Below are 256440 nucleotides of genomic sequence, written 5' to 3'. Positions count from 1 at the left end.
AGAAGCATAACATAGGGAGGGGGTGAGAGGAGGAGAGTATTGACAGAGAAAGAGCAAAAGGCAAAGAGGGAGTAGGAGAGAGACAGAGATGCCAAATGATGCAAAGAGAATGAAATAAAAGACAGAAGGGGAAAGCAGGCAGAAAGAAAAAAGAGAACAAAATGAGGGAGCAAAACAAGATGAAGAAAATAAGAATGACAGAGAAAAACCAATGAGGAAAAAATTAAAAAAGATCAGGGGTAAAAAAGAGAAAAAATAAAAAGAGAATGAAGAGATAAATGGGGAGGAAGAGGAAATAGGGTTAAACAGAATAAAGAGACAAGGAGAGAAGAAAGAAGAAAGAAAAGAACAGAAATAAGAGGAGCAAAAGATGACAGAATAAAAGAGAAAGAAAATGGAGCAGAGGGAAAGTAGAAAAGGGGAGCTAGAGAAGTGGAAGCCAAACTATGAGTAGAGGATAGGGGAATGGAAAGAAAAGGAGGAGACTCAAAGAAGAAAAAGAGAGGGGATACAGAGAAAGAAAATAGGGAGAGTTAGAGAAGGAGAAGTGAAAATAGGCTACACAGGAAGCAAAGAGTGATAAAGGAGAGGAGGAGAATGGCTGAAGTACATGAATGGAAGAAAGGCAGGAAAGGACATATTGTAAGGGAAGGGGTGGAAGAGGGCAGGGAAACAAGGCAGACATACAAGGGTGAAAGAACAGAGAAGGATTTCGTAAACTAAAAGGAATGACAGCAAGAGAGAAGATAGGGGAGAGATGAGACCCAGGAGAGCTCGAGAAAAGAAGTAGGGGAGAATAGAGGAAAGGAATAAATACCAAAGTACAGTATTCTCTAGTAATAGATAGTTCTCTGAAACTGAGCGATAAGTCCCCTTGCACTAACGCTAGGTAATGACTCTCCTTCTTTCTCTTTCTCTAAGGCAGTGGTCATACATTGCTTGGTGCACAGCCAGGTGTTCAAAATACCCACAATGAGCGTATAGGAGGTACATTTGCATATATTCACTGGGTTTATCTTTCACATGCCGTGACATTATATCAGCCCCGTCGATCCTTACAATCAGAGAACACAATGCGCTCATCTGTTGATGAGTTACAGCGAGTGACGTCTGCGAGTAGTGGATCTACGGCTATTTTGGTGGCAGGGGTGAAGCTTTGGAATAATCTGGTTGGACGATTGAGAATGAATAATAACATTCAGAGTTTAAAAAAATTAAAACATCTCTTTTTATAGAAGCCTTTTAAGTGGTTACGAAGCAGTGACTGAAGGAATAGAGGAGTCCTTTGATTAAAGTGCGCTAACCGATTTAGCACGGGCTAAATGCTAAGGTGCCCATAGCGCACCTTAATAAAAGGACCCCAAAGTGAATAATAGATATATTATTTGTATATTGTCTTGTTTTATTAGGTTTTATCTTATAATTATGTTTGGCTTTTTTTTGTAATCGGCTTAGGTATAAGCAGGATATAAACTCTTTAAATAAAGAAATATCGCCTCAGTAGTGTGTAGACTTACTGGGTTTTATAAATAGTATTTGTGGCTATCTTGAAAACCAGTTTGGGTGGATGTATCCCAAGGAAGAACTGAGAACCCCTGCTGCAGGATAGCATCAGGCTTGGCATGACAGCTTCTCTTAGTGGATCTGGCTCTCTCCAGGATCAGACTGAGCACGACTGCTCCTCTTGCTGTCTCTCTCTCTGGGACCAGGCTGGGTTAAGACCACTTTTCTCTCTGGATCTCTCTTTGTGATAGCTTTAGAATGTAACTGCTTTTCTCCCTGGGTCTTCTTTCCTGTCTCTCCTGCTCGAACTCTTACCAAGAAAAATCGGGTTGATTCTTTGGTTCGAAAGGGCTTTTATACTTTATGGAAATGAAGAACTATTACAGCATATTTCGATTACTAGTTCAATCACTGGGTCCTCAGTCAGCTTGATTAATAACATCGTTCATCTTGCTGGAGCTCAAAAAAATCTCCAAAGACTATGCATAATACAGAATGCAGCAGTTAGATTAATTTTTGATTTGAAGAAGTACGATTACGATCATGCCACCTATTTCTATCATCAACTGCATTGGCTTCCGGTTGAAGCACGGATTAAATTTAAGTTTGGCTATATTTGCTTTAAGGCACTAACAGGTTTCATCCCAGAGTATCTTATGGAATCGTTCATTATTACAAACTCCAAATATTCTAGGAAATCTCATTCATTATTCTTGTTTCCTTCTGCAAAGGGATGCAAATATTAGAAATTCCAGGAGCGCCTATTGTCCTTTCAGGCAGCTTCATGGATTAGGGATCCGACTCACATATTCACTTTTTCTAATTCGTATCAACAGTTTTGACGTGCTCTAAAGACGCATCTTTTTACAGAATATTTTGGAAGTTACACCCTGATTGCTGATTCATTTGTATTGTTAATCGCTGGGAACCGCATAGAACTTGACGGTATTTGCAGTAGACAAGTGAGTTTTTATGTTAATAGAAACATAGAAACATAGAAGATGACGGCAGAAAAGGGCTACAGCCCATCAAGTCTGCCCACTCTGCTTACCCACCCCCTGACTATGCCCTAATGACCCAATTTCCTTATCTTGACCCTCGTAGGGATCCCACATGGGTATCCCATTTATTCTTAAAGTCTGGCACGCTGTCTGCCTCGATCACCTGCACTGGAAGCTTGTTCCAATGATCAACCACTCTCTCTGTGAAGAAATACTTTCTGGTGTCGCCATGAAATTTTCCGCCCCCGAGTTTGAGCGGGTGCCCTCTTGTGGCAGAGGGTCCCTTGAGAAAGAAAATATCATCTTCCACTTCGACACGTCCCGTGAGGCACTTAAATGTTTCGATCATGTCTCCCCTCTCCCTACGTTCCTCGAGAGTGTAGAGCTGCAATTTGTTCAGTCTCTCTTCGTACGAGAGACCCTTGAGCCCCGAGATCATCCTGGTGGCCGTCCGCTGAACCGATTCAATTCTGCGCACATCTTTACCGTTATGTTATGTTACGATCGAGTTTCTGTCCCTCTCTCTATTTCTCTTTCTTTAGGATCAAACTGGATTTGACTGCTTCTCTTCCAGCTAACTGAGGTGGCTATTTCCAAGTTGATTCTTAGCTGGCTTAAATGTTGCTGGCCATATTTTAGTTAGCCAAATGTAGGTTTGTTTTAAGCTTAGCTAGCTGCTCTGCAGTTGGCAGCCTTAGCTTAGTATTGATTTGCAGGCTGAATACTGGCCCCCTAGGGAATCGATAGCTATACAAAAATACTCATTTTGACACATTTGTCAAAATATCTGATCTAGCAGTCTGACTCCTTAGTCGGCTAAATTACTCTGAAAATTTGCTCCATGTAACTTAAGGTTTCGACAGATTTTAAAGCCAAGCTTAGGTTGCTTATATAAATAAAGATATATTTTTTTATTTATTTTTATGTTAAAAAGTGCCTTGGCTCTTGCCTCCTCCTGAACTTTCCACTACCAAGTGTCAAATAGGCCACAGATTTTGTGTTCCAGTACTTGTTCCCTCTCCTTTTCATTCCCTTTCCCTTCTTCCTACACCTTACCTAATCGAAGCAGGCACCCCAATAACCATAGCAAAAATAACCCAATGGCTCAACTATCACTTAAAAACTGGCCTTTTCCCCACAGCAAAAGGAGGAATTATCCTAACACCCGTTCCCAAGACCCCCAAACTCAGCCCTTCTGATGTGACCAATTATCAGCCAGTAGCTTCCATCCCCCCTATTCATCAAAATGATGGAGGGATATGTCACAGAACAACTCGAATGCGACTTACAACCCTTCAGTATTCTTCACCCTTCACAATCGTGATTCAAGAAAAAACACAACACTGAAACGGTGGTTGCAGCACTATAACATATGGAAAAGAACTACTAAGCAAGGGTCACAGCGCAAACATAATCCAAGTCAACCTAAGTAGCCCTTTTGACCTAATAGACTTCAGTTAAATTCCAAGATCTTCAGAGATTTTGGATTTAGCGGCCCAGTCCTCTCCTGGTTCCAAGGCTTCCTAACCATTGGTACTGTGCTGTACATAAGGATGGCAAACTTTCTGATAGTTGGCACTAGAGAATGACACGAGGCCAAATTTTTCCCCATCCCCGTGGGAACTCATTTTCCCGTTCTGTCCCCGCGAGTTCTTGTCCTGTCCCTGCCTCATTCCTGCAAGCTCCATCTTCATCTGCATAAGCCTCAAACACTTTAAAATCATAAGTATTTGAAGCCTGTGTGGTTAAGGCAGAGCTTACAGAAATGAGGCAGGGACAGGGACAATGACAAAACTCACGGGGACCAAGACGGGTAAATTGAATTCCTGTGGGAACAAGGACAAATTTGTCCCCGTGTCATTCTCTAGTTGACACCCTCCCAGCGGGGAGCCAACCTAGATCTCGCAAGAATAAAACATTTCACCTATTCAGATGACATCATGATCATACTACCTATAACAGCTACATTAGTCAATACCCTCACTACTGTAAAAAAAAAAAAAAAGTGTCCACATCATAGAAAATTGGACCTCAACCCACTGTCTCAAACTAAATATGAACAAAACCAAATTCCTTTGGCTAGGACCCTCAACTGACCCACGCTACACTCCAAGGATCACAGTAGATGACACACTTTCTATTAGAATTACAATCCCAAATCTTAGGGTAGAAATTGATAACCACCTAGCCATGAAAAGTCATGTACAATCAATATTAAAAGAATCTTTCCATATGAAGAGAAAGCTAAGATCCATCTGAAAATACTTTGAAGCTGAGGCTTTCTAAATTTTAGTGCAATCCCTAATCCTATCTCGACTAGACTAAAGTAATGTAATACTAGTTCTTTGCTCTAAAATGTTGCTATCACATCTACAACTAGTTCAAAATATAGCAGTAAGACTCATATATGGACTATGAAAATTGGAACAACTACAGCCCTACTATATGATACTACATTGGCTGCCTATAACCACAAGGATCAAGTTTAAATTAGGCATCGCTGCCTTTAAGATCCTAAGAGGGATTGTCATGACTATCTAACAGAGTTGACCACCCTACTCCAGGGTGCCTCCAAAAGATATTCCACCAGAAATCTTTTCCACTTAAAATTCTCAGCATGCTACAATATAAAGGAGTCCTTTTACAAAGGCGAGCTAACTGATTTAGCAAGCGCTAAACGCTAGCGCGTCCATAGACTATAATGGGCGCATTAGTGTTTAGCGTGCACTAAATCAGTTAGCGCGCCTTTGTAAAAGAGGGGGGAAGTCTACCAGGCAAATTACCTTCTCCGTCCAATATCAATTAGCAAAATGCTGGGACCAACTACCAGTTACACTACGATCTTGTGATCACTATCTCAGGTTCAGAAAACTTCTAAAAGCACTTCTGTACCAAGACAGGGAGCCAACCTGGAAGTAACTGGAACGGTAATTGTAAAAGCCCATTTAATACAACTCCTGGGACAAAACGAAGAGCTGACGATGACCTACTTGTACTTGCAAATATGTATTTGTAACTATGACCTAACTGTATTAACAGTTGTACTGATCTACCCCATTCTTGTGGGTCCTGTCCCTCCTGTAGAGCTTGTACCCCGGCAGCGCCACATCCCATTGATTTTCCTCTGTCCACCAGGTTTCTGCAATTCCAATTATATCTAGGTCCTCCCCCTTGGCCACGACTTCTAGTTCACCCATCTACTAGGAACCCCATTGAATGTCCATGTTAAACTGTCCATTGTAACTTCCTGGGTAACTGACCCAACCTTTTGTAAAGTAATCTGACCTTGAAGTGAATAGTTAAAGGTGGAATAGAAAACCTGATTAACATAACATCCCCATATGGGCTCTTGCTTCTCCTTTACTTCCCATCATCCCTAAACCCCTCAGGATAGGCATTTTATCTTGTCCTGAAGTTAGCAGCAGAACATCATGCCACCAGGTCTGGATTTAGGTAACCACTTAGGTGCCACGTTCTTTAGGGCCACATACTGGTGTCCATTCAAAAAGACATCACCATGTTATTCTGGCCCAGCGTCCACACCCCTGCTTTCCAATTTCCATGCCCAATTCCCCCCCCCACTCAGCTCTTCAAGCTTTAAGGGAGCATTCCAGCCCTAACCCTCCAGTACTGGCTATGAGCACCAAAATTGAACATCTCCAAGACCTATGGATTAGGAAAGAAAAATGCTCCTACACCAACCCTTCCCTAACCTGGGAATCAACTACCTTGATGGCAAAAGACGAAGTACGGAGCCAAGGAATTACTCTCAACTCAAACCTATCACATAAGAACATAAGAATTGCCGCTGTTGGGGCAGACCAGTGGTCCATCGTGCCCAGCACTCCGCTCACGCGGCGGCCCCTGGTCAAAGACCAGAGCCCTAACTGAGACCAGCCCTACCTGCGTACGTTCTGGTTCAGCAGGAACTTGTCTAACTTTGTCCTGAATCCCTGGAGGGTGTTTTCCCCTACGACAGACTCCGGAAGAACGTTCCGGTTTTCTATCACTCTCCAAACACATCTCACACGTAGTTTCTTCATCCTTCTACTACCTCTGCCAGCTCCGAAAATAAGAAACTACTTCATGGAACAAGACGTCACCCAGCTACTCTATGCTTTTGTCTTTATTTGTCTGGATTACTGCAACGATTTATTCAATGGTCTTATAGCAAAAAACACCGAACAACTACAGCGAGTTCAAAATGCAGCAATAAGACTACTGAAAAACCTACAAGCCCATGACCCAGTCTCTCCAGCACTGATATCGGCCTACTGGCTGCCCTTAACCAAACGCTGCATTTTCAAAGGCCTAGTGTTGGCATATAAATCTCTCTAAAACATACTTCTCAGACAAGCTTCCTCTCTACACCCCAAAGAGAATTAGAGACTGACACGGTGACAAATTTTTCCCTGTCCCCGCAGGAACTCATTTCTCTGTCCCTGCCATTTCTGCAAGCTCCATCCTCAACTGCACAAGCCTCAAACACTTTAAAATCATAAGCGTTCGAGGCTTGTGCAGTTAAGGCAGAGCTTACAGGAATGGGGCGGGGACAGAGAGAAAGCTCAGGTGGATGGGACGGGAAAACTGATTTCCTGCGGGGACAGGGACAAATTTGTCCTCATGTCATTCTCTGAAGTGAATGCTATACCTACATCTACCATCAGGACATTCCCTCCAACTCCAAACAGCCTAGAAACGATTCTATTCCCATTTCTTATCAAACTTCTGGAACAGCCTACTTCCTCATATCAGAGCCGTAGAGGACTTCTTAACTTTATAGAAAAGCTGTAAAAATCTACTTTTTTTGCCTAGTCACTCCCTCAACCCTTTACTGGCATCAGTAAATAATCTTGTATGAAGATATATTGCAACACACTGTATGTAAACCCTCTATTATAACACTGTAAATGTAAGCTGTAACCCAGGGGTCTCAAAGTCCCTCCTTGAGGGCCGCAGTCCAGTCGGGTTTTCAAGATTTCCCCAATGAATATGCATGAGATCTATGTGCATGCACTGCTTTCAATGCATATTCATTGGGGAAATCCTGAAAACCCGACTGGATTGCGGCCCTCAAGAAGGGACTTTGAGATCCCAACCCGTTCTGAGCTCTTTGGGGAGGAAGGAATACAAATCTAAATAAATGAATAAAATCTTAATTCCCAGTCTGCATGCCACTGTTTTAAGAACATAAGAACATAACAATAGCTGTACTGGGTGTATACTGTTTCCAACAGTGGCTAATCCAGGTCACAATTTCCTGGCAGAATCCCCAAAAGTAGCAAAATTTCATGCTACCAATCCTAGGGATAAGTAGTGATTTTCTCCTTGTCGGCGTCAAGGTGAGAATGTGGCGTAGTGGTTAAAGCTATAGCCTCAGCACCCTAAAGTTGTGGATTCAAACCCACGCTGCTCCTTGCGACCCTGGGCAAGTCACTTAATCCCCCCCATTGTCTCAGGGACATTAGATAGATTGTGAGCCTGCTGGGACAGAGAGAGAAAAATGCTTGTGTACCTGAATAAATTCATTTAACCATTTTGAGCTCTCCTGGGAGAACGGTATAGAAAATTGAATAAATAAATAGTGTGAAGAGTTTCAGCCTCTGATAACCAGAGCTGGTATTATGATGTCATAATGCCTCATTCCTCCAATGCCCAAGAGCCACCTCATCGGTGATGTCACAATGGCTTGATTGTCCTATTCCTGGTCAACCTTTCCTCCATTTTGATTTCTAGAGTGGCGCAGTGGTTAAAGCTACAGCCTCAGCACCCTGAGGTTGTGGGTTCAAACCTACGCTGCTCCTTGTGACCCTGGGTAAGTCACTTAAACCCCCCAGATACATTAGATAGATTGTGAGCCCACCAGGACAGACAGGGAAAAATGCTCGAGTACCTAAATAGATTCCTGTAAAACCACTCTGAGTTCTCCTGGGAGAACAGTATAGAAAACTAATTAAATAAATAATAAATAGTAGTTTATGGACTTATAGGAGCTTGGCCAACCCCTTTTTTATTGTAAACCACTTTGGGTGAGTCTCTTCATAAGTAGTCGCCTCCGCCGGGGCAGACCAGAGGTCCATCCCGCCCAGCGGTCCGCTCACGCGGCGGCCCATCAGGCATATTGCCTGAGCAGCGGTTCCTGACTAATTTTATACCTACCTCTACACTTATCTCTAAACCTTCCACTGCTCTTATCTGTACCCCTCAATCCCTTTTTCCTCCAGGAACCTATCCAGGTCTTCCTTGATAAGAACATAAGTAGTCGCCTCCGCCGGGGCAGACCAGAGGTCCATCCCGCCCAGCGGTCCGCTCACGGTCCATCCCGCCCAGCGGTCCGCTCACGAAAAGCTAATTAATAAAACCCAATCAATAAATAAACCCAGCTATGCAAACTGCGGTTACTGAATCCTCCAGCAACCAAGTTCCAGAACATAACTACTGCATTTGCCAAGCGAAAAATATTTTCTTCTGTTTACTTTAAAAGTATTACTATCTAATTTCATGGAGTGTTCCCTAGTCCTTATATTTTTTGGAAAGCGTAAACAATTGATGTACATTTACCCACTCTATTCCACTCAGTATTCAGCCGTCTTCTCGACAAGCGGAAGAGCCCTAACCTCTTAAATCTCTCCTCTATGCGAAGCGTTCCATTCCCTTAACTCCACCATGGGCCTGCACAGCAAGCGAGCTTAGACCTGCGGGAAAGCATTTCCCTAGACTGATCTCATTCATTGAGAAAGCTGTGAATTTTTATGCTGACAAGTGCAGACAGAGAAGGGGGACTGAGCTGCATTGCCAGTGGCATGGACTCCTACATGTCTCCTGCTGCAGATTCGGGAATGAATCAGTGTGTGGTTGTGCATGCGGTATCTTAGAGCAGTGTTCTTCAACCACCGGTCCGTGGACTGGTGCCGGTCCACAGAAATTTCCTGCCGGTCCACAGGGCCAGCACGTACATCAGGCCCAAAACGGTGTTCTTCAACCGCTGGTCCACGGTGCGATCGATGCGGCGTTATCTTCGAGCCGGCTCCCTCTTCCTAACTGATGCTCCTACGGGCATCCTGCACCTGAACTGGAAGCCTTCTCTCTGACATTGCAACGTCAGAGAGAAGGCTTCCAGATGAGGCACGGGACGTGCAAGGTGCAATTAGTACTATTATGGGAGCGGGGTCTGGGTAGAGATTGGGTTGAGATGGGCGGGGTCTGGCCCACGACTTAGCCCAGTGTTCTTCAACCGCCGGTCCAAGGACCGATGCCGGTCCACAGAAATTTCCTGCCGGTCCACAGGGCCAGCACGTACATCAGGCCCAAAACGGTGTTCTTCAACCGCTGGTCCACGGTGCGATCGATGCGGCGTTATCTTCGAGCCGGCTCCCTCTTCCTAACTGATGCTCCTACGGGCATCCTGCACCTGAACTGGAAGCCTTCTCTCTGACATTGCAACGTCAGAGAGAAGGCTTCCAGATGAGGCACGGGACGTGCAAGGTGCAATTAGTACTATTATGGGGGCGGGGTCTGGGTAGAGATTGGGTTGAGATGGGCGGGGTCTGGCCCACGACTTAGCCCAGTGTTCTTCAACCGCCGGTCCAAGGACCGATGCCGGTCCACAGAAATTTCCTGCCGGTCCACAGGGCCAGCACGTACATCAGGCCCAAAACGGTGTTCTTCAACCGCCCACTCACGGTGCGATCGATGCGGCGTTATCTTCGAGCCGGCTCCCTCTTCCTAACTGATTCAGTGCACAAAGCCACGGGCTGTGGCTCCTACGGGCATCCTGCACCTGAACCAGAAGCCTTCTCTCTGACGTTGCAACTTCAGAGGGAAGGCTTCCAGGTGAGGCAAGGGATGTGCAAGGTTAATCTAATACTATTATGGGGGCGGGGTCTGGGTGGAGATTGTGTAGAGATGGGCGGGGTCTGGCCCACGACTTAGCCCAGTGTTCTTCAACCGCCGGTCCACGGACCGATGCCAGTCCACAGAATAATTCTTTTATTTCTGCCGGTCCATAGGTGTAAAAAGGTTGAAAAACACTGGTCTAAATAATGGTAGGAAGGACGGGTTCGAGCCTGTGATGTCATCAGGAGTTAAAAAATTTCCTTTTCTCCTGGAAGAAATTCCAGTATGAGATAAATTACTCTGTTTTCTGAGGCTTGTTCCTGTCAGTATTATCTGATTTAAAAAAAAATTAAGAAGAAACGTTCTCTACAATTTAGGTTGTTCAATCAATGGTTTTGTTGTTTTATATTCAACCCTAAGCACTGGACATATGGATTTACATCAGATAAAAGTCGACTGCCGTTTCAAGGGATCTAATATTTAAACATCAACTATTTAAGTGGAGTAGAGGAGTACCAAGTGCTTAAAGAATTGTTGGCTGTGAACCAGGGAAACCACAGTGCAAATCTTTTTTTCTTTCACTTATGCTCCTTATGTTACCTTGGATAAATCACCTAACCTTCTATTGTCTTAGATACAGACTTAGATTATAAACCCCCCTCCCCCCTTGGGCAGTGACCTACTGTATCTGAATATAGAATAGCAGATAAAGGCCAAATGGCCCATCCAGTCTGCCCATCCACAGCATCCACTATCTCCTCCTCTCCCTAAGAAATCCCAGGCCTCGAGTTCAGATTTGGAAAGGCAAGTACGTAATTAAATCTAAAATCCAAATCTGTGACCAGCTCATTGGCAATTATTTAATATTCAGACCAGGTTTTAGGCAAATAATATTATTTCATACTTTCCTAGTGAAAAGCATCATGTAATCCAGCTACTTTTTGAGATTCTGCCAGGTACTAGTGACCTCAATTAGTCACTGTTAGAAACAGGATACCAGGCCTAATGGACAATTGGTTTAACCCAGTATGTCAATTCTTATTTGAGATTCTTACAATCCCTACCTGCCATGAAAAAAAAAAAACTAAGTGGATAACCCTTTTTTTTAACTTGGAGTCACAGAAACATGGTGGTCCGAGGTCAACAATTGGGATGTGGTCATAGGAGAGACAGGACATACAAGAAGGGTGGATATAAAGGCTAGATATAAAGGACTCCATTCCTTCAACCAGGATGGAAACAACAGTAAGGGCGGACGGCTTGGAATCACTATGGGTTAAGCTACCAGGAGGAAATGGAGCAGACATAAAATTGGGACTGTACTATCACCTGCCAGGACAATCAGAAGCTAGGCATAATCAAGAAGGGTATTACAACCAGAACAAAAGAAGTTATCCTGCCGTTGTATCGGGCGATGGTGCGTCCTCATCTGGAGTACTGCGTCCAATATTGGTCGCCGTACCTTAAGAAAGATATGGCATTACTCGAGAGGGTTCAGAGAAGAGCGACACGTCTAATAAAAGGGATAGAAAACCTTTCATACGCTGAGAGATTAGAAAAACTGGGACTCTTTTCCCTGGAGAAGAGGAGACTTAGAGGGGATATGATAGAGACTTACAAGATCATGAAGGGCATAGAGAGAGTGGAGAGGGACAGATTCTTCAAACTTTCGAATAATAAAAGAACAAGAGGGCACTCGGAAAAGTTGAAAGGGGACAGATTCAGAACGAATGCTAGGAAGTTCTTCTTTACCCAACGTGTGGTGGACACCTGGAATGCGCTTCCAGAGGACGTAATAGGGCAGAGTACGGTACTGGGGTTCAAGAAAGGATTGGACAATTTCCTGTTGGAAAAGGGGATAGAGGGGTATAGATAGAGGATTACAGTTCAGGTCCTGGACCTGATGGGCCACCGCGTGTGCGGACTGCTGGGCACGATGGACCTCTGGTCTGACCCAGCGGAGGCACTGCTTATGTTCTTATGTTCTTATGTTAAATGACCTGGAGGCTGAATTGAGGCAGGTATGCAAAAGCGGAAGTGTGGTGGTGATGGGGGATTTCAACTACCCTGGAATAGACTGGAGTATTGGACACTCAAACTGTACGAGGGAAACAAAATTCCTGGAGGCTATGAGGGACTGTTTCATGGAACAACTGGTCACGGAACCAACACGAGGAGATGCCACTCTCGACCTAATCCTCAACGGGCTAGGGGGATCCACAAAGGAGGTGGTAGTACTAACGCCACTAGGAAACAGCGATCACAACATGATCCAGTGCAAGCTAGTAATAGGAACATCAAAGGTGAAAAGAACCACAACGACAGCACTCAATTTCAGAAAAGGGAATTACGAGGCCATGAGGAAAATGGTGGGAAAGAAACTCAGCAGCAGCTCAGGGAAGATGGAGACTGTAGAGAAAGCCTGGTCCCTACTCAAGGACATGGTGCACAAAGCACAAAATCTGTACGTTTAGGAAAGGGTGCAAAAAGAATCGAACAAAAAATCCGGTGTGGATAACAAATGCAGTGAAAAAGGCGATAAGGGACAAGAAAACATTGTTCAGAAAATGGAAAAATGATCAAACCAAGGACAACCAGAAGGAGCACAAAAGACACCAAAAGGAATGTCACCGAGTGGTTAGGAAAGCAAAAAGAGAATATGAAGAGAGACTGGCGGGGGAAGCAAGAAACTTCAAACCATTCTTCAGGTACGTGAAGGGGAAGCAACCGGCCAGGGAAGAAGTGGGACCATTGGATGATGGAGACAAGAAGGGAGTGGTAAAGGAGGAAAAAGAGATAGCTGACAGGTTAAACAAGTTCTTCTCGTCAGTCTTCACAAGAGAGGACACATCCAATATTCCAGAACCCGAGGAGATCATAAGTGGGGATCAGGATGAAAAGCTGGTCCAACTAGAGGTAAGCCAAGAGGATCTCCTCCGACAGATAGACAGACTGAAGAGCGACAGATCACCAGGTCTGGACGGCATCCACCCAAGAACTAAAAGAACTGAGAAACGAAATAGCGGAAACACTTCGCCAAATATGTAACCTATCCTTAAAAACTGGAGAGATCCCGGAGGACTGGAAAATAGCAAATGTCACGCCCATCTTTAAGAAGGGATCAAGGGGTGACCCGGGAAACTACAGGCCAGTGAGCTTGACCTCGGTTCCGGGAAAGATGATGGAAGCACTGGTTAAGGACAGCATCTGCGAACACATAGAAAACAATGGACAGCTGAAGGCGAGCCAGCACGGCTTCTGCAAGGGAAGGTCGTGCCTCACAAACTTACTGTACTTCTTTGAGGGAATAAACAGCCAGATGGATAAAGGGGAATCCATAGACATCATTTACCTTGACTTCCAAAAAGCCTTCGATAAGGTACCCCACGAACGGCTGCTTAAGAAGCTGTGGAACCACGGGGTGCAAGGAGATGTCCACCGATGGATCAAACACTGGCTGGCAGGCAGGAAACAGAGGGTTGGAGTAAAGGGCCATTACTCAGACTGGCAATGGGTCACGAGCGGAGTTCCACAGGGGTCGGTGCTGGGACTGCTCCTGTTCAATATATTTATTAACGACCTGGAGGCGGGAACAAAATGTGAGGTTATAAAATTTGCGGATGACACCAAACTCTGCAGCAGGGTTAGAACCGCGGAAGACTGCGAGGACCTGCAAAGGGACCTAACAAAGCTGGAAGAGTGGGCAAAAAAGTGGCAGATGAGTTTTAACACAGAGAAATGCAAGGTCATGCATGTAGGGAGAAAGAACCCGATGTTCAGCTACAAAATGGGGGGATCATTGCTAGGGGTAAGCAACCTTGAAAGAGACCTGGGGGTGATGGTGGACACAACATTGAAAGCATCAGCAAAGTGTGCGACAGCCGCAAAGAAAGCGAACAGAATGTTGGGTATCATTAAAAAGGGTATCACGACCAGGACGAAGGAAGCCATCTTGCCGCTGTATCGTGCAATGGTGCGCCCACATCTGGAGTACTGGTCGCCGTACCTCAAGAAGGACATGGCAGTACTTGAGGGAGTCCAGAGAAGAGCGACTAAACTGATAAAAGATATGGAAAACTTTTCATACGCTGACAGGTTGGAAATACTGGGGCTATTCTCCCTGGAAAAGCGGAGACTTAGAGGAGACATGATAGAAACCTTCAAAATCCTGAAGGGCATAGAGAAGGTAGACAGGGACAAATTCTTCAGACTGTGGGGAAGTACAAGTACAAGGGGGTACTCAGAGAAATTGAAAGGGGACAGGTTTAGAACAAACGCTAGGAAGTTCTTTTTTACCCAGAGGGTGGTGGACACATGGAACGCACTTCCAGAGGTCGTGATAAGCCAGAGCATAGTACAGGGGTTCAAGGAAGGTTTAGATAGATTCCTAAAGGATAAGGGGATTGAGGGGTTCAGATAGAAGTAGAGGTAGGTTATAAGAATAGTCAGGGATCACTTCACAGATCATAGGCCTGATGGGCCGCCGCGGGAGCAGACCGCTGGGTGCGATGGCCCTCTGGTCTGACCCAGTGGAGGCAACTTCTTATGTTCTTAACTTAAGATTCACTTTCTTTATGGGTTTTAATTAATTATGGATGTTAATGCAGGTCTCCCTCCAAATTCGCAGATTCAGCATTCACGACTTTGGTTATTCGTGAGTGTTCCATCAATTATACGGAAAAAGATTTGTTTATTTGAACCTCCTTGAAAACTGCTCCCACACTCACTCCACTGCCTTTAATGGCATCTAACTTTTATTGTGAAAGTGAATGGAGAGCATCAGTCATGTCTCCTTCCTCAAGTTCTCGATGTTCCCCTCGAGACCAACAGGATGTCAGCCGTTTATAGGGGGAAATGGAAGCGAAGGGCTTCGGTACTAGGAATTTCCTCTTCTGTACCATGTGTTCACACAAGCTTACGTCCAAGTGTGTGCATTGGTATGCATGGCCTTGCCGGGTGTGGGGCTGAGCTTTCTTTGCAAGGTTTTCCTTGACCTGCTGTTTCAGAAAGATCTTCAGTGCTGTGCCAAGGAGGTAAGATTTGTGTACCGTGGTTGGCATTCTCTCTTCCCTGGTGCAACTCATATTTTTAGAAAGTTATTCACAAATTTATGGTATTCGCAAGGGGGCTGCACCCCTAACCTCCGCGAATTTGGAAGGTTACTTTCATTGATGATTTTGTATATGTTTGTTTATAATAATTTTGCTATTTATATTTGTGTGTTTTTAGGTAGTTAACAGTCGTCCAGGAAAACCTGGACATGTCCTCTTGTTAGAGGACTGTCCAGGCTCCCAGATGGACTTTCCAAAACCCGGCAGTTCTGACCGCATCTGGAGGGCCTCTGAGCAAGCGTGAATGATATCACACACATCTGCGCATGCTCCAGGCCCTCCAGAGCTGGTTGTAGAAGAGAGGAGGCTTGCAGGGGGCGTGGCTGGGGGAGCGGAGCTTGAGGAAGAATGGGGTTGGGCTGGAGGAGGAATGGAGTAGAGTTATGTATCCGGGGTTTTCTTTTTCAAAATATGGTAACTATTTGTAGGACCCCTGATGCAGGCATAATGCCCAATCATTGCTATGTTGGATCACTAATAATAAAACCCTAAGCGCGCATGCACACTCCTACCTCCGTGATCCGTAACTCCGTGGCCCTGCATGCGCATTAGAAGGAGCCTGTGGCGTTTTGTGTGCGGCGGTTTTCTAGCTCCTTCTACTGCGCTGCGCATGCGGAGGCACGGAGTTTGAAGTGGCAAACACCACGGCGCCGACTCTGTAGAGGAAGCTGCTGAGCAGGGAGGAACTGCCGACCAGGGAAGCCGCCGAGCAGGGAGGAACTGTTGACCAGGGAAGCCGCCAAGCAGGGAGGAACCGCCGACTAGGGAAGCGTCAGTGCAGTGGCAGCAGTCCTGACCTGCCAACCCCACATTCCTTACCCAAAGCAGCAGTGTCAGCGCTGTAAACAGGCTGTTCGCGGCAAGCCCTTCAGGGCCTTTCCTCTGCCGCATCACTTCGGACGCGGTAGAAGAAAGGCCCTGTCGGGGCTGGCCGTGAACAGCCTGTTTACAGCTCTTCCACTGCTGCTTTGGATAAGGAATGGGGGGTTGGCAGGTCAGGACTGCTGCCGCTGCTACTGATGTTTGGGTGGGGGAGGAAAGAGATGCCTGATTGGGAGTTGGGGCCTGGGTTGGTGAGGTGAAGAGAGACATAGGATACAATGGAAAGTGGAAGCCATAGCTGGTTTGAGGAAAGGGCAAGGGATCCCTTAGCTGGCACAGCTGGAAGGCAGCTTCAGTGAGGGTCGGCAGGGAGAGAGAGAGAAAGAAAGAAAGAAAAATAGACGGGGTAAAGAGAGAGAAAGAAAGAAAGAAAAAAAAAAAAGATAGACGAGGCAGGGAGAGAGACAGAAAGAAAGAAAGACAGATAGACATCTACTCTAGCACCCGTTAATGAAACGGGCTTAAACACTAGTCAATAAATAAAGTTTTTATCATTCAGACCTGCAGCCTCTTCCCCTTTTGTTGCCACCTCTGCTGTAAGCGTTGCCTTGGAGTTTTCTGTAGAGGATTGCTTCTTTAGTGTGCTATTATTTTCATTGGGCCTGATTTTCCAATGATTTATGCTTCTAACTTTCAAAGTAATGCTCCTAAATTAGACTTGTTGATAATTTACTAGGACTGAGTGCTTAAATGTACACTAAGCTCAATTCCCCTGCACTCCTAAACCTATGTCTGTTATCACCCAGGTTTTATGCTCTACATATAAAAGTGCAGTGAGATTTTCTGTATAAATTCAGGCAGTAAATTTTCAAAGAGGCCTATGTAACCTTGGTCTCACTCACACATAATCTTTGGGCAGTGGTCAGCTCCTCAGGTTAGGTACCTACGACTAGTTTTATCTGTCTCTTAAACTGGGTGTAGGTTGGGGACAGATTTGATTGGGTAGGCTGAAGGACCACTTTCCCAGGTTCAATTGCGCTATCCTTCTGACACACCTTAAACAGACTGGTATCACAGATGTTGCACCTGATTGGTTTAACCTCTTATCTGTACAATCGTCAATACACAGTCCTATTCTAGGATTGCTCCTCCAGTTCCTTTACCCTACTGTGTGGTAATAATAATAATAATAACTTTATTTTTGTATACCGCCATACCCCGAAGAGTTCTAGGCGGTTCACATTGGTTAGACAGAGATTACAAGTGGTTACATATCAAGATGATCATAGAGTTGCAAACAACATGGAGATAGTGGTTACAAGTGGTTGCATATCAAATTGATCGTACAGTTGCGAATAGCAAGGAGAGAAGAAGGGGGGAGGGAGGGAGACAGGGGAGGGGAGTGGGTCAGAAGGGGGGGAGGAGGAGGATAGAAAAGGGGATTAAGGGTCTTGATCTCGAAATAGGTGAGCTTTGAGTAGTTTTCTAAACTCGAGGTAGTTGTAGGCCTTGAAGACCATTTGGGCTAGCCAAGGGTTTAGTTTGGCGGCTTGGAAGGCGTAGGTTTTGTCGAGGAATTTTTTTGAGTGGCATAGTTTTAGGGAGGGGAAGGAGAAGAGTTGAATTTTACGGGAGTTCTTATAGTTGTGGTTAAGGGCGAAGTGGGGGGTTCCATAGCTTGGGGATAGACCAAATATTGTTTTGTAGCAAAAACAGGCGAATTTGAACAAGATTCTGGATTCTAGAGGGAGCCAGTGGAGTTTGTGGTAGAAAGGGGTGATATGGTCCCATTTTTTCAGGTTAAATATGAGGCGGACAGCGGTGTTCTGGATCATTCTTAGTCTCCTGATGGTTTTCTTTGTGGAGCTCAAGTAGATGATGTTGCAGTAGTCTAGTATGCTGAGGATGGAGGACTGTACTAAGAGGCGGAATGAAGTGTTGTCGAAGTATTTTTTTATGGTGCGGAGTTTCCATAGCGTCGAGATACATTTCCTAACTGTGATATCAGTGTGTTTCTCGAGGGATAGATGTTTGTCCAGTGTTACACCCAGTACTCCATATTAGCTCCCACACTCTTCAATATCTTTATGGCCCCCTCTTCTCATTCTCACACAATCCATAGGTTTTATTCCATACATCTACATCAATGATATACAGCTTTTACATCCAATCAGCCCCACAGATCTACAACACAAATTATAACCTTGAAAAAAATCACTACTTAGTTGGCTCCATGACAAACACTTAAATGCTTAACCCACAAAAATTCAATTCTCTTCTTTTTTCTCACACTGAATCTCAGGATACCTCTAACTCAGTAGTCCATTTAGTTTAATCGTTGAAACTTCTAAGAATAACCTTAGACTCTAGACTAACATTCCAATCCCAAATTTCTTGCACCATACAACATTGTTGCTACTTACAAATTACTCTCTCTCCTTCTAAAACTCAACATCTTAATCCATTTCCTCGTAAATTATTCACATTGATTATTGTAACTCCCTATACCAAGGTATTCACTGCAAAGATCTCTCACGACTGCAGCTAGTACAAAATACTGCCATTAAACTCATTACAGGCAAGACCAAATTTGATCATGTTAACTCCTCTCCTGAAATCTGTCCACTGGTTACCTGTATGTCATTGTGTCATCTTCAAAATCTTGCTTCTTGTATTCAAAACTTGTCAGTCATGGTCACCACCCTATCTAGATATTCTACGCATCCCCTGCATCCCCTCACGCTCGCTTCAGCAGAACCGTCTTGTGATCCCCTCAACCAGACACATCACCAATGACACAACATGCGATAGTATTTTCTTGGTAGTAATCTGACATTTTGGAATGCTCTCCCCAATGAAATACGGGAGAGGAAATTCCTCTTTCTCCATTATGGCTCCCATCCTTTGGAATGCCTTACCCTACTACCTCCGCATTGAAAAATCTTTTGCGACTTTTAAGGCGCAATTGAAGTCGTACTATTTTTCTTTGGCTTTCTTCTCTTTACCTTTTTCCTTACTTTACTCATGCATTGGATCACCCTTTCTTCTTGACTTCTTAGCTTATATAGTTAATTGCTTGGGCAGAATTTCACTGTGACTTCCCTTCCCTTTTGTTCCACTCCTTTCCTTCCCCAATCTTTTTATTTTTTTTGTAACCTTCCCTTTCTTTATCCCCCTTGTACCCATTTTTGTTTGTATGTTGGTTGTATTTTTGTTTTTGTTTATTGCCTCTAATTTTTTTTGTTTTTAATATATTATTATTGTACACCGTTTAGACCAGTGGTTCCCAAACCTGTCCTGGGGGACCCCCAGCCAGTCAGGTTTTCAAGATATCCCTAATGAATAGAAACATAGAAACATAGAAAGATGACGGCAGAAAAGGGCTACAGCCCATCAAGTCTGCCCACTCTTCTGACCCACCCCATCAAGTCTGAGTGCTAATGACCCAGTTCCTTAGCTCGACCCCCGTAAGGATCCCACTGGATGTCCCATTTGTTTTTAAAGTCGAGTACACTGGTGGCCTTGACCACTTGCACCGGAAGTTTGTTCCACTGATCCACCACCCTTTCTGTAAAGAAATACTTCCTGGTGTCATCATTAAATTTCCCTCCTCTGAGTTTGAACAGGTGCCCCCTTGTGACCGAGGGTCCCTTAGGGAAGAATATATTGCTTTCCGCCTCGACACGACCTGTGATGTACTTAAACGTCTCAATCATGTCTCCCCTTTCTCTACGCTCCTCAAGAGTGTAGAGCTGCAGTTTATCCAGTCTTTCCTCGTATGGGAGACTCTTGAGTCCGGAGACCATTCTAGTGGCCATTCGCTGGACCGATTCAGCTCGAAGCACATCTTTTCGGTAGTGTGGTCTCCAAAATTGCACACAGTATTCCAGGTGAGGTCTCACCATGGTTCTGTAGAGCGGCATTATTACTTCAGGTTTGCGGCTGATGAAGCCTTTATTGATACATCCCAACATTTGCCTTGCCTTGGATGAGGCCTGCTCCACTTGTTTGGCAGCCTTCATGTCTGCGCTGACGATTACTCCCAAGTCCCGTTCTTCTGAAGTCCTAGCTAGTGTTTCTCCGTTCAAGGTGTAAGTTTTGCATGGGTTTCCGCAGCCGAGATGCATGACCTTACATTTCTTTGCGTTGAAGCCCAGCTGCCATGTCGAGGACCAGTTTTCCAACGTGATCAGATCTTGCGTCATACTATCCTTAAGATTGTTTTCACTTACTATATTACACAGTTTGGCGTCATCGGCGAACAGTGTTACTTTACCCTGAAGCCCTTGGGTCAAGTCTCTTATGAATATGTTGAAAAGGGATGGTCCCAGGACCGAGCCCTGCGGCACTCCGCTAGTCACCTCCGATGTCTCAGAGAGGGTTCCGTTGACCACCACCCTCTGAAGTCTTCCACTCAGCCAATCATTTACCCATGCAGTTAGCTTCCCGCCTAGACCCATCGACTTCATCTTGTTTAATAGTCTGCGGTGCGGGACACTGTCAAACGCTTTGCTGAAATCCAAGTACACTATGTCCAGAGACTCTCCCAGGTCTAGCTTTCCCGTCACCCAATCGAAGAAGCTAATAAGATTGGATTGGCATGACCTACCCCTAGTGAATCCATGTTGACGGGGATCCCTTAGGTCTCCCTCATCCAAAATCGTGTCTAATTTACCTTTGAGTAGAGTTTCCATGAGTTTACACACAATTGATGTGAGACTCATCGGTCGGTAATTTGCAGTCTCTGCTCTGCATCCCTTTTTGTGCAGAGGAACGACGTTAGCTGTTTTCTAGTCCAGGGGGACTCTCCCCGTACTTAGGGAGAGATTGAAGAGCATGGCTAACGGTTTCGCTAGAACATCGCATAGCTCTCTGAGTACTCGTGGGTGTAAATTGTCCGGCCCCATGGCTTTGTTCACCTTGAGTCTTGACAGTTCTCTGTAAACATCAGCAGTTGTGAACTCAAAATTCTGAAATGGATCTTCCATGCTTTGCTTTGTTTCCAACCGTGGCCCGTGCCCTGGTGCCTCACAGGTAAAGACAGAGCAGAAGTAATCATTCAGCAGTTTAGCTTTATCTGAATCTGTTTCTATATAACTCCCGTCTGGCGTTCTAAGGCGTACTATACCATTTGTGTTCTTCTTCCTCTCGCTAATGTACCTGAAGAAGGATTTGTCCTCTTTCGTAATATTCTTCGCTAGAGTTTCTTCCATTCGAAGTTTGGCCTCCCTGACTGCTGTTTTGACCGCTGCGGACTTTGTCTTGTATTCAATGTTCGCTTCTTTCTATATGCATGAGAGAGATTTGCATATAATGGAAGTGACAGGTATGCAAATCTCTCTCATGCATATTCATTAGGGATATCTTGAAAACCTGACTGGCTGGGGGTCCCCCAGGACAGGTTTGGGAACCACTGGCTTAGACTAACTGTGGTTATATTTGCAGTATATCAAATAAATTGAAACATGAAACTTACACACTGAAATTTCACTTGATAGTTTTAAGACTCTACTTAAAACTTTTATTGTGACACCTTCAAATAATGACCTTATTCCATGGGGAGGGGTGGGGGTGGGGGGTGGGGAGCGCACCTCAGCACAGACTTATCACTACTTTACTAACTTGCCTTATTTCTTTCCTATCTGTGAATATCGCTCCACTTTTTTTCTTCTACCCCTGCCCTTTTGCTTATTCTGCCCCCTCCTCTCTGATAAATTTTTTGCTTTTATAATGTAAACTGCACTAATGCCATTGTGGTTTGCCGTATTATCAAGGCATAAATAAACTTTAAACTTGATCACCACACTCAGCCACTACCTTATCTCCTATCAAGGCATCAGCAGAGACCAAGAACCAACTGGAACTTTTCTTGAACTTGATTGCAGGTTTAATTCACAGACTATGTACAGTTCACTTTGTCTGAATACCGACACTGTTATTGTCAAAGATGTTTATGATAAAGTCAATTCAGGAACGCTTCCATTATGTTCCCCAATCTGCTCCAAGTTTCACCTCTTCCCTCAGCCACGCTATCTTTCCTGCCAAGCTGAAACACTCCACGCAGGCTTTGTTACAAGCAGGGCTTTTCACTCACATGATTACCCTTTTGAGATGGGTCTCCATGCAATCCTTGTCCTGTTCTCTCCTGATGACACCCTTGGATGTGCAAAGTCCCAATTATTCTATGTGGTAAACCTCCCCGGGTCCCACTCTCGCTTCTCAACCCAAAACCACACTATCTTCCTGCCAAGCTGGAACACTCTGCTATCTGCTCTTATGGCAAACCCACACGGACTTTCCCTCCGAGTCGAGCCTTGATTTTCAGGGATGACTCGGTATATAAATCCAAGATTTAGATTAGATTAGAGTCTCCCTCGGTACTAGAGCTCTGGTGGGAGAGTTTAATTATCAAAATCTTAGGGCAGAGCTGCAGGCTAGGGGCCTAAAATTTAATTGGGTGGGGGGAGGAGGAGACCACTGATGATTGGTAGACTCAGGGCCTCTATGACAGTTGGGACCAGATGGATCAGGGGATGGGCATCAGAAAGGTAACACTATAGGTGAAAAAGATGAGGTGCCAAACAGTGGATGCAGGAAGATGGAGGCAAGCAAATCACACACTTCCTGGTTTCTTTCTATATACTTCTCCACTAGCCCCTAAAGGCACATGCTTGCCAGGCTGACTAATAGTTTCCAGGCCTATCTCATTGTGGAAGCAGCCTTGGGAGTCATGCAGCCAACTGCAAACAGTATCATGGAGGTTTATGCACTGGAAGGTACTCTTGCTTGAAACGCTGTACTCCATAGCAACAAGAATACAGAGTCTGTTAGCTACAGAGCGAAGGATTGGAAGTAAAATGTGGGTATATGGAAGGATGATACCGAGGGGAGTGAAACAGAAGAATGTAACTGGAGACTCAGCTATGTTGGGAGGCTTAGCTATGTTTTAGGGCCCAAAATCTCCCCTAAGATTTTGATAATTAAACTCAACCACCACGATCCTCATACAGAAATCTCGTAAAAAATGTAGGATAAAGTCAGTGACATAGCCAGAACCACTATTTTGGATGGGCCGTAGTTAACATGGATGGCCCCAAAATTGGCTGTTTGGCTGAGGCTGCAGTCTCAAGAGACTGTGAAACTGAAAACAGATTAAAAAAAACATGGGTCCATATATTCTAAAGGATTATAGTGCATGGACTTTTTCTAAAGTAAGAGGCCTGATATTCAAAGGATTTTTGCTTCTAACTTTGAGTTATGCTTCTAAACAGGTGTGACATCCCTCCCCCTCCATTTGAAGAATGCCTCTGCTACAGAGCAGAAAGCGCTGAATTCTTCGTGGAGTCACTGAGTGGTGTGTGTGTGTGTGGGGGGGGGGGGATAGATGAATATGGTGGGAGGAGTTGAAGGCCCCTAACCAGAGTTTGAGAGGGGAGCAGTAGAAAAAGGAGAAGAGGAGAGAGCGCGGGTGTTTTGGTCATGCTGATTCTTCCGCCAGAGCCCTAGACTCTAATCTAATCTAATGATATGAAGGACGTGTTGTTATTTGTATAATATGTGCTATATGTTTTTTATTTTATATGATTGTCTTTTGTAAAACCGCCTAGTTATAGGCGGTAAAGAAATCTTTTAAATAAATAAATGTCAACAATGAGTATGAAAAGGACAGGTGAGAGTTTTAAGAGCGGTCATATTTTATGAGGAATTTTCTTTGATGTAAACTGTTTAATGTATTTTTATGAGAAGTAAAATATCGGATATAATACATGAAGTGAATGGACACAGGAACACATACTCTCTCACTTCTAGGTCACTAGAGAGTTCTGGGAGTGGACACAGACAAGCAGAGACTGTAATTTCTGACCACAGAGAATGGAAGGCTTAAGGCAGTGTCTCAAACTGTGCACTACAGCACAGTGGTGTGCTCTGAAGAGAATCCGGGTGTACACAAGAGTCTGTCAATGTTATGAGCGTCTGCGTGCGTAAGGATAACAACGGCCCAGACAAGCATCATTCTTTGATATGACTGGTCCTTGAAAACTAACGCCAAGTAATTTTAGCTTTATTTTTTTATGCAGTAGTTATCCTAACCTGAGCCAATAAAGCAATGAAGGCTTTGTTAACGGTTGGGATCTTTTTATCTTTTCAAAGTTGGATTTTCAGCTCTGACAGAAATTATTTTTTAATTTAGTTATCATTTTACAATTTATCCAAAGTAAACATTTTGTACAGAAAGATTTAAAGGGAAAAAAAAATATAAAACTTTATAAAGAAAATATTCAAATATCAAACAACCTCGTCCACATATTTTAGATCCAAGGATAAACTGAGTGATAATAAAGGTATAAACTAACCAAAGAAAAACATAGGTGTCTGGTATCTTTCTGAGGAGAAAAATCATAGCAGAAATAAAAAAAGAAAAAAGAGCGACTAATAATAATAATAATAATTTTATTTTTTATATACCGCCAAAGCCAAAGTAGTTCGAGGCGGTTTACAATAAGAAGAGCGAAGACATAACAATGAAGTCCTTGAATACAATGAATATTTAGAATAACAATGATGTCTTTGAATACATGCATATTTGTGGGGAGGAAGAGAAACAGAGTGAAAGTCACATTGTAGGGATGTCAAGTACAAGTAAGTAGGAATACAGGGGGGGGGGGAAGTCATTAAGAGTTCTTGGTTACAATTCGGTTAAACAGGTTGGTTTTGACTAGTTTTCTGAAGTTAAGGTAGGATGAAGAGTGCTTGATAAGATTACCTAGCCAGCCGTTCTGTTGATTTGCTTGGAACGCAAGAGTTCTGTCAAGGAATCTTTTGTATCGGCAATTTTTTATTGTTGGGTGGCTGAATATTTGTAATCTGCGTTTTGGTCTGGTGGAATAGTCCAATTTAAAATGGGCGACTAGGTATAGGGGGGCCAAACCCAGAATGGATTTGAAACAAAGGCAGGCAAATTTGAACAGCACTCTTGCTTCTAGGGGTAGCCAGTGGAGTTTATGATAGTAGGGGGTTATGTGATCCCATTTTTTTATGTTAAAGATCAGTCGCACTGCTGAATTTTGTATGATTCGGAGTCTTCGAATGGTTTTCTTGAGAGACCTACACGGAAAAAGATATACCCTCTGCAACACTAAACGGCCTTAATCACACCCATTCATCATCTACACAACATCACATGGGACAGCAGGAAAAAACAAAAAAAGAAAAGAAGTGGAGAAAAAGCCTCAGTAGTGATCTGTGAAGTGGAATGAGAGCCTGAGAAGCATGGTGGGTCTGGAAAGTATGCATGTGAAGCAGTGGAACCGATACCCCTGACGCAGTGAGACGAAGCGAAACGGAGGCTTCCCCGTTGGGTTTGTTGGCTGCCTGGCTCAGGAGGAGAAGTTTTGGACTGAGAAGTGCCTAGATGCCAGTAGCAGCTAAGTGGTTTTTCCTTTTTGTATCTGCCTCATGTGCTATATCCTGGACCTTAGCGCTACAGTCCTCATTTGTCTACCATATCAAGTATGCGTGTGAAGCAGTGGAACCGATACCCCTGACACAGTGAGACGAAGTGAAACAGAGGCTTCCCCGTTGGGTTTGTTGGCTGCCTGGCTCAGGAGGAGAAGTTTTGGACTGAGAAGTGCCTAGATGCCAGTAGCAGCTAAGTGGTTTTTCCTTTTTGTATCTGCCTCATGTGCTATATCCTGGACCTTAGCGCTACAGTCCTCATTTGTCTACCATATCACCATTTGGGGTGGTGTGCCCCGGCGTGCTGTTTGATATCACTCTGCAGGCTATTACAGTGCTTTTTTCCTATTTTTTATTCAAACGCAGGAGTGTTGTTTCTGAAGAAGTGGAATTTTTTGCCAGATGAAGCAGAACTGAGGCTTTTTCTCCACTTCTTTTCTTTTTTCCTGCTGTCCCATGTGATGTTGTGGGATGATGAATGGGTGTGATTAAGGCCGTTTAGTGTTGCAGATGGTATATCTTTTTCCGTGTAGAGTTCTGATTTGAGTTGAATATTTTAAGTTAAACTGACCCTGGTCCCTAGGTGTAGTTTTCTTGAGAGACCCCAGATAAATGATATTACAATAGTCGAGCAGGCTTAAGATTGAGGCTTGCACCAGTAGTCGGAATGAAGCTGTGTCGAAGAACAATCTGATGGTTCTTAATTTCCATAGTGTTGAGAAGCCTTTTTTGATCAGTAGCTCTGTGTGAGAATCAAGAGTGAGGTGACGGTCTAGCGTCACTCCTAGGATTGTTATGGTGTCGACAAAAGGGAAATTCTGTCCTTTCAGGGAAATTGAAGTGTCTTTGATTTTGTCGTTCGGGCTTGCCAGGAAGAATTTGGTTTTTTCGGAGTTGAGTTTCAGTTTGAACTCAGTCATCCATGATTCGATTTGCTTTAAAGTTAGTTCTAGATGTTTCTTCGTCTCAGGAGTCAGGCTTGTTAGGGGAAGGATTATGGTGATGTCATCAGCGTAGATGTAGAACTTGATTTTTAGTTTTTGTAGTAGATTCACCAGTGGGGAAAGGTAAATGTTGAATAGAGTGGGAGATAGGGGGGAACCCTGTGGAACTCCGCATGGGTTTGCCCAGTTGGAGGATTGATTATCATCGCTATATACCCGGTACGATCGTTTAGTCAAGAGTCCTTGGAACCATTTTAATACATTGCCTGAGAGACCAATTGTCTCTAAGCAGTCAAGTAGGATGGCATGATCGACTAAATCAAAAGCACTACTCAGGTCCAACTGGAGGATTAGTGCACTGGAACCTTGGCTGAATAGATTCAGGAGGGAATCCAGTAAAGAAGCAATAACTGTTTCCGTGCTGGACCCGGAGCGAAAACCTGCTTGGTTGTCATGAAGTATGCTGAATTTATCTAGGTGCGTTACTAAGTTCTGGTTTACCAAGCCTTCCATCAGCTTAACAAAAAAGGGGATGTTTGCAATGGGATAGATTCCTTGGGGGTTTTTTAAATCGGTGTGATTAGAATCTGGGGAATGTACCAGACGATAGTAGAGAGGAGAGCCAATCATGTAGCTTGGCTTTGAAGGTGACTGGGGCAGCTTTCATGACGTTTGGTGGGCAACTGTCCAATCTGCAGAACGAACCGGTGTATTTCGAGTAGAGTTTGCAGAATTGATTCCAGGTGGGGGTGGAAAAATTGTTCCAGTACATGTCAACCCTGGGTTCGTCAATGTGTTGGGCGACTGGGTAGTTCAAATGGTTGGATGTGGAGATCGATAGGTTGGATCTTAGGTTGTTGATTTTGTGGTTAAAAAATTCAGCTAGCGGGGTGGGGGGTCTGTGGTGGGGCGGGAAAAGGCCTGTATATTGTAAAGATTGTTGACAAGTTTGAATAGGATCTTGGTGTTGGTGTTGGGGAGGCCTATTTTTTGCACGTAAAAATTTGTGCGTTTTGTAGTTATGAGTTTTTTGTATTCTTTTAGCTTTAGTCTCCAATTTGTTCTACTTGTATTATCTCCTGATTTCAGCCATTGTCTGCAGATGGTGGATGATGAAATGCATGTTTGCTTGTTGACTATTGAGCCGCATTTTGAGCTAATTCACACTCAAAAACAAGCACATCCATCGCATTGATCAGCAATTCTATTCTATCTACTTTCACCGTTGTTACAATTATCCATACATAGCTTAAAGAACTTCAAATAACTCCCATTTAATTTTTTGTTGGTTTTGCTATTTTATAATTTCAATTACAGTATAATGTGCTGGTTTGGAGTCATTTATTTGCAGATTCTGAGGCAGAAAGTCCTGTCCATCCCCTCCAGCTGAATGGAAAGCTGACAGGCAGGCACTTTCACAGAACTGTAAGTATAGCCCCATTATTTTCTATGGGAAAATTGGGGGAGGAGGTCCAAAAACTTTGTTTTTGAGGGTTTCTGAGTCAGAACTCAGGTTCCCCACCTCCAAACCCCCAATTTCCACAGTTTTTATTTTTCAAAAAAGTCTCCATGGGCTGTTTGTGGTGTGATTTTTCTGGCAGTGGCTATCTTGAATTTTAAACAATTTTTTTTTGTGTAAGCCTCTATCTGCCTTAAAACCCCTTGGATTTACAAAAATCAACAGAGATGGACTCCTCAGGGTGTGTTGGCACCATTTCATGTGAAGTTTGTGCTGGATGGCCAGCGGAGGAGTGTCCATGTACCGCATGCTGCAGCGAGCATAAGGGAGGGACAGGAACCTCGAGCTTAGCCCAATCCGTGTCTTCCAGGCCTGGGGAACCACTCTGGGTCTGGGAAATGGGTAGAAAGTCCCATCCAGAGCCTGAATTTAGCAAAAGCACATGGAATCCATGGAACCCATGAAAGACAAACTGGAGGTCCTGAAGTGTTTGTTTATCTCCCCTGCACAAGGCTTCTCTCCAGAATTTGTAAATTATTTTTAACGGGGCCAGGATGTGCGGTGCAGCCTGAAAACCCACCACTATTAGTCCAGGGAGTGTCTCTGCTTCCTAGGATTTCTCCATAGATAAACAAGTTGTTCCCAGTTCCTGTGACCACTCGGAGATAGCCTGGCAGGATTGGGGATCAGAGCTTAGAGACAATCCTGGAAGAATCCGGATCCCTGTTTGGGTCTAGCAGAAAAGATGTCTCTCTGGCACTCGACCAGGGGGGACGATCCTTTGGTCAAGTCAGTTTCTGTCCACCATTTTATAGCGGATGGCTATTAAGGAATTGAAGCTGGAGGTGCAGCCCTCCACTTCCCAGTGCATGGTCAGGAGCATCTCCAATGCTCAGACCTCCTTTTTTCCAGCGCATCCAGATATTACTGCACTAGTTACTGAGCAGTGAGAGACCCCAGAAGGCAAAACCTATGTCCAGGCTCTACCCAATGGTACCAGAGTTCCAGCAGCTGTTTAATTAGTCGAAGGTAGACTCGGTAGCCCAGGTCATCAAATGCTTGGCTCTCCCGAGTGAGAGAGGAACTATGGTTTTATTTTATTTATTTATGCTGAAAGATGCATAAGATCGCAAGGTGGACATGGTTTTAAAGAGACAATTTGAAGCTTTAGCTTTGGGAATCAAAGCGGTGGTGGCAAAGCATGGGCCTGCCACACCAGATAGAGATGGAACCCCTCTGCGGAGGAGGATGTATGCTCCCAGTTGGTGCTAGAAGGGTTGGATTACATGGCAGATGATCTCATGGCAATGTGACGGATCACCGCCCTAAGTCCCTGCCAGAAAACAGGCCACGCTGACCCCCAGGAAGAAGTAGAGGTACTTTTCATTGCTCCTGCCATTCTCAACCCGAGTTCCTCCACCTAGAGATCTTTATAAGGTTATAGGCAATGATTTAGCAAACTCAGAGGCCAGCCAACAGCCCTCAGGGTCTCGTGTCAAGCCACCCTCCCAAAAGTCCCAATGATGCCAAGTTGGTGGCTGCACCTCCACATACTGGGAGGAGTCTGCTGACATTTCGGAGGGAGTGGAGAAAATCTCCTCTGACTAATAGGTGTTGGACATCATCTGAGTGGGTCACGAGATCAAGTTTTATCATCTTCCTGCAGATTTGTTCCTTGATTCTCGAGCCGGGTGGCCAGAAAGAGAGAACAAAATCCAAACTACACTTCAAAGGTTCTTAGATATTTGGCCCATAGAACCTGTCCCAGATAACAATTTGGGCTCAAATAGATATTCCATATACTTCATTGTGCCCAAGAAAGACACAGAAGACTGGAGGCCCATCTTGAATCTCAAGGCCATCAATGCATTTCTAAGAATCCTGCGTTTCCACTTGGAAACTGCACATTCAATCATTGCAGCGGTGGCTAAGCGTAAAGAAATCCTGTATAAGTAAGTGAATTGCTCAGCCTCTAGCTCCTTTGATGTTAGTGCTTGTTGCACACATCAGGTTTGTTCACTATTGCTGCTATGTTATAAATTCCTATTGATAATTGTTCTTTTTCTAAGTTGCAGAGCAGAACGGAATTATATGATGTCTGTGGGAAAGTTCCCCATACCACACCTTCTTTGTATTTTATTCCAGTGGAGATCAATTGCTTTGGAATGAATTGAAGGGGGCACTAACTCCACTGACAATATGGGAAGTGCTGAAAGTTGTGAATGACACACTACTGCAAAACCTGGTTCGTGGGAATGGATTGAAAACTTAATGAGAAGATTAACAGGTAAGTATCCTCAATCCACCACCTTTCCCCAAAAGAGTAAATTCCCAAGAAATAAAATGGCAAGAGTTTAGGAATCCCTTTCCTGAAATTTTCTTGTTATTGCAGGTTTTGGATCATCTGTAGCCCTTAAATATTCAATTTATTACTTCTTGGCTCCTTCAGCACATTTGGCAGTTTCTCCTCTCCCTGGTCTTTCAATACATCTAGCACGGACCACTGCATCTGTCTCTCCTCTCCCTGCTCTCTCAGCACAACCAGCATGATTCCTATGCAAGTCTTTCCTCCTCCTGTTTTCATGTTATATATCTGGTATCACTTATTCCTTTCCCTATTCCTTCATCAAGCCCAGGACTATATCATTCTTTCCCTTGTCTCTCAATACATCTGCTACTAACCACTGGATGTCTCTCTTAAGAACATAAGAATTGCCATTCTGGGACAGAGCGAAGGTCCATCAAGCCCAGTAACCTGTTTCCAACAGTGGCCAACCAAGGTCCCAAGTACCTAGGTAGATTCCAAGGAGTAAAACAGATTCTATGCTGCTTATCCTATGAATAAGCAGTGGATTTCCCCAAGACATTATAGACTTCTGCTTTAGGAAATTATCCAAACCTTTTTTAAATCCTGCTAAGCTAACTGATTTACTTCTTCAGCACATCTAGCACTGATCATTATATCCTTTCCGCCTCTCTCCATTTCAATGGTCATCGTACATGAAGAAGGACACGGTACTACTCGAAAGGGTCCAGAGAAGAGCGACTAAAATGGTTAAGGGGCTGGAGGAGTTGCCGTACAGTGAGAGATTAGAGAAACCGGGCCTCTTCTACCTTGAAAAGAGGAGACTGAGAGGGGATATGATCGAAACATTCAAGATAATGAAGGGATAGACTTAGTAGATAAAGACAGGTTGTTCACCCTCTCCAAGGTGGGGAGAATGGGAGGGCACTCTCTAAAGTTAAAAAGGGGATAGATTCCGTACAGACATAAGGAAATTCTTCTTCACCCAGAGAGTGGTAGAAAACTGGAACGCTCTTCCGGAGTCTGTCATAGGGGAAAGCACCCTCCAGGGATTCAAGACAAAGTTAGACAAGTTCCTGCTGAACCAGAATGTATGCAAGTAGGGCCGGTCTCAGTTAGAGCACTGGTCTTTGACCTAGGGGCCACCGCAAGAGCGGACTGCTGGGCACGATGGACCACTGGTGTGACCCAGCAGTGACAATTCTTATATTCTTAAATTTTGGCATTGGCCTTTTGTACCAATTTTGTTTTCATTTCTCTTACGGCATGGGCTGCCACTGAACTCTCTGCTCCATCAGCAGCTTCCCTTTTCCCTACTTTATTAGCATACCTGAGTATATCCTTTCCCCACACACAAGTCGCTCAGTGTCATACTTATCATTGCTACAAGTGCAAGCCAAGAATGGAAATGTAAGTAAGACACTTACGGGAGGGATCCAAGCGCCTCACTGCCGAAAGAGAGAGAGAGAGAGAGAGAAAGAAGAATGTTAATTTGTCCCACGAAAACATTAAAAAAAGGAGACAAAAATTAGCAGACATTGAGAGAGAGAGGGAAGGGAGAGACATAGTGATAAAAAAAGACATACACATGCTGTGACTGTTGGTGGAAGAGACAAAGATCATTTGTAGAAAAAGCCAAAACATTTCCAACACTAATTCATATTTTACTAAAGTAATCAAGAAGTTGGGCACATCAAATACATCTGGGGGGATTGTAAACGCACTCCAAGAGAAAGCTCCTTCTATGCAATAAACAAATCATTATGTCATTTCAATTCCCTGGTATAACTACTATTACAATTCAGCATTATTGCTGAAATCACAGCAGTGCAAACAATATACCAGTACGCTTTCCATTAAGAGGAGCAGATTGGAAAATGCATCAAGACATCCTGCTACAGATCGGTGCAAAAACTAGAAAAGAAACAACAACAAAAAAGCAAATTTCCCAAAGCAGAATGAGAATATCAGTTCTAACTAGTTAAATGAAAACCACACAAATCCAGTCTCTTGCTTCTCCCCAAATAATCTCATTAAATTGTAATTGGCCAGTGAGTTGCTTGAATACAATTTAACAAGTAGATGGGGCTAGAAATTTAAAGTGCAGACTTGTCCAGCTAAGTTAAAGTCTATTTGTATGAAGGGTTTTAAAATCAACACAGAACCTGCTGACAACTACAAGTGACTTTAAATCATTCCGAAAAGAAATCAAAACTCTGCTTTTCAAAAAAACTATACAACCTTCTTATTTCCCCCCCTCGCTTCCTCCGCCCTCCACACAAACTACCAGCTAACCTCCCCCTTCTACTTGTATCCCCCCTCTGACCCTATCAAGAAACCAACCCTAAACCTCTTCTTCCCCTCTAGTGATCCTAAACGTCCCACTTTCCTTCTATTCAACACCCTTAATCTGTAATTCCCTTGCATCCACCATATAAGCGTCCCCTGCATCTACTGTGGAATCATCCCCTAAATGACAACTTCTTGGCAATGTCCAGCTATCTTATACTGTAAATTGTAACTTCCTGGAAATGTCCAGCTATCTTACACTGTAATTCGCTTAGAACTGCAAGGCACAGGCGGAATAGAAATCACTAATGTAATGTATAGCGCTATAGAAATGAGTAGTAGTACATGCCTCCCTCAATATTTGCGGGGGTTAGGGGCAGAGCCGGCCAGCGTATATTGAAAATTCGCAAATAACTTTCGGGCCAACTCTGACCCACCCTCGCCTCCCTCCCGCCTTCCCGGACCTTACTTAGCAGTCCTGGTGGCCTAGCAGTCTTTCGGGGGCAGGAGCGATCTTCCCACGCTCATGCCCCTTGCAGATCACTCATCCAAAATGGCTGCCGTGAGTTTCTGTAGTCACTTGAGACTATGACGGGAACTTACGGCAGCCATTTTGGATGAGTGATCTGCATGGGGCAGGAGCGTGGGAAGATCACTCCTCCCTGAAAGACCGCTAGACCACCAGGTGAGGTCAGGGGAGGTCCAGGAGACGGGAGGGAGGTGGGGTGATTCCAGTTTTAGGAAATCGCAAATAATCGAAATCGCGAGTCCTAAAACCGCGAATCGGGAGGGGGAAGTGTAGTACTTCTTATTTTTACCCTCCCTTGCAGAAATAAGGCAGAAATGAGCTTCACTTTGTTTACAGCACCTTGTTTGTGGAATTCTGTCCGAAACAGATCCATTTATCCCCGCATTCTATATATGGCGCCCAAAATCAAGCAAATAATCATAAAAGACCTGCTCTCTTATTCTTGAGACTCCATAAGGGATAAGGGCTTTATAGACTGATTTAAATCAACGAAATTTAGTTACTAAATGCAGGGTGTTTGATCAGTTCATGGGAACTTGTATATAAAATTATCTCAAGTTCACCAGGATTTGATACCACAAATAGCACCCATAAGTGACAGGCAGAAATCACCCACAAACATCATATTAAACATCCTGTGGCCAATCAAATCTATGATAATAAAAATGTCACCTACTTATTTAGTTTAATGTTTTAAAACGTGCTAAATAACCCAAAATACCCTGGTACCTGAATAATTTAATTCAAGAAATCAAAGTCACTGATAACAGTATTACATCATTTGAAAAACGTTCCTACAGTGCCAAAACAATATACAGTGGAACCTTGGTTTACGAGCATAATTCGTTCCAGAAGCATGCTCGTAAACCAAATTGCTCGTATATCAAAGCGAGTTTCCCACATAGGAAGTAAGGGAAACTCGCTTGATACGTTTCACCTCCTCCTCCCCCCCCCCCCGAGGCTAGCGGCGCTGCTCCATCACCCCCCCCCCACACTCAAACCGGCATAGCACCCTCCGCCCACAAACATTTCCCCCCTGAGAGCCGCATTGCACCCCCATTCTGGAAGCGGCATCTGCCCGCCCTCTCAAACAAGCTCCTTACCCCATCTGCTGCTTGCCGGTGCCAGTTAAGAAAGATCCCGCCTCTTGCCTGGGCTGTGCATTGAGCATCTGCGTATGCTCAAGGCCTTCTGGCTCTCGTTCTCTCGGAGATCTCAGAGATCTCGGAGAGAATGAGAGCCAGAAGACCTTGGCCATGCACGGATGCTCTAGGCCCAGCCCAGGCAAGAGGCGGGATCTTTCCTTAACTGGCATGGCATGCAGGAGATGGGGTAAGGAGCTTGTTTAGGTGGGCGAGCGAGCGAATGCCACTTCCAGCACGGAGGTACGATGCCGGTTCTCGGGGGGGGGGGGGGGGGGGGGGTGCTCGTTTATCGGGACATGCTCGTTTTGCGAGTTAAGGTTTGCGGGAGTGTTTTGCTCGTCTTGCAAAACACTCTCAAACCACGTTACTCGCAAACCGAGGTTCCACTGTATCAGTTTTTCAACAATCAATGAGGATACTGAAAAAAGGAACTATCTTAATCAACAGACCGCTGTCGTTCATCAGTCCAAGATGCGTGCCCAACTAAATTGGCCAATGACCTAGTGCTACTTGGCAGTATTCAGCACCAATCTGGATTTGGACATACTTCTTGCTATACGCTAGTTTATAACAATGTGTGCCCAAATCCCATAGCACATAGTCCAAACGGACGCATGACCACGGGAGGTCCATGGACGTGTCAGAGGCATTCCTAACATTTGTGCACAGTGTTATAAAACATTGGGAGTATGCACCCAAATTGGGCGCCAGGAATGACACCTGATTTCAGCAGGCATAAGTAGTCCCGGCACTGAAATTTGGGAGATAAAATTGGCACTCGCTGCTAATCTATACCGGCCGTCCATCTTTGAGTGCACGTTACAAAGGGGTGCTGTAATGTTCTCAGCTAAAGACAACGAAAAATACTGCCGACAAATGCACAAGATGCAGGCAAAGTTTATTTGAAACAAACAGATTGTTACGTACAAATGAACCACTTTATGTACAAAAAGAGACTCAACACGGTCCGTGTTTCGAACACACCCTCTTCCTCAGGGGTCCCAAAAAGTAGCATCAGCTGTTCAGTAGTACATCACCGCCCAAGTACACGTCATACAGATCAGGCATTTGTTGTGTGTCTTTTATAACCACTACGTTTTGGGACCCCTGAGGAAAAGGGTTTGTTCGAAACACGGACCGTGTTGGGTCTCTTTTTTTACATAAAGTGGTTCATTTGTACTCAACAATCTGTTGGTTTCAAATAAACTTTGCCTGCATCTTGTGCATCTGTCGGCAGTATTTTTTCGTTGTCTTTGGTTTATTGCATTTTTTACTGCAGAGTGGTCGGATGTTCTTTTTTGTCCTTGAAAAGTTCTCGTCCAAACCATTAAGATTACAGGGAGTCCAACATCGTAGAAATATTTCCACGATGTTCAAACTGTCGGACGGGGAAGTGGCAATGCCGGCAACACTTCTTCTTTAGTTACCTAAGCACCGGATAAGAATTGGCTATTAAGACTTTTCTTTAAAAATAAACAGACAGAATTTCTTAGGTATAAAATACAAATGTTTCCAGATCTGTCACGAGATACACAAAAACGTCGACGCAAATTCAAGTTTCAAGTTTATTAGCATTTTATGAATCGCCTATCGTCATATCTAGGCGATGTACATTCTAAAAGCCACAGATGGTGGTTTCACATATAAATTTGACAAATTAGACTTATTACAGACAATACAAAACATAATCAAAATTTTAAGAAACAATCAATACAATACATTTAAGGCCAAAAAAAAATAACATGACTGGGTAGGAAAGGAGGGAAAAGTTACATCATTTTTATCTATTGAAATTTACATGAATAGGAAAACACAATAAGGGGTGAGGGGAAAAAAATCCAATGTTTGTAATAAAACGTGTAAAAGTTTATGAGTGTTATATCGTGTGTTCAAATGCATCTTGAAATAAAAAAGTTTTTAAAAATCTTTTAAATGTTTGTAAGTCTTTTTCTATTCTTATGTAATTTGGTAATGAGTTCCACAACGTGGGTGCCATAACTGAAAAAATGTCGTTTCTTCTTATACCAATAATTTTCAAGGAGGGGATAGATAATAAGTTCGAAGCCGATGATCGTAAGGAGCGTACAGAATTGTATGGAATGATCATTTTAGAAATAAATTGCGGTTCATTGAAAGTCAGAGTTTTATGTACTAACAGTATAATTTTAAATGTAATACGGTGGGAAATGGGTAGCCAATGTGATTTAATCAATAATGGGGTGATGTGCCGTGTTGTTAAAGCCAGGTGTTATCGCTCTTGGGGTGACCTTTTTCCTTCACACCCATGTAAATGTGTGATGTTGTATCAAATGCAAAAATATGTTTTCTTTGATCCTAGCCAACTGACAACCTTCTTGTCAGCGGCTTGCCTGAAAAAAGAGGGGAAATATGAGTACTCTTTGATTGTTTGATCTCCTTTCTCACTTTTTTGTTTTTATTTCCTTATTATAATTCTCGCTGATTCTCCATCTTGAACTGTTTTGAGGACTTGAGCTAAAGTTAAGCTATATATATATACAGTGGTACCTCGGTTTACGAGTGCACCGGTTTGCGAGTGTTTTGCAAGACGAGCAAAACATTCGCAAACTTGGTGCCTCGTATACCGAGCTTGCCTCGCTGTACAAGCGCCGCCCCCCCCCCTGCGAACCGGCACCTTCCCCACCGCGATCCGGCACCCCCCCGCCGCCATCGGGCACCCCCCCCGCCGCAACCTGAGATCCCCCAACCCACCCGAACCCTCTTCTTACTTCCAGTGTAGCCTCCACATCGGCACCAGCATGTCCTGTGCCCGAAAATCTGCTTCCTGTGCTGGGCTTTGAGCAGACCTGGTGGTCTAGCAGCGATCTTCCTACACTCCTGCCCCGTGCAGAGCCGTGCTGTGAATTCCCATGGGCTCACGAGACTACAACAGGGAGTGCACGGGGCAGGAGTGTAGGAAGATCGCTCCTGTCCCATATCACCGCTAGACCACCAGGTAAGGTCCGGGGATGGGTTAGAACCGGCCAAAAGTTATTCGCGATTTTCCCCTATTCACGGGCCGGCTCTGCCCCTAACCCCCGCGAATAGGGAGGGAGAAGTGTATATGCATCATTTAACACACTTAAACCTGACCACTTATATCTGCCGTTAACATGTATAAACGGTGACGGGTCAAAAGCGCGCGAGGACAAAGGCGCGCCGACAACCGAGAGCAGACAACTGAGTGCAGGGCTTAATCGCGCCGAAGAAAACCGGATTTTAAAGGGCTCCGATGGGGGGAACCCCCCTACTCTACTTAATAGGGATCGCGCTGCCTCACGCTGCCATGTTGGGGGGGTGTGGGGGGTGTAATCCCCCCATTATACTGAAAACTTAACTTTTTCCCTAAAAAAACAAGGAAAAAGTTAAGTTTCCAGTATAATGAGGGGGGTTACAACCCCCCAACCCCCCCAACGCCAGCGCGATCTCTATTAAGTAAAGTGAGGGGGGCTCCCCACCAACACCCCCCCCCCGTCGGAGCCCTTTAAAATACGGGTTTTCTTCGACGCGATGAAGTCCTGCGCTCAATTGTCCACACTTGGTTGTTGGCGCGCCTTTGTGCTTGCGTGCTTTAGAACAGTGATTTTCAACCTTTTTACACCTATGGACCGGCAGAAATAAAATAATTATTCTGTGGACCGGCATCGGTCTGTGGACCAGCGGTTGAAAAACAATGGGCTAAGTTGTGGGCCAGACCCCGCCCATCTCTACCCAATCTCCACCCCAGACCCCGCCCCCATAATAGTACTAATTGCACCTTGCATGTCCCGTGCCTCATCTGGAAGCCTTCCCTCTGACGTTGCAACGTCAGAGAGAAGGCTTCCGGTTCAGGCGCAGGATGCCCGTAGGAGCCACTGCCCGTGGCTTTGTGCACCGAATCAGTTAGGAAGAGGGAGCTGGCTCGAAGATAACGCCGCATCGATCGCACCGTGGACCAGCGGTTGAAGAACACTGTTTTGGGCCTGATGCACGTGCTGGCCCTGTGGACCGGCAGGAAATTTCTGTGGACCGGCATTGGTCCGTGGACCGGAGGTTGAAGAACACTGCTTTAGACTATGAACCATATAAACTGGTTGCACCTAAGCTTTGGCACATCAGGGTGGGCTTGCGGTAATATTGTGTAATGATTTAGACACACAAGTACCTTTACAGAATTGGTTCTAGGCATGCCCCATTGTAGCCCGTAAATCGAGGCACCATGTTATATAGACCGGCCTCCTATTGGATCTTTAACCCATCAAGTCGCTAGAACTCGAACCCACGTCAGTGGCACCTAACACAAGCACACAGTTAGGAATATTTGGAAATACTGGGGAATGTTGGTCTTTCTGACTATTAATGATTGCTTTAATATTGTCTACATCCAAAAGTGAGCTAACAGCTTCAATAATGCAAACGAAACGTGGGCAAATGAGATCAAGGATTTCATCTTCCTGTTCTGGTTTTACTGGGTAGAAATGAAATGCTCACTGTGAATTATTTATGTCCTGGCATATTTCATTGCTCATCTAATCTAAACCTTAAGTTTATATACCGCATCATCTCCACGAGTATGGAGCTCGACACGGTTTACAAGAACTTAAATAATAGGTAGAGAAGAAGAAAAAGGTTTACATGAACTTGTGCGTAGAAGGGAGGAGAAAAAGGGGGGGGGGGGAGGATAGAGTTACAATTTGGTGAAAAACCAAGTTTTCAGTTGTTTGCGGAATAATTGAAGGGAGCCCAGGTTCCGCAACGGGATGGTGAGGTTGTTCCAAAGACCTGTGATTTTGAAGAGAAGGGATTTTCCCAGTTTGCCTGCATAATTGTACATTCATTTTGATTTCATGCTTTGCTCTTGTTTGTTAACACAATCCTTGATCTCATTTGCATGCATTTCATTTGCATTATTGAAGCTGTTAGCTCACTTTTTGTAGCAGTGGACAGAATCTTAACTATCTAATAATTAATAATCAAATGAAACACATCAAGACCAATAATTAATTTAATGTGAACATAAGAACATAAGAGTTGCAGCTGCTAGGTCAGACCAGTGGTCCATCGTGTCCGGCAGTCCGCTCACGCGGCGGCCCTCCGGTCAAAAACCAGCGCCCTGAGACTAGCCCTACCTGCGTACGTTCCGGTTCAGCAGGAACTTGTCTAACTTTGTCTTGAATCCCTGGAGAGTGTTTTCCCCTATAGCAGCCTCCGGAAGAGCGTTACAGCTTTCCACCACTCTCTGGGTGAAGAAGAACTTCCTTACATTTGTACGGAATCTATCCCCTTTCAACTTTAGAGAGTGCCCTCTCGTTCTCCCCACCTTGGAGAGGGTGAACAACCTGTCCTTATCCACTAAGTCTATTCCCTTCAGTATTTTGAATGTTTCGATCATGTCCCCTCTCAATCTCCTCTATTCGAGGGAGAAGAGGCCAAGCTTCTCTAATCTTTCGCTGTACGGCAGCTCCTCCAGTCCCTTAACATCTTAGTCGCTCTTCTCTGTACCCTTTCAAGTAGTACCATGTCCTTCTTCATGTACGGCGACCAGTGCTGGACACAGTATTACAGGTGTGGGCGCACCGTGGCCCAGTACAGCGGCATGATAACCTTCTCTGATCTTTTTGTGATCCCCTTCTTTATCATTCCTAGCATTCTGTTTGCCCTTTTCGCCGCCGCCGCACATTGTGTGGACGGCTTCATCGACTTGTCAGTCAGAACTCCCAAGGTCCTCAGTTTTTCACAGCTTGCCACGGGAAACCTCCCTCGAAGCACTGCCGCCGCAAAAGTACACCCAAAAGGGTATCACTTGTGCAACATCCCAGGACCTCACCCCTGCGTGAAAATTCAGTGTGAAGTCTTAATTAGTGCCCTAAAATAAGAGCGCTTGAAAGAATTTAATCCGCGGCTCCCGTCAAGGTATTACAGCGTCCAAAATTCTTGCCTCTGCCGCAAATAGCAACAAAATCAAAAGTCACAACTTTGCTGGATTTAAAGCATAATAGAGCACAGTACTTATCTGCTGGAATGCAATCAAAAGAGTGCCGTAGATAATATCACGAGCTTTGAAAGTCAAAATGAGCCGCGTGCTGTGTATAGGTCCAATCTCTTCACAGATTGCTGGGCGGCTTTCAATGCATAGCAAGCGGAGAGAAGCAGTGCTCACAGTTCCTGATGAAGGGGGTTTAGCCGCTGAAACGGAGCCCCGTTGGACCTATACAGCACGTGGATCATTTGGACCTTCACAGCTCGTGATATTATCTACGGCACTCTTTTGATTGTATTCCAGCAGATAAGTGCTGTGCTCAAGTTTCAAGTTTATTTCATTTCTTTGATTACTTCGCATAGTCCAAATCCAATGCGATTTACATAAGTTCAAAAATTGAATAAAATTTTAAAAACCAACAAACATAACATTCACTACTAATACATTACTACATGTAAGGAGGGAAGCGGTTGACAGCAATTGACATAAATACAATTCTAAAAAAAAATAAAACCAGGGGAGGGTCAAGACACAGAAGGTCGGGGAACAGGTACCCGCTTAATTCTATTAAATCGTCTTCCTGAAGTTATTATAGGTTATAACATATTTATTGGAAAGCGTCCTTGAATAGCCAGCTCTTTAGGAGACTTTTAAACTTACTCAGTGCTTTTTCTTCTCTTATATTAAATGGCAATGAATTCCAGATTTGTGGGGCTCTATTATGCTTTAAATCCAGCAAAGTTGTGGCTTTTGATTTTGTTGCTATTTGCGGCAGAGGCAAGAATTTTGGACGCTGTAATACCCTGACGGGAGCAGCGGATTGAACTCTTTCAAGCACTCTTATTTTTGGGCACTAATTAAGACTTCACACTGATTTTTCACGCAGGGGTGAGGTCCTGGGATGTTTAACAAGTGATACCCTTTTGGGTGTACTATTGCAGCGGCAGTGCTTCGAGGGAGGTTTCCCGTGGCAAGCTGTGAAAACTGAGGACCTGCCCTTCACTTTAAATATTGAGTATTGGTCTAGATTTGTGCCGGGTTTTGAAGGACATGTCTGGTAACCCTAGTGGCGGCACCTGACATTGCCGTGCCATGTGCCCCTATCACACACAAACCCTCCCCCACGTACCTCTTAAATTCTTTGCCGGAAATGAGCAGTATCTTCTACCTGTTGCTTGCACTGGCCTTAGCACTCCCTCTGATGTCACTTCCTGGTTCCCCTGCCTCCCCTTGCTACATCACTGCCTCTAGTCTCTTCTCACATGTATGTCTCACATATGAAGAACCCTTACCATTTTGGTTGCTTTCCTCTGTACCAATTCCAGCCACTTTTGAGGAAATTCTACAACTGGTCACCTCCGTTGAGACGCCCAGAGGACATGCAGTAAAAGCCTACTTTAAAACTCGTAGAGTCTAGGATTTTCACATTATTTTCTCCGTGTGCTAGAGAAGCCCCACAGCCTCAACCAATAGAAATGGGAATTGTATATGCAGTGATATCACTAGGCCCAGAGTAAAGCAGAGCTTTGATGATCTCTTCAGCCCAATTCTGAGAAATGGGGCTGCGACATGGCAAATGAGGTTTAACGTGGATAAGTGTAAGGTGATGCATGTCGGTAACAAAAGTCTTATACACGAATACAGGATGTCTGGTGTGGTACTCGGAGAGACCCCCCAGGAAAGAGACCTGGTAGTACTGGTCGACAAGTCGATGAAGCCATCCGCGCAATGTGCGGCGGCTGCAAAAAGGGCGAACAGAATGATTAAGAAGGGGATCACAAGCAGATCAGAGAAGGTTATCATGCCGCTGTACCGGGCCATGGCACGCCCCCACCTGGAATAGTCTGTTTAGTTTGTTCATATTTTAACTAATCACAAATTTTTGTTTGGTTTGTAACACTAACTTTTATCTGTTTTATTTTTATTAATTAATGTTATTATTATTGTACATCGCCTAGTAATCTAAATAGGCGATTTATCAAGAACGATTAAACTTGAAACTTGAACTTGTCCAGCACAGGTTGACATACATGAAAAAGGACAGGGTACTACTCGAAAGGGTCCAGAAAAGAGCGACTAAAATGGTTACGGGGCTGGAGGAGTTGCCGTACAGTGAGAGTTAGAGAAACTGGGCCTCTTCTCCCTTGAAAAGAGGAGGCTGAGAGGGGACATGATCGAAACATTCAAGATAATGAAGGGAATAGACTTAGTAGATAAGGACAGGTTGTTCTCCCTCTCCAAGGTAGAGAGAACGAGAGGGCACTCTCTAAAGTTAAAAGGGGATGGATTCCGTACAAACGTAAGGAAGTTCTTCTTCACCCAGAGAGTGGTGGAAAACTGGAACGCTCTTCCGGAGGCTGTTATAGGGGAAAACAACCTCCAGGGATTCAAGACAAAGTTAGACGAGTTCCTGCTGAACCAGAACGTATGCAGGTAAAGCTATTATTATTATTATTAAGTTCTTATATATCGCCATACCCAAAGAGTTCTAGGCAGTTCACATCAATTAAATTAGGATCCGGTCTGAACACGGATTTACAAAATTTTGTCGGAATTACAAGCAACGAGGAAGGAAGTATTGGGGTTTTAGCAGATGTTTATCATACTTGGATTGGAAGAGAAAAGGGAGGGAGAGGGAACCAAGAGAAGGGAGGGGGAGAGAAAGGAAGGGGTGGGGGGGGGTAGGATTGTAGCGGGGAAAAAGGGTTAAGGGTCCTGTTCGCGGAAGAGGTGTGTTTTGAGAAGTTTTCTGAAGTCGAGGTAGGTCGGGGCAATGTCAGTTAGGGCAATGGTCTTTGACCTAAGGGCTGCCGCATGAGCGGACTGCTGGACATGATGGACCTAGCAGCAGTAATTCTTATGTTCTTATGTCCAGTGTCTGGGAACGTCAAGTATGACCAGTTTGTAGGTTAAGGGAGGAGTTATTTCGTGAAGAGAATTTTGCAAAACTATAAATTTAAAAGCAAAATTCAAACTTTTGTTTTACGGTATTCTCTCCCACCAAGACCCTTGATGTGAGAGAGAATCCTCATGTCTTATAGAGGCAGCAGAGTGTGGAGAGAGTGTGGCACAGTGGTTAAAGCTACCTCAGCATCCTCAGGTTGGGGGTTCAAACACACTCTGCTCCCTGTGACCCTGGGCAAGTCACTTAACCCTCCCACCATTGCCCCAGGTACATTAGATAAATTGTGAGCCCACCAGGACAGACAGGGGAAAATGCCTGAGTACCTGAATAAATTCATGTAAATCACTCTGAGCTCCCCTGGGAGAACAGTATAGAAAATTGAATAAATAAAGAAATTTAGCTGTGCTCCTCTGCTAGCTTAGTAAACATACTAAAGCAGATCAGTTGCGGAAGATAGGTGTCTGAGGCCACAGAGATCTCTTCCCTGCTTTTGGGCGATTTAGGGAATTGGGGAGCCGTCTCCACCCTGCTGCAAGAGTAAGAAGTGGAGAGGAAACTCCCCCCCCCCCTCCTGTTGACAGTTCCAGCTGGGCAAAATGAACCCAAGGGTCTCATCCACTGTATCACTAGAATCCCAGAAATCATCCTGAGGCTGAGGAGAGGAACACTTCCACTACTGCAGTGCCTTGGCATTTTTTTCCATCTCAGAAGAGATCCTTGTCTAACGTGACCATACATCCCGGGACCATCCCGTTTTTAGGTAGCCTGTCCTGTTGTCCCCAAGCAGAGCTTCGGGACGCTGAAATGTCCCATTCTCAGGGGCCCGCTGAAGAAACCCTCCTCCCGGTACCTTTTTTTAATCCCGGCGGCTGCCTCCTGTCCTGATGTCTACCAGCAGTGGCAGAGTGGCACGCCTGCCTGGTCCTGCGCCGCTCACTGAATGGCTGCCATCAGTTCTCATGAGTCCCAGCAGCCATTCAGTGAGCAGCGCGGGACCAGGCAGGCGCGCGAAAAGCTCGCGCCTGCCTTGTTCGCCGCTCTGCCGCTGCCGGAAGACACCAGGACAGGAGACAGCCACCGGGATTAAAAAAAGGAACCGGGAAAGGGGGGGGGGGGCGTCCTGTCCCATTTTGAGGAAAAAAATATATGGTCACCTCCTTGACACCTCCTTGGAGAGGGAGACTCAATTGCTCTGAGTCCCTGCACCACAGAGAGAAATTATCAAAGACCATGTGTTCCATTATGTCATCTAATGCACCACTGATGCTGAAAGCTGTATTGAGTGAAGAGGAGAGTTAGAGGACACTCTGATCTCGCCAAGGAGTAAAGAGGAGTTTTGGACTTTGTAAATGATGTAAATACTTAGGCCCCTTTCACAAAGCTACATTAGCGAGTACCGGAGTGGTAGACGTGACACAGCCCATAGGAACTGAATGGGCTCCATCGCATTTCCCGTGTGGGAATCGCTACTGCAGCTTTGTAAAAAGGGTTCTACTAGGACAAGCAGGATGAGTCAGCCACATATGGGTGTTGTCCCAACAGCTCCCAATTTGCGGATAAGCTCTCCAATAGCTCAGAGAGATTTTTTTTTTTCTCTCTCTCTGAGCATGTGCAGTGCCTGGGCCCCACTGGGCATGCCCGAGCCCTACCTATTTCCCTCTGCTTCCCCCTAATCCCCAGTCTTTAGTTTCCGCCCGTTCCCATGCTTAGGGTTACCAAACATCTGGATTTCCCCGGACATGTCCTCCTTTTGCGAACATGTCCGGGGGTCCGGACGGCTTTTCAAAGCCCAGCACTTTGTCCGGATTTTGAAAAGCTTTCCTCCACATCGCGTTGGGCAGGAGGGCATCCGCGCACGCGCGGATGTCCTGCCTGACGAGAGCAGGCGGCGGGGCTTGGGCAAGATTGGAGGCAGAGATGGGTAGAACTGGGAGGGCCTAGGGGGTCAGAAAATCTGGTAACCGTATTAATGCTGACTCTGGTAAAGTTTGTTTCATCCACCTTGACTTTTCCATGCCTCCCCCTCTGCTTACTTTACTTTATCCATTTCTTACATTCTGCCTACATCAATTGCAGGTTCGAGGCCGATTACAAGATAAAATCAGGAACAATTCATCCTGGAATATGACAGGTACAATATAATTCAATCTAAAAAATACAACTTAACAATTCCATTTAAATTTGATTCATTTTGTAATAGGATAGTTTTGAAACAAGATAGTCTTAATTGCGTTACGGAATCGGGCATAATTATGTATTTATATCATTGATGTGGGAAGAAGATTCCATAATTTAGTTGCACAGTAAGAAAATGACATGGTAAAGACTTTCTCGGATCTAATACCCTTAAGAGTGTTGGTTTTAATTGGTTGCGCATCCCAAATGTAGGGCTCCTTTTATTAAGCCGCGGTCAAGGTTTCTACCGTGGCCCATAGCGCTAAATGCTCCGATGCTGCTTCGACACTCATAGGAATTCGATCGAATGGAAACAAATCAACAAACCGATACAGGTAGGGTGGAGCCAGACCATGGATGATTTAAAATTCAGTACTCCCCAGAAATTCGCAGGGGTTCCATTCCAGGAACACCTGCAAATTTCAAAAAACTGCGAATGAGGTTTAGTAGCGGATCGAAGGCAGGAGAGGGCAGCTGGGGCGCTGGCGGGTGCTGAAAATCGGGTGCAGGATCATGCTTAGTATTTTCCCGACGCCTCTTCCTGGTACTAAAGTCAGGCTACACCAATCAGGAGCTGACTTGGGAAACACTGCCATCGAGAAGGAGGGATAGGGGGATATGATACAGATGTTTAAATGCTTAAAAAGATATTAACAGGCAAACTAATTGTTTTCAGAGACAGGAAGGTGGTAGAACTAGAGGTCATGGGTTGAGCTTGCAGGGTTGGAGACTTAGGAGGAGGCTGTCAAGACAAAAACGGGGCTAGGATTCCAATAGTGGTGTGGATTAAATACACAGAGGATCACTATAAAGAGAACAAGGAAGGAATCCAATTGAAGCAAAATGAAATGATCTCAGAATTAACGTCGGGGGAAGGCTTGTGGGCTGGCCGCGTGCAGTCGCTGCACGTGCCTGGCCCGGGACGGCAGGGAAGGTGGGAGGATGGGAATGGAGCCTGTCGGGTGGCAGGGTCGGCTTCGGCGGTGAGGCAGGGAGGAAACGGCGGCTGGGGGGGGAACAGGCAGGGAGAGATCTTAGGCGGCGGCCAGCATACCACAGGTTGAGAAGCACTGTTCTACAGTCTGGGTCCTGTAAATGATAAAAAAAAACAGATCAGGATCAAGGCTGGCATTGGCTTCAACAGCAACTCCAGTAACTGGGAAGTAGGAACAGTGCTGGGCAGACTTTGACAATCTGCATCAGAAAATTAGCAGGGAGAGACAGAGATTAAGTATATCACTCTACTTTAATCACGAAGAAGTAGAACCTGTGCAGAATGCCAGATTTAACTCTGGGTCACCTTGTTGGGCAGACTGGATAGATTGGGCAGGTTTTTTTTTTTTTCATCTCTTTGACATTTACGGTGTTATGTTACTGTTTACAAGAACAAGGGCCTAGATTAAAAAATTACCCTTCCCATGTCCTAGTGAGACATGACTAAGGTGACCATACGTCCCATTTTCAACGGGACAGTCCCGTTATTGGACCGACCGTCCCGTTGTCCCGAGCCACTGCTTCGGGACGTCGATATGTCCCGTTTTCAGGGACAGCGTCCCGAAGCTGTGCCTGGGGACAAGGGGACGGTCGGTCCAGCGCCAAACCCCCGCAGTGTTCTCCGCGCCCTAATCCTGCTGCTGCTGTCGATGTTCCTTCCCTGGCTGACTCCAGAATTCAAACTGAACCCACGCTCTGGGGCTCTAATGTGTGCGTACCGGCTTCCCTTCTTTTCCCTCCGAAACCAGAAGTTACATCCTGGGGGTAGAAGAGAAAAGAAGGGAAGCCGCACGCACACATTCGAGCCTCGGAGCAGGAGTTCACTACAGGCAGCGACGGAGGGAAGCTAAGGGAGATACGAAGGAAAGCTTACAACTTTCTTCGGGCCTTCCTCGTTGCCGGGTCGACTCCTGCCTACTTTCTGTTTCAGCGACGGCAGGACCCGGCAACGAGGAAGGCCCGAAGCAAGGAAGAGCAGCAAGTTATAAACTTCCCTCCGTCGCTGACCTATGAAAGATAGGCCAGTGATGGAGGGAAGCTTGCGACTCTGCCGTTGGGAGGGACGGGAAGAGAAATGATGCTGCTGCACCCAAGGGGGAGAGGAGGGAATAGAAAAGCTGCTGCTGCTGCACCCAAGGGAAAGAGGAGAGAAGAGAAAAGCTGCTGCATCCAAGGGGGGAAGAGACAAGCTGCTGCACCTAAGGGGGGGGGGGAGAGGGGAAGAGAAAAGCTGCTACTGCACCCAATTGGGGAGGGGATAGGGGAAGAGAAGTGCTGCTGCTGTACCCAATTGGGGAGGGGATAGGAGAATGGAAGTGCTGTTGCCGCACCCAGAGAGGGGAGAAGGAAGACCAGGGAAGGGAAAGGAGATGAAAGAGATGCCAAGACCATGGGTGGAAGGGAAAGGAAAGGAGCTACCAGACCATGGGGGGGGGGAAGATGTCAGGGTATATGGAAGGAGGGGGAGGAGACAGATGCTAGACCAGGAGGAAGGAAGGAGAGAAAGGAAGAAGAGATGCCAGATAATGGAGTGGGAGGGGGAGATGGAAAGAGAGGAGAGAGATATGAAGGAGATAGAGATGCCAGACCATGGGGTGGAGTGGGAAGGAAGGAAAGGAGAAGAGAGAGATGCCAGAGCATAGGGGAGGGGTGGATACAAAGCCTGGAAGGCAATGAGGGGGACATAGGAAGGAAGCACCGAGGACACTAAGGATATAGGAAGGGGCACTAAGGACATAGGAAGGAGGCACTGGGGGCACTAAGGACACAGGAAGGGGCACTAAGGACATAGGAATGAAGCACTGAGGGCACTGAGGACATAGGAAGGAAAGAGGGAGGGAACAGAAAGGGACAACTGTTGGGCCTGAGTGCAGAAAGAAAGAAATGAAAAAAAGGATGCACAGTCAGAAGGAAACGCAACAAGAGACTCATGAAATCACCAGACAGCAAAGGTAGGAAAAATGATTTTATTTTCAATTTAGTTATCAAAATGTATCTGTTTTGAGAATTTATATCTGTACTATATTTGTCTATTTTTCTATAGTTACTGAGGTGACATTGCATATTTTAAAGTCATCTGCCTTGACATCTTTGAAAAACCCCCAAATATAAATGATAATTAACATTTTCTCTGCGTATAGTATGCTTTGTGGTTTTTTAAAAAAATTTTATGGTTACCATTATGAATTAATAAGATATTATGTGTACATGAAAAATGAATGGAAGAAATTGGGGGCGGGACTGAATATTAATAGATGTCCCGTTTTGATGAAAAAAATAAATGGTCACGGTAGACATGACTCCAAGTAAGGCCTCACCAGTATCCTGTATAATGCTACCGATCCAGGGCAAGCAGAGGCTTCCCCCATGTCTTAATAACAGGCTATGGACTTTTTCTCCAGGAACTCGTGCACACCTTTCTTAAAACCAGCTACGCTATCCGCTTTTACCACAACCTCTGGCAACGCGTTCCACAGCTAAACTATTCTCTGAGTGAAAAAATATTTCCTCCTATTGGTTTTTAAAGAGTGAAAAATTGATTCACTTATACCCATTCTACTCCACTCAGGATTTTGTAGATTTCAATCGTTTTGCGAAGTTAATCAGAAAACGTTCAGAAAATGTTGGAAATGAATTCATATAAACCTGGAGAATCAAAATAAAATATGCTGCAGGCTAGAAACATAGGAGATGATATTTAAAGACTTTCATGTTGTTTACAGGTGCAAGTTAATATGTAAGTATAAGTAGAGGGCCCAGAAATTCAATGCCAGGACATGTACGCAGTGGCATAGTAAAGGAAGTTTGGGGGAGAGGGGGCAGTCCACCCCGGGTGCGGTATTCCTACAGGCGCATCATCCCTCCAGTCCTCCTCTCTGCGCCCCCCCCTCCGTTCTTTTCCTTGCTGCCCTAGTTCGGGACTGGGGGGCGGGATTAGAGCATTACAGGGCGGGGATATATGGAACTGGGCGGGCCTGGGGGTGGGTCTAGGGGTCAATCCTCCTCATATTATGTAACACCATTTTTATAGATTTTTTTTACCCCTCCCTTCCTCCCTGTCACAATCTAGAGCTACCTCTCTATTAATTACATAACATCTGGCGAAACCCCCCCTTTCAAATATGTGATGGAATAAAACATAGTACAAAATTCAACTTTTGAACAACTCTCCTTAAAGCTTTCCTTTAGCAGAAGTCATATAATAATTTCTAACTACACACATTTACGGCAGAGGATATGTACGTTTCACTTTCACTTTCAGTTCAGCCTAGGCAGCAAAGAATGCGTAAATTACTGATGCTTATAAATGTTTAAGAAATAATTTAAGTAAGCTCAAATTAACCACCCTTTTTTTTTTTTTTTTTTACATAAGCGCGGAAAGGTTTTCAGTGCCAGCTGGTGCACTAAAGGCTCCTTTTACAAAGCCGCATTAGCGGCTTTAGCGCGTGCGACTTTAAATCACGCGCTAACTCCCGCACTGACTGAAAAACTACCGCCTGCTCAAGAGGAGGTGGTAGTGCGGCCGGCGGTTTAGCGCGCGCTGTTACATGCGTTAAATCGCTAACGCAGCTTTGTAAAAGGAGCCCTAAGTGCTCCGAAGGTCATAGAGTTCTTATGAGCATCAGAGCAGCGCAGAGCATTCAGCGCGCCGGCTGGCGCTAAAATCTTCTGCACTTTTGTAAAAGGTGGAGTAAGTTAGGAAGTAGCGCATTATGTTTGCAAAGTATTAAATATACTGTCATGCATCTTGTGAATTTACAAACTGGTAAGAATTCCTGCTTATACATTACATAATGCATATTTCTACTCCCTCCTCCAAGTGTTACACAATTAGCAAATGATCCCTTAATAGTAATACACTGAAATTATATTACATTACATTAGTGTCTTCTATCCCGCCAATACCTTTCAGTTCTAGGCGGTTTACAACAATAGTTGCCCTGGGCATTCCCAGGAAGAATACATGGTTAATAGATGTAGTAGGCGTCGGGGGTCTGTGGAGGGTTGATCAGGTTTAGGTAGATCATTTGACAAATTTCGTGAAACACAAAACGAGGCCAAGGGGGGGAGCCTGAGCATTACTACATTCTGTAAAGGCACCAGCCGGGTCTCTCATCACTCAATGCTTCCTGCACAACAGACCTTGACACTGGCTTCCTGCTTGGGGGAGGGGAGGGGGGGCAAAGCCCCAACTCCACACGCTTCCCCGGGCGCCCCGAGGGTCCCCTGGGAGAGGAAACGCCGCTGCCACCCCCCACCTCCGCGCACCGAAGATATCTAGGAAAAATCTCGATGGGCGTTTACAACATGCACACGTCGTGCCTAACTGTATTTAAACTTCTTGTTTGAACTCGAGCTTTGGAGAGAGCTTGAGAGGGGAATATGCTTGCCTCTCAAATGCTCAAAACCAGATTGGCCTGCCAATCTCTTACCACATTTCGAGCTACACATCTCCACTAGGACAACCAGAAATTGCAATCTTTTTGCCTATCCAAGGATCACTGATTGCAAATACAGGCCCTTTCTGGACAGAACTTTTAAGTTTCAAGCTAGTAAACAGTAGACCTGGCTAGGCAATTACATCAACAGAGCCAGGGTGACCTAAGGCACATAAGCACATAAGCAGTGCCTCCGCTGGGTCAGACCAGAGATCCATCATGCCCAGCAGTCCGCACACGCGGAGGCCCATCAGGTCCAGGACCTGTGTAGTAGTCCTCTACCCGTACTCTTTTATCCGCTTTTCTTCAGAAAGTTGCCCAATCCCTTCTTGAACCCCAATACTGTACTAGAAACGCCTTCACCGGATCAGACTTTAGGTCCATCTATTCTGGCGACCCCCATACGCGGAGGCCAAGCCAGGTGCTCCCAGATGGAGACCCTGATTACCCATATCCCTCAATGTGATTTGCAAGGAGGTGTGCATCCAACTTACGCTTGAAACCTAGAATGGTAGTCTCCGTCACCACCTCCTCTGGGAGAGCATTCCAAGCGTCCACCACTCGCTGTGTGAAATAGAACTTCCTGACATTTGTCCTGAGCCTGCCTCCCCTCAGCCTCAGTCTATGACCTCTTGTCTGTGGCGCATTTAGGAAAGAAATTAAGACAGCACTGTTCGACGGATTTATCTCCTAATCAGATACCATTTAAAAACTAATAACACCATACTGATAATGAAAGGTCACTTTGGCCAGCCACAAAACTTAGAGACTTGAAGAAAGCGACAGGTATATTTTATTCAGCATCTGCGGACCCCTGAGCTCCAAGCTGGCTTCAGAAGTCCCCAAACCAGGAAGTTACAGAGATATTTATACACTTTTCTGGCTATACAACTGAATTCTAGAAAGAACGTCTCGCGTGTTACTTTTCTTAGCAATCATTGGTCCTAAGCTCACACTAGCAGGTCACTTATCTAAGCTCTGCAGTCTTTCTGTTACATGTCCAGGAGCGTGGAATACAATATTATGTATATTGAGATAACCATAAGAAGCTAAAACGCCCTGCTACAACACCTAGTTCAGGCAGGCTAGAACATGAGATAAGTTAGATCTGCAACTAAACATAATTCAGCATTTTATTAAAGAGAAAACTTAATTTTAAACTCAGGAAAACCAGTCCCAGACTCCTTCAGTAACTTTGAGAAATATGTGTATTTTTACTATTTGTATTCTGTAATTCGCTGACTCTCCAGCTCGCTTCAGTGTAAACCGCTTAGAAGTCGTAAGATTGTGGCAGTGTAGAAAAAATAAAGTTATTATTATTAAAAGATTGAGTTTTGAATCTCGGTTCCTCAATCATTTTCTCCATAGATGTGAATTTTTACAATTTGACCGTCCTTGTAACCCAGCATTTCCTTCCTCTCTTTCCCTCCCAGAAGTCCAACATCTGTCCTTTATGCCCTTCTACCCCCCTCCCCCAGTCTGACATCTCTCCCTCCCACCCCCTTCTGTCTCTGAATCCATATCCCTTCCACCTTTCCCAGTCTAATTCTCTTCCCATCCTCTGCTACTCTGAGTTGTTCATCTCTCCCTCTCCTCAGTTTGCCCTCTTCCACCAAGTACATCTTTTCCTCTTCCCATTTGGGCCTCCTCCACCAAGTCCATCTCTCTCTCTCTCACCATTTCACACCCTCTACCATCTCACCTTGACCCCCTTTCACCACTTTTGTCATCTCTCCTTCTCCTGCCCATCCATCCTTCCCCAAGGCCATCTCTCCCTCTCCTGTCCCTCCATCCTCCCCAAGTCCATCTCTCCCTATCTCCGCCTATTCCCCTCTGACATGTCTCCCTGTCCCTCTTCTAGCCCCTCTGTCCTCCCCAGCCATCTCCCCACTGACACATATAAATAACTATATCACTGCTTCTATGTATACCTAGTGCTATTTGCACAAGCTTAGTAAAAAGTCCCCAATATCTATTTTTTTTATTATTAGAATTGGACTTACTGACTTACAAGTGCATTCACTCTGTAGCCTCTCAATATCTCTCCTCACTTATCTCCCCCCTATGCTCCTCCTCACGAACTCTGCTCATCGGGGAAGTCCCTCTTATATGTACACTTCTCCACCGCCAACTCCAGACTTCGTCCCTTCTTTCTTGCCCGCCGTATGCCTGGAACAGGCTGCCTGAGTCAGTTCATCACGCTCTGTCTCTGGTGCAGTGGTTAGAGCTACAACCTTGGCCCCCTGAGGTTGTGGGTTCGAATCCCGCACTGCTCCTTGTGACCCTGGGCAAGTCACTCCATTACCCCAGGTACATTAGATAGAGTGTGAGTCTGCTGGGACAGTTAGGGAATAATGCTTGAGTACCTGAATCATTTGCAATCCGCACAGAACTGTACGATCTGCAGAATATAAAAGAAATCCACGCTAAAAGCCCACTTTTTTGAAGCCGCTTTCAACTCTTAACTCCCATTCACTGTAAGATACCTCTATCCATTGTATCGTTCCTTCCACTGCAAGCTCCCCAACTCCGAGGTGTCCTGTGTCTGTCTGTCCAAATTAGATTGCAAGCTCTCCTGAGCAGGGACCATCTATTGAATGTTACATGTACAGCGCTGAGTATGCTTTTCAGCGCTTCAGATCTAAAAATTCACGAGAGGATCCACACAGGGCACAATCCATTTACATGTACTAAGTGTAATAAAAGTTTCACTTATCTTTCACATCTAAAAAATCACAAAATGATCCACACAGGGCACAAACCATACACATGTACAGAGTGTAATAAAAGCTTCGCTCAGCTTTCAGATCTAAAAATTCACGAGAGGATCCACACAGGGCACAAACCATTTACATGTACTATTAACTCTCCTCTTCCCCCCTCTTAAATTCAATCAATTTGTACCTCGCTTAATCTATTGTAAACCGCATAGAACTTAACGGTATTGCGGTATATAAACTTTTATTATTATTATTAAATAGCAGTAGTGGTAGAATTGCCTAAGGAAAAAAAAAAATGACCCTTTTTTTAGGGTATTTTTCTGCTCAAAGTAGTTTTCAAAATGCAAAACTACCGAGTCGTTGCAATTTCTACCATGACTTTGCCATTTTATTAAAGCAGGCAATTTAAAAATAGGTGGTTAGGACCACGGCAGAACGTGATCTAGGAGTGATCATTAGTGAGGACATGAAGGCTGCCAATCAAGTGGAGAAGGCTTCCTCCAGGGCAAGACAAATGATGGGTTGTATCCGTAGAGGTTTTGTCAGCAGGAGACCTGAAGTCATGACGCCGTTATACAGATCCATGGTGAGGCCTCACTTGGAGTACTGTGTTCAGTTCTGGAGGCCACACTACCGTAAGGACATGCTGAGGATCGAGTCGGTTCAGCGAATGGCCACCAGGATGGTCTTGGGGCTCAAAGATCTCACGTATGAGGAAAGACTAAAAAAATTGCGGCTCTACTCACTTGAGGAAAGAAGAGAGAGGGGAGACATGATTGAAACGTATAAGTACATCACGGGACGTATCGAGTCGGAAGATGATATCTTCTGTCTTAAGGGACCCTCGACCACCAGAGGGCATCCGCTGAAGATCAGGGGAGGGAAGTTTCATGGAGACTCCAGAAAGTACTTCTTCACCGAAAGAGTGGTGGATCAGTGGAACAGACTCCCACTGCAGGTGGTTGAGGCCAGCAGCGTGACGGATTTTAAGAGTAAATGGGATGCTCACGTGGGATCTTTAAGGGAGTAAATTCGGTAGCAAATACTTGGAATGGGCAGACTTGGTGGGCTATAGCCCTTTTCTGCCACTATGTTTCTATGTTTCTATTTTCATTTGTTTGGCATTACTTTACACGTGCAAATGCTTTTAGAAAATTGCCATCATGCTATTACTTTGGAATCCTGTTCAAATAAGCAGAAAGAGATTCACTACGGGCATGGATTGGATCCGATCCGTGAGGGATCTGATCCGTGTCCGGAGGGCTGATTCGCGATTGGAATCACCCCCCCAATCGCCTGCCCAGATTGCTCTATAGCGATCCCAACGCATACGCAGACCATCTGTAGATGGTTTGCGCATGCGCTGGCCCTCCGAGCCCAGCAGAGCTAATTTTTCTCTTTTTTTTTAACTGGTGTTAACTTTTTTTGCGAACCCGCGGTTTAACCCGCTTTAATCCCGTGGGTTAAAACCAGGGGCCTGCACTGCAGGGAAGGGCAGGAGAGTCGGGGCAGCAGGAGAGATTCAGGGTGAGAGCAGGGCGGCGAGTTGGAGTGGCAGGAGAGATTCGGGGCGAGAGCAGGGTGGTGAGTCGGGGCGGCAGGAGAGATTCGGGGCAAGAACACGAGATCGGGGCAAGCAGGAGATAGCAGGAGATTGGGGCAGGCAGAAGATCGGGGCTGAGAGCACAGAAGCAGAGCAGAGAGCAGGGTGGCAGAAGGCAGGGCAGTCAGAAAGGACCTCAGCGACTGGTCCTCAGCAGTCACTTATTTTGGATCGGCCAGCCCAGTGAATCGCTTCCTGCCTACATTTGAATGCCGTTCCCCCCCTCATTTGCATGCGCGGATCGAAGGATGATCGGGACCGAGGTTAGTGAATCGGGTCAGAGGGAAATCGGGTCGTAAAGGGGTCACTAAGTGGTCGGAAGTTGATCGGTGGGCTTAGAGAATCTAGCCCTTAGGGGCTTATTTAACATTGCACCTTAAAGCCCTAATTACAGGTGCAAATAAAAAAAATGGGTTAATCATGGAGACTCTATTGTTCACATTAAAGTGGTCCCCCAACATTTTAGTTAAGTGCAAGCTAAAATTAGTTGCTACCTTACTTTAAATCAGGAAGCGTCAAGTGTAAATGAGATTTTACTGGGCTCATGGTAAATAGTGTGTTATACTGACCTCTATCTGCTATTTACAACTCGCCCAAGACGTTAACACTCGTCTCAGATCAGATATAAACTGTCAAGCAGGCTTACTGTTCTGAAATCTTTCAGTGATAACTGGTTCAAGGCGATTTCCCCCCCCCCCCCCCCCAGAATTCCCCAATAAATAATCGTGAAAGCGTGGAGATAACCTTGTGTAAACGAATCCCCTGAAGTAGCCTGCTTTCAGGCGAAATAGAAGATCTTTTCTATCGGGACGAAGATTCTCCTTCAGATGAGTGTTTAACTCTCTTATATATGCTATTATGCAGGTTTTACAGCCACGCTATTAAACCCTGTTTTGAATTTATCTACAGCTGGAGCTGATTGCCATAAATATAGTTAGTTTGGGACTGTTTCACCTAATTATAGAAAATTTATGGACGTTGAAATTCAAATCCTTTGAGAATTTTTTGAAAACTATTCTTCTAAAGAGATGTTGAAGTATGAAAGTAACATAATTGTACGGAGTTTTTTTATAAACCCGTGATGAGGTGGTGAGCTTTGGGTACTTGTGTAGTCCCGGCGACCCACAATTGAGGTTTATTTTTCTCCGTTTATTTATGATTTTGTCAACTGTCCTGTACTTGTTATTTTTGGTGTGAATGACTCCCTACTTTAACTATTTACAACGTTTATATTTACAATTTTTTCTTAGCCAATAAATAATCAACCATTGGACATCCAGTGTAATGCTTTCGCTGGATTGTTCTGGGATCTTTGGGCTTGAAAATTATGGTTCACTAGTGATGCTTCCAGCCCTTCAGATTTTCAGGATACGTGCCCTGATGTTTTTGCCTCTTTTCTGCATGGTTGCTCATTTGATATTGCCTCTGATACTTCTTTGCCTTGCGGGGATCCTGAATTTTAATACAAGGATGATGTTCTGGTCACATATACAGATTCTCATGCCCTAGAATTTTTCTTTTTTGAACCAATGTCTTCATTTTATTTATTTATTTATTTATTCAATTTTCTATACCGTTCTCCCAGGGGGGGCTCAGAACAGTTTACATGAATTTATTCAGATACTCAAGCATTCTGAGAGATTGGAGAAGCTGGGTCTCTTTTCCCTGGAGAAGAGGAGACTTAGAGGAGATATGATAGAGACTTATAAGACCATGAAGGGCATAGAGAGAGTAAAGAGGGACAGATTCTTCAAACTTTCTAATAACAAAAGAACAAGAGGGCATTCGGAAAAGCTGATAGGAGACAGATTCAAAACAAATGCTAGGAAGTTCTTCTTTACCCAACGTGTGGTGGACACCTGGAATGCGCTTCCAGAGGACGTAATAGGGCAGAGTACGGTACTGGGGTTCAAGAAAGGATTGGATAAATTCCTACTGGAAATGGGGATAGAGGGGTATAGATAGAAGATTACTACTGTCCGGGACCTGTTGGGCCACCGCGTGAGCGGACTGCTGGGCATGATGGACCTCGGGTCTGACCCAGCAGAGGCATTTCTTATGTTCTTATGTTCATTTTTTGTCACCACATGTTTAGAAAATAATTGCTTAAAATGGAACCCTGACAAGACCATTTGGTAATTCCTCCCTCGTTCCTATATCATGTATGCAAATCCAACTACTTGACTCTATTATTGTTTGGAAACCATCAGGTCTCCCATTGGTTTATCACGTTCATTTCAAGGTTCTCCTTTTGACTCATGGGGCCTTAAATACAGGGATACCACTTTATCTTTTTTCCTTGTTTTTTCCTCGCACTCCCTCATGCAAGACAAATCCATCGGGTGTGGACCCTCTCTCTATGGAACACAATGCTTTCTGTAGAGAGGCTTGCTTCACTCAAGCCTCTCTACAGAAAGTTCATGATGGCTCCCAATTCCCCATAGAATAACTTATAAAATAGACATCCTCACATTCAAAACCCTACAATCCAATGAACCTGCTTTCATGGATAGAATCCTTAGCCCCTATGATCCTTACAGAGCTCCGAGATCCACCTCTCAATATATCGGCACTCGTCGAACCACCTCTTTCTCGGTTACAGCCCCCTCAATCTGGAACTCTCTACCAAATACCCTGAGGGCAGTACAAAACTTAGACCAATTCAAAGGAGGACTAAAGTGTTTCCTTTTCAAAGACGCCTTTGGGTAATATCCTCTTCCTTTTACCTCATACTTTTCTTGCACTCTCTCCACTTCCAGCCTCCTTATAAAAGAGGACCTTCTCCCTCCCCCTCCTCGTGTTTCTTCCCTCTATATGTTTGCTTTTCCTGTAAATATTTCACTAAAACTTACCTTTTGTTTTTATTTTAAGTCCTTAATTTGTCCTGTCTATATGTCCTTGTAAGTCTCCCCCTTTGTTTTTAATATTGTAAAACGCTTAGAATTCATGATAGGCGTTTCAACACATTTTAATAAAACTTGGAAACAAGACTCATTTTTATGCCGGATCATGGACAGGAGGAAATTAGCATTCTGATTTCCTCTATCCCCCTTGCTTCTTCTTTTTTTTTTTTACTGTCCTGTCATAAAATGGAGCTCTCTGTCTTTCTCCTGCTTATGTTATTACACCTTTATAAACTGTTTTTTTGTCCTTCACAGACCATAAAAAACATAAACATGGGCTTATGGGGCCCAGAATGTGTTTCTTTATCCAGTACTTGTTATATTGCCATATAGGCTAGGAGAAGGCTAGGAGTGTGCTCGCACTGGCCTGCAAAGGTAGCTAGAAGGATATGATCTCCCATCAACTGATGTAGAGGAAAAAGGTTGCAGCACAGGTATGGGGAAAGGGGCAGGCGCATAGCTATGGGTGGGCCTGACCTGCCCAATCTCGGCCCACCTCCGCCCAGTCTCTCCCACCACTAATCTTGCCTGCGCAACCGCAGTGAGTTGGCCTCAGTCACACGCACAGTGATCAGGGCGGGGCCCATTAACCTCTGGCGAGAAACAAGCACACTCGGCACAGTTAAAATAGTGTAATACTGGTGGGGATTCGCTCTGGACTGCCAAGCTTAAAAAAAAAAAAAGTTATATATTTAACGTTGGTGGGTTTCTGGGTGGGGGCGGGCTCTACCACACCCAGGATGCTTTTATTAATAATAACAATAAAGTTTTTACACTTCTCCCTCCGTATTCGCTGTGATAGGGGATTAACAGAACCGCAAATACAGAAAACCCGCGAATAACATTTTCTATTGAAAACCATCGTGAACATGGTGAAACCGCAAATAACATGGTGGGAGATCTGGCCTGTTCCTGAAGGAGAGGCAGAACACGGTGAAGAAAGTGCTGGGCATCAGCGATTTTCTCTGTAAACGCTTGGAATCAGCAATTTCTCTATGCAAGCTGATGTAATTTGGGGGAGGAGCCAGCAAGCTAAAAACCGTGAATAATCGAAACCGCGATTGCTGAAACTGCGAATACGGAGGGAGACGTGTATATTTAATGCTGGTGTGTTTCTGTTTGTGGGGGCCGATGCTAGGCGGATGAAGAGGGCATGGCTGACACTAGACTACAGGAGAGGGGGGTAAAGAAGGACAGAGCTAAGCTGATACCGTGCTACAGGGAGAGGTGGAGGAGTAGAGAAGGCTTAGGCTGATTCTGTGCAAACTGGTGAGGTGGCAAGGGAAGGGAATGTTATGTAGTTTATGTTGCTGCAGGGCAGCTGTTTGACAAACTACTTAGAAATCCCTCAAGTGCACTCTAAAGCATCCACTATAATAAAACCCTTAGCGCGCATGCGCACTTCAAACTCCGTGGTGCCGTGTGTCCGTGGTGCCGTGCTCCCGCAGGCGCAGTAGGACCCTGCGGCGGTTTCTCTATCGGCACCGCTGCCAGGCACACAGACAGGGACTAGCGGCGTTTCCCCAGCCCGAGGCCGGACCAGCAGCACAAGCAGCCGCGGCTTCATCAAGCAGTCACGGGGCATTTGCTAGGCCGGCCCACTTCGATAATGCATAGCGGGCCGCCCTAGCAAAAGCCCCGAGGCTGCCCGGGCTAGCAAATGCTGGACAGGGGGAGCAGGTAAGGGAAAAGGGGTACTACTGGACAGGGGGAGCAGGGAAGGGGTGCTGCTGGACAGGGGGGAGGTAAAAGGAAGGGAGAAGGGCTGCTAGTACCCGTTAATGTAACGAGTTAAAAAACTATTTACTTAACAGTATATCAATAAACGCTACCCATACCTATACACATAGTACCCGCCCATACACATAGGGCCCGGGGAAATCCAGACGTCTGATAACCCTAACAACACCTCATCACATTCTTTAGGTGACCATTAGTAATTCCTTATGATCTTCAGTGACTCTGGTGAACTCGTGGGACTTATTTTCTCTGTAAACGCTTGGAATCATCGATTTCTCTATGCAAGCTGATGTTATTTGGGGGGAGGAGCCAGCAAGCTAAAAATCGTGAATAATCAAAACCGCGATTGCTGAAACTGCGAATACGGAGGGAGAAGTGTATATTTTTTTTTTTCTTTCAATTTATTGAATTTTCATTAAGTTTTCTCTCTTTAATAAATTAAGGAACACACATAAATATTACTGGGGAAGGAGGGAGGGTTGGTCAAAAAAAAAAAAAGTCAACAGCAAGAAAAACAGGCCATCATAAATTACAGAAAATTAACAGGTCAACCGCATATCCTGCAAGCCCCAAAAATACGGGAAAAGAAAACACAAAGCCAATAAGCCAGAAAAGATTAATGGGTTGATATTCAGCCAGCGGCGATCAGTGTGTTGCTAACCTCCACCGGCATTATGCCAGGAAAATTCAGTGCCAGAATATGTCCAGGGCTTGGCATTGAATTTCCAGGTTTGTGGAGACGGCTAAAACATAGTCAGTTAAGTGCAATATTCATCATTTATCTGGCAATGGGGCAACACAAAGCTAGAACTGATTTTTATGCAGTCCTGTTTATATGGTAACATTGCTGATCAAGTGCTCACTCCATCCTTGGTATGCCCCCCAATATAACCAGTTTTGATATGCTCTAGCTCAGTGGTCTGAAACTCGCAGCCCGGGGGCCACATGCGGCCCACCAGGTACTATCTTGAGGCCCTCGGTATGTTTATCATAATCACAAAAGTAAACTAAAACAGTTTCTTGATCATATGTCTCTTTAGCTATAAATTACAATATTATTATTAAGACTTAGCTAAAAGGAAAGATTTATAAACTATAAAGAGTTTCACCTCATGCAAAATTGTCATTTCTATAATAAGACATTAACTGGTTTTTTCTGAGGCCCTCCAAGTTCCTACAAATCTAAAATGTGGCCCTGCAAAGGGTTTGAGTTTGAGACCACTGCATTAGCTGGACATTTTCAAGGGCACTAACCAGTCAAGCGCCATTGAAAATGGCCGGTTAGCCCCAACAAATGATTTAACCAGCTAGGAGCCTGGGGCGCCTCAAGCCCCTCCCAAGGGACGGGGCCTGAGGAGTCTGAGCAAATCAGGGCCTTTCCAGATATCCACTTATGTAAAGGGTTCCCATAATCATGATGTAAACCTTACCGTAACACTAGATAACAAGTGAATGTTTTAAGTGTAGTGGGGAGGCATCCCTCTCAAAAATAGTATCCACCGTTGGGGCGCATTTGACAGGTTACCTCCCATTCAGTGCACATATCTGTCGTGCGCGCAACTGTCGGGGCGCTTTTGTCATGATGCAATTGTTGTGCGTGCATTTGACGGGTCACCGTCTTTCCCTGTCCGTGCATCTGTCCTTCCCTGCCTTCCTAACCTCTTCCCAGTCAGTGCAGCACATGTTCTTCCCTCTCTTCGCAACCCCAGCCCCCCGAGCAGGACCCTGTGGTACGACCTATCCAGCTCCTGACTCCCCCACCTCCATCCTTCCCAACTGCTGTAATTTTAAATCTTCAGGCAGCTGGCAGCGGTAACAAGGTGAGTCTGCTGCCATCGGCTTGCCCCGGAAGTCTTCATTCTGCAGCAACTTCCTGTTCCCGTTTAGGCAGGATGCTGCAGAACAAAGACTTCCGGGTCATACTTATGGCAGCAGGCTCACCTTGAAGCCTCTGCCAGCTGCCTGAAGATTTAAAATTACAGCAGCTTGGGAAGAGATAGGTGGCAGAGTTGGGAGATCCATAACTCTTCTGACCACTGACCGTCAATTACATAAGAACATAAGAAGTTGCCTCCGCTGGGTCAGACCAGAGGTCCATCACGCCCAGCAGTCCGCACCCGCGGCGGCCCATCAGGTCCATGACCTGTCAGTGGTCCCTGAACTCATCCTATAACCTATCACTACTTCTATCTGTACCCTTCAATCCCCTTATCCTTCAGGAATTTATCCAAACCCACTTTGAATCCCTGTATTGTGTTCTGTTCAATCACAGCCTCCGGGAGTGCATTCCATGTGTCCACCACTCTCTGGGTGAAGAAGAACTTCCTGGCATTGTTTTTATTTTTATTTTGGGGGTGGACGGGGGTGGACCATTGCCCCTGTGGCCACCTCTGTTCCAATGCCTATATATGATAACCCACATTAATAACTTCCTTCCTTAGTAGGTTACTTCAAAACATACATGGTACACTTCCAAAAAAACATAAAACATAGCTAAAAAGATTTCCTTTTTGACTTCGATTATATGAGAACATTAGGAAAAATTCTAACATGGCATCCCATAAAGACTTCAGTGATGCTCTTGAGGGAAAAAAAAAAGATATGTATGACCAATTTCTTCTCCGGTTACAAAACAAAGGATAATCTCTGCTGACAATTACAATTCCTGTGTCACAGACACCGTTTGCTGGGAAGAAGCATTTTGTATTGAAAAGTAGAATGCTTTGGATAAGGGAGATAATTTCTCCCTAGTAAACTAAGAACAGTCCTCTAGATATTTTTTATAATCGCCAGGGTCCACTATAAATGCGTCTGTTTAACTTTCAAAATCCTATATGGTATCCTCCCTCCCTTTATCCCTCTTTCTTGGAATTCCTCAAACCCTAATACCACCAGATCCTCCCACAAATTAAAACTATCCTTCCCCTCGCTAAAAGGCATTTCCCACACAGGAAAGCTAGGGACCTCCCTCCACTTCAAAATCACTGAGCTCTGGAACAACCTTACCTCCCCTCTTCGGAACTTGAGCTCTCTCCAAGTTTTCCGCAAACATCTGAAAACCTGACTTTTCTCAAAAAATGTAAGTCTCCTTCCAACTTAGGAATCAAGGAAACTCATATCTTGGCATCCCAAGTCCTCTAAATTTTCTTCACACTTCTACCTCTAACCCTCTGTTGTAGTTCCTTCCTATTTCTCCTACTGTAAACCGCGTCGAGCTCTACGAACGTGGAGATGATGCGGTATACAAACCTAAGGATTAGATTAGATTAATGTCCCGTTCCCTTCCTTGATGACATTAAAATGTGGAAAATTTAACCACCAAAGTGTTCTTTCCCAAATATAATTATAAAGGATTTATGGGGAAAAAAATTTGGTATTCATATTCTCACATCTTATTCAGCCTTTAGAAAAATGTTGAAAACATAACTTTTTGGTAGATATCATGACTAATTCACTGTGATCTATCGCATTTTTTAGTATCTTCTGATCTGTTCAGCTTTCAGAAAATTGTCGAAGATATATTTTTGGGTAAATTTCATGATTAATTGTGATCTACAACATTGTTAGAAATTTTTGATTTGTGAACCGCACAAAACTGCAGAGTCACTGCGATATATAATAATTTATGTTATGTTAAGTCAGGCTATCGTTTACAATTTGAATATTAATACATCAATAGGCCTCATTTTTTTCTTCCAAAATCTACATGGCTTATGTACCCCTCTATGAGCCCCTCCCCACCCCGCAACGCTCCCTCACCTTCACAGGTAGGTTTGGAGAAGTCCCACTTGCCAACCTTAGTGCAGAAACTACGGCTGCTTCCCACAAGCCGGAATCCAGGGTCGCAGCGGAAATCGATCCAGGTGCCTTCCACTGGGCTGCGGCCCATCTCGTGAGCCTGCGCATGCCCATTCTCCAGCTTCAGGTACATGCGAGAGCAGGTGCGCACTGCGAGACACACAACAGATGACACCCAAGCGTTAAGGATCTCCCATCTCACCGGGCTGACCAAGATGCGAATGCTCACAAAATGGAGAACTTTTGACCACTTTGCACTTTAGACCAGTGGCTTCCAACCCTGTCCCGGAGGACCACCAGGCCAGTCGGGTTTTCAGGATAACCCTAATGCATATGCACGGAGCAGATCTGCATGCCTGTCACCTCCATTAGATGCAGATCTCTCTCATGCATATTCATTAGGGCTAACCTGAAAACCCGACTGGCCTGGTGGTCCTCTGGAACAAGGTTGGGAACCACTGCTTTAGACCACATGCACAGGTCTGTCACTGATGTGTGACCTTAGGACAGGGGTGACGGGACTAAATCGCGCGAGACAACGGCGCGAGACAACTGAGCGCAGACAACTGAGCGCAAGGTTGATGGCGCGCCGAAGAAAAGCACTATTTTAAAGGGCTCCGATGGGGGGTGTGGGGGTGAACCCCCCACTTTACTTAACAGACATCGCGCTGGCGTTGTGGGGGGTTTGGGGGGGTTGTAACCCCCCATATTATACTTAAAACTGAACTTTTTCCCTAAAAAACAGGCAAAAAGTTTGGTTTCAAGTATAATGAGGGGGTTACAACCCCCCAAACCCCCCACAACGCCAGCGCGATGTCTGTTAAGTAAAATAGGGGGGTTCCCCACCAACCCCCCCCGTCGGAACCCTTTAAAATAGTGCTTTTCTTCGGCGCGCCGTCAACCTTGCGCTCAGTTGTCAGCACGCCGTTGTCTCACGCGATTTTGTCTATGAACCTAGGACAGGGGTAGGCAATTCCGGTCCTCGAGAGCCGGAGCCAGGTCGGGTTATCAGGATAGCCACAATGAATATGTATGAGATGGATTTGCATGCACTGCCTCCTCGAGATGCAAATCTATCTCATGCATATTTATTGTGGATAGCCTGAAAACCTGACCTGGCTCCGGCTTTCGAGGACCGGAATTGCCTATCCCTGCCTTAGGACAAATCACTTTTTATTTCCAGATTCCTAAAGGTAGAGTTCAGCCTCTGTCGCTCATTCCCTGTATATTTATTTATTTTTAAAATTTTTATACCATTTAAAACTAAACGGTTTGCATACTTTACCTACATAGAGTTATAAAAAAAACATAATTAGACAAACAAATAATCCTCAGAGAACATAGCTTCAAAATAACACCAAAGGCTTATACAAAGGGCTCCTTTCGCTCGCACATTTTTAGCGCATGCTAACCCCCGCGCTAGCCGAAAAACTAACGCGGCTTTGTAAAAGGAAACCAAAGGGTCATGAGTGATTCATCGGTTCATAGCAACGGCGCGAAAGACAAAGAGCGCCCAGACAATTGAGCGCAGCGCGGAGGCGCGCACCGCTCAAAATGACTGTTTTTAGGGCTCCGACGGGGGGTTTTGTTGGGGAACCCCCTCCACTTTACTTAATAGACATCGCGCCGGCATTATGGGGGGTTGTAACCCTCCACATTTTACTGTAAACTTAACTTTTTCCCTAAAAACAGGGAAAAAGTTACGTTTTCAGTAAAATGTGGGGGGTTACAACCCCCCACAACACCCACAACGCTCCCACAACGCGGCGCAATGTCTATTAAGTAAAGTGGGGGGGGTTCCCCCCCACGCCCCCCATCGGAGCCCTAAAAACAGTCATTTTGAGCGGCGCGCGCCTCCGCACTGCGCGGAATTGTCTGGGCGCGCCTTTGTCCCGGCGCGCTTTTGACCTGACACCGATTCATTAACAACACTAAAAAAAATTATTGACTAAAAAAAGGCATCTACAAATACAGTGGTGCCTCGCATAACGAACGCCTCGCACAGCGAACGCTGCGCACAACGAACTTCATGTCTTGCTTCCTACAACGAACTTCGTTTCACACAACGAAGTCGCCCGAGCTGCATCCTTCCGCGCAGGCACTGCGCTTAACTGCCCTCTCTCCGCCTGGCTCCCTGTGCAGTGGCGGACCGTCGGCTCGCAGGGGCCCGGCGCCTACTGCTGATGCGTTGGGGGGGCGGAGCTACTCTCGCCGCTTCCCCGATGCTAGAAAAATACAGTAACAGCTTTGTTCTCTCTCACCATTGGCAATCTGTTTACATATTGAAAGAAACAGGAAAACAAAAGCTTATCCATTTAGACCATTTTGTAATAAGTATAAACTAGTATTATAGACAGAATGATCTGCCCAAGGAAATGGACAACATTTTCAACCATGCAGGCATTTAAAAAATGAACAGTCAAGTCCCAGTTTTTGCCGCTGAGACTCTGCCCTCTCTCACTGTAAAATTAGACTCTACTTAGTCTGTCTTTAAATTTAAAAAATGTGTGTTGTTTTAAAAAACAATTATGTTTTTAGATGTATCTAAATAAACATAATAACAAAAAATGTATCTTTTTTTATGTCATCTTAGCATATTTTATGCTGCAGAACGAATTATTTTTTTTAACATGTATTGTTATGGGAAAACGCGTTTCACATAACGAACTTTTCGCATAACAAACTTGCTCCTGGAACGAATTAAGTTCGTTGTGTGAGGCACCACTGTAATTGCATCTTGAGTAATTTTCTAAAACTACCCTTTTCACGGCATTTTCGTATTTGGCCCACAAGGGAGTTCCATATTTTAACCCCCGCACAGCAGAATGTCATTTTACCAGTCTGTACTGTATATCCTTTAGGACAGAGGTAGGCAACTCCGGTCCTCGAGAGCCGTATTCCAGTCGGGTTTTCAGGATTTCCCCAATGAATATGCATTGAAAGCAGTGCATGCAAATAGATCTCATGCAGATTCATTGGGGAAATCCTGAAAACCCGACTGGAATACGGCTCTCGAGGACCGGAGTTCCCTACCCCTGCTTTAGGATGAATCACTTTATATCCTTATACTTTGGCTCTAATCTCCAGCTCCTTTTACTACGGTGCGCTAGCGTTTTTAGCGCACATAGGAAATTACCGCGCGCTACATTTCTAGAGCCAACGCCAGCTCAATGCTGGCGTTAAGGTTTAGCGCGCGGGGCAATATAGCGCACCTTAGTAAAAAGCCCTTTGTGTGACTTCAGGATGTGTCACTTTACTGCAGGGATCTCAAAGTCCCTCCTTGAGGGCCGCAATCCAGTCGGGTTTTCAGGATTTCCCCAATGAATATGCATTGAAAGCAGGGCATGCACATAGATCTCATGAATATTCATTAGGGAAATCCTGAAAACCCGACTGGAATACGGCTCTCGAGGAGGGACTTTGAAACCCCTGCTTTACTGGTAACTCTGTAAAAAGCTACCGACTTTTTGGTGGCAAGAACATATGTAAATGACAATATTCTAGTGATTTACATGCCTAAGTGGCCACAGAAATGACTTCTTATAGGGGATGCTATTTGTTACATTTGGGTGGCATACACATTGCGAGCAGAGGCGTAGCCATAGCTTAATTTTCAGGTGAGCCTGGAAGTGGACTGGATGGGTACGGACTGTACATTTCCTCTCCGCCTGCTATCCCTCTCCCCCCACCAAATGGTTAAAATAAATAAATAAATAAAATCTTGGCTGGTGGGATCCTGAAGCCCTGCCAGCTGATTGGTCCTCTTTGGTGTCCACCCTCCCTCCCAAATCTGTTTCAAACCCAGGACAGTGCTTCCAGGTGCCAATACCAACAGTCCCCAGGGGCCATCGGTGTTAGCAGCTGGAAGTGTGTCATCAACTGTCTTAGGCTTAAATAAGTTGTTTTTTTTTTGGGGGGGGGTGGAGAGAATTCCTCACCTGGAAGGGCTTTGTCATCCCCAACTGCAATGCTGACCACGTGGGCTGCCGCTGGGTATGCCTCTGCCCGCCCAGGTCCACCTGTTGCCGCACATGTTCCGGCACACTGGTTTTCAGTCGGCCTTGTACATGTGGTGAATATGGACAGAGTATGACACATATATGACAATTTTATAATTCACATGCATTCTGGCTGACATCTAGGCATGAGAATTTATACCGGCCTAAAATATAGACGTGTTTTTTTTGTCACTGGTGTTAGTATTAAAAACTAGGCTGTTTGAACAAGTGTTCCTTCTATAAACTGTGGTCTTAATTTTATGTTTACATGAACCGTGCAACAAGGTATTAATTGCATATACACAAGGCCAAAAACACAATATGTCAAGGATGGAAAAAGCTTCAGATACAAGCCCTTCCCATCATCCACAAATGATAATATCAAGGCTAAAACCTTGATATTATATATTTAACTTAGGCACGGGTCCATGCGAATGTGTGATTTATTTCTGTTAATTGGATTTTCACTATATCTTTTACGTTTGACATGCTCTCTGCCCGTGTTTATTTTTTAACTTTTTAGTTGCTTTGGTTGCAGTAAGTCTTTGACGTTAACTGTATAATTTTCATTGTCACGTAATCGTATGTTATTTTGTCTTATGTATGTATGATTTTAGAAAACTGTTAAAGACTCAACTCTTTGATAGGCTGGTATCTTAATACATTCTGCTTCATTTTTTTCAATCAAGTTCCTTATGTTCAACTTGATGTATTTGATCTGTTCTATGTATTACTTCTTTCCCTGCCATGCCGGTATTTTCTGCATTATATTGTAAATGCTTTCTGTCTTTATCTGTTTTTAAGTCCATTATTCTAATTTGTATTTTATCTGGATCCCATGTATTAGCTCACCTTGTTGTGAATCGCCTAGAACTTTTTCGGCATGGCGGTATATAAGAATAAAATTATTATTATTTTTTGAGATTCTGTATGGAATGTTGCTACTCTTTGGGGTTCTAGAATCTTGTTACTCTCCCGGATTCCGGAATCTTGCTATTCTTTGTGATTCTGAATGGAATGTTGCTACTCTTTGGGATTCTAGAATCTTGTTACTCTCCGGGATTCCGGAATCTTGCTATTCTTTGTGATTCTGAATGGAATGTTGCTACTCTTTGGGGTTCTAGAATCTTGTTACTCTCCGGGATTCCGGAATCTTGCTATTCTTTGTGATTCTGAATGGAATGTTGCTACTCTTTGGGATTCTAGAATCTTGTTACTCTCTGGGATTCTGGAATCTTGATAGGCTGCTATCTTAATGCATTCTGCTTCATTTTTTCAATCAAGTTCCTTATGTTCAACTTGATGTATTTGATCTGTTCTATGTATTACTTCTTTCCCTGCCATTATATTGTAAATGCTTTCTGTCTTTATCTGTTTTTAAGTCCATTATTCTAATTTGTATTTTATCTGGATCCCATGTATTAGCTCACCTTGTTGTGAATCGCCTAGAACTTTTTCGGCATGGCGGTATATAAGAATAAAATTATTATTATTTTTTGAGATTCTGTATGGAATGTTGCTACTCTTTGGGGTTCTAGAATCTTGTTACTCTCCAGGATTCCGGAATCTTGCTATTCTTTGTGATTCTGAATGGAATGTTGCTACTCTTTGGGATTCTAGAGTCTTGTTACTCTCTGGGATTCTGGAATCTTGATAGGCTGCTATCTTAATGCATTCTGCTTCATTTTTTCAATCAAGTTCCTTATATTCAACTTGATGTATTTGATCTGTTCTATGTATTACTTCTTTCCCTGCCATTATATTGTAAATGCTTTCTGTCTTTATCTGTTTTTAAGTCCATTATTCTAATTTGTATTTTATCTGTATCCAATATATTAGCTCACCTTGTTGTGAACCGCCTAGAACTTTTTCGGCATGGCGGTATATAAGAATAAAATTGTTATTATTATTATTATTTTATTCTTACCCGCCTAGAATTGCAAGACAGGCGGGCTATACATTTTTAAATAAAACAAAACTAAATAAATATTCCATGAAAAAAAGCAGGTGCGTACTTTTCTTTACAAAACAGACTTGAAACAAGTGCGTGCTTAGCCTCATATCCTAGGCGCCCTTTTATTGAATTGGCCTCTCGAAACCAGTGTTTCTCAAACTGTTTTTAGTTCAGGCACACTAAACGGAGCAAATGTTTTTCGTGGCACCCTATCCCCCTCTTTTACTAAGGTGCGCTAACCGATTAGTGTGCAATAATTGAATTAGTGCACGCTAAACGCTAACTTGTTCATAGACTAACATGCATGCATTAGCGTTTAGTGCGCGCTAATCGCTAACTTGTTCATAGATTAACATGCATGCATTAGCGTTTAGCACGCGCTAATCATTAACTTGTTCATAGACTAACATGCATGCTTTAGTGTTTAGCGCACGCTAATCGCAAAACTTGTTCATAGACTAACGTGCTTGCTTTAGCGTTTATCGCGCGCTAATCGCTAACTTTTTCATAGACTAACGTGCATGCGTTAGCATTTAGCGCACGCTAATCGCTAAACTTGTTCATAGACTAACGTGCTTGCATTAGCGTTTAGCGCGCACTAATCGCTAACTTGTTCATAGACTAACGTGCATGTGTTAGTGTTTAGCGCTCGCTAATCGCTAACTTGTTCATAGATTAACATGCATGCATTAGCGTTTAGCGCTCGCTAATCGGTTAGCACACCTTTTGTGTGTCTTCTGCAAAACATCCACACTCAGATTTGGACATCATATCGAAAATGCCCCTCAAGCACCCCCTTACATAATGGAGTTTATGCATCCTGCTAGCACTTACACATGTAAGCAGTGGCATAGCGAGGATGGGAGGGACCCGGGGCAGTGGTGCACCCCCTTGCCCTCTTCTATACCCCCCGCTCCTTCCCCACCCCCTCCTGCCGTGCATGTTCTCTTTCCCTTTACCTGTTTAGCTTCCCCAGCATGCTTGATAAAATATCCACATTTATGCGTGTAACTGGCACATTTTTGGGGCAGCCATTTACACCAGCCATAGATACAGTACAAATGGTCACCCTTAAAATTGGGCGCATAACTTGAGTATGTACACTACACTTCTCCCTCCATATTCGCGGTTTCAGCAATCGTGGTTTCTATTATTCACAGTTTTTAGCTTGCTGGCTCCTCCCCCCAAATTACATTAGCTTGCATAGAGAAATCGCTGATTCCAAGCGTTTACAGAGAAAATCGCTGATTCCCAGCACTTTCTTCACCGTGTTTTCCCTCTCCTTCAGGAACAGGCCAGGTCTCCCACCATGTTATTCGCGGTTTCACCATATTCACGATGATTTTTAACAGAAAACAGCGAATAACATATGAAAAAGTTATTTGCGGATTTTCTGTATTTGTGGTTCTGTTAATCCCCTATCACAGCAAATACGGAGGGAGAAGTGTATTATTCTATAACAGATTTGATGTGCAAACGTGTTGCCATGGAATACGAGCTGAGCACCCAAATTGCAGGCACCTAAATCTTTAGTGCAGGAGCCACCGACTATCCCCACAGACTGACCAACCAATAGGTGGTGCTGTGGGTGGAGCTCAGAGCTTTCGAGCTGTCCTAAATTAGACCCCATAGCTGTGCGTATTAGGGTTCACCCAGACATGTCCCCTTTTTAGAGGACTGTCCGGACGGCTTTTCAAATCCCGGCACTTTGCCCAGGTTTTGAAAAGCATTGAGATCGGGACCGCGTCTGGAGGGCATCTGTGCACGTGCGGATGAGACATGGTGCCATCACAAAAAACAACGAACAGACTGCAGATAATGTACAAGATGTAGGCGTTGTTTATTAGTAAATGCAGTAACATATACAACCTTATAGCCAACCAAGGGACCCGACACGGTCCGTGTTTCGGATAACACGCCTTCCTCAGGGGTCCATGGTGGTTAAGGTATAAAGCAAACTGCATAAAAGATAATAAACACACGCAAATCACGATCAAATGGAGTCAAGCATTTGCGCATGAGCAGATGCCTTTCAGACGTGAACCCGAAGAGATGAGGTTTGTGTGGGGTCGGGGCTGGGGGAGCGGAACAAGGCAGAATGGGGAGGGGCCAAGTGCAGAACAGGGCAGAGCCACGTATCTTCTTGTTTTTAAGGCAAAATCTAGTAACCCTAGTTTGTGTTCTGGCGCTAAATATTGGGCCGCTATTTCTATAACTATTTTTTTTCTTAATCTGGTCTCCCAAGTGGCCTCCTCCCCCACCGAAAAGACCCCTCCTTCCCTGCCCCCTTCCCTCACCCCATGTGCTTCATTTCAAGACCAGATGATTGTGTGCAACATCCTTCTCTGGCTGGAAGTTTCAGGTTTCAGGTTTATTTAAAAATTTGATATACCGCCTTATCAAAATTCAAAGCGGTTTTACATAATATATAAAAACAAAGAGTAGAAAAGCATACATTAAAAACAAATTATAATTATTAAAACAGACAGACAAACACATAGACGAACATTAACTTACCGAAACAAAATGAAAAAGGGTAGAAATACATTTGTGTAATGAAAAAGAGAGGATCAAAACAAAAGGGAGGGAACAAAAAATAAATAATCTAGCACTTTGTAGAAAAAAGTTCCATTACAGTCCTTAGAAGGACTATTATACTCCAAATGCGTCTTTAAAAAGAAAGGCCTTCAAGCTACTTTTAAATTTATCAAGTGATGAACTTTCTCTTATATAATTTGGTGCTGAGTTCCAGACAGTAGGGGCCGTCACAGAAAAGATATTAGTACGCATGGTGCCAATGTGTCTTAAAGAGGGAATGGATAACAGGTTTTGATTAGAAGAACGTAATGTGCGATGGAGGTTGTGGGGGATTAATAACCTGTTGATGAAATCAGGTAGACCGGAAGCTATGGTTTTATGTATCAGTAACATTCTTTTATAAGTAATTTGATGATCTATGGGAAGCCAATGGGCGTTAATCAAAAGTGATGTGACGATCGAATTTTCGAGCTTTTGAAATGATTTTAATGGCAGTATTTTGAATAATTTGGAGGCGTTTTATTTCTTTCTTAGTGATGCCTTCATATAATGCATTGCTATAGTCTAGACGTGAAATGACTAGCGAATGAATAAGAGTATTTCAAGAAGTTTGGTCTAATAACGTAGAAAGAGATCTAATCATTCGGAGGCGGTAAAAACATTTCTTGACTACTGAACTTATATGATCATGGAACGAGAATTTCCCGTCAAGAATAACTCCAAGAAGTTTAATAGAAGTAACTATTTGAACAGGAACAGAATTTATTGTCATACTCCTCAGGTTTGAGCACTCACAGCAGCGGCTGGGAAGGTGAGGTTCTGTCCAGGTGCCATTAGCAAGACATTTCCTTACTTTGGGTCCCACGATCTCCCGGTCACCACGACATACGTACTCAATCTCATAATCGAGAGGCAGGAATTCTACATCACGAACCTGCTCTGGGGTGAGACCCCGGTATCTAATACCACCTTCCCGAGGAGGGTGGATAATCCTGCAACCTGGAAAGAAAAAGACAAGAATATTAGTTGGATAAACTGAGACCCCAGTTAACATTACTCCCCCCAAGTGTCATTTAAGGATCTTAGCACAGTGGTTCTTAAACCTGTCCTGGGGAGACCCCCCAGCCAGTCAAGTTTTCAAGAGATCCCTAATGAATAGGCATGAGGCAGATTTGCATGTGCAAATCGTTGATGCGACTAAACCGTGCGAGACATTGCCACGCCGACAATCGCGCACAGGACTTCTGCGCGCCACATTAAAAGTGTTCTTGTTAGCGCTCAGAGGGGGGAGGGGCGTTTAAACTGACAAGTGTTTGTTCTCACTTTGGGGGGGGGGGGTGGCACTACACCAAAAACCGAAGGAAAATGGCAGTTTACGGTGTAATGGGGGCATACCTCCCCCACACCCCTCCAAGGAAGCGCAAACACTTGTCAATTTACTGACCCCCCGGACCCCCCCTCACAGCGGTAACAGGAACACTTTGAACACGGCACGCTGAAGTCCTGTGTGGGATTGTCGGCGCCCAATATCCCGCGCGCTTTCATTACAGAACCATGCAAATCTGCCTCATGCTTATTCATTAGGGATATCTTGAAAACCTGACTGGCTAAGACACTTAAAAGACCCTTGGGGGAGCAATGTTAACTTATTCTGTATTATATGTGACACCGAGATATGTACAGTTCCTAAACGACAGTTGTTCACTATACACCGTTGGGTTAGAAATATTTTGCATTATCTATGACAAAGAAAAATGGGGAGACCCAATGATCCACAGTGAAAGCAATCCACCGATGAAAACAAAAACAAAAACTGTGGATACAGATGTTCTGGAGATAATTTATTAAACACTGACATATAAAACCATGAAAATTCAATTAAAACAGTACAATGATAAAAAATACTGTGATCAAAATCCAACCGGACCGAACACGCCTTCCTCAGGGGTCCAATGGTTTGCAACCTCACATATAAAGAATTGGACTGAAAACAGTCTATTGTCTTTAAACGTGTGAGCAAAGAACACCGCAGACAAGCTGAAGTAGCAAAAAAAAAAAAAAAAAAAAAAGAATTTTCATGGTTTTATATGTCAGTGTTTAATAAATTATCTCCAGAACATCTGTATCCATAGTTTTTGCATTATCTATGACACCATAATATGTCCTGTTTTCTTTTTGTTATTGATTCATTGTACACTACTTTGAATTGACTTTCTAGTCATTTATTTATTTAAAACATTTCTATGCCGTTTAGAACTAAACAGTTTACATAATTTACATACATAAAATTATTTTTTTAAAAACCATAATAAAAGCAGCCACACAAACAATCCTCTGAGACCACATCTACAAACTAACACCAAGGCGTATATAAAAAGATCATGAATAATTCATCAGCTATGCCAGAGAAGACAATCATTGGCTCGAAAAAGGCGTCTGCAAAATAATTGCGTCTTGAGTAGTTTCCTAAACGAACCCTTTTCACGGCAGTTTCGTATTTGGCCCACAAGGGAGTTCCATATTTTAACTCCTGCACAGCAGAAAGTCATTTGACCAGACTCCACAAGCCTCAGGTGAGCATTCGTTTTCAGTGAAGCTAAACTCTCAGAACGGAACCATCTGTTTGGCGAATAATTTTCTGTTTATTTTTATATAAAATATATTTTTATATAAAATTTAAGAGCCAACTTAAGAGCTTTCTTTTTAAAGATGCGTTCAATATCTAATTGAAATGTTCATTTGCTCTTTCGTTATTTGCTCTTTTATTTATTTTTATCTTTAACTACCGTACTTATTTGTCCTCCTATTCTTATTTTGTTTTACCTTTAATTGTTGATTCTTTCCTATCTAAAATTGTATCTCTACCCCTCCTGTCCTATTGTATGCTTGTTCTGTTTTTAATTAGTTTGTTTTAATTAGTTTGTTTTTGTGATTTATACCCTTGTTAATGCTATTGTCTATTTTATGTCTATTTTAGAAATTTATTTTACCATGTGTACATCGCTTAGTATTTGGAATAGGCGATTAATCAAATAATAAATAAACTTGAAACTTGATATACATCCAGGACGGGGTGGGGGGATTTTTTTTATTTTTGGTTTATTTCTTGATTAAATTGGTGGAAGGGAGGGGAGGGATATTTTTCTTCTGTATTGTTATTGATGGAATTTAAGCGCTTACGTTGATTATTAATGTTTATATCATTCATGGCACTCTGTATTAAGTTTTGAAAATTAATAAAGATTATTAAAAAATAAACAATCCTGGTACGATTCCGTACAAGAATTGATGGCAAATCACTACTGCTTTATTTTGTATTCTGAAAACATCTGGTAGCCGGTGCAGTTGTTGGAAATAAGACGAAAAGCGGCCGCATTTCGACAATCCCAGGATCAATCTTGCTGCTGCGTTTTGTGCAACCTGCAATGCCCTGCATGGTATACAAATTTACGATAAAGACAAAAACGCATGCGGTTGCTTTGTCCAGTTAAGTGCTAAATATTGGCACTTTACCAGCCAAGCGCTGACTCCATCCCTGGAACGCCCAAATAAGAGCCCGCTTCATGATGGATGCAAACCAGACATTTTCAGTGGCTCTACCCAGTTAAGTGCCGGTTGAATATGACTGATGAACTCTAAACAAGCGATTTATCCAGCCAGGAACCATTTGAATATCGATCCCATAGATTTTTTTTTTTTTTTTAAGTGCTCATTTCAGCCAGGGCTTTACATGAGAAAGTAAGGGAGTAAGAACCCTTAATCCCTTGCTTATTCCACCTCAAAAATGAAAGAAATAATTTGAAGCCTCACCATTTAATTGGCAGAACTTTTATGCCGAGGTTTGTACACTTTATACAACAGCACACTGAAAAACCTGTGGTAACCCAATTCTTAAATTTATCACAAAACAACCACTGGTAAAAATAGAAATGCACCTAAAGGTGTTCCTTTTGCTAGGGTAACAAGCCTCAGATGTGGAGCTGTTTATTCACTTCGGATTCTCTTGTAGAGGTGATTTTTTTTCACCTGCTCTTTTGTTTTTCGACGTCACTGGCTTGAACCCACCCTACCCCTCACTAAATTTCTATATTTATTTTGTTATTTTTATTGACTTAGGGCTCCTTTTCTCAAGCCGTGCTGGCGGTTTAATGCGCGTAATACCGCGTGCTAAACTGCCGGCCGCGCTAGCTGCTAACGCCTCTCTTGAGCAGGTGGTAGTTTTTAGGCCAGCGCGGAGGTTAACACGTGATGAAAAGTCGCACGTGTTAATCTTGCTAGTTCAGCTTGATAAAAGGAGCCCTTATCTAAGATAATAAAACCCTAAGCGTGCATGCGCACTCCCACCTGCGTGTTCCGTTTTCCAAGGGCAAGAGTGCGCATGCGCGCTTCTACTCCCTTCCTCCCTCACTGTAACTTCGCCACCGTCGTGGCCCCCTCCCCTGCGCACACGAGAATCTCTCTCTCTCTCTCTCTCTCTCCTCCGAGGCGGACGTCGGCCTTGGTGGCTGTCGGCGGCTGAGCCCGGTGCCAGTGTAGATGGCTGAAGCCTGGCTGGAGGAGGACGAGGAGGAGCTGCGAGAGCTCCGCAGAGGCAGGAGGTGATGGATTCGGGGGAGGGAGTGGGAGAAGGGAGAGATGTTGGACTCAAGTGAGGAAAGGAGAGAGAGACAGAGACAGATGGATGAGAGGGACAGAGGGGCTACTAGGGGGACCAGGAGAGATGGTAGGGGATAGGGAGAGATAGACTTCATGGAGTGTGGAGGGGGCAGAAGAGAGGGATGGTCTTGGGGAAGGACAGAGGGGGACAGGAAAGGGAAAGATGGCAAAAGGGGTGAAACAGGGTCAGAGAGAGATGGTAGAGGGTGTGAAAGGGGGAAGGGAGAGATGGAAATGGTAGGACCACTGCTGTTTTGGGGCACTGAGGGAGGAAAGGTTGGTACGTCAGGACTGCTGCTGCCGCGTTGGGTAAGTAAAGACCCTGTCAGGTGATAAATGCAATGGAGGATCTATGAGGGCCAAAAGGGTACAATGGAAATGGTGAAAGGTGAGGTAGTGGGACTGAGATCAGTGGGAGGCAGGGTCTGGGCATGATAGAGGCGGGGCATCGGTGGGGTCAGAGTCAGGGTCAGGGTATAGGTGGGGCTATTCTAGTACCCGTTGTTGTAACGAATGTAATGAGCTAAAACACTAGAACAGAACCAGCAGATGAATGTAAAGTTTAAATGAATAAAATCACTGGCACTTATCTTAAGAAAGTGCTCTTGCGCTTAAAAGTGCTTTTGATTCGTGCTCCAGATCTACGGAGCTTAAGCTGTTGCTTGTTTTCCTATTCTTAGTTCAACCGCCAACGCAGCCAGCGTTTCGCGGGGGCCAAACAACACTCGCGCTGGGTCAGGGAAATATTTAAGTCTCTCCTGTTGCTCAGAATCGGCAGGAATAAATATTTCCCCGACGCCCCTCCCATGCCACCCTTGCCCTTCCCCTAGCCCATGACGGCAAGACCCCCACCCCGAATGTCCAGGTAAGCTACCTTTGTACCTGCTTGTCCAACAGTGGTTGGCGAGGGCAGGAGCACAGCCTCTCATTCCTGCCCCTTACAGCAGCTCTTCAAAATGGTTGCCACAACCTGCCCCCGCTACTGGACCACTAGGGTCAAAGGTAGGCCTGGGGGCCCAACTGGACATTGGGGAGGGGGTTGTTGTAAGGTTACCAGACGTCCGGATTTCCCCATGTCCGGGCGGCTTTTCAAAATCCGGCACTTTTCCGGTTTCTGAAAAGCAGTGTTGGGCAGGGAGGAAATCTGTGCCTCTCTCCCTGCCCGACAAGAGTAGTCAGCGGGGGGCGAGATTAGGGCAGGGATGGGCAGAACTAGGTGGGCCTGGGGGTACGGATTTTCCAAAAGGAAAATCTGGTAACCCTAGGTTGTTGTCATGGGCTGGGGGCTGGGTAAAGGGGGACCAGACCTGCATAACCTTGTGATCCCCTGACCATCCCCCCCTCCAGATCATGCACCCTTACCTTCCCCCCAGCCCACGACAACAACCATCCCTGGAAAGCTGTCCCCTGAGCCTACCTTTGTCCCTGGTGGTCCAGCGGGAGACAGTGGGGGCAGTACCTCAAGCTACCACACAAGGTCTAAGCAGCCATTTTGAAGCGCAACCACAAGGAGCGAGGAGTCTGCGCTCCTGTCCCCGCCAACCCCTGCTGAACCACAAGGGCCAAAGGTAAACCTGGAGGGGCCTACCTGCACATTAGGGGGTGGGGGGGGAGCATAGCCAGAGAGAGTTGAGAGGGAAGCATTCCGTATTTCTTAGTGAATAAATCAACAGTATTGGCTTGTTCATCTCTTCTGTATTTCTTAAAATTTGAATTTTAAAAATACTACCTGAGAATCTGGGAAATCCAAAAATCTAGACTGACCAACTCCCTAGGGCTACCAGGTTTCCTTTTTACAAAAAAGAGGACACCCGTTCCATCCCAGCTCCCCCTGCTTTGTCCTCAACTCCGCCTCCACACGAACCGCATGTCTCCTTCCCCGAGCTCAGGGCCGTGTCTGGATGCCCTCTGTGCATACGCGGACATCAGTGCGATGACATCACGCGCATGTACATGATGTCATCGCATTGACGTCCACGCTTGCGCAGAGGACATCCAAACTAGAGAATGACACGGTGACAAAATTCATCACCTTTCACGTCCCCGCGGATAACCGCGGTAAACCATCTTCATGTCATTCTTTAAAGAGAAAGGGAAGAATCAGAGTATGAATGGCCACAACCACTGACCCGCAAGCTTTGCTTTGAAGAATGCTGGTGTAGAAAGACTAAGGATGAAATAGACACTAGAAAATGACATGGGATTATTTCCCGCAGTTATCCACGGGGACGGGATTGGTGATGAATTTTGTCACCGTGTCATTCTCTAATCCAAACACAGCCTCGAGCTCAGGGGCCTTCCAAAACCTGAACAAACTGCCGGGTTTTGGAAATCCCTCCGGGTACCCAGAGAGTCCTCAGAAAAGAGGACATGTCCAGGTTTTCCTGGACCTCTGGTAACCTTACAAATCCTCAAGCAGCCTGAATTTTTGGACTTGTAATGTATTTGTCACAAGTTAAGTACCTGCAGTGCTGTTTTGTATGATGGTACTACATCGAGTCTGAGCAAGAAGATAAAGGAGGGTTACAGTTTTTATCCACCAAGACATGGTCCTCTAGGGAAGAAAGAGATGACAATAAATCACAAGTTTTCAGTCCTCTGCAAATACAGGTCTATAACACCAAGAGAGATATGACAGTAACAGGTTTTAATTATAAATTGCTTTGAGTTGTGTAAGAGAGACAAGTAATAAGTTGAAACAAATGAAAGAGTACTGAATTCTGCACATAATAATCTACAAAACAGATCAACAAGTAACGAAGGGAAGTCCGATTTCTTAAAACAATCACCAGATATGGCCACAGGCTGCGTCAGGGGTAAAAACTGCAGTGGGAGCTGGTCAGACCTTCTTTTACACCGACAGCATTTCAACCTCGCAGGCCACGGGCGATGGATACGGCTTCTCTTCGCTACTTGTTGATCTGTATCACCAGAAATGATGTGAGAGAGTTGTGAAAAATCAGTTGAGCAAATACGAGAAAAAGCCAAGAAACGCAATTCACAGAAAGGCCCCATGATGGCAGCACAGTGTCACAAGCCATAAAACTCAGGCTTTAACTGGGTAAAGCACTCATGGGCAGCCTTCGCCCTGTAAGTCAGTGAGCTTCATGGGAAAGACACAGAGTTAATTCTTTTCCTCTATCCCGGCAGGAAGATTTGGAGTAGAGATGGAAAGGAAATATTATGAGTACCCCTTTGGAAAAGGAAAGGATCTGCTACCGATATAACTCTGTAAACCTGTAGCACTGACCTACTAATGCCTACGAATTCATCTTGCCTGAAAGCCTCATTGGGGATAATCATAGAACTCCATGTCAATTGAGAGAGACTGAGGGGGTCACTTATTTCTGTCTAAAACATTTGTCCCGTTTGTTTCTATCATAATAGTCTTAATACAATTTTAAACAAGATGATAAAGGGGATGGAATTCCTCTCGTATGAGGAAAGACTAAAAAGGTAAGGGCTCTTCAGCTTGGAAAAAGAGAAGGCTGAGGGGAGATATGATTGAAGTCTACAAAATCCTGAGTGGAGTAGAACAGGTACAAGTGGATCGATTTATCACTCCATCAAAAATGACAAAGACTAGGGGGCACTCAATGAAGTTACAGGGAAATCATTTTAAGACCAATAGGAGGAAATATTTTTTCACTCAGAGAATAGCTCCGGAACGCATTGCCAGAGAATGTGGTAAGAGCGGATAGCGTAGCTGGTTTTAAGAAAGGTTTGGACAAGTTCCTGGAGGAAAAGTTCATAGTCTGTTATTGAGAAAGACACGGGGGAAGCCACTACTTGCCGTGGATCAATAGCATGGAATATTGCTACACCTTGGGTTTTGGCCAGGTACTAGTGACCTGGATTGGCCACTGTGAGAACGGGCTAATGGGCTTGATGGACCATTGGTCTAACCCAGTAAGGCTATTCTTACGTTTTTAGGCTTGGTGGATATTACCTATCATAAACCAGAGAACTCTGTTGAATGTGTGGTTGAGAATCAGGATTCCAGATTGAAGCTTGATCACATTTTGTCCATTGTGACTCACTTTCTTTCCCAACACATACGCAAGGGTTTGGGGAGATGAAGGATTATTTTGCTGGAGTAAACTCTTTGGAGAGATGAAGGAAAGGACCATTATTGAACCCTGGAATAAACTGGAAAGAAGTTAAAATATGATAAATAGTAGTAGCCGTTATCCACTGATGTATCATTTCTGTAGCACTGAAAGGCGTATGCAGCGCTGTATATTTAACATTCAGTAGATGGTTCCTGCTCGGAAGAGCTTACAATCTAATTTGGACAGACAGACAGGACATCTCAGGGTTGGGGAGTTTCTGGTAGAAGGAATGATACAGTGGGTAAAGGGATTTGACAGTGAGAGGGAGCTGAGTTGAAAGCAGCTTAAAAAAAGCAGGCTTTTAGCTTGTATTTTAATACTGCTAGAGAAGGGGCATGACATATTGACTTTGGCAGCTTGTTCCAGACATATGGCATGGCAAGAAAGAAGGGACAGTCTGGAGTTGGTGTTGGAGGAGAAAGGTACATATAGGAGAGACTTACCTGATGAGCGGAGTTCATGGTGGGAGCATAGTGAGTCGTGGCTAGGGGGAGATGTGAGAGATATTGAGGGGCTACAGAACGCACTTGTAAATCAGAGGAGTTTGAACTGTATGCATCACTGAAGGAAGTTCCCTCTAAATGGAGGCAGCTCATAGACAACTCATAAAGCCACTTCTTCCCCTTCTTTGGAACCAATTGCCTGCCCAGATAAGATCACAAGACTCGCTGATGACCTTCTGGAAAACGCCAAAGACCCATCTCTTCAACTGAACAGTTCCAATGGACAGCCTCCTCCTTGCTCCCCTTCCTTAAACTCCTGCTCCCACTCTCTCCACCCTCCTCCTCCCTTCCCATGCTCCCCCTCCCCTGCTTCCCCTACATCTTCTCACCTGTCTCTCTACGAATGCCTGTAATTTTATTGTGAATGTCAATTGTAGTCCGTTCTGAGCTCCCGGGAGAACGGGATATAAATTTAAATAAATAAATGAAGTGATTTGAGGATAGGGGTAATGTGAGCATGACAGCTCTCACAGAATGTGAATCATACAGCAGCATTTTGAACGGATTGAAAGGGTGAGAGATGGATGAATGGGAGACATGAGTGAAGTATGTTGCAGTAGTCTAAGCGTGAGGTGATGAGAGCAAGGATAAAGGGTTTTGGTAGTGTGCTCAGAGTGGATAGGTTAGATTTTGGTAATATTAAAGAGGAGAATGTGACAGGTTTTATAGGTTTGTTGGATCTCAGCGGGGATGAAGAGAGAGGAGTAAAAGATCACCCCAAGGTTGCGAGCTGATGAGACAGGGAGCAGGAGAGTGTTATCCACAGAAACATAGAATGGGGGGAGGGGGAGGTGAGTTTAGGCAGAAAAATAAGGAGTTCGGTTTTAGTCATATTCAGTTTGAGATGGCAGTGAGACATCCAAGTGGCAATATCGGACAGGCAGGCTGAGATTTGGGCCTGAATTCCTGTAGAGATATCTAGTATGGAGAGGTAGATCTTGGAGTCATCAGCATAAAGGTGATATTGAAAACCATGGGTGGAGATCAGTGTACCAAGAGAGTGGGTACATATGGAGAAGAGGAGAGGGCCCAAGACAGAGCCTTGATACAGTGGGATGGCAGCATAACATACACTGAAAGTAGGATTGGAATTGATAAGAAGAAAACCAGAAGAGAACAGATCCCTGGAATCTCGGAAAGGTCCGTGTCAAGGAGTAGGTAGTGATCAACAGTATCAAAGGCAGATCGAGAAGGATGAAGATAGAGTAGAGGCCATTAGATTTGGTCAGGAACAGGTCATTAGAGACTTTAGCAAGGACAGTTTCCATAGAATGGAGAGGGCAAAAGCCTGATTGAAGTGGGTCAAGAATATTATGAGAAGAAAAGAAGCCCATGCAACAGTGATTTTAAGCACATTCAATCAGTTTGGATAGGATGAGGTGATAGTTGGAGAGGGATATGGGGTCTAGTGAGGGTTTTATGAGGAGAGGTGTTAACTAAGGCATGTTTAAAGAACTGTTGCAATGGAGAGTGATAGGTTAAGGATGTGACAGAAGGGATGTCAGTGGGAATGATAGCTCCGAGTAGGTGGGTGGGAATTGGATCAGAGGAACAAGTGGTGGGTTTGGAGGAGGAGAGAAGATGAACGGTTTCTTCTTCTGTGACTTCAGAAAAGAAGGAAAAGGTGGCAGGGGTTGAAGGGAGGTTGGCAGAGTGGACAGCTGGAAGGGGTGGTGGGAGGAGGTGACTTGATTGTGAATCTTCTCTTGGAAACTCTGCCTTCGTCTGAAGGGAAAGTGAGGAGGGGATAGGAAGTGGAGGTACTTTGAGTAGAGAGTTGAGTGTGGCAAAGAGATGGTGAGGGTTGGCACTAAAGAGAGTGAAATGATTGCAGTATTCTTGTTTGGCAAGCGATGTCAGCATGAATACGAAATGTATGAAGTCGGCATGTGTGCGGGATTTAAGCCAAAGATGTTCAGCAGCTCGGGCACAGGAGCTCAGGTAATGGATGTTGGGGGTCAACCAGGGCTGGGGTTTGGTACGTCTTATAGGATGTGAAATTGAATGGGCAAGGGAATCAATAGAAGAGAGAATGGAGTAATTGGAGAGGACAGCTTCATTGACAGACTTGCACCGGTGAGGGGAAGACCCACCATTTTGAAGAGGTGGGCCTGCTGGCCAGAGGGAGTAGGCATTCCTCTGGCTAGCCATCATAAACAAGGTGAGGGGGAGTGGCTGGGATCATTGGAGGCATGGGGGGTGTTGTGTGCATTTCTTCCACCGCCAGGGGAGGAGGGCGTTGCTTGACGGAGGGAGTGGGCATCTCTCCCACTACGGGGTAGGATAGCAGTGTCAGGTGATTGTGCAACATGGCAGGAGAAAGTGGGAGTCGCTCCCGCTGCGGGGGGTGGGGTGGGGGGTGACGGAGGGGCGTTGCTTGGAGGCGGGAGGGAGTGAGTATCCGTGCTGCGGATCTTCAGGTTTGCACATGTGCCGATCGCTATCACCAGCGATGGGCGCATGCAAATTTAGCGAACCTTCGCCGCTCTCCACCAACCTCATTTGCATACGTGTTTTGGGGAGAATGACTCACTTTTTTAAAAAAAATCACTACAATAATGGCTGCGTCAGCGATCCATTGGTTATTAACATGTAGTTTTGAGAATCTAGCCCTCACTACCTTCTTTAGATTCTCCTCTGATTTGGGTTCTCCCAGCTTCATACAATACAATCTTTATTTATATACTGCCAATTCCTAAAGAAGTTTATAGCGGTTTACATAAAACAAATGAGTTAATACAAAAATTGTGAATTGGTTATCCTACAATTATAACTTCTTAAGTACAAATTCCTCAAAAAGATAGGCCTTCAGATTTTTTTTTTTTTTAATTCTTAAAGTTAATTTGTTGAATAACTGAACAGGCAGAATTTTCCATAGTTTAGCCGCTCGATTATCCCAGGTTGAATTACAAATTCTGGTACATTTTATATTTTTAACTTCAGGAAAATGAAAATGACGGTTTTTGCCTTAAATTAAAAGCTCTCTCTGTGGAGAACTTAAAAAGTTGTGGAATATAATCTGGAGTGTCCCCATATCGAGTTTTAAACAATATACAATAACAATTTATATTAGATTCCAGCTTCAACTGATAAGCTCCTGTAGATAAGGAGCAATCCTATCTTCTTTAATCTGAAAATTAGTCTTAATGAGTTCTGGGGACCCCTGACAGCTCCCTCCTTAGGATAATTTTCTTCCACACAGGCATTATCCCCCGCCCCACACTGCCAGTCAGAAAGTTGTAAGATCTTGTTCACCTTTTCAGCTCTGCCTGACACAACTGAGGGCAAGATTCTCAAAACTTTAACGCGGTCGCTGAACTGTTTTCCAGCGATTTAGCCTGCACGCAGTTTAGCGGCGGATTTTCAAAACGGATTCTCTCGGGTCTGCAGCGACTCGAGTCGATCCAAGATGGCCGCTGGCTTACTCAGCTGATTGATATGCTGCGGGAACTTGCTCCAACTAAACAGTTTCTACGTGGCTAAGAGTACCTAGAATGCCTAAACGGAGAAGAAGACGCACCGCTGGGGCCTCACGACGTTCTGGAACAGCTGTTTATCGCAATATAGAGAAGTTAATGCGACGGATGCGGGATATCGGCTTACCGTCGGTGACTTCCTCGCTAGAGCCACACCGAAGAGGCGAGACGGAAGCGGTCTCTTTGGGGCTTGAAACCACGCTCAGTCCCGACACCAGGGCACCGTCCCCGCGTCCTCAGGCTGCTAGCTCCCTGAGCCCTGGAGGCCAAGGAAAATGCTGCAGGGAGCCAGGAACTAGGCTCTCTATGAACACAAGAGAGCCTGATGGAAGCCGAGGGACTCTACAACTTTTGGGGTTGGAATATTCCAAGAAACTGATCGACAGGAGAAGTGTGTCGGCCGGTGAGCAAATTGATATTAAGCTGAAATTATCTCAGTTACAGAAACCCCCAGAAGTAGCACTAGATTCGATCTGGGACCTAGTGGCGTGTCTGCCAAGCATTATTAATCCATACGTCCAACAAATGGAGGAAAAAATAAAAACTCAATCGACTGATATAAAAGATTTAAGAAACGATGTAATTGAATCCAAAACTTCTATTGGAACCATAAATCGGGAATTGAAAGCCTCCAAACTAATTCAAGAACCGTTAGTCAAAGATAATATTAATCTTAGAAGAAAGTTAGAGGCATTGGAAAATCTCTCAAGGGGGAATCATTTAAGATTGGTTAATTTTCCAAGGATTAACACCGTAACTCCTAGAGATATGTTCAAAAAATATTTACAGGAAGTTTGGGAAGTTCCAGAGGAGGCGACACCTCCACTAACACAAATCTATTATCTTCCTCAAAAACAACAACAAGCAACCGACCAAGATCCATTAACCCCCTCTTTTACTAAGCTGCGCTAACGATTAGCGCGTGCTAAATGCTAACGCGTCCATAGACTAACATGCGTGCGTTAGCAGTCAGCATGCGCTAATCGGTTAGCGCACCTTAGTAAAAAAGGGCCTAAATGTCCGAATGCTTTTGGAACTGTTTGACGTGCGTAATAGCGCGCGCTAAACCGCGGGACCCGCTAGCCGCTACCGCCTCCTCTTGAGCAGGCGGTAGTTTTTGGCCAGCGCGGGGGGTTAAGGCGTGACGAAAAGTTGCGCACGCCAACCCCGCTAGCCGCGGCTTGATAAAAGGAGCCCTTTGCGCCCGACGGTTGCTTTAGCGCCCGACCAAAACTGGCTCTTCTTTAAAAACAAACAAGAAGACTTCTTAGGGTTCAAAATTCAAATGTATCCCGATTTGGCGAGAGATACCCAGAGGCGTCGCAGGGAAGTTTTACTACTGAAACCAGGAGCGTTAGCTATAGGGGGCGACTTTCTTTTTTGCGTCACCCATGTAAATGTAGTGCGCATTATTCGTCACAGAAATGTGTACTCTTTGAGCCCTTCCAGCTCTCAACCTTCCTGTCAGTGTCACGATTGGAAAAAGAAAAGAGCTAATTGCCATGTAATGTAATCAATAAGGAAAAGATATCCTAGTCCTCAACTAGTTAGGCCTTATTTTCAGCGATGGGCACATGCATATGTAGGAAATCGTCACTGCTGTCCGCCGATCTTATTTGCAATGCGTGATTTTTTAAGAATATCTCCTTTTACGAAGCTGCGGTAGCATTTTTAGCGCACGCTGCAGATTAGCACGCGCTAACCCCCGCGTTACGCGGAGAAACTAACGCCAGCTCAACGGAGGCGTTAGCGTCTAGCGCGCGTGGCAATTTTAGCGTGCGCTAAGCGCCCGCTAAAACCGTCAGCGCAGCTTAATAAAAGGAGCCCTGGGTGTCAAAACGGCTGCGCTAGCAGACTGTTGCTTTTTAACGTGGGCTTTTGAGAAGCCTGGTCCGAGTTAAAATCAGGAGAGCACTTTAAAAAAAGTCTTTCTTTTGTCAGGTGCTATATCACCTTTACGCTAAAGAGAATAAACACAATAGTAATCAGACGTCTGCCAAAATTATTGTTTTTGTTATTAACAAAAACAAGAATTATTAAAGAAAAACAATTTAACTGAAATTTGAAAAATTCTCAGCTCTCCCACAGGAATTCAAGATAAAGTTCCACAAACTATAATCAGCTGTTTAATCTGTCAAAACTGTACACATACACTGAGAGCCAAAATAACACGGAGGCTCTTTTTTTTTTTTTTTAAACTAAAACAGGCGCTCGACACAAATTTTACCAAAAACACAGTTCTAACAGAGAGAGCCACCAACATACAGCTGCTTAACCCAAGTGTTCCCTCCCAACTGCTCAAACCGTCAGTTTTAGAACTTAAAAAGCAACTGCCGATCTATGCCACGTGAAGCCTCGTGCCGGGGACAGAAATCAGCTGTAACCGCCTCTTAAATAATAGTAAAAAAAAAGGCCCACTTTTTGAAACTGCTTTCAACTCTTAACTCCCACTCACTGCTGTCAGATACCTAGACCCACTGTATCATATCCTCTACCTTAATCTCCCCAACCCTGAAATGTCCCGTCTAAATTAGATTGTAAGCTCTTCTGAGCAGGGACCGTCTATTGTATGTTAAAATGTCAGATACCTAGACCAACTGTATCATATCCTCTACCTTAATCTCCCCAACCCTGAAATGTCCCGTCTAAATTAGATTGTAAGCTCTTCTGAGCAGGGACCATCTATTGTATGTTAAAATGTCATATAACTAGACCCACTGTATCATTTCCTCTACCTTAATCTCCCCAACCCTGAAATGTCCCGTCTAAATTAGATTGTAAGCTCTTCTGAGCAGGGACCTTCTATTGTATGTTAAAATGTCAGATACCTAGACCAACTGTATCATATCCTCTACCTTAATCTCCCCAACCCTGAAATGTCCCGTCTAAATTGGATTGTAAGCTCTTCTGAGCAGGGACCGTCTATTGTTAGTTAAAATGTCAGCTACCTAGACCCACTGTATCATATCCTCTACCTTAATCTCCCCAACCCTGAAATGTCCCATCTAAATTAGATTGTAAGCTCTTCTGAGCAGGGACCTTCTTTTGTATGTTAAAATGTCAGATACCTAGACCAACTGTATCATATCCTCTACCTTAATCTCCCCAACCCTGAAATGTCCCGTCTAAATTGGATTGTAAGCTCTTCTGAGCAGGGACCGTCTATTGTTAGTTAAAATGTCAGCTACCTAGACCCACTGTATCATATCCTCTACCTTAATCTCCCCAACCCTGAAATGTCCCGTCTAAATTTGATTGTAAGCTCTTCTGAGCAGGGACTGTCTATTATATGTTAAACTGTACAATGCTGCATACGCCTTTCAGTGCTATAGAAATAATAAATAGTAGTAGTAGTAATCACACTCCTAAAATTAGCTCTCGCCTCAAAATAAACTCAAAAAACAAGGTTCTCATACTATTAGGGAACTTCTTTTCTTGCTATTTTGTCTTTTCCTGCGAGCCTGATGCGAGGCCCAGGTCCCTGTATGTGACCACTGAACGGCTCTGCTCTCGAGCCATCTCCTAGCAATGCCTGACGCTTCCCTTCTCAGCCCTCCAACTCGCATGTGCAAAAGACATAGCCTATGACATCAGCACATTGCCATGTCACTGTATATGTGTCCAATCAGGCCTCCTCCTCCTCCCGGCATCTCCTACACACACCTCTGGACATGCTCACCTGCTCCCTGCCATTGTGGCTCTCTCAGGGCCTTCTTCTGCTCTGCCCAGCCTTCCTTTTAGTCTGTGGCACGCTCGCACAACTTTAGGCCTCTATCCTGTCAAGCCTTATACAACCTGGGCCAATCAGAGCCTCAGGCCCCTCCCCGGATCCTGTGTGTCAGTGCTCTCCCATAGCAAAAGTAAGCTTTTGGCTTACTGAGCATATGCAAGGATTCCCGCCTTCAGAGGCTCCTCCCCTTCATACTCAGTTTTGTCCCTGGCTGAAGAAGACATATACGTACCATATTTTTCACTCCATAAGATTCACCTGACCATAAAACACACCCTAGATTTAGAGGAGGAAAACAAGAAAAAAAACCAACAACAAACATTCTGAACCAAATTCTCCCTGCCAGGCTCTGCACCCAACCCCACACTCCTTGCCAGGCTCTGCACCCTGTCCCCCCTCCCTGCCAGGCTCTGTACCCTGTCCCCCTCTTGTGGTCTAGTGGTAGGCCAGGACAGGACACAGGGCTGGCGGGAAAGTCTTTCTGTTTCCTGCTCAGCTTTGGAAAATGCACATCTCTAATACCTTTACATTTTTATTTCCTCTTTTTTAATTTTTTTGTTAAGCAATTCACATGTCCAGCACAAGGCCTCTTGCCTCAGCTGTACATTTGTTGTAAATTTAAATTAGTGATTAATTTACTCTTATTCCAGCAGGACGGCCCCCTTCCCTGGTATCTTTCTGCAGTAGTGCTGCCTGATTCAGAGGAAAATATTTTGATTCGATTCGATTCACTGTTAATGATACAGTTTTTTAAGTTTAAACATTTTATTTAACCAAGGCAATATCATATCAAAAATTCCCAGCTTCCATCCCCAGCTCCCAAGACTCACCAGCCTCCATTCCGATTAATTTACTTACTGGACTGGATATTAAATCGCGGGGAAGAGAGAAGAAACGCGGGGAAAGAGCCAGCCAAAAATAGTATTTGCTGCTGCTGAGGTCTGCTGCACGAGGTCCGCTCGCTCGCCAATTGACTCTCCCACTCCTTTCATTTCTTCCGATGTAACTTACGGTTTCGCAAAACTGGAAGTTACATTAGATGGGTAGAGTCCGGTGGCCGGCAACGTGAAATATCCCGAACTCGTCTTGCAGCTGAATCGGTAAGTCCGGTTTTTAACAAAAACGAACTGATTCTAATCGATTCACCTGAATTGAATCGGTGAACCGATTCAAATCGTGAATCGGGCAGCACTATTCTGCAGGACACCCCCCCCTGTACTTTTCTGCTACCCTCCCCGCCCCTCCCCACGGTACCTTTATGCAATTCTGGCGGTCCAATGCTGCATCAACAGCCTCCCCTGCTAGACAGCCGCCTGAGTCCCCATCTGTCGCGGCAGTGAGAGGCAGGCGCTAGCATGGTTAGTACTGATCACTATGACATATCACGGAATCCCTTTTATAATAATAATAATAATAATAATTTTATTCTTATATACCGCCATACCCGGAGAGTTCTAGGCGGTTTACATCAGTTACAGTAGTATCTGCGTTAACACGCAGATTTACAAACAGTTTGAACAATTTTAAACAATTTATCAGCAGTACACAATTTATCAGGTAGAAACAAATGTAAGAGCGGGGTTTACAGCATTTTATCATGTAAAGACAATTTATCCGATGTAAATAGTTTATCGGATATAAGCAGTGTTAATCGAACTTAACAGAGGATGACTGGCGGAGGGGAGATGGGGGAGAGGGGAGCAATTAAGGGGGGGAAGAGCGGGGGTGGGTGGGGGGTGTAGTAATGTAAGCGGGAGGGGGGGGTTGTTAGGGGTCTTGTTTGCCGAATAGGTAGGTTTTGAGTGATTTTCTGAAGCCGAGGTAAGTGGGGGCCTCGAGTATCATTTGTGCAAGCCATGGGTTGAGCTTGGCTGCTTGGAAGGCGAAGGTTTTGTCTAGGAATCTTTTAAGGTGGCAGAGTTTTAGAGACGGGAAGGCGAACAGCTGAATTCTACGGGATTTCTTGTTTGTGTTGTAGAGGTTAAAGTGAGAATTGATGTAACTTGGTGCTGAACCATTTATCGATTTGTAGCAGAAGCATGCGAATTTAAAGAGGACTCTAGATTCAAATGGCAGCCAGTGAAGTTGGTGGTAGAAGGGGGTGATGTGTTCCCATTTCTTAAGGCCGAAGATTCTTGTCACTTTCACACGTCACTTTGTTCTTTCTCTCGTTTATATAGCGGTTTATCCATGGCCTTTCCATGGCTTACTCATGACTTATAATCACATAATCTCTTATATGCACATCCTTCACGCAAGGTTCCTATATGCACATATGCATATTAGTCTATCAGTCTTCCATCTATTCACATGCACAATCACTGTGCTTCATTTATCAGCAATTTTATGCACCACTAGTCACCCGAGTCCCCATCTGTCGTGGCACTGAGAGGCAGGCACGAGCCCCGAGCGTGCCTGCCTGGTCCCACGCCGCTGCCCGAATGTCCAGCACTGCTTTGACAGGCTCCCCCATTTGCCGTGTAAGTGAAAGGCAGGCATGAGCTCCGAACATGCCTGCCTGGTCTCGCACCGCCGCTCGAATGGTGCTATCAGCTCCCGCAAGTCTTGCGAGAACCAGCAGGGGAGCCTGCCAATGCAGCGCTGGACCGCCAGGATTACATAAAGGTACCGGGGAAGGGGGGCACACAATATTTGCTGCATAAGATGCACCCTTATTTCCACCCACTTTTATGGGGAAAAAAAGTGGGTCTTTTGGAGCAAAAAATACGGTATATACAGTATATCTTAGAGGGGAAGGAGGGAGGGGAAGTGTGTCTATATTCCCGTGCTGTCAACGGAGAACCACTGTTACAGGTAAGCAACTTCACTTTCTCCAGAGACAAGCGGGGAAAATTTAGTCATACTTGTTGGCTCTAGTAGTCTAAGTACTTCATCAACAAGTGTGACTACATTCCCCTGCTGTCTCCAGAGAACCACCGTTACAGGTAAGCAACTTTATGATCACATTTAGCCTCCACAAACAAATGGCCTCGTAATCCCAAAAAAATCTATACACTTTTTTTTTCATCTATAGCCCATCTAGCATATGAAATTCCATATGCTGTTCTCAGCCATAAAGTCATGCTGTTTTTATATAATGGCCCATTTAGACACATTCCCAAATATGCAAAAAGCACACACACACAAAAAAACCTTCAGCAGATAATGCAATAGATATAAGCCATGTACGGAGCATACACTCTACATGAATATTCATATAAGCAAGTTTTTCACAGATTCATACTATTCACTCAACCCACACAAACCCAAATGCATAACAGAAACACATATATACACTGCAACCCTCCCTCCAGCATAAGCTCTGGTCCTTCGTTTACCATTGTGAGAAAGCTTCTGACAAGTTCAGCCGAGAACAAAATCCACTTCTTGGCCCCTCAGTATCTTCCTTGTCACATCACCCGCCAAGACTAATCAGGAGAGAGATAAGCAGTCACATGACCCTGCAAGAGAAAAGAGCCCCACCACCATTTTGTAAAGCCTATAGTGCTGAAATATTGATATACCATAGATTTCATGCAAAACGCAAACAACAGTGTTACTAAGTGCAATTTGTAGGTACCAGTCAACGGTGTGGCAAAGGTACTTTTGAAATCAGCTGTCTGCTCAAAAGAGGGCTCCTGAGGAGTCTGTTCCCTCAGATCTGTAAAGAAAATATATAGACCTTTAAAGAATGGCTAGTGGATGCCCCACCAAACCAATGGTAGTCCTAATGCTCGTGAGAGGGCTGGATTTTTTTTTTTTTAAACCTGTAATAACTTCCACAATCATTCCGAGAATCCAGTTTAGTTCAGAATGACATGCCTAGTAGAACGATAATAATAATAATAACTTTATTTTGTATACCGCCTTTCCCAGTGAGTTCTAGGCGGTTCACAGCGATTAATTAAGATTACAAACGATGAGGTCATTGGAATTAACATTTTAGGAATGTAGAGGCCATTGAAGTTGATAGGAATATACAAGAATGGGAAGGGGTAAAACGCGGACCTCATGGACCTGACGGACCTCGCGGATCTAAACCCGTACGGCCTTAAAAATCTGAGGTCCGTGTCGGTCCTTGACCCTGCCGCTTGTAGTTTCTGTCGCTGACAGACCTTGATGAGATTTTAGCGCTGACGGATCTGTCTCAGCATAGGGAGGGAAAAGTGTTAGGATCCGTCAGTGCTAAAATCTCTTTGAGGTCTGTCAGTGGAATAGGTGAGTTTTGAGTTTTTTTTCTGAAGTCGAGGTAAGTGGGGGCGTCGAGTTTGGGCTAGCCATGAGTTTAGTTTAGCTGCCTGGAAGGAGAAGGTTTTGTCAAGGAACCTTTTGAGACAGCGAAATTTTAGGGAAGGGAAGGCGAACAGATGAATTCTGCGAGAGTTCTTATTATTGTGATTTAGCTTGAAGTGAGGGTAGAGGTAGCTTGGGGATAGGCTAATCCTGAACAAGTGCCGGTATTTCCAGAGGCCACAAGTACAAGCTTTTTGCCTTAAACAGCGTCAAGTGACTTTTTAAACATGGAAATTGTCGGGCCCTTTTACTAAACTGCCCTAGAAAGCAGCCTGCATCTTAAGTCTAATCGACTACTGCAACATCATCTACCTGGGATCTTTCAAAAAAACTACACAAAGATTGCGAATCATTCAAAACACGGCAATCCGACTGATCTTCGGACTAAAAAAATGGGAACACATAACTCCCTATTACCACAAACTTCACTGGCTACCCCTGGAAGCAAGAGTGCTATTCAAGTTCGCCTGTTTCTGCTACAAATCCATCCTTGGCTCGGCCCCCCTTTACTTAGTACCCCATTTTATCCTAGACCGCCCATCCACACTCACACGTAGAACCCACCTGTTTTGCTACCCTACCCTAAGGACCTGCCGTTACAAAAGATATCTAAATAGAACTCTTGCCTTTCAAGCAGGTCAGCACAATAACTGGCTGGCCCACATCATCTCACACACTTCATCCTACTTAAACTTCAGGAAACTACTAAAAACTAATCTTTTCACCCGATTCATACCCTAAAACCCCTATGCCCACCCTGGCCCCTTCTATCTCAACATGTCCTTTACGCAGATTGTCTTGACCTTTTTCCCTGCACCATTTTTTCATTGCCATAATTGTACCCATCTTTGCTGACTGTACCATCCTTCACCGATGGCACCACTGCTCGCTGATTATTCTATTTTTCTCTCTGTTTGAACCCTTTTTTTATTTTTATTTTTTCTCTGCAACATTGTACCATTTTCGCTGATTGTCCAGCCCTTCTTCGTTGTAAACCGCCTCGAACTGCTATGGCTTTGGTGGTATATAAGAAATAAAATTATTATTATTATTATTATTATAGTGCGCGGGTTTCCCACATCCATAAAATAACTTCAATTTCGGTTTCCCCATTAATTTCTCGATTAGTGCATGGTCGTTAGCACACGAGACAACCATTTTGTAGGCGGGATGGGCATCCCCTGCTAATCCTGCGCTAACCAGCTTGCGACAATATCCACGTGCTAACCGATTAGCGCAGGCACGCCTACTCTGTCTCTAAACACGCCCTCCCATGCTAAAAAAAGAAAATCTGCATGAGTAGCACACGTTGATCCCGGAACTTTTGCGGAAGCCTGAGCGTGTCTCACGGTAGTACTTTTAAACCCGCGGTAAGCACGCGTTAGGCTTACCATGGCTTAGTAAAAGGGCCCTTTTGTGTGGAAAGTTTCTTATTGTGATTTTATTCCGATTGGAGTTTCTACCTTTGGAAGTTAAATAAAAGGTAAAAGGAAACAATGGATTGGGACTAAATGAATACATTTTTAAACTAGCTTCTTCGTCAAAAACAAGCAAAATATGACACTATTAGAATGGTTCATAGTCATTCGCGCGCGAGACTTCAGCGCGCTGACATTGCAGGGCCAACAATTCAGCGCAAGACATCAGCGCGCCGCCTAAAAAGTGACTTATAAAGAGCTCCGACGCGGGGTGTGAGTGGGGAACCCCACCAGTTTACTTCATACTCTTCGCGCTGCCGTTGAGGGAGGGTTGGAATCCTCCATTATAGAGTAAACTTAATTTTTCCCCAATATTTTAGGAAAAAGTGAATGTGTGTGTGGGGGGGTTGCACCCCCCCACACCCCCCCAATGGCAGCGCAAACAGTCTGAAGTAAAGTGGGGGGTCCCCCCCACATCCCCCATCGGAGCTCTTTAAAAGTCACTTTTTAGGTGGCGCGCTGGTGTCTTGAGTTGAATTGTCGGCGCGCTGAAGTCTCACGTGAGAATGTCTCGTCATCTATCAGAATAAATAAATAAAAGCATTCCAAAGACAGTCTCATGGAAACCCAGGTCCCAATATTCAGACTACAGAATGACACGGAGACAAATTTGTCCCTGTCCTTGCAGGAACTCAATTTTCCCGTCCCCGTGAGTTTTGTCACTGTCCCATTCCTGTAAACTCTGCCTTCACCACACAAGCCTCAAACACTTATGATTTTAAAGTGTTTGAGGCTTGTGCAGATGAGGAGGGAGCTTGTAGGAATGGGGCAGGGACAGAAAAAGAACTCACGGGGACGGGCCAATGTTTTACCGTGGGAACGGGGAAAAATTTGTCCCATGGAAGGCAGTTTGGATACCTCCCGCAGTCGGTGGCGAACCTGGAAATTCAATGCAGGGGCCGTATCCAGCCACTGGCATTGACTTTCCAGTCTAAGTTCAGCTGCGTTTGACATAGCCGGTTAAGCCAATATTTATTGGATGGCCAGCTAAGTTATAGAGGCCAAAGATAGACCTATTATTTTGGCCAGTGGTGGCCCTTAGAGATCTCTGAGGCAGCCTTCATCATCAATATAATATTTTTATTTCTGTTACTCTGCCTCTCTAACCAAGTTTATGACAGAAAGAGGTAAGTGGATGGGAAGAAGAGCCAAATGCTTCTTACTATTCCAACCCTGCGAACAATCAACACCAAACGTAACACACTTTTCTCAGTCACTGTCCCTCATATTTGGAAATCTGCTACCGGCCATGATAAGGGAAAAAAAAACACTTGACAATTTTAAAGGAAAATTAAAACATTATCATATATTTGGGATCTTTCAAGAAAACGATCAAACGACTGAGAATCATCCAGAATGCCGCAGTCCGTCTCATTTATGGCCTCATGAAATCGGATCTTGTAAGCTCGTATTACCAAAAAACTACACTGTGGAAGCAAGGGTCATCTTTAAGTTCACTTGCCTTTGCTTCAAAACCATAACAGGTTCATCCCTAAATCTATCTTATCATTTCGAATTTCCAGGCACAACTTGTACACGTAGTGCCTTCCATCCTTGAAGGGCCATATCTACAAGAGATTCCTCGATAGAATTATCATTCCAAGCAGGCAAATGGAATAAATGTTTAACCAACTTTATCTCAAACGCTCTTTCTTACCAAACTTTTAGGAAGTCAATCAAAACTTATCGCTGATAAATTTCTCTGACGCCATCTCTGATAAATTTCTCTGACACTAGTTCTGCCTTGATGTACTTCTAAAACACTTTCAGGAAAAATTTGATTAATCTTAACCTGCTAATGCATTTTCAAAAGTTTTTTTGTAATATCGCTGTCTGTATACAGTCTCTTCCTCTGTAAACTGCTCTGGACTGTTTGTGGTATTGCGGTATATAAAAATAAAGTTATTATTGTCATTTCCTTTTGATTAATTCATCCTAGAGCAAACCCGAAATCGACACTTAAGTAGGCAAGCCTTGAGCAATATAATTCCCTCTCATCATTTCCCGTCTTTGTTCTCTTTCCTATACTGATTGTAGTTCTTCCTCTTACTTTCCTCTTGTCTGAAGGGTGTCAGTGTTTCCCCCCCATAAATTGTTTGTTTCCCCCATTTTTACTATTCATCATCAATTTTATCGAAGTTTAAATAAACTTGAAACTAGGTCGTGGAATTTTTCTATAGGTAAAGAAAATTCCTTTGGAAATGACAATTTCCTTAAGGATACACCCAATAAACAGTTTGAAGGCAGGATGGTGGGGTAAATGTCATTGACATGTATTAGTCAGCAGTGTCGTGACCTTCATGGAAAAATTAAGAGGCTTTTATTGAATGACGGTATGAACTATCCATTTGCAACCCACATAAGAACATAACATAAGAACATAAGCAGTGCCTCTGCTGGGTCAGACCACAGGTCCATCCTGCCCAGCAGTCCGCTCCCGCAGTGGCCAAAAACAGGTCAAGGCCTGTCTGAATCATCGGAAGGGGCTCCCCTGCCACCTTGGTTTCCCATTTAAGTTCTGCCCTCCTATCGAAGTCCTAGCCCTCCGGTCTCGCACATGCACGACCAGGTTGGTTTACTCAGTACCCCACGATCCCTCTATCCCTCAGGAATCCATCCAATCCCTGCTTGAATCCCTGTACCGTACTCTGTCTGATCACTTCCTCCGGTAGCGCATTCCAAGTGTCCACGACCCTTTGGGTGAAAAAAAACTTCCTTGCATTTGTTTTGAACCTGTCTCCCTTCAGTTTCTCAGAATGCCTGTAGGAATTAAAACTTCAGCTGGATCAGCCAGTCCATCAGAATGTTCTCTCATAAGTGATCAGAGACCGCTAACTGCCTCCTTTCCTGATAACCTCGTATTTGCTGTCCCCTTCAGTCTGAAGAATCTGTCCCTATCCACCCTCTCTATGCCCCTCATGATCTTGAAGGTCTCTATCATATCTCCCCTGAGTCTCCTTTTCTCCAGAGAGAAGAGCCCCAGCCAGTGGCGTACCTAGGGGGGGGGCGGGGGGGGCGGGCCGCCCCGGGTACCAGCCCTAAGGGGGTGTTCCCGGCCTTGCCGTTCAGTCCCCCGCCACCCCCGAAGGACCGCTCGCCCCCCTGGCCTCCCCGCACCACCTATGAACAGCCGCAGCAGGATCGCGAAGTCAGCGTCAGCATCCCTGCGCTGCTTCCTACGACGCGATCCCGCCCCTCCTCTGACGTCAGAGGAGGGGCGGGACCGTGGCGCAGGAAGCAGCAGGGATCGCTGACGCTGACTTCGCGACCCTGCTGCGGCTGTTCATAGGTGGTGCGGGGAGGCCAGGGGGGCGAGCGGTCCTTCGGGGGTGGCGGGGGACTGAACGGCAAGACCGGGAACACCCCCTTAGGGCTGGTACCCGACGCTGACTTCGCGATCCTGCTGCGGCTGTTCATAGGTGGTGCGGGGAGGCCAGGGGGGCGAGCGGTCCTTCGGGGTGGGTCGGGGCATCAGGCCTTCAGGGTGGGGCGGGCGGGCAGGCAAGCAGGCTTTCAAGGGGGAGGGGGTGACAGGCAGGCAGGCAGGCCTTCAAGGGGGGACAGGCCTTCGGGGGGGGGTGCAGACATTCAAGGGGTGCAGGCCTTCAAGGGGGGCAGGCAGGCCTTCAGGGGGGTGCAGACCTTCGGGGGGGGGGGGTGTAGGCCTTTGGGGGGGGGCAGACCTTCAAGGGGGTGCAGGCCTTCAAGGGGGGAAAGGCAGGCAGGCCTTCAAGGGGGGGACAGGCCTACAAGGGGGGGGGACAGGCCTACAAGGGGGGGGACAGGCCTTCAAGGGGGGGTGCAGGCCTTCAAGGGGGGGTGCAGGCCTTCAAGGGGGGTGCAGGCCTTCAAGGGGGGAAAGGCAGGCAGGCCTTCAAGGGGGGGACAGGCCTACAAGGGGGGGGCCAGGCCTACAAGGGGGGGGACAGGCCTACAAGGGGGGGGACAGGCCTTCAAGGGGGGGTGCAGGCCTTCAAGGGGGGGTGCAGGCCTTCAAGGGGGGTGCAGGCCTTCAAGGGGGAGACAGGCCTTCAAGGGGGGGAAAGGCAGGCAGGCAGGCCTTAAAGGGGGGACAGGCCTACAAGGGGGTGGGACAGGCCTTCAAGGGGGGGACAGGCCTTCGGGGGGGTGCAGACCTTCAAGGGAGTGCAGGCCTTCGGGGGGGGGGGGGTGCAGTCCTTCAGGGGTGGGGTTTAGGCCTTCAGAGGGGGACAGACCTTCGGGTGGGAGGTAAAGTCCTTCGGGGGGTGCAGGTCTTCAGGGGGGGGGGTGTAGCCCTTCGGAGGGGGGACAGACCTTCGGGGGAGGGGGGTCCTGGTGTAAAAGTACACAGAGGGAGAGAGGGAGGGGGGGGTTCAAAGATACATGCATATGCCAGACTTTGGGGGTTAGAAATAATGGGTCTAAAAACAGAGGAGTGGGAGAGAGATGGTGCATAATGGGATTTAGGGAGGGAAGGAACAGAAAGGGAGAGAACTTGGAAACAGGGGATGGTGTGGAGGGGGGATAGAGATACTGGATAGGAGGATAGTTGGGAACAGAAAGGGAGAGATGGTGGATCCGGGGGTGGTGGGGAGTTGAGAAAAGGTGAATCTGTGGATGGAGACAAAAAAAAGGAAAGATGCCAGATCTCCGGGAGAGGGAAGGGAAACGGAAGGGGAGAACAGAGATGGCAGACGGATGGTTAGCACGGAGAAAGGAGACCCTGGCAAGCAAGACAACAAGAGCCTGGGACCAACAAGATTTGAATATTGATCAGAGAACAAAAGGTAGAAAAAATAATTTTATTTTCTGTTTTGTGATTACAATATGTTAGATTTGAAAAGTGTACATGAGACAGCTTGAAATGGGAACTTTTCTATTTTTGTGAATGGCAAGGCTGAGTTCAGTTAAAATATATGCTTTATAAGAAAATATAATAATGTGTTTTATAAAGTTTATAAGCATTGCTGGCATACTCGGTGAGGTGTTCCTAGTGTTGGTGGTGGTGGTAGCATGTCAGTGTGTTGAGAGGAAGAGGTAGTCTGGGAAATTCTGCTGAGCAAACTCTGGGCCCATTTCCACCCCCAGTTAGTCCACTCCACTCAACTGGTTCACACACTGAGTGGGTCTTTGGGTGTTATTTCTGGGTAGTTGTTTTAGAATCTCTTCCAGTGGTTTGTCAGTATCTCCTTCTGGTCCAAGGAAGGAAACTTTGTCAACCTTAGCATTGACCTTCAGAATATGTTTGTAACAGCGCTGCTTGTGTGGCATTAGGCTATGTAGTGATCGAAAGAAAAAAACAGACCTTTGCACATTTTTGCACTATATGGTGGGTGTATGAGGAGATTCATTTCCTGCACAGTTAAGTCCATTTTTTCTACTGAATAATAGTATAGGTACAATGAAAGTAAATAGCAAAAATGTTTGAGTAGATAATTAAGGAAATCTTTTTCATATTGCTTGCTTATGGACTGGGAAAAAAGACTGTTAAAGCAAATGTCTCCAGAACTGCTTTAATGGAAAAATGTGATTTTTTTTTTTTAAGTACTTTGTGAAATTTATTGTTGTTGTGAAATTTATTGTTATACTTTGTTTAAACTTAAAAAGCGGTGTCATTAACAGTGAATCTAATCGAAAAATCGATTCAACAGGGTGAATCGGATCGAATGAAATATTTTTCTCTGAATCGGGCAGCACTATTGGCTACCATGAGAATGGGCTACTGGGCATGATGGACCATTGGTGTGACCCAGTTAGGCTATTCTTATGTTATGTTCTCATCTGTAGGGGCCTTTGTTTTCACTTCTTATTTTAATGTATTTTTTTCCTGGGAACTTATCAGTGTTTTTTTATAATGGGAACAAAAATGGAAGAGAATTAATGTGTGTGGAATGGGGGGGGGGGTAACTAATTTCTTCAGCTAAATAATTCAATCCACTTCAAACAGACATAGGAGAACTCACGCACCATTCACACACCCTCCAACCAAAAACGTCAAAAGAAAAAAAACTGTTCGACAACCTCCTAGCCATTCGAGCTGCAACACTTGACCCCCAACTCTACAACCTATTGACCTCGACCACAAACTACAAAACCTTAAAAAAAGAAATAAAAACCCTTCTATTAAAAAAACACATAAAACCAAACTAACATAATCAGAACTGTCCCAAGCATCACCTGCAACTACTCCATATGTACTTCTGATGTCATGACAATTCAGACATAATTTATGTTATGTTATGTTTGGAATAATGGTTACATAAATGAGGTTCAATAAAAGAAAATTTTCTGTGGGAGCATTTGTTGGAACTTCTGTTATCCTGATTTCTTCTATCTGTGGGCTTTCTTTAGCTAACCTACTTATCTGGGGCTTTCCACTTCTGCAGCTGCCCTTTTCACGGTCCACTTTGCGCTTGCACTCTCTGGGGAGGGGGGGTTGGGTCTGGGCTTGGTGGGGTAGGTGTGTCTGGTAGTTTTGTCTGGGTGGTGGCTGGGTGTTTCTTGGGTGCTTGTTGTGCGGATTGGTGTGTCTGGTGAGCGGTCTGGGTGTTGTTGCTTGTGGGGGTTTTTTTCATTATAAAATATGGCTGAGGGTCTAGTCCGGCTTATTATTCTTGTGGGTTCTGGGGTGGGATTTGTTTGCTTGCCCCAAGTTTTGGCCTTTTGTTGTGTATTGCTATGCCTCTCATTGGCAATTTTCTCTTGGGAGAGGCTTGTTCATGCTTGTTGTTGCTGTTTCTCTCATTCTGTGTTCTTTTTGATAATGTATAAGTTTCTGTACAGACCATGGTTGCTTGTCTGGACCTTTTGCCATTCTCAATAAAAATACTTTGGAAAAAAAAAAAAAAAAAAAAAGAAAATTTTCACTGCCTGTTTCTATTCTGACCATTTATTCCATTTCATGGTTATTGCAAAAAAAAAAAAAAAAAAAAATTTTACATGAGGGGGGGGGGGGGGGTGTCAAAAAATGATGGGCCCCGGGTGCCACATACCCTAGGTACGCCACTGGCCCCAGCCTATCCAGCCTCTCGGCGTATGAGCAGTGTTCCAGCCCTTTTACCATTTTTGTTGCTCTCCTTTGGACTCTCTCAAGTACCGCCATGTCCTTCTTGAGGTGCGGCGACCAATACTGAACGCAGTATTCCAGATGTGGACGCACCATCGCTCGATACAATGGCATGATGACTTCCCGTGTTCTGGTTGTTATGCCCTTCTTTATGATGCCCAGCATCCTGTTGGCTTTTTTCATTCACTGCTCTTCATTAGAAGAACCCGGAGTCTGTAATTTCAGTGAGCTTGTCCTCGTTCTGCAGTATTTGACTGTGAACACTTACGAAATAGAAGGATTGGCCTGGGAAAATTGGCCTTCCAGGTACAGGGGTTTTTTGTGTTTTTTTTTAAAATTCTTTATTGTTTTTCAAACTACAAATGCGCAATAAATGATTCACAGTTTTCTACATTATATAATAAGCGCAAGTATTACCGGTAAGTTGGCATGGGGACAAATTTTTCCCCTTTCCCGCAGGAACTCAATTTCCTTGTCCCATCCCCACAAGTTTTGTCGCTGTCCTTGTCTCTGCCCCATTCCTGTAAGCTCTGCCTTAACTGCACAAGCCTCGAACACTTATGATTTTAAAGTGTTTGAGGCTTGTGCAAATGAGGACAGAGCTTGCTGGAATGGGGAAGGGACAAGAAAAGAACTCACCGGGACGGGAAAATTAGTTCCCGCGGTAATGGAGAAAAATTTGTCCCCGTGTCATTCTCTAGTTCAGTGATTCCCAACCCTGTCCTGGAGGAACACCAGGCCAATTGGGTTTTCAGGCTAGCCCTAATGAATATGCATGAGAGAGATTTGCATATGATGGAAGCGATAGGCATGCAAATTTGCTTCATGCATATTCATTAGGGCTAGCCTGAAAACCCAATTGGCCTAGTGTTCCTCCAGGACAGGGTTGGGAACCACTGCTCTAGTTGGCAGGTCATTGTAACTATTTGTTCATGTGGCGCTTTTAGCAAGTAGAATTTTACAAAGCAGAGAAGAATTCTAGTGTAAACTGTGGTATCAGAGACCAAGGAGTTGAAAGAAAAATGATCACAACAGTCATTTTCAGGATTCTGCCGCTAGAGGCAGGAGTATTGCCTCTACTGGACTACCAGTTCTCAGAGGTAGGCTATGAAGAAGCCTATTGTGATTTTGGGAGTTGGGGGGCTATTCAGAGGGGTGGTGGGACCGGAGATGGGAGGGGGATCATTCACATTGTGGATTAAGAGAGGGGGATCGAGGGGGGGCCTCTTTGTGGACTAGAGGAGATTCAGAGGGCTTCACAAAGGGTTTTCACAGTTTTGCGGGTCCTGGACCATATGCAGCCAGGGACTACATAACTGTCTTATAAAGGGTCTCAGCTGAATATCGTCCAGAACCCACATAAGCTTCAGCAGCCAAGGTAGTTTAAATTAGCCTTAGATTGCTCCAAAACTTTACTGACGACATAAAACAAAGGGTCTGGTATTCAATAGGGATAGGCAACCCAATTTTTTTTGTTTTGTTCTGTTTCCCATGTCGTGCGCAACATTGTTTGTTTTGGTTAGATTTCTTTTTCATTTTGGGAGCCCATGCTTTGGAAAAAGGGTATAAGAACATAGGAATTGCCGCTGCTGGGTCAGACCAGTGATCCATCCTGCCCAGTAGTCCGCTCATGTGGCGGCCCTCAGGTCAAAGACCAGTGCTCTAAAATGAGTCCAGCCTCACCTACGTACATTCCAGTTTAGCAGGAACTTGTCCAACTTTTGTCTTGAAACTCTGGAGGGTGTTTTCCCCTATAACAGCCTCCGGAAAAGCATTTCAGTTTTACACCACTCTCTGAACATAAGAACATAAGAAATGCCTTCACCGGATCAGACCCTAGGTCCATCATGTCCGGCGACCCGCACACGCGGAGGCCAAGCTAGGTGATCCCTAATGGACACCTTGATTCACCCGTATCCCTCAATGTGATTTGCAAGAAGGTGTGCATCCAACTTGCCCTTGAATCCCAGAATGGTGGTCTCTGTCACAATCTCCTCCGGGAGAGCATTCCAAGCGTCCACCACTCGCTGTGTGAAGCAGAACTTCCTGACATTAGTCCTGAGTCTGCTGCCCCTCAGTTTTAGTCCATGACCTCTTGTTCGAGTCACTTTTGACAATGTGAATAACGAAGTTCCTTGCTCTATTTTGTCGAAACCTTTTAGTATTTTAAAAGTCTCTATCATATGCCTTCGCAGCCTTCTCTTCTGGAGGGTGAACAATCCCAATTTTTCGAGTTGTTCTTTGTAGCTCAAATTCTCCACATCTTTTATTAGTTTCGTGGCTCGTCTCTGCACCCTCTCCAGCAGGGTTATATCTTTCTTTAGGTAGGGAGACCAGTGTTGGACACAGTATTCTGGGTGAAGAACTTCCTTACGTTTGTATGGAATCTATCCCCTTTCAACTTTAGAGAGTGCCCTCTTGTTCTCCCTACCTAGGAGAGGGTGAACAACCTGTCTTTATCTACTAAGTCTATTCCCTTCATTATCTTGAATGTTTCAATCATGTCCCCTCCTAGTCTCCTCTTTTCAAAGGAGGCCCAGTTTCTCTAATCTCTCACTGTACGGCAATTCCTCCAGTCCCTTAACCATTTTAGTCGCTCTTCTCTGGACCCTTTCGAGTAGTACCGTGTCCTTCTTCATGTACGGTGACCAGTGCTGGATGCAGTACTCCAAGTGAGGGCACACCATGACCCTGTACAGCGGCATGATAACCTTCTTCGATCTGTTCGTGATCCCTTTTTTAATCATTCCTAGAATTCTGTTTGCCCTTTTCGCCACTGCGGCACATTGTGCAGAAGGCTTCATCAACTTGTCGATCAAAACTCCCAAGTCTCTTTCCTGGGAGGCCTCTCCAAGTACAGCTCCGGACATCCTGTATTCGTGCATGAGATTTTTGTTACCGACATGCATCACTTTACACTTATCCACGTTGCATAAAGAACACACTAGTTGCATAAAGAACACATGCTTTCCAAAGAGTTCACACTTTTTCAGGAAGTGTATGCCGTCTTTTGCTAATACTGCTTACATGTGTGAGACTGTGCACGTGTGCACTATTTGCAAACAGTTGTAGGGAATCTTCTTATCAGCAAACTAAAAAAGCAAAAGGTGCCTGATTCTATATAGTCCGCCTAAAAAAAAAAATTGGTGCTGACTAATATGGCTCTATGCCAAGGGTGTCAAAGTCCCTCCTCGAGGGCCACAGTCCAGTCGGGTTTTCAAGATATTCCCCAATGAATATGCATGAGATCTATTAGCATAGAATAAAAGCAGTGCATGCAAATAGATCTCATGGGTATTCATTGGGGAAATCCTGAAAACCCGACTGGATTGCGGCCCTCGAGGAGGGACTTTGACACCCCTGCTCCAAGCATAAAAACATAAGAATAGCTTTACTGGGTCAGACCAATGGTTCATCAAGCCCAGTAGCCTGTTTTCACGGTGGCCAATCCAGGTCACTAGTACTTGGCCAAAACCCATGGAGTAGCAATATTCCACGCTAATGATCCACTGTACAGTTAGGTGCACTGTACAGAATCATGGTTATCGTCACCTAAGCGAGTTTAGGTGTTGCTAAGGCATCTTGACTTTAGGTGCACCCAATTTATGTCAGGGTCTTCTTCATCTCAATACCTGCACCTATGTTGTGTGCCTAACGGGGCCTAATTCACAAAGAGGCGCGCCGTCTAACTCAAAAACACGCCCATGATACTTCCTTTAACCATACCCACTTTTAGGTAGGCGCTTTAGACTAGGCCAACTTTTTATAGAATCGTGTTTTTCGAGTTATGTGCCTTTCAATTAAATCCAATTAAAGCCAATTATGAGGTATTAAGTAACAATTATCAGCCCAATTAAGCCCATTAATCAATTAAGTTAGGCACCTACATCAGCTAGGCATGCCGACATAGGCACTTAACTTTAGGCAGACTATATAGAATTTGCCTGAAAGTGCTTTTTTCCTGCTTGTTTTTTGTTAACGACCTGCAACAACATGGTATATTTCATCGACACGTTGTACTGCAGAAAGGCAATATATCAAATTCATATTCCTTCATGACTCTTTACATACATGGTGTATGGGAAAAATGAGACCCCTTAATATAGAACCAAATCTTTTCCAGAGAAAGGAAAATGGTAAAACCAGAGGGCATGAATTGATGCTGTGGGGTGGCAGAGCTAGGAGTAATGTTGGGAAATTCTTTATCGTGGAGAGGGTGGTGAATGCCTAAAATGACCTCCCGAGGGAGGTGGTGGGGAGGAAAACTGTGAAGGAATTCAAAGAGGATCTCTAATTAGCAAATGAATGGTATCCAAAGAAGGGCAACGAACATGATAAAGGGCATGGAAAACCTCCCATATGCCGAGAGGCTGGAGAAACTGGGGCTCTTTTTCCTGGAAAAACGGAGACTTAGAGGGGACATGATAGAAACTTACAAGATCATAAAAGAGGTAGAGAGGGACAGATTCTTCAGACTGGCGGGGAAAACAAGAACAAGAGGACACTCAAGAAAATTGAAGGGAGATAGGTTCAGAACGAATGCTAGGAAGTTCTTCTTCACTCAGAGGGTGGTGGATGCCTGGAATGCACTTCCAGAGGAGATGGTAGAGCAGAGTACGATTTTGGGTTTCAAGGGGTTGGACAGGTTCCTGAAGGAAAAGGGGATTGAGGGATATAGATAGAGGGGGTACTATACAGGACAAAATGTCTTCAATAGAGGATCACTTGCAGGTCACTGACCTGGGGGGCCGCCGCGAGAGCGGACTGCTGGGCACGATGGACCTTTGGTCTGACTCGGCAGAGGCGATGCTTATGTTCTTATAAAACAAACTGGGGCCGGTACTGGGTAATCCTGCACTGTCTAGGGGGGGTTCACAGTCATAAGCACGCCGTACAAACAGGCGCCGACAAATCGGAGCGGACAATTGAGCGCAAGACATCAGCCGCCGCACAAAAACCTTATTTTAAAGGGTTCCGACGGGGGTGTGTGGGGGGAACCCCCCACTTTACTAAATACTGTTCGCGCTGCCGTTGGGGGGTAGTTTTGGGTGTTTGTAACCCCCCCATTATAGAGGAAACTTAACTTTTTCCCAATTTTTAAGGGAAAAGTTAAGTTTTCTGTATAATGTGGGGGGTTACACCCCCCACACCACCTCAACACGGCAGCATGAACAGTAATCAGTAAAGTGGGGGAGGGGGTGTTCCTCCCCACACACCCTCGTCGGAGCCCTTTAAAATAAGGTTTTTGTGCAGCACGCTGATGTCTTGAGCTCAATTGTCCGCTCCAATTTGTCAGCGCCCGTTTGTCTGGCACGCTTATGACCCGTCACCGTCTAGGGGACACTCAAAGTTACAGGGAAATACTTTTAAAACCAATAGGAGGAAATTATTTTTCACTTAGAGAATAGTTAAACTCTGGAACGCGTTGCCAGAGGATGTGGTAAGAGCGGATAGCGTAGCTGGTTTTAAGAAAGGTTTGGACAAGTTCCTGGAGGAAAAGTCCATAGTCTGTTATTGAGAAAGACATGGGGGAAGCCACTGCTTGCCCTGGATCGGTAGCATGGAATATTGCTAATCCTTGGGTTTTGGCCAGATACTAGTGACCTGGATTGGCCACCATGAGAACAGGCTACTGGGCTTGATGGACCATTGGTCTGACGCATTAAGGCTATTCTTATGTTCTTATTTGGTTTAGGATGAGCTGGCGAGAGTTTTTATAGAATCTCCAGTGATAAGATGGTTAGGATAGGCTGGAGTGGGCTTCAGTGGCAACTCCAGCAGTGGTAATCTAAAGACAGTACTGGGTGGATTTCTATGGTCGATTGTCCAGAAATATTAAGAAAAGACAATTTAAACATGGATACATAATGTATGTGACAATTGGGCAGCTGCTGTCGAGAAAACTAGGAGAAACCTATGACGCCTAGATCATGAGACTCCTGAACTGCCTCTCAGAATCAAAAACTGGATGTCCATCAGCAAATTACAGCTAAACACCTCCAAGGCGGAACTCCTTTGGATCCACAAAGAACACTACAGCTACATCTGTCCCTCTGTGTTGGGCCTTGGCTACCATAACTGCAAAAGACCAATCACGCAGTCTTGGAATACGCCTTGACTCCAACCTCTCGCTCTCCCACCACATTTCCCAGGCGGTATCTTCCTCATTTTACTACCTGCGACAACACCGAAAAATAAGGAACTACTCAATGCCTTAGTCCTCCCCTGCATGGACTACTGCAACGTGCTATTCAACAGTCTCACGGCGAAGAACATACGATGTCTCCAGCATGTACAAACCGCGGCAATCAAACTTCTAAAGAACCTCCATCCCCACGACCCAGTCTCTCAGGCTCTATCATCAGCCAAAAGTTGTGTTTTCAAGGACCTGATGCTAGCATTCAAATCCTTGCATGACATGACACCGGGCTATGTGACGGCCATGCTTCCCAAATGACATTCCGACCCACTAGAATCGAGTGCCCCCACAGATAAAATCCCTTGAAGGACTCCTCAACTTTAGGAAAGCATTAAAAATATACCTGTTCGCCTAACTCCCATGACAATAGATTACAAAGAAATGCATATTGATATATGAGCCTCGGTATGTTTTGCGTTAGGATAAAAACTTGTATTGTAAACAAATTTAACCCGTAAACTGTATATTATGGATATTGGTATTAGATCTCTAGTATGTATCGAGTTAGGATAGAAACTTGTACTAGAAAAAAAATAAAAAAAATTTGTATTGTAACTATGGCATATTGTAACCCGTCTGAGCTCTTTGGGGAGGTCAGGAAAGAAAACAAATTAATTAAATCAATACCAAGTATCTTTCAGTTAGTATAAGATATGCTTATGATACCGAGGCAAGATGATATCTTTTGCTGTGTGTAGGAGAGCCACCCACCTTAAAACAGGCCGCAATGCTCTTAGCACTGAGATAATTTCAGCCTATGGTTCCCTTGTTGTGGTCCATTGCTAAGGTATTCTGAAGTTTGGTTTCCTGGCAACGTAGAAAAGGACCGTTATTGTCTGCCATTATCACTAGAATGAATGCATACGCTTCACACGGATCTGGACACGGAAGGGAAGGGGGAGTAGGAGTAAAAATATAATTTACTGAGTGAAGTTAAAAGGATAATTGCAGCTGCCACTTCGCAGACAGACAACAAAACACATAAGCGAAAAGAAAAAACGAAGAGTCAAAATGAGTTTTAGAATGCTTGGCTCACAAAGGCCTCCTTTTACGAAACTGCGATAGCAGTTTCTAGCGCAGGGAGACGCAATGAATGGCCCGCGCTGCTCCCGCTGCTCATTGAGTTCCTATGAGCGTTGGGAGCAGCGCGGGCCATTCAGCGCGGCTCCCCGCAGTTTTGTAAAAGAGGGGGAAAGTCTGCTTTGTTTCTCCTCTCAGTTGGGATCATTTAGATTGGTTCTTATGTAATTTTGCTTGTTTGGGATTAAAAAAAAAAAAAGAATTGCTTTTATTATTTTGATCAGAACCAATGTCAGGCTTATCAGTTTAGTTTTCCAGATCAGTCTACGAGTCCTGTTTTAAAAAATGGTTTTACTCTGCCCCCTCCCCCTTTCAGATCTGTCGCAGTTTTAATTGATAGGAATACAGATGACTAGTAACAGGTTAATAATTTCACTGTTTCACGCCTCAGTTCTTATAGAATTCCAGGGTGAATACCATCTGATCCTGAAAATGTGTTTTTCTTTAGCTTGTGAATTTAATTCTATCTTCTACTTCTATGTGATTTGCTATTGTACTTGGTAGGTATTTGCCTCTACAGCAAGCTTCTTTTCAAATTTTCTCATGGGCAGCCCTAACTTCACCCCTATTTTCCTCATTTCGGTCTGCCTTCTATTTTTTTTTACTTTAACCGCCTTTAAAAAAAAAAAAAATAATTTCACTATTAAAATGCACTGGAAGTCATCTGATGATCTTCCTTCAGTTTCTTTCGATGAATGGAATAGGGATAAAAAAATGTTGGTTCAGTTTGTTTGCAGATCAATTTTCATTTCGTTCTCTTCATTCATGGTTAGGATCCTGGAACTCATTTGTGTAAATTTGTTCCCATAAAGTCAAAGGGGGAAGCGATTTTGGATTCTACCAGTGCAGCGGCTCTCGACCCAGTCCTGGAGACATACCCAGTCAGTCAGATTTTCAGGATTCCCACAATGAATATGCCAGAGATAAATTTCCATGCACTACCTCCATTATATACAATACAGGCATATTCATTGTGGATATCCTAAAATCCTGGCTGGCTAGATGTGTCCCACAGATTGGACTGAGAACCCCTGTACCATTTGGGATGTTCCATCCAATTTTTAGGAAACTTGTGTAAGGACGATCCCCTTATATATGCCCAGATACTGTGTGGGAGGACCGCTCGCAAAATAAACTTATTGATTCAAGACCAGGGCCTAGATCAGTAGATGCCAGGTGGCTATAAGCTTACCATCTCAAATACAACTCCATAATATTACCATTCCTCTACTGGCCTCTAAGATTCATGGGGTTATTCTAGATCCGGGGTAGGGAACTCCGATCCTTGAGAGCCGTATTCCAGTCGGGTTTTCAGGATTTCCCCAAGGAATATGCATGAGATCTATTTGCATGCACTGCTTTCAATGCATATTCATGGGGGAAATCCTGAAAACCCGATTGGAATACGGCTCTCGAGGACCGGAGTTCCCTACCCCTGTTCTAGATACTAAATTGTCTTATCAAAATACAAATATCACAGGCCATCAAGCGTTCATTTAATTCAAACTATTTTTAATTAGATCAGTTCATCAGTTACTTTCTTCCCAAGCACTAAATATTCTAGTCCACTTAGTGGATTACTGCAACTCCTTCTATGCCAGTATACACCAGAAAGAAATTTGTAGACTCCAGATAATAAAAAAATACAGGTTACTTCACAACACATAAATTTGATCAGATCACCCCCCTTTTTGAAAAAAGCACACCGATTCCCTGTGAATCACTGTATTACATTAAAAAATACTTTTACTGACATTTAAAACATTACATTCAGGAGAACTCCCATACCTTATGCAACTCCTAACTCCCTATGCTCCCTCCATATTACTGAGATCAGCACACTAAAATTGTCTTAAAATTTCATCTTATCAGGAAACAGTCCATGAACATGTTTGAGATTCCATGATCTCTGTAACTGGTCCCAGACTTCCATTGATAAATATAAAACTGACTTAAAAACATTTCTTTTCCAAGATGCATACCAAATTTGATAGTTACTGATGCAGCCATTTAATTTTGGAAGAGTCCTACATAAGCATAGCACCTTATCCTCTATTCTTTTCAAAATTGTAGTTTGCCGGGGAAAAACAAGATGGCAGATTGAATAGGAAGTGCCGCGAGTTGCTCCGGCCCCTCCTTAATCTTCTATTTGCTAAGAGTTACTATTTCTCCTTAACCTATGCCTAAACTAAGGGGGAAAACAAGAGCGTACCCTACAGCTTCTGTTTTGGTGGGACCTATGGATCGATTTGCGGTTCCGGGCTTGCTATCGGAAGCGGCATCTTCCCAGCAGGAGCAAGCGAAGGAAGGAGAATCGCCATCTCGGCTAGAGAATGACATGGTGACAAAATTCATCCCGCGGATAACCGCGGGAAACCATCTTCATGTCATTCTTTTAAGGAGAGAGGAAAGAATCAGAGTATAATTGGGCACAACCACTGACCCGCAAGCTTTGCTTTGAAGAATGCTGGTGTAGAAGGACCGAGGTTGAAATAGACACTAGAAAATGACATGGGATTATTTCCCGCGGTTATCCGCGGGGACGGGGACGGTGATGAATTTTGTCAACGTGTTATTCTCTACTCTCTGCCTGAAGCTGACATCTCTTTGAGCCCTGACGGTCGGAAAACCCCGATGATGCCAGCGGCATTGCTTAGAGATCTTCCCGAGTCTTTCCCCGATAACACAGGGTGCTGCAGTTAGCATTCCTTTCGGGCTGCTCAGTGAAGTGAAGAGAAAGCAAGGAGAGCAGGTTGAATCCATTCAAGGAGAAAGTTTATTGCAGTTGAGTAAGTCTTTATTGCCTACTAAACCATCACATATTACTTTAGACTCAATTTGGGACGCTTTAATGAGTTTGGAGGCTTCTTTTTCTCAGAAATTATCCACTGTAACGACTCAAGTCCAATTCTCTTCAGGTAAATTAAATGGATTTGCAAAACTGAAATTTTGAGGCTTAAAGAGAGACAAGTCGCTTTGATTAAAGAAAATAGTTGGCCGCCAAGGAAAATTAAAAACTTAGAAAATCAACAGAGATTATAAACTTTGCAATTTATTAACTTTCCTAAGCCTCCTTCTTTAGCACCAGTTATAGTGTTTAAACAGTACCTGATGGAAATATTGAAGATTCCTGAGCAATCTTATCCTCCAGTTTCAAAGATTTATTATCTATCACCTTTTACAAAAAAATCTACGGAACAACCAATTGCAGAAGGACCAGCAACAGTGTTTGATAATCTAAACTTAACTCAAATACTTGAGAATGAAAATTTGGAGGTGCAAACTGCTACATTGATAGTAGGTTTTGTGTGACAACCTGATCGTTTTTTGAATCATAAGACTGAAGTTTTCCTGATATTGCCAGACAGACCCAGAAATGGCGTCAGGCTTTTCTGAAGTTACGTCCTAAAGTTATGCAATTAGGAGGTTTATTTTGGCTCAGTTTTCCTTGTAAATGTGTTAAACCACAATCAGTTAAGTATGTTTTTTTTTGAGCCTCAACATTTAAGTTCTTTTTTGGACTCTAGAATGCTTCTTGCCATTCATCCACAAGAAACGGAACTCTGTAAATTATAGCCTTTGGTACTTCCATTCTAAAGTAGAGTTCGAAAATTTATTGTTCTGGAATTGTGCCTTGTTTTCCTCTCCTTTTTTGAGGACTTGAGAGATTTGTATAAGTAATTTCTATATCTTTTTCTAATTTGAAGGATAAATGTTTTTCCACTATATTAATTTCGAGTATGTAATTGGCTCCTTCAAGAAATGTATTAATCATTTCAATCTTTGCTATTCAAGAGTTGTATTGTAAAATATATTAAAATTTCTTAAATTAAAAAAAATTGTAGTTTACCCTCCTCTCCTCACTTTCTTGTTGGTTTTCATTTTTTCCCTCTTCTCACTGCCCTACCCTCCTGTTTTAGGATTTTAGATTGTAAGCTACCCAGAAGGTTTCCCGTTGGTGTGGGATAGTAAAATTTTAATAAACTCGGAGATAAGAGAGGAGAAATACTGAAGAGATGCCGAGTGAATACATTTGTAGGTCAATAAAAGGAGTTTGAACTATATGCGGAAATGGATAGAGAGCCAATGAAGTGACTTGAGGAGAGGGGTAATGTGATCAAAGCAACACTGGTGGAATATGAGACATGCAGCAGAATTTTAAACAGAATGAAGGGGAGAGAGATGGTTTAGTGGAAGACATGTGAGAAGCAAGTTGCAGTAGTCTAGATGAGAGTGTGCTCTGAAAGGAATGGTTGGATTTTAGCAATGCTGTAGAGAAAGTAATGACAGGTTTTGGCGGTCTGTTGGATTTATGAAGAGGAGATAGATGAGTCAAATAGGACCCCGAGGTTGCGAGCTGACAAGACAGGGAGGAGGGGAGCATTATCCACAGAAATAGAGAATGGAGGGTGGATTTAGGAAGAAAGATAAGGAGCTCAGTCTTGACCATGTTTAATTTTAAATGGTGGTGAGACATCCAGGTAGTAATGTCAAACAGGCAGGCTGAGACTCGGGCCTGGTTTCCTGTAGAAATTTCAGGTGTAGAGAGGTAGATGTGAAGTATAGATGGAGAAAAGGAGAAGTCCCAGAACAGAGCCCTGAGGTACACCAACTGATAGCGGGATGGCGGTTGAGGAGGATCCACCAGAGCATATGCTATAAGTGTGATGGGAAAGATAAGAAGAAAACCATGAGATAACAGAGCCCTGAAACCCAAAAGTCACAGATAGATCAAGGAGGATGAGGATGGCCTTTGGATTTGGCTAAGAACAGGTCAATGGAGACTCTAGCAAAGGCATAAGAATAGCCTTACTGGGTCCTTCAAGTGGCCTGTTCTTACGGTGGCCTAATACCTGGCCAAAACCCAAGGAGTAGCAACATTCCATTCTACCGATCCAGGGTAAGCAGTGGCTTCTCCCATGTCTTTCTCAATAACAGATTATGGACTTTTACTCCAGGAAATTGTCCAAACCTTTCTTAAAACCAGCTATACTATCTGTTCTTACCACAACCTCTCCACAATGCTCTTACCACAACCTTACCACAATGCTTTCTAGAGCTTAACTATTCTCTGAGTGAAAAAATATGTCCTCCTTTTGGTTTTAAAAGGCAATGGGGGGGAGGGGTCTCATTCAACATTTCTTCATGTTTGCTGAATTACAACATTGTGATTTCATTGCAATTCAACTGTATATTTCTGACAATTTGTTCTTTTTTCCCTCGACTCTCTCTCCCACTTAAAGTGGACTAAGGAGATCATTGTATCCTAAATTTGAGTTCTTTTTTCCTCGATATATTATTTGGATGCAATTTTTCCCCCATTGATTCTTTATGTGAATCTATAAAATTCTGAAATGCCAATACAAAAATAAATTAAATACCAGCAAGAAGTGGAAGAGATCAAGAAACACTTTGTAGAACTAAATACCTTCTATAACAGACTACCTGAAAAAGGTGGGGCTGCTGAAAATGTTGCATCTTAGGTATAGGACTTTAACACGATTTTTGTTCCTGGGCAATCAAGTGTAATTTCCTAATTGCTCATGCCTAAAAAGTATTGAAAATGTCTATTATTTCCATAAAACTTTGCTTTTGGGACCAAGATAGTCAAATTTTGCAATTTACCTACTTAAAATGCGAAAACGTCAAATTTTCATCTTTTCATTCTTATAAAGTCATAAAAAGCAACATATGAATCACAATTAACATGTATTAACATTGAAGTTATACAAAGATGACCACAGAAGTGAATAGTTTTCCGAGATTTGTGATTATATTGTAAGTCACTTTCATGAATCAACACCCAGATGTAGTCTCCCATCATCTTCTCATTATATTGTCCTTGGTAGCGGCGTTCAAAGTCCAGTATATCCTAGCGGAAGCTTGGTGCAAGTTTACAAGTTTATTTAAAATTTGATAAATCGCCTATACATACCGTGTTTCCACAAAAATAAGACAGGGTCTTATATTAATTTGTGCTCCAAAAAACACACTAGGGCTTATTTTCGGGGAACACGGGTAATAGTAGCAGCGGAACCTCACCAACCCGCCCTCCGTAAGCATGACATACCTCCGAAGCCTTACGCTCGACGACTGATGTCCAGCTGCTTGCTGAGTTCCTATTCATGCAGGCCGTTCTCATCGCAGCTGCACTGGTTTAAGCCGCCCTCGGACGTGGCCATGCTGACATTGCACCCGCACAGGGCCACATGCTCGGCCATGGCAGCAAAGTTCTCGCGTACCAGGTCTTGGATCGCCAGAGCCCGCTGTCCACATAGGGGTCTCCGCCGTCCACTGCCGGTGCTCTCACTTTCTGCTCCCCGCCGGTACCTGACCAGCGAGTCTGGGGCTACCGTGACTCTTTTTGGCACTGCCCGAGTAGCCCTCACTGCTACTGCCGCCACCGCTTTCTGATGTCGAGCGGCTGGCGGCAGTAACTACCTGCCTCTGACTCTTCAAGTACCTGGCCTTGTCTGCAGCCAGTCTCTCCACAGCACTCACCCGAGCCGTGCCTTCCAGCTCTCTGTGCAGGTAGTCAGGCCCCTGCCGCTGTTTTCGGAGGTGGGGTGGAGGAGAGGAAGAGAAATATGATTGGCAGCACTAGTGTCATGGATCTTAACTAGGGCTTATTTTGGGGATGGGGCTTATAGTAGGACCTACCCCGAAAATCATGCTAGGGCTTATTTTCGAGGTAAGTCTTATTTTTGGGGAAACACGATAGTTTCTAGGCGGTTTACAGCTTAAAAGTAGGGGGAACTTTACAATAACCAATACATTTAAAGCTTGCTTGTATTTCTGAATTGATTGAATTTGCGCTCTATCCCTGTTTATAACAGGGACGATTAATGATGTTGTTCAGACATGTCTATGTTATATGTGATAATCGTAGGGAAACAAGATTTTATGTATGTGATATGGAAATAAATATATTTAAGGACAGCAGACATGACAAGCTTACATGAACAATAAGATAAGCTTAAACATCAAAAACATGGCATTGGATTTGATGAGACCATAATCTCTGATCAAATCATTGAGATCTTTTTGGTTTGAATAGTGGGGGTTTCTCTCATCAGCTGCACCACTGATATTGTAAACTGGATCTACGATGTCTCGCTCATTCGCCTTTGATGACATTTTAATTATCTGGAGAGGAGGTCAACTACTTGGCAGCTAGGCTTCAATGCTAAAAAATGCAAGATAATGCACCTGGGTAAGAGAAACCCGCGCAGAACTTATGTACTAAATGGTGAGACCTTGGTTAAGACCACAGCAGAACGCGATCATTAGTGATGACATGAAAGCTGCCAATCAAGTGGAGAAGGCTTCCTCCAGGGCAAGACAAATGATGGGTTGTATCCGTAGAGGTTTTGTCAGCAAGAGACCTGAAGTCATGACGCCGTTATACAGATCCATGGTGAGGCCTCATTTGGAGTACTGTGTTCAGTTCTGGAGACCACACTACTGTAAGGACATGCTGAGGATCGAGTCAGTTCAGCGAATGGCCACCAGGATGGTCTTGGGGCTCAAAGATCTCACGTATGAAGAAAGACTAAAAAAATTGCGGCTCTACTCACTTGAGGAAAGAAGAGAGAGGGGAGACATGATTGAAACGTATAAGTACATCACGGGACGTATCGAGTCGGACGATGATATCTTCTGTCTTATGGGACCCTCGACCACCAGAGGGTATCCGCTGAAAATCAGGGGAGGGAAGTTTCATAGCGACTCCAGAAAGTACTTCTTCACCGAAAGAGTGGTGGATCATTGGAACAGACTCCCACTGCAGGTGATTGAGGCCAGCAGCGTGACGGATTTTAAGAGAAAATGGGATACTCATGTGGGATCTTTAAGGGAGTGAATTCAGGGGGGCGGATACTTGGAATGGGCAGACTTGGTGGGCTATAGCCCTTTTCTGCCGCCATTTTCTATGTTTCTATGTTTCTATGAGGTGTGGATATACTGAAGGAAATCGAATATAGGTGCATGATATTTATTAAAGAAATTGGTTTATTATTTTGATTATAATGCTAGACAGATCAATTAAATGTTTAAAAAATTGGTAGTGTATCTGAATTCCATAGTAATGTAAAATTGGTCTACCTCTATTATGTAAACTTTGTGATATAATAAAGTCATAAGTGGGACAGTGGCAATGTGAGAAATAAGAAAACATATGCATGTCACAAGATTTTCCCCCCCCCCTTCTAAACGTGAAACCTTAGTCCCACGCATCAAGAGAGGACAGTCTGTCCGCTCCTCCTTCAGCTTTGCTTCAGCCTCCCCCAAAAATTGAGTCACCATCTGAAGCAGAATGCAGAAGTAGAAGGCACTTCACCAGACGTGTTGAAACTTTTTGACAAGCAGCTAAACACGCTTTTCTCTGCCACTCCCAAATCCCATGGTCCTGGCTACGAGAGTAAACCAAAGCGGCAACAGAGCACCTTAATCTGTCCTGCATTCAGATAGAGAAGTCAGACAGAATAGTATTAGTTTGCTGAAGTGATAAATGTTGAAATAAATCAGCAAATAGAGACAGCCTCATAACAGCACAGAGTCCAGAAAGAGAGAGGAGGTGGCATCACTATTTTTCTCTAAGGGCTCCTTTTACTAAGCTGTGTTACGGCTTTAACGCGCGGAATAGCTCACGCTACAATGACGCGTGTGCTAGATGCTAACGCCAGCTTGCAAACCATCGCTAATCTGCTGCGTGCACTAAAAACGCTAGCGCACCTTAGTAAAAGGAGCCCTAAGTGTCACCGCAAAATGACTCTTGGAAAAATACCTAGGGCCATGGGTCAACTTTATAGGCATTTTTTTTGCTACTTCAGCTTGTCTGCGGTGTTCTTTGCTCACACGTTTAAAGACAATAGATTGTTTTCAGTCCAATTCTTTATATGTGAGGTTGGCAAACCATTGGACCCCTGAGGAAGGCGTGTTCGCCGAAACACGCACCGTGTAGAGTCCGGTTGGATTTTTATCATTGTACTTTTTTCATTGAATTTTCATGGTTTTATATGTCAGTGTTTAATAAATTATCTCCAGAACATCTATATCCACAGTTTTTGTTTTGTTTTCATCGGTGGATTGTTTTCACTGTGGATCATTGAGTCTCCCCATTTTTCTTTGTTGGGCAGACTAGATGAGCCATTTGGCCTTTATCTGCCATCATGTTACAATGTTTCTATAATCATAAAGTTCTATGACATCACAATGCAGGTGTAAAGAGCCTTAGCCTATAGGAAGAGGAGATGCAAATGTTAAGAGCCTTAGCCAATAAGGAGAAAGATAATGGTTCCTGCAGATGGGCATTTTTTTGCTACTTCAGCTTGTCTGCAGTGTTCTTTGCTCACACGTTTAAAGACAATAGACTGTTTTCAGTCCAATTCTTTATATGTGAGGTTGGCAAACCATTGGACCACTGAGGAAGGCGTGTTCGCCGAAACACGCACCGTGTAGAGTCCGGTTGGATTTTTATCATTGTACTTTTTTCATTGAATTTTCATGGTTTTATATGTCCGTGTTTAATAAATTATCTACAGAACATCTGTATCCACAGTTTTGGTTTTGTTTTCATCAGTGGATCACTGGGTCTCCCCTTTTTTCTTTGACATAAGGAGAAGTGAGCACTGCAGAGTGGTAATGAGAGAAAAAGAAATACAAAAGGCAAGGTAGAGATGTTCCATCAATGTCACAACAAAGCGACTCTTATAAAAATCTCTTATGTTGTCTTTTTGTGTACAAGTCTAATCTATAACTACATATTAAGAAGTAAATATTGCAGAGCAGTGCTTACCAAACTTTCTGTGGCCGTGGCCCTGTTCTCACGGTCACAGAAATTATGCAACCCGAGCAAGAACAACTTTCTTTCATGCCACTGTTTCCGGCCTTCCTACAGTTTTGCATTGGAAACTTCCCTCATATCCTGCCTGCAATAGAGCATATGGAGGTCTAATTATAGCATGGACTTGACAGAAGCATGGACTGATAACATTTACTTCCCCTGCCAAATGCAGGGATTAAAAACTAGCTGGAGCACAGGAAACAGAGAGTGGGGGGTAAATGGACAATACTCGGACGGGAAGAGCGTCACCAGTGGAGTGCCGCAGGGTTCGGTTCTTGGACCCGTGCTCTTCAACATCTTTATAAATGATCTGGACATAGATACGACGAGCGAGGTGATTAAATTTGCGGACGATACAAAGTTATTCAGAGTAGTGAAGACGCAGGGGGATTGCGAAGATCTGCAACGTGACATAATCAGGCTCAAGGAGTGGGCATCTACATGGCAGAGTGATGCATGCCGGTAACAAAAATCTCATGCACGAATACAGGATGTCCAGGGCGGTACTTGGAGAGACCTTCCAGGTCAGGAACTTAGGAGTTCTGATCGACAAGTCGATGAAGCCGTCCGTACAATGTGTGGCGGCGGCGATAAGTGTGAACAGAATGCTAGGAATGATAAAGAAGGAGATCACGAACAGATCGGAGAAGGTTATCATGCCGCTGTACCGGGCCATGGTGCGCCCTCACCTGGAGTACTGCATACAGCACTGGTCGTCGTACATGAAGAAGGACATGGTACTACTCGAGAGGGTCCAGAGAAGAGCGACTAAGATGGTTAAGGGGTTGGAGGAGCTGCCGTACAGCGAAAGATTAGAGAAACTGGGCCTCTTCTCCCTCAAACAGAGAAGATTGAGAGGGGACATGATCAAAACATTCAAGGTTCTGAAGGGGATAGACTTAGTAGATAAGGACAGATTGTTCACCCTCTCCAAAGTGGGGAGAATGAGAGGGCACTCCCTAAAGTTGAAACGACTGTACAAACGTAAGAAAGTTCTTCTTCACCCAGAGAGTGGAATGCTTTTCCGGAGTCTGTCATAGGGGAAAACACCCTCCAGGGATTCAAGACAAAGTTAGACAAGTTCCTGCTGAACAAGAACGTACGCTGATAGGGCTAGTCTCAGTTAGGGCGCTGGTCTTTGACCAGAGGGCTGCTGCGTGAGTGAACTGCTGAGCATGATGGACCACTGGTCTGTCCCAGCAGCGGCAATTCTTATGTTCTTATTCGTAGCATGGAAAGCACTGTGCAAAGTGAAAACAGACCAATGACGCATAAGGAGGCTGGCTCTACGTCGGTGTCATGGAAAAGTGAGTGGTCGATACTAGAGAATGACACGGTGGCAATTACCCGCGGCTAGCCACAGGTAACCCGCCGAAACGGTGGGGGAGGGGGGGAAGTGCTCATTGCGGGCACGGGGACAAGGCCATCCACTGCCCTGTGGAGTGATGAATGGCCTTGTCCCCGCAGTCAAGGGAGGGAAAGTGTGCGGTCACCGATCGCGCGGCCCCCTCCCTCCCTCCGTCCAAATCTATCTCCCTCCTTCCTCCCCCTTAGCATTCCATGCTATGAATGCGCTTTTGTAAAAAACTTACTGAAGCCGGAAAAGCCTGCCTGCCTGCAATCGCATTTGTGTGGGAGGAAACTTCTCCTCTGATGCAACTTCTGGGGTGTACATCCTGTCATCTGGAATGAGGGAAGAGAAGAGGACATCACTTGTGGAAATCCTATCAAAAGACTTCCTGAGTCCAAAGACAGAGGATAGGCCCATTGTGGAAGCCAATGTGTATACTAATTTACATATAAAGAAAGTGATTGATTGAAAGGAAATGGACTCTGAACGAATGGAGGCAATTGAGGAAGAGCAGGGAAGCCTCATCTGGAGGTTTGCAGGATCCCTACGATGAACTGCTAAGGGACGTTTGGTTTGAGATGGGGGGCCTTCACCCTAACTAACCTAAGAGGCAACTAATAAGACTCTTGGGTTGAAAACACTAGAAAGTAGAGCCACCCGTGACTCTTGATGGGATGAATGCTGGCATTTGCCTAACCCTCAGTATGCCTTTAAACTGACATGGCCAGAGCATTTTTTCCCCCATTCTGATGGGGCTACCTTTGTTCCTCTAACCGATGCCCCCTTCCTGACGACGCTAACGCGAAACTCGAGTCGAAGGGAGGCTTACTGATTTCATGAACACGGGGTTGATAGTGGAAATTGATACAAGTGCAGGAGACCACAATTCTACCACCTTCTTATTTCATTTTGAAGATAAGCGGTTCATTGATTATACTCTTGTGAACATAACACTTAAAGCTTTTGAAAGCTGGATAAAGTGCCATGATGGTCTCCACTGGCGCTTCTATTAGTACTTTTTAGCACTTATCGGTTGGTGACTGAGCACTTTATTAGCACTTGCTGCACTTTATATATATATATTTTTTTAATTGTTTTTTTATATTAATATTGTTTAATTATTAACTACTTGTTTGCTCTTGCGAGTGGGTAGGTGTGAGGACGGGGGTTTATTTGAAAGATTGTTTTGTTGTACTTTTGGTGTTCTCGAGCTTGTCGTACTCTTGTTTTGTTTTGTGTATTTGCTGATTGTGCACCAGTAAAACATGATTTACACTACTAAAACTTGAAACTTGTAAACTTCATGTCTGTCGTTGGGAGTGGATATCTGATCTAAGGTCGCTTAGCATTAATGACCTTTACAGAACTGGCACTTAGCACAGATAAGAACATAAGAAGTTGCCTCCGCTGAGGCAGACCAGAGGTCCATCTCGCCCAGCGGTCCGCTCCCGCGGCGGCCCGTCAGGCCTATTGCCTGAGCAATGGTCCCTGCCTATTTCTATAACTTACCTCTTACTCCTATCCCTATAACCTACCTCTGCTCCTATCTGTACCCCTCAATCCCAATCTTAACAGAGCTTATCTTTGAGCGCCATTTGCTGAAACCGTCTCTTTATGTGCATTAACTAGGCACGCCCCCTACAGTTACCACACAGCCTTTGCACTTATCATATGTTAACGTCTGCTGTTAAAACACAGTAAGTGCAAAAACGTGCTGCCCTTTAGTGATCGGGCCCCTTAAGGCCCTCTTTTACAAAGGCGCGCTAAGCGTTTCAACACGGATTTAGCGCACGCTAAATCAACCCATGCGCTAGCCGCTAACGTGTCCATAGGAAAACACGCACACGTTGGCGTTTAGAAACATAGAAAAGTGACGGCAGAAAAGGGCCAAGGCCCATCAAGTCTGCCCACTCTATTGACCCATCCACCCTCCTAACTATCCTTTGAGAGATCACACTCTGATGTCCCATTCCCTCGTAGAGATCCGACATGAGCATCCAATCTGTTCTTAAAATCTGGCACGCTGCTGGCCTCGATAACCTGTGCTGGAAACTCATTCCAATTGCCAACCACTCTTTCGGTGAAGAAGTACTTCCTGGTATCACCATGAAACTTCCTGCCCTTTATTTTCAGCGGGTGCCCTCTTGTGGCCGAGGGTCCTCTCAGAAAGAGGACGCGCCAAAAAGCTTAGCGCACCTTTGTAAAAGAGGGGGTAAGTATCTAATGCATCATATTATGAGAAATCATTTTTGGGGAATTCAGTGAAAGTCCAGCAAGCTCCTAGCAAGACAGCTCAAGAAGAGAAGGGAGCTCAGATGTGTTCAAGAGATAAATGCAGTGGGAGGAAAAGTGGGTAAGAATAACAAGGACATATGTAAGGCATTAAGGAAATTCTGTAAAAAGTTTCAAAGCTCTGAGAAACAAAAAGATTCCAAAGCTATAGGCAGTACATTTCCAGTTCTTCAGTGCCAACTATATCTGATGTTGAAAGACTGAACCTAGGTAGGCCCAAAGCAGACTTGGAAGTGAGGAAGGCAATTAAGAGCTCGCAGACTGGTAAAGCAGCAGGAGAATATGCCTTCACAGCAGAGTATTACAGCATAAAGCTCTGGGGAAAAAAGCGGCATCTCCATTTTGACAAGGGTGTTTAATGAGTCTAGAATTAGCAAGCTTTTACCTGGGCCTATCGACAAAGCAAATGTGTCTATTCACAAAGAAAGCAAATCAGATTGTCTCGGCGGGAGCTGTAGGCCAACCGAACGTTTAAAATGTGATATGAAGATGCTCACTAAGATATTGGCATGCAGACTTGACAATATACCGGCCAATATTCAGCCTGTGGCGGTCAGCGTTTTTAACAGCGCTGACTGTTGTGGTCAGACTTAGGCATGGAAATTAGGTGCCAGTCCTTATCCGGCTACTGGCACTTAATATTCAGGTGTTTGGCAGTGCCCAGAGGTTATTCAGGTATGGCCCATATTTAGTGCTGTACCCAGATCCAGCAGAGTCATGGCAGCATTATACATAAGAACATAAGAATAGTCGTACTGGGTCAGACCAATGGTCCATCAAGCCCAGTAGCCCGTCCTCAAGGTGGCCAATCCAGGTCCCTAGTACCTGGCCAAAACCCTCCGTATTCTTGGTTTCAGCACTCAAAGTTTTGCTTATTTGTGATTTTTCACATGCTGACTCCTCCCCCCCCAAATGACATCATGCGTAAAGTACTGTACCGCTAAAAAGTTTGGCGCTTCCCAGCTTTCACTCTGAAAATCGCTGCTTCCCAGCGTGCACAGAGAACGCTTTTGCACATTGTTTGTTATTCGCGATTTCAATTTATTAACGGGGGCCGTTACAAAAAAACCCACAAACAATATATAAAAAGTTATTCATGGTTTTTCCGTATTCGCGGTTATGTTCCGCCCCTAACCACCATGAATACGGAGGGAGGAGTGTATAGCCAAGACAAATATGGACAAGACATATTTGGGAGCTAGTGGTACAATGATTGAGTTATGGTAAATAGAGAACATCCGAGATACTAGGAAATTATACATGCTATTATGTAAATATCAGTTTTTCTCTCTCTGTCCTGGTGGGCTCAAAATCTATTTAATGTACCTGGGGCAATGGGGGGATTAAGTGACTTGCCCAGGGTCACAGGGAGCAGCATGGGGTTGAACCCAGAACCTCAGAGTGCTGAGGCTGTAGCTTTAACCACTGCGCCACACTCTCCCCATATGAAGAAATCTTAATAAAAATAAAATATTAAAAAACCCCCAAGGATCTATACTGTACATGCTTTGGTGAGGAACTTAGCACTATGACCTAGTTCAGGGATAGGCAATTCCGGCCTCGAGAGCCGGAGCCAGGTCAGGTTTTCAGGATATCCACAATACATAAGCATGAGATAGATGAGTGTGGGCATCTTTCCCGCCACCGAGGAGTATTGGGGGAGGGGGGGGGGTATTTCTTTGTGGTGGGAGAGATTAGGCATCTTTCCCGCTTCTGGGGTGTGTGGGGTTAGTGTCATCAGTGATGCGGCAGGAGGGAGTGGGCATCTCTCCTGCCGAACTTCAATTTGGGTTAAAAAATTATTATTATTTTAATTTGCATGGGGGAGGGGTCTGAGCTGTCAAGCCTTACTTTCCTGTCAATGCCTCTGATTAGAAAGTAAGGCAACGACCAGGGCAGGATTAACCAATAGGCCAAATAGGCATGTGCCTAGCGCCCGAAATGGTCAGGGGGGCCCGATGAAGAAGGGCATCAACATTGTTTTTTCCAAACGGCGATGGGCCCCTCCAGCATCAATTGGCAACACGGGCCCCCCTGATCGGCAATGCGGCCCGCCCCCATCGACAGAAAGTAAGACAAGCAAGCAACGTGGGTAAGAAAGGCAACGGGAACTGTAATTGTGCAAGCGGTGCAGCTGGCCCAAAGCTTCCCTCTGACGCAGCTTCCTGTTTCCGCCTGGGCGCATGGTGGGGTGGGGCGGGGCAGTGTACTTGTGTGCCTAGGGGCCCTCGACGAATTAATCCTGCCCTGGCAACGACAGCTCAGACCTGTCGGTAAATTTGGTAGGCAAATGTGGTACAACTAGGTTAGAGAATCACTCGGCAATTATAGAGAATCGCTCGGAGTAATTATTTCAATATTAGTGACCTGAATGTGCTACATTTGCATGGCAGTATTGGAGACTGCTAGAAAACGTGAAAAAGACCTCCCTAAGCCGTTTGGGATAATCCACCGCTAAAATACATGCTCACTAAATCAGCTGGAGCCTATTTAGTGAGCATGTTAAAGGCAGATTTTTGTTTTGAGAATCGCCCTCAATGCTTAATTTCTAGAGGATCAGTCTCAAATCCAGTTCTGCCACTTCTTTTCAGACTCCAGAGCCAGAGCAACTTGGTGCTGTGTTCCAGATAGAGAATGACACGGTGACAAAATTCATCACCGTTCCCGTCCCCGCGGATAACCGCGGGAAATAATCCCATGTAATTTTCTAGTGTCTATTTCAACCTCAGTCCTTCTACACCAGCATTCTTCAAAGCAAAGCTTGCGGGTCAGTGGTTGTGGCCATTCATACTCTGATTCTTATGGGAGCCAAGGATAATGAAGCCATTGTGACATCACTGATGTGATTGGCTCTTAGGCACTGGTGGAATGAGGCATTATGACATCACAAGATGAGCTCTGGAATGTTGCTGCTCTTTGGGTTCCTGTCAGGTACTTGGGCCCTGGGTTGGCCACTGTTGGAAACAGGATGCGGGGCTTGACGGACCTTCGGTCTGTCTCAGTATGGCAATTCTTACGTTCTTATATGAGCCAAGCATAGGACAATCAAGCCATTGTGACATCACTGATGAGTTTGGCTCTTAGGCACTGGTGGAATGAGGCATTATGACATCACAAGATGAGCTCTAGAATGTTGCTGCTCTTTGGGTTCCTGTCAGGTACTTGGGCCCTGGGTTGGCCACTGTTGGAAACAGGATGCGGGGCTTGACGGACCTTCGGTCTGTCCTACTACGGCATTCTTATGTTGTTCTTAATATAGTTTACTCTACAGTCAGGTATGAGTAACTGACTTGGAGCATGATACTTGCTGTACAGCTCCTTTTGTTTTCTTCACTAGCAACTATGGCATTTCAAATATTTTTATGTTGGCAAAAACAAAACTGCTTCTTCGACTCTTCCATCAGAAAACAACATTTTTTTTCACACATTTTAACTATTTTTAACTACTGACTGAAGTTTTCTATGTAAAGTGAATTTTAAAGGACTAGCGCTACTTTTCTTGAGATCAGGAAGCTTTCTAAACTGTGCTAACTTACCCTACAATGTTCATAATCACCGTTTCTCTTATCCTACTGTAAAATTACCCCCTCTTATACTAAGACGCACTAGCCAATTTAAGTGCACGCTAAATGCTAATGCACCCATTATATTCTATGGACACGTTAGCATTGCTCGTTAGTGCGCCTTAGAAAATGGACCCTTATGTTTTCATAAGAACATAAGTAGTGCCTCTGCTGGGTGAGACTAGGGGTCCATCATGCCCAGCAGTCTGCTCACGCGGCGGCCCACCAGGTCCAGGACTTCTATCTATACCCTTCTATCCCCTTTTCCTTCAGGAAATCATCCAATCCCTTCTTGAACCCCAAAACCGTACTCTGTCCTATCACGTCCTCTGGAAGCGCATTCCAGGTGTCCACCACCCTCTGGGTGAAGAAGAACTTCCTAGCATTGGTTCTGAATCTGTCCCCTTTTAATTTTCCGAATGGCCTCTCGTTCTTGTAGTTTTCAAAAGTTTGAAGAATCTGTCCCTCTCCTCTTTCTCTATGCCCTTCGTGATCTTGCAAGTCTCTATCATATCCCCTCTAATTCTCGTCTTCTCCAGGGAAAAGAGCCCTAGTTTCTCCAATCTTTCAGCGTATGAAAGGTTTTCCATACCTTTTATCAAACGCGTCGCTCTCCTCTGAACCCTCTCGAGTATCGCCATATTCTTCTGTACTCCAGATGCGGGCGCACCATCGCCCGATACAACGGCAGGATAACTTCTTTCGTTCTGGTTGTAATACCCTTCTTGATTATACCTAGCATTCTATTCACTCTCTTTGCGGCCGCTGCGCACTGTGCCGACGGCTTCATTGTCTTATCCACTATTACCCCCCAAGTCCCTTTCTTGGGTACTCTCACTCAGTAACAGCCCTCCCATTGAGTAGCTGTACCTCGGGTTGCTGCCATCTCGTTGCCCTCTCCACTAGTGTGTTGTAAATCGTCACAGTCCTCTATAGTCCTAGCCCCATTAAATAGTTTGGTGTCATCTGCAAATTTAATTACTTCGCACTTCGTCCCTGTATCTAGATCCTTTCAATACTGCTCTTTTTTTTAGTCACGCCCTCAGTCATATCTCATGGACTCACAGGTGCGTACCACATACTTTCTACATCCATGCTAACCTTTCTTAGGGCGATTTTCATGCAGTCTTTCACTTTGAAAATTGCCTAAGGGAATAACGCCACACACTCTATATACGGTGCTCCGAATCACACACCCAAATTTATGCACAGACGTAAGATGTGCACGCAAATTAAATGTATGGGCTAATTGACTGTCATTTTTGCTGAGATGCTGAAATTTACTTACAAGTTTTTGCTCCAGTGAAATAACTTCAGACCAGTCTCTAAGGTCCGGATTCTGTAACTGGCGCTGATTTTTAGGTGCTGGCAGGCACCCAAGCTCAATAAAAAAAATGATGTTTTTAACTAAGTTTCAAGGCCTAAAAAAACTGGTGCCGGAATCGTGCCTCCATAGGTATTTTAGGCTGCCTAATGCCACTGTGGTGTGGCTAGGGCTATCAGACGTCCGGATGTCCCCTTTTGAGGACATGTCCAGGGGTCTGGACGGCTTTTCAAAACCCGGCACTTGCAACTTCACCAAGCACACGGTAAAAACCCATATAGAACCAACATTCCACGTACCAATCCCAATGCAAGCACTGTCTTTCCCCATGTCTCAATAGCAAGACCACATGCTAGAAGTCACAAGTTAATGGGAAAGTTACTACATGGCCATTAATTCAAACAATAGGAGCTTGAACTTTATGCGAAGGCGGAGAAGGAGCCAATGAAGTGATTTAACCCTTTCAGGACCATAAGGATCGTAGGCCAATTTTTATGGTTTTGACGACATTTTTATGGTAAAAAGGGCTTGCAGATGCCAAAAAATTGATTTTTTTTGTGAAATATCATTATTTTTTAAAAAAAAAATCACACTTCTGGCTTATGGACAGTGTGGCAAGTGAATCTTCTCGTCAATCTAGCAACGACGCTAATGAATGAATGTCGGAACCAGTTTGTTTACATAAAGGCAGTATCCTATGGAATCCGTACATATCAAATTTAGAACTGTAGACTATCCCAATCAAAATTTATAGGATTTTAAAGTTATGGGACAAATATGTCCCTTGGTCCTGAAAGGGTTAAGGAGAGAGGTGACATGAGTGTAGCGAGGTCGGTAGAAGATGAATTGTGCAGCAGAGTTTTGCACCGATTGCGGGGGGGAGGGGAGGGCGTGGCATTGAACGAGACCAATTAGAAGTAGATTGCAGTGTCTAAGCGTGAGGTTATGAGACTGTGGTGTGCTCAGAGAGGAAGGGGCATATTTTGATGACGTAGAGATAGAAGCGACAGACCTTAGCAGTTTGTTGGATATGCGTAGAACATGAGAGGTCGGAATCGAAGATGACTCCCAAGGTTGCAAGCAGAGGAGACTTGAATGACGACAGTATTATTTACAGAGATGGAGGAAAGAGGAGCAGCTCAGTCGTGGACATGTTTAGTTTCAGAGGAGTGTGTGGCGCGGTGGATGAAGCTACAGCCTCAGCACCCTGAGGTTGTGGGTTCAAATCCCGCGCTGTTCCTTGTGACCCTGGGCAAGTCACTTAATCCTCCATAGCCCCAGGTACGTTAGATAGATTGTGAGCCCGCCGGGACAGAGAGGGAAAATGCTTGAGTACCTGATTGTAAAAACCGCTTAGATAACCTTGATAGGCGGTATATAAAATCCTAATAAACTTGAAACCATGAAAAGAGCTAAACAAACACGTTCTCAAAACGCAATTCAAGCTAAATCTTATAAAGACTTTATCACACTTTCATATGTAGAAGAGTTGTGCTCAGAGACAGAGGAAAGAGGGGAACAAAGTCCCCCCCCCAAACTTCACCACCCAATCGTTGAACAACTTCCTCTTTACAAACTTGAACGGTTGTGCAAGGCATCGCAAGTAAATAGCACTTATCGTTTTAAACGGAGTTCTTTGGCGAGCAGAAGAGTGAGAAACATAGAAACATAGAAAAATGACGGCAGAAAAGGGCCAAAGCCCATCAAGTCTGCCCACTCCATTGACCCTTCTCTTTGATTTTGCTCACCACCCCCTGCCCTCACCTCATTAGAGATCCCACATGAATATCCCATTTATTTTTGAAATCTAATACGCTGTTGGCCTCAATCACCTGCCGTGGGAGTTCATTCCAATGATCGACCACCCTCTCAGTGAAGAAATACTTTCTGGAGTCTCCATGAAATTTCCCTCCCCTGATTTTCAGCGGATGCCCTCTGGTGGAAGAAGGTCCTATAAGACGGAAGATATCCTCTTCCACCTCGATACGACCCGTGATATATTTAAATGTCTCGATCATGTCCCCTCTCTCTCTTCGTTCTTCAAGTGAGTAGCGTATAACATTTATTTGTCAACCACACCAGAGACTGTCACCCAGTAAAGAAGACTTGTGTCTTTTTGAATACTTCATTTGGCTTCCTCAAGAAACGAAGAAACGTGGCACATCGAGGCCAAAGAACTCCGTTTAAAAAGGTAAGTGCTATTTACTTGCGATGCCTTGCACAACCGTTCAAGTTTGTAAAGAGGAAGTTGTTCAACAATTGGGTGGTGAGGTTTGGGGGGGGCCTTTGTTCCCCTTTTTCCTCCATGTCTCTGAGCACAACTCTTCTACATATGAAAGTGTGATAAAGTGTTTATAAGATTTTGCTTGAATTGCATTCACAGTGTGTTTTGAGAACATGTTTATCTCTTTTGATTATTATATTTTCACGTTTTCGCTTTTGGAATTTTGTTTCCTCCCTTTCTATTTTTAACTTAGGGCTCCTTTTACAAAGGCATGCTGTTGGCCTTGATCACCGGAAGCTCATTCCAATTATCAACCACTCTTTCGGTGAAGAAGTACTTCCTGAAGTTTCATGGCGACACCAGGAACATAGAAACATAGAAACATAGAAATAGACGGTAGATAAGGGCCCACGGCCCATCCAGTCTGCCCACCTTAATGTCCCTCCCCTACCTTTGCCCTGTGAATAGATCCCATGTGCTGATCCCATTTGGCCTTAAAATCAGGCACGCTGCTGGCCTCAATCACCTGTAGTGGAAGACTATTCCAGCGATCAACCACTCTTTCAGTGAAAAAGAATTTCCTGGTGTCACCTCGTAGTTTCCCGCCCCTGATTTTCAACGGATGCCCTCTTGTTGTCGTGGGACCCTTGAAAAAGAAGATATCTTCCTCCGCCTCGATGCGGCCCGTAAGATACTTGAACGTCTCGATCATGTCCCCCCTCTCTCTGCGCTCCTCGAGCGAGTATAGCTGTAATTTGTCAAGCCGTTTTTCGTATGGTAGATCCTTGAGTCCCGAGACCATCCGGGTGGCCATTCTTTGCACCGACTCCAGTCTCAGCACATCCTTGCGATAATGCGGCCTCCAGAATTGCACACAGTATTCCAGGTGGGGCCTCACCATGGATCTATACAATGGCATAATGACTTCCGCCTTACGACTGACGAAACCCCTTCGTATGCAGCCCATGATTTGTCTTGCCTTGGACGAAGCCTGCTCCACCGAAAGAGTGGTTGACAATTGGAATGAGCTTCCGGTAAAAGTGATCAAGGCCAGCATCGTGCCAGATTTTAAGAACAGATGGGATGCTCATGTCGGATCTCTAAGAGGGGATGGGTCATCAGAGTGTGATCTCTCAAGGGGTAGCTAGGGGGGGCGGGTCAATAGAGTGGGCAGACTTGATGGGCCTTGGCCCTTTTCTGCCGTCACTTTCTATGTAGCATTTTTAGCGCACGCACCGGATTAGCGCGCGCTAGCCGAAAAATTACCGCCTGCTTAAAAGGAGGCGGTAGCGGCTAGCACGCGCGCTATTCCGCGCGTTAAGGCCCTAACGCACCTTTGTAAAAGGAGCCCTTAGTTTCAGATGAAGGCAGAACATCCCGGCGGCAATGTCAGCCAAACAGGTGTAGAGAGGTAGATCTCGAAGTCATCAGAAACAGAAAAATCTGCCTTTTACCAGCAGCCCAAAAGTGGCCTAAGTGCATGAAAGAGACCCACATTGAGGTTACTACAGCCCACTTTTAGCCCTTCGTGGTAAAAGGGCCTCTACAATCACAACATATTTAAAATTCAAAAATATTTCAAAAACTATAGCAAAAATAGGTTTTCAAATCATAGTTACCAGACGCAAGGGGCCTCCTTTGGGGTCAGCACCCAAGAAAAAAATCTAGGAGTCATTGTAGACAATTCGCTAAAACCTTCAACCCAATGTGCAGTTGCGGCCAAAAAAGCAAACAGGATGCTAGGAATTTTTTAGGAAAGGGATGACAAATAAGAACGTTATAATGCCTCTGTATCGCTCCATGGTGTGACCTCACCTTGCGTATTGCATTCAATTCTGGGATCGGTAGCATGGAATGTGGCTTCTATTTGGGTTTCTGCCAGGTACTTGTGACCTAGATTGGCTACTGTGGTGGAAACAGGACAATTGGTCTGACCTAGTATAGCTATTCATATGTTTCAAAAGCTTTAACAAAAAGAAAAACTGTCAACTGCTTTCTAAATAGAGCTGATTTTGACTGCCAGTGCATTCCACAATATCGCACCCCCTACAAATGGAGGCTCGATGAGTCTAATAATCTTAAAAGAGGGCACATCCAATACTAATTTATCCATACCGGTACCCGGATGGCTATCTGCGCAAGTTAGGACAACTCATTTTTCTGACCTAGCTTGTCTGGGTAATAACCTGGTACTTGGGACAACTTTTGGCTCTGCCGTTGCTCTATCTCCAAATTGCCCCAGGAGTACACAGATAATGCTGAGGCGAAAGTCGGGCATTATATTTGATGGCATTAACTAGAAAATATTATTGAATATTCCTGTCTGGTCTTGGTGGGTTCTAGTTTTCTGAACACGAAGTTCTGTTACCTGGAAAAATAGCTTTAAATCTCAACCCCTCACTTCATCCAGTATGAGGGGATTTTCAGAGTAGTAGGATCTGACTTCTTATTCAAATAACCTATGAAAGATAGATTAGTGTTTGATATTTATGTCTGTGTGACTGTGAATGACTTATCTTGTTTTATTACCATTACAAGAAACATGTAGCCTCAAGCTGAATATTCTTTTATTGCATGAATAAATCTTTACGAGTTCATCATGCTTGTAAGGATGACAGAAGAGAAAAAGATGGTGTTCAGAGCTGTGGCCTGCTTCTGATACCACCTCCACACTCTTTTTTTAAATTTGAGTTTACTTGCGGTGGTGGGTTGTGGTTCTGGTGGAGTGGGGGGGACAGACGGTACATGGAGCAGCAGCAATGCTGATTCTCCTCAGGATTTACCAGGGCTGGAGGATTTGCCAGTTAAAACTGATCAAGTCGTCGGGTCAATGGCAACTCTATATATAAAGAAAAAAATCGGGGAGGGGGGGAGAAAGGGGGCAAGCTAGGTATGGAAGGAAGTATGCCGCAGTGAACATTTTTCCACATTGTACCTTCCATCATATTACAGCCCCTCTCTTCCGCCTTTAAAGTAGTTATAAAGAAAAGGCTGTATTTCAAAAATTCTCAAAAGCTTTTTGGGGTTCAAAGAATTTGGGGCTCATAATCGAAACGGAAATACATCTAAAAACCGGCCTAAATTGGCACTTGGATGATAAGTAAGACAAGTCATCCCAAGTGCCGATAAACTGGATTTTAGATGTATCTAAAAACGACTTAGGCCTTTTTCAGTGCTGCTGTACGACCAGAGTTAAAAGGGGCGTTTTAGGAGGAGTGGTTAGGGCGGGATTGGGGCGGGACATGGGCTGATCTAAACTTAGTCGTACTGCAAGTATAACCGAAAGTTTATCGAGGCTGCCTGGACGGAATTTGTACGTTGTGACTTAGGCCATGTAAAACCAGGTCTAAGTGCCAAAAAGGTATCCAAAGTTACCAGATAAGCACTGCAGACACAAAGTACAGATCCCCACACACTGCCCTAATGATCACTGACCCCCCCAACACCATAAAAATCCAAATAAAAATGTACATACCTGCCTCCAGAACATCAGCACCTGGCATAGCAAAGCCTAGTAGAGCAGCACAGAGGTGGCTTACGTAGTGTGCGGGGTGGGCTAGTGAACCATAGAGAGGACGACCCAGGCTCATAAGCCACGCTAACCACTGCATTTATGCTGGAACATGTGCACCCCCCAAACCCTACTGTACTGCCATATAGGTGCCACCTGTAGCCATGAGGACTTTTGGGGTGGTAGTCAGGTAGGTCTAGTAGGTTTTGGGGGGGCTCACCATGACCTATAAGGGAGTTATGGTAAGATGTTTATGTGGCACCCTTTTTCTGAAGTTCGCAGCAGTGCCCTGTAAGGTGCCCCACTACTCTGTTGCCATGTCTGGGTGGCCAGTCCATCACTTTACTGGCCCCTCCCACATCCAAAAGGTCCTTTTCTAATCATTTTTATTTAATCATTGTAAACTTTCCTTAGTTTTTATGTAATTGTTGTAAACCGAGTCGAGCTTCCTTAGGTTGATGACCCGGTATATACAGTTAAGCTTTAGTTTAGTTTAGTTGTTGACTGGGATACATTTTTGGATGAGAATAGGGTATAAAGACAGACGACTTAGCGGTCTGGGTGATCAAACAGCAGGACATACAGTTAGACGACTCTCGAAAAAACAAAATATTTTGGACGTATTTTTCAAGAATGGACTTTAGCCACTGCCGACTTTGGGCGACTAGCAACTTAGGCTCAAAACGCACTTAGATGTTTCTTTCGATTATGCCCCTCCAGGGGTCTATCCAGATGTTTCAAGATTTAATCAGGAATGAAGGAAAATGTTTCTTTCCTTATGACAGGATACCATTAAATTAGGAGCTACCTTTCTTCTGGCATACCCTTGTAAATGCCTGGTCAGGTACTTGGGAACTAAGTACAGTACTCCCCCGATATTCGCGGGGGTTCCGTTCCAGGAACCCCCGCGAATATAAAAAAACTGTGAATATGGTTTTTCGCCTGGGGAGGCAGGAGAGGGCAGCTGGAGCACCAGTGAGTGAAGCAAATCACCCGCGGTATGCTCCGACCACCTCTTCCTGTACTAGAGTTGGGCTACACCAATCAGGAGCTGCTTTGACATGCAGCTCCTGATTGGTGTAGCCTGACTTTAGTACTGGAAAAGGCGGTTGGAGAATACCACAAATGAGTGAAACTGCGAACGTTGAATTCGCGGGGGAACACTGTATATCTCTCTTTCTCCAGACCATTTGAAGTAGTTTCAAGAGGTGAAGAAGATCAGCAGGGACCGATTTTGGGTAATAGAATATAAATGAAGTCGGCTTTGTATTTCATCTTTTATAAAATCAATAAAACTATTTGAACTAAATGAAGAGCTTACTCACACTATTGTCTTTCCCTTAAACTATATCTTAATTTGTTTCTCCAAATTGGTGTTATGACCACTCCTCATAATTTGAGGTCTAAGGAATGATAAAAGTTTTTTTCTTTTACTTTGTTAAATTAGTTATTCCCTCAACTTCTTTCTTTCCCTGTTTTATCATGTAACAAGGTGCTTTCTTGTGAATTGTAATTGAAATTAATAAAATATAAAAGTAGTTATAAAAGACACTACATAAAAAAATTCCAAAGGTCTTCTGTACAGAAAGACATTGAAAGGGAAGGGTGTGCGCGGCAGAGGGGTGAAGGCTATATTCTATGCAGGATTGGACAGAATCTCAATATAAAACTCACAACACCTCCAGGAGAGTATGGTGTAGTGGTTAGAGCTACAGCCTCAGCCCCACTGATTGTGGGTTCAAACACAAGAAGAGGATCACAAACAGATCAGAGAAGGTTATCATGCCGCTGTACCAGGCCATGGTACGCCCCCCACCTGGAATACTGCGTCTAGCACTGGTCACCGTACATGAAGAAGGACATAGCGCTACTCGAAAGGGTCCAGAGAAGAGCGACTAAAATGGTTAAGGGGCTAGAGGAGTTGCCATACAGTGAGAGGCTAGAGAAACTGGGCCTCTTCTCCCTTGAGAAGAGGAGATTGAGAGGGGACATGATCGAAACATTCAAAATAATGAAGGGAATAGACTTAGTAGATAAAGACAGGTTGTTTACTCTCTCCAAGGTAGAGAGAATGAGAGGGCACCCTCTAAAGTTAAAAGGGGACAGATTCTGTACAAACATAAGGAAGTTCTTCTTCACCCAGATTGTGATAGAAATCTGGAACGCTCTTCCGGAGGCTGTTATAGGGGGAAACACCCTCCAGGGATTCAAGACAAGTTCCTGCTGAACCAAAACATACGCAGGTAGGGCTGGTCTCAGTTAGGGCATTGGTCTTTGACCTAGGGGCCACCGCGGGAGCGGACTGCTGCGCATGATGGACCACTGGTCTGACCCAGCAGCGGAAATTCTTATGTTCTTATAATCACAAAAATAAACTAAAACAGTTTCTTGATCATATGTCTCTTTAGCTATAAATTACAATATTATTATTACGACTTAGCCAAAAGGAAAGATTTATAAACTATAAAGAGTTTTACCTCATGCAAAATTGTCAATTCTTTAATAAGACATTAACTATTTTTTCTGAGGCCCTCCAAGTACCTACAAATCCAAAATGTGGCCCTGCAAAGGGTTTGAGACCACTGAGCTAGCATGTTTAATAAGATTACGTGGTGGTGGTGGAGGGTGGTCCTCTTCATACTTTCACTTCAGGAAGAGGTTAAAGACACATCTGTTCTCCTTGTAGGCCCATACACGGTCCGGGTCTTTCATCCCAGTTCAGTCCTATTCTCTTTCTGTGAGTCACATTGATTCCTCGTAGAAAATTGTGGGATATAAGAGACACTATTGTTATTTTACTGCAGATTGGATTATTTTAGCACAGGGTTCCATTTTATATAAGGACGTCTTTGGTAAAATAGCCTGACTTCAGTTGCCCATAATGTCCCCCACCTAAACTCTGCAAAAAGGCACTCGGAACCTAAACAGCAAGTTTATGATGCCATAACTCTCTCAGGTCCCAAATTGCAATAACCCTGCCTATTAAAAGATGGCACTGGTATTCAAAACCAGTAGAAGCAGCTTGAACTTAGACTACAAAATATTTGCCAAAATATTGGTCAATAGACGAGAAAATATCAAGTTGGCTTTCTAGAAGGCAGATATGGGGCTGATAACATGAGACTGTCTTCCCTCTGCCACGGTCCCGCCTCTCCTCCAATGTCAGAGGCAGGATCGCATCAGAAAAAAGACAGCTTCAAAGGCCTATGGCAGCTTGCAAAGATTGCTAGCACTGGCGATCCTCTCTGCAGGTTGCTCCCTGCTGGAATTAGGTAAATGGAGGCGCGGGAGGCCAGGGGGGAAGCCGGACACCAGCACTTCCCAACTGACCCTCCCCCATCGCCCTCTAAAGCAGGAGCGTCAGCGGACGGCCAGCAAGAGGCAACGCTGCCGCTCCTGATGTAGGGGGCGAGGGGGGAGAGTCAGTCACCGAACTGGGAAGCCAATTTTTTTTGTTTGTTTTAAATCGATTCGAATTGTGAATCGGACAGCACTAATTACTAATATTTTTATATACCGCAATACCAAAACAGTTCTAAGCGGTTTACAATAAGAGAAGAACTGACAACCAGTGAAATACAGTCAATACTTGCAAGAAAAAGATGCAAGAAAATTCATTCCTAGCCTTTTACTAAGGCACGCTAGCTGCTTTAGCGCAAGCTAAATATTAGCGCGCGCTAAACGCTAACGTGTCCATAGACTATAATGGACATGTTAGCATTTAGCGCGCCTTAGTAAAAGGACCCCATTATGAGGTAACAAATTTGTTGAATAAAAAAAAAAAAGCTTTTAATACCATTTCGCTTAACCAAGCATTCATTTTACCAGCTTGGAATGAGAACGTTCTAGCTAAAATTCTCTTATAAAGACAACCTTTCAATGAAGGAAAGGTGAACAAACGAGTCCTGCAAAAATGTCTAGAAGTGGGAGCCAGCTCAAAGTGGGAGCAAAGATAATAAGAGGCCGAATCGGTCAGGCAAACTTGAAAAATAACTCTTGCCTCCACCGGGAGCCAATGCAACTTTTTATAATAAGGGCTGACATGATCTATTTTTTTCAGGCCAAAAATAAGGGGGGACCCGCTGAATTTTGGATAATATACAATCTTTTTATAATTCTCTTGTAAAATCCAAGATATATTACACTTCTCCCTCCGTATTTGCTGTGATAGGGGATTAACAGAACCGCATATACAGAAAAACCGCAAATAACTTTTTCATAAGTTATTTGTTGTTTTCTATTAAAAACCATCGTGAATATGGTGAAACCGCGAATAACAGGGTGGGAGACCTGGCCTGTTCCTGAAGGAGAGGCAAAAGTACTGGGAATCGGTGATTTCTCTATGCAAGCTGATGTCATTTTGGGGGAGGAGCCAGCAAGCTAAAAACCGTGAATAATCAAAACCGTGAATGCTGAAACCGCGAATATGGAGGGAGAAGTGTATATTGCAGTAGTCAAGACAGATTTTTCAAACTAAGGGGAACCACAAGTACAAGGGGGCACTCGGAGAAATTGAAAGGGGACAGGTTTAGAACAAACGCTAGGAAGTTCTTTTTCACACAGAGGGTGGTGGATACATGGAATGTGCTTCCAGAGGCCGTGGTAGACAGGAGCACTGTACAGGGCTTCAAAGAAGGTTTGGATAGGTTCCTAGAGGACAAAGGGATTGAGGGGTATAGATAGGTGTAGATATGGGTTGTAGGGATAGGAGTAGAGGTAAGTTACAGGAATAGGAGTAGAGATAGGTTATAGAGCTAGTCAGGGACCACTGCTCAGGCAATGGGCCTGATGGGCCACCGCGCGAGCAGACCGCTGGGCGAGATGGACCTCTGGTCTGCCTCAGCGGAGGCAACTTCTTATGTTCTTAATGATTGGACTAGTAATCTGAAGGATACTGCATCAAAGTACTTTTTGATAGTGCGAAGTTTCCATAATATAAAAAAAGATCTTTTGAGTAATAAGTCACTATGTTCATCAAATGTTAGATGATGATGTAAAGTAACACCGAGTACTTTTCTATGATTATTTATTGAATAATCCTGGCCATTCAATCGCAATGTTGTGTCTGTAATTTTATCATTTGGACTAGCCAAGAAAACTTTTGGCTGTTCGGAACTGAGTTTTAGCTTAAAGTCCAATGTCTACTGTTCTACCTGATTCAGTACGGATGAAATATAATTTGTAATCTGCGTAAAAAGTGTGGAGATGGGTAAGATTATAGTAATATCATCCACATAGACGTTAAATTTCAGATTTATGGTGGATAATAAGTTTCCCAATGGAATTAAGTAGATATTGAAAAGTGAAGGCGAGAGAGGTGAGCTCTGAGGGACTTCACAAGGGTTTGTTCAAGAATGGGGAAAATGTTCTTTGTTATAAACCTGATATTTTCTTGTATTTTTTTTTTTTTAAACCTTGAAACCAGTTCAACACACTGATAAGGGCTGAAATGTGATGAATGAGGCTATTTTTGGTTCAGGTACACTACGGAAACAAGACAGAAAGATCGACTCATTTGAGCTTTGGTGCTGGAGAAAGATTTTAGGCGTGCCGTGAACCACCAAAAGAACTAACAAATCGATTCTGGAAGAGATCAAACTGGCTATGTCACTCAAAGCCCAAATGATGAAGTTATGACAGTTTTATTTTAGTCACGCCATCAGAAGAGAGAGATTACTGGAGAAGGACGTCATGTTTGGGAAGATCGAAGGAACCAGTTGAAGAGAGCGACCTGCAATCAGATGGCTGGATACTTTGAAAACAACCATGGGGATGATGCTGGAGGACCTTGCCGGACTAGCACAAAGCCAGTTTCTTTTTAGGTTTGCAAATTTTCAAGTCGCTAGGACTTGAACATGAGTCGATGGCACCTAACAACAACATTTAAATAAAAGAACCTTGGCCCCCAAATAAGCCAAATCCTTATTGATGCTATTTATTTTGGCAAAAACATTGTTTATGGGACCAGTTTGTTAGGGAAAGAAGCAACCAAATAAACCAGTGGTCTCAAACTCACGGCCCGGGGGCCGCATGCGGCCCACCAGGTACTATTTTGAGGCCCTCGGAATGTTTAGGTTCAAGGTTTCAAGGTTCAAGGTTTATTAAATATTTGATGAATCGCTATATCTTTATACAAAGCGATGTACATAATAATAAAATAAGTTAAGTTAAAATACATACGATATATATAAACATTAGAAGTCAGACAAGACAAACAACAATTAGAAGGGAAGGAGGGGAAAAGTTACATCTATTATATTAAGAAAAACAATTAAGGGAAAAAATCGAGGAGCAGGGGGATTCTTAAAAACGGAATTCATAAAATAAAATAAAATTTAAATATTAAAAGCCTCTTTAAAAAGGAATGTTTTCAGGGATTTTTTGAAGGAAGAAATGTCTTTTTCAATTTTTATGTATTGGGGCAATGAATTCCACCATTGGGGACCCACTATAGAGAACATATCTGATCTTCGAGTGCCTATTATTTTTAAAGAGGGGACAACTAATAGGTTTTGGGAAGATGATCTAAGTGCACGTGCGGAACAATGGGGAATTAACATTTTTGATATGCACTGAGGTTCATTAAATATCAAAGTTTTAAATATAAGTAGCAAGACCTTAAACTGTATGCGCTGGCTAATAGGGAGCCAATGAGCGTCAATGAAAAATGGAGTTACATGATCGAATTTCCTGGCATCATAGATTAATTTAATAGCAGTGTTTTGAATAATTTGCAATCGTCGTTTTTCTTTTTGAGTGATATTGAGCATCAAAGAATTGCAATAGTCTAATTTTGCTATTACTAATGAATTAATTAATATCATAATCATAATTAATATCATTATCATAATCACAAAAGTAAAACAAAACAGTTTCTTAATCATATGTCTCTTTAGCTATAAATTACAATATTATTATTAAGACTTGGCCATAAGGAAAGATTTAGAAACTATAAAGAGTTTTACCTCACACAAAATTGTAATTTCTTTAAAAAGATATTAACTATTTTTTCTGAGGCCCTCCAAGTATCTACAAATCCAAAATGTGGCCCTGCAAAGGGTTTGAGTTTGAGACCACTGAAATAAATCAATCTGTTTCACTTTTCCAAAATCCCATGACTAATAATGTCAGAAGCTCGAAAGAAAACTGCACACAAACACCATCAATCCAACATCACTTTCTCGTTTACATTCAGAGAAAGAAGCCGGCAGAGAATTGATGGCTTTAGAAAGCTCTTTTGTGGAAGCCAAAACATTCTAAAAAAAACAACAACAACCAAAAAACAACCAAAACAACCCCCCCCCCCATGAGCAATCAATCAAATATCAAGATTGGGCCCTGTGAGAGATTTTTTTAAATCCCAGTGACAGAGAAAAGTGAATTTTAAAGTCTTGTGAGCTTTATGCATCTAGAGCCAAAGAAACGGCATAGTCCGAGAGAAATAGCATGCGGACTGTCATTAAAAGGCTGTAACAGGAAAATGATTGCACTGGATGACTTGCCTGTGTAGGTGGACTTTAAAAGGCTATTGCACCTCTTAGCCTCCAATTACCAAGTGACTGCAGGACCATATTTAGGAGGTGTCTGATCCGCAGACTCTATAATCAGTTCTGTGCCCGGCAGTAGGCACAGATGGCCATAGCAGAGGGTGGTGTTTTTCCTTTTAGTATTTTTAAGCTCATATTTTGGTGTAACAAGGGATCGTAACATGCCTTTTTACCAGGAACAACTGGATTTTTCAGAATAACATACATGACGGCTCTCCATATGATATCACTAGTCACTGACAGGGCAGTGAAGTCGGAGTTGGAAGCAGTTTTGGGGCTGTGGAGTGAAAATGTGGCAACTCCAACTCCGTCTCCTAATAGAGTTAAATTGTATGTTGTGTAAATATTACAAAGGTTAAATTTCTTATTTCACAGATAATAATTTGATTAACCTATTTATTTCAGGATATGTTTCACTTTTAATTTACATATTAAGAATATAATGTATGATGTTCAAGTGTTATATGATAGTATTTCATGTTGTTCTTTTTGTGCACTTGATGTAAGTTTGAAAAAGAATAAAGAAATTAAAAAAAAAAAAGAAGAATATATATTTGATATCAAGTTCTTTGATGATTGCAAACTGTTTTTCTGATATTTATATTAGTGAAAGTAGCACCTAGGAAATGGCACGGGGAACAAATTTTGTCCCTGTCCCTGCGAGCTCTGTCCCCATAGATATATAAATAAAGGAGTCAGAGTCAAGAGTCGAAGTGGAGGTACCATAAATAAAGGAGCTGGAAGGATTTGTGTACCGACTCCAAAGCCCTGATCAATGAGATTTGAACTGAAGGCCCCACAGACAAATATGACCCAGATCACAGATGACCTGAAGCCTTTCAAGGAACCTGGCCACCTACTGTCTGCTAATGAATATTCCTGAGCAGAATGTAGAGAGGTTTTTTTGGCAATAAGAGAAATTGACATCAGAGGTATTGGTAGACTTCTTGCTGGTGGAAGAGCATAAACATGGAAACCCTTCACCTAGGAAGATGCCAACTACTCTATGTGACTAGTGTGTGAAAGGGATTGCCACCCAGAGATTCAGGGCCTGATTCTCTAACATCACTGATAAAATCTGACCGCTATTGCAGCTGTAAATGTAACAATTTCAAAAAGACAAGTCATTCTCGAAGAACTGTGCATGCAAATGAGGTTCACGGCGTGTCCCCAAATTTACAAGAGTAGCTAGTGATTAGTGATTGGCAAATGTGCAAAATGATCCATGGAAAGAGGTGTAAGTGTGCATATGTCCCAGGAAAAGATTTGTTAGATCAGAAAACTTTGACATCGGGACGGTCTGTTAAAATAAAAAAAAGGGGGATATTATCTTGAAAAAGCCTCACGGCGAAACATGTCGATGTGGCAAGCCCCTACCCGATATTTGATCCTATTAAGGAACCAACAGATATTTAAGATAAGTCAAATTTTATTGCAAAATATTTTTATTGCAAATATTTATGAGGGCACTATGCACTTTAAAAGTAAAAAAGAAAATAAAAATAAAAATATAAAAAATTTGGGCGAATGAAGAAGCCGCAGTCATAGCCACTAAGAGCATTTTGTATCGCCAAAAAATGTGGGCGTACAAAAAATGGCATGTCTGAAGCCCGTTAACAATTAAAAAATTTCTACTATAGAGGTGATGAGACAGTGGAGACATTAGTCGTTTAAGTATTGAGCCAGGAAAAGCTACGCCATAGGCACGCGTATCATGGGCATGCCATATTGGAGCGCAATATATGCACGTCATGATGCTTGCCATGCATGCTTTTGAGATTTTTTTTCACCAAACCTATTATACTACTATAATTTATGTCAGATATGGGCAACTCGGGTTTCCAGGATTTCCCCAATGAATATGTATGAGATCTATTTGCATGCACTGCTTTCAATGCATATTCATTGGGGAAATCCTGAAAACCTAATTGGATTCCGGCCCTCGAGGACCGGAGTTGCCCATGTCTGATTTATGTGCATGGTGTATATTTAAAAAATTTTATGAGAAGAACGCTTTTTACAGTATTGGCGCTCCATACCACCCAGTAATTTTTGGTTGTCAAAAACTGGTGTCACGCCTGAAGAATCACCCGACGATAATAGAGAATTGCTAGGAGTGCTCATTTAAATATTAATGAGCCCATTTTACTACCATTATATTATTAATGACCTCCCCCATACACCCCCCCCCTTAGAGCAGAAGAGCGGAAAAGAGAAGTTTTCACAAGGACAGCGGGAGTTTTACTATAGTGGGGGATTTTCCCCCCAACACCCCCCCTCAACGGGAACACAAGTGTGTTGGGGGTTCTTCCCCCAACCCCCCCTCAGAGCGCAAACGGGCTGGCCTGGAAGCGGGTACAATGGCGGTGCGCATTTGACCTGCACACAAATGTTGGCGCGTGATTGTCGGCACGCTTTTGATGGGTCATCAATTATTCAGACCTCATACACCCTGGGCATTACTCGAATACTTTCATACCCATTGCTGGGGTGGTGTATTCATCGTCGGTCTGTAGACAAGCATTCAAAACAGCATCAATATGGAGAAGCACTTGACTTAAGCCCAACGGTTACTCAACAAACCGGATTTACAAAGAGGCACGCCACCGGTCATGCTTGTTAAAATTTGCCATGCAGAAGTATCTTGGTGAGATTTGGGGTATGCAGAATTCTGAGACAGTGCCTATCTCTACTCTCTATTATATACCAGTTAAACAAAGAGTATCAAGGCAGCAAGGAACAGATAGTTTATAGTTTATAGTTTATTTAATTTTTGATTAAACGCTTTTTCGTTTCTTCAAAGCGTTGTACAGAATATAAAATAACATTACAGCAAAAAAGAAAATATAACATTTAGAACAAACTTTCTATAAACTACATAACTGACTATAGAACGTACTAGATAATTATGGGCTGGCATGCAATAAACACAAATGGTAAAGGGGGTAAGAAATACAATTGGTAAAGTAAATGAAAGAAACGTTTAAGGTAAACACAAAAGGAATTAGGGAAATGGGTATGAATTAAAAACAAATATTATTTAATCTCTAAAATGAGCCTCTTTTTTTTTTTTTTTTTTTTTTCAGTTAAAAGCGTCGTTAAAAAGGAAACATTTTAAGTTGCTTTTAAATTTTTTTAAGTTTTTTTCCATTTTTAAATATAGTGGAAGAGCGTTCCAGATTGTAGGGGCTGTAACTGAAAAAATTGAGGTACGGCGTGTGCCAATATTTTTTAGGGAAGGAATATTGAGGTTAAATTGAGATATGGACCTTAGGGATCTTGGTGGGTCGTTAGACTTTAATGATATAGATCTGACAGATTTTTTGGAAGACTCCCAAGATGTAATACAGAATGAGAGCTACCTTACTTGTAACTTTTTTGAGTGAGAACGATGAAACTTTATTTTTAAAACAAAAAAATGCTTTATTTTGTGGAGCTAAGGTTCAGATGTTCCCTGATGGGGCAAGATCGACCCAACTCAGAAGGAAGGGCTTTTTGGCCTCGAAACCTCAAGTTGTGGAACTGGGGGGCCACATTTTTTTTCTGAAGTTTCCTTGCAAGTGTTTGATGACTTTTCAAAGTACAGATTATATTTGGGGGGATCCGGCTCAGTTGGTACAATTTCTTGATCAAAAATAATGGGGATTACATATTTTGGGGGACAGGTCAAAAGCGCGCGAGGACAAAGGCGCGCAGACAACTGAGCGCAGGGCTTAATCGCGCCGAAGAAAAAACGTATTTTAAAGGGCTCTGACGGGGGTGTGTGGGGGGGAACCCCTCCACTCTACTTAATAGGGATCGCGCTGCCTCACGCTGCCATGTTGGGGGTGTGTGTGTGGGGGGTGTAACCCCCCCATATTATACTGAAAACTTAACTTTTTCCCTAAAAAACAGGGAAAAAGTTAAGTTTCCAGTATAATGAGGGGGGTTACAACCCCCCAAGCCCCCCACAACGCCAGCGTGATCTCTATTAAGTAAAGTGGGGGGGTCCCCACCAACACACCCCCGTCGGAGCCCTTTAAAATACAGTTTTTCTTCGGCGCGATTAAGTCCTGCGCTCAGTTGTCTGCGTGCCTTTGTCCTCGCGCGCTTTAGACTATGAACCCCTATTTTGTTGGTCGAGATAGCTATTCTCAAATTGAGGAGCCCGATTTGAAAAAGATGCTTATCTAGAAGGAAGATGTTTTCTTCCTTTAATTTTCCTGTGAAATAGATTTCTGTTATTAAATGGTGCACCTTTTCTTTTAATGAGGATACCAATGTGAAACGGCCGCGTAACCGTTGGGCTTAAGTCAAGTGCTTCTCCATGTTGATGCTGCTTTGAATGCACGTCTTCTCATTAACGTACAACAGACCGACGATGAATACGCCACCCCAGCAATGGGTATGAAAGTATTCGAGTACTTCCCAGGGTGTATGAAGTCTGAATAATTTGAATATATTGTAGAGGTTTGCTCTCTTGTTAGTTGCGATATTTATGGTTTGAGTGAACTTGATATTTTCACTATAACCCCCTCTTTTACTAAGGCGCGCTGGCCGATTTAGCGCGCGCTATGTGCTCACACGCCCATTATATTCTATGGACGAGTTAGCATTTAGTGTGCACTAAATCGATTAGCACGCCTTAGTGAAAGGACCCCTAAGTTTTTTTTAGGGATATTGTGGGACCACTTCGTTCATGACCAGCTCCAGACTTGGTAGAAAGGCTGGTATTCCTAAAGATATTCGAAATTCCATGTAACTAGGAGGGCAACTGAATGCACAGCAATGTATGCCCGTACTAGCCGCCCTTAGTGTCTTGGATGTGTGTGGTCTCTCCTTCCCGTTGGTGTCTTTTAGTTCACATACAAAAACATTAAAAGAGAGAACAACCTGCTCTTTCCTTGTCCCTCTCTGACTAGAATGCCTAGGACAAGACCTTTTGGACATGGGAAGGACCAGCAAAGCGATGGACTGGCCACCCAGACAAGGCAACAGAGTAGTGGGGCACCTTACAGGGCACTTGTTAAAATGTTTATTTTATTTTTATTTTTCCTCTAACTCTACTTTTCACTTCTCTATTACCCTCCAGGTACTTTAGTTAGATTGTGAGCCTTCGGGACAGTAAGGGAATTTTTCAAGTACCTTTCCTATTTCTAATCTTAATGTATATTTTCTGTAAACCGCTTAGAACCTAACGGATGTAGCGGTATATAAGAAATAAATTACATTACATTACATTACACTGCTGTGAACTTCACAAAAAGGGTGCCACATAAACATCTCACCACAACTCCCTTGTAGGTCGTGGTGAGCCCCCAAAACCTACTATACCCACCTGTCCATAACCCCAATAGCCCTTATGGCTGCAGGTGCCACCTATATGGCAGTACAGTAGGGTTTTGGTGGACTCACATTTTTCACCATGAATGCAGTGGTTAGAGTGGCTTATGGGCCTCTCTATGGTTCACTAGCCCACCCCCACCCCCAGACTACTTAAGTCACCTCTGTGCAGCTCTACTAGGCTTTCCTATGCCAAGTGCTAATGTTCTGGAAACAGGGATGTACATTTTTATTCCGATTTTTATGGCGATGTGGGGGGGGGGGTTAGTGATCACTGGGGGAGTGTGTGGGGGTCTGTATTTTGTGTCTGCTGTGGTTATCTGGTCACTTTGGATACCTTCTGGGCACCTGGACCTGTTTTTAGATTGCCTAAATCACAATGTCTAAGTTCCGTCCAGGCAGCCTTGTAAAACTTTCGATTATCTCTAAGGTACGACTAAGTCTAGGTTGTCCCATGTCTCGTCCACATCCCACCCTAACCACACCTTCAAAAACATCCTTTTCAGCTCTGGGCGCACAGTGGGATTCAGAGGCCTACAAAGTCTCTGGATACATCTAAAAACCCGTTTCGATTATCGGCACTTGGACGACCTGTCTTTTAGATCAGTGTTTTTCCACCTTTTTATACCTATGGATCGGCAGAAATAAAAGAATTAATCTGTGGACCGGCATCGGTCCGTGGACCATCGGTTGAAGAACACGGGGCTAAATCGTGGGCCAGACCCCGCCCATCTCTATCCAATCTCCACCCCCAGACCCCGCCCCCATAATAGTACTAGTTGCACCTTGCACGTCCCTTGCCTCATCTGGAAGCTTTCCCTCTGACATTGCTACATCAGAGAGAAGGCTTCCGGTTCAAGCGCAGGATGCCCGTAGGAGCCACTGCCTGTGGCTTTGTGAACTGAATCAGTTAGGAGGGAGCTGACTCGAAGATAATGCCGCATCAATCACACCGTGGACCGGCGGTTGAAGAACACTGGGCTAAGTCGTGGGCCAGACCCCACAACGTCAGAGAGAAGGCTTCCGGTTCAGGCACAGGATGCCTGTAGGAGCCACTGCCCGTGGCTTTGTGCACTGAATCAGTTAGGAAGAGGGAGTTGACTCGAAGATAACTCCACATCGATCACACCGTGGACCGGCGGTTGAAGAACACTGTTTTGAGCCTGATGCACGTGCTGGCCCTGTGGACCGGCAGGAAATTTCTGTGGCCGGCACTGGTCCATGGACCGGTGGTTGAAGAACACTGTTTTAGATCATTCAAGTGCCGATTTGGGTGGGTGTTTAGACATATTTCTGTTTCGATTATGAGCCCCATATCGTATATACTTGACTGTAAGTCCAAGAAATTTTGGAATAAAAAAGCCCTGGAAAAAAACAGGATAGACTTATCCAAGGGACCCTACCTGGGCCAGCATCTTTTTCTCTCTCCCTTCCACCTCTGGTGTAAAACTGTTCTCTTTTTTTTCTGCCCCTGCCAACCCAGGAATCCCCACTGGTACCTGCAAAAAGTAGCTTACAGCCTGCCCCGGAGTACTCTCTATGATTCCCTCCACCAAACAGGAAGTGATTCAGCTTCCTGTTTGGCTTCACGGTTTGAGCTACTTTGGTGGTGGAGATTCCTAGGCTGGCAGGGGCAGGAAGAGAGGGAACAGCTTTCCACAGAAGTGGAAGGGGCAGTGAAAGAGGTGCTGGCTTTAGTCAGGGTCGAACGACACATGAATCGAGGGATTTTATCCCATTTTTAGGTCTAAAATTGCCCTTGACCTATAGTAGAGTATGTACACTACTTTTAGGATTTCTCCAGGGTGAATACAAAGGTACTGAGTGTCCTAAGTGAACCTTCAGCCTTATACCTCCTTAGGGTTTCCAGATTTCCTTTTTAAAAAAAGAGGACACCTGGCTTGCCCCATTCTGCCCCTGCCCCGCCCCCTCCCCCTCCCATGAACCTCCAATCTCCTTCCCCGAGCTCGGAGTTGCTTCTGTAGGGCCTATGCACATGCGTGTACGTCAATGTGATGACATGCGCATACATGCATATGATGTCATTGCGATAATGTACATGCATGCGCAGAGGTCCTCAAGATGTGGCCCCCAAGCTTGAGGACTTCCAAAATCCACACAAACAGAGAGAGAGTGCCTGAGTGACCAGTCCTCAGGGAATGCTTGGTGACCAGAGGGTCTGTGGAGAGACCAGAATACCGGTGGAGTCCTGGTTGACTGTGGCTGGTGGAGAGACCAATGGAGATGACTGGTGGTGACCAGCTGAGGAGTGAAGTAACCAGAGGGCTCGGTAGATCTTGGGGTGACCAACAGGGTATCCCAGGCTTGATGACTGGCAGAGGGGCCGTTGAAGAGCTTCCAGGACCAGTGGGGACCCAAGAGGCAAGGGCGCAAGGGACCGGCGGTGACCCTTCAAAGGCTGTGGGGGCTGGCGAGTGACTGGCAGAGGGACCAGTGGTGACTACCAGTAAATGGTACTGGGAGCTGTCAGAGGACCCCCTAGGAAGCAGCCTGATAACCTAGAGAGGTGGCCCGAGAATGAGTGACTGGTGATGACCAAAGAAACTGGTGAAGAGGTAGCCCAAGAGACCAGGAAGGTTCATGTATATTTTTAGAATAGTGTGACTGAAGCGAGTCTGAAAGAACAGAGTTTACAAGAAAGGAGATCGGAAGCACTTGGGTAGTGGACAGGTGATAGGTAGTGACTGCTCGGCCCAATCACAGCCCTGTACTTATTGAAAAATGTTCGATTATGGCAGAAAAACGTCCAAGGCATAAGCATGCCCTAGTGCCACCCAAACCATGCTTCTCTAACATGCCCCCTTGAGATCTATACATACAACAGATGTCTATTTGCCTCTTTATTAGTGCTGCCCGATTCACGATTCGAATCGATTCACCGATTCGTTTCAGGTGAATCAATTTGAATCGATTCAAAAACAAACAAACAAAAAATCAGCCTCCTGATTCATTGTCTGACCCACCCCCTTGCCCCCTAAAGCAGGATTGGCAGCGCTGCCTCTTGCTGGCTGGCTGCTGCCGCTCCTCCTTTAGAGGCCGAGGGTGGAGGGTCAGTCGAAGTACTGCAGTGTCCGGCTTCCCCTGCCTCCATTTACCTAATTCCATCAGGGAGCAGCCTGCAGAAAGGATCGCGGGTTCTTTAGCAGTCCTTGAAGGTTGCCATAGGCCTCAGGAGCTGTCGTCCCTCTGCCACGATCCTGCCTCTGACGTCAGAGGAGGGGTGGAACCGCGGCAGAGGGACGACAGCTCCTGAGGCCTATGGCAACCTGCAAGGATTGCTAAAATACCCGCTATCTTTTCTTCAGGCTGCTCCCTGCTGGAATTAGGTAAAGGGATGCGTGGGAGGTCAGGGACAAACACGCAGGCCTTCCAGGGGAAAGGTGGAGTCCTTCAGGGGGGGAGGTGCAGGCCTTCAGGGGGGACAGGCAGGCAGACTTTCAGGAGGGGTGCAGTCCTTCGGGGGGTTGGTACAGGCCTTCAGGGGAGACAGGCAGGCCTTCAGGGGGGACAGACCTTCAGGGGAGGGGGCCCTGGTGGAGGGAGGGAGGGAAGGGGGAGTTCAAAGAGATGTGCATATGCCAGACTTTGGGGGAAGAAATAATGGGTCTAAAAACAGAGGAGAGGGAGAGAGATGGTCAACAATGGGATTTAGGGATGAAAGGAACAGAAAGAGAGAGATGGTGGACCCTGGGGTGGTGTGGAAGGAGGGAGAGATGCTTGATGAAAGGGTAGTTGAGAAAAGGTGAATCTGTGGATGGAAAAAAGGAAAGATGCCAGACCTCTGGGGGAGGGAAGGGAAACGGAAGGGGAGGACAGAGATAGAAGATGGATGGTTAGCACGGAGAAAGAAGAAAGGCGACCCTGACAAGCAAGTTATCAGAAAACAACCAGAGCCTGGGACCAAGAAGATTTGAATAATGACTAGACAACAAAAAGGTAGAAAAAATAATTCTATTTTCTGTTTCGTGATTACAATATGTCAGATCTGAAACGTGTATCCTGCCCGAGCTGGTGTTAGACCGCAAACGTGAGCTAGGATTTAACAGAGAGAGGAAAAGCCCTTTTTGTTTCTTTATTTTGTTTACACCACAGGACCAGTGTGGTTAGGAGAGGGCAAAGGGGGTGAAGAGGCCATAAAATAAACCCACCATTGGGGAAAAAACCACCCAATTGGGCAGGAAAATCGAATCGAATCGAAAAATCAATTCAATAGGCTGAATCGAATCAAATTTTTTTTTCCTGAATCGGACAGCACTACTCTTTATGGATGTTTTTCTTTTTTGAAAATGAGCCCCTTGGTCATATTGAGAGAAAAAAAGCATTCTCAGTGAGTTGCACCAAAATGTTCCCCTATCAATTTGTGCCTCCCTGAAGATCCTTTCTTAGCAGATGAAATCCACTTTATAAAAGATATTCTATCCACATAGTTTCCAATTAAGCATCTAAAAAAGTAACTCTCTATGCAGGCTGGAATGGACAATAGGTGGATACAGGGTGACTCAGCCAGAGTGCACCAGCCTAAAGACTGAAGGATGATAGAGGGACCCCCTACACTAAGATCTTGAAGTGCAAGGAGAGATTCCTCCCTCTCCATTGAGATTGAATATCAGATTTAGCATGGTACCTCCTTGTCTGGTTCTGATTTGCCCGCAGTGTGAGCTGCTATAATTTCCAGTTCATTGGCACTCCCAATGCCTGAGGTATATATCATTCATAGGTCAGGGCAGGAGATATAATTTCCACACCAATTCCATCTTACTTTAATCTTTGATTTGTCCTGCTCTAATTGAATCACTCTAGGCCCTACAACCCCTAGAGCAGGGGTGCCCAATACATCGATCACGATCGACCGGTAGATCGCGAAGCCAAAGTGAGTCGATCGCGTAGCCCATCCCGGGCTCCATGATAAACTCGTGTTGCCTTCACAGTCTACCGGGCCATCAGCCTTCCTCTCCCCAACGTCAATTCTGCCGTCGGAGAGGAAGTTCCAGGCCAGCCAATCACTGCCTGGCTGGCCCGGAACTTCCTCTCCGATGGCAGAATTGACGTCAGGGAGAGGAATGCTGGTCGGCCCAACGTTTCTAATCTGCAGGGAGAGCTTGGGGCATCGGTAGTTTGGGGGCCTGTTCCCTGATGGCGGCGGCAGTGACTTGGGGGAGGGCAGGGAGAAAGAAAGAAAGGGGGCATGAAGAGAGAAAAAAAGAAAGGGAGGCAGGAAGAAAGAAAGGGCAGGGAGAGAGGAAAAAAAAGTTTGGGGAGGGAATGAGGTCTGGAGAAGAGGAAGCATACAGGCTGAAAGAAGGGAAGAAATATTGGATGCACGGTCAGAAGAAAGTGCAACCAGAGACTCATGAAATCACCAGGCAACAAAGGTAGGAAAATGATTTTATTTTCAATTTAGTGATCAAAATGTGTCCGTTTTGAGAATTTATATCTGCTGTCTATATTTTGCACTATGGCACCCTTTTACTAAAACGCAATAGAGGTTTTTAGTGCAGGGAGCCTATGAGCATTGAGAGCAGCGCAGGGCATTCAGCGCAGCTCCCTGTGCTAAAAACTGCTATCGCGGTTTAGTAAAAAGGGAGGGGGGTATATTTGTCTATTTTTGTATGGTTGTTACTGAGGCGACAGTGCATAGAGTCATCTGCCTTGTCCTCTTTGAAAAAACCCCCGGAATATAAATGATAATTAACATTTTCTCTGTGTACAGTGTGCTTTATGTTTTTTTTAAAATTTTATTGTTGGTAGATCATTTTGACTTGGTCATTTTAAAAGTAGCTCGCAAGCCCAAAAAGTGTGGGCACCCCTGCCCTAGAGTAAGCTCTACTCAGGATCCCACTATTATCTCACAATACAACAACCAACGCTCTACAAACTGAGTATAGAAGCTCTCCATCCCCTCTTGGAGGACAATTTACACACCCTTACTCTCAAACCAGAACAGCTATCCTGTTCCTCCTTTCATATCCTAATTCCCAGATTGTTTTACTGACTAAAGAATACAGAGCCCTAAACATCCATCATAAACACAAATCATAGCTCTCCTACGCCTTCTCTTATATTTTGACCCTCAAGACCTAACAATGAGACCAAAATTCAGTTCTTCCACCATTCCTCGACATTCTGACCTTCGAGGCCCAATAATGATGGCAAAAGACAATTTTTTTCCATCTGTCTCTAACATCGTAACTCTTGGGGGTCAATTCTGTAACTGGGCACTTTGTAGAAGTCTATTCAATTAAAACAAAAAAGGTGCCTACTTCCCTTTATATAATACTAGCATAATAGTGAAAATACAGGCCTAGAAATTAGATGTGAGCAGTTAACACCAGCCTTAGAGCTGGCATATAAGAACATAAGAATAGCCTTAGTGGATCAGACTAATGGACCATCTAGCCCAGTATCCCGTCTTCACGGAAGCCAATCCAAGTCACAAGTACCTGGCAAAAACCCAAATAGTAGCTGTATTCCAGAGCTAAGAATGTGATGTCATAATGCCTCATTCCACCAATGCCTAAGAGACAACCTCATCATTGATGCCACAATGGCTCGACTGTCCTATAATTGGCTCATATAAGAGCATAAGAATAGCTTTACTTGGTCAGACCAATGGTCCATCTTCAAATAGCCTGTCTTCAAAGAGGTCGATCCAAGTCACAAGTACCTGGCAAAAAACCAAATAGTAGCAGCATTCCATGCCACCAATCCAGGGCAAGCAGTGGCTTCTCTCATGTCTGTCTAACAGCAGTTCATGTACTTTTCCTCCAGGAACTTGTCCAAACCTTTTTTTTTTTTTTAACCAGCTACATTAACTGCTTTTACCACATCCTCTGGCAATGTGTGCCAAATTGCCAGAGATACCAAGGCATCTTATAGTTTTTTGATGTTACACTTGTAAATGTGAGTCCTGCCCAGATTCTACCCATTATCTGTAAAATATGCAGATACCCACATATTTACATAAGTGCTCAGGTGGAATGTTGGCATTTATGCGTTTGTATGCATATATGCAATTATTCTAATGAATTACCCATGTAATTGGTACGTAACTGTTAGCGTGTAACTTATAGCATTGCCCTGTTAGTACTAACTTTCAAATAGTGGCTAACCCTCTGCATACCTCTGATCAACCAACACTAAACATTGAGGGCCAGATTCAACTCAGATTTAGACAGTGAGGAAAATCCACATTAAACATTATTCTATAAAGGGCATTCCAGACTGAGTGCCCTTTACAGAATAACGCTTAGAGCAGGGAGCTCAGAATGGTTTACATGAATTTATTCAAGTACTCAAGCATTTTTCTGTCTGTCTGTCCTGGTGGGCTCACTATCTATCTAATGTACTGGAACGATAAGGGGGGGGGGATTAAGTGACTTGCCCAGGGTCACAAGGAGTAGTGTGGATTTCAACCCACCACCCCAGGATGCTAAGGCTGTGGCTTTAACCACTGTGCCACACTCTCCCCCAGTATAAATCCTGCCGCACAAGTTGGGTGCATAACCCCAGTATTCTATAACACTGCACCTAAATATTGGGAATGCCCCTTAAACTGCCCACGAACAAGACATTTTGGGCTATAGAATAGTGCATAGGCAGATGTGCATGCATATCCAAAATAGTGCCAATGAAGTGACAATCAGCTCAAATTACTGTCATTAATGGGTTGTCAGCGCCCAATTGACTAATTAGATTTCCATGCCCATCTGGGCTCCATGCCCAAATTTGGGTGGCCTATAAAGCATCTACTCGTGAATCCATAGCTAAACCAGTCCACCCATCTGCTCCAAAACTAACTCTGAGCATCAATCATTGATTTCAGTATATCCATCAGTGAGAGATTGGAGAAACTGGGCCTTTTCTCCCTTGAAAAGAGAAGATTGAGAGGAGACATGATCGAAACATTCAAAATACTGAAGGGAATAGACTTAGTAGATAAAGACAGACTGTTCACACTCTCTATGGTAGGGAGAATGAGAGGGCACTCTCTAAAGTTGAAAGGGGATAGATTCCGTACAAACGTAAGGAAGTTCTTCTTCACCCAGCGAATGGTGGAGAGCTGGACGCTCTTCCGGAGTCTGTTGTAGGGGAAAACACCCTCCAGAGTTTCAAGACTAAGCTGGACAAGTTCCTGCTAAACTGGGATGTACGCAGGTGAGGCTGGACTCATTTAGAGCCTGGAGGCCGCCGCATGAGCAGACTGCTGGGCAGGATGTTCTTATGTTCTTATTTCAGTGTATCCACCTCAAACCCTGATCCTTAATACCCAATAACAATCCCAGTAAAAAAATCTCTTCCATTCTTTTTGTACACCATGGCCCTCAATAACTAGCACCGACCCTAGTGTTTATTGCCCTTGTCTGTTTTTACCCTCAGAATCCCACGTTGATCACACCAGCAACGTTACCATTCTTCCTTTCAAACTCTTACCCTAAGCACCTAGTGTTGATCTCAAAACAGAGCTCTTCCCGTCTTCTTAACCTGTCCCACTTTGATCCCTCACCTTAGACCAGGGGTATCAAAACTCAAATACACAGTGGGCTAAAATTAAAAACCTGGACAAAGCCGCCGGCCAACCTTGATATTTACTGAAAAAACGTGGACAACTCCAAAAGGAAACTGTAGACAATATGTTTAAAAAAACAATATATTTTAAAAAATGATATGTTTAAAAAACAATGATGCAAGGTACAACTAGTCAAGAAAAAACACAGGGGAAAAAACAACATCACAGACACAAATGTGCAACAACCAGAGTGGAATTTTACGCTTGTGTGTGCAACAACCAGAGTGGTATTTTACGCTTTTTCAAACATAAGTTGCTAATTCACATGGTATTTTATTTCATCCCTTTGTAGTTTTTCCGTGTTAAGTTTGGCTCAGCTATTTTACATCAATCATGGGCTAGTTGTACCTTGCAACAACCAGAGTGGAATTGTCCAAAAGAGAATGATGTGCACTAAAAAAGTGTCCTTCAATCCGTCTGGTGAAATGACGATCTTTAGTGTTCAAACATCAAATTGACAAATTGACTCGACATGCTCATGTTTCGGCCAACAGGCCTGCCTCAGGAGTCTTAAAAGCCACTAAAGATGATATACGAGGTATACTGACACTCAAATGAAATGCATTCGTTTTCCTTGTGGCATGACACTCTTCTTTGATTGATTTGTGGTCAGATTCATTCGAGTGTCAGTATACCTCGTATATCATCATTAGTGACTTTTAAGACTCCTGAGGCAGGCCTGTTGGCCAAAACATGCGCATGTCAAGTCAATTTGATGTTTGAACAATAAAGATCGTCATTTCACCAGACGGATTGAAGGACACTCTGGTTGTTGCAAGGTACAACTAGCCCATGATTGATGTAAAACAGCTGAGCCAAACTTAACACGGAAAAACTACAAAGGGATGAAATAAAATACCATGTGAATTAGCAACTTATGTTTGAAAAAGCGTAAAATTTAATCATAATAAAAACCATTACATGAAGCAGAGAAAATGAATAGGAATACAGAAAAAAACACTAGCACAAGAAAAGAATAAGTACCAGAAAACAAAACGCCGAAACTAGAACGTGATCAAAAGAGGTATATACAGTACTCCCCCGATATTAGTGAATTTCAAAAAACCATGAATACGTTTCTTCGCCTGTCAAAACGCAGGAGAGGCAGGAGAGGGCAGCTGGAGCGCTAGTGAGTGAAGAAAATCACTCGTAGTATGCTCTGATCGCAAGTTTGCGGACTCACTAATTCACGGTATTCTCTGACCGCCTCTTCCTGTTACTAAAGTCAGGCTACACCAGTCAGGAGCTGCTTTGACACGCAGCTCCTGATTGGTGTAGCCCGACTTTAGTACAGGAAGAGGCGGTCAGAGAATACCGTGAATTAGTGAGTCCGCAAACTTGCGGGGGAACACTGTATACAACAAGGGATTAAAAAGAAGAAAAAATGATGAAAAAAATCAACACTTACCAAAAAAGCAATTGCAGAAGAGTCCAGTGCCACTGTAACGCATTGTGAGACTGTGAAGAGAGCCGGAGAACGCCACGGGAACTTGTAAAAACGTCAGACGTGGCCAATTGGGTCAAAAAACTGTCTACTGGCAGGCCAGCTCTAGCTTTAGTATTTTCTCAAGGGCCAAATTTAATTACACTGTGGGCCAGATTTGGCCTGTGGGCCTGAGTTTGACACCCCCTGCCTTAGGCCCATCAATGAACCAATAGTACATCTTGCTTGGCCCTCTGCTCACATTCTGACCTTTAAACATCCAGCACTGGCCATCCAGAACCATTTCGGCACCCACCCTTTCTTTCATCTCGACTTGCAATACCTAGCCCGCCTTCTGTACCCAGACTTGCACCATTCAGCAATGCTTTTGAAGCACAGGCCTTCAATTCTGCTCTACGACTCCCCCAACCGCAGCTTTCAAACCCTTTTCTCGCACCTTGGGCCTCTCCACATCTAGCACTCACCTCAGCCTTCCTTTTATATTATGCTCTTAACTGCCTTCACCGATTCAGAAAACAGTCTTCCTCTCATTCAGACCTTCAGTACCCAACAGTGAGAGAGGGAAGTTCAACCTGTTTTACTCTTTTCATTTGGATCATCAGCCTTTCTTTCTAGGCTTGTATGTTCCATAACTGAATGAAATTGAATCCCATGCACCCAAATGTTTTGTATGTTAAGGTTCCTGTAAAAAGAAGACATTCTTCAGTGGTTCTTACCTTTCATGGGTACTCTGAGGAGTCACAGATGAAGGCCATCAGGGAAGACAGAAAGACGAAACCTCTAAACAACCACTAAAAGGAAGGCAGTTCTCATTTTCCTGTTGTACACATCTGTGGAAGGTGAAACTACTTCCTGGACCCAACCCTATCCCAGATGGAGTCCCTGAGATTGGTAAATGATGCTGTATCCTGTGGATCTTGGGTTGGCAATGGGAGCTGTATTCCTCAGAAAGGAGAGGTCCTGAATCAGATAGACGGTGCTGTATCCTAGAGAGAGATGTTGTGTGATGGATAGATGTGATCTGTGTTACAAAATGGTCCTGGATCATAGACAGAAAGAGCTCCTAGCACAGAGAACTGGGGTTGTATTTTGCCCAGAGGAACCTTATCGTAAACAAATGATGCTGAATTCCAGATAAAAACTTTAACACAGATAAATTGGGTTTATTCTGGCAAGAGGCCCTGAAACTGATAGATGGTACTGTGTACTGTACAAACTGTGAAATGCCTAAAAATTTCAGTAATTTAGAGAGATATCCGGTGATGGATAGTTTGGGGGTTATTTTTTTCTGTGCTCTTAAGAGAAACCTTTGGAGTAACTGGTATTTTTGTATTCTGGAGAGAAGTTCTAGGATGGAAAAAGTTTAGTATATTTTGGAGCGAGGTCCTGAAGTGGACAGATATGTCTACATGCCAGAAAATATTCCTGAAGTAGAAAGATGATCTTGCTTCCTGCAGAAAGAGGTCCCAAAAGGTGCAGATAAGTCTATATTCCACAGAATGACTCTGGGATGGAAGTCAGGTGCTATATTTTGAAGATAGGACCTGGGATGCATGAAGGGATCCTGTATTTTGTAAACATAATTCTAGACTTCAGTTGGTAATCCTGGAATAACTGGAAGGCGCTATATTCTGGAGCAAGGCCCTGGGAGAGTTGAAAAGCGCTGAATTTTACAAAGAAGACGTAAAGGATTCATAAATGCTACTATTTTATCGAGAATAAAAATGTCTTTTCAGATGGACTGTGCTGCATTTCAGAGAAAAGTTCTCTCAGATTGTACTATATGTCAGCGAGGTGGTCTGGGACAAATTGTGCTTTATATCAAAGAGAGGTCCACGTATGGACAGTGCTTTGTGTCAGTGACAAGTCCTGGGATGGATGGTCCTGTATATCAAAAAGAAATCTTAGGTTGGACTATGGGTTTGCTTCTTTCCCCTCCCCAGAAAAAAAGTCCTAGGAGGATTATACGGAATCCACAAGAAAAATCCTAAACTGAATTGTGCTGTATTCCAAAGAGAAGTTCTGGGATTATTAGTGCTGTATAATCGGACAACTGTCTTGAAGAACTGTGTTATTGAATGAGTAAAGGTGTGTAACGCACCTAAGATGCCAAAAGGACTCCAATTCGTAAGAGCTTCTTAAAAACAAAAAAGGTTTGGCATGTCCACTTCATGGCAAGCTCAAAGTGGGCAGCCCAAATGTGCTTTCAAATCAGGCAGCCTAGGAATGAAATTCCCCCTATGCGCATTTTGCTGTTCACTTGCAAGGGGGGGGGGGGGGTCCTGTGAGTAACAAACTGTGCTGTATTCTGTTCCGAAGTCCTGGGCTAGTTGCTGTATGCCACGGAAAAATCTTGGGCTGGATGATGTATCCTAGAAAGATTGTGCTGTATAACAGAAGTCCTTGGAAGGACAGCGCTTTATCCCAGAAAGAAGTCCTGCGCTGTGCCAGAAAGATGTCCTTGGCTAAATGCTGCTCTACGGCAGTGTAAAGTCTGAAATATGCTGAAGCGACAAGAGGAAAGATCCCCCGACTCTTACTTCGCCCATAGAAGATCTGCTTTCTCTTCCGGGATCAGGCTGGGCTTAGCTGTGGCAGCTGCTGCCCTTTCTCTGCAGACGGCAGTGCTGGCTCACGCTGCCACCAGCACTCGGAAGACCAAATTTGCAATCCTCTTTGCTGCACACCCCAGGCGCTGCTTTCATCCAGGCAGCAGAAGGACGGTTTGGGTGCGGGAGGCACAGATGCTCAGTCCTGTTTCCGAGAGAGAGAGAGATAAAAAAAGCTATCAGCAGAGTAGCAAAAAGCATCCAACACACACACACACACCCTCATCAGCAGCAATACCAGACCCCTCCTTCTCTCCCAGGGCTCGCTGGTATCCCTCTCTCGGTTGCTCCTCCTTCTCTCTCTCTCTCTCTCTCCCTCCCCCCTCCCTCCATTACTCTCTCTGTCCCTCCCTTCTCTCTCTTGTCTTTCTATACCCATCCCTCTTTCTCTCCCTCCATGTCTCTTTTTCCTTCACGATTCTCTGTTCCTTGCCTGTTCCATTTTCTTTTGTATTTTGCTCCTGTTGGACCCTGAATCGGTTCATTCTTCTCGCTTTCTCCATTCTCTTCTGTTCTATTTCTCCTCCCCCCCTCCTCTCTCTGTGTCCCTGTACCCTCCACTGTTTTTTGAACAGAACCATCCAAGCAAAAGGAGCCAAACCAGATACAGAAAAAAAAAATTGGGATAGGTGGAGAGAAAGACAGGAAGAAGGAAGAACTAGCCTGCTTTAAATTTAAAACAGGTGCTTTTCTGTTACCAAAAAAAAAAAAAAAATGATTTAGATAATTATTATTCCAATGATGCAAGGTACTGCGGCACACATTCAGAATCCTCGCTGATAAATCCCCAAGCTCACCTGCCTCAGTTTGTCTATCTAATGCGTGTCCCTCCTCCTGTCACTCCCTCTCACATGTCTCTCTCTCCCCCTCCCTCTTCCGTGTGTATGTACTGTATATATCTCTGTGTAAAATCCTTACTGCTCCAGGGAGAGGATTTACAGGAGGAAAGAGGATTATCCCGAAGGGCTAGGCATGACGGCAAGGAAGGGGACAGAATACACGTAGATAGATGCAACAGAGAGATCCACATTGCCTTTACTATAGCGAGGGGGGAGTCACCGTGTCTTCTTCCAGAGCACAGGTGTATTTCCCTTCTATTTTGAATCCTCTCCCTGAAACTCTCACCTAGGGGCAGAGACTCCAGCTTTGAGTTCTTGCGATACTGAGATTTTTTTTTTTTTGGCTCCTCATTGAGCTCCGTTATCCTGTTATAGCAGTGGTCTCAAACTCAAACCCTTTGCAGGGCCACATTTTGGATTTGTTGGTACTTGGAGGGCCGCAGAAAAAAATAGTTAATGTCTTATTAAAGAAATGACAATTTTGCATGAGGTAAAACTCTTTATAGTTTATAAATCTTTCCTTTTGGCTAAGTCTTAATAATAATATTGTCATTTATAGCTAAAGAGATATGATCAAGAAACTGTTTTATTTTACTTTTGTGATTATGATAAACATACCGAAGGCCTCAAAATAGTGCCTGGCGGGCCGCATGTGGCCCCCGGGCCGCGAGTTTGAGACCACTGTGTTATAGGTAGGTGCCCTCAACTTTTGCTGACAGTTTGACACTGACCAGCGTTTCCCGCGGGAGCCACACGTCGCGCATTTTTAAGAATTACGGCCCCCCCCCTTTTACTCAGGTGCGCTACCTGATTTAGCGCCCGCTAAATATTAGCCCGCGCTAAATGCTAACGCGTCCACAAACTATAACGGGCGTGTTAGCGTTCAGCACGCGCTAAATCAGTTTGCGTGCGCTAAATCGGCTAGCGCACCTTAGCAAAAGAGGGGGGGTATGTGTTTTATGGTTTCTGTTTCCATTTGGTTCTACTCACACCCAGTCCGTTTTGCAGCTAGGACCCCTGAGGAAGGAGCGTTTCTTCGAAACACGGACCGTATCGGGTCCCGGTGTGCTACGAGAACCATTATTCAAGCTGGGATGTCTATGCTTCAAAGTACTATCAGGTCTAGCCCCTAAATACATAACAGACCTCTTCTCATACCCAACCAACAGACATGAGAGAAGATTACACCCGAAATTCGTCTCCCCACCAGCCAGAGGATGCGAATATAAGAGATACCATCAACCACTTCTATCCTATCAAGCAGCCTTATGGGGCAAAGACTTAGATAAACTAATTACACACACAAACAACTATGGAGAATTCAGGAAACACCTGAAAACATACCTGTTCACAAAATACCTAGGCAACGAACAAGGACAATAACCCCCCTCGTAATCACTCCCCAAATCTGTTCTTGTAAACTGTTAACCCCAATCACTAACTTCCAACCCTGTGGAAACCGCAAGGTACTTCACGACCCTACAATACATAACTGTTGTTATTATCATTAATTCTGTTACTATCAGATGTACATTGCAATATTCTTTGCTGTAAACCACCTAGAAGTCGCAAGATTGTTGGCGGTATATAATAATAAAGTTATTATTATTATTATTTGGAAAACAACATTTGTTGACTCTCAATAAAATTCCCGATCTCGGTACATCGCTGCAGTTTTCCTTTCTGTCCTTGCTACTTGATTTTTTTTTTTTTTTTTTTAAATTTTATTCTTTATTGAATTTCCAATTTTTACGACATCACAAATTATTTTGGAAAATATCACTGGAAATAAGTTCCTAATAAAACAAAAAAGAAAACATAACTAATCTTACAACCTACTTTAAAATTGCTTGGAATCACGAGTGACAGAAGCTGTAACATGCAACCCCAAATTAACAAAATAATAAAGACATCATTCATGACCATGAGAAATCTGAGAAAAATCCGATCATTCTTCGAAAAGAAGCAATTCCTACTACTGGTACAATCTCTAATCCTTGGGATGCTGGACTACTGCAACATACTATACCTACCATGTCCCGCGACCATGATGAAGCAATTGCAGACGGTGCAGAATACAGCCCTGAGACTTGTCTATTCACTAAAAAAATATGACCATATCACAGAGGCATACCATGACTCGCATTGGCTTCCAATAGAAGCGAGAGTGAACTTCAAATTCTACTGCTTACTTTACAAGGCTATCAACGGAGAAAGCCCAACTTACTGGAATAACAGACTAAATCAATCCTCCTCAATCATAGTAACATAGTAACATAGTAGATGACGGCAGATAAAGACCCGAATGGTCCATCCAGTCTGCCCAACCTGATTCAATTTAAATTTTTTTTTTTTTCTTCTTCTTAGCTAATTCTGGGCGAGAATCCAAAGCTTTACCCGGTACTGTGCTTGGGTTCCAACTGCCGAAATCTCTGTTAAGACTTACTCCAGCCCATCTACACCCTCCCAGCCATTGAAGCCCTCCCCTGCCCATCCTCCACCAAACGGCCATACACAGACACAGACCGTACAAGTCTGCCCAGTAACTGGCCTAGTTCAATCTTTAATATTATTTTCTGATTCTAAATCTTCTGTGTTCATCCCACGCTTCTTTGAACTCAGTCACAGTTTTACTCTCCACCACCTCTCTCGGGAGCGCATTCCAGGCATCCACCACCCTCTCCGTAAAGTAGAATTTCCTAACATTGCCCCTGAATCTACCACCCCTCAACCTCAAATTATGTCCTCTGGTTTTACCATTTTCCTTTCTCTGGAAAAGATTTTGTTCTACGTTAATACCCTTTAAGTATTTGAACGTCTGAATCATATCTCCCCTGTCTCTCCTTTCCTCTAGGGTATACATATTCAGGGCTTCCAGTCTCTCCTCATACGTCTTCTGGCGCAAGCCTCCTCAGACACAGAAGAACCCATTCACTGTTCTATTACCCACCATCCAAAAATGTCAAACGAAAAAAACTCTATGACAACCTAATAGCCTCCAAAGCAGCTAAGTTGGACAAACAGCTCACCACTCTATTATCTTCATCCACAGATTACAAAACCTTCAAGAAAGAAATTAATGTAATGTAATGTAATGTAATTTATTTCTTATATACCGCTACATCCGTTAGGTTCTAAGCGGTTTACAGAAAATATACATTAAGATTAGAAATAAGAAAGGTACTTGAAAAATTCCCTTACTGTCCCGAAGGCTCACAATCTAACTAAAGTACCTGTAATTAAAACCATACTCTTCAAAAAACCTATCCAGCACAACATCCAACACTCTATAAACCCTTAGTACTCTCTACTTTTTCTAGTTACCAAACATTATCTAAAACCCATAATTATCCCTTAAAATTTTATCTCATCGTTTATTCTATTACTTCAAAGTTGAAATGTAACTCTTGTTTTTAGTTTGGATGCATTCCGCCTTGAACCGCAAGGTAATGGCGGAATAGAAATCACTAATGTAATGTAATAACATGTTTCCACCGTACATTAGTCCACACTACTTGGGGCTCCTTTTATTAAGCTGCGCTGGCGGTTTTAGCGCGTGCCAGACGCCGCCTCCATTGATCTGGCGTTAGTTTTTCCACATAGCGCGGGGGGCAGCGCACGCTAAAAACGCTAGTGCAGCTTAGTAAAAGGAGCCCTTGGAGAAGGAGTTTACAATAAGTCAGATATTATTACTTCATTATAATAAAGGAATTTAAAAAAAAAAGAAAAGAAAGACAGCCTGAAGTAAAACCCAAAATTACCTAATTACGAGCGGTGTATTCGTCTATTGGTAGGGGTGCTCGCTATCACCACTCCGTTATCCACAACAAGGCCCTCTTTTACTAAGGTGCGCTAACCGATTAGCGCGCACTAATTGATTTAGCACACGCTAAACGCTAACGCGTGAATGTTAGTCTATGGACGTGTTAGCAGTGAGCACGCGCTAATCAGTTAGCGCACCTGAGTAAAAGAGAGGGCAAATCTAGACAGCTGTGTGGAATCAAAGAAAATGTACCTAATTCCTTTAAAATTAACCAAACATTTGCATGGGAATCTTAATACAAAAGTTGCACCCAATTTTAAAAACCTGGGGTTTCAAAAGCAAAAATTGTTTTCTCTTTTTTTGTGTGTCATTCTGGAGACGTCTGGAAATGTTCTAATTTTTTGATTCTTTATATTAAAAAAAAACCCTCCACTCTCTATCTGAATCATGCTACTTAATTTTCACTGCAGAACCGTTGGATTTCTTCTTTGTTTTTATAGGTACACTTCTCCCTCCGTATTCGCTGTGATAGGGAATTAACAGAACCGCAAATACAGAAAAATCGCAAATAACTTTTTCCTATGTTATTTGCTGTTTTCTATTAAAAACCATCGTGAATATGGTGAAACCGCAAATAACATGATGGGAGACCTGGCCTGTTCCTGAAGGAGAGGCAAAACATGGTGAAGAAAGTGCTGGGAATCAGCGATTTTCTCTGTAAATGCTTGGAATCAGTGATTTCTCTATGCAAGCTGATGTCATTTTGGGGGAGGAGCCAGCAAGCTAAAAACTGTGAATAATCAAAACCGTGAATACTGAAATCGCGAATATGGAGGGAGAAGTGTACCCTCAAGCTTCATTCTTTGTTAAAAAAAAAAAAAAAAAGACAGCCCCCAAGGTAAATTCTGAGGCAAGATTTTTAAAATTCTGTTATGAAGTTTCCAAAATGCGGTGGCAATTATTTGGCAAATTTGTATATAGAGTACTCCCCTGAAATTTGCGGGGGTTCCGTTCCAGAAACCCCCGAACATTTTGAAAAACCGCAAATATGGTTTTTATAGGCAGGAGAGAGTAGCTGGGGCGCCGGCGGGTGCAAAATCACTCACGGTATGCTCTGACCGCCTCTTCCTGTTGCTAAAGTCAGGCTACACCAATCAGGAGCTGCTTTGACACGCAGTTCCTGATTGGCGTAGTCTGAATTTAGTACAGGAAAAGGCGGTTGGAGAATACCGCAAATTAGTGAGTACGTGCTTCGCGAACTCACGGGGAACACTGTATTTGCTTATTAACCCCTCCCCCCTTTTACAAAACCGCGCAAGAGATTTTTAGCACCAGCTGACACACTGAATGCTCTGCACTGCTCCAACGTTCTTAGAAATCTATGACCGTTCGGAGCAGCGCAAGGGCATTCAGCAGGCCAGCTGACCTCTTGCGTAGTTTTGTAAAAAGGGAAGGGGTGTAAATTGGGTAAATCATTTTTTTTTTTTTTTTACATTTATTGTACCAATTTTACTTGGCACTTTTTTGGGGGGTGGGGCGTGGGGGGGGGGGGGGAAGAAGCCATAGTGCTGGAGAAAAATGGAAATCCTGGACTGGGAAGTGTATTCAGAATTAGAAGTGAAAGAAATGATCCACTTATAGTAACAGTTTCTCTCTCTCTTCTGACATAATCCTTTATATTTCCTTAACTCACTTCCCACAGAGTTTCCAATCCCCTCATTTTCCCCTTACCCCACCTGCCATAGCTGAGCCCCTTATTCGCATCCAACACATACCCAGTTTTATGCGAGACACACAGAGTTGGGAGAGAAATCTCACACACATACACACACGCAGAGTTCCTTTCCTCTCACGGGTTGGATACAGGCCATAGGGAACCAAAGCAATTAAGGAGAAAAAGAGGCCTTGGGAATCCTCTGGCATGGGGTAGGAACTGCCAAATGCCATCACCACACTCTGGCCTCCAGACGGTCTCCTCTTATCACACAGAAAGGGACAGATTTTCTTTCCATTCTTACAGCTGCTGATCTGTGGGAGTTCAGGGCCCTGCCTGTAAACCTAACAGACCATATAGTACTGCAAGTGGCCCATGAGTTCTTGCCGTTCTACATCCTCTGCTTATGTCTGTACGTGTGTATGCCTCTACCTAAGTGTATACTATTTTTTCTCTGTCTTTATATTTCTTTCTTTGTTACTATTTCAGTCTCTCTCACTGTCTCTGTTTCTTTAAAATATTTATGTGCGTCTCTCTCCTTGTCTCTGACTGCATGCCTGGCCATATAAGACTCTGTCTCAAACTTTCTTCCTGAATGTGCATATGTATTCTTTTTTTCTATGCCTACTTCTGATTTTATAAGTTTGCTGTGTGCCTGGGGGGGGTCACTAAAGCCGCTGCAGATGAAAGATGAATTTTCTTTCTCATGCCCTGGAGGAAGAATAAGGGATAAAATCCCTAAGATTGTTCTAGGTGGGTTTCCAACTGGGACGTGCCCAGGGAAGAAATTAGGGAGACTCCTTAGGCTCACGTTGGTAAGGAAACCGTCTTTTTACACCTTGTTTCTGCCTCCCAAAAAGCAGACTAAGCTCTGAAAGGTAGGGAGCTTCAGGTCCTGTAAAGGGTGAGCCCCTTAGCACTATCTCAAGTCTATGGGCAAAGGTAAAATAGGGAAATCACTGTACAGTTGCCAGAGCAGGATAAAACTCCTAACAGGGAGAATCTGTGGAGTTCCCCTGGATAGGAAGCTCTTTTTTTTCCTCCTGTCTGATATCCAGTGAGGATCACAGTAGTACTGGACTGAGAGAAGCCAAGCCAAGAGGTGGGACTCATAGTAGCAGGGCTTCCGCAAAGGCATTCGATTAGGGTTACCATATGACTCCAGAAAAAGGAAGACGGATTGAGACATCCAGGTTTCTTCTGCCATTGAAAGCAGTGGAAGTAAAACCTGGATGTCTCAATCCGTCCTCCTTTTTCTGAAGTAGGTTTACTAGATGTCCTGATTTCCCCGGATGGGTCTAGGGGTCTGGATTTTCCAGATGGAAAATCTGGTAACCCTATTCTGGAGCAATATGGTAACCCTACTAGGCACCCTAGGCAAATATTCAACCTTGCACGTCTTCATCAACTTTCAGGCCCCTTGGGTCCCATAACAATCTCAATCATCCCAATGTCATCCCTTCCAGAAAAATCTGGGTAAATGAATGGTTTGAAAACTGATCACCTTCCCTGCTGGTAAAGAAAAAAAAAAAATTACCCCGTTATATCTTTGTGTTTGTCAAATTTTGCTTTGAATGCAGCCGCTCTTCGGCAGTTCTGGTTTTAAATTTGCATCCCAAAGTAGTTTGGGATTTGTAGTCCCTGATTTTACCCATTGAAATCTGTGCCACTGGTCCCATCATGCATCGGGTTGAGACTGGCAGAAATCCAGGACTGGTCTAAAATCTCCCTCCTGGAACTGGATAACTTGGAAGTTCTGCAAATTGCCTTAAATTTTTCCTAATGGTTGGCCAGTTCTGTACTGGAGCGAACACAGCTGAGGTCTGGGGGAAAGAGGTGGCCTCTAGTAGCCAAGGAAGAAAGGAGTAAGGAGAAAACCGTTCAACTAAACATCTTGAAGGCCTGTTGGAATCTACTTGAAGACGGTGTGATATATCAAATGTTTGCAGTTTGTTCAGCAAGGTGACATTTTAGTTATCTGTGCTGTGGTGTAATTTTCCATGAACCCCTTCAAGGAATCGCTGATTAGGAAAGCATGTTTGCTGTGATGTAGTCATAAAGGACCTTAGAGAAGAGTTTCTCCTAGGACAAGCAGGATGAGTCAGCCACATATGGGTGTTGTCCCAACAGCTCCCAATTTGCGGATAAGCTCTCCAATAGCTCAGAGATTTTTTTTTTTTTTTTCTCTGAGCACGTGCAGTGCCCAGGCCCCACTGGGCATGCCCGAGCCCTACCCATTTCCCCCTGCTTCCCCCTAATCCCCAGGATGTTCCTAGCTGTGGCCGGGTCGGCCGTATGGGGAGGCAGGTGGGTTGTGTGGCTGACTATCCTGCTGTCCACGGAGAACCTACGTTACAGGTAAGTAACTACACTTTCCCCCACACCTGCTGGACCCATGAAAAGCACAAATTGTTAATATAAGCCTAGATTCCACCTCAGCTCATAGAAGGGGTGCACCAGTTTTATATTTCTGTCCATATTCTTGCCTTTCTGTCTCTCTGTGTTTGCCTAACTCTTTTTTCTCTTTTTCTGTGCTTGCCTGCTCTGGCAACTAAATCCTCCAATTTCCAAAATTTCAGTATACTATTCACTGGACATGGGATCCGACCGTGAATGGCAGGGTTTCCTTACTATCAGAAAGAGACTGAGAAAAGTCATCGTTCAGGGTCGCTTAGAAACACAAAAACTTAAAAGGTTCACAAAATTAATGGAGTAAAAGCTAGGCAGAGTTCATCCTGTACTGGAATAACACGCAGGACTATCATAAACGATGTGTGAAAGAAAGGATTGCCCTGGGCACCAAACCAGGGGTAGGGACTAGGGATACCACATCACCCTTTTGATCTTTGTCTACTCACTCGAGGAACGCAGAGAGAGGGGTGACATGATCGAGACATTCAAGTATCTCACGGGCCGCATCGAGGTGGAAGAAGATATCTTCTTTTTCAAGGGTCCCGAGGCAACAAGGGGGCATCCGTGGAAAATCAGGGGCGGGAAACTGCACGGGGACACCAGGAAATTCTTTTTCACTGAAAGGGTGGTTGATCGCTGGAATAGTCTTTCACTTCAGGTTATTGAGGCCAGCAGCGTGCCTGATTTTAAGGCCAAATGGGATAGACACGTGGGATCTATTCACAGAGAAAGGTAGGGGAGGGTCATTGGGGTGGGCAGACTAGATGGGCCGTGGCCCATATCTGCCGTCTATTTCTATGTGTATCTCAAACTGTTTGCCTCCTGAGATTCCAAGTGTGCCGCAGCACACTGAGTAGGAAGAGAGGCGACTGCCAGCGCTGCCCGATTCATTAAAGGCCTGCATGTGTCTCCCTTCTCTCTAGCATCCTCCGGCTTCCCCCCTGGCCTCCCGGTCTCACCTTTAAAGCTAATTACAGCAACCTCCAGAGGATCGCCGATAGGTAAAATGATTTTATTTTCAATATAGTGATTGAAATGTGTCAGTTTTGAGAATTTATATCTGCTGTGTATATTGTGTGTATATGAAAAATGAATGGAAAAAATTGCATTACAATTAGTAAAGGGGATGGGATCTGGGGCAGAGCTTGGGTGGGCCTAGGGAGATCTGTGGTTGGGGTACTCAGTTGATATTTGATAGACTTAGGGGGTACTTAGCTTGAAGTAGTTGAGAAACACTGCTGTAGGCAATCGGCTGGCGCCAATGCCTCTCCTTCTTTCTGGCCCTCTTCCCTGCTGGCACCCCCTACTGGCGTCTCAGGGCCCATCTGGAGGGCCTCTGCACATGTGCGGACATCGATGTGATGATGTCACACATTTATGTGATGTCATCATAGCGACATCCGCACATTTCTGGGTGCCTCAAACCGTGGCCACTACCTTTAATGTGCCCCGGCTCGAGAAAGTTTGAGAGACACTGGTCTAAGGAGTACGAGCCTTGGGAGTCCAAAAGGGCACAAAATTAACCCTTGCCAAGGTGCCATTTTCTGGTCAACTGCTGAGATAAAAATGAAGCTGTCTGGTGATGTCAGTGGAAGGAGAAATGAGTTGAGTCTCTACTGCAGTGTCTCAGGTTTGTAATGCGAGAAAATGAGTGAATCTCCACTGCAGTGATGTGAGGAATAATTGAGACCCCCCCCCTCCCTTGGATCCAAGAAGCCCGGCCTTGGTGACGGCTCCTACTCCTGCCCAGGAGACACTGAATCTCCATTAGCTAAAGAGCTGGACAAATTATTGTCTGAGCGCTGGGCAGTTAAAGAGCCGTTAACTTCTCACTTTTCATCTGCTGACATCAAATCAATACATAAAAAAAAAAGAATACAGGAAGGCTCCTTGAAACCCAGCAGGCCGAGGAGGAGGCAGGGAGCACTCTGTTACCATGGAAACTAAGGCTGCGCTCTCTGTTCCCAGGCTACTCCCCTCAGGATGCTCAGTTAACATGTGATTGGACGTTTCTTATGACTGACGGAAGATTTCGCTATTCAAAGTGATTTTGTCCTTTGCTTGTGGGTTTGGAAGCGTGATAATGGCATTAATGGGCTTGGGGAGGATAATGGTAGACCCAAGTATAGAAAAGAAAAAAAAGAGAGAGAGAGAGAATGTTTATAATGGTTTGGGGGTTTGAGCATTCCCTTAGCAGCTGGAGGAAGAGGTCTTGCCTTTAGAAACACATACCTTGGATGTAGCAGATACACAGGCCTCATTTTACACTGTCTGCAGGGAGCGCAGGTCTCATTTATTCACAAACAGACACATAATATGCACTGCACAGCATGAACTGCTGCTTTTCCTTATTCATACACAGACAGACATTGGATAGCAGGGAGTACAGGTGTCCTTTATTCAAACACACAGTTACAGAGCACAGCAGGAAATGCCAAGTTCCTTCATTTTCACACAGACACTACAACAGGAAATTCAGGTCTCCCTTGCTCAAGCAGACACTAAGGCCCGGATTCTGTATAGGACGCCCTGTCTCAGAAACCGTCAAGCGTCCTATATAGAATCGGACCTAAGCCCGGTTAAAGTGAACCCGATTCTTTAACCAATGTCCCTGTTACAGATGCCGGTTAGAGAATCAAGTTGTAAGAGATGCGACCGCTAAGCTTATCGCGGCAAGGGATCTCCCTGCTGCGATAAGTTAGTGGCTGCCTATCCCCTCCCGAACAAATGCAGCAGGAAGGATGCCCAATCCTTCCTTCCTACCTGGGATCCCCCCTCCCCCCCGAACGAAAACGGCAAGAGGGATGCCCTGTCCTTCCTGCCCGGAATACCCCACCCCACCCCGAACTAAAGCGGCAGGAGGGATACAGCAAAAAGAACAGGAGTTTTCAGTGTACTGGGAGTACCCCCCCTCCTACTAGGAGCGCGAGCGTTCTAAGTGTAATCGGGGGGGAGGGAGGGTTCTCCACACCCCCCTCACAGCATAAAATGGAAGGCCTCAAAGTGGCGGAAGCGGCAGCGCACATTTCTCCTGTACTCAAATGTTGGCGTGGGATTGTCGGCACGCTGTTGTCCTCTGCACTTTTGACGGTGTACCGTCAGTCGCACGTAGGTGCCGTTCATAGAATCAAGGCTGTTTTTTTTTTAAATAGACACATTAAATATAGGCCAGCATTTTAAAGACCTACATTTAAGGCGCTGATCTCATGCCTATGGAGGTGCATAGGGACACCTACATACGCCACTTCCAGTGCAAACCAGCCCCCACCAGCCTTAGGCGTTTCTATGTGCCTCCATAGGCACAAGACCGGTGCCTTAGAATGGTGTTTTCAATGGTGCATCATTTATAGAATTTGTTCCTTAGTGCCTAGCTGAAAACTGGCCATTTTGGAGGCATTCCGGGGGCGACGTCAGCACTTGGCTGGCCAAGGTAACTGCATAAAGCAACAAAACAAGGAGAAAAGGGAGGTCCCAACCTAAACTGCAGTAAAAAACCAACCGAGAGCAAACAAAACAAAACTGCAGATCTGTACAAGACGTAGGCAAAATTTTATTGTAACAAAATAAATATATGTAACCACTTTTTGCGACGTTTCATTGCAGTTGGTGAATTTCGACGTCGCTAACACTTTGCTGCTACTCTACAATTTTTTGTGACTTTTTTTGTTATCCTTTTTTACCATGGACCCCTGACGAAGGTTTGTCCGAAACACGGACCGTGTCGGGTCCCTTGATTGGTAAAAGAGTTTACATATATTTATTTTGTCACAATAAAATTTTGCCTACGTCTTGTACAGATCTGCAGTTTTGTTTTGTTTGCTCAAGGTAACTGCATAAACAGAACCACACAAAAGTCAGTCCTATCTTTATGCGGTATGCCCTAGTCAGTTAAGAACTGAATATTGTATTGAACCAGTTACGGTTTAGCTGGCATTTGAATTTCTTGGTATAACGCCAGCGGCAGTCAGCAAAGTGCTGAGCACTGCCAGCTGAATATTGACCCCCCTCAAGTTGTTGGTTAAAGATGAGTTGTTATAATATATAAAAGGGAGAATTTAAATTTGTCGATCCACCCTTTTTCCCCCTTTTGTGCTTGTCTGTTTGGTACACATCTTATCGTAATTAATGCAGTCCCGTTTTCCCTATTTTTTATACTGTACGTCGCTTTGAAATTTGAAACTGCAATTTAATCAAACTTGTTAATGAAACTTGAATTACAGTAGTTTGGAGTTAATAGTGTAGTGGCTAGAGCAGTGTCTCACAAACATTTTTGAAGCCGCGCCACGCTAAGGGCCGCGGCTGGATGGCCTCCAGACATGCGCAGACGTTGAAGTGATGACGTCACGTGCATGTGTGCACGTCCGCACTTGCGCCGAGGCTCTCCAGATGGGGCCCCGGGCATGCTAATCCTGGGAGGAGAGGTGGGGGAGAGGAGGAGAGACACCAGCAAGGAGTCGAGGTGCTGGCGCTGGCTGTCTTGACTACAGGTCAAATCTCTCGCCACAAAATAATAATAATAATAATTTTATTTCTTATATACCGCTATACCATAAGTTCAAAGCGGTTTACAACAAGTTACATACAATGAGAATAAGAGATGTTTACAACAAGAAGTAAGAGATGTTTACAACGAGATACAGCGATTTTTATTATTTGCAGTGATTTTCGGCGTGACACATCATCTGTTTGGTTTTATATTATCTTTTTCAATATTTGTTGTGACATATGTTTTTTCCTTTATCTACCATGGACCCCTGATGAAGGTTGTCCGAAACACGGACCGTGTTGGGTCCCCTGTTTGGTAAAAAGGTTTTAATATATAGTTTGCTTGTCACAATAAAATTTGCCTACATCGTTGTACATATCTGCAGTTTTGGTTTGTTTGTTCCTGGTTGGTTTTCTTACTGCAGACAAGGTTGGACCTCCCTTCTTTTGGTTCTGTTACAACGAGATACATACAATGAGTGTGTGAGATGTAAGGGGAACAGAAAAAGTACTTTCTGGGATACAAAATGCAAATGGAAGAGAACCAAGATGGTTTGAATCAAAAGGAAGTATCTAGGCAGAGATTGGGGTGCAGGGGAAAACAATTTGGGTGCAATACCTTTACAAATGGGAAGAAGGATGAGTTAATCTAAAATCAAGAGAATTGGGGATTGGGATGAGGATAGCTGAGGGGGATTGGGCAAGAATTAGGAATTAGAATTTGTTAAAGAGATGGGTCTTCAGTGATTCCCAATCCTGTCCTGGAGGACCACCAGCCAGTCAGGTTTTCAGGATAGCTCTAATGAATATGTATGGGGCAGATTTGCATGCCTGTCACCTCCATTATATGCAAATCTCTTCTATGAATATTCATTAGAGCTATCCCAACAATCTGACTGGCTGGTGGTCCTGCAGGACAGGGTTGGGAAACACTGCTGCAGATAGTCCATTGCTCAGATACATAGATAGATTGCAAGCCCACCATGACTTTCACACGTGCAGGGGTTAAGTTGTGGAATAGCCTGGTTGGTCAAATCCGAAAATGTAGAGATAAGAGCTCATTTAGGATAATGCTGAAAACACAATTATTAGTAGATGCATTTCTTTGAGAAATTGATTTTATGTAAGGATTGAATCTGTTTTGTTCTAACCTTGTTCTGAATTTAATAATATTTTATGTATGTAACTATTTGTAAACCGTTTTGGAATAAAACGGTCTATAAATTTTGGGCTCCTCCTTGGGAGCATTACCAATGTTGGCACTATTGTTATTATTATAAAACTTAATAAACTATATGAACTACAAAAACATAAATAGGGAAAATGCTTACAGTACCTGTATAGAAACCGCTTTGAATGTGTTTGTAGAACTACAAAAAGGTGGTTTGCAAGTCCCAATCCTTTTCCCTAATAAATCGGAAAAAAGTTGTTGGCTTTGAACTGATGGAAAACGTTGGAGTTTTGGGGTAACATTTCGTAAATTAGGGTGAAGCTGTTGACATGCAGTTGATAAATAAGGGATAAAATTGTCTTGAAGTCTTGGGTAAGATTGGATGTGTTGGCTTTGTATCGAGGGACAAGGGTGGGGGTATTCGTTTGATATTAACGGTAAAAGTATAACATTACGGTCTTGGAGTTGACAACTAAAGATAGATTAGGGTATAAGAACATAAGAACCTAAGCAATGCCTCTGCTGGGTCAGACCTGAGGTCCATCTTGCCCAGCAGTCCGCTCACGCGGCGGCCCAACAGGTCCAGGACCTGAGCAGTAATCCTCTATTTATATCCTTCTATTCCCTTTTCCAGCAGGAAAATGTCCAATCCTCTCTTAAATCCCAGTACTGTATTCTGCCCTATAACGTCCTCTGGAAGCGCATTCCAAGTGTCCACCACACGTTGGGTAAAGAAGAACTTCCTGGCATTTGTATTGAATCTGTCCCCTTTCAACTTTTCTGAATGGCCTCTTGTTCTTTTATTTTTTGAAAGTTTGAAGAATCTGTCCCTCTCTACGCTCTCTATGCCCCTCATGATCTTATAAGTCTCTATCATATCCCCTATAAGTCTCTATCATATCCCCTCTAAGTCTCCTCTTCTCCAGGGAAAAGAGACCCAGTTTCTCCAATCTCTCAGCGTATGAAAGGTTTTCCATCCCTTTTATCAGACGTGTCGCTCTTCTCTGAACTCTCTCGAGTAACGCCATATCCTTCTTAAGGTATGGCGACCAAAACGGGACACAGTATTCCAGGTGTGGGCGCACCATCGCCCGATACAGCGGCAGGATAACTTCTTTCACCCTGGCTGTAATACCCTTCTTGATTATACCTAGCATTCTATTCGCTCTCTTAGCGGCCGCTGCGCACTGTGCAGTCGGCTTCATTGACCTGTCCACCATTACCCCCAAGTCCCTCTCTTGGGTACTCTCATTCAATGACATCCCTCCCATCGTATAGTTGTACCTCGGGTTTCTGCTTCCCATATGCAATACTTTACATTTCTCAACGTTGAACTTCATTTGCCATTTTGTCGCCCATTCTCCTAGTTTGTTCAAGTCCCTTTGCAATTCCTCACAGTCCTCTTTAGTCCGAGCTTCCCTAAATAGTTTGGTGTCATCTGCAAATTTTATTATCTCACACTTCGTCCCTGTTTCTAGATCATTTATGAATATATTAAATAACAGCGGCCCGAGCACCGAGCCCTGCGGAACACCACTCGTGACCCTCCTCCAGTCAGAGTAGTGTCCTTTCAACCCTACCCTTTGTTTCCTACCTGCCAACCAGTTTCTGATCCATCTATGTACGTCTCCGTCCACCCCATGGTTCTTCAGTTTCCGGAGTAATCGTTCATGGGGCACCTTGTCAAAGGCTTTTTGGAAATCAAGGTATATGATGTCAAGGTAGATGAGCAAGGGTGGAGTGAAGCTGACGGGTTATGTTGAGTTTGTGTGCGTGTCATTATGGAGGTTGGTGAAGATAGGATGTTGTCTTAAAGATGATTTGTATAGAAAAGTTGCTTGCTTAGAATTGATTTGTAAGAGATGCTGTCTTTGGAGTTGATTTGTAAGGTTCCGGGGACAGCAGGCTTTGTTTTCTTCACATGGAAATAGGACTCATGGATGGAACTGTTAATATTTTTGTTTCTTCATCAATCTTTGCTTGACATGAAATTAATCTGAGACACCGACAGACAGAGCTGATAAATGGAGGTATTAGAAGGTAGAAACAGAGAGAGACAGAATGAGTTATAAAAAGGAGATGCACGTAGCCAGACTAACTGAAAGAAAGATACAACCAGAGAAAACATATTTTAATACTAGTAGTATTCATTATAGCTTGATATTTGCATACGGAGTACTGCACCAGACCATAGCGTAGAAGGATGAAGATAGAAGCCAAGAAAATATATGCCAAAGCAATAAGAGACAGATATAGGTACAGGCAGAAAAAACGGTAGAGAAACAAGGCTTGCAGCAGCCAGAAACAGAAACAAAAGACAGATATAGAGAGCAATAATTTTAGGTGGTGAGAAATAACGCAAGGAAAGACAGCCATGGCAAAATCACTGACAAACAGAGGAATTGCAACATCAACAGATAAGAAAAGAAGAAAGGGATGAAGATATGACAGGAATAAAATGAGTTGACATATAAGGGCACAGAAAGAAACTAAAAGGACATTGTGAAACAGAGATAAATATCCAGTGCCCCGTCATTCACGTGCCGAACAAAAGCATAATGTCGACGATCATGGAACCCCCCTAAACGTATAAGTGTTCGCGCTCCTGTTGGGGTGTGTGTGTGTGGGACCCCCCAGTACACTAAAAACTGCCGAATACCCCCCAAAATAAGGAAAATGACAGTTTTCAGTTGGGGGGGAGGGGTTCCCGAAGCATGAACACTTGTAAGTTTACTGGGGGAGGGGTTCCCCCCACACATACACACCCTCACAGCGCTAACAGGAAGTGTTTTAAGCCAGCGTGCATCAATCCTGCGCGGGATTATTGGCGCGTTTTTGTCGGGCACCCCTCTGTTATGGTACCAAATATCCATACAAATAGATAGACACAGTGATAACATACAGCTAGACACTGATAACATGCATACAAGTACACAAAAAGATAAGATATTCTCATATATAAATAAGTATATTGGTTACAAATACTAATTCCTACATTAACACAGGCATTCACAAGCCTACACACACACATATGCCCACACACATATGAAAGAAAGAGACAGAGGGAGGGGGAGATGCTCAAACTATAAGCACATTTTCATAACAATGCACATACTGTACACATTCAAATGCATGAGCAGGCTAAGAGTCAAAGCATAGTCTTAGGACTCTCTAAGGGGCATATGCACCCCTTTTTAGTGTCCTTAACTTGAATCCATGATAGAGAATGTTCCCTTAATTAAGGTGACTCTGTTAAGGAATGTCTTTAGTGCACCTATGTTCTAGCAGGTGAATAGAGCATGAAAGTTAACCTTTCTGAGCGAGGGCCAGAGGAAGAGAATACCATAAAGCAGGGATGATGGCAAAGAAGGCAGAGTGTGTAGACAAGATGAGTTGTGTCATGTGACCTGGAGAAACGGTCAACTGATGGTTCATCGCTGAACACAAAGATTGGGTTGGTTTGTAGGGGATGAGAAAAAAAGCCAGGTAAAATGGGTGTAAGGTTTTGAAAGTCAAAGTGAGCAGTTTTGAAGTCTATATGCATTTTGATCGGGAGCCATTGGTGTTGTTTTTTCTTCTTCAGAAGCAGGGTTATATGGTCAAAGCTACGAGCATGAGTCAATAGTCTAATCGCCATATTCTGGATTGTCTAGAGTTTAAGAACCACCTTTGGAAGACCAGTGTACACAATGTTGCAATAATCAAGTTTGGAGGAAACCAAAACATAGAACAAAATTGCACAACAGGAATCATCAAAATACGATTGGATTGATCGAATCAGTTGACACAGCTACTGAATACAGTGTTCACCAGGTCATTCGCGGTATTTTCCAACCGCGAACCGTCGACCAGGAGAGGCCAGCTGGAGAAGCAGGAGAGAGCAGCCAGAGCGCCGGCGAGTGATGGAAATCACTTGCTATATGCTCCGACCACCTCTTCCTGCACTAAAGTTGGGCCTTACCCCCGCATACTTCCCTCGCACCAACAACAAATCCCGTCGTATTCAGCTGTTCGCCTTCCCCTCACCCAAACATTGTCTCTTCAAAAGATTCCTTGACAGAACTTTCGCCTTCCAAGCAGCCAAGCTGAACCCATGGCTAGCACAAATGATACTAGAGGCCCCCAATTACCTCGGGTTCAGAAAATCACTTAAAACTTACCTATTCCACAAACAAGACCCGAAAGGTTCCCCCCCCCCTGACAATACCTCCCCCCCTCCCCAATCTGGCCCCCTCATGAGGCCTGCCCCCTTTTTCTTCCCCTCTTTCCGCATCCTCTGTCTAGTTCAAATTAAGCTGATAAATAATTGAAACTATGTTTCTCTGTAATTCTAATAACAAATCTGTAATTCTAATAACAAATCTGTAATTCTAATAACAACTCTGTAATTCTGACAAATAATTGTAAATCTGCCTGTCTATGCAGATCCTAATGTAACTCAATGTAAACCGCCTTGAACTCACATGGGTATGGCGGTATATAAAAATAAACTATTATTATTATTATTATTATTACTGTATTGGCAGTGCAAGGATAACTAGGTCTGCTGGAACTCCAGTTGAGCACTAACCAGATAGCAAAGTCTGCCCAGATCTTTAGTGGATATGGTCCGGTTATTGAGACATATCCGGTTAGGAGAAGCTTCTACCCTAATAAGACCTCTGAATATTGATTCCAAAGAACTTAATGCCACTTTAGATGGTTTTTGGGGTGCAATTGCTCATACTGAACACCCTGTTCCTCATTAACTCTACTCTTCAAAAAATACATAAAACCTATCCAACACGACCAGTTCCTTCCCAAGCTCCACCTACCACACTGTCTACTCCTATCAAATCTAAAATGTTCTAATTACCCAACACGTATTACCTTAATTTTTCGACAATTCTTATGTAATCCACCTATATATCTTGTAACTTCATGACAATTCTTATGTAATCCGCCTTGAACTGCTAGGTAATGGCGGAATAGAAATCACTAATGTAATGTATTTTGGATAGACATTCCTCAGTAAGGATTCATGAACTGGGAGCTAAAAGACAAGAAATCTTTTAGAGACCCTCAATCGGAACCGACACAGGTATTGGCAATACAGCTGAATCTAATAAAAGATAAAAATGTTATGCTATGCTATCAGTCTTATATCTTGCCAATCTTCCTAAAATAGAGCTCTAGGTGAAACATAGAAGATGAAGATGATGGCAGAAAAGGGCTACAGCCCATCAAGTCTGCCCACTCTGCTTACCCACCCCCTGTCTATGTCCTAATGACCCAATTTCCTTATCTTGACCCTCGTAGGGATCCCACATGGGTATCCCATTTATTCTTAAAGTCTGGCACGCTGTCTGCCTCGATCACCTGCACTGGAAGCTTGTTCCAATGATCAACCACTCTCTCTGTGAAGAAATACTTTCTGGTGTCTGCAGCAGCCACTCTCTCCCTATTGGCTAAGGCTCTTAACATTTGCATCTCCTCTTCCTATAGGCTAAGGCTCTTTACACCTCAATTGTGATGTCATAGAACTTTCTGATTATAGAAACATAGAAACATGATGGCAGATAAAGGCCAAATGGCTCATCATAGAAACATAGAAACATAGAAGATGACGGCAGAAAAGGGCTACAGCCCATCAAGTCTTCCCACTCTGCTTACCCACCCCCTGTCTATGCCCTAATGACCCAATTTCCTTATCTTGACCCTCGTAGGGATCCCACATGGGTATCCCATTTATTCTTAAAGTCTGGCACGCTGTCTGCCTCGATCACCTGCACTGGAAGCTTGTTCCAATGATCAACCACTCTCTCTGTGAAGAAATACTTTCTGGTGTCGCCATGAAATTTTCTGCCCCTGAGTTTGAGCGGGTGCCCTCTTGTGGCCGAGGGTCCCTTGAGAAAGAAAATATCATCTTCCACTTCGAAACGTCCCGTGAGGTACTTAAATGTTTCGATCGTGTCTCCCCTCTCCCTACGTTCCTATGTGAAGATTCAAGCAAGATCATATTAGCCCTGAAGAAACGGCTTAGTGCTGTGAAGTGTTGGCATTTTAACAGAATGCTTTAAACACTCAGAGTGGTTTCAGTCGCAAAATATCTCAGTCCTCAATTATTTTAAACCTCAACAGCGAGTTGTCACTCTATGGAAGTTTTTTAGCCAATGATGTGGAGGTGGCGGTTTGAGCTTGAGCTCTGCCAATAAAACCAGAGGCTTTTTCTTCCATTTGAGCAGACTCTCAGCTACCTTTAAGTGGAGGGTTTTTTTTGTACTACTTTACTTAAATGCTAAGCAGCAAAGCTTATATTTAGCTCATTTGGCTGTTTGGTTGAGGATGGGCTGGGGAGGGCTTCAATGACTGGGATGGTTTAGATGGGCTGGAGTAAGCTTTGATGTAGACTTCAGTAGATGGAACCTAAGCACAGTACTGGGTAGAGTTTTGGGTTCTGGCCCAGAAATAGCTAAGTAAAAGGAAAATTTAAATTAAATCAGTAATTTAAAGAGCGGGTAAGGTTGGTCAGACAGGATGGACCATTTGGATTTTTATCTGCCATCATTTACTATGTTACTCTGTTACTGTGTTTTCTGTCGGAAGCCAGTGGTCTCTGAGCAGTGGCGTGACGTGGTCTAATTTGAATGTGGTGCACTGAAGGTTGGAGAAGTAAAAAACTCTTTGTTAGGATACTAAATTTATGTAATTCAGAATTTTCCAAAGATTCCATATATACCTATGATTGAGCTGTTTGAGAAATATTTAAAGGAAATATTGGGAATACTGGAGGAACCTCTCCCATCAATTTGTAAGATGTGGAGGGGCATTTTTAATACGATGCTTTGTGAAAAACATCTCAAAATCCAGTAGAGAAAAAGACCATTTTCAAAGCATAAACATGTCTTATCTTTTTTCTTTCCCCCTCCCCCAAATGACCATTTCTTGATGCGTTTGCCATTAGTGCATGTATCGTTTTAAAAAATATTATTGAAAAAAAAATGTCCAAATGAAAAACGCATAAAATCCACACATTGGGACATAGAAGGAACCGGCATTCGAAGCAGACTGGCCACAAAGACATACCAGCGGAGCACCATAGGGGGCACTGCAGTGACTAACATAAAAGGTTCCAAGTATAGTAAGCCCTCCAAAACTTACCCACAACCTACGGTACTCAAATGAACACCATCCAAAGTGTCACCTGTATGTCAGCACAGTAGGGTTTTGGTGGGCTCACACTGTCCACCACAAGTTTACTAGTTAGAGTGGGATACAGGCCTAAGTCCCTTCTCTGCAATCCACGTCAGTGACCACCGGGCTACCCCAAAGACCTGTTTGCTGCTCTAATACCAGGCTTGGTTGGACCTGACTTCCTATGGGATATTATTGTTTGCCCCTGGGCTTTCTGGTTGATCTGAAAAGACCTAAAAGCTAAGTCCGCTGCCTTTTGATTTTTGCCTTTGGGAGTTGGCTGGGGGGGGGGGGGGGTTCTCAGAGTGGTCTCACTGATTGATTCCTCCTGTATTCACTGTTATTTTGAAGTTGATACACAGTTTTATTTATTTGTATTTAAAGCACACACAGGTGTGCCCGATGATGGTGTGTAGGCGGGGGCACAGTTGCCTCTGTCTGTCAATGTGAAGCGCTGGAGTATTACTCCCCTCGCTGTTCCTTCACACTGAGGGCACCCTAACGCATTCACATTATTATTTCTTTATTAGTTATACGCGATATTTAGCGTTGTGCTTACGGAGGAGTTCAGTCATCGAGTACCACTCTCTGAACCGATGCCTTATTGTTGGTTTCTTGGTAAGGTTTTTTGGCACTTTTTTTGGAGCTTTTCTCCTTGTCCTTGCTCTAATAGGACAGGCCACAACATCTGAAGCAGTCATATAGGCAGAGATATGCACTGTTTCAGTCACACTCGGGGGGAGTGGGGGGTGGGGGGTGGGAGGAAGTCAGTGGCCACTGGGGGAGTGTGGGGAGGTCATGCCGTCATCCCTCCAGTGGTCATCTTGTGGCGCTTATTCTTTGTTAAAACAGATCTAGCCCCAAACCATTAAATACCATTCTGTATTATTGTTAGGAGATTTGAAATTTCCATTTAGAAACCTTTTCTAATGAAAGGGTTAAGGAATGGTATTCTTTTATGAGTACTTTAGATTTTTACTTTCCTTCTTGTCAAGCTACAAATTTAAAAGGTCACTTAGATGTTATAAGAATAACTACAAAAAGATGGAATAAATCTGTCCTTTTCAATAGATAATTGGTCTTTAGTTCCATCATCAGATCATTTCCTTCTAGATTTTACTTCACATTGGAATGAATGAAAACTGCTATTAATGTTAAATAAAATTAATTCAGCCTCCTCTTTTTCTTGTTTAAGTATTTATATAACACTTATAGCCTAAGTGGTTTACATGCAGGTACTCAAGCATTATGGTAGACGCATCACTGAAGGCATCGGCGCAATGCGCCACAGCCTCTAGGAAAGCAAACAGAATGTTGGGTATCATTAAGAAGGGTATTACGACCAGGACGAAGGAAGTCATCATGCCGTTGTATCGTGCAATGGTACGGCCGCATCTGGAGTACTGTGTCCAGTACTGGTCACCGTACCTCAAGAAAGACATGGCGGTACTTGAGGGAGTACAAAGAAGAGCAACTAAACTGATAAAGGGAATGGAAAATCTCCCATATACCGACAGATTGAAGCAGTTAAAGAACATAAGAACATAAGCAGTGCCTCCGCTGGGTCAGACCACAGGTCCATCCTGCCCAGCAGTCCGCTCCCGCGGCGGCCCGAACAGGTCACGGCCTGTCTGAGACACCAGAAGGGGCCCCCTTGCCACCTTGGTTTCCCATTGAGTTTTATCTTCCCATCGAAGTCCTAACCCTCCGGTCTTGCACATGCACGACCTGGTTGGATTTCTATACTTATTACTTGGTTTGCTTTCTATACCTGTGTTACCTCTCTCAGTATCCCACGATCCCCCTATCCCTCAGGAATCCGTCCAATCCCTGTTTGAAACCCTGTACCGTACTCTGCCTGCAGTCTGGGCTTTCCGACACTGCTGTGACGCTGGGGGGTGGGCGGAGCTTCCTCTCGCCGCTACCCCACGCTGTCCGCCTGCCTTCCGACCTGCCTGCCCTCGCCCACGCTGTTCCTCTCTCCTCTCCGCTCGCCTCCCGGTGCCTACAACCACCCGCACCAGCTAGCTACAGAGAGAAAAAAGAAGAAACGAAGCTTCCCAGGCTCAGCCTTTTCCTCCCTTTTAAGGGGGAGTCTGGGCTTTCCGATGCTGCAGTTGGGACTTTTCTCCCTAGAGAAGCGAAGACTTAGAGGAGACATGATAGAAACCTTCAAGATCCTGAAGGGCAAAGAAAAAGTAGACAGGGACAGATTTTTCAAATTAAGGGGCACCACGAGCACAAGGGGGCACTCGGAGAAATTGAAAGGGGACAGGTTTAGAACAAACGCTAGGAAGTTCTTTTTCACTCAGAAGGGTGGTGGATACATGGAACGCGCTTCCAGAGGCTGTTGTAGACAAGAAAACCTTAAATGGTTTCAAAGAAGGTTTGGATAGATTCCTAGAAGAAAAAGGGATTGAGGGGTATAGATAGGTATAGACCATTGCTCAGGCAATGGGCCTGATGGGCCGCCGCGGGAGCGGACCGCTGGGCAGGATGGACCTATGGTCTGCCTCAGCGGAGGCAACTTCTTATGTTCTTATCCCAGGACAAGCAGGCAGCATATTCCCACACATGGACTCCGTCGGTGATGTCACCCATGTGTGGGAATATCTGCCTGCTGTCCCTGGATAACAACTGTTACGGTAAGTAACTGTGCTTTTTTCTCCGTCTGTCCTGGCGGGCTCACACTCTGGCCCTTTTTTACTAAGGTGCGCTAACCGAATAATGCGCGCTAATCGATTTAGAGCACGCTTACCGCTACCGCGTGCATGTTAGTCTATGGACGCGTAATCGGTTCGCGCACCTTAGTAAAAGAGGGGGGGGGTGTCTGTCCTAATGTACCTGGGGCAGTGGAGGATTAAATGACTTGCCCAGGGTCACAGGGAGCAGCGTGGGATTTGAACCCACAACCCCAGGGTGCCGAGGCTGTAACTGTAACCCCTGCACCACACACTCCCCAATTTAGACAGAACATCCAATTAGAAACATTTTGGGAAGATATGGAGCCTGAAATGTTACAATAGGGAGTGTGTGGCGCAGTGGTTAAAGCTACAGCCTCAGCACCCTGGGGTTGTGGGTTCAAACCCACGCTGTTCCTTGTGACCTTGGGCAAGTCACTTAATCCCCCCCATTGCCCCAGGTTAAATAGGTAGACTATGAGCCCACCGGGACAGACAGGGAAAAATGCTTTGAGTTCCTGAATAAATTGATGTAAACTGTTCTGAGCTCTCTCTTCCCACTATCTTGGACTTCCTCGAATCCTAACAGCACCAGATCCACCCCAAAATTCAAACTATCCTTCCCCTCATTAAAAGGCATATCCCATCCAGGAAAACTAGGGACATCCCTCTCCTTCAGAATTATAGAGCTCTGGAATAACCTTTCTACCCCACTTTGGAATCTGGGCACCCTCCAAATTTTCCGAAAACATCTAAAAACTTGGCTATTCTCAAAAATGTAATATTTACTCCCCTTTATCCTACTAAGCCCCTCTAAACTTTCTCTATACTGTCCCGTATCCCTCTTTGGAGTTCCTTCTCCGTACCATTCCCTGTAAACCGTGCCGAGCTCTACGAGTGTGGAGATGATGCGGTATACAAACTTAAGGTTTAGTTTAGTTTAGGACGGCATAGAAAATCGAATAAATAAAATAAAAATAAAAAATATGCCTCCAATAGATTTAATTAATAATTGAAATCAAATCACTTCTTGTTTACTAGATAAATTTACCCCATTACAGAGGAAGAGAGAGAAGATTAGACATATTGCAGGATGGTTTGCTGAAAAACTACGAGATTTAAAATGAAATTGTAGGAAGTTAGAACATATAATACTGAAGTGAAAAAAAATAACTGGAGGTTAGCTATCAGTCATCACAAAATTACTATTATGAAAAGGGAGTATGGGGAGTGGATGACGCAGTAGTTAGAGCTTCAGCTTGTGGGTTCAAATCCCATGCTGCTCCTTGCAACCCTGGGCAAGTCACTTAATCCCCCATTGTCCCAGGTACAAGGTACATTAGATAGTGTGTTAGCCCACCGGGACAGATAGGGGAAAATGCTTGAGTTCCTGTATGTAAACCACTTAGGCTATAAGTGGTATATAAATACTTAAACAAGAAAAAGAGGAGGTTGAATTTATTTTATTTAACATTAATAGCAGTTTTCATTTTTTCCAATGTGAAGTAAAATCTAGAAGGAAATGATCATAGGACTTCTATGAGTATCGGAACTTTTACTGCAGTGGCCTGCAATTAAAAAAAAAAAACCTAAACAAAAACCAACACCTTATGCGGCTTGATAAAAAGGAGCCTATATATGCTAAATCTTATTGTCAACTAGATTCTTGCCCTCGATAGTTGATGAAATCTCCATCTCAAAATTTTAAATCTCCTTTATGTGAGTGGTTAAATTTTTCATTTGCTCAAGGTATATTCCCAGAGGAACTAGGGATTTATTAATTTGACACCAATCCCCAAAAAATAAAAATAATAGTCTAGTATACCCTAGAGGAAAGGAGAGACAGGGGAGATATGATTCCGACATTCAAATACTTGAAGGGTATTAACGTAGAACATAATCTTTTCCAGAGAAAGGAAAATGGTAAAACCAGAGGACATAATTTGAGGTTGAGGGGTGGTAGATTCAGGGGCAATGTTAGGAAATTCTACTTTACGGAGAGGGTGGTGGATGCCTGGAATGCGCTCCCGAGAGAGGTGGTGGAGAGGAAAACGGTGACTGAGTTCAAAGATGAACACAGAGGATCTAGAATCAGAAAATAATATTAAAAATTGAACTAAGGCCAGTACTGGGCAGACTTGCACGGTCTGTGTCTGTATATGGCCATTTGGTGGAGGATGGGCTGGGGAGGACTTCAATGGCTGGGAGGGTTTCGGCAGTAGGAACCCAAGCACTGTGGATTCTTGCCCAGAAATAGCTAAGAAGAAAAAATAAGAAAAATTTAAATTGAATCAGGTTGGGCAGACTGGATGGACCATTCGGGTCTTTATAGAAACATAGAAACATAGAAATTGACGGCAGAAAAGGGCTATAGCCCATCGAGTCTGCCCATACCAATGACCCACTCCCTGATTCTTACTCTCCTAGAGATCCCACATGAATATCCCATTTTCTCTTGAACTCTAACACGCTGCTGGCCTTAATCACCCTCTGAGGTAGCTCGTTCCAATGATCTACCACCCTTTCAGTGAAGAAGTACTTCCTCGCATCACCCTGAAATTTCCCTCCCCTGATTTTCAGCGAGTGTCCTCTGGTTACTGAGGGCCCTGTAAGACTGAAGATATCATCTTTCACCTCTATACGCCCAGTAATATACTTAAAGGTCTCAATCATGTCCCCTCTCTCTCTTCGCTCCTCCAGTGAGTACATCCGCAGTTTTTTTAACCTTTCTTCATACGTGAGTTCCCTGAGCCCCAAAACCATCCTGGTAGCCATTCGCTGAACCGACTCAATTCTCAACACATCTTTTCGGTAGTGTGGTCTCCAGAATTGAACACAATACTCGAGATGAGGTCTCACCATGGATCTGTACAGCGGCATTATGACTTCAGGTTTTCTGCTGACAAAACCCCTACGGATACAGCCCATCATTTGTCTTGCCTTGGACGATGCCTTCTCTACCTGATTGGCAGCCTTCATATCGTCGCTAATGATCACTCCTAAGTCACGTTCCACCGTGGTCCTGGACAAGGTTTCACCATTTAGTGTGTAAGTTCTGTGTGGATTTTTTTTTGCCTAGGTGCATTACTTTACATTTTTTAGCATTAAAGCCCAGCTGCCAAGTTGATGACCACTGTTCAAGCTGTCTTAGGTCCTGCGTCATAAAGTCAGGCACACTGCTTTTGCCAACTATGTTGCATAGTTTGGCATCGTCAGCAAACAGTGATACTTTTCCTCTAAGTCCTTGGGTCAAATCTCCTATGAATAAATTGAATAGAATCGGCCCTAAGACGGAGCCCTGAGGTACTCCACTCATCACTGCTGACGTTTTGGAGGGGGTACCATTTACCATCACCCTTTGAAGCCTACCATCTAGCCAATCCCTTACCCATGTTGTGAATGTATCCCCTAATCCCATCGATTTTAGTTTGTTCAACAGCCTGCGGTGTGGAACGCTATCAAAAGCTTTGCTGAAGTCCAAGTATATCACGTCAAGGGACTCACCGGCATCCAGATGACTGGTCACCCAATCAAAGAAGTCAATCAGATTAGATTGGCAGGACCTTCCCCTGGTGAATCCGTGTTGATGTGGATCACGTAGATTTTCTTCATCTAGAATTTTGTCAAGTTCCTGTTTGATCAGTGTTTCCATGAGTTTGCACACTATGGATGTAAGACTCACTGGTCTGTAATTTCCTGTCTCCGTTCTGCAGCCCTTTTTTGTGGAGTGGAATTACGTTAGCTGTTTTCCAGTCTAGGGGTACTATTCCCGTGCGCATGGAAAGATTGAAGAGTACGGATAGTGGTTTAGCCAGAACTTCACTCAGCTCTCTGAGTACCCTGGGGTGTAGATTGTCTGGCCCCATAGCTTTGTCTACTTTGAGTCTTGAAAGTTCGTGGTAGACATTACTAGGTGTAAACTCGTAATCACGAAACAGGTCATTTTGGCTGTTTCTTATTTGTAGTTGCGGACCATCTCCCGGTGCTTCACAGGTGAATACTGAGCAGAAGTATTCGTTTAGCAGTTCTGCTTTGGCAGTATCAGATTCTGCGTAGTTTCCATCTGATTTCCTAAGGCGTTCTATTCCATTTTTGTTTCTCTTCCTGTCGCTAATGTACCTGAAGAAGGATTTGTCCCCTTTTTTAATGTTCCGTGCTAGATCTTCCTCTGTTTGAAGTTTGGCTTCCCTGACTGCCTTTTTGACAGCCTTAGATCTGGCCAGATAGTCTTCTTTTGCCTCCCTTTTCCCAAGATGTTTGTAGGTAATAAATGTTTCTTTTTTCATTTTAATGAGGTCCGAAATTTCCTTGTTGAACCATTGTGGTTTTTTGTTTCTCCGGCGTTTGCTTACTGTTTTTACGTAGCGGCTAGATGCTTCGTTCAGGATGGATTTTAGGTTTGACCACATAGTTTCCGGATTGTCAGTTTCTGCATGGTTTTGCAGCTTTTGATGGACAAATTCTCTCATGTGGTCGAAATCTGCCTCCCTAAAGTTGAGGACCCTCGTTGCTGTGTTTGATTTAGAGAAGCCTTTCCTGAGGTTGAGCCATACCATGTTGTGGTCACTGGAGGCCAGCGTGTCTCCCACTGATACTTCCGAGACACTGTCTCCATTTGTGAGTACCAGGTCCAGTATTGCTTTTTCCCTGGTGGGCTCTAATACCATTTGTTTTAGTTGTGCACCCTTAATGGAGGTTATTATTCTTTTGCTACCGCTCGTAGTTGCTGAGAGGGTGTTCCAGTCTGCATCTGGCATGTTGAAGTCGCCTAACAGTACTGTGTCACCACGCAAAGTGATGTTCTCTATGTCCTCAATCAATTCTTTGTCTTTGTCTTCCTTTTGTCTCGGAGGCCTGTATACCACACCGAGGTAAAGGCATTTTTCGTTCCCTCTGGTCAGGTTTACCCAAAGTGATTCCCCTGTGTATCTAACCTCTGTGATCCTGGTAGTTTTGATATTATCCTTAGTGTATAATGCTACCCCCCCTCCTAATTTGCCTTCTCTGTCCCGACGAAGTAGATTGTAGCCTGGTATAACCATATCCCACCCATGCGAGTCTGTGAACCAGGTCTTGGATATCGCTACTATGTCAAGGTCTGCATTCCTTATTTCTGTTTCTAGTTCTAGGATTTTGTTGCCCAAGCTGTGTGCATTAACATACATTGCTCTCCAAATTTGTGATGATATGCCTAACCCCGTTAGTGTACTTGCCTTAGGTTCAGAAGTATGTATACTATGGGTACTTACCTTAGGCTCAGAAGTGTGGGTTTTACTTGCTTCTCCAGGATGAATCCTTACTGCTCTGGTATGTATGTGTGAACCCTCCCCCAACTTACCTAGTTTAAAGCCTTCCGAAGTAGATGTGCTAGTCGATGTCCAAAAACTTTCTTGCCTCTCTTTGTTAGGTGAAGTCCATCAGGTCCCTGTAGTCCTTGTAGCGCTGCTCCGTGGTCTAGGAATCCAAAGTTCGTCTCTAAACACCATTCGCGAAGCCACTCGTTGGTCCTATGGATGCGCTCTTCCCTGTCTCTGCCTTTGTCTCTTACCGGGAGGATTGATGAGAAGACCACCTGTGCTCCTGTCTGCTTTAGCTTCCTTCCCAGGGCCTCGAAGTCTTTAGGGATGCTGTCTGATGTGCTTCTGGCAGTATCGTTAGTACCTACATGAATGAGAAACATAGGGAAATGGTCAGTAGGTTTTAGAAGTTTGTCTATACTGGTGGTGATGTCGCGGATCCTGGCTCCAGGGAGACAGCAGACCTCCCTCGACTGCAAATCTGGTCTGCAAATTGGTCCTTCGGTGCCTCTTAGCATGGAGTCTCCGATGACCACCACTCTACGCTCCTTCCGAGGGGGGGTGGATCGAGCAGCGTGAATCGCAGCCGGTGTTCTGTGTTCGGAATCCTCCTCTGCTTCATCCTCGTCATTTATCTGCCGTCATCTACTATGTTACTATGTAGCGGAGGTTTCTAACTATAGGCCGGAAGCCTGAATACTGATTTTTGCAAAAATTGTGGAAGGTTGGGTAGCGGAACACTAACAGTGCGAGCTGGATATATTTAGGGCGTTAAATGCTAACGTGTGCATGATAGGCTATGGACATGTTAGCGATTAGGGCACGCATATATTTAGTGAGCACTAAAATGCACAGCGCACCTTAGTATTAGCTTGCTTGCCTTATGAAACAAGTACAATAATCAGGGACCAGCTTCAATGAAGCAGTTCACTAGCAATACACAAAAACAGCTGGCCTACAACCCCTGTAATAAAAATGACAGAAAAATATTACTGGTTAGGGGGGCCATCATTAATCACGATTATAAACGGCCTCGGAAAACTCAACGAGCACTGAGCCAACACACGATTGCTACAGCAGTGCTCTTATGAATTAATAAAATTAAAAAGCAAAGAAAAAAAACAAAACAATGCATGACATTTTCTATGATCTATCAAACACTGTAAATACAATCAAATTTGAAGGTACTGTATAAGAGATGACCATTTTGCAGCCTAAGAAATAGATAATCTATTTCTCTTTACTAACCCCCTCTTTTACACAGGCGCCTTAACCGATTTAGCGCACGCTAATTGATTTAGTGCGTGGTAAAACACTAACACGCCCATTATAGTCTGGATGCATTAGTGTTTAGCGCGGGATAATTGGTAAAAGAGGAGGTAAATGTGTACAGTGCTCCCCCACGAATTCACGGTCGGCGGTTTGCGGTCCCGGTCATTCGTGGTATTTTCCGACCGCGAACCGCCGACCAGGAGAGGACAGTTGGAGAGGCAAGAGAGGGCAGACGGAGCACCTGCAAGTGAAGGAAATCACGCGCTGTTTGCTCCGACCGCCTCTTCCTGCACTAAAGTCGGGCCTCACCAATCACGCAGCTCCTGATTGGTAAGGCCCGACTTTAGTGCAAGAAGAGGTGGTCAGAGCATACAGTGCGTGATTTCCTTCACTCGCCGGCGCTCCGTCTGCTCTCTCCTGCCTCTCCAGTTTCCCCCATGAAAAACCTTATTCGCGGTTTTTCAAGATTCGTGGGAGTTCCTGGAACCCCCACGAATATCAGGGGAATACTGTAATCCACACAGAGCTGAGAGATTTAATGGCGGAATATAAGTACTGTGTTGTATTGTATAACATCTTGCATATGTTCTTTAGGAATAGAAAAAAATGATTTTCTAGGCAATAGGCTTTGGTTATTTCCTGCTGTTTATAGAGCAACTCGGGATCTTAGAAAGAAATTTCTCGCTCCATTCCAAGGAGACAATAGCTCTGAGTGCCACTTTTGTGATTCGTTTTCCTCGCAAGTGTATAGTTGTTTACGCTTTTGTAAAATAAGTGTTCTATGAGTCAGCTCAATTGCGTTACTTTATTGATTCTAAAACGCCTTGACCACTCCATGATAATGTGATTAAATTACAGGATGTGTTACCGAGTTTGCTGGCTTGCTGCTCTTTTTGACAGTTTTCCTTTTTTCCTTTTCCTGTACCTGGCTCTGGAGTTGTATTCTCCCTTTTTATATGATTTTTAAATTGGTATTGTATACACAATTTCTTTTCCTTTATATGGAATAAAAAAAAAAGAATAGAATGAATAAGAAATACAACCAAAAAATAAGAAAGTAATCTCCTAATCAAAAAACACAAGCATGTCCTACTTGCAGCTCCTTGTTTCAACCTATTTTAGGCCCTATCCCAAGTGCTACATGGAAGACAGAACTGCTTGAATAAGACCACATTTGACTCCAAGAGCCAAGACTCAATCAGACAGAGGATACCAAGCATTTCTTGAATGAATAGTTCAGGAATGAGCATTGATTGTTCCTAACTGGATGGACCTATCCATAACAACTATTCCAGTGCAATAGGAATGGTATGCTGAATCTTAGGGTACTCTGTTCATACTCGTGAACACAGTGCAGAAAGATGTCAATCACAGCTTTTGAAACCTCCTCCTTCTCCCAGGAGTCTGCCGCCCCCTTCAGTTTCTCTTTCCGCAGGCGAGCACCAGAGGTATCTTCTGATCTGCTCAGTTTATTTCTTTTTCATTTTGGGATAGTTTTGCGTTTTTTCACTCTAGTCACAGTCTTTGTCATGAAATCAGAGATCCCTTTTGATAAGGGTCTACTCTGCGTGGAGAGGAGCAGATTTTACATCTGCAGCTGGTAGGTGTATCCATTGGGGATCTGTTTCAGCCAACCTGCTGAAGATTAGTGGAGCTCAGGGTCCGCTCCCCAGGTGTTTGCTCGCCTCTTTGACTTGATCAGGGGCTGAAGCACAGGCTGTTTAGGCACTAATAACATTCCTTCAGGGCACTCATGATACTGGCTGTGTTTCATCTCCTCCTCTTTTTTGTGAGAGGTCTAGGGGGTTTGAAGATTGGTTAGTGGCGGTCCAAATGACAGCCCAAAGATTTCAGCGAAGTGGCTGAGTAACTGGAAGCAGAGGGCCTCTCCTACAACAAGCTACACCTGAGAGGAGCTGAAGCAAGCAGCAACATCACCATTTCTCCAGCACATGGTCTGTGAGTATGCCTTTGGGAAAAATTGTGTGTGGGGGGAGGTCTTCCCCACTAGAATCCTGTTTTTTTTTAGGTTTCTGGTCAGCCCTGAGGTGATTTTAAACTAAAATTCACCAGCAACGGCCATCTTGAATTTTCCCAACTTTTTTTTCTACATCTATAATAATAAAATGCTAAGCACGCATGTGCACTCTTACTGGCGTGTTCCCTGAGATCTGATCTGTCGGGCTATGGCTGGTAGGAGTACGCATGCGCGCCAGACAAGCCTCCCTACTCTCCACCTCGCGCCACTGCAGTGAGGGGAGCCGCCATGGCACCTTCAAAATTAAAAATAAACTTCGGTCAGAAATGGCCCCACACTCGTGGCTCGGCTTCAGGCGGCTGCCAGGAGGAGGGCTTCCAGGCGAGGTGGCTGTCGGCGCCTGCAGGCCGTGATGGCTTGAGGCGGCTATTGGCGGAGGGCAAACGCGAGAGGAGGCTCTCCCACGGTGCGGCTGAGCGCTGGCGGCCGGTGATCCCCATCTAATGCTCCCTCTCAGCCACTCCCCCTGCCAAATAATGCGCTGTTCATACATGCAGGCACGGAGCCATGAGCGAGCATGCGCATTGTTATCTGCCCGGCTTCGGCTAAATTCTGCCCGGCTTGGGCTAAATTCTCACTCCAATATTTTCAAAAATTTTCCCTGCACCTCTTCCAAGACTTGCTCAAACTTTAGGATTCACTCCTTTTTTTACTCTGCCCCATAGTCCCTACTATGTCACAGAAATTCAGAACATAGATCAGTCTCTCATCTATATAACATTGTGGCTCAGCAAAAATAAATTATCCCTTAACGCTTCAAATCAAAAGTAGTTCTATTTACACAGCAAAATATCAGTACCTAACGTCTTCAATACAGGAGCACTTAAATTTGATCACATCACTCCTCTGCTACAAGCCTCACATTGGCTTCCCATAACTCACAGATTCAAGACCTTCCTTCTAAGTTTTCAAAAGTAAACAAACCAACACTCCCTCTTTCCGTGACCGGTATCTTATTCCATACCCACCGCACATTTCTGATTTTTGCAGAGCGGAATATTTTCCAATATACAAAGCCGCCGTGGCGGAGGCTCCTCTCTCAAGCCGCACCTGCATCGGAGAAGGCTTCCAACACAGGTGGAGATAAAGAGAGGAGCCACGATGACGGGTTTGAACTACAAAATAAAATTCTCAAAATAACTAAGGGAGCCTTTAGCCTTAAAGCAGCTGCCTCTTAACTTAAGGGAAGTCTAAAAAAATGTTGCCAAAGAAAGCGGCTAAAGAGAGAGAGAGAGAGAGAGAAAGAAATAAAGACAGACACACACATATATTCTAGCACCCGTTAATGTAACGGGCTATAAGACTAGTAACATAATATAAAAATTTACTTCTATACCGCAGTACCATGAGGTTCTATGAGGTTTACAAAAGTAAAATAATTACAGTTAAATGAGTGCTTTAAGTTACCTAAATGTCTAGTGAACAAGTATGTTTTCAAATGTCTCCTAAATAATTGATAGGTACTAGAAGTTTTAAGTTCTCAAACTGCTCCAAAGTTCCAGGGATGGAGTCCTCTGGCTCTAATATCCCTATATTGTGCCTTGTTTACGAAGGATAGGCAAAGGAAGAGTACCCTTACCACATTGAGTGAAGCCAGGCCACATGCTTCGTCCAGTGAAGCCAGGAGGCGGGAACTTCGAGTTTAGCTCCCATGTGGCCTCTGGGGCACGGCGCATGGCATTTGAGCCAGTTAGGGGAGTGAAAAGTTCCCCGGGAGAGCCAGAACTGCAGCATGGCACGCTGAACTGGTGCAGAGGCTCCACAGCCAAAGAAGAGGCATCTCCTCACTTCTAAAGGGGAAGGAGAACTGCCTGCTAAGGTCTTTATCCCAGAGTTCATTAATCTGCTCTGGCAGGCATATGCGCATGACCCACACACGCAATATTTAGGACCGCTGAAGAGCGACCCTCGGCACACTCATCTAAGAATCCTCAGAGCGCTTCTACTATGGGAGCGGAGATCGTCCCTGACTGACTAATTGTCTGTCTGTCAGACAGGGATTCAGGGGATGAAAGTTCAGTCTTGATCCCCTTACTGTCTCAAAGTGAGGCTTCCCTGATGGGAGATTCAGCCTCCTAAGTTGAGGATCAGGATGGAGTCCCAGGTGTGGACCTGGGAGAGGATTCCTCCATATGGTGGCTGTTCAAGTCTTTGGCCCTACCAGACAATATTACCCGAGTCTTTGTGAGCTCAAGATTAATCCGCCTCAGCCCCAGTCATCTCAGTGTTCTCTTTTGAGTGGGGTCCAATCTCAGCCCATGTCCTTTCCGTGGCACCCAGGCATGAAACTCATGGTTACAGAGCCCTAGGCGGTCCCAGAAGGTGCTCTCAAAGAGGCAAAAGCCATGACTAGGCTGTATTCTCTGGATCAAGCATTCCAGCAAATATTTGCTATGCTCAAGGTAGACTCCAAGATGGCATAGGTGACTAAATGCAAGTACTTACCCAGTGAGGGAGGAGTCATGCTGAATGATACACTGCAGTTTGAGACCCTGGGAGTTATGGTGGCATCAGCTGCTTCTCTCATAGGATGAACCTGCCATTCATGGCTGTGAAACCTGAACATGACAGTGGCTGAGCCATTACCTCAGCTCATGTTGGAATGGGTTGACTATGTGACTGACGCACTTTATGATGTAATTAGTGTCATGACAAGAGTCTTAGCATACTTCATCTCTGCCCAACGCATGCTGTGAATCAAACAATGGGCAGGCTATTCAACCTCCAAGGCTACACTTAGCAGGCTCCGCTTCAAGAAACAGATGCTTTTTGGCAAAGGCCTGGATGACCTTATGGCCAGTGTGCAAGATCATCGTCCCAAGTCCTTACCCGACCAGCATACCTCGAGTGGCTAAAAGCCAGAACCGGAGCTCCTTTCAGGGGTCCCAACATTTTTGCCAGTATGCCTCAGGAAGTTCGTCTCAGAGAACCTAGCAAGGTTCCAGAGATATTCTGGAAGCCAGAAAATCCAAAATACAGGTTCAACAGGCTACAATGGCAGCCAAGAAGCCACAGTGATGCCAGGTTTCTAGCCACCCTTCAGAAAATTGGGGATCGGCTCTATGCTCCTAGTTTCACTTGAAAGTGATGATCCTGTAAAAATGATGTAAACCATTTCAACACTTGCCTAGATATACCTAATGCTTATAATCTCTTTAATAATAATAATAATAGAGTCAAACAACAAGAATACCTTTCCTACATCAAATCCAATTCTAATATTATCCAAAACCGACAATAACAGAGTCTCAGTATTATGTTTAAATTTAAAGCCAAATTGATATTGATCTAACAGGACTTCAACAAATTTTTGAATCTGAAGCAATGCTGATTTTTCCGAGAGTTTAGTAAAAAAAAAAAAAAAAAAAAAAAAAGACAATGATGACACAGGTTTAAAAGTATCTACTACAGTAGATTCCAATTTACATTTGTCAAAAGCGGCCTCGCAACTGCATGTTTCAAAATAACAGGTATATTTCCCTCTGTAAATTATTTATTAACAACAATTGCAGTGCCACTTGGAGCAATATCAAATGCTAAACTTTTCATCACTGATGTTGAACAGGCATTTAAACTGTTTGTAGAATTATTCGAAGAACACTTGATCAACAATCGGCAAAAGAATTGAAGCCAACTCCTCAACAATACATGCCGTCGTCAACTGAAACCCATCAGTTGGCAATGAATCAAGAGTTATTGTCTTTTGATTCTGTCAATTCTGTAACAACAGAAAACAATTTGTGTGAACTATTTACTATGGATTCTATCTTACTATTATAATAAACTCTCATGGCTTTTAAAGTCGCTTTATGGCATGATTTCATCTCTATCTGATAAGCTTCATTAGTAGAACTAATAAGATGTTTTCTCCATTTTCTCTCATAAGTGCGAACTTTAATTTTCTGCTTATGCAATGTCTCAGTGCACCGTGCATCTGTGATCTTTTCTCTGTAATACTCTTGATTTGATTGCACCAAATAAAACTATTATTTAGAGAAGAATTCCGTAACTCCATAGCATCATTAACATCATAACGATCAATTGGATCTACAAGAGGAAGCCAATGACTCTCTAAATCTTCAATATTGTACGTATATTCCACGATGAAACATTTTTTTACCAATTTGTTTTTAACAGCTGTGTTTTGACATCGAAACCAGCATATTACCCTGATCAGATCAAAGAATACTCTGCAATTGGTAAGAAAAACTATTAGAATCAGCCAAAGTTATCTGGAACAAAAATCAAATTCAATTCATGACCATGGACATGTGTAGATGTTGAAACTATCTGGGACCAGCCCAATAGTGATAAAGCATGAACAAATTCAGTTGCAATAACATCATCTGGGCACAGATGCCCATGTAAATTAAAATCTGCTAATATAATGGTTGGGATGAGTCCAACTTACTATCTATAATAGCCTCAATTAAAGGTGATTCATCAGCACATAGTAAACCTGTAGGACAATAACATAACAAAATGTTGAAGCAAACAAACAGAGTAGCAAAGATTCATATGCACTATCGATGTTAAATTCTTTCATCTGCAAACCTAAATTAGATTTAGGGTAGAGAATGACACGGTGACAAAATTCATCACCGTTCCCGTCCCCGCGGGAAATAATCCCATGTCATTTTCTAGTGTCTATTTCAACCTCGGTCCTTCTACACTAGCATTCTTCAAAGCAAAGCTTGCGGGTCAGTGGTTGTGGCCATTCATACTCTGATTCTTATGTGAGCCAAGGATAATGAAGCCATTGTGACATCACTGATGTGATTGGCTCTTAGGCACTGGAAGAATGAGGCATTATGACATCACAATATCTGCTCTGGAGACCAGAGACTGTCATTCTTCAGTGTCTATCTCAACCTCAGTCCTTCTACACCAGCATTCTTCAGAGCAAAGCTTGCGGGTCAGTGGTTGTGGCCATTCATACTCTGATTCTTCCCTCTCTCCTTAAAGAATGACATGAAGATGGTTTCCCGCGGTTATCCGCAGGGACGGGAACGGTGATGAATTTTGTCACCGTGTCATTCTCTAATTTAGGGCTCCTTTTACGAAGCCATGTTAGCGGCTTTAGAGCGCGCGCACGTGACTTTTAATCACACGCTAACCCCCACGCTAGCCGAAAAACTACCGCCTGCTCAAGAGGAGGCGGTAGCGGCTAGCGCGGCCGGCAGTTTAGCGTGCGCTATTATGCATTTTAAACTGCTAATGCGGCTTCGTAAAATGAGCCCTTAAATAGAATAAGCAAGCTCCCCCCCCTTCACGTTTACCTTTTTGGAGTTTAGAAAAACCCTGGAGGATAAAGTTGATTAACCGGTGACGGGACAAAAGCGCGCGAGACTTCAGCGCGCTGACATTGCAGTGCCGACAATTCGGCGCAAGACCCCAGCGTGCTGCCTAAAAAGTGACTTTTAAAGAGCTTTGATGGGGGATGTGGGAGGGGTGTGTGGGAGGGAACCCCCCCACTTTACTTCAGACTGTTCGCGCTGCCGTTGGGGGGGTGTGGGGGGTGCAACCCCCCACATTATAGAGAAAACTTAACTTTTTCCTAAAAGAATCGGGATAAAGTTAAGTTTGCTCTATAATGGAGGGTTCCAACCCCCCCAACCCCCCCCCCCCAACAGCAGCGCAAACAGTCTGAAGTAAACTGAGGGGGGCTCCCCACTCACACCCCACGTCGGAGCTCTTTAAAAGTCACTTTTTAGGCGGCGCACTGAAGTCTCGCGCGCGAATGACTATGAACCGATTAACCATAACATCATCAGTTATTCAACCATGGCTCTTTAATACAGAAATAAACCAAAAAAAAAAAAAATCAAACTTTGATCTAAAATCATATCAAAAATTAGATACCTTCTTTTTAACAGACCTTGTGTTAATTAATGCAAAAGGATAACATTTTAGGGCTCCTTTGACTAAGGCGTGCTAGCGTTTTTAGCGCACGCACAAGATTAGCGCTCACTATAGTGCATGCTAGCCAAAAAATTACTGCCTGCTTAAAAGGAGGCGGTAGCGGCTAGTGTGCGCGGCAATTTAGCACACATTAAGACCCCAACGCACCTTTGTAAAAGGAGCCCTTAGAGTTCAATCTAAAACCTGAATCTCTTATCACTAAACTCAAAGCTCTCCGACTTCTTTCTCTGCACTATAGATGATAAATGACCAGATCTACCATCTCCAATAAATTATCTTTCCCTTCTCTGAAAGGGATAGCTTCCACTGGCAAACTGGATAAATCCTCCTCTTTTAAAATAACAGAATTATGGAATAATATCCCTTTGTAGCTCAGAGAATTAAGTTCTCTTCAAATCTTTCGTAAACACTTAAAAAACTTGGTTATTCTCCAAATTGTAAAATCCTTTTCCACTGTCTCTCCTTTCAATCTTACTTACTGTAAACTGAGTTGAGCTTTATCATTATAAAGATGACACGGTCTATAAAATCAAGGCTTAAAAAAATTTTTTTTTTGGGGGGGGGTGGTTTGGGCACCATTCCTGGATGTACCGCAATACCAGGTTGATGTGTGGATTGTATGAAGTAAGCAAGTTTTAGTTTAGTTTAAATTTAGCTCCTAGTCTTGCTCCTTCGTTGGCGTGATAAGGAAGTGCTTACACTCTGGCACTGAAGGGCCCTTTTTCACCTGAGTGATGTCACTCCAGGGGTGTGGCTAAAGATCGCCCAGGGCACAGCAGGCAGTAGAGATGGTAAAGGAGCTCTTCAGGCTAATGTAAAGCTTGCGATATCAGATGGCAACAGTCATTAAAGCTAGTATAAAGTCTTACTGGGTCAGACCAAGAATCCATCTAGCCCAGTATCCCATCTATGTGGTCGCCAATCCAGGTCACAAGTACCTGGCAAAAACCCAAATAGTAGCAACATTCCATGCTACTGATCCAGGGCAACCAGTGGCTTTCTCACTATTTTGGGCTCAATCACAGGATGGCAAAAGCCTACAATATCATTCACATCAAAATGTGTGTTAATCCACTTTTGGTTCTCTTCATAGCTTCCTGATACTGTATTGTATATTTAATTGCTGTTGCTTGACTTTCTATCATACTTTAGAAAATAAATAAAGACTAGACAACAGTAAAGGTTTCTTTTTTACTTATCCTTTTAATGCAGTGTCTCTAGCATGCCCCGACGGGACCCATTTTGCCTAAAACGGACTTTCTCAAGGGTTCATGTGGGAGCTCTTTTTCAGCAGATTAGCTCTAGCCCCTAAAGCAGTGGTTCCCAACCCTGTCCTGGAGGAACACCAGGCCAATTGGGTTTTCAGGCTAGCCCTAATGAATATGCATGAAGCAAATTTGCATGCCTATCACTTCCATCATATGCAAATCTCTCTCATGCATATTCATTAGGGCTAGCCTGAAAACCCGATTGGCCTGGTGTTCCTCCAGGACAGGGTTGGGAATCACTGCCCTAAAGAATGAGGATGCTGAAAAAGAGCTCCCACATGAACCCTTGAGAAAGCCCTTTTTGGGCGAAATGGGTCCCGTCAGGGCATGCTAGAGACACTGCATTAAAAGGATAAGTAAAAAAGAAACCTTTACTGTTGTCTAGTCTTTATTTTTTTAATATTTATTTAAATTTTCACATCAATTCACAAGAATAATTTTGTTCCATGCAACACAGGGAAAGAAACAACTTTTTACCAATTAACCAAAAATCAAATACAGAAACATAGCTTATCCCTTTCTTAGACCAAAATTATGGGGGGGGGGGGAGGGGGATCCTTTATAATGGAGATATTTAAAGTAATAAGTTCAAAGGAAAAGGCTTAGTGTGAAACCGGTTACTATCTAGCTAATAGTCATAAGAACATAAGAAGTTGCCTCCGCTGAGGCAGACCAGAGGTCCATCTCGCCCAGCGGTCCGCTCCCGCGGTGGCCCATCAGGCCCATTTGCCTGATCAGTGGTCCCGACTATTCCTATAAATTGCCTCTCACTCCTATCCCTATAACCTTCCTCTACTCCTATCTGTCCATTCCTTAATCAGTCCTTGATGATCTTTTTGACTTTCAGAAACTCCCTCAAGTGGTCTGGAGAAAAAAAAGTATACAGTACTTAATTCCCAAATACCTCACCAAACATTTGCAGGGATAAGCTAAAAGAAGCGTAGCCCCCAAGAGTCTCTTTACGCATAGAAAGGAAATCTTTTCTTCGCTCTTGAGTGACTTTGGAAACATCTGGGTACATCCAAATCCGTTGTGCTCCAAATAATTTTTGAAAATTCTTAAAGTATAGTCTTAAAGCCATATTTAAGTCTTGCTCAAAAACAAAAGATATTAGAAGAGTAGCTCTTTCAGTATCTACACTCAAAGTTTGTTCCAAAAGAGCAGTCACATTCCCAAAATCCATCTGGTTCTCTCCTTCAATTTGCTTGTCGATCTCTTTTTGAGGCATATTTTTATTCGGAAGATAATAGATCTTGTTTACTGGAGGAATATGGTCAGAGGAAAAATTTAAATTTTCAATTAAATATCTTTTCAGAAAATCTATAGGTGGAATTCCAGGGGAAAATGGAAAATTCAGGATGCGAAGATTCAATCTCCGATTATAATTTTCAATTTGTTCTAATTTTCTGTGTATAGAGGAATTGTCTTTAAATAGTTGCATTTTTAAATGTTTGCAACTGCTTTGTATCATCCTGCATTTGTTTAGTTTGGGTTGAGAAATCCAATTTCACTGAGTCAAGTGAGATTATCCAACTTGGTATTAATATTTATTACCTCCTCAGTTGTTTTACCCAAAGAGGTCTCCAGCTGCTGAATGAGTTACCAAATGTCTCCCAAGGACACCTCCGTGGGAGAGGGATGGATTCCCTTTCTCTCTAAGGACACCTCCTTGGGAGAGGGATGGATTCCCTTTCTCTCTGTAGTTGTCAAAATCTTCAGCTGCCCTGCCATTGCTGGCTTAGCGCCCTCACCAGGAAAGCCCATAGAATCACTTCCGGGATCATAGTCCTCCTGCAACTGGACTTCGGCAGAGGCTGGACACGCAGGATTGGATGGAGCCAGAGGGGATAGAAATGTTTCAAATCCCGTTAGGGGAAGAGGTTCTCCCACATCTTCCCCCAATGCCAGGTCACTTCCTCCGGCGTGTTGAGCAACCGAAGGCAGAACCGCGAAGAAGCGATCGACGGTTTGCTGGATGGGCGTTGAAGATAGGGCCGGCGAAGGAACGGCCCTTATCACCCCCTTCCTTTTTGAATGCGGCATAGCAAAAAAGCTGTAACAGGTAAAATAACTGCAATGGAAGGCACCGGGTTTCGTCGGCTCTAGCTCAGCTTCTCACTAGCGGTTCTCACACCGCTGCCATCTTGCCACCGTTGTATAGTCTTTATTTATTTTCTAAAGTATGATAGAAAGTCAAGCAACAGTAATTAAATATACAATACGGTATCAGGAGGCTATGAAGAGAGCCAAAAGTGGATTTACACACATTTTGCTGTGAATGATATTGTAGGCTTTTGCCATCCTGTGATTGAACCCAAATAGTGAGGTGTTCGTCCGTTGTGGTTGTTTTTAATTTGCCTCACTACTTCATCTTCAACATCTTTTTAGTATCAACCAGTGGCTTTCCCATGTCTGTCTCAATAGCAGACTATGGACTTTTCCTCCAGAAACTTGTCCAAATCTTTTTTAAAACCAGCTACATTAACTACTCTTACCACATCCTCTGGCAATGTGCTCCAGAGCTTAATTTTTCATTGAGTGAAAAAATAATTCTTCCTATTGGTTTTAAAAGTATTTTCCTGTAACTTCGAATGTCCCCTAATCTTTGTCATTTTTGATGGAAAAAATTAAAAATTAAAAATTAAAAAAAAAAAAATCAATCAACTCGTACCCGTTCTACACCGCTCAGGATTTTGTAGACTTCAATCATATCTCTTCTCAGCCGTCTCTTTTCCCAAATTGAGGAGCCCTAACCTCTTTAGTCTTTCCGCATACTAGAGGAGTTCCATCCCCTTTATCATCTTGGTCGCTGTTCTTTGAACCTTTTGTAGTTCCACTATATATCTTTTTTTCAGGTAAGGTGACCAGAATTGAACACAATTCTGAAAATGAGGTCGCACCATAGAGGCGTTACAGTATTCTTAGTCTTGTTTACCATCCCTTTTCTAATAATTTTTAGCATCTTGTTTGCTTTTTTGGCCACCACCACATATTGGGTGGAAGGTTTTGGCACTGAACAATCAATTTCAAGCTGAAACTAAACACAGAAAAAACTAAAGTCTTCCTTGCAAGCCCAACGGACAAAATTACAAAAACGTTACATATAAAAGATCATGACTACCCAATTACCAAAACAATAAAAATATTAGGAGTCACATTAGACACACATTTGACAATGGTTGAACACACAAACTCAAAAAAAAGTGTTTCCTGACATTATGGAAATTAAAGACCATCAAAAAATACTTTGACTCATTATCATTTAGACTACTAGTGCAATCACTGGTACTTTCTACACTGGATTACTGCAACATCATTTATATGGGTATACCCAAAAAAACAGTGAGCAAATCAAGTGGAGCAAGCTTCATCCAAAGCAAGGCAAATCATAGGTTGCATACGCAGGAGTTTCGTCAGCCGCAAACCGGAAGTCATTATGCCACTGTATAGATCCATGGTGAGACCGCACCTGGAGTACTGTGTGCAATTCTGGAGGCCGCATTACCGCAAGGATGTGCTGAGACTGGAATCGGTCCAGAGAATGGCCACCCGGATGGTCTCTGGACTCAAGGAGCTCCCGTACGAGGAGCGGTTAGGGGAATTGCAGCTCTACTCACTCGAGGAACGTCGAGAGAGGGGAGATATGATCGAGACATTCAAGTATCTCACGGGCCGCATCGAGGTGGAAGAAGACATCTTCTTCTTCAAGGGTCCCGCGGCAACAAGGGGGCAATCGTGGAAAATCAGGGGCGGGAAACTGCACAGTGACACTAGGAAGTTCTTCTTCACTGAAAGGGTGGTTGATCGCTGGAATAGTCTTCCACTTCAGGTTATTGAGGCCAGCAGTGTGCCAGATTTTAAGGCCAGATGGGATAGACATGTGGGATCTATCCGCAAAGATAGATAGGGAGGGTCACTGGAGTGGGCAGACTTGATGGGCCGTGGCCCTTATCTGCCGTCTATTTCTATGTTTCTATGTTTAAATTTAGTTCAGAACACAGCAGTCCGCCTGATATTTGGATTAAAAAAAAAGTGACCATGTCAGCCCCTACTACAGACTACTGCACTGGCTGCCAGTCAAAGCATGAATAATATTCAAGTTTGCTTGCATATGCTTCAAACTAGTATGGGGACTAGCCCCCACATACTTATTATCACACTTCATACTATACAGTCCCACGAGGCAAACCAGAAATTGCAATCTATTTGCATATCCAAGCATTACCGGCTGTAAATACAAAACCTTCCTGGATAGAACTTTTCTGTACCAAGCAAACAAACAACAACATTGGCGGGACAACTACATAAATGGAGCTAGACTGACCTACGTCGCCTTTAGAAAAACCATAAAAACTGCCTTATTCAACAAATATATCACCTAAACTTCAATTACCCCAATCACTATTTCCTGTTCTTTTTCCTAATATGTCCCCCCTGAAACAAAAAAAAAAAAAAATTCTAAACAAACTGTACTATGTATTTTGCCACTTTATCTAAAAGGACCCCTCTGAATTTCTAAACAAACTGTATATTGTAACGGCTGCTTTTCCATGATTCTGTATACTGTAATTTCATTAATTATCTGCATATTGTAACTCGCTGATTGTCCAGCTCTCTTCAGTTGTAAACCGCCTAGAAGTCGCACGATTGTGGCGGTATAGAAGAATAAAGTTATTATTATTATTATTAAAAGACTTTTGGGGAAAGGGGTCAGCTGAAGAGTTGATAGTCTTCAGTGCTGTGAGTTTTTCTCAATACCGAAGTGGGGGTTTCTTATTGAATTGAAGACCACAGACTTATCAGCCCGACAGCTGGAAATCATTGTGCCTCAGAGTCAAGATTTCATTTAGAATACCAGAGAGATTTAAGCCTGTAGCTTCCAAGGAAGCATCATCTGGTGGTGAAACAGTACATTAAGTATTCTCTGCTGGTTTGGCTACAACAGTAAAAAAAAAAAAAAGCAAGGACATTGTAAGCTGTGATGCATGATGAAACAGATGACAATATACCGTAAGTTCTGAAACTGCACTATAGTTTTTTTTATGGAACTAGACCGCTACCTCTCCAATCTGCTGACCATGACGCCCAACTACAAAACATTCAGGAAACAACTTAAAAAACTTTTCTATTTAAGAAATTTGTCAAATGTTCTAACTAAACCTGATCGACCCTCCACAGATCCCGAAGCATACTACATCTATTAACCATGTATTCTCCCAGGCCAGGCCAGCTCTTGTTGTAAACCGCCTAGAACTGAAAGGTATTGGCGGGATAGAAGATACCAATGCAGGGGTCCCCAAAGTCCCTCCTTGAGGGCCGAATCCAGTCGGGTTTTCTGGATTTCCCCAATGAATAAGCATGAGATCTATGTGCATGCACTGCTTTCAATGCATATTCATTGGGGAAATCCTGAAAACCCGACTGGATTCGGCCCTCAAGGAGGGACTTTGGGGACCCCTGCACCAATGTAATGTAATGACTACGAGTATTTACTATTTGATTGAATCAGTTTGAAGCAGTATAATCACTTAGAAAATTTACCAAGCAGCGTTAAAATGTGGCCTGAACGCTAAGACCACTTTTAGTGCTGCCAGTAAAAGGTAGATTTCTCCATTTTCCAATTAATAGCCACATGCTAATTTCCCCATTAGCGCTTGGCAGGGTGACCATACGTCTGGGAAAACGTCGACATCCGTGCACATGCGAAGGCTTCCAGACGCGGCCTTCAAACTTGGGGAGGTTTGTGTGGGGGTAGTGCTGGAAGAGGAACAGAGCCGAGCCAGAGGTGGAATGGGGTGAGGCCGGGGGAGGGGGAGTAGCTGAACAGGGCGGGGCCAGGCATCCTCTTTTTTTCAAAGGGGAAATCTGGCAACCCTAGCGCTTGGCCATTAGTGTGTGAGCCCGTATTGCCACCTATTTTGAAGGAGGTAAGGACCTGATTCTGGAAATGGCGCCTATCGCGTGTCAATCACTGGTAGGCGCCACGTCCAGAATCGCATCTATTTTTTGTACAGAGGCATCTGACTCGTGCCTGTGGAAGCACCTAGGCACGCCTAGAGACGTCTAAGGCCACTTCCAGCCTAAGCCATGCCTATGCCGGACTTAGGTATCCATAGCGTGCCTAGACACTTTCGTAGGCGCAAATCAGATGCCTACATTGTAGGCGTCATTCGCAACATTGATTTAAAAAACAAACAAACTATGATGCCGTTTTGAAAATCAGGCCCTAAGAGCTCACACGTAGTTCCTGTGATAATCAATTAACTAGCGGCATTGCCCACAAGCTAACCGATTAGAAGTGCCGTGCCCACTCTCTGCACCCAAACACACACCCAGTGCTAAAATATAAATTTTATTTTTTAGCGCATGAGTAGCACCTTGATAAAAGGAGCCCTAAGCATTAGCATTAGCAGTTGATTGACAACTGCACCAACCAGCGCCTACAAGTTAGGTACCGTTTATAGAACCAGGCCTAAACTGCTACAGTACATTGACACATGGTACTTCAGAGATAAGGGGGGAGGGGGGGGTCTCTTTATACCTTTTATACCAGTGCGGTCATGCCCCTTTCACCAGGGGAAAAAAGGGAAAGGATTCTACTTCAAGTTCTTTCTGATGCCCAAAAAGACAGGAGGATATCATTCCATACTCGACCTAAGGGGCTGAACAAATATCTGGCCATGGAAAGTTCAGGATGGTTTCCCTAGGCAACTTTAACTCACATTCTGATATATCCCAATCGCAGGAGGTATCTCGGGTTCTGAGAAGGGAAGCGTCACCACCAGTATTGCATTCTGTCCTTTAGGCTCATGCCAACTCCCAGTAGTCGCAGTATCGCTAGGCAGACTGTGTGCATGTGTTTCTCTATCTGGATGATTGGCCAATGAAGAGCACATCAAGGGAAGGAGCTCAATAATCCACGTCCCAAATTATTTGGACAGAAAACAGATGGAACTTTTGAGTAGTTGATACCAAACAATAATAGCTCCAACACTCAAAAGACTGGAGTTCATTGGAGTCATGCTAGACACATTTCAGGGCAGGCCTTTTGTCCCGTGCACAGATGCCCTTGGTCTGCATTGCAGTCCAAGTCCTGCTGGGATCCATTCAATTGCAGTTAAGTATTTTTCAAATGGATTAAGTCGTTTGGTTTTTTTTAATGCGAAAGCAAGCTTTTGTTTGAATTGGCTATGAAAGATGTGAACCCCGAAGACTGATAAGATTGAAGAGAACATTTTTTTTTGACGTTATTGGAGAGTATATTTGGTGGAGCTTTTTCTGACCTATGAAAACGAACTGAAGTTTCTTTCTCCATCTTTCTACTTTTGATCGTCTTGATTGGATTGGGTCCCTGTTTTTATTTATAGGTGTGTACATAGAGGATTGTGATGTCAGTTACCCCAATATTGACTGGTTAAATATTACATCAGGGAGCTGGAGACATCATAGGCAGCAGAATGCTTTTTTTGCACAGAGGGAAGAATAAACATAGTTACCAGATGTCAGGGTTCACTTTAGGAGTCAGCACCCAAGAAAAAGATATGTGTCTCACTGTAGGCAAATATGCTGAAATCCAGGCATCGTTGATGTCATCCACTTCTGTGCCTAACTTAGGCCCCCTTTTATCAAGCAAAATTTGGGTCTTTTAATCGCCTGCTAATGCGGTAAAAGATCATATACTCATAGAATTCCTATGCGCGTCGAAGCTCATACCACAGTGGCAGGCCATAAAAAACCCTAATGCGGCTTGATAAAAGGGGGGTCTTAGTTCTGCCTGTTGTCTGACAGATCCAGTCCAATCTTATAAGTATGAAAATGTCATATGTCTGGATAATGAACTTATTGTTGTTTTTCAAAACGACGCCTCAGCCCCACCACTCCACCGCATATATTATTTCATACCGCGGGAAGCATATTGTGGTGCCTCATCATTGGCTGTCGATTTTTGAAAAATATGTGTTTAATTTTTAAATTTTCTTTTTATATACCTGTGAGAAAACGATAGGAGTCGGATGACAGCGGCACCCTTGGGAGACCCTTGAAAAAACACCAGTACGTGTGAAACATGTCGGGTCTGACTCCCTGGGTTTTTGGCTGAGGATAAGTACTATCTACTTTTAAAGTATATAAGATGATGGGAAATAAGTTTAAACTGTTTTGAAATATTCATTTCTAAAGAACTTACACAAACAAGTATATAAAAAGAAAATTTAAAAATTAAACACATATTTTTCAAAAATCGACAGCCAATGATGAGGCACCACAATATGCTTCCTGTTGTCTGACAGAAGCATGTTTTACATGTGGAAAATCCAAGTTTTCAAGTTTTGTTAAAATTTGTTTAAATGCCTATCATGATTTCTAAGCGTTTTCCAATATTAAATGGCTCTCCCAAGTCAACTTGGCTAAAGATTTTTGGTTGACTTTCTTCTGGGGACTTGTTCAAACTAGCAAATGACACAGGGAAAAACTTTGTCCCCGCAAACTCGGTCCCCCTCCGCGCAAGCTCGGTCCCGTTCCCCGCCCTGTCCCTGCAAACGATCCCATTCATACAAGCCTCCATATTCTCGGTCACAGCACCTCAATTATGGCACTCCATCCCCTCTTGTTTATGCAAAGAAACTTGTATTGATAAATTTAAATCGAACCCGAAGACCTTTTTATTCAAGGATGCATTCGATTCATGAATTTCTATCCTTCTCCATATCTCCTGCACCAACGAAATTCTTCCCTTCCCTAATGTCTTTAAATGTTTTTCTTTCCTATACAAAATTGTAGTTCTACCCTCAAATCCCTTGTAATCTAAAGTAATTAAATAATGTTATGTCTGTCTGTCTGACTTGTAAGTGTTAAGATTTGTTTTCTATTTTTATAATTTTATTATTGCATACCGCCTAGAAGTTAGTAAAGGCGGTATAACAAATTTTAATTAAACTTGAATAGTTTTACACTGAACACAGCTACAATGCTACTTTATCCTAAAGCAAAAAAAAAAAGAAAAGAACATTTTTTCTACCTGTTGTCTGGTTTCTGCTTTCCTCAGTGCCACTCTCTCTCTCCCCTCCCATCCAGCGTCTGCCCCCTTTCTTTCCTCCTCACTTCCTTCTAATGTTTGCTCCCTCTCTCACTCTCTCCTTCCAACCAGCATCTGGTCCCCCCTCTCCCACCACTTCCCAAACAGGATGTGCATCAGAGGAGAAGCTTTAGGGCAGTCATGCGCAGGACTTGCGAGAATGGTTTACCACATCCGGATACCTCAGAAAGAAGAAAAAAATTCTGAAGAGCGCCCGCGAAAGTGAGAGGAAGGGAGGGAGGTGGCTAGACGAAGGGAAGAGAAGCCCGGATGGGTTGTTGGGGTTTTTTTTGCCGCCGGTGGGATGGAAGCGAGTGCGCGATCACGAGGAGGGCTTACATGGGAAGCAACGTGGCATATTTTAGTGCGAGGACAAGGCCATTCACCGCTCCACGGGGCGGTGAATGGCCTTGTCCCCATACCCGCAGCAACCAGGGTTTTTTTCCTCACTGTTTTGGCGGTTTACCAGCAGCTACCCACGGCTAACAGTCACCATGTCATTCTCTAGTTCAAACCTCTTTTGATCCTACTAGGTTTCCTATTTAACTGCTCTACTCCACTCATGATTGTATAAAAATCTATCTTTTCCCCTCTGTCATCTTGTCTCCAAGCTGAAAAGCCCTAAATCTAAGTAGACTTTCTTCATAAGGAAAGTGCTTTATTTCCTTTGTCACCCTTCCCTGAATATTTTCTAGTTGTACTATATAAGAACATAAGAACATAAGAAATGCCTCCGCTGGGTCAGACCTGAGGTCCATCGCGCTCAGCAGTCCGCTCACGCGGCGGCCCAACAGGTCCAGGACCTGTGCAGTAAATTTCTATCTATACCCCTCTATCCCCTTTTCCAGCAGGAATTTGTCCAATCCTTTCTTAAACCCCAGTACCGTACTCTGCCCTATAACGTCCTCCGGAATTGCATTCCAGGTGTCCACCACACGTTGTGTAAAGAAGAACTTCCTAGCATTTGTTTTGAATTTGCCCCCTTTCAACTTTTCCGAATGCCCTCTTGTTTTTTTATTTTCTGAAAGTTTGCAGAGATGGGGCGACCAGAACTCCGCACAATAATTAAAATGTAGCTGCATCTAGCATAATAATGTTTTCAGTTTTGTTCTCCATTCTTTACATTCTCTTTGCTTGCCTTTTTTTTAGCTGCTACAGCATACTGAGCTGAAAATTTCAATCTATTTTCCACAGCGACTCCAAAACCTGTGTGCCGTCTCCTAACTCAGAACCAACTGTTTGTACCTCATCATAAAATGTATTTTAGTCCAATAAAAAAAAAGATATTACCTTATTTCCTTTGTTTTATTTCTATAATTCCCTTGAGAAAGTGAACTAACCCGGCCACCACACCACTACCTCTAGCTTGGGTTATTTTCTCCCCTATGAGCATCGCTTTGCAGACATCCACCTTAAATTTCATTTGCCATATAGCTGCCCAGTTTCCTAGTCTCACGGAAACCCTCTGCAAATTCTCTGACATTTTAATGACTGTGAATAATTTTGTGACATTTGCTCATGCAGCAGCAGCAGCACACACCGAGATAGATTGAAATCTGCGAGAGCACAGCGATTCACAACAGTCAATTTCTAAATAAGCAGAGAAACCAGGAGAAGCGCACAGAGACTCAAAATATGAGCAGGAAGTGATCCTTGACTGTTTAGTTTCACGGGCTAAGGCAGGGGTGCGCAACGAGGGCCAGAATCCAGTTGGGTTTTCAGGATTGCCCCAATGAATATGCATGAGATCTATTTGTATGCACTGCCTCCCACTGTATGCAAATGGATCTCATGCATATTCATTGGGGAAATCCTAAAAACCCGACTGGATTCCGGCCCTCGTTACCTACCCCTGGGCTAAGGGAATGCTGAATCCAAAATACCAGAATCCAGAATAGAAATGTAAAGGGGAAATCTGTGTTTTGCTCATTTTGCTTTGCTGGGTTTTGTGGATACTTTTAAAAATATGTCCTAAATTGGTCCTGTCCTGGAGGACCCCTAGCCACAGTGGCATAAGTAAAGGGGGGGAAGGCGAGAGGGGCTGGCCACGCTGCAAGCCTACTCCTCTCCGTCCCCTTGCCTCTTGCTATTCCTCCCCTTCACCCATACCTCTAATTCAAGTTGTCCGTGGCGGGCAACAACATGCTCTTTGCAACCCTGTTGGCTTTCCCACTGATGTCACTTCCGGGTGCCATGCCTAGGAAGTGATGTCAGAGAGAAACCAGCGAGGGTTGCAAAGAGCACATTGTTGACTGCTGTGAGCAACAACTTCAACTAGCAGAACGGGGGAAGGGAAGAGGAGGCATGTGGTGCAGGCAGGATCGGGGAAGGAGCGGCATGCGGGATCGGGTAAGGAGCAGGGGCTAGAGACAAGGGTGGCAAAGGGGCAGGCCCCCCCCCCTCGCCGAGCACCTCTCACCCTCGCTACACTATTACCCAGCTAGTCTTATTTTCAAGATATCCTTAATAAATATGCATGAAGCAGATTTGCATATAATACAGGCAATAGGGATGATTTTTGCATAGTTAGGTTCTGATTTTTGCATAGTTAGGTTTTGATAATGGTTACTATGGAAGGGCAGACTGGATGGGCCTATCTGCCATCATGTTTCTATGGTTATGTAAACGCACCACACCACAATGCCTAAATGCACCGAAACCAAAGTGATGTCAGAGAGAAACCAGCGAGGGTTGCAAAGAGCACATTGTTGACTGCTGAGTGCTATACCAAAAATCATCAAAGAAACACTAACTTTGTATTATAACACCTTTGCAGAAGCTCATGAATTGTAACACCTTTGCAGAAGCTCATGTAAACCATTCTGAATTGACTTACCCAGTCATTAGGAGCAGTCTAGAAGCTTTCATTAAACAAGAAACATAAAAACAAATCATTGTCTGAAAGCAAATATCATATGTGTGTGAATTTATACATAAAATGAGACATATTTTTCAGTGCACTGCTGTAAGATCTTGATTGCCAAACTGTTTTGATATTTTCCTACATTATTGCTAAAGAATTAAAATTTGATTACTGGTGATATATAATCAGTACATCAACTTTCCTACCTATTTTTTTCCGTTTTGCATCAAGTGCACCATAAAACACTTTTTTGCTTTCAGGTGACAAAATGTTGATGTTTTCTTGTCATTTCAGAATGAAAGTACATCCCTAATATCTCATCAGTCCTCGTATGATAATGTTAGAAACAGACAACAGGACGGTGAAAAATTGAGCTCAGCTACTAATCTATCAAAACGAGCATGCTGGAAGCACGCAACAGTATTTCAAATGGACAGCGGGGCAGCGAGAGCGCTTAGCTTCTGTGTTTTGAGAGCAGGTGTGCAGGAAGCATGTTAGCAGTATTACCGACTGCCATTCGAGGCTGATGTCTTCCACAGGGGTCTTTTGATAAAGCCTTTCCCCTCAGCAGGGGCTGCTGCTGTAACTGGAATACACCGTACAGTTTGTTCTCAGCAGGAGTTTAGGTTAACCTTTAGACACTCTCCCTCTTCACTGCCTTTTATCATTCTCTGTTGCTGATGAGAGATACACAGAAAGCCTGTCCATCTAGTCCCATTTTTATCATGGCTTTGCAGACTAGATTTCACTCCTGAGTGTATTACTCAAGGCATTCACTTTATAAATATGCGCAGAAACCAGGAGAGGTGCCCAGAGACCCATGTACAAACAGGAAATGATCCCCAAAACTTTAATTTCATGGGTTCTCTTCTCAATGAATAGATGCAACGAAAATGTTACCATGGTCATTCTCTTTTCTGTACTTGGGATTCCAGTAAACCCAGGTACCATGCCAAAATGCACAGACTCGGAGGCTACAAAAAAGCGGACGGCTGTAATGAAATGCAGATATTGCTGGAGATAGAGACTGACACGAGAGACTGCAAGCCAAGATACAGAGGGCGAAAAAAAAATGTTGGGATGCCATTCCAGCAAAACGCAGAGTGCAGGAACGGAAACTATTAGTTGGTTCCAATTCCGGCAAAATTCAGAAGCAATGGGGCTTGAACAAAAAGAAGTATGAGAAGAGACTGGAAGACCTAAATATGTATACTCTGGAGGAGAGGAGGGACAGGGGAGATATGATGCAGACGTTTAAATACTTGAAAGGCATTAATATAGAACCAAATATTTTCCAGAGAAGAGAAAATAGCAAAACTGGAGGGCATAATTTGAGGTTACTGGGAGGAAGACTTTGGAGCAACATTAGGAAATTCTTCTTCACGGAGAGGGTGGTAGATGCCTGGAATGCCCTCCCGAGGGAAGTGGTGGAGAGGAAAACAGTGATGGAATTCAAAAAAGCGTGGGATAATCTTAGAGGATCTCTAATTAGAAAACGAAGGTTATAAATTAAAGAACTAAGGCCGGTATTGGATAGACTTGCATGGTCTATGTCCCATATGTGATGATTTGGTGTAGGATTGGGCTGGGGAGGGCATCAATGGGAACTCCATTAATATGGAACATGAGGATGTTACTGGCCAGACTTTACAGTAAATATCCTGCAAACAATGGGATGATTGGATAGGCTGGAGTGAGCTTGGAAGGCAACTTCAGCATTTGGAATCTAGGACAATACCAGACTTTATAGCCTAAGGCCCAGAAATATCATATATTTTTTAATGGATATAACTAATGGGCAGACTGGATGGACCGTTCAGGACTTTATCTACCGTCATTTACTATGTAACTATGTTACCTGGCAGAAACCCAAAGAGCAGCAACATTCCAGAGCTGAGATTGTGATGTCATAATGCTTCATTCCACCAATGCCTAAGAGCCAACCTCAGCAGTGATGTCACAATGGTTTGATTGGATGGCAACTTCAGCATTTGGAACCTAGGACAATACTAGACTTTATAGCCTAAGGCTCAGAAATATCAAAGAAGAGAAAAGTTAATCTAATCATATATTTTTTAATGAGTATAGCTTATGGGCAGACTGGATGGACCGTTCTGGTCTTTATCTACTGTCATTTACTATGTTACTACCGTTATGTGCTGCACTTGGCTGATTGTACAAAAGGAGAGTGCACTAACTTAATTCAGCTTTAATAGCGTTTGGTGATATGAGGGGCGTTCAATACTGCCTCAGTAGGAAAGAAAGAGTTATTAATGACAAACACCTGATATGACCACGTTTTGCCCTCAGGCTGGTCAGGGGTAAAAACTGCAGGGGAAGATATACATAATCCTTTACCACTACTATTTATCACTGAAAGGTGTGTGTAGCGCTGTACATTTTGACATTTAATAGATATAGAAGATTGGAGAAGACGTGACAGCGTTGGAGCTCAAGTCATCTTTTGTCAGCTAAGTTGTTGAATGTGCCTCCGGGTGACTTTGCCCTTTTCTAAACCTGAGCTGTTCTGCGAGGGAGTTTCTTTTGCCAGTGAAAGTATCAAAAGCAGTTTTGATTTGTACCTTTTGGTTCTATACTGCTACATTAGTCTGAGGCTTTTTCTCTCTGTTTTTGGGTGCATGTTGGGTTTGAAGAGAGGGGTACTTCAGTGCCAAGATCACACAACATTTTGAATCATTATATGAACATATTATATGTTGTGCGTCCTCGTATAATTTATTTAATAGACAGTCCCTTCTCAGAAGAGCTTACAATCTAACTTGGACAGACGGACATGACATAGGGCTAAGGATGCTAGTTAGCACTTCCATTCCACAAAACAAAACAGATTTGTACCAGAAGGTTTGTCTAGTATGAGCTGGATAGAAGTATAAGGTTGCCCTTATGTTTGATAATAATTAAAGTGTTATAGTCTTCTAAACCAATGGCTTCAGTGGTTGATTTCCCGTTTGAGATGCTAGAGCAGGGCTAGTAATTTAGAACTGAGAGGAGCCTCTACCTCATGTAACCAGCAGATGGTGCTTCAACGTTCTTGAAGACCCGAGTAGGGTAGTGGTATCGCCCCCTAGAGGGAATATGACAATATGCATATTTGATTTCTCCTTGCCATTATCAGGGCACAAACCATATTTACTTCTCAATTACTAGTGTTGCCATCTAATCACTGCTACGCTTGTTTGGTTCTATGCCTTACATATAGATTCCTTTATGTTTATTCCATGCATTTTTAAAAAAATTCTGGTACCGTTTTCATCTCCACCACCTCCCATGGAAGCCATATGGTAGCCTTACTTGGGAGGACATTCCAGGAATCTACCACCCCCTTTGTGAAAATGTACTTCCTGACATTATTCCCGAGGCTGCCCCTCTGCAATCTAAATTCATGTGCTCTAGTTCTATCACCTTCTCTACTTTGGAAAAAAGGTTTGTTTGTATACTAACAACTCTCAAATATATTTGGCCAAAGGGTTACCGCGTAAGCGGACTTCTGGGCACGATGGACCACTGGTCGGACCCAGCAGCGGCAATTCTTATGTTATTAGTGTCTGCATCCTATCATCCCTGTTTCTCCTTTTAAAATTCCTGAAGATCTTTCACAATTCTGATCATTTGTGATTAAAAAAGTTAAGTTTTACCAAATCTACCATATATTTTATGATGAAGACACCGACCATTTTAGGAGCCACCCTCTGGACTGACTCCATCTTGTATGTCTTTTTGAAGGTGCGGTCTCCAGAACTGTACACTCAAAATGAGTACTCACCAGGGACTTTACAGATGCATTATCATATCCTCTCCCTATGTACCCAAGCAAAGTACACATCCTCTATAATAAAACCCTAAGCGCGCATGCGCACTTAGGAGGCCCTGATCCCTGCCACCGTGCTGTGTGCTTCCTTGGCCGCATTCCATTTGCAGCACGTGGGGCGGCTTGCAGTGTGTGCTCCGGCTTGAGCAGGGGTTTGTCTCAGCAACGGCAAGAGTTTGTCGTGCGGGTGCTGCGAGGTGTCCCCTGCTGGTAAGAAGTGGAGGGGGGAGAGGGAAAGGGGGGCTGCTTTGGGGGGAGGGGTGTCCTGGGCAGCAGACAGCAATCATGCTTTGCTCTGGGAGGGGGGAAAACAGAAGGGACCACGGAGAGACAGGAAGGCATGGCGCAACAGAGAAATACAGGGACAGGGGAAGGTAAAACGAAGGGAGAAGGGCTGCTGCTGGACAGGGGGAGGTAAAACGAAGGAAAAAGGGCTGCTGCTGGACAAGGGGGAGGTAAAACGAAGGGAAAAGGGCTGCTGCTGGACAGGGGGAGCAATGAAGGGGTACTGCTGGATAGGGGGGAGGTAAAAGGAAGAGAGCAGGCCTGCTGCTGGACAGGGGGGAGGTAAAAGGAAGGGAGAAGGGCTGCTGCTGGACAGGGGGGAGGTAAAACAAAGGGAGAAGGCCTGCTGCTGGACAGGGGGAGCAGGCAAGGGGTGGTGGTGGACAGCCAAGGAAGGAGAGAGACAGAAAGAAAGAAAGAAAGACAGACAGACAGACAGAGAGGCAGCGGCCAAGGAGAGAGAGAGAGAGAAAGAAAGAAAGACAGACACACACATCTATTCTAGCACCCGTTAATGTAATGGGCTTAAAGACTAGTAAATATATAAGTAGTTGCCATACGGGGACATATGTGAAGGGTTGTAAGTTCAAAAGATTTCATGAACTCATGCTTTATGTCAGGCTGCCAACTGGGACAAAGAATTCAAACAATTAGCTCTTATGTCTTTCTCATATCTGGAATTTAGAAGGTATTTGAACTTACTTATTGTCTAGATTTTTTGGGTAATTAAATTCCGTGATGATCGATCGGTTGTAAGTTAATGTAACCTTTTGTAAAACCGCATAGATCTTCAAGGTTATGCGGTCTAGACGTTGATTTTGATGTTATGTTACCAAAAGACCATCAAGCCCAGTATCCTATTATCTAACAGTGGTCAAGCCAGGCCACAAGTACCTGGCAAGAGTCCAAAAGAGTAGAACTGATTTTATGCTGCTTATCTCAGGAACATGCAGTGGATGTCCCCAAGGCCATCTTAAGGGTTTATGGAATCTTCTGTTAGGAACGCATCCAAGCCTATTTTTAAACTTTGCTGTTATAATTCCTGGCAAGGAATTCCAGAGTGTAATTACCCACTGACTGAAGAAATATTTTCTCCAATTTGTTTTAAAATTTATGACATCAGTAGCTTCATTGCATGCCCCCTAGTCCTTGTGTTTTGAAACGAGTAAACAATCAAGTCATGTTTATTCATCCCATGTCGCTCAGTAATTTATAGATCTCTGTCTTGTTTCCCCGGTTCTTCTCCAAGCTGAAGAGCCTTAGCCTAATGTGAAACCTTGCATCTTGTAGCTATGGTTTTGGTTCCTCTTCCCTACATGCCTCATTTGGCACTCGTTCACAATTTGATCCCTAGTCCTTCAGTCTCGTAAGGCTCTCTTGCAATTTTTTCATAATACTCTTAATTGAACAAAGGAAAGCTAGGGACCTCCCTCCACTTCAAAATCACTGAGCTCCGGAACAACCTTACCTCCCCTCTTCGGAACTTGAGCTCTCTCCAAGTTTTCCACAAACATCTGAAAACCTGGCTTTTCTCAAAAAAATGTAAGTCTCCCTCCAACTTAGGAATCAAGGAAACTCTTATACCTTGGCATCCCAAGTCCTCTAAATTTTCTTCACACTTCTACCTCTAACCCTCTGTTGTAGTTCCTTGCTATTTCTCCCACTGTAAACCGCGTCGAGCTCTACGAACGTGGAGATGATGCGGTATACAAACCTAAGGATTAGATTAGATTAGATTAACTTGGATCACCTCATTTGTTATTCCGGTGCACAGATCATTTATAAACATGTTAAAAAGCAGCGGTCTCAGCACAGATCCCTGGGGAATCCCACTCGTTACCCATCTCCATTGAGAATATTGATTTGCGGCTGCAAGGTTAATTTGTGGAGTTAAGAAATTTTAAGGAATTGGAAAAACTGGGATCGATTGAACTATACCTTTTACATAAGAACATAAGAATTGCCGCTGCTGGGTCTTAGTGGACTGCTGCATGAGTGGACTGCTGGGCATGCTGGATCAGACCAGTGGTCCATCATGCCCAGCAGTCCACTAAGACCAGCGCCCTAACCGAGACTAGCCCTATCAGCGTATGTCCTTATTCAGCAGGAACTTGTCTTACTTTGTCTTGAATCCCTGGAGGGTGTTTTCCCCTATGGTGGGAGTCTCTCTGTCACCTCTTTAAAATGGAACGTACTAGAGCTATACAACAGGGACATTATAAGAAGTTTCTGAAGATTTGGGAACCCATTGACAAAATTTTGCAGAGTGATTGTTGATTTTGCCCTTTGGTCATGCACGTCCAGGGGTGGGTGGGAAAATAATTTTAATTCTTTGAGTGCAATTTTTGAATATTAGTATGGGGGGGGTGCTATATCTATTTGTCATAGATTACAATTTTGATTGCATTTAAGTGCTTTTATAGTGTAATATGATTGTATAATATGTTGTACTTATTTATGGCTTCAAAATGAATAAAGATATTAAAAAAAAAACCCAACAAAATTTGACCACATAACACCGTGGTTAAAGAAATTGCATTGGTTAACTGTGCGATCACTTATTTTCAAAACCTGAACTTTGGTGTTCAAAGTCATCTACCATGGGATTCCTTGGTATCTGTCACATACCATGGCAATCGACCGCTCAGAACCTTGTGCTCTGAAGGTGCAGACTTCTCAAAAATGCACTATGAGAACACAAGAATTTCTGCTATTTCCATCACGGGAGTAACGGTGTGCAACAAATTAACTGGACCACCGAGGGCTTTATCTGATATCCAGAAGTTAAAAAAAAAAAAATTAAAACTACATTATTTCTAGAAGCATTTCAATAAGAGCTATGTTGTTTACTGCTAGTTTTAAGATAAATGGTACTTTAAGATGTAACTACAGTCTTCTCCCAGTCATTCGCGGTTCGCGGTCATTCACGGATTTTCCAACCGCGAATGACCGGGCAAGAGAGGACAGCCGCAGTGGCAGGAGAGAGCAGCCGGAGCGACGGCGAGTGAAGGAAATCCCTTGCGGTATGCTCCGCCCACCTCTTCCTGCACTAAAGTCGGGCCTCACCAAACAGGAGCTGCGTGTCAAAGCTAGAAAATGACATGGAATTATTTCCCGCGGTTATCCGCGGGGACGGGAACGGTGATGAATTTTGTCACCGTGTCATTCTCTAATGTGTGTGTCTGTCTTTCTTTCTTTTTCTCTCTCTCCTTGGCCGCTGTCTTTCTTTCTTTCTTTCTCTCTCTTTCCTCGGCTGTCCACCACCACCCCTTGCCTGCTCCCCCTGTCCAGCAGCAGGCCTTCTCCCTTTGTTTTACCTCCCCCCATCCAGCAGCAGGCCTTCTCCCTTCCTTTTACCTCCCCCCTGTCCAGCAGCACCCCTTCACTGCTCCCCCTGTCCAGTAGCAGCCCTTCTTCCTTCGTTTTACCTCCCCTCTGTCCAGCAGCAACCCTTCTCTCTTTGTTTTACCTCCCCCTGTCCCTGTATTTCTCTGTTGCGCCATGTCTGACTGTCTCTCCATGGCCCCTTCTGTTTTTCCCCGTCCCAGTGCAGGAAGAGGCGGGCGGAGCATACCGTGACGGATTTCCTTCACTCGCCGGCGCTCCGGCTTCCCTCTCCTGCCTCTCCGGGTGCCCTCTCCTATCTCCCTGCTAAAAACCATATTCGTGGTTTTTCAGCATTCGTGGGGGTTCCTGGAACGGAACCCCTGCGAATATCGGGGGAGTCCTGTATTGCATTTGCAATTTAAGATATTTGTATAAAACCTGTCTGTTTTATTTTATGTATGTTACTTTTGTAATGCCACTTAGGAATAAGCAGTTGCTAAAAAATTTTTAATAAATAAATATTTAAACCCGTTTCTACCTTTTTAATCAATACTTAATCCACAATAAGTCACTGTTCCTGCAGATTTGTCCTAAACCTCAAAGGCGCTCGTGTGACGCATCAGGTAATGCGATTCTGTGTGGAGATGACACCCTCACCCCCTCTATTACAAAGGCACTCTAAACGCTAACGCACCCATTATAGTCTATGGATGCGTTAGCAATTAGCGCGCGTGCCAAATCGGCTACCGCATCTTAGTAAAAGGAGCTATCAGTCACTGACTCAGTCAGACTAGATCTGACGGAGGCTTATCTTCACGTTCCCCTTCATGCGACCCAAAAGCGCTACCTGCACTTTTATGTCCCGGGGAAGCATCCAAAGCACCTGTATACCTTACTCTTCATCCAGAACACTCAGATCAAATGAGCAGCATCTTGAAAGTGATTAATACACGACAAAATAGTTCTTTTTCTCAGTTACAGCTCCCCCAACTCTGGGACACCTTGCCGGCTTATCCAAGGGAGGCTACAGACAGCTCCCCCATCTCTGGGACGCCTTGCCGGCTTATCCAAGGGAGGCTACAGGCAGCTCCTCCATCTCTGGGACGCCTTGCCGGCTTATCCAAGGGAGGCTACAGGCAGCTCCCCCAACTCTGGGACGCCTTGCCGGCTTATCCAAGGGAGGCTACAGGCAGCTCCCCCAACTCTGGGACCTCTTGCCGGCTTATCCAAGGGAGGCTACAGGCAGCTCCCCCATCTCTGGGACGCCTTGCCGGCTTATCCAAGGGAGGCTACAGGCAGCTCCCCCATCTCTGGGACGCCTTGCCGGCTTATCCAAGGGAGGCTACAGGCAGCTCCCCCAACTCTGGGACCTCTTGCCAGCTTATCCAAGGGAGGCTACAGGCAGCTCCCCCATCTCTGGGACGCCTTGCCGGCTTATCCAAGGGAGGCTACAGGCAGCTCCCCCAACTCTGGGACGCCTTGCCGGCTTATCCAAGGGAGGCTACAGGCAGCTCCCCCAACTCTGGGACGCCTTGCCGGCTTATCCAAGGGAGGCTACAGGCTGCTCCCCCAACTCTGGGACGCCATGCCGGCTTATCCAAGGGAGGCTACAGGCAGCTCCCCCAACTCTGGGACGCCTTGCCGGCTTATCCAAGGGAGGCTACAGGCAGCTCCCCCAACTCTGGGACGCCTTGCCGGCTTATCCAAGGGAGGCTACAGGCAGCTCCCCCAACTCTGGGACCTCTTGCCGGCTTATCCAAGGGAGGCTACAGGCAGCTCCCCCAACTCTGGGACCTCTTGCCGGCTTATCCAAGGGAGGCTACAGGCAGCTCCCCCAACTCTGGGACGCCTTGCTGGCTTATCCAAGGGAGGCTACAGGCAGCTCCCCCAACTCTGGGACGCCTTGCCGGCTTATCCAAGGGAGGCTACAGGCAGCTCCCCCAACTCTGGGACGCCTTGCCGGCTTATCCAAGGGAGGCTACAGGCAGCTCCCCCAACTCTGGGACACCTTGCCGGCTTATCCAAGGGAGGCTACAGGCAGCTCCCCCATCTCTGGGACGCCTTGCCGGCTTATCCAAGGGAGGCTACAGGCAGCTCCCCCAACTCTGGGACCTCTTGCCGGCTTATCCAAGGGAGGCTACAGGCAGCTCCCCCATCTCTGGGACGCCTTGCCGGCTTATCCAAGGGAGGCTACAGGCAGCTCCCCCATCTCTGGGACGCCTTGCCGGCTTATCCAAGGGAGGCTACAGGCAGCTCCCCCAACTCTGGGACGCCTTGCCGGCTTATCCAAGGGAGGCTACAGGCAGCTCCCCCAACTCTGGGACGCCTTGCCGGCTTATCCAAGGGAGGCTACAGGCTGCTCCCCCAACTCTGGGACGCCATGCCGGCTTATCCAAGGGAGGCTACAGGCAGCTCCCCCAACTCTGGGACGCCTTGCCGGCTTATCCAAGGGAGGCTACAGGCAGCTCCCCCAACTCTGGGACGCCTTGCCGGCTTATCCAAGGGAGGCTACAGGCAGCTCCCCCAACTCTGGGACCTCTTGCCGGCTTATCCAAGGGAGGCTACAGGCAGCTCCCCCAACTCTGGGACCTCTTGCCGGCTTATCCAAGGGAGGCTACAGGCAGCTCCCCCAACTCTGGGACGCCTTGCTGGCTTATCCAAGGGAGGCTACAGGCAGCTCCCCCAACTCTGGGACGCCTTGCCGGCTTATCCAAGGGAGGCTACAGGCAGCTCCCCCAACTCTGGGACGCCTTGCCGGCTTATCCAAGGGAGGCTACAGGCAGCTCCCCCAACTCTGGGACGCCTTGCTGGCTTATCCAAGGGAGGCTACAGGCAGCTCCCCCAACTCTGGGACGCCTTGCCGGCTTATCCAAGGGAGGCTACAGGCAGCTCCCCCAACTCTGGGACCTCTTGCCGGCTTATCCAAGGGAGGCTACAGGCAGCTCCCCCAACTCTGGGACCCCTTGCCGGCTTATCCAAGGGAGGCTACAGGCAGCTCCCCCAACTCTGGGACGCCTTGCCGGCTTATCCAAGGGAGGCTACAGGCAGCTCCCCCAACTCTGGGACGCCTTGCCGGCTTATCCAAGGGAGGCTACAGGCAGCTCCCCCAACTCTGGGACGCCTTGCTGGCTTATCCAAGGGAGGCTACAGGCAGCTCCCCCAACTCTGGGACGCCTTGCCGGCTTATCCAAGGGAGGCTACAGGCAGCTCCCCCAACTCTGGGACGCCTTGCCGGCTTATCCAAGGGAGGCTACAGGCTGCTCCTCCAACTCTGGGACGCCTTGCCGGCTTATCCAAGGGAGGCTACAGGCTGCTCCCCCAACTCTGGGACGCCTTGCCGGCTTATCCAAGGGAGGCTACAGTTTTGGAGAGATTTAAAAGGATCACTAAAAAGCTCTCTTTTAAAGACGCATTTGAAATTTAAGAAATTCGACACGAACACTGTAAGAATCTTCTCTTTTCATACCTAGGACTATCTTTCATTCTAGTCACACTCTTCTAGTTTCAACCAATACTCTTTCCTATTTGTTCTTTCCTTACATGTTCTTCTGTGCTATATTTTATTGCAGTTCTTTCCCCTTCTGTACCGATTGGGAAGAGTTTATATGAAATTTTAATAAAACTTGAAAAAAATCATTTTAGTTCCGTGTCCTTCCTTTTAGGCTGGCAATGGTCCCTTTCACCTTCAAGGTGACTGTGGTGTTAGGGGGGCCAAACTAGATTCTCAGGGTATCAGAACGCACCCTTACCCGGTAGCATAGTAAGGGGACGGGGTGGCGCTCCCATGCCATCTTCATGGGGACACCAGCACCTCTCTTCCTCTCTGCCCCCTTCCCGTGCACCCCTTGAAATGTTCGCTGGGGCGAGCAGCATCTGCCACCTGCTGCTCACGCATGCCTCGGCTCCCTTCTGATGTCATTTCCTGAATCAGGTAGGCACCTATTTTGTAAAGATATGTAGGAGGTTATTTTAGATGTATAAAACCCTTCCATTCCCATTGTTTTATCTTTTTTCACTCTCTCCTTTACTATACTTTATTGTAGTTCACCCATAATCCTTTTGTACCATGTCAGTCATTCTGTCTTTGTATTTGTCAACATGTACTCTTGTGTATCCCCTGATTTTAAATATTTTGTATAATCGCTTAGTATTTTGATAGGCTATCAATATATCAATCATTAAACTTGAATGTAATCTGAGGAAATACTTTTTTACGGAAAGGGTGGTAGATGCGTGGAACAGTCTCCCGGCAGAGGTGGTGGAGACAGAGACTGTGTCTGAATTCAAAAGGGCCTGGGATAGGCACGTGGGATCTCACGGGCAGAGAAAGAGATAACGGTTGCTGCGGATGGGCAGACTAGATGGGCCATTTGGTCTCTAGCGGTATCCTGTTTTCAATGACTGTTCAGTGGCTTCGCCAATCGTCTTCTGTAATTCGCTGGCTCTCCAGTCCCTTTTTAATGTAACATGTTAAGTTTATACTGCAACCCATTAATATCTTTTCTTGCTAACTTTGTAATCACTGACTGCTCAGTGACACCTTCACTATTTGTACACTGTAATTCGCTGATTGTAAAGCTCTCTTCACTGTGAACCGCCTAGAAGTCGCAAGATTATGGCGGTATAGAAAAATAAAGTTATTATTATTATTATTCATCTGCCGTCATGTTTCTGTGTAACTGTATTTACATATGTCTATTGCATACTTGTGTAAATGGCGGATTTCAGAAAGCCATTATTTTACACGTGGCGATCCTCAGCAAGCAGAGGTTTCAAAGTGGTGTGGCAGAGGCAAGCCAGATACCGCATAAGCATTCTCTACTTTACAAAGGGGATACTGTACATACATATAGGGAAATATTTCCCCATCATCTATTGCATTAGCTCAGAGTTAGATGCAGATTTTTAAAAAGTGCTCCATTGAGCCAGAGCGTCACAAGAGGGATACAGGAAGTAATTCTTTTTACTCCCCCCATTATTTCCACCTCCAAAATGAAAAATAAAATTTCTGCCTCACGGCTTATTTGACAGCGCTTATATACTGTGACCTGGCATGGCCAGACTCGAGCGAGCTAGAGGCCGCGTCTGGACACACAGACCTCAGCCGAGCGGAAAGCAAGGTACGGTAAGTGGTTTAGGTAGGCACAATAAAGAAAATTTAAGTTTCAGAATCAGTTAAAAAATAGTCCTTTATTCCAATGCTCAAGGTTGGTATAAGGTTCAAACCATCAAAAGAGCAAAATATGGTGCAAACAAACATTCACAGGTAAGATATTCCTGCAATCACAAACTGTACCTGCTGTCTTAAACTCTTGAAACAAAATTCAAAAGTACATAAAGAGAAACTGCCACTTTCCCTCAGTTTAGCGGTTTGTTCCTCGGGGCAACTCTCTCGGGGAGGGGGGGGGGGAGGACATTCATTTAACTTCCCCAGAGCAGGGGATCCGTTCCAAACCCTTTTTAGATCGATTTTCCAGATCTGGAAGACAAGTGGCACCAGCAAACACTGTCTAGAAAAAAATCCCACCACACCACAATTTCTTTACAGCAGTCTGCCAATTCCAAGATGGCCACTGGCCTCTAGGTTATTGCTGCCATGACCCAAAAATATCTATTCTTGCAACTTAATGCTTTAACCCTCTCCTGTACAATAACAGCACTTCCTGGATTTTCCTTTTCTTTACTCAGCAGACATTAACACAGGTGAGCCGTTAGCTTAGCTCCATACATTTCAGACACCTCATAATCTATTTCAAAGGAGTTCACTTCCTCCCCCAGTTCAAACTGTTCCATATCAAAATCTTCACAAGCAATATCAGGTTCAACATAAAAAAGTTTCTACCTGCTTAGCCAGAGAGTCTGCTCCTTTCCTGCTTTATGCTGGAGTATTCTGCCTTCCACCCCATTCAAAGGTTTGAGAGAGTGTATGTATGTCCCTGGTGTTTGGAAACTACGCCCTTGTCTCCTAACTGCAGCTGAGTCTCTAAGGCAGGGCTGCCCAAGTCCAGTCCTCGAGATCTACTGGCAGGCCAGGTTTTCAGGATATCCACAATGAACATGCGTGAGAGAGATTTGCTTACCAAGAAGGCAGTGCAGGCAAATCTCTCTCATGCATATTCATTGTGGATATCCTGAAAACCTGGCCTGCCAGTAGATCTCGAGGACCGGACTTGGGTAGCCCTGCTCTAAGGCCTGCCTACAGCAGCATTCTGGTGCTTTCTCAGCTGATTAGGACCTGTGTCAGCTGGGCTGGTTGCAGTGGCAGTTCCAGCCCTAGGTGTCACTTTCTCCTGTCTGTGGCATGCTGGAATCTGTAGTTCCTTACCCTTTCCTACCTTCACATTCTTGGAGAAAGATGAACAGGAATTTTGTGGTGGCTTGGCCAGCACAGGGCTGGTGTTTAAAGGCATTTTAATCTTCCTGCGGTGTTCTAACTCAGTGATTCCCAACCCTGTCCTGGAGGAACACCAGGCCAATCGGGTTTTCAGGCTAGCCCTAATGAATATGCATGAGAGAGATTTGCATATGATGGAAGTGAGAGGCATGCAAATTTGCTTCATGCATATTCATTAGGGCTAGCCTGAAAACCCAATTGGCCTGGTGTTCCTCCAGGGCAGGTTTGGGAACCACTGCCTTAGAGGGAATACTGGTAGGGACAGTTGGCCCTTTTGTCAGCTGGGAGCAGAGAGAAGCAGCAAGAATCTTAAAATTTACAAGTTTTGAGCTACATACAAATCTGACTTAAGAACAGCTTTAAAAACATAACTTGTTCTTAACCCAGGGACTGTCTATAGGTTAAACTAAACTAAAGCTTAACTTTGTATACTGAGTCATCATTCTGAGAAAGCTCGACTCGGTTTACAGCAATTAAATAAACAGGGAATGATTTACAAATGATAAATAGAAGATAATGTTTTTTTAGTCTTCACATGTTGAGGAAAGTGAGATCCTGCTTCCGCCAACAACATTTTGCTGTCCTTGTACAATCATCTATCTAAGTCTAACCAAGAAAAATCTTCAAAGGCTTCAGCGGATCCAGAACACTGCGGCTAGGTTGATCTTCGCAAAAAGCAAATTTGACCATGTTTCCCCGCTTCTGTCAAAACTTCACTGGCTTCTGGTGATTTCTAGGATTCACTTTAAATGTACCTGCCTAACATTCAAGATTCTACATGGCATTCTTCCTCCCCTAATTCCACTATCCTGGAATTCTTCGAGACCTACCAGATCCGCCCACAAACTCAAACTATCTTTCCCCTCGTTAAAAGGCGTCATGTATGCAGGTAAATAAGGGAAATCCCTTTTCTTCAAATTCACTGAGATTTGGAACAATCTCCCTGCCCCGGTGCGGAACCTAGGCTCATTCCAATTATTCCGAAAGCATCTGAAAAACCTGGCTTTTCTCCAAAACGTAAAGCTATCTATTGAAAATGTAAAGCTAGCTATCCTCTTCATAACCTCTAATTTCTTATTATGTCCTTCCCTCATTTATTGAATTACCCGTAAACCGTGCCGAGCTCTATCTTTATGGAGATGATGCAGTATACAAACTTAACTTTAATTTAGTTTAATAGCAAAATTTCAAAAGAATCAATTTTCAAAATGTTGGCAAATAGAGTAGTTTTTAAAGATTTACGGAAAAATTGAAATGAACTGGAACTCCTTTAAAAAAAAAAAGGTATTCATGCATATTTTATAAACAAAATATGTAACTCATGATTTTGCCCATGCCCTGCCAAAACCTTCTTGCGTTTACATTTGCAACATGTGCAAAGATATAGTAGAAATAGAAAAGGTTCAAAGAAGAGCGACCAAGATGATGAAAGGGATGGAACTCCTCTCATATGAGAAAAGACTGAAGAGGTTAAGTCTGTTTAGCTGTATCTAACCTTTCTCTATGATATTGTAACTCCTCATCCCTAGGACTGTCTGGCTCTCACAATGGTGAATCTGTCCTTCATCTTCTGGAAAGCCTCCTGCAACAATGTAACCCTCCTCTACAATGTGATGTAACTATTTCAGATTCAGAAATTCTGATTAGATTAGATATGATGGAGGTTTACAAAATCTTGAATGGTGTAGAACAGATAGAAGGGAATAGATTTTTTACTCTATCAAAAATTACAAAGACTAGAGGACACTCAATGAAGCTTCATGACGTTCCTTTAAAACAAACAGGAAATATTTTTTTACTCAAAAAATAGTTATGTAAACTCTGGAACTCATTGCCAGAAGATGTGATGACGGCACTTAACATAGCTGGGTTTAAAAAAGGTTTGGATCAAACACTGGCTGGCAGGCAGGAAGCAGAGGTTTGGAGTAAAGGGCCATTACTCAGACTGGCAATGGGTCACGAGTGGAGTTCCACAGGGGTCGGTGCTGGGACCAATCCTGTTCAATATATTCATCAACGACCTGGAGACGGGGACGACATGTGAGGTTATCAAATTTGCTGATGACACCAAGCTTTGCAGCAGGGTTAGAAACGCGGAAGACTGTGAGGACCTGCAAAGAGACCTAACAAGACTGAAGAGTGGGCAAAAAAATGGCAAATGAGTTTTAATATAGAGAAATGTAAGGTCATGCATGTAGGGAAGAAGAACCCGATGTTCAGCTACAAAATGGGGGGATCACTGCTAGGGGTAAGCAACCTTGAAAGAGACCTGGGGGTGATGGTGGACACAACATTGAAAGCATCAACTCAGTGCGCAACGGCCTCAAAGAAAGCGAACAGAATGTTGGGCATCATTAAAAAGGGTATCTCGACCAGGACGAAGGAAGTCATCATGCCGCTGTATCGTGCAATGGTGCGCCCACATCTGGAGTACTGTGTCCAATACTGGTCGCCGTACCTCAAGAAGGACATGGCAGTACTTGAGGGGGTCCAGAGGAGAGCAACTAAATTGATAAAAGGTATGGAAAACTATTCGTATGCTGACAGGTTGAAGATGCTGGGGCTCTTCTCCCTGGAAAAGCGGAGACTTAGAGGAGACATGATAGAAACCTTCAAAATCCTGAGGGGCATAGAGAAAGTGGACAGGGACAGATTTTTCAGACTGTGGGGAACCACTAACACAAGGGGTCACTTGGAAAAATTGAGAGGGGACAGGTTTAGAACAAATGCTAGGAGGTTCTTTTTTACCCAGAGGGTGGTGGACACATGGAACGCGCTTCCGGAGGTTGTGATAGCCCAGAGCACATTGCAGGGTTTCAAGGAAGGTTTAGACAAGTTCCTAAAAGAAAAGGGGATTGAGGGTTACAGATAAAAAAGAAGAGGTAGGTTACAGAAACAGACAGGAACCACATTACAGGTCATGGACCTGACGGGCCGCCGCGAGAGTGGACCGCTGGGCGCGATGGACCAATGGTCTGACCCAGTGGTGGCAACTTCTTATGTTCTTATGTTCTTTGGACAAGCTCCTGGCTTTCTTTATTTCTGGCTACTTTTTTTGATGCCTTATGCCCGAAGGACACTCCGATCAAATCAACAAAACCTTCTGGTTATTCCTTCATTCAGACAGGTTTTCTGGGATATCTATAGAAACTCATGTTTCTCAGTCATAGCTCCAACTTTATGGAATTCTCTTCCATTCTATCTTAGATCAGAATGGTGCGTTGATGTCAGAGCACTTCCAGATGCCTCAAGCCGTGGCCCGACAAAGTTTGTGGGACACTGTGTTAAGAGCTAAAATCCCTTTTCTAAGAGGATAAACATTGCATGTGATCTGTTCCCTCCAGTGTCCTTGGGACCCACCTATGACCCAATTAGTTATTTCCAGAAGCCCTAGTTCTTATGAATATTCTGTGTTCCACTCCCTCTAAGGCAAAAGATCTCCAACTTGGATTTAGAAAGCAAGCAGTTGACAGCCTCCCTTCTCCCTCTCCAACCCTGGAACATGCATTTTCCTTTCACCAGGTATTCAACATCTCTCCAGTTAATTCAGCTTCCTTTTCTAAAAGCCTTCAAGCATCCATCTAATCAAATAGACAGATATCTAGACAGACAATCAATCCAACATTCATCTTTGCAGTCATTCAGAAACCATCTTTTCAGTTGTTCAACATTCATCCCCTCAGTTTGACAATCTGTCAGCCAATTGATCCAAATGCAGTTACAAAAGACTCATCCTTCCAGGGATACAGCTCCTGTTTTAACTACGTACAGTAAGTTACCTGTTTACTTAGTGGTGATAAATGGTTTAAAATCAAGTCTTCCTTTTGGATGTCGGGCTGGTTTTAGCAATATATGGAATACGTGTTATGAGAACAGCAACGTTGGTCTCATATCTGACAAAGATTGTTAAAACGGTACACCTAGGGCAGGGATCTCAAAGTCCCTCCTTGAGGGCCGCAATCCAGTCGGGTTTTCAGGATTTCCCCAATGAATATGCTTTGAAAGCAGTGCGTGCACATAGATCTCATGCATATTCATTGGGAAAATCCTGAAAACCCGACTGGATTGCGGCCCTCAAGGAGGGACTTTGAGACCCCTGACCTAGGGTTACCAGACCTGCTTTCGAGGACATGTCCGGGGGTCCGTCCGGGTTTTGAAAAGCCTCCTCAAATCGCGTCGGGCAGGGAGGAAGTCCCTCGACAAGAGCAGTCAGCGGGAGGGAGTGGGGGGTCGGTGCTAAAGCGGAACTGGGGTGGGGATGGGCAGAATTGGGCAGGCCTGGAGGCGGGTCTAGGGGGGGGGGGTCCAGATTTTCCAGTTGGAAAATCTGGCAACTCTAGGTACACCCTATTGATTGTCAGCTTGATCTCTGTCATGCTAGAGGTATTCTTGCCAGTTCTGGAGATGGTGGTGAAGTCTTTTCAAGAGGTAAGGTAGCTGGTAAGCTACTTGTAAACAGTGGCATGCGGTGAGGGCTTTCAGGGGATTCAGTGAATTCCCAGCTTTACAGCCCAGCTTTTTTTCTATATTTTTTGCTCGAGGCAGTTTGATTTGTTGAGTAGGCAGCCTGCTCAACTAGTCAAACTGCATCAAAGAAACAAACCCCCCCCCCCCCCAGGGCTCTTGGGCTGGGGATTCTCTGAACCCCTCTGAAGGCCCTGACAGCATGACAGTACTGATCTGAATTTGATTGGCCGAGCAGCATCTGCCTGTTGCCTGCTCAACCAATAAAATTCAGAGCAGTGCCCTCAGGGCCTTTAGGGGGTGGAGCAAATCCCCTGAAGGCCCTGACTGCTTGTACAGCAGGTTATTAAGTCTTTTTCTGAAATCCTTGATGGCCCGACACCGGCATGATGCTCTGGACATCGTAAGGAGGAACCACCGCTGGAAGCCCACAGCCCAGTCCAGTCAGAGGGAAGGAGGACACTGTAAATTTTAAATTTGTAAGAGCCGCCAGAAGGAAGAAGAGCCGCCAGCAGCCGGATGTAAGGTGGAGGAGCTGTCAGGAACCTGCAAGCAGTGGCATAGTACAGGGGGACGGGGGAGTGACTGCCCCGGGTGCCATTATGGTGGGGTGCTGGCACCTCTCTGCTTCCCCTATGCCACAGTTGCACCTTTCTTTCCCCGCCCCACGTATCTTTTTAAAATCGCCAGTGCTAGCAACTGCTCTAGCCTGGCTTCCCTCTGAAATCACTTCCAGGTTGCGGGGCCAGGAAGTGACATCAGAGGGAAAGCCAGCGTGAGCAGCAGGCCAGAGAAGCTGCTTGCGCTGGGGAGAGTGTGGCGCAGTGGTTAAAGATACAGCACCCTGGGGTTGTGGGTTCAAACCCACGCTGCTTCTTGTGACCCTGAGCAAGCCACTTAATCCCCCCATTGCCCCAGGTACATTAGATAGATTGTGAGCCCACCAGGATAAGCAGGGACAAATGCTTGAGTACCTAAATAAATTCATATAAACCGTTCTGAGCTCCCCTGGGAGAACGGTATAGAGTGTACAGTGCTGCGTACGCCTTTGAGCGCTATAGAAATAATAAATAGTAGTAGGCTTCTAATTCGGTGAAAAAGCCAAGAAAGATTAAGCCTGGGATAGGTGAGTGGGAATCAAGCACTAAACAATGACTTTAAGAACTGTTCTGCTTTCAACAGCGATTTTTAACTGCTAAAATGTACTATAAACTGCTTTTGTTAAATAAGCAGAATAATATAAAAATATAATGAAATTACCCATTTCAAACCAGCTCCTCCTTTTCCAAATTTTAAACACAAATTCCCAGCAGTGCTGCTCTCCTCCCCGTCACATCAGATCCCGTTACAACGCTTCTTCCAGGATTGAGACCTATAGCCCAGTGTTCTTCAACCGCCGGTCCACAGACCGGTGCCGGTCCACAGGGCCAGCACGTGCATCAGGCCCAAAACGGTGTTCTTCAACTGCCGGTCTAAGGTGCGATCGATGCGGCGTTATCTTCGCGCCAGCTCCCTCTTCCTCACTGATTCGGTGCACAAAGCCACGGGCAGGGGCTCCTACGGGCGTCCTGCGCCTGAACCGGAAGCCTTCTCTCTGAAGTTGCAACGTCAGAGGGAAGGCTTCCAGATGAGACACGGGATGTGCAAGGTGCAATTAGTATTATTATGGGGGCAGGGTCTGGGGTGGAGATTGTGTAGAGATGGGCGGGGTCTGGCCCACGACTTAGCCCAATGTTCTTCAACCACCAGTCCAAGGTGCGATCAATGCGGCGTTATCTTCGCGCCAGCTCCCTCTTCCTAACCGATTCGGTGCACAAAGCCACGGGCAGTGGCTCCTACGGGCATCCTGCGCCTGAACCGGAAACCTTCTCGCTGACGTTGCAACGTCAGAAGGAAGGCTTCCAGATGAGACACGGGACGTGCAAGGTGCAATTAGTACTATTATGGAGGCGGGGTCTGGGGTGGAGATTGGGTAGAGATGGGCGGGGTCTGGCCCACTACTTAGCCCCATGTTCTTCAACTGCCGGACCACAGAATAATTCTTTTATTTCTGCCGGTCCATAGGTGTAAAAAGGTTGAAAAACACTGCTCTAGAATGTTGCTACTTATGGTTTTAAAGTGTGATGAGGACGGAGCTTAGGCATTGGTGGAATGAGGCATTATGACATCACAATCTGAGCTCTAGAACAGTGTTCTTCAACCACCGGTCCATGGACCAGTGCCGGTCCACAGAAATTTCCTGTTGGTCCACAGGGCCAGCACGTGCATCAGGCCCAAAACAGTGTTCTTCAACCGCCGGTCCACGGTGCGATCGATGTGGCGTTATCTTCAAGCCAGCTCCCTCTTCCTAACTGATTCAGTGCACAAAGCCACAGGCAGTGGCTCCTACGGGCATCCTGCGCCTGAACCGGAAGCCTTCTCTCTGACGTTGCAACGTCAGAGGGAAGGCTTCCAGATGAGGCACGGGACGTGCAAGGTGCAATTAGTACTATTATGGAGGCGGGGTCTGGGGTGGAGATTGGGTAGAGATGGGCAGGGTCTGGCCCACGACTTAGCCCAATGATCTTCAACCACCAGTCCACGGACCGATGCTGGTCCACAGAATAATTCTTTTATTTCTGCCGGTCCATAGGTGTAAAAAGGTTGAAAAACACTGCTATAGCCTATCTTCCCCTCTGCATTTTTTCGTAGGAGAGTTGTTCCATCTCTTTAATAATTTTGGTTGCCCATCTCTTTATCTTTGCTAATTCTGCTATACAGTGGTGTACCAAGGGTGGGACAGAGGGGTGGTCTACCCCGGATGCAGGGAACTCGGGGGTGCTGGAGTGGACACGGATCTGCAGTCCACCTACGTGCAGTTGTCGGCTCCACCGGCCCTCTGCCCCCTCTGACGTTAACCTCCTGTTCCGGGGCAGGGGACTAGCAGAGCCAACAGCCACACGCAGGCGGACAGCAACCCCACAACTGATCCGTGAACTTCCCACTACCTAGGGGGTGGGGGGGGGGTGGGTTGCTCTGATCAGAAGAGAGGGTGCTCTGCCCCGGGTTCCCGCCTTGCCAGGTTCATCACTGCTGCTATATCTCTTATGAAATGCGGTGACCAGATATGCACACATTATTTGAGGGATGATCATACCATGGAGCATTATAGAAACACCAAACTTGTAGGAGCCAAACCATTCAAACACAAGTATACCATCACAAGCAGTCTGAAGTACCGTATATACGATCTTCTAACCAACCAGTATAGCTTCTGTGATGACACCTAGACCCGTTTCCTGGGTGGGGCCTCCTAATGTGGAACTCTGCATCACGCAGCTATAGCTTGGGTTGCTCTTCCCTGCATGCATCGCTTTGCACTTGTTCACATTAAATCTCGCCTAGTCTCCATGTCTCATAAGGTCTTTTTGCAATTTCTCACACTCCTCTTGTGAGTTAACAACGTTGAATAACTTTGTGTCATCAACAGATTTTATCTCCTCACTTGTTCCTATTTCCATATCATTTCTACATATGTTAAGCACCTCACTCATTATTCCTGTTTCAAGGGCCATTTGTATTTTAAAGCAGTGGTCCCAACACAGATCCCTGGGACCCCCCCCCCCCCCACACACATACTGTTTATACTTCTGCATTGAGAATACTGACCATTTAATCCTAGTTTCTATCTTTTAACCAGTTCTCAGTCCAGAATAAGACATTGCTTTCTATCCCATGACTTTTTTATTTCCTCAGGAGTCTCTCATAAGATACTTTGTCAAATGTTTATAGAAAGGAACTCCCTGAAGCATAAGAGGCCAGACCTAACACATTTCCAAAATGAGAAAAGAAAAAAAAGATCTTTAAAATTATATTGCATTTTCCATTTCTATCAGTAAATCTTTCTCTTCCCTGTAGGTTGAGTATCAAAAGCTAATACAAAGAAACGAGTCTTTAAATGGGCTTTTAAATCTTTTCAATTCATTTCTGCACAAATTACTTTTGGTAAATTATTGCAGAGGACAAGAGCCAGCTAAAAAAATACATGTGAACAGTGGCATAGCGAGGGTGGGAGGCTTTCCCTCTGATGTCACTTCCTGGCCCTTCGACCAGAGGGAGCCAGGCTGGCAAGAGCAGCAGGCCAGAGTAGTTGCTCACGCTGGTGAAGATTTAAAGAGGTACACAGAGGCAGGGAAGGCGCGAGCGTGATATGGGAGGGTGGAGAGGTGACAGCATCCACTGCAGTCCGCCCCTCCCCCTTACTACATGGTACACCGTCAATAGCACGCAGGACAATTGCGCCCTGATAATTCTGCTCCGTTAAATGCGCACACCAACAGGTGCGCGCATGAAGGGAGCGGGGTTTCCGGGATGCAATTGAAAATGTATTGGGGGGGGGGGTTTAGCGGCAATCGTCAACATCAGCATCCCCCTGAACGAGAGCGGGATTGCAGAGCAGAAACAGGAAGGCTTCGTGAGGAGAGCGGGAGTTTTAGGTGTAGTGGGGGGTTACCCCATACACCCCCCTCAACAGGAGTGCGAGTATATTGGGGGTTCCCCCCAAACCTCCCCCCTCAGAGCACTAACGGGAAGCCATAGGGGGCGGCGAGTGGGTGGCATGCATTTCTTCTGCGCTCAAATGTCAGGGTGGAAGTGTCGGCGCGCCATTGTCTTGCACGCATTTGACCTGCTACGCCACTGCATATGAACGTGAAGATTCCCAACAGGTCCTGGAAATATGAAGCAGAACCATTGCATGGCCCCGCAAAGATCTTAATTTCCTTGTGGGCATGTATAGAATGGCTAGATTGCTTAAATATGGTGGTAGCCACTTTTAGTAGGCTTCGGGGCTCATTTTTTTTTTTAAAAGAAAAATATCCAAAAAGTGGCATAACGTGTAAGATGGATGTTTTTCTCGCCAAACCCTTCCAATTCGCTATTTTCAGAACCTATTTTCTAGACAGATTTCTATGCTGTTCAATCGTTGATCTACATCTCAAGGGGACATGTTAGAGGAATGGTCTGGGCGGGACTTATAACTTGGACATTTTTCTGCCATAATCACTGAGAAAAAGCACACCAGGTTCTGAGAGAACTGTGCTTTCTTTCTTTTTTTTAAAAAACTTTATTAATTTTCAAATCTGAAAACCAGTGTCTGTGTATGGCCGTTTGGTGGAGGATGGGCTGGGGAGGGCTTCAATGGCTGGGAGGGTGTAGATGGGCTGGAGTAAGTCTTAACAGAGATTTCGGCAGTTGGAACCCAAGCACAGTACCGGGTAAAGCTTTGGATTCTTGCCCAGAAATAACTAAGAAGAAAAAATTTAAAAAAAAAAAAAAAAATTTAAATTGAATCAGGTTGGGCAGACTGAATGGACCATTCGGGTCTTTATCTGCCGTCATCTACTATGTTACTATGTTAATACAAAGTGCCAGGAATTATACAGACAATAATCAACGTAAGCACTTAAATTCCATCAATAACAATGCAGAAGAAAAATATCCCTCCCCTCCCATCCAACAATTTAATCAAGAAATAAACCAAAAAGATTCCCCCCCACTCCCACCCGCCCGTCCTGGATATGTATAGAAATGAACAACTATGTTGAAGTAACAAAGGATGTCAATGGGCCCCAAACCGAATTTAAAAAATTGCTATGCCCCAACAGCATTCATCTTTTCATATTTGTAACCTAAACATAAACTGGCCCACCAAAAAGGAAAGTTTCTTTCATCTCTCCCAACTACTGCTCTTCCTGAGGATTCTATCAGCTGGTTCAACACAGCTTTCCCTTTCCGGGCTCTTGTCCAGCACCAGAAGGGGGAAGCCATCGGCGCGATGCAGCACGGCCCTGACGCGGTCACCTGCGGTGGATTGATGCTGGCGTCGGAGGATCTCCTGGGGCCTGCCCTCTCTCCCCCGCTCCTCGGCGGACTTGCACTCCTGCAGCTGCGTTGTTAGACCCATCGACGGGAAACTGGACTTCACTTCAGGGATCTGCTGTTGGCGGCGCCTGGCCTTGCCTATCCGGTGACTGGTGTCTTGGTGGTCTTCATTGGCATGGTTCCTGGTCCAGCTTCTTTGGTGGCGGCTGGTTGACCTGGTTCTGCAGACTGAACTTACTGTCAAGCCGCCTCAGAGACTTTTCCATCTCTTAAAGTTGTTTTATTTTATTTTTTATCTTCTTTCATTATTTCTATTTTCTATTTCTTTGATTTTTGATCTTGGAAATGTATTACATATATTTTTTTTATTTTAATCAGGTACTTTAGCTAGATTTTGAGCCTTCGGGACAGATAGGGTAGTTTTTCTCAAGTACCTAATTTCACTTTAGTTTGTAATCACTTAGGTCAGTAAAATGCAGGAGCGGTATTTCAAATCTTAAATAAACATAAAACATAATCAAACATTTAAGAATACATCCAGGGCACAATTTGGACATTTGTTTTAAATAATGAATAAGTGCCAAAAAGGTGCCCAAACTGACCACTGGAGGGATGTAAACATGACCCCTCCCACACTCCCCCAGTGGTCACTGACTCCTTTCAACCCCACAAAGATGTGAATGAAACTGTACCTACCTGCCTGTATGATAGCTTCAAATGTTATGGCCAGACCTAGTAGAGCAGAAAGCAGGTCTCTGGAGTACCCCCTTGCCAGTCATAGGGTTACCATAGGCTCCAGAAAAAGGACATCTGGACTTTGCGTCTATTGAAACCAATGGAAGTATAACCCGGATGTCTCAATCCGTCCTTTTCTGGAGCCATATGGTAACCCTAGCCCAGGGGTAGGGAACTCCGGTCCTCGAGAGCCGTATTCCAGTTGGGCTTTCAGGATTTCCCCAATGAATCTGCATGAAATCTATTTGCATGCACTGCTTTCAATGCATATTCATTGGGGAAATCCTGAAAACCCGACTGGAATAGGGCTCTCGAGGACCGGAATTCCCTACCACTGCTGTAGTTTTAACCACTGCATCAGATTCTCATTCTCAATTCTGTGTGGAATCTCGCTACTCTTGAGATTCTGAAATCTTGCTACTCTTTGGAGTTTTGACCTGGATTGGCCTAGAACAGGGGTAGGGAACTCCGGTCCTCGAGAGCCGTATTCCAGTCGGGCTTTCAGGATTTCCCCAAGGAATATGCATGAGATCTATTTGCATGCACTGCTTTCAATGCATATTCATTGGGGAAATCCTGAAAACCCGACTGGCTGGGGGTCCCCCAGGACAAGGTTTGGGAACCACTGATGTAAACTGTCCTGAGCTCCCTCCCTTGGGAGAACGGTATAGAAAATTGAATAAATAAATAAATAAGAATTGTGTTGAACCTGGGGAGATATAGAAGAGAATATGTAGGGAAGCTTTTAAGAACTCTGTTGTGGTGTGGATGATTCCGAAGGAGTTGATGTTGTTAAGTCTTTGTACCTCAAATGTGTCCACCGCCCCTTTTTTGGGGGAGTACGTCATATTTGCTTCCCTGACGATGGGCCGGGGTTCTCTCACACCTCCCTTTCACAGTCAATATGCAATTAATAAGGATAAGAGTCATTGATATAAGAGTAGATTATTACGATAAATTAACAAATGTGAAGTTTTAGAGGATTAATACATTTTCATTTTGATATTATTTTAGTTATTACTCCTCCTGATGAAGCCTCAGTGGCGAAACTCAGGTCTGAGTTGAGGAGATATACGATGGAAACACTTTCTCACTAGCCAAAGCATGGTGGTGGAATCCTGCGGAGCCGTAGTCAAAAGCAATTATTTACGGTGGAACTGAGGACGGAATCATTAAGAAAGATAAGTGCCTCTATAAGTTTTTGATAGAGGTTTAACAAAAGAATATAAGAGACTGGTTTCATCTTATGTAAATATCAGATAAGAGACGGGACTTATATGTGCAATGATGGTCCTTAACTAGTCTCTATGCGGCTCCAATGCAGGAGATTGGGCAATGAGAACTTACGCACAATTCACAAATATGTTTCAAATAGAATTTTACTAAGTATATGTCTAATACCCCATCCTTCATAGACAAACATTTAATTCTTTACACATCAACTCGTAATTTAATTCCTTACACATCCAACATTTAATTCCTAACACATCAACTCAAATCACCAAGATCTCCTAGTAGTTCCTTCCGCTCAACTCGTAATTTAATTCCTTACACATCCAACATTTAATTCCTAACACATCAACTCAAATCACCAAGATTTCCTAGTAGTTCCTTCCGCTCAACTCGTAATTTAATTCCTTACACATCCAACATTTAATTCCTAACACATCAACTCAAATCACCAAGATCTCCTAGTAGTTCCTTCCGCTCAATTCGTAATTTAATTCCTTACACATCCAACATTTAATTCCTAACACATCAACTCAAATCACCAAGATCTCCTAGTAGTTCCTTCCGCTCAATTCGTAATTTAATTCCTTACACATCCAACATTTAATTCCTAACACATCAACTCAAATCACCAAGATCTCCTAGTAGTTCCTTCCGCTCGAACAATCTTCTATACTACTAGAAAGTCTATATCCTCCTTCATGGCACCCGTACTCTGAAACACACTTCTATACATTAAGCATGAGTCCACTTTAAAACAATTCAGATCAAAACTGAAAGCTTACCTTTTTATGGATGCATTCAATTCTTAAAACTAGAGCCTCTATTCCCCCTCTTTGGTCAAGACTCAATTTCAGGCTCTTTTCACCAAAATGCTTTTCTTAAATGAAACCCTCCCAAATGTTTCCTCCCTCCTTTATTGATTTATTTATTTTTAATCTCAATGTATTTTTAGCAACCTCTTGTTCCTTCCTTCCTCTTTTTTACTGCATTTTTGTTTGAATGCCTTTTATTGATTGTAAATCGTCTAGATACGTTTTTTTTTATAGCGGGTATATCAAAGAAATAATAAATTTGGAAACTTGGAAACCTTATATGGCCATTTCATAACATGGATGATCCACTGCTGCCAGAAAGACAATATCAGTTTATAAAATGGATGTGTACGATGAACAACATGGACGTACATTTCTCATGTATTTTAGAACAGGCTGTATGTTGCCAAATCTTGTTCTGAAAAATAAACAAGAAACGGACATCCATATGTGACGTACTATTTTGGATATCCATTTTAAAATGCCACTCTACATCAACCAGCTAACCTTTATCCATATGTTTATGTGCACCTTCAAAAAAATGTAGCAGACTGATGAGGTAAGACTTTGCTTGGCTAAATCCTTGCTGCCTTTGTCTCATTAAACCATGCATAAATATATATATGTTCAGTAATTTTGTCCTTTGTAATATCTACCAGCATCGACATCAAGCTCACTGGTCTATAGTTTGCCAGATCACCTCAGGAAATCTTTATAAATATTGCTGTTTTTTTGGCCACCATCCAATCTTCAGGTACCACACTTGATCTTAAAGATAAATTACAGACCTATTAGCAATTTGTAACCCCTTTTTAAAAGTTATGTCAGCACTTTGGGGTGTATATCATCTGTTCGGGGAGATTTGCTACTTTTTAGTATGTCAATTTGTCGTGACAGGTCAAAAACGCGCAAGACAATCACACGCAGACAAAATCGCGCAGACAAATAAGCGCTAAGACAATTGCACGCAAGACAATTCAGCGCACCGACACCTCAGCGCAAGACAATTGAGCGCAGCGACAACTCAGCGCAAGACAACTCAGCGCAAGACAACTGAGCGCAAGACAACTGAGCGCGCCACTAGAGGCCGCTTGACCATCGGAGGACACGCGCACGTACAGCACGTGAACACGTCATCACGTCGACGTGTGTTCAGTATGATTCCCTTGACTCTTTGCATTTTCAACATAAATCACGTGAATGCATTTTCGTTACCATGGTTACGTTATCTCATGATATATATTCTCCGAACAGCATTTAAATACAAGTCACGTGAATGCATTTTCGTTACTATGGTTACGTTTCCACATTATATATGTCCTCCTTCCTTTCCCGCCTTCCTTTCGCTGCCTGACCGTGTCCGTTATAGGTAAAGATCTGGTTTTTATTTTGAGCTCAGTTGCTCGCGCTCAGTTGTCTTGCCGTTGCTCGCGCTCAGTTGTCTTGCGCTCAGTTGTCTTGCGCTCAGTTGTCTTGCGCTCAGTTGTCTTGCCGTTGCTCGCGCTCAGTTGTCTTGCGCTCAGTTGTCTTGCGCTCAGTTGTCTTGCGCTCAGTTGTCTCGCTCGTGCACATTTGTGAAAATAATTTGCGCTCAATTGTCTTGCGCTCATTTGTCTTCACGCTCAGTTGTCTTGCGCTCAGTTGTCTCGCGCTCGGTTGTCTTCACGCTCAGTTGTCTTCACGCTCAATTGTCTTCACGCTCAGTTGTCTTCACGCTCAGTTGTCTCGCGCTCAGTTGTCTCGCGCTCAGTTGTCTCGCGCTCAGTTGTCTCGCGCTCGGTTGTCTTCACGCTCAGTTGTCTTCACGCTCAGTTGTCTTCACGCTCAATTGTCTTCACGCTCAGTTGTCTTGCGCTCATTTGTCTTCACGCTCAGTTGTCTTGCGCTCAGTTGTCTCGCGCTCGGTTGTCTTCACGCTCAGTTGTCTTCACGCTCAGTTGTCTTCACGCTCAGTTGTCTTGCGCTCAGTTGTCTCGCGCTCAGTTGTCTCGCGCTCGGTTGTCTGCGCGATTTTGTCCGAGCGCGATTGTCTTGCGCGAAATTGTCTTGCGCGAAATTGTCTATGAACCCAATTTGTCATATAATATCTTCCAGGTGCACAGAGATTTGTTTCAGTTCCTCGGATACATCATTACCTTTTCTGGCATGGGTGTCTCTCAGTTTCCGCAGTGAAGACTCAAAGTAAAGAATTCTTTTTTTTTTGCCTTTCTACTATAGCCTTGTCCTCCCTGAGTGCCTCTTTTACCCACTGATCGTCTAAATGACCCGTCTGATTTTCTTACTGGTTTCTTGCTTTGAGTGTACCTACAAAAAGATTTTATTATATGTTTTTGATTCTAAGGCAAGCTTCTTTTCAAGTTAAGAACGTAAGAATAGCCTTACTGGGTCAAACCAATGGTCCATCAAACCCAGTAGCCCGTTCTCATGGTGGCCAATCTAGGTCACTAGTACTTGGCCAAAACCCAAGGAGTAGCAACATTCCATGCTACTGATACAGGGCAAGCAGTGGCTTCCCCCGTGTCTTTCTCAATAACAGACTATACACTTTTCCTCCAGGAAATTGTCCAAACCTTTCTTAAAACTAGTTATACTATCCACTCTTACCACAACCTTTGGCAATGCATTCCAGAGCTTAACTATTCTCTGAGTGAAAATTTTTTTCCTCCTATTGGTTTTAAAAGTATTTCCCTGTAACTTCATCGAGTGTCCCCTAGTCTTTGTAAATTTTGACGGATTGAAAAATCGATCCACATGTACCCATTCTACTCCACTCAAGATTTGGTAGACTTCAATCATATCTCCCCTCAGTCGTTTCTTTTCCAAGCTGAAGAGCCCTAACCATTTTAGTCTTTCCTCATATGAGAGGAGTTCCATCCCCTTTACCATCATGGTCTCTCTTCTTTGAACCTTTTATAGCGCCACCATGTCTTTCTTGAGATAAGGAGACCAGAATTGAATGCAATACTCCAGATGAGGTCACAGGGGCATTATAACATTCTTAGTCTTGTTAACCATCCCTTTTTTTTAGTAATTCCTAGCATCCTGTTTGCTTTTCTGGCCTCTGCCGGACATTAGGCGGAAGGTTTCATCGTATTGTCTACGATGACACCCAGATCCTTTTCTTTGCCTGCCTTTTCAAATATAACAGTATCATCCATATTACACAGAGTATGAAATACTTTGCAAAACTTGTAACCCTTTTGGTTAATTCGATGGAGACTATGGGCTCCTTTTACGAAGCCGCGTTAGCGGTTTTAACGCACACAGCTTTTTAGCGCACGCTAAACCCGCGCTACGCGGCTAGAACTAACGCCAGCTCAATGCTGGCGTTAGCGTCTAGCGCGGCCAGCAGTTTAGCGCACGCTATTATGCACGTTAAACCGCTAACACGGTTTCGTAAAAGAAGCCCTATGTTAACTTGCTTTCTAACCAAACTTTTCAAACCACCCTCGTAATATGAGTTTTCTTTAATTATATTTGCAATTCCTGGACAAGTTAGTCTGGCCTCTACTCTTTGTAATCCGTCCTTGACCTAAACTGATTCTTTGGGCCTCTTCTCCCTTGAAAAGAGGAGACTGAGAGGGGACATGATTGAAACGTTCAAGATAATGAAGGGAATAGACTTAGTAAAGACAGGTTGTTCACCCTCTCCAAGGTAGAGAGAACGAGAGGGCACTCTAAAGTTAAAAGGAAATTCTTCTTCACCCAGAGAGTGGTGGAAAACTAGAATGTTCTTCCGAAGGCTGTTATAGGTGAAAACACCCTCCAGGGATTCAAGACAAAGCTAGACAAGTTCCTGCTAGACCAGAACCGTACGCAGGTAACGCTAGATTCAGTTAGGGCTCTGGTCCTTTACCTAAGGGCCGCCTCGGGAGCGGACTTCTGGGCACGATGGACCACTGGTCTGACCCAGCAGCGGCAATTCTTATGTTCTTATGTTATGGTAGCGCTATAGAAATAATAATAGTCGTAGTAAAGGCAGAATACAAGAACTTGTATTCCACTATTGGACAGATATTGTATGGAACAGAATGGGACCTTATGACATTTGGCCTTGAAATATTTCAGGGTACGTATCCCTTCTTTGAATACTTCTGAAGGATGAGCTAAAATAGCCTTCACTCTCTGCTCCACCTTCTTTGAGGCAACCACTGCTACAGCGTGAAAACATTTGAATGGATTTCTAGTCAATTGGTGTTTTATATAGCCACTCCTGTTCCCACAATGCTGGTCCACCATTCTCAAGAGGTCTAATACACATTTTGAATTTTATATTCCATCTCCACTTTCAGCATGTTAAGACCTTAAAAACAAACTCCACTGACTTTATAAACTGACTATTGATCCCCCTACACACCATCCAGATCACTCAGATTGCAATCTCAACATCTACTCACAGCACCCTTCTCTTCACCACAAAAACTACGATACAACCCAGTCTTCTATCTTTTCAGGATCGACTCCCTCGCTCTGGAACTCTATTCCAGCTTATATAAGAAAACCCCAATTAAAGCTCTTCAGATCAAAAATAAAAACCTTCCTATTCACCGACGCTCTTGAAATCTGAAACCTTTTCTTCTGCGCTAGCTCAGATAAACAAACTAAACAAAAAATTAATTTTTCAAATACTGGTCAGACAAGATACTCCCTTTTGTGCTTCTTTTAGATGTCTTACTATTCTATACATTTTATGGATTATCCCCCCATATCCTTCTGTCTCCAATATGTTTGTAATGTCCGTATAGTTTTGTATCATTAGTTTGTACGAGAAGCAGTATAACAAATTTTGGCCAGTAGGAAAAAGGAGGTATTGATGCCTCTGTATAAGACTCTGGCGAGACCTCATTTAGAATATTGTGTACAATTCTGGAGATCGCATCTTCAAAAAGATATAAAAAGGATGGAGTCGGTCCAGAAGAAGGCCACTAAAATGGTATGTGGTCTTCATCATAAGGGGACAGACTTAAAGATCTCACTCTGTATACTCTGGAGGAAATGCGGGAGAGAGGAGATATGATAGAGTCGTTTAAATAAAAATTCCACAAATATATATATCTCACTCACCAGAGATGGGCTACACCCCCCCGATAAACATTTCATCGAAAAAGTGGAGAAAAAGCCTCATTTAAAGAGTCATTTAAATACCTACGTAATATAAATGTGCATGAGTCGAGTCTCTTACATTTGAAAGGAAACTCTGCAATGAGAGGGCATAGGATGAAGTTAAGAGGTGATAAGCTCCGGAGTAATCTGAGGAAATATTTTTTTTACGGAAAGGGTGGTAGATGCGTGGAACAGTCTCCCGGAAAAGGTGGTGGAGACACAGACTGTGTCTGAATTCAAGAGGCCCTGGGATGGGCACATAGGATCTCTCAGAGAGAGAAAGAGATAATGGTTACTGCGGATGGGCAGCTCTATGACCTCACAATGCAAGTGTAAAGAGCCTCAGCCAATAGGAAGAGGAGATGCAAATGTTAAGAGCCTTAGCCAATAGGGAGAGGAGGAGATAGTGGATGCTGCAGATGGGCCATTTCGCCTTTAGCTGCCGTCATGTTTCTATGGCCCTCTTTTACAAAGATGCGCTAAGCGTTTTAGCACGGATTTAGCGTGTGCTAAATCAACATGTGCGCTAACTGCTAACACGGCTATAGGATAACATGCACGTGTTAGCGTTTAGCACGTGTTTAGCGTGCCCATAGCGCAGCTTTGTAAAAGAGAGGGTATGTTTCTATCTTTTGTCCTGTGTATATTAAAAAAATAGTGGTGTGGTGCTTTTCTGTAACCACAGATTTTGTTCTTCAGATTCTGAGTTAGCCATAACTGACACCGTGGATCCAATTTCATCTTTATAAGGTTTCCTGCTACTGTGGGCGTCATCCAGATGGCAGATACATTCCCGGTGTCAGTATGATATACTTCCAGACTTATAAGACCACTCTGGACATCTGCACCAGAACTATTTTCTTTGGATTCAGCTGCCCTCCTCCTCCTGTTTCTTCAGCGTACTGCCTGTTTTTAAAATTGCATTTCCCACAATAAGCATCTTTCAAATGGCAGTTTGCAGGATTACGCAAACCTTTTCCACATCTATAACAAAGTTTTTTGACTTTTACCGAGCCTGTCTCTTTTTTTTCGCAACCAGGTCATATTTTGCAGCCGGTGTAATGATTTCTGTTTGACCTCTTGCGTGTAAGTCGGCTCTGTCTATAAGAGCAGTCTCCTTTGCTACTCCAATTTCTACTGCTCTTTTTTTTGAAAGTATTGTTTTCCTCAGTTGAGTCTCTTTTGTATGCTTTCACTCCACAACCCACATATAAATCTGTCTCCAAGTGCGTCATTCAGTCCCTCTTTAAAGTTACTAGTTTCCTTAAATCTGCTGCATTACAAGATATACTTTTATTTTCCATTTAATTCCTTTTATGAGCTCTGAACTTTTTCGAGTACCCTCGGGATGGGTCCCAAAGTGACGGGCAGGGTCAGGAACTGGTTGAGCGAAAGGCGACAGAGGGGTCAATGGAGATCTCTCTGAGGAAAGGGATGTTACCAGCGGGCCTGTTCTTTTTAACACTTTTGCGAACGATATTGCTGAAGGGCTGTCGGGTGATACCAAAATCTGTGACAGAGTGGACATGAAGAATAACATGAAGAAAGACCTGGCGGAGTTTGAAGAATGGTCTGAAATTTGGCAGCAAAAATTTAATGCTAAGAAATGCAAGGACATGCATTTGGACTGCAAAAACCTGAAGGAACGGTACAGTTTAGGGGTGAAGAACTTATGTGCACAACAGAAGAACGGGACTTGGGTGTGATTGTATGTGATGATCTTAAAGTGGCCAAACAGGTTATAGAAATATAGAAACATGACAGCAGATAAAGGCCAAATGGCCCATCTAGTCTGCCCATCCGCAACCATCATCTCTTTCTCTCTCCAAGAGATCCCACGTGCATATCCCAGGCCCTTTTGAAATCAGACACAGTCTCTGTCTCCACCACCTCTTCCGGGAGACTGTTCCACGCATCTACCACCCTTTCTGTAAAAAAGTATTTCCTTAGATTACTCCGGAGCCTATCACTTCAACTTCATCCTATGCCCTCTCATTACAGAGCTTCCTTTCAAATGAAAGAGACACGACTCTTGCACATTTACAACATGTAGGTATTAAACATGTAGGTATATCTCCCCTCTCCCGCCTTTCCTCCAAAATACAGAGATTGAGATCTTTAAGTCTGTCCCCATACACCTTATGACGAAGACCATGCACCATTTTAGTAGCCTTCCTCTGGACCGACTCCATCCTTTTTATATCTTTTTGAAGGTGAGGTCTTCAGAATTGTACACAATATTCTAAATGAGGTTTCACCAAAGTCTTATACAGGGGCATCAGTACCTCCTTTTTCCTACTGGCCGTACCTCTCCCTATGCAACCTAGCATCCTTCTAGCTTTCACCGTCACCTTTTCAACCTGTTTGGCCACCTTAAGATCATCACATAAGAACTGCCGCTGCTGGGTCAGACCACATCATGCCCAGCAGTCTGCTGACGCGGCGGCCCTTAGGTCAAAGATCAGTGCCCCAACTGAGACTAGCCCTACCTGCGTACGTTCTGGTTCACACCCAAGTCCCGCTCTTCTGTCATGTCTGTCAGTTCTGACGTCGGGGGAAAGCTTGTGGGCCGGTGGCGTGCAATCACTGCACGCTGGCCCTTGCCTTACCTTTTTGGAGATGTAGTGAGTGGCGGAGGACCGGGGTCAGAGGAGGAGGAATCGGTGGCGGGTAGGCAGGCTTCGGCTTGGTAGGGAGGGAGGGAGGAAGGCAGGCTTCGTCAGGCAGTCATGGAGGGAGGACAATGGCTGGAAGGCAGTGAGGGGAGATAGCACAGACTGGGGACATAGGGAGGAAGGAAGGGGCCCTTACCTCCTGGAGTTGGGGCAGCGGCGGGTAGCAGAAGGAGGACGTGGAGCAGTAGCCATGGGCGGGCGGGAACCAATGGAATCATCCGAGTGATGACGTACCCGACAAGCCCCCTTGAGGCAACCAATGGGGGCTGGTATTGGTCTCCCCACACCCAGCATGCAACAGACTCTGCACAGCAGCGGGTATGCACGCAAACTTTTTCTAGGGCTTAGCTTGGGACGGTGTGATCCCGCCTTGTGCAGGTTGCCGCTGGTTACTCTAGTTTTCTGGGGGAGGGGCGCTTTGCCGATTTTCCTGGGGGAGGGCCATCGCTGTTTGAAACCCAAAAAATTCAGAGTTGTCTATTACTTGTTGTTTCTTCAGCGGGCCCCCCTGATGAGTTCAGGCCCTAGGCACATGCCTACTGGACCTATTGGTTAATCTGGCCCTGAGTGGAAGACTGTCAAAAGCTTTGCTAAAATCTAAATACACCACATCTAGCGCACTCCATCCAATTCTCTGGTCACCCAGTCAAAGAAATTGATCAGATTTGTCTGACAAGACCTCCCTCTAGGGAATCCATGTTGCCTCTGGTCCTGTAATCCACAGGATTCCAGAAACTCCACCATTCTGTTTTAAAAGTGCTTCCATTAATTTGCATACCACGGAAATCAGACTTACCGGCCTGTAATTCCCTACTTCTCCTAGGACAAGCAGGATGAGTCAGCCACATATGGGTGTTGTCCCAACAGCTCCCAATTTGTGGATAAGCTCTCCAATAGCTCAGAGAGATTTTTTTTTTTTCTCTCTCTCTCTCTGAGCACGTGCAGTGCCAGGGCCCCACTGGGCATGCCCGAGCCCTACCCATTTCCCCCTGCTTCCCCCTAATCCCCAGTCTTTAGTTTCTGCCCGTTCCCATCGGTCAGATTTTTCCACAGCTCTCCATCACCATTTTTTCTACAATCAAGACTTTTTCTACTTACCATCTTGAAGATGCCAGAAACATCTAAGAAATGTCCGGGCTGCAGGAAAAGGATGAGTACACTGGATCCTCACGATCTGTGTGTTTGCTGCTTGGGCCCAGCGCACGAGGAACAGTGTTGCTTCCTACTTCTTCCTTACTTCCACTTTTGTGGAGGAACCACATCCGCCCTTCTTAAATGATATCACTATACTGTACCTACAGTGGTCACCTGGACATGGTTAATGCTGTATATATTGTGACAGGCGAGACCCTGCCAGGCTCACAAACCCTTCTGCCAGCCCTACCTGTGCTAACTCATTCCTAGGGAAAGAAATAGGACTTTAAAACCTGGCAAGCAGAGTGCAGGCACACCAGAAGGGCAGGCGATAGGAAATAGTGCGCTACATCAACATTTATACCAGTTTTCATAGAAACATAATGGCAGATAAAGGCCAAATGTCCCATTCATTCTGCCCTTCCACAGCATCCACTATCTCCTCCTCTCCCTAAGAGATCCTATGTGCCTGTCCCATGCTTTCTTGAACTCAAGCATAATCTTTTTGCCCACTACCTCCACTGGGAGACTATTCCATGCATCTACCACACTTTCTGTAGAAAAGTATTTCCTTAGATTACTCCTGAGCTTATCACCTCTTAACTTCATCCTATGCTGTCTCATTCTGGAGCTTCCTTTCAAATGCATTTATGCCACGTGGCGGAGCATTTTTGAAGACTAGAGGTGCGATAAAGGGAAACATAGAAAGGAAAGCAAAAGAAATTGAACCTATAATGTATGCTAAAGAACGATGACAAGAGGATCAGAAAGCCTAAAGAAAATCCAAAGAGAATAAAATTAGAAATCAGAACGGAGAGAAAAGGTGGAATTTTTTTTTTTAAAGTAATAACTATATACAAATGTTAAAAATATGTAGTGTCATCTTTTTGCAGCTCCAACTGAGTACGTGGGGAAAATTGAGGTCAGTATGCCAGGCCCGGGCAAAGAATGCGCATGCCAGGGAGGAGGGTTAGGAAATGGAGAGAGAAAACTAATCAATCAATTCACCCTCCCCCGCTAATCTGAGCTTTCTGCCCCTTTGGCCCTCCCCCCCCCCCATGCTAAGTAGGCAAACTATGCTTATGATCTCTTCCCAAATCATTTGTCCACTAAAGAGGCTTTTAGCAAGCTAGGAATCAATATATAATTAGGCATGTGGCAGACAGATGAGGAGGGAGGTAAAGAGAAAGAGACAAAAAGATAAATGGTCAAAGCCAGAATGTGCACCATAATTCCTATGAGACAAGACTTGAGGACATAAATATGTATGCCTCTGAGGAAAGGTAGCATAAATAATAGAAAAGAGGTGAACATTGTTCAGGGGAAATGAAAATGTAGAACAAGGAGTTATGATTTGAGGCTGGACAGGGTAAGAGTCAGAGGTAATGACAGGAAGTCATTTTTCATAGAAGGGATGCGCGTCGGTGAATGAAAAACATAGGAGCTCTTTAACCAAGGCGTGCTTACCGCAGGGCGAAAAGCATTCGTTTTGGGATCAGCGCATGCTTCCCACATTTTATTTTGTAGTACAGGGGCATTGGGGGGGGGGGGGGGCAGAGACTAGGCATGTTCTGTGCGAATCGATTAGCTCAGCGGTTCCCAGCCCTGTCCTGAAGGACCACCGGCCATGTCAGGTTTTCAGGATAGCCTAATGAATATGCATGGGGCAGACTGCATGCCTGTCACCTCCGTTAGATGCAAATCTCTCTCATGCATATTCATTAGGGCTATCTCAAAAACCTGACTGGCTAGTGGTCCTCCAGGAGAGGGTTGGGAACCACCTATCTTTTCAGTAGTTGCCCCGACCCTCTGGAACTCAGCACCAAATGCTCTAAGAGAGATAACTAATCTTGAGAAATTTAAATCTTTCCTTAAGACATTCCTTTTTAAAGATGCCTTTCAAGTGTAAATGTCCTTTTAAGGATTTAAGAAAAAAAAAAAGAAACTTTAATTTTTTACGAGTCCACTTCTATTGGACTTACTTGTTTTTAACCCCACCCTTTTGTTTATATCTTTAATATCTTACTTTTCTTTCATCATTGTAGTTCTCCACTTCTTTTCCACTCGTACCCGTTTATCCAGTCGTGCATGTTATTGCTTTTATCTAATCGTGTATGTTTATTTTGTTAAAGTTATGTTAAATTACATTACCTGTTTCTGCCCTATTTTAAAATGTATAGCTACCTTGAAATAAACGATAAGGTGGTATATCAAAATTTTAATAAACTTGAAACTTGATTAGTGCGAAGCCCTTATGGCCTAGTTTAATATTTGAAAATGTGGATGGCCGTATGTGCATTTTTGCGGCATTATTCTGAGAGAAGTAATATCGGTGCTAATCATACTTGAATTATCAAGGCCTTAAGAGGCCTGCAAGATAACTGAAGAGGAGTGAGCCTAAGATTGAAATTTGCCAAGGTGTCCAAGCTCCGTCCACTGGCCCTAGATCCGTCAGGTGCTTAAAACTCATATTGGTCCGCTGATGAAGAAAACTGTCTAGCTCAGTGGTTCTTAACCTTGTTGGAGGTACTGAACCCCACCAGTTTCATATGCGTGTTCACCGAACCCTTCTTTATTCCCTTAGTTTTGCCGGAGCTAGACTAGAATTACTCAACTTGGCATTGCAAATCATGCAATTAGGACGCTGACTCCCATCACGTTCCGTTATACATGTGAATCCATATTGTACATATTCGTCCGACCACTTTCGTATTTTGCTCGACATAGTTAGTAAGGGATTAAAATATTAAGATAGGTATCACACGACGTACCATCACAACAGTTACAATTCGACTACTGTGCGCATCAAATCCCCTGCAGCACAGATAGGCCAAGCGATGTTGCGTGATCACCTGCAGCCAATTATGGACAAGCGGGGCGTATCATCACGAATCATAAGCGCTTCGGTCACGTTCAATCATCTATCAGTTAAATCACAAATTTTGATCAGGAATTGATTGATGTATATAAGGCGTTAGTTACAGATTGATAGATCAAGAAACCGAGTACACGATCAGTCTTGATCAAAATCACTGAATAACTGATATATGATTGAACGTGACCGAAGCGCTTTATGAGTCGGAGGTGTGTTTTGACCTCCGCCGAACCCGCGAGACTGACTCACCGAACCCCTGGGGTTCGGTCGAACCCAGGTTAAGAACCACTGGTCTAGCTTGATCAACTTTGATCTGATTCAGCTTGTCTTGTCTTATATTTTTATGGCCTGTATGGCCGCCAGACTTCCCTCCCAATGATATAATCAAAACTTTTAATGGTAGTTTTATTGGATTGTTGGAATTGGGTAGGGATTACTTTATGCGCAGAAGGTTCTAGGGATTTTTTTTTTTTCTAATGTGTTTTATTTCTTCTTTGAAGCCAAATGGTAGGGACTTGTACTGGGAGGGGAAGGGAGGCTGAAGTGTGAAATTTTTTGGGTTTTTTTGTTCATATATTTATTAAAAGAACAGCAAAAAAAATAAAGCACAGTATATCAAAACAAACTCCAAAAGTCACATCATTCAACCTAGTGCAAACTGCTAACCATAGTACATTGCATAAACATCCATCCTTAACCCAGCCCAAACTCCAAAAATCTCCCCCCACCCCCGTTCCCCCCAATAACCCCTCCCCTCGAAGAGTATCCAAACAGTAACCAGAGAGAGAATCCTCCCCCCAAAAAATATATATCAAGGATAGATCCAATAATACATACGGAGATCAGGGGGCAAGCAGGTAGAGGACCCCAAAGAGGGTCATTAAACAGGCACTGCTTCAATGGTCTTCCACACAATGTAAGACCAAACTTTTTTGAAAAGGCCCAAGACGATTTCTACGTAAAGCAGTTAACCTGGACACATTATAGACATAATTCACTTTATGACGCACTGCCTCCACAGGTGGATTTCCAAGCGGCAGCTAGCAACAAGCGTGCCGCTGTCATGACCACAGAAATCCATTTACGATAGCGTAACTGCAGGGTCTGTGGGACTATATTGAGAACACAACATTCAGCGGACTGGGCAACAGGAAAACCCAAGACCTCTGAAAGAAATCCCACCGTCCGGGCCCAATAAGCCTGAGCTGAAGGTCAAAGCTACCAGATATGGATAAAATAACCAACAGAACCACACTGATGTGTGAAATTGTGACTTTGGCTTGTACCTGTCCTTATCTAGCTTGCGCTCCATCTCCCCACCCCCACCCCTCCTTTTTAATGGGACCAATGCACAAGACTCAAGCACATGGAATTGCTAGTGTAAGTCAGGGGTTTATTAACAGAGTTCACCCAGCCAGCTGAATACTATAAGCCTAGGTTCAGAGCTTTTCCCCAGTACATAATAAATGTATTGATTTGGGACCAAGGCCCAGGATTGAATCACTCCAGGCAACCAGAAGCAATAACACACATAATGAAGGCCTCTCACTCAGTGATACAGACCCCACCAGTTGTTAGGCTCTGAACCAATTTAATCTGAACCAATTTAAAACCCCCAAACCATTCACGCATCCCCCAATCAGAGACGTCAAACAAACAACAACAACAAAAAACCTGTACGAAGGCCTTCTAGGCACACAAGCAGCAAAACTGGACCTCCAACTCTCCAATTTACTGATAACGACCCCTAGACTAAAAATCGTTCAGAAAAGAAATAAAAACCATGCTATTCAAGAAATCCTTGCAGACAAACTAACACCGCAAGACTCTCTAAAACAACTCGCTCTTCTCTTCAATTCCTCTGGAAATGGCCAGATCACTTCTTTTGTAATCCGCCTTGAACTGCAAGGTATTGGCGGAATAGAAATCACTAATGTAATGTAATCTTTACTATAGAAACTTCATCAAGTCATTTAAGGGGACGCGCTTTCAACAGAGGCAGCTTCAAGGCAACATAAAACTATGCACAATATGTAATAATAATAATAATTTATTTTTGTATACCGCCATACCCAGGGAGTTCTAGGCGGTTCACAACAAATAGATGAATTACATACAGTGCGATTGGGAAAAGAAGAACATAGCAAGGCAATCGAAACTAGTTTACATTGACAATTTAGGTGAGGGAAGGGTTAATACAGAGCATATACAGTATGTACTGTAAGAGAATACAATTGGATTTATGAGAAGGGGGAGCAAAGCATGTTAGGTAAGAGGGGGGAGCAACAATCTTGGAAGGGTGGGGAAAAAGTGAAGGAAGAGGTGAGAAGCGTTGAGGAGGGGGAGGGGAGGGTTAAGGGTTTAATCTGTTGTAAAGAAGAGATTTTGATCTGTTTTATAGTGTGGAGAAGGGGAACGTTAAGGCGGAAGTGGGGAGCATTAAGGATTTGGTCCATTGAAAAGTAGAGTTTTGAGCTTTTTTCTAAAGTGGAGGAATGAAGAGGCGTCAAGTATAATTTGGGCGAGCCATGAATTTAGTTTGGCCGCTTGAAAAGAGAAGGTTCGTTCGAGGAATCTTTTAAGACGACACGATTTCAGTGAGGGAAAAGCGAACATAGTTATTCTGCGGGAGCTCTTATTATTATAGCTCAGGTTGAAGTGGGGGTAAAGATAGTCTGGTGACATACCCGATACGGTTTTGTAACAGATGCAGGAGAACTTAAATGTATACCGTCTCCAGTGTTCACACATATATTCTTTGTACGCTAGTGTGAGAACAGAGTTAGAAACATAGAAGATGAGGGCAGAAAAGGGCCATAGCCCATCAAGTCTGCCCACTCTATTAACCCTCCCCAAACTACCCTCTATGGGGTCACTCACAGGTGGCATCATCTCTACACCACCCTCGTAGAGATCCAACGTGGGCATCCCATTTCTTCTTAAAATCTTGTATGCCGCTGGCCACCATCACCTGCTCCGGGAGTTCGTTCCAATGGTCCACCACTCTTTCTGTGAAAAAGTACTTCCTGGTATCCCCATGAAATTTCCCGCCCCTGATTTTCAGCGGATGACCTCTCGTGGCCGAGGGCGTTGCGCTCTATTGTAAAATACAAGTCTTAACAGTCAGCAGTGGTTTAGAATAATGATGGAATACGCTTAGGCTCTCTTTACTAAGGTGCGCTAAGCGTTTTAGCGCGTGCAACTGCTAACGCGTCCTTAGGATAACTTGCACGCGTTAGCGTTTAGCGCGCCCTAAAAAGCATAGCGCATCTTAGTAAAAGAGGGGGTTAGGGGGAAATTCTATAAATGACACGTAAACGTAGGCGCTGGTAGGCGCCCTACGAGCGCCTAAGTTGATTAAGAAGCATTGTTTAAAATGGCAAAAATACACTGAAGCGCACTAAAATGCCAGTGCTGGAATTGTGCCTCCAGAGATGCTTTAGGCCGCCTCATGCCGCTGTGGGCGTGGCTAACGCTAGAAGTGGCATTAAGAGGCCTAAAGCAGCCATGTAGAGGGAACATAGGCCTGGAAAACCCTGGCCTACATGGAGCGCCTTTCTTTCCTGGAGGCGTGATTCTGTATAGGGTGCCGTCGCGTGATCGGCGGCCACCAATTTCGGCGCTGTATAGAGAATCCGGGCCTTAGAGTCTTGCTAATCTTTTTTTCTCTCAGTAGCAGACGGAAACTTTTATCCATGGAACTACACAGTATTGTGTTTCTCTCCTCAGCCTAAGAATGGTGTAGGGGACCAGCAGCAATATGGATGTGGAATTTGGGTTTTGCTCAACTGGAATTACCAGCTGGAAACAGCATATTCCTTCTTTTTCCTTCAGTCTTTCAGAGGAATGAAGAGATTCCTGGTTCCCCAAACGCCCGCCTGGCTACTGAAAACTCCTTTAGGGGTTTCATATACCCACTGGGTTAGTAGAGCATAGTTGCATGTAAGTACTGACACTAAGGCCAGGATTCTCAAAAGCCATTGCTGGAAAGACATATCTAAGGTGTGTCTGTACATAAAACTTTCCTGCAAACCAGAAAGAGTTCGCCGAGATCACCAGCTCTGCCAATTGGACCAGAAATTCAGTTTTTATTCTGGGTTCGTCAACCCTCTGCCCCAAATAGTATTCTATAATCTCTAGCGCTGCTTGCTGGGGAATCATTGTGTATAAAGATGTTATATCCAACGATGCTAGGATTCAACTTCCACTTCCTGTAATAGAGTGATAAAATGAGAGGAGTCCTTTATGAAGGATGTCACATTTGCAGCAAAAGGTTGTCAAAAGTGCAAAAGTGGATATATATTTTAAATACGGTAGAACCTGGTGGGCTGAACCAGGAAATAAAATGGATGTCCCTGGTTTAAAGTCCTGATTCGCTGCCGGTCTTGTGATGTCAGTGGGGAGGAAGTATTTAAAAGGTAACAAAAAAGCCACGGCCATCTTTTCTCAATAAGCATTATACAGATGGTGCGAACAAGTTTGAAAAGGGGTAAGGGTTTATTTATATGTTTTTAAACCTGGTTGCTTCTTAAAGGAGATTTAAAACTTACATTTAAAACCAAATGCTGGAGTCTAATTACTTTTCATGTTTTTAGGGGACTTTTCTTGAAACAGCCAGAAGGCGAAACATGTCGGAAAGACAGGTCCCTTCCCGATGATAGTACGAGACAAGACTGACTTAAGATAAGTCAATTAAGTTATAATAATTTTAAGAATTAAGTTACATGAGACACTAAAGAAAAATAGCACTGAGCACTTTAAATAAGAAAAATGTGAAAAAATATATAATGGGGCTAATGAGGATGCCATTGCCATAAGTTTGTTTGGTGACCATAGAAATGCATGGCACCTAATGGCTAGTCTGAGGCCTAAAAAAAGTTTAAAAGAAAATTCAAGGAGCATCAAGGACATTGAGATGGTTTTGGATTAGTTATGCTTTCAATGTCTTACATTTGACTGCAGGAGATACTGTTGCATGATATTGGTAGCATGAATTATCCCAGGACAAGCAGACAGGTATTCTCACTAGTGGGTGATGTCATCCGACAGAGCCCCGATACGGACGTCTCACAAGCATATTTTGCTTGAAGAAACTCAGAAGTTTCGAGATGCCCGCACCGCGCATGCGCCAGTGCTTTCGCGCCCGATGGTCCGGGCGTGTCTCCTCAATTCTTTTCTTTCCGCGGAGCTGAGAAGTTTTACTTCGATTCTGCGCTGACTGAATTCCCGTTCTTTGCCTTCTAATTGCCGCGGTTTGGGGTTTATTTTGAACTCTTTATCGTGTATTTTATTTCTTTGTTTTCTTTAAAAAAAAACAAAAAAACATTTTTCTTCCGACGACCGGGTCGGCCGTGTGGCTCAGGCCCCGCTCCTTCGACCTTGCGGCGGAGCTTTTTCGGCCTATGTCCTTGCCAATCACCGGTTTTAAAAAGTGTAGCAAGTGCCAGCGCGCGATTTCGCTTACGGACCCGCATCGACGCTGCCTGCAGTGTCTTGGTCCGGAATATTTCCCGAAATCGTGCCGGCCTTGTTCTACTCTCACAGCGAGGGCGTTTAAGCGTCGCTGTTTTTTGTGGGAGTCGATGTTCAAGATGGAAGCGAAGGAACCTTAAGCTTCGACTTCAGCTGGCGCTTCGCCTGCATCTACGAAGCCCTCCACCACTCCTGCTACACCGGGTCTACTGAAACCGGCTTCGTTTGTCCCGGTTTCGACCCCGCCTTCGGCGCCGGTGCCTTCCTCCGTCTCCTCGGATCAGGTACTGCCTTCTCCCATTCCACCCGTGGTTCTCAAAGTGCCGAAGGCTTCCAAGCAAAAGCACTCGACCACGAAGGAGCGCGAAGACCGTGCAGGAGGGCCCCCTTTTGGGGCGGATCCCTCCTTATCGGCTTCGTTGCGGTCCCTTTTGGAGGCTCAGTTTGTCGAGCTCATGCAAACCATGGGACCCAAGTTGATTGCTTCGATCCAGGGTGACCTCCCGGTTCCGATTCCGGGGGGGCGGACCGCCCCCTCCTCCTCGCCGGTCGCTCTCGCTGCTTGGCGAGGAGGAGCGGCGATTGGCAGCCGGTCCTTCGAGACGGGCCTCCTTTAGTGACATGCCCCCTTTAGAGCCCATAATGCCTCCGGACGAAGAGGTGTGGAATCCCTTTTCGGATAATCGAAGCCCTGGGCATCGCAAATCACAGGAAGAGTTCTTCCGCACTCCTTACCAAGCCTGGACTGCATCTCGAGAGGCGTCAAATCTCCCACCTCTGCGCTCTACGGCCTCGAGTCCCATCTACTCCTTGGAGGCGTCTGGGGACCGTTCCAAGCATCGTCACTCTAGATCCCCCTCCAGACATCAAGAGGGGCATCAGTCCAGACATTCATCACGGCACTCCTCGCGGCACTCTACAGTATCACCGCAGAAAAAGCTGCCGCGAATGGGGTATTCTTCGTCGGACATGTCTCCTCCGCAGGGGCCGGAGTTCGAGGAGCCGTGTGTCTCTTATTCACCCTGTCGATCCCAGGTCTTTGTTGATCCCGAGGCCTCGACTTCGTTGAGTCCTTCTCGTAGGCCTGTGATGGCGGATCAGTTGTCTTTTTCTTCTTTCCTCCGGCAGATGGCGGATGACCTGGACATTACCTTGGACTCCGGTTCTCGGTACTCCAAGGAATACCTCGACACCATGCATCTGCCTCATCCTCTTGCGGAGTCTCTTCGCCTGCCTCTGCATAAACTTCTCGACCAAACGTTTATGAGATGTTTTGAAACGCCATACTCTATTCCTGCTGTTCCTGGCAAATTGGATGCTCGGTACCGCACGGTGCATCACAAGGGATTCGAGGGCCCTCAACTCTCTCATCAGTCCCTCCTGGTCGAATCCTCCCTCAAGAGGTCTCATCCATCCCAGGTGTATGCCTCGGTGCCTCCAGGCCGCGAGGGCAGGACAATGGATAAATTTGGGAGGCGCATCTACCAGAACTCAATGATGGCTTCCCGAGTTCTAAATTATACTTTTCATTTTGCAACTTATTTGGAGTTCTTCCTGCCGGTGCTTCGGAAGTTCACACCTTACATTGAGTCTCAGGCTCTCTTCGAATTCGAGGAAGTGGTGGCCTCGCTGTCCCAGCTACGTCTCCAGTTGATGTAATCCTCTTACGATGTCTTTGAGCTTTCGGAACGGGCTGCCGCCTGTTCCGTGGCTATGTGTCGCTTGGCATGGCTTTGGACCATTGACATGGACCCGAACCTCCAGGACAGGCTTGCCAATGTTCCTTGTGCGGGAGCGGATTTATTTGACGAGTCCATCGAGACTGTGACGAAGAAGTTATCTGACCATGAAAAATCTTTTCAGTCCATTCTTTGGCCCAAGCCAAAGCCTCAACAGTCTCGACCTGCTAGACCGCCCTTGATTTATCAGCGGC

At 44.3% G+C, this 256440-nt stretch overlaps 1 protein-coding gene across 1 annotated transcript; it reads right to left on the bottom strand.

Annotated features, from left to right (window-relative positions):
• Positions 1–46491: 46491 nt before the first annotated feature.
• Positions 46492–223772, bottom strand: LOC117346299 (gamma-aminobutyric acid type B receptor subunit 1-like). Its single transcript, XM_033915699.1, has 7 exons — positions 223591–223772; positions 156444–158481; positions 91959–92081; positions 79263–79353; positions 72939–73142; positions 63575–63803; positions 46492–46651 (listed from the first exon to the last, which is right to left on the bottom strand). The coding sequence occupies exons 3-7, from the start codon at positions 91959–91961 to the stop codon at positions 46492–46494; spliced, it is 687 nt and encodes a 228-aa protein (XP_033771590.1). The 5' UTR covers positions 91962–92081; positions 156444–158481; positions 223591–223772.
• Between the last annotated feature and the right edge of the window lie 32668 nt (positions 223773–256440).

Source organism: Geotrypetes seraphini, chromosome 12 (assembly GCF_902459505.1).
Source record: "Geotrypetes seraphini chromosome 12, aGeoSer1.1, whole genome shotgun sequence".
Taxonomy (NCBI): domain Eukaryota; kingdom Metazoa; phylum Chordata; class Amphibia; order Gymnophiona; family Dermophiidae; genus Geotrypetes; species Geotrypetes seraphini.
Note: the sequence above shows the minus strand (reverse complement) of the source record. Positions and strands in the feature narration are given on the sequence as shown.

Coding starts and splice junctions, on each gene's coding strand:
- LOC117346299 (XM_033915699.1), bottom strand. Junction 73,143..79,262: donor CATACAAAACAGCACTGCAG/GTACTTAACTTG, acceptor TTTTCTTTCCAG/GTTGCAGGATTATCCACCCT. Junction 63,804..72,938: donor TCACCTTCCCAGCCGCTGCT/GTGAGTGCTCAA, acceptor TGTGTCTCGCAG/TGCGCACCTGCTCTCGCATG.